Source organism: Gnatocerus cornutus, chromosome 1, assembly GCF_029298725.1.
Source record: "Gnatocerus cornutus isolate USDA-ARS CGAHR chromosome 1, icGnaCorn1.1, whole genome shotgun sequence".
Taxonomy (NCBI): domain Eukaryota; kingdom Metazoa; phylum Arthropoda; class Insecta; order Coleoptera; family Tenebrionidae; genus Gnatocerus; species Gnatocerus cornutus.
In genome coordinates this window covers 17,747,069-18,008,018 of record NC_142233.1, presented here as the reverse complement: position 1 = coordinate 18,008,018, position 260,950 = coordinate 17,747,069, and the positions used below count along the sequence as shown (strand labels likewise).

At 33.7% G+C, this 260,950-nt stretch overlaps 38 protein-coding genes and 2 long non-coding RNA genes across 57 annotated transcripts in view; 17 read left to right on the top strand and 23 right to left on the bottom strand.

The window, feature by feature from the left end:
• Positions 1-10,356: 10,356 nt before the first annotated feature.
• On the bottom strand, positions 10,357-11,693 carry LOC148180734 (uncharacterized). The gene is made up of 3 exons (XM_088044133.1): positions 11,455-11,693; positions 10,848-11,081; positions 10,357-10,727 (listed from the first exon to the last, which is right to left on the bottom strand). Exons 1-3 carry the CDS (start codon positions 11,515-11,517, stop codon positions 10,542-10,544), a joined length of 483 nt encoding a protein of 160 aa, XP_087900259.1. The 5' UTR covers positions 11,518-11,693; the 3' UTR covers positions 10,357-10,541.
• Positions 11,694-12,300: 607 nt separating this feature from the next.
• Positions 12,301-16,142, bottom strand: LOC148180733 (uncharacterized). The gene is made up of 3 exons (XM_088042530.1): positions 15,714-16,142; positions 12,886-13,104; positions 12,301-12,837 (listed from the first exon to the last, which is right to left on the bottom strand). Exons 1-3 carry the CDS (start codon positions 15,928-15,930, stop codon positions 12,410-12,412), a joined length of 864 nt encoding a protein of 287 aa, XP_087898656.1. The 5' UTR covers positions 15,931-16,142; the 3' UTR covers positions 12,301-12,409.
• Positions 16,143-38,297: 22,155 nt separating this feature from the next.
• On the bottom strand, positions 38,298-42,086 carry LOC148180732 (uncharacterized). The gene is made up of 3 exons (XM_088038337.1): positions 41,818-42,086; positions 39,992-40,179; positions 38,298-38,923 (listed from the first exon to the last, which is right to left on the bottom strand). Exons 2-3 carry the CDS (start codon positions 40,170-40,172, stop codon positions 38,505-38,507), a joined length of 600 nt encoding a protein of 199 aa, XP_087894463.1. The 5' UTR covers positions 40,173-40,179; positions 41,818-42,086; the 3' UTR covers positions 38,298-38,504.
• A 271-nt stretch (positions 42,087-42,357) lies between these two features.
• On the bottom strand, positions 42,358-50,395 carry LOC148180731 (U-scoloptoxin(01)-Er1a-like). Of its 3 annotated transcripts, none has more exons than XM_088037783.1 (6): positions 50,243-50,395; positions 49,606-50,201; positions 49,384-49,552; positions 49,269-49,308; positions 48,958-49,222; positions 42,358-42,439 (listed from the first exon to the last, which is right to left on the bottom strand). In XM_088037783.1, exons 4-6 carry the CDS (start codon positions 49,291-49,293, stop codon positions 42,373-42,375), a joined length of 357 nt encoding a protein of 118 aa, XP_087893909.1. In that variant the 5' UTR covers positions 49,294-49,308; positions 49,384-49,552; positions 49,606-50,201; positions 50,243-50,395; the 3' UTR covers positions 42,358-42,372. The 3 variants fall into 3 exon arrangements, with proteins under 3 accessions (XP_087893909.1, XP_087893917.1, XP_087893901.1); XM_088037791.1 differs by having other exon boundaries at positions 49,606-50,194; XM_088037775.1 differs by having other exon boundaries at positions 49,606-50,395.
• A 21,525-nt stretch (positions 50,396-71,920) lies between these two features.
• E(Pc) (Enhancer of Polycomb) lies at positions 71,921-100,456 on the top strand. Of its 2 annotated transcripts, none has more exons than XM_088050245.1 (7): positions 71,921-72,545; positions 72,816-72,954; positions 80,842-81,695; positions 85,188-85,711; positions 91,497-92,105; positions 92,228-92,356; positions 98,398-100,456. In XM_088050245.1, exons 1-7 carry the CDS (start codon positions 72,393-72,395, stop codon positions 98,549-98,551), a joined length of 2,562 nt encoding a protein of 853 aa, XP_087906371.1. In that variant the 5' UTR covers positions 71,921-72,392; the 3' UTR covers positions 98,552-100,456. The 2 variants fall into 2 exon arrangements, with proteins under 2 accessions (XP_087906371.1, XP_087906372.1); XM_088050246.1 differs by having other exon boundaries at positions 91,497-92,101; positions 98,398-98,488.
• trsn (translin) lies at positions 100,443-101,616 on the bottom strand. Its single transcript, XM_088050247.1, has 3 exons — positions 101,203-101,616; positions 101,061-101,154; positions 100,443-101,021 (listed from the first exon to the last, which is right to left on the bottom strand). Exons 1-3 carry the CDS (start codon positions 101,278-101,280, stop codon positions 100,504-100,506), a joined length of 690 nt encoding a protein of 229 aa, XP_087906373.1. The 5' UTR covers positions 101,281-101,616; the 3' UTR covers positions 100,443-100,503.
• Positions 101,617-104,269: 2,653 nt separating this feature from the next.
• On the top strand, positions 104,270-110,752 carry LOC148180728 (PX domain-containing protein kinase-like protein). 2 transcript variants are annotated; one of them, XM_088045270.1, is made up of 8 exons: positions 104,270-104,563; positions 104,613-104,801; positions 104,850-105,417; positions 105,463-105,702; positions 105,749-106,041; positions 106,099-106,246; positions 109,945-109,979; positions 110,095-110,161. In XM_088045270.1, the coding sequence occupies exons 1-7, from the start codon at positions 104,462-104,464 to the stop codon at positions 109,959-109,961; spliced, it is 1,557 nt and encodes a 518-aa protein (XP_087901396.1). In that variant the 5' UTR covers positions 104,270-104,461; the 3' UTR covers positions 109,962-109,979; positions 110,095-110,161. The 2 variants fall into 2 exon arrangements, with proteins under 2 accessions (XP_087901396.1, XP_087901388.1); XM_088045262.1 differs by lacking the exon at positions 109,945-109,979 and having other exon boundaries at positions 104,272-104,563; positions 110,095-110,752.
• A 432-nt stretch (positions 110,753-111,184) lies between these two features.
• On the top strand, positions 111,185-112,465 carry ReepB (Receptor expression enhancing protein B). Its single transcript, XM_088044476.1, has 4 exons — positions 111,185-111,617; positions 111,669-111,901; positions 111,954-112,089; positions 112,139-112,465. Exons 1-4 carry the CDS (start codon positions 111,488-111,490, stop codon positions 112,165-112,167), a joined length of 528 nt encoding a protein of 175 aa, XP_087900602.1. The 5' UTR covers positions 111,185-111,487; the 3' UTR covers positions 112,168-112,465.
• Positions 112,447-113,100, bottom strand: mRpS16 (mitochondrial ribosomal protein S16). The gene is made up of 3 exons (XM_088044479.1): positions 112,880-113,100; positions 112,671-112,830; positions 112,447-112,620 (listed from the first exon to the last, which is right to left on the bottom strand). The coding sequence occupies exons 1-3, from the start codon at positions 112,991-112,993 to the stop codon at positions 112,505-112,507; spliced, it is 390 nt and encodes a 129-aa protein (XP_087900605.1). The 5' UTR covers positions 112,994-113,100; the 3' UTR covers positions 112,447-112,504.
• Positions 113,101-113,982: 882 nt separating this feature from the next.
• On the top strand, positions 113,983-129,905 carry LOC148180725 (uncharacterized). The gene is made up of 7 exons (XM_088049738.1): positions 113,983-114,391; positions 114,466-114,708; positions 114,757-114,949; positions 115,049-115,247; positions 115,296-115,405; positions 119,494-120,082; positions 124,291-129,905. Exons 1-7 carry the CDS (start codon positions 114,222-114,224, stop codon positions 125,787-125,789), a joined length of 3,003 nt encoding a protein of 1,000 aa, XP_087905864.1. The 5' UTR covers positions 113,983-114,221; the 3' UTR covers positions 125,790-129,905.
• Positions 129,906-133,782: 3,877 nt separating this feature from the next.
• Positions 133,783-137,540, bottom strand: LOC148180724 (beta-mannosidase-like). 2 transcript variants are annotated; one of them, XM_088049740.1, is made up of 12 exons: positions 137,208-137,540; positions 137,019-137,159; positions 136,821-136,969; positions 136,566-136,771; positions 136,025-136,283; positions 135,831-135,975; positions 135,497-135,782; positions 135,152-135,450; positions 134,681-135,106; positions 134,413-134,627; positions 134,152-134,358; positions 133,783-134,105 (listed from the first exon to the last, which is right to left on the bottom strand). In XM_088049740.1, exons 1-12 carry the CDS (start codon positions 137,311-137,313, stop codon positions 133,863-133,865), a joined length of 2,682 nt encoding a protein of 893 aa, XP_087905866.1. In that variant the 5' UTR covers positions 137,314-137,540; the 3' UTR covers positions 133,783-133,862. The 2 variants fall into 2 exon arrangements, with proteins under 2 accessions (XP_087905866.1, XP_087905865.1); XM_088049739.1 differs by having other exon boundaries at positions 134,681-135,450.
• A 91-nt stretch (positions 137,541-137,631) lies between these two features.
• On the bottom strand, positions 137,632-141,467 carry LOC148180723 (beta-mannosidase-like). Its single transcript, XM_088049741.1, is given in 12 exon segments — positions 137,632-138,156; positions 138,218-138,424; positions 138,473-138,687; positions 139,036-139,458; positions 139,505-139,702; positions 139,705-139,790; positions 139,845-140,130; positions 140,178-140,322; positions 140,375-140,633; positions 140,685-140,890; positions 140,939-141,087; positions 141,134-141,467. Coding segments are annotated over 12 exon segments (2,712 nt in total). The 5' UTR covers positions 141,429-141,467; the 3' UTR covers positions 137,632-137,913.
• A 78-nt stretch (positions 141,468-141,545) lies between these two features.
• LOC148180719 (uncharacterized) lies at positions 141,546-157,677 on the bottom strand. Of its 3 annotated transcripts, none has more exons than XM_088042965.1 (4): positions 157,365-157,677; positions 142,377-143,435; positions 142,035-142,228; positions 141,546-141,982 (listed from the first exon to the last, which is right to left on the bottom strand). In XM_088042965.1, exons 2-4 carry the CDS (start codon positions 143,431-143,433, stop codon positions 141,794-141,796), a joined length of 1,440 nt encoding a protein of 479 aa, XP_087899091.1. In that variant the 5' UTR covers positions 143,434-143,435; positions 157,365-157,677; the 3' UTR covers positions 141,546-141,793. The 3 variants fall into 3 exon arrangements, with proteins under 3 accessions (XP_087899091.1, XP_087899083.1, XP_087899074.1); XM_088042957.1 differs by lacking the exon at positions 157,365-157,677 and adding an exon at positions 143,485-143,669; XM_088042948.1 differs by lacking the exon at positions 157,365-157,677 and adding an exon at positions 143,489-143,669.
• Positions 149,411-150,987, top strand: LOC148180722 (protein mono-ADP-ribosyltransferase PARP12-like). The gene has a single exon (XM_088042988.1). The coding sequence runs from the start codon at positions 149,414-149,416 to the stop codon at positions 150,407-150,409; it is 996 nt and encodes a 331-aa protein (XP_087899114.1). The 5' UTR covers positions 149,411-149,413; the 3' UTR covers positions 150,410-150,987.
• On the top strand, positions 152,122-153,205 carry LOC148180721 (protein mono-ADP-ribosyltransferase PARP12-like). Its single transcript, XM_088048447.1, has 2 exons — positions 152,122-152,245; positions 152,298-153,205. Exons 1-2 carry the CDS (start codon positions 152,243-152,245, stop codon positions 152,982-152,984), a joined length of 690 nt encoding a protein of 229 aa, XP_087904573.1. The 5' UTR covers positions 152,122-152,242; the 3' UTR covers positions 152,985-153,205.
• Positions 153,254-154,971, top strand: PolI (DNA polymerase iota). The gene has a single exon (XM_088048441.1). It carries the CDS (start codon positions 153,254-153,256, stop codon positions 154,868-154,870), a length of 1,617 nt encoding a protein of 538 aa, XP_087904567.1. The 3' UTR covers positions 154,871-154,971.
• Positions 157,678-157,736: 59 nt separating the features above from the next.
• Positions 157,737-159,312, bottom strand: LOC148180718 (protein mono-ADP-ribosyltransferase PARP11-like). Its single transcript, XM_088042976.1, has 3 exons — positions 159,246-159,312; positions 159,022-159,146; positions 157,737-158,971 (listed from the first exon to the last, which is right to left on the bottom strand). The coding sequence occupies exon 3, from the start codon at positions 158,959-158,961 to the stop codon at positions 157,945-157,947; it is 1,017 nt and encodes a 338-aa protein (XP_087899102.1). The 5' UTR covers positions 158,962-158,971; positions 159,022-159,146; positions 159,246-159,312; the 3' UTR covers positions 157,737-157,944.
• Positions 159,313-162,477: 3,165 nt separating this feature from the next.
• On the bottom strand, positions 162,478-166,098 carry LOC148180717 (ionotropic receptor 75a-like). Its single transcript, XM_088041891.1, is given in 13 exon segments — positions 162,478-162,658; positions 162,660-162,958; positions 163,011-163,201; positions 163,825-163,853; positions 163,899-164,114; positions 164,159-164,433; positions 164,480-164,691; positions 164,735-164,955; positions 165,009-165,179; positions 165,226-165,350; positions 165,395-165,706; positions 165,750-165,910; positions 165,957-166,098. Coding segments are annotated over 13 exon segments (2,526 nt in total). The 3' UTR covers positions 162,478-162,486.
• Positions 166,099-166,555: 457 nt separating this feature from the next.
• LOC148180716 (ionotropic receptor 84a-like) lies at positions 166,556-168,721 on the bottom strand. Its single transcript, XM_088041778.1, has 8 exons — positions 168,715-168,721; positions 168,449-168,609; positions 168,090-168,395; positions 167,920-168,044; positions 167,703-167,873; positions 167,226-167,652; positions 166,904-167,178; positions 166,556-166,859 (listed from the first exon to the last, which is right to left on the bottom strand). Exons 1-8 carry the CDS (start codon positions 168,719-168,721, stop codon positions 166,592-166,594), a joined length of 1,740 nt encoding a protein of 579 aa, XP_087897904.1. The 3' UTR covers positions 166,556-166,591.
• A 3,416-nt stretch (positions 168,722-172,137) lies between these two features.
• Positions 172,138-173,975, top strand: LOC148180715 (ionotropic receptor 84a-like). The gene is made up of 5 exons (XM_088041672.1): positions 172,138-172,734; positions 172,779-172,990; positions 173,040-173,314; positions 173,696-173,903; positions 173,970-173,975. Exons 1-5 carry the CDS (start codon positions 172,404-172,406, stop codon positions 173,973-173,975), a joined length of 1,032 nt encoding a protein of 343 aa, XP_087897798.1. The 5' UTR covers positions 172,138-172,403.
• Positions 173,976-175,630: 1,655 nt separating this feature from the next.
• Positions 175,631-180,215, top strand: LOC148180713 (uncharacterized). 5 transcript variants are annotated; one of them, XM_088049368.1, is made up of 5 exons: positions 175,631-175,837; positions 175,885-176,046; positions 179,388-179,516; positions 179,569-179,595; positions 179,692-180,215. In XM_088049368.1, exons 1-5 carry the CDS (start codon positions 175,744-175,746, stop codon positions 179,904-179,906), a joined length of 627 nt encoding a protein of 208 aa, XP_087905494.1. In that variant the 5' UTR covers positions 175,631-175,743; the 3' UTR covers positions 179,907-180,215. The 5 variants fall into 5 exon arrangements, with proteins under 5 accessions (XP_087905494.1, XP_087905507.1, XP_087905500.1 ...); XM_088049374.1 differs by lacking the exons at positions 175,631-175,837; positions 175,885-176,046 and adding exons at positions 176,128-176,314; positions 176,369-176,524; XM_088049381.1 differs by lacking the exon at positions 179,569-179,595 and having other exon boundaries at positions 175,633-175,837.
• On the bottom strand, positions 177,282-178,759 carry LOC148180714 (lanC-like protein 3 homolog). The gene is made up of 2 exons (XM_088049327.1): positions 178,122-178,759; positions 177,282-178,076 (listed from the first exon to the last, which is right to left on the bottom strand). Exons 1-2 carry the CDS (start codon positions 178,669-178,671, stop codon positions 177,340-177,342), a joined length of 1,287 nt encoding a protein of 428 aa, XP_087905453.1. The 5' UTR covers positions 178,672-178,759; the 3' UTR covers positions 177,282-177,339.
• Positions 180,216-180,512: 297 nt separating the features above from the next.
• LOC148180712 (uncharacterized) lies at positions 180,513-182,848 on the bottom strand. Its single transcript, XM_088049410.1, has 5 exons — positions 182,643-182,848; positions 181,096-181,234; positions 180,952-181,044; positions 180,799-180,897; positions 180,513-180,754 (listed from the first exon to the last, which is right to left on the bottom strand). Exons 1-5 carry the CDS (start codon positions 182,673-182,675, stop codon positions 180,630-180,632), a joined length of 489 nt encoding a protein of 162 aa, XP_087905536.1. The 5' UTR covers positions 182,676-182,848; the 3' UTR covers positions 180,513-180,629.
• A 116-nt stretch (positions 182,849-182,964) lies between these two features.
• On the bottom strand, positions 182,965-183,630 carry LOC148180711 (uncharacterized). Its single transcript, XR_015771055.1, has 3 exons — positions 183,357-183,630; positions 183,219-183,311; positions 182,965-183,170 (listed from the first exon to the last, which is right to left on the bottom strand). It is a non-coding gene; the product is annotated as an uncharacterized LOC148180711 (long non-coding RNA).
• Positions 183,631-185,233: 1,603 nt separating this feature from the next.
• On the top strand, positions 185,234-192,412 carry LOC148180710 (uncharacterized). 2 transcript variants are annotated; one of them, XM_088049425.1, is made up of 4 exons: positions 185,234-185,428; positions 186,133-186,263; positions 191,932-192,060; positions 192,107-192,412. In XM_088049425.1, exons 1-4 carry the CDS (start codon positions 185,292-185,294, stop codon positions 192,232-192,234), a joined length of 525 nt encoding a protein of 174 aa, XP_087905551.1. In that variant the 5' UTR covers positions 185,234-185,291; the 3' UTR covers positions 192,235-192,412. The 2 variants fall into 2 exon arrangements, with proteins under 2 accessions (XP_087905551.1, XP_087905548.1); XM_088049422.1 differs by lacking the exons at positions 185,234-185,428; positions 186,133-186,263 and adding exons at positions 188,127-188,226; positions 188,577-188,749.
• Positions 192,402-195,164, bottom strand: LOC148180708 (uncharacterized). Its single transcript, XR_015771056.1, has 3 exons — positions 194,968-195,164; positions 194,800-194,916; positions 192,402-192,857 (listed from the first exon to the last, which is right to left on the bottom strand). It is a non-coding gene; the product is annotated as an uncharacterized LOC148180708 (long non-coding RNA).
• Positions 193,337-194,833, top strand: LOC148180709 (uncharacterized). 2 transcript variants are annotated; one of them, XM_088049429.1, is made up of 5 exons: positions 193,337-193,662; positions 193,715-193,830; positions 193,880-193,994; positions 194,045-194,188; positions 194,241-194,833. In XM_088049429.1, exons 3-5 carry the CDS (start codon positions 193,883-193,885, stop codon positions 194,342-194,344), a joined length of 360 nt encoding a protein of 119 aa, XP_087905555.1. In that variant the 5' UTR covers positions 193,337-193,662; positions 193,715-193,830; positions 193,880-193,882; the 3' UTR covers positions 194,345-194,833. The 2 variants fall into 2 exon arrangements, with proteins under 2 accessions (XP_087905555.1, XP_087905561.1); XM_088049435.1 differs by lacking the exons at positions 193,337-193,662; positions 193,715-193,830 and having other exon boundaries at positions 193,837-193,994; positions 194,048-194,188.
• Positions 195,165-195,998: 834 nt separating the features above from the next.
• Positions 195,999-199,918, top strand: LOC148180707 (uncharacterized). Of its 3 annotated transcripts, none has more exons than XM_088049339.1 (4): positions 195,999-196,076; positions 197,437-197,611; positions 199,003-199,336; positions 199,384-199,918. In XM_088049339.1, the coding sequence occupies exons 2-4, from the start codon at positions 197,592-197,594 to the stop codon at positions 199,861-199,863; spliced, it is 834 nt and encodes a 277-aa protein (XP_087905465.1). In that variant the 5' UTR covers positions 195,999-196,076; positions 197,437-197,591; the 3' UTR covers positions 199,864-199,918. The 3 variants fall into 3 exon arrangements, with proteins under 3 accessions (XP_087905465.1, XP_087905473.1, XP_087905482.1); XM_088049347.1 differs by having other exon boundaries at positions 196,062-196,076; positions 197,408-197,611; XM_088049356.1 differs by lacking the exons at positions 195,999-196,076; positions 197,437-197,611 and adding an exon at positions 196,104-196,200.
• On the bottom strand, positions 199,843-203,637 carry LOC148180706 (integrin alpha-PS3-like). The gene is made up of 20 exons (XM_088049321.1): positions 203,448-203,637; positions 203,293-203,402; positions 203,164-203,243; positions 202,995-203,118; positions 202,859-202,944; positions 202,765-202,813; positions 202,629-202,718; positions 202,488-202,579; positions 202,243-202,437; positions 202,097-202,199; positions 201,846-202,046; positions 201,503-201,798; positions 201,293-201,456; positions 200,889-201,242; positions 200,673-200,841; positions 200,409-200,628; positions 200,292-200,361; positions 200,119-200,242; positions 200,002-200,064; positions 199,843-199,951 (listed from the first exon to the last, which is right to left on the bottom strand). Exons 1-20 carry the CDS (start codon positions 203,591-203,593, stop codon positions 199,913-199,915), a joined length of 2,775 nt encoding a protein of 924 aa, XP_087905447.1. The 5' UTR covers positions 203,594-203,637; the 3' UTR covers positions 199,843-199,912.
• Positions 203,638-203,998: 361 nt separating this feature from the next.
• Positions 203,999-204,768, bottom strand: LOC148180705 (uncharacterized). The gene is made up of 3 exons (XM_088041559.1): positions 204,669-204,768; positions 204,202-204,343; positions 203,999-204,149 (listed from the first exon to the last, which is right to left on the bottom strand). The coding sequence occupies exons 1-3, from the start codon at positions 204,766-204,768 to the stop codon at positions 203,999-204,001; spliced, it is 393 nt and encodes a 130-aa protein (XP_087897685.1).
• Positions 204,769-204,842: 74 nt separating this feature from the next.
• LOC148180704 (uncharacterized) lies at positions 204,843-206,287 on the top strand. The gene is made up of 5 exons (XM_088044481.1): positions 204,843-205,180; positions 205,614-205,751; positions 205,804-205,976; positions 206,020-206,155; positions 206,202-206,287. The coding sequence occupies exons 1-5, from the start codon at positions 205,079-205,081 to the stop codon at positions 206,238-206,240; spliced, it is 588 nt and encodes a 195-aa protein (XP_087900607.1). The 5' UTR covers positions 204,843-205,078; the 3' UTR covers positions 206,241-206,287.
• Trax (Translin associated factor X) lies at positions 206,174-207,296 on the bottom strand. The gene is made up of 4 exons (XM_088044480.1): positions 207,225-207,296; positions 206,956-207,175; positions 206,505-206,908; positions 206,174-206,458 (listed from the first exon to the last, which is right to left on the bottom strand). The coding sequence occupies exons 1-4, from the start codon at positions 207,235-207,237 to the stop codon at positions 206,271-206,273; spliced, it is 825 nt and encodes a 274-aa protein (XP_087900606.1). The 5' UTR covers positions 207,238-207,296; the 3' UTR covers positions 206,174-206,270.
• Positions 207,297-208,241, top strand: AP-2sigma (adaptor protein complex 2, sigma subunit). The gene is made up of 3 exons (XM_088044489.1): positions 207,297-207,423; positions 207,508-207,657; positions 207,707-208,241. Exons 1-3 carry the CDS (start codon positions 207,421-207,423, stop codon positions 207,980-207,982), a joined length of 429 nt encoding a protein of 142 aa, XP_087900615.1. The 5' UTR covers positions 207,297-207,420; the 3' UTR covers positions 207,983-208,241.
• Positions 208,242-217,042: 8,801 nt separating this feature from the next.
• Poxm (paired box pox-meso) lies at positions 217,043-228,760 on the bottom strand. The gene is made up of 2 exons (XM_088037705.1): positions 228,470-228,760; positions 217,043-218,144 (listed from the first exon to the last, which is right to left on the bottom strand). The coding sequence occupies exons 1-2, from the start codon at positions 228,477-228,479 to the stop codon at positions 217,399-217,401; spliced, it is 756 nt and encodes a 251-aa protein (XP_087893831.1). The 5' UTR covers positions 228,480-228,760; the 3' UTR covers positions 217,043-217,398.
• A 7,642-nt stretch (positions 228,761-236,402) lies between these two features.
• On the bottom strand, positions 236,403-237,871 carry Pnn (desmosome associated protein-like protein pinnin). Of its 2 annotated transcripts, none has more exons than XM_088045862.1 (4): positions 237,793-237,871; positions 237,246-237,736; positions 236,906-237,200; positions 236,403-236,853 (listed from the first exon to the last, which is right to left on the bottom strand). In XM_088045862.1, exons 2-4 carry the CDS (start codon positions 237,732-237,734, stop codon positions 236,492-236,494), a joined length of 1,146 nt encoding a protein of 381 aa, XP_087901988.1. In that variant the 5' UTR covers positions 237,735-237,736; positions 237,793-237,871; the 3' UTR covers positions 236,403-236,491. The 2 variants fall into 2 exon arrangements, with proteins under 2 accessions (XP_087901988.1, XP_087901979.1); XM_088045853.1 differs by having other exon boundaries at positions 237,246-237,724; positions 237,774-237,841.
• A 16-nt stretch (positions 237,872-237,887) lies between these two features.
• On the bottom strand, positions 237,888-239,055 carry LOC148180699 (optic atrophy 3 protein homolog). Its single transcript, XM_088045873.1, has 4 exons — positions 238,803-239,055; positions 238,584-238,752; positions 238,394-238,536; positions 237,888-238,342 (listed from the first exon to the last, which is right to left on the bottom strand). Exons 1-4 carry the CDS (start codon positions 238,942-238,944, stop codon positions 238,032-238,034), a joined length of 765 nt encoding a protein of 254 aa, XP_087901999.1. The 5' UTR covers positions 238,945-239,055; the 3' UTR covers positions 237,888-238,031.
• A 3,308-nt stretch (positions 239,056-242,363) lies between these two features.
• On the top strand, positions 242,364-258,980 carry LOC148180697 (follicle-stimulating hormone receptor-like). The gene is made up of 15 exons (XM_088046769.1): positions 242,364-242,454; positions 246,691-247,007; positions 249,849-249,923; positions 249,972-250,049; positions 251,719-251,793; positions 252,188-252,253; positions 252,303-252,371; positions 254,517-254,591; positions 254,764-254,881; positions 254,932-255,140; positions 255,189-255,443; positions 255,493-255,788; positions 257,959-258,187; positions 258,270-258,641; positions 258,694-258,980. The coding sequence occupies exons 2-15, from the start codon at positions 246,694-246,696 to the stop codon at positions 258,824-258,826; spliced, it is 2,364 nt and encodes a 787-aa protein (XP_087902895.1). The 5' UTR covers positions 242,364-242,454; positions 246,691-246,693; the 3' UTR covers positions 258,827-258,980.
• On the bottom strand, positions 256,767-257,255 carry LOC148180698 (uncharacterized). Its single transcript, XM_088046782.1, has 2 exons — positions 257,166-257,255; positions 256,767-257,112 (listed from the first exon to the last, which is right to left on the bottom strand). The coding sequence occupies exons 1-2, from the start codon at positions 257,179-257,181 to the stop codon at positions 256,826-256,828; spliced, it is 303 nt and encodes a 100-aa protein (XP_087902908.1). The 5' UTR covers positions 257,182-257,255; the 3' UTR covers positions 256,767-256,825.
• An 84-nt stretch (positions 258,981-259,064) lies between the features above and the next one.
• On the top strand, positions 259,065-260,491 carry LOC148180696 (microsomal glutathione S-transferase 1-like). Of its 2 annotated transcripts, none has more exons than XM_088046543.1 (3): positions 259,065-259,722; positions 259,781-259,860; positions 259,912-260,491. In XM_088046543.1, exons 1-3 carry the CDS (start codon positions 259,591-259,593, stop codon positions 260,150-260,152), a joined length of 453 nt encoding a protein of 150 aa, XP_087902669.1. In that variant the 5' UTR covers positions 259,065-259,590; the 3' UTR covers positions 260,153-260,491. The 2 variants fall into 2 exon arrangements, with proteins under 2 accessions (XP_087902669.1, XP_087902661.1); XM_088046535.1 differs by having other exon boundaries at positions 259,070-259,722; positions 259,909-260,491.
• Positions 260,492-260,580: 89 nt separating this feature from the next.
• The window catches only part of LOC148180695 (prostaglandin E synthase-like), a 789-nt gene continuing 419 nt past the window's right edge, over positions 260,581-260,950 (top strand). The window contains exon 1 of the mRNA XM_088046523.1: positions 260,581-260,866. Coding sequence (XP_087902649.1) covers positions 260,705-260,866 — 162 coding nt within the window. The 5' untranslated portion in view covers positions 260,581-260,704. The remainder of the gene's footprint in view (positions 260,867-260,950) is intronic.

The window sequence follows — 260,950 nt, the reverse complement described above, 5'->3', positions numbered from 1 at the left end:
AAAAATCTAAATTCCAATAGATAATTTTCCTAATTTTTTCTTCGGCTCTAATCGAATGAAAGGACTCTAAAACAATTAACTGAAGCTAATCTCAACTTTTTAGAGAGTCCAATCTAGAAATTATGGCACTTGAAATGTAAAGAAATGGAGAAATCGCGCCCCTCTTTAAAAAATTGTGTAATTTTTGTAAATAATTTTTCTATTTTTTTCTTTTGCTCTAATGAAATAAAAGAAATTCAAAACAAATATTTAAGGCTAATCTCAACTTTCTAGAAAGTCTAAAGTAGAAATTATAGCACTTGAAATGTAAAAGATCGAGAAAATGTGAATCTGTTTAAAAAAAAATCTAAATTCCAGTAGATAATTTTTCTAATTTTTTCTTTTGCTCTAATCGAATGAAAGGACTCTAAAACAATTAACTGAAGTTAATCTCAACTTTTTAGAGAGTCCAATATAGAAATTATGGCACTTGAAATGTAAAGAAATGAAGAAATCGCGCCCCTCTTTAAAAAATTGTGTAATTTTTGTAAATAATTTTTCTAATTTTTTCTTTTGCTTTAATGAAATAAAAGAAATCCAAAACAAATATTTAAGCCAATCTCAACTTTCTAGAAAGTCTAAAGTAGAAATTATAGCACTTGAAATGTAAAAGATCGAGAAAAGGTGAATCTGTTTAAAAAAAAATCTAAATTCCAATAGATAATTTTCCTAATTTTTTCTTCGGCTCTAATCGAATGAAAGGACTCTAAAACAATTAACTGAAGTTAATCTCAACTTTTTAGAGAGTCCAATCTAGAAATTATGGCACTTGAAATGTAAAGAAATGGAGAAATCGCGCCCCTCTTTAAAAAATTGTGTAATTTTTGTAAATAATTTTTCTAATTTTTTCTTTTGCTCTAATGAAATAAAAGAAATCCAAAACAAATATTTAAGGCCAATCTCAACTTTCTAGAAAGTCTAAAGTAGAAATTATAGCACTTGAAATGTAAAAGATCGAGAAAAGGTGAATCTGTTTAAAAAAAAATCTAAATTCCAATAGATAATTTTCCTAATTTTTTCTTCGGCTCTAATCGAATGAAAGGACTCTAAAACCATTAACTGAAGCTAATCTCAACTTTTTAGAGAGTTCAATCTAGAAATTAAAGCACTTGAAATGTAAAGAAATGGAGAAATCGCGCCCCTCTTTAAAAAATTGTGTAATTTTTGTAAATAATTTTTCTAATTTTTTCTTTTCCTCTAATGAAATAAAAGAAATCCAAAACAAATATTTAAGGCCAATCTCAACTTTCTAGAAAGTCTAAAGTAGAAATTATAGCACTTGAAATGTAAAAGATCGAGAAAATGTGAATCTGTTTAAAAAAAAATCTAAATTCCAGTAGATAATTTTTCTAATTTTGTCTTTTGCTCTAATCGAATGAAAGGGCTCTAAAACAATTAACTGAAGCTAATCTCAACTTTTTAGAGAGTTCAATATAGAAATTAAAGCACTTGAAATGTAAAAAAATGGAGAAATCGCGCCCCTCTTTAAAAAATTGTGTAATTTTTGTAAATAATTTTTCTAATTTTTTCTTTTGCTCTAATGAAATAAAAGAAATCCAAAACAAATATTTAAGGCCAATCTCAACTTTCTAGAAAGTCTAAAGTAGAAATTATAGCACTTGAAATGTAAAAGATCGAGAAAATGTGAATCTGTTTAAAAAAAAATCTAAATTCCAGTAGATAATTTTCCTAATTTTTTCTTCGGTTCTAATCGTATGAAAGGACTCTAAAACAATTAACTGAAGCTAATCTCAACATTTTAGAGAGTCCAATCTAGAAATTATGGCACTTGAAATGTAAAGAAATGGAGAAATCGCGCCCCTCTTTGAAAAATTGTGTAATTTTTGTAAATAATTTTTCTAATTTTTTCTTTTCCTCTAATGAAATAAAAGAAATCCAAAACAAATATTTAAGGCCAATCTCAACTTTCTAGAAAGTCTAAAGTAGAAATTATAGCACTTGAAATGTAAAAGATCGAGAAAATGTGAATCTGTTTAAAAAAAAATCTAAATTCCAGTAGATAATTTTTCTAATTTTGTCTTTTGCTCTAATCGAATGAAAGGGCTCTAAAACAATTAACTGAAGCTAATCTCAACTTTTTAGAGAGTTCAATATAGAAATTAAAGCACTTGAAATGTAAAGAAATGGAGAAATCGCGCCCCTCTTTAAAAAATTGTGTAATTTTTGTAAATAATTTTTCTAATTTTTTTTTGCTCTAATGAAATAAAAGAAATCCAAAACAAATATTTAAGGCCAATCTCAACTTTCTAGAAAGTCTAAAGTAGAAATTATAGCACTTGAAATGTAAAAGATCGAGAAAATGTGAATCTGTTTAAAAAAAAATCTAAATTCCAATAGATAATTTTCCTAATTTTTTCTTCGGCTCTAATCGAATGAAAAACTCTAAAACAATTAACTGAAGCTAATCTCAACTTTTTAGAGAGTTCAATATAGAAATTAAAGCACTTGAAATGTAAAAAAATGGAGAAATCGCGCCTCTCTTTAAAATATTGTGTAATTTTTGTAAATAATTTTTCTAATTTTTTCTTTTGCTCTAGTGAAATAAAAGAAATCCAAAACAAATATTTAAGGCCAATCTCAACTTTCTAGAAAGTCTAAAGTAGAAATTATAGCACTTGAAATGTAAAAGATCGAGAAAAGGTGAATCTGTTTAAAAAAAAATCTAAATTCCAATAGATAATTTTCCTAATTTTTTCTTCGGCTCTAATCGAATGAAAGGACTCTAAAACCATTAACTGAAGCTAATCTCAACTTTTTAGAGAGTTCAATCTAGAAATTAAAGCACTTGAAATGTAAAGAAATGGAGAAATCGCGCCCCTCTTTAAAAAATTGTGTAATTTTTGTAAATAATTTTTCTAATTTTTTCTTTTCCTCTAATGAAATAAAAGAAATCCAAAACAAATATTTAAGGCCAATCTCAACTTTCTAGAAAGTCTAAAGTAGAAATTATAGCACTTGAAATGTAAAAGATCGAGAAAATGTGAATCTGTTTAAAAAAAAATCTAAATTCCAGTAGATAATTTTTCTAATTTTGTCTTTTGCTCTAATCGAATGAAAGGGCTCTAAAACAATTAACTGAAGCTAATCTCAACTTTTTAGAGAGTTCAATATAGAAATTAAAGCACTTGAAATGTAAAAAAATGGAGAAATCGCGCCCCTCTTTAAAAAATTGTGTAATTTTTGTAAATAATTTTTCTAATTTTTTCTTTTGCTCTAATGAAATAAAAGAAATCCAAAACAAATATTTAAGGCCAATCTCAACTTTCTAGAAAGTCTAAAGTAGAAATTATAGCACTTGAAATGTAAAAGATCGAGAAAATGTGAATCTGTTTAAAAAAAAATCTAAATTCCAGTAGATAATTTTCCTAATTTTTTCTTCGGTTCTAATCGTATGAAAGGACTCTAAAACAATTAACTGAAGCTAATCTCAACATTTTAGAGAGTCCAATCTAGAAATTATGGCACTTGAAATGTAAAGAAATGGAGAAATCGCGCCCCTCTTTGAAAAATTGTGTAATTTTTGTAAATAATTTTTCTAATTTTTTCTTTTCCTCTAATGAAATAAAAGAAATCCAAAACAAATATTTAAGGCCAATCTCAACTTTCTAGAAAGTCTAAAGTAGAAATTATAGCACTTGAAATGTAAAAGATCGAGAAAATGTGAATCTGTTTAAAAAAAAATCTAAATTCCAGTAGATAATTTTTCTAATTTTGTCTTTTGCTCTAATCGAATGAAAGGGCTCTAAAACAATTAACTGAAGCTAATCTCAACTTTTTAGAGAGTTCAATATAGAAATTAAAGCACTTGAAATGTAAAGAAATGGAGAAATCGCGCCCCTCTTTAAAAAATTGTGTAATTTTTGTAAATAATTTTTCTAATTTTTTTTTGCTCTAATGAAATAAAAGAAATCCAAAACAAATATTTAAGGCCAATCTCAACTTTCTAGAAAGTCTAAAGTAGAAATTATAGCACTTGAAATGTAAAAGATCGAGAAAATGTGAATCTGTTTAAAAAAAAATCTAAATTCCAATAGATAATTTTCCTAATTTTTTCTTCGGCTCTAATCGAATGAAAAACTCTAAAACAATTAACTGAAGCTAATCTCAACTTTTTAGAGAGTTCAATATAGAAATTAAAGCACTTGAAATGTAAAAAAATGGAGAAATCGCGCCTCTCTTTAAAATATTGTGTAATTTTTGTAAATAATTTTTCTAATTTTTTCTTTTGCTCTAGTGAAATAAAAGAAATCCAAAACAAATATTTAAGGCCAATCTCAACTTTCTAGAAAGTCTAAAGTAGAAATTATAGCACTTGAAATGTAAAAGATCGTGAAAATGTGAATCTGTTTAAAAAAAAATCTAAATTCCAGTAGATAATTTTCCTAATTTTTTCTTCGGCTCTAATCGTATGAAAGGACTCTAAAACAATTAACTGAAGCTAATCTCAACATTTTAGAGAGTCCAATCTAGAAATTATGGCACTTGAAATGTAAAGAAATGGAGAAATCGCGCCCCTCTTTGAAAAATTGTGTAATTTTTGTAAATAATTTTTCTAATTTTTTCTTTTCCTCTAATGAAATAAAAGGAATCCATAACAAATATTTAAGGCCAATCTCAACTTTCTAGAAAGTCTAAAGTAGAAATTATAGCACTTGAAATGTAAAAGATCGAGAAAAGGTGAATCTGTTTAAAAAAAAATCTAAATTCCAGTAGATAATTTTTCTAATTTTTTCTTCGGCTCTAATCGTATGAAAGGACTCTAAAACAATTAACTGAAGCTAATCTCAACATTTTAGAGAGTCCAATCTAGAAATTATGGCACTTGAAATGTAAAGAAATGGAGAAATCGCGCCCCTCTTTGAAAAATTGTGTAATTTTTGTAAATAATTTTTCTAATTTTTTCTTTTCCTCTAATGAAATAAAAGGAATCCATAACAAATATTTAAGGCCAATCTCAACTTTCTAGAAAGTCTAAAGTAGAAATTATAGCACTTGAAATGTAAAAGATCGAGAAAAGGTGAATCTGTTTAAAAAAAAATCTAAATTCCAGTAGATAATTTTTCTAATTTTTTCTTCGGCTCTAATCGTATGAAAGGACTCTAAAACAATTAACTGAAGCTAATCTCAACATTTTAGAGAGTCCAATCTAGAAATTATGGCACTTGAAATGTAAAGAAATGGAGAAATCGCGCCCCTCTTTAAAAAATTGTGTAATTTTTGTAAATAATTTTTCTAATTTTTTCTTTAGCTTTAATGAAGTAAAAGAAATCCAAAACAAATATTTAAGGCTAATCTCAACTTTCTAGAAAGTCTAAAGTAAAAATTATAGCACTTGAAATGTAAAAGATCGAGAAAAGGTGAATCTGTTTAAAAAAAATCTAAATTCCAATAGATAATTTTCCTAATTTTTTCTTCGGCTCTAATCGAATGAAAGGACTCTAAAACAATTAACTGAAGCTAATCTCAACTTTTTAGAGAGTTCAATATAGAAATTAAAGCACTTGAAATGTAAAAAAATGGAGAAATCGCGCCTCTCTTTAAAATATTGTGTAATTTTTGTAAATAATTTTTCTAATTTTTTCTTTTGCTCTAGTGAAATAAGAGAAATCCAAAACAAATATTTAAGGCCAATCTCAACTTTCTAGAAAGTCTAAAGTAGAAATTATAGCACTTGAAATGTAAAAGATCGAGAAAATGTGAATCTGTTTAAAAAAAAAATCTAAATTCCAGTAGATAATTTTTCTAATTTTGTCTTTTGCTCTAATAAGTTAAAAGATCCTAAAACAATTGATTTAAGCCAATCTCAACTTTCTAGAAAATCCAAACTAGAAATTATGGCACTTGAAATATAAAAAAATTGAAAAAAAATCGGTAATTTTTGAAGATAATTTTTCTAATTTTTTTCTTTTGCTCTAAAAGGATACAAAAATCTTAAACAGTTATTTAAAGCCAATCTCAACTTTCTAGAAAGTCTAATGCTGAAATTATCGCACTTGAAATGTAAAAACGTCGAAAAAATGCGAATCTCTTTCAAGAAACTTAAAAGTTCATTTCAATAGCGAGCAGAGAAAATTAAAAATTTTAAAATTGCATTCATGCAAGAGTTGTTAATCGTTTTCAACTTGCACATTTGCTTTACCGGTTGTCTAAAAATAGAAAAACGATTTTCTTATTTTATTTGGCTTACGGAAGATTTATCCCACATTTATAGACTAGTTCGTTAGACGTCATTCATGGCGACATAGTTTTTTACATGTCATTTCTAAAAGAGAATTATTTTATTATCAAATTATTAATACAAAGAAATTTATTGGATCAAATCTTGGTGGTGACAAAAACTATCAAAAATACAATTTATTCCCAAACACCAAATTTCGTCAAAAAATGCTGACGCGCGTTTCGATAACAATGATTAAATTAAAATCAGAGCGATGATTAAACTCTTGAGTTGCTAAAATAGAGTCTAAAATTGTGTTTGAAATGATAAATAACCAAAGAAAACTTCCAATAAAATGTTCTAAACAAAATTATAGCTGCAGTATCAGAATTATTGGCAAAAAAAAATTAAAATTAGTTTACAAAAACGTCATCTAAGCAGTATTTTCTATTTTTTATTTTACAAAACTCAAATAAAGTCTAAGATACACGTGAATAATAGATATTTGTTATATAAGAGTGAAAAAAATCAGTTATTTTTGGAGTGAATAATTCGTCCTTACACTCGAGTGTAATGCGACATTAAGTTTAATGATATTCGAGAAAGGATAAAAAATTAACAACCAATCCCGAAAGCTTATTCTACCGAGTGATTCTAATTAATATTAATCATAGATGGCTTTGCAAATTTTGAGGTAGGGCGTACTAGTTAAACGTGTTACACATAAGCGTAGAATTGACGGGGGCTAGGGTGCATGTATTAATTAATTATTTTCCGGCAATATTGAACATTGAACTACTGCTACTTGTTATGCACCATTAATACGAAATGAAATGATGCAAATCTAGTGGAGTCAAAGCACATTTTGGACAATTAAAATAAATTTGTTTAGCCACGAAATGTTACCACATGATACGCCTTTGGGCTCCAACTTTGCTGTCACTAATCTGTCATCTGTCAAGTCAGGTGTAAAAGATTTGCGGATTGCGGTTGTTATAAAACGCATGAACACATTTTGTTAGCTTACTTCATTGTTCTGCGTGGTGTCAAATAACAAAATGACATTCACCGGTGCTAAACACGCAATTTCTTCTTATTTGAGCAAAATCGTATGGAGTAAGAACACACATGCTCGAAAAATGTCAACGCACCCTTTGAATAATATTAATAAGAATACTTTACTCGTTTAAACTGTCAAGCTGTCAAGTAAAACGTTATAGTAACTATAACATATGGAATAAAATAGAATTGTTTTTTATCATACCAGTATGGTTTGTATCTACGTTTTACTACTTTTTGTTAACATTTAGCAACGAATAATTATAGTAATTAATCTAATCACGACTAAGCTATTTTGCTAGAATGGTCTAATGTACGTATATTTAAAATTCCACTATTATACAGTTTGTTGTATTACGTGGGAATGAAATAGATGTATTTTATTTAAATATAAAATCTAATTTAACAAAAGATTTTAATTGAACTGGCGCTTGCCGCAAAATTAAACACACAAAAAGTGGACTTACTTTAACTAATTGTAAGTTTAGTTTACAAGAGAATCACCTGATGCAATGATGTAAAACTTAACATTGAAACGTTTTCTATTGTATTGATTGTTTTTCATTTTTTACGATTCAGAAAATTACAGTGACATTTTCCTAGACAAGTATAAATTTTCTTATTTTTCATTATTTATTTTGGCTGATACGCAAGGTACAGCAAAAATTGTACAAGGTGTTTATAAATGTTTCTAGCATCAAGGGTAACTATGAAATGTCAAAGAAATTTGCCGCTCATTACAAATGTGGGTTTCGATTTTTCAACTGACATTTGCAGTTAACCTCAAACATGGAGCAAAGTAATTTTTTAGCAATAAACTGTTCTAGTTGTGGTTTGAAACCTGAAAATCAAAAACTTGGACACAAAACTGTAACCTCATTGACGTAAATAATATTATAAATAATTTTCATGATAGTTAGATTCACTATGAAAACAAAGCGGCAAAATAGTGTACGACAGGAATTCCTTGATGCTAGAAACATTTATAAACACCTTGTATTATATTACAATATTACGGGAAATGCTTCATAAATATTTTATCTGTAAATCGCTTTTTAACAAATAAAACTATACAATTTAATAGAAACTACGAATTATCGATTATACGTCAAATGTATGAATTTGAAATACAGAAAATAGTGGACAAAATGATGATTAATGTAGAGATGTAGACCTATAGCCTTGAACTTAAGAACCCCTTGCTACATTTTCTGTGACGGCAGTTATTAATCATTTGTAAAAAGTTAAAAGCTCAACTAACATGACTTTATGAAATAAGAACCTAATTTTTAGTTTCGTTTGGCTATAGTATCTTTTGTTTTTTGTTTTTATTCCTACGGTACATTAAATGCAGAATTTGTAATCTTATCTATTCTCATAGTTTTAGTATGTTGATTACATTCAAAAAAAATAGTTAAAATTTGCATTCTTAGAGATAATTTTATTGTTACTATTCCTACAGTCAAATAATTAAATTTTGAATTCAATCCGAAGCTAATCTAATAAATAATTGAAAACTAAATTATTAAATTATACTAGTCAACAAATTTTGGCCCAAAGCAGTGATGCGTTTAGAAATTAAAATCACTTTAACATAATGAAAATTGATCACTAAAATGGTATTTACCTAAATTATTATCTCAATTAAGACAGTATTTCTATTTTTAAAGTCATATTAAAACATTTTTTTATACAGCGCCATCTTGTATAATTTTTGTGCACCAACTACAGAATTGACAGAATTGACAGATGACGAATTTTATAAATGTCAGATGTGACAGTTCTCATGAATTTTGAAAAACTCAATTATTACAATATGTTGGCGCGTCCAAAAGGCGAAACTTCAGTCTTTACAATGACGCATTATAATGAAAAATCTATGTAATCAATCTTGAGTTATATGCAAAATTGCATAAAAAAATCATGAATAACAAAGATTTTTCAGGACATGAAATCAGTTTTTAATAAACATCATAAGTACTTACTTTTATATGTCGTTGGAAAGCTTATTAAATTGACCTTCCAAAACACTGTTGAACAATTCTAAAACTTTAAAAGTTTTCAAGAAAAACTTAAGAAAATAAATATTTTTTCACCATTTCTGAATTCGTACTTGATAGAGTCAAACGGACTTTAGATTCAGAATCAGGACGCCATTCTACTTTAGAAATGACTTTGCATTATACATTTTTTTACAAAATTTTTGACTAGTCATATTAATGTTACTGTGAAACGAAAAAACTTTTGCAACAATAACCTAAAATTAATAAGTACACAAAATCTTAGACGTCATTTTTCTGACATCATCTGTCATTGTCATTACTGAAGTTTAAAACATCAAAGTACTTATTGACGAGTTGTCATTTTAGAATTGTCATGACTGATGTATTTAAAGCCGATTAAATTAGAATAGTCTCTTTAGTACAGTCAGGTCAAGTACCAAAAATTAAATTAAAACTGTCAAAATTGACAATGTAAAAAAGTAAGGTTACAAATTCTAAGTAGGGTTTTACACCATGTGACAATTAGATGACATTGCGTCTAAGATTTTTCGTCCCCGGCTCTATAAAGTCCAGCTCATTACTATCAGTCCACTCTCCTGTGTAAATTTTTGGGTGTAAATCAGGCTTTCAATTCCTTAGGGAGAAAATTAGGGGAAAATTGAATGTAGCGATTTTTGAGGTTAACACGTTGTCAAAGTTGAGTGTATTAATCAATAACTAATTGAAAGTTTGTTGCAAAAGAATGATTTTAATAGAAATTTAACAAGTTTTGGCAATGTGTGAAAGACGATTAGCTTCTACGCATGCCACAGTTCCGTCAAGGTCAAACGCTGTTGCTGCCAATTGTTACCGATAAAAATTACTAAGGGTTGCTGCCAACTTAACTCTTTATTGAGTGGATCGATAGTAATGAGCTCTCAGTTTACATTTTATTTAATGATGCGATAATCAATAATTTTAATTAGATAGGTAGTTAGGTAGCACAATAGTTTTTTGCCATTTATTTTACTTTTTTTGGTATGAATAAAAATCATTAATATTTCACGCTATTATTATTATTTATTTTTCAGCGAGCAAACAAAAACATACCCAATGAACATTGCCAATTTCAGGCAAGACACCCAAAAAACCCGTGAGATCAGGATGGCACCAAGAACCCTACAAAACCATCACCTTCGGATTTATGATTAGAATTTTTCATTCTAACCAAAAATCCCATTTCTGGTGCAACCCTAACACTATTAACTTCCTTATACAAAATGTTAATTTTTATGCAGAATTCTATCTGGTACTCGTCTGGTCAAAACTTGCGGTACTTCAGCTGGAACCGCCGTCGCATCTTCAATATCCCCATCTTCTTCACTACCAAAATTCGTATTCAACTCATAAAACCTCGGCGACTCGGCACAGTCAATTGCTTCATCTGACCTCGTGCAAGTGAAGATTTCCTGAAACAGCACCAAAAGTCAATACACTTGAATGAATATGGTAAATCCACGAATGTTACGGACGATTGAATCTGACCTTTAATTTATACTTTAAGTCGATGAAAGAGATGTTGCACCTACTTGGTTAAAGACTGTGTCTTCCGGGCAAATAAAACTCCATCTAAACGTTTGATTGCGACCGTCGTTGTAAGTTATAGGAAGACATACGTGGAAAAGCTGACAATCGTTTTCTACATCCGCATAATAACCATAGCTACGTCCCTCGCAACTGAATGAGTCGCTGATATCAAGTCTTATGGTTGTGGCGTTGCTGGGAAGGGTTAACAGTTGAGGTGGACTCTGACTTGGCACAATCTGGAGGAGGAGAAAAAATTAAAGACGTGGCAAATCACTGTATCGGCAATTCATATTTGTCATGCTCAGACAGTTGATGTACAAAAAGATTCTATCCAAAAAAATTGAAGATTGCATCTGTCTAGACACTAATGCTATAATAGCTTAAAAGTCTTTTTCATATTAATACCGTAATAACTTTTTATTAGACACATAATTCCCATTGTTTAAAGGATTAAGAATTTAATGTTTGTTAAATATTTACCAAAAGCAAGTTCGTTTACCGAAATCCTTCAAGTTTACGTGAAAATATCTTTCTACAAAAATATTTACTTAGTGATTATGATTGTATTTTTTTTGTTCTTGCAGTGTAAATATTGAACGTACTTCTTACCCTTAATTTAGGGGCTCCTTGCACCAGACAGAAGAGAATAGGCACTACACTAAGAATCTTCATTGTCGGACAACACTTTTCAGCAAAATCCACTCAAACTATGTGACACCACCAATGCTGAATAGTTTATATAGAAACTACGACAAAGATGGACAAATTCGTAAAGAAAGACACATCCTAGCGGAAGCCGGTGAATCTTTAACATTACCACAAATAGTCTAGCGTGCGATACAGGTGGACAAATAAGTCTTTGTAGTTTTCATTTTGGCATTCATTAAAAAAATGAGTGGACGAAGCATTAGACAGGAATGAGAAGTTTCCAACTAATTCCAACAACTAAATAATAACAGTGAATAATTGTAGAATTTTAGCAAAGCAGAGAAGAAGTGGAAGAGTTTATTGACTTTCAGTAAAGTTACAAAATCTTAGGGCATGTCTGCTGCCACCTCATTAACACTTCTTCTGTTTGTCTGGGCGGCTCTAGTCGGCGTAAAAATCAGTATTCCTCGTACGTCCACACGAACATTCATTAAAAGAATAAGGCAATAAATCAACGGCTGCAACAGTGCCGTTTTTCGTACTTCCATTGACCCAGAAACCAGCGGCAGTACCATGAGAATTTTATTCACCATTAGATGCAGATGTGGTTTATTAAACGGATCACGCACTGCTGAGATTAATGCCATGGACAGATTCTTGCACTCAACCACACGTGCCTGAACTTTTGCCACAATGTAAATCACCTAGTTACCGTTTTTAAGAATCACATCACACGAGTTATATAAAAGATTTATTGTTATTGACGCATTTACAATAAATAAATAAAATAAATTAAAATAAATTACTCCTATTCCTTCCAACCCATGACTAGTTACTCAAATCTTCGAAAATTTACAAAGTTCTCGTACAAGAGTACAATTCCTGAGAACATTCTTAAGATTACTAATGCCTCTGATTAACCAAACCAAGAAAAACCCTCATCTTTGTCGCTATTAACTAGTTTGTATGGTCTTTGTTTGGCATATGCCAAGTCTTGAGCTGTCGGTTTGTCTTCTTCGTCATAAGAACGTCCCCAATAACCACCACTTCCACCAGGACCACTGCTGCTCCAATCCTCATCACCTTCGTAATGATGTTGGTGTTGGGCATGCTCATAATAAATGACTTTCTGTGGATGATGACCTTTCTTAAGATCCAAGTAGAATCGGACGGCATTCAAGATCAACCCAGCGAGGGCCACTAGGAAAAATTTAACTTGAAGAGCCGCCGACAGAATTTTCAGCAAAAGAGTAATCTTCGCTTTTATAACAATTCCTATGACAAGTAGCTTAATTAGACCAATTAGCTTCTTGATTTTTTCTTTCTTCTTTTTGCCGCGAGCCTCTGTAATAATAAGAGTTAGACTGTGTTTACTAACGATCATTAACTAACCTCCAACGCCACTTTTTCCTTTCTCTTCTTCTTTCTTTTCGTCCTCACTTTCAGTCTCTTCTTCGCCTTCGCGGGCACTTTTGAAGAATCCAGACAAGCCATCACGGAACATTTCAGTGAATTCCGAAATGATTCTAGTGATGGCCCTGGTTAATTGACTGGGAGTTTGTTCTTCATCTGCTCGTCCTGTTGCCTTCAAAGCTTCCCGATCAGCTTGAGCTAAAAGAAAAAAGTTTCTCACGAAAAGCTTTGATTAAGATTCAGAGCCGCTTTTGTGCCACTTTGAAAATCGAATCTTTTGACCGCTAAAGTAACGGTTTTTTTCGAGCGTCGTCGGAATAATTGATATGTGTAATTCTTTGCTTTGTTCGATTTAACACCTGAGGAATTTCTGATGCACACTTTGTCGCAGGAATGCAAACAAGGCGGGCAACCAGTAATTCTCACCAGTGATTTGATCATTTCGATTTAGCAGATTGTTTATCCGGATTCCAGAGCCGGACTACAACACATGGGTAACCTCAATTGAACTCTCATGTTCCACATAAAGAAAAACGGTGTTAGCAAGAAATTGGAAATTTTATTGGTTTCGATTCCTCTTTTCACTACCGGTTCTTTTTCTATCCCTGGTTTTTTCCCATTTGAATAAGCAATAATATTTTTTGTGCGCCTTCGTCATTTTTCATTAGATTTGTGATACTCATTTGCAGCAAGAAAATCACCTTTTGAATGTCTAGGCTGGTACAGTTTATCCGGTGAGAGATTGGGATATTTCGACAGTTGACATATAGGTTGGTAGCAAATTATGCTACAAAATGCACTAAAAACACTAAATTCCTACGCGAAATGGGTTGACAGGGTTAGTAACTGGGGTTATTTTGTTATTTTAAATTTCGCGCATATTTTCGCACTTTTTATCGTTTATTTTTATTATTTAAGTTGGCATCGCTGCAAAATGTCAATTTTGTCAATTGTGTGCCGATTTGGAGGCCAATGACCTTCGAAAATAATAAAGGTAAATTAATTAAGTAGAAACCACAAAAATTTGCTGAGACACGTTTGAATTTAAATTAATCTGCAATCGTTTGATTTGAATGGGGTGTTCGTTCGTACAGGGAGAGATTGAATGACAGAAAAGTCACTAAATTTACGCGCGAAATTTGAAATAAAAAATAAGCCCACTTACTGTCAACCCAGTTCGCGTAGGAATTGAGTGTTTTTAGTGTATTTTGTAGCATAATTTGGTGCCAACCTATATGTCATCTGTCAAAATCTCTCAATCTCTCACCGGATATACTATACCAACCTATTTCCCAGCTGATAAAATTCCCCTAAATGAGAAGATGACGTTTCAAATTCAATCCAAAAGTCAAAATAAATAACTATTGTGCGCCTCCGTCATTTTTCATTAGATTTGTGAGACTCATTTGCGGCAAGAAAATCACCTTTTGAATGTCTAGGCAGTCAAACGTGACATTTTGAATAGTTGGTTTTATTTTGCACGTTGGCATCGCTGCAAAATGTCAATTTTGTCAATTGTGTGCCGATTTGGAGGCCATTGACCTTAGAAAATAATAAAGGTAAATTAATTAAGTAGAAACCACAAAAATTTGCTGAGACACGTTTGAATTTAAATTAATCAGCAATCGTTTGATTTGAATGGGGTGTTCGTTCGTACAGGGAGAGATTGAATGACAGAAAAGTCACTAAATTTACGCGCGAAATTTGAAATAAAAAATAAGCCCACTTACTGTCAACCCAGTTCGCGTAGGAATTGAGTGTTTTTAGTGTATTTTGTAGCCTAATTTGGTGCCAACCTATATGTCATCTGTCAAAATCTCTCAATCTCTCACCGGATATACTGTACCAACCCATTTCCCAGCTGATAAAATTCCCCTAAATGAGAAGATGACGTTTCAAATTCAATCCAAAAGTCAAAATGAATAACTATTGTGCGCCTCCGTCATTTTTCATTAGATTTGTGAGACTCATTTGCGGCAAGAAAATCACCTTTTGAATGTCTAGGCAGTCAAACGTGACATTTTGAATAGTTGGTTTTATTTTGCAAGTTGGCATCGCTGCAAAATGTCAATTTTGTCAATTGTGTGCCGATTTGGAGGCCAATGACCTTCGAAAATAATAAAGGTAAATTAAATTAAGTTGAAAGCACAAAAATTTGCTGAAACACGTTTGAATTAAAATTAATCTGCAATCGTTTGATTTGAATGGGGTGCTATAGTTCGTACAGGGAGAGATTGAATGACAGAAAAGTCACTAAATTTACGCGCGAAATTTGAATAAAAAATAAGCCCACTTACTGTCAACCCAGTTCGCGTAGGAATTTAGTGTTTTTAGTGTATTTTGTAGCCTAATTTGGTGCCAACCTACATGACAACTGTCAAAATCTGTCAATCTCTCACCGGATATACTATACCAACCTATTTCCCAGCTGATAAAATTCCCCTAAATGAGAAGATGACGTTTCAAATTGAAACCAAAAGTCAATAACTATTAATAATTGTCGGCGCACAAAATTTCGCGTCTGCCACGGCTAGAAAATGTTTTGGAAGTGCTCGGATTTCAATACTTTCCTTGCTTTTCCAAAAGATCATTTTCTAGCCTAGTGAAACAAATAACTATTTGTGTGCCGCCCAGCCCCAACGCAAAGATATCTCGGTCAGTTTGCTTTACAGAATTAATTAACGGTAATTTGCGTATCAAGCGGATCAAAAACGGAAAAAATTAAAACACGAAAACTATGGAATTTTTCGATACTGTCCTGAATTTCCGGGATTTTTTTTTCGATAATTCCACCACGGTCCACTTACCCAGGACATCATTCATTTGTTCCTTGACCATGACATCAGCGACGTCCAGGAAACAGGAAACATCACGTGTTAATCCGCACACCATAAAATCCCTGAAGTTTGTTCGACTTTTTCGCACTGGTGTTTCATCTTCACTGTGGTTGTTCCTTTGGATGGTAGCACACAAACCAGTAGAAAAAACCGCAATAATTAAACACAGTGTAAATAGGTAATCCATTTTGCACTGTTCACTGAAATTTTGAAAACAACCTCATGGAGAACCGATCACCTTGAACTTCAAAACAAATCTGAAGGACATGACTGTGTGAAGGCTTTATAAGAGAGATCGCTGTAGCCATGCTCATGGCTCACTTACTTAAATGTAGAACAACGTGTCTGGTAGTTACGGAAATTTATAATACCTGTTTGATTCGTGGTGATGATATGGGAAAGTGGGTAGTTGGGGATTTGGGTTAGCAATGCTGTCAGGGGGTTAGTGCCTTATTGCAACTTATTATAGTTTCTCAGAGAAGCAGCATCGTCTATTACGTGCACGACAAGCTTTAAATTGTTGTATAACATCGCTAAAAGAAGCAATAAAAATAACAATTAAGTTTGAAATCTGTATCTATTAAGAAAAAATCCAATGTTCCACTGACCCAGGACTATTTTGTTAAGAGAAAACATCTAAATTTGAACAACAAACAGAAATTGTAAATACCATGAAAAATCAAATAAAAACAAGAAGTGTTAAATTTTGAAATCTTGTGATCTGAGCGTTGGCGGTGTCACGTTAGCTTGGCTGCTGTTTAAGTTTTTGTTGGCAAAACTTCTGGTTAAGTGTGTTTGTTCCGCTAAAACCACAAATAATTACACTAGATAAAAAAATTTCTTCCTATTTGTGCGAAAGGTTACAATGTTAAATCACAAATTAAATAATTCTTAGCGTAGTCGACGAGAAAGCGGAAACTTATTAGATGAATTATTAATTAGCATCCTCTCTTCATCTCTGAACATCAGTTTTAGTTTGGTTTAAAGATAGTAAAAGCAAATTTTACTAGTTATAACATAACGGTGACACTGCTCCTTCTAGATCGATTAATATTAATGAAAACAGTGTGGCATCTTAAATAACTTAAACCGTGTCAGTTCTTCTAAATATTGGTCAACTGAAATATCCTGTTTATCATTGTCATTAGCGGCTCTGCTAAAATTTTCCAGTGTAAGTAAAGAAAATTTTATTAAAGAGTTGAGCAAACTAAAACAAATATTTAATATGTAGAGTGGAGTTAGACAAATTGATGATGCATAATGTATAATGTGTAGGTAGGTATAGCTGTTTGTTTTTTTAATTAAAAGTTTTGTAAACATATTGACGAATTAAATCAAATATTATATAGTTTATCCGGTGAGAGATTGGGATATTTCGACAGTTGACATATAGGTTGGTAGCAAATTATGCTACAAAATACACTAAAAACACTAAATTCCTACGCGAAATGGGTTGACAGGGTTGTCAGTAACTGGGGTTATTTTGTTATTTTAAATTTCGCGCGTATGGTACACTTTTTATCGCGTAGATTTAGTGACTTTTCTGTCATTCAATCTCTCACCGTACAAACTATAAAACACACAACTTTTAACTAAAATTAACATTTACAGCCCAAAAAAAGCAAAAACCTGTTTTTACTTAATTTACAATGTTCATAGTTACTTATTAAGTTATTATTCACTTATAATTATGAATTAAAAACAAAGTTTAAACTCAAACTAAACACAGCTTACATTTTCATGGTTTAAAAACATCTGGTACACTCTTAATCATGAAAAATTTTAATTTTTTGCTAGTAAAACTTTCAGTTATTTTTTTTTAGGTTGGCAGCTCAAATTATTATTTATTACTTATACGTTTAAGTAAAGTCCGTTCCTGCAATCCTTTCCTGCATTACAACCGGCAACGTTGCCTAGGGAGATTTTTGGTGAGAAAATAGTTGTCAAATTTTTGACATTTCTGAAAATTAGGCAGTGTTTCCGTTGAAAACCTTTCTTTACAGTCTGTTGGATTGCAAATCAAAGGATTTAATAGTGAAAAGACTCGGCACAGCCTGAAAGGCCGTTTTGTGTAGTCAAATTGTCAATTAGGCAGCTAACCTATTTGATTTTATCACCAAAAAGTCACCATTGACGATGTTGCCGGTTGTAAAGTGCTGGGAGAGTGCGGTGTTGGTGGACTTTATGTATACCAGAGCTCATTACTATCGCAACCCTTAGTGATTTTTATCGGCAACAATTGGCAGCAAAAGCGTTTGACCTTGACGCAACTGTCAGCTAATCCTCCTGCACAGCATTGCCAAAACTTGTTAAATCTCTATTGAAATCATTCTTTTGCAACAAATTTTAAATTAGTTATTGATTAATACAGTCGACTTTGACAACGTGTTAACCTCAAAAATCGCTACATTCAACTTTCCCCTAATTTTCTCCCTAAGAAATTGAAAGCCAGATTTACACCCAAAAAATTTCCAAAATTTACACTAGAGAGTGGACTGATAGCAATGAGGTGGACTTTAGGTGTGTTAAAAAATAGTTGAATAGTTGAATGGATTTAAAAACCAAAATTTATGACGATTTTACTTAAAATTTTAAGACCAAAATTAGACTACGTTCAGAAAAAATGCGCACATATATAGTTCGTACAGTGAGAGTTTGAATGACAGAAAAGTCGCAATAAAAAGTGTACCATACGCGCGAAATTTAAAATAACAAAATAACCCCAGTTAATGACAACCCTGTCAACCCATTTCGCGTAGGAATTTTAGTTTTTAGTGTATTTTGTAGCATAATTTGCTGCCAACCTATATGTCAACTGTCGAAATCTCCCAATCTCTCACCGGAAATACTATACTAGAGCTCATTACTATCGATCCAGTAAATTTGGCAGCAGCTCCTAGCAATTTTAATCGAAAATAGTTGGCAGAAAAATCATTTGACCTTGAAGCCATTGTGACATGCGTAGATGCTAATCGTCCTGCACAAGTTAAACAAACCTATAGTCGGAATTTTGTAACTTTGGTTTAACCCCGCCCACATAGACAAATGACGATTTGAATTTGTCGAATCAAGGAATGGCTAGCCTCCTTTACACAACATAATCAAAAATTTGACAACTCTAGTGTCACACTTGTCAAGAAGATTTGCAGTTTGCGGGAATTTAATTAATCGTGAAACCGTTTATTTTGATCTTGTTTCGTCTTCTAATGTGTAGACATTTCTACCCTGGCTTTTGGCAAACATCAACGAACTATCAAAATGTTGCAGAGTAAATCAGACTTCCAGCTAAAATTCAATTGGCCCAAAAGGTAGGCGGAGTTAAACCAAAGTTATAAAATTCTGACTATAGTTAAATTCTTATTTAATCTCTCTTTTGGAATTAACCTTTGATTAAATCTTAACTAATGTGAGACTTTGACAAGGTGTTAACCTCAAAAATCGTTATTCAATTTTTCCCTATTTTTCTCCCTAAAGAATTGAAAGCCGAATTTACACTCAAGAATTTTAGAAAATTTACACAGGAGAGTGGACTGATGTGTAAATTGTTTGTAAATTTTAAATGCATATCTATACTGATGTGATTACTCGGATTGCTTACTAATAAATGCTTTAGTGGTAATTTTTTTGATAAATGATTATTTTTTTTAATTAAAATTGAATACAAAATTATATCACGAAATAATGCGACAACGTTATCAATAGACTACTACTACGATTACGATATTTATTTATATTTTACATTAATTTAAATGACATTAAAGTATAATACCTACTGATCGTCTATCTACAAGGTGTTTATAAATGTTTCTAGCATCAAGGATGGCTATGAAATGCCAAAAAAAATTGCCGCTCATTATAAATGTGGGTTTAGAGTTTTTAACTGACATTTGTAGTTAACCTCCATCATAGAGCAAAGTAAGTTTTAAGAAGAAAACTGTTTTAGTTGTGGTTTGAAACTTTGAAAATAAAAAATTTGGACACAAAACCGTAACCAAAACGTCATTGAAATAACTAACATTATAAATAATTTTCAAAATAGTTATATTTACTATGAATACAAAGCGGCAAAATAGTGCGTAGCAGGAATTTCAGAACCACCCTTGATGCTGGAAACATTTGTTGTCTAAATTAAAAGAATGGAATTTCTGAGTAGTATAATAATTTGTTGTTTGTGTTGTATGAAAAAAAAAAACTCGTAGGTAACAAGATGTTGTACACAGTACGTATATTTTTATCTTTACTAAATTCAATAAGAATATATTTTTTTAATTTAACTGCTTTATAAAACTGCTTTAACTCAACAAAGTCATTTGTTCTTGTCTAGTTTAGTGCACCATTCTGATCTAAGTAAAAATTTTATTGTTACATATGTAAGTAGTCAGTGGTTTGACCACGATCATGGAGTGCACTTAAAGTTTCAGATATTTAAACAAGCTGTAAATTTCAAGACAACTATCAGCAGATTTCCCAAGAAAATGTTAACCATGTTTCCTATCAGGGCAAACAACATGTTAGAACTTAGAAATGTGATTCTGGATGTAATTTCGATGCACATGCATTTGCGATGCAACTAGATAAGTTAGGCTAGTCTCTATGGTCTTAACAAGTAGAAGAAATATTCCTATGACCTCATATAAAAATGACGTATTCCACATATTTAGATTTACGAAAGTAAAAGTCACTAGTGTGATATGAATATATCCGCACAGACCTGTCAAAATTGACAGTTATTTTGAAATACAAATGTAATTCTTGAATTTTTGTCTAAAATATCTAGACGATTCGCTGTATATAACATGCGTAATGGTAAAAATTAATTGGTTAGGTCGTTTCTGACAAATCAGTTTTGACAGGTCTGTGCGGATATATTCATATCACACTAGTGACTTTTACTTTCGTAAATCTAAATATGTGGAATTCGTCACTTTTATATGAGGTCGTAGAAAAATGATAAGAAATGAACTATTGTCAAGGCTTATGCTTTCTTCCTGATTATGGAAGGCCGTAGAAAAAATAGTGTACATAACTCGTCGGAAAGTGTCTTTCTTACACTCGCTCGGCTGGCGCCTCGTGCGTCTACATTTACACTCGTGCGAAATTGGTCACTTTCCGTACTTGTTATGTAAATATCTATTATCTTTATAGAATGCTCTAAAATTTTGATAATAGACTGTTGTTTCCCCAATTTACTTCTGCATCTTTTTCAACTAATTTAAGAAATAAAACATAGTTTTTAGATGAGTCATCATCAGATAACCAAAATTCTTGATCAGTTGACATCATTTCAAAACAACAAAGCAAATATTTTAACAACGAACATTGAGACGGACATCAAAAATAAAACTAAACCATCTCGTTAAACCCGTATTGGTATTGGTTTATTGGTACAGCCATAATTTTTGACAACTTTCTATTCACACCGGTGAAAGAAGTGCATCCTAAATTTAATTACAGCATCAGTAGGTAATCGGCCAACATAACAACACCTAAAAACGGAACCACCTACTTAAAAAATAGATAAACTTATTCAGTAGAAGATTGATTGATTAAGGCTGTCAAGTTAAAAATAATACAAAGTCACATTTTTACACAACGCAATTGTGTCGATGACACTGCGAAAATTGCCGTGACATCTTGAATTTTTTTTTAACACAAGAAAACTAAAGGTGTGGGAAACACAAAAATATTTGCTTATTTGAAACAATTAAACCAAACCTAGCTCAAAAATTTTTAGGCGTAAACGTAATTAAAATATAAACAATAGTGAGCGTGTTTAATGGTCAGTGCCAGCACCGAATTCTGGCGGATGAGGAATTGACCCACAACAGGTCGACTGACCCACTAACCTTAGCTCTTTGAAAGAAGACGCGCCACATGGGAATTTTGTAGGTGTTTTTACAACGGAGGAGGAAAAGTGAATCATCGTTTATAATTAATAATAATAGTAATAAATAACTTAGAAACTTCAAGCACGATCAGTTTTATTTCTATAATAATTATAAGTAACTAAAAACGAGGTTATCATTGTTTTTGTAAATTATACTTGTTAATTAATTCTGTTTTTAAATTTTTGTACGCAAGACTTAGCGGAAATGACGGCTACTCACCTTCTCGTTAGTAATTATACACATTTTGGACTTAATTTCAGTAATTTATGGCAAACTTAAATTAAGCGTCTAATAACAATTACAGTAACGTACACTGAAATGGAAATAAAGTGAAGAAAACTGTGCTAAAAACTTGGGTCGCGCAATGAATATTTTCCAGTACCACCCAGTAGTGTACTATTTTTGGCACTCGTCCTGCATAGAAGGACCTTTATTGCCATCAATTAATACTGTTAACAAAAATCGTTGTGTCAACAGGAAATGAGAAAGAAAGTACCGTGTGGGTACGTGGGCACAATGGGTTAAAATAAAAATTGTGGGTTAATGGTATTTTTCCGAACCTTTTGGTGAGATATGAAAGTGTTCTAGAAAAGATCCAACCACATTCAATGGGAGATGTTCTTTGTTGCGGCGAATTAACTCATACAGTTGAAAGATTCATTCATTATAAATATGAGAGTGTAGAGGAATTTACAGTTGCTGAAGACAATGAAGAGTCTGCTAAAGGTAATAATGTTGATGATTTTTATAGACTCGGGTTGTTACCCAAATATTCGAAGAAGTTGCACGACTAGGCTAATTTCGTTCTTGAGTTCGAATAAACTACTCTTATACAAATCTTTAAATATTACATGGAACCGAAACATTTTTTCGAATTTGCCGCTTTAATAGGTCCATTAGAGTACTCAATTTGGAGTCGTTTATAGGTAAAGTCCGTTTTTTTTTTTTTAACCACCAACACTGCAATCTTCCCCTGCATTACAACCGGCAACGTTGCCTAGGGAGATTTTTGGTGAGAAAATAACTGTCAAATTTTTGACATTTCTGAAAATTAGCCAGTGTTTCCGTTAAAAACGTTTCTTTTACAGCCCTTTTGATTGCAAATCAAAGGATTTAATAGTGAAAAGGATATTGTTTTACCTATATTTCTAAATTCGCACTTGATAGAGCGAAACGGACTTTTTTTTATACAGCGCCATCTTGTGAAATTTTTGTGCACCAACTACAGAATTGACAGATGACGAATTTTATAAATGTCAGATGTGACAGTTCTCATGAATTTTGAAAAACTCAGTTATTACAATTTGTTGGCGCGTCCAAAAGGCGAAACCTCAGTCTTTGCAATGACGCATTATAATGAAAAATCTGTGTAATCAATCTTGAGTTATATGCAAAATTGGATAAAAAAATCATGAATAACAAAGATTTTTCTTGTCCATTTTGAAATTAAAACAAAAACTGTCAAAATTGACAATGTAAAAAAGTAAGGTTACAAATTCTTAGTGGGGTTTTACACCATGTGATAATTAGATGACATTGACGTCTAAGATTTTTGTCCCCAGCCTGTATAATGTATTTGCATATAAAGTACAGCTCATTGCTATCAGTCCACTCTCTTGTGAAAATTTTCGAAAATTTTTGGGTGTAAATCAGGCGTTCAATTCCTAGAGAAAATTAGGGGAAAGTTGAATGTAGCGATTTTTGAGGTTAACACGTTGTCAAAGTTGAGTGTATTAATCAATAACTAATTTAAAATGTGTTGCAAAAGAATGATTTTAATAGAGAGTTAACAAGTTTTGGCAATGCTGTGAAAGACGATTAGCTTCTAAAGTCCGTTTTTTTTTAAACCACCGCAATCTTCCCCTGCATTACAACCGGCAACGTTGCCTAGGGAGATTTTTGGTGAGAAAATAATTGTCAAATTTTTGACATTTCTGCAAATTAGGCAGTGTTTCGGTTAAAAACGCTCCTTTTACAGCCTGTTGGATTGCAAATCAAAGGATCTAATAGTGAAAAGACTCGGCACACCCAGAAAGGCCGTTTTGTGTAATCAAATTGTCAATTTCACATTACGGATTTTACGATTTGTGTTTAATAAATTGCTGCGTGAATAAAAAATGTATCAATATAATTGAATTCTCCTTTGCGGTCAACAATATATGTACCTAAATATAATAGATGTGAATGCAGGTTGTGAGGTTAGGTTACGTTAGGTTAAAATTCAGTGACTCAATAAATGTCAAATTTTAAATTGAATTTGAAAATAAAGTGGCAAGTTGTGGTTATAAAACCATTACCAATCGTGTAACACGAAAACTCTTAGAACTCTTAAATTCAAATTTTTTATTAAAAACAGGCAAATTCGAAAAAATAGTATAAAGCACTCGTCCTATACAAAACGGCTAGTGCACTAAATTATCCATTATAAAACACGTTCTTTAATATACTATTTTGAGGTCATAATTTTTAACATTTTTAAAGTGTTAGAGATTTGAAAATTTGTGAGAGATTGAATGACAGAAAAGTCACTAAATCTACCCGCGAAATTTAAAATAACAAAATAAGCCTACTTACTGTCAATCTGTCCACCCAGTTCGCGTAGGAATTTAGTGTTTTTAGTGTATTTTGTAACAAAAGTTACTGCCAACCTATATGTCAATTGTCGAAATATCCTAATCCCTCACCGGATATACTATACATGTTTGTAAGTGAAAAGAACAGTAAGATTACTAATGAAAGTACAGAATTATAGGAAGGAAAGATAGAAAATGAGAGCTAAATAAAAAAATAAAAAAAAGAAGCTGCTAGTCTCACATTTCCTTGATGCACTGTTAGGTATGATTCTGGCGAATAATTAAGAAGAGAAATATAAAAAGAGAAGTGTAACGATTATGTTTTATAAAAAACTATGAAATAATAAACATAACGAAAGTTTGAAAATAGAACACATGTAACAGGTTTTGATGTAACAGAAAGATGAACTAAACTGAACTCAATATGAACTACTCCTACAATTTATCTTTAAATGTAGGTATTTCACGCAATTTGGTGTTTTATTTTTTTAATAAAGAACATGTTTTCAGTTAATTTAACTAATGATTTTATTGGTTTGAGGTGAAGATCTTTGAAATAATTTAATAGGCATAATAAAATTGTATTCAGGTGGAACACAGATTTTTGTAGCAAAATTAAATAGCTACTTAAATAAATAATTTTAAATACACATGTTTTAAAATTATATGTTATAAGTCGTACACGGCCAATAGAATCGAAAGATGTAAACCTTAATTCTCAGTACAATGTGTGATTTTATTTAACATGGCATCAAAACACAAAATTACCTATAAGGTCGTATGAACCTTGAAAAATAATTCAAAATGTTGCTTTCTAAGTTACTGAAAAGTCAAAGTTCATATGCAGCTATGGAGAGTAAAAGAGTAAAACTGTCACTTCAGAAATCTATCTAAATTAAAAATCAAAAATTTTTATTTTCTTATAATGTAATATACAAGGTGTTAGAGAACGTTGCGACCATAGCGAAAGAAGTAATTAACAACTACATATTCGAGGTTTTTAGAGTTTTATTGCTTTAAATACTGGCTTTTTGCAAAAAACATTGAGTCAAAGTTTTCTTAGGGGATTTTCTGGTTGACGTCATACTGACACTTATTATTTGATACCAGTAGCGTAGTTGGTTCGATTTTGTGGAAATAAACTTGTTTGCCGCACAATAAAGCAATCTTTATTACAGCGGTTTCATGTCGTTATTGATCAAAATGACGGCTCTTTTAAACATTTATTGAAAATTTGTTTTTCCTCTTTTTTTTTCAAGCAAAATTGCAGCATTGTTTCTTCCTTTTATTGAAGTCACAGTCGAAAAACCACAGATTTTTACAAAATTTAAAAGATGATTGAGTGAATTTAATTAGACAATTTTAAAGCATTATAACTTTTTAAATACACATAAAAAATGAGTTTAAAAAAATTATTGACGATTCACACCAACTTAACAGAACTTTAATTTGATAAAGCATTTATAGGACAATACGAGCAGCAGCTTGCAGCATTCTGCAATTTTTTTTAGGACTAACAGTTGCATTCACTGACTTTAAAACTTTAAAAATTACGAAAAATGAGGAAGACTGAAAATCATCTTTTCGAAACTTTGATCGGCCATAACTCAGTTATCTGTTGTCGGATCTGAATTTAAATTCCAGATTTGGAATCTGCGGAAAATTCTGCGTACACCAATGTATAATAACTTAAGTTTAATTTAAAAAATAAGCGAGAAATTGATATCAGAAGTTTGGCATAGTTTTACTCATGAATTTTTGCGAAAATTTGTTAATTTCGACTAAAGAAAAATCAAAGAACTTTTTCTTATGTAAAAAATCGCAAGAAAAACGATGGCGCAAACCGTATCTCAGTAGTTTCCGAGATATCGAGATATCAAAAATTCAAACGACCACAACTCAGATATTTGTTGACGAAAATTCAAAAAATCTCATTTTTTTGGGTTCAGCGTGACATTCTGCGTAAAATGAGCCCAAATTTGTTGAGTTTTCTTAATAAATAAACGAGGCATTGACCAAAAACTGTTTTGAAAACGTCTTTTTAGAGTAATTTTCAATCAATGTTTTCAAAATGAAAATGACGTTTAATAGCATTGAATTATACATCAGTCGAAAGAGGAGCTCAAAATCTATCTACTGGCCAAATTTGAGATCTATAGAACAAATAGTTTGCGAGTTATGGCCAAAAATTAAAAAAAATGAAAAATTTTCATCGTTTGAGTCGCAATTTTTTTTCGCGAAAAATCGACTATCGAATTTTGGACTTTTAAGCACTTTTTCTGACGTAAAATGAGCCGAAAAAAACGATGGCGCAAACCGCATCTCAATATCTCTAATAGTTTCCGAGATATTTAACTTTGAAAATTGGGAAAAATGAGAAAAAATGAAAATCAACTATCCGAAACTGTGATCGGCCATAACTCAGTTATTTGTTGTCGGATCTGAATTTAAATCCCAGATTTGGAATCTGCGTAAAATTCTGCGTTCACTGATGTATAATAACTCAAGTTTACTCTAAAAAACAAGCGAGATATCGATATGAGAAGTTTGGCCATAGTTTTAGTCATGAATTTTTGCGAAAATTTGCAAATTTCGACTTTTGGAAAATCTAAAAACGATTTCTTATGTAAAAAATCGCGAGAAAAACGATGCCGCAAACCGCATTCCAATATCTGAAATAGTTTTCGAGATATCGAGCATGAATTGTTTGGAACCTTCAAAAATTTGGCCATCTGGCGACAACCCAAAAATTCAAACGGCCATAACTCAGTTATTTGTTGTCGGATCTGAATTTAAATTCCAGATTTGGATTCAGCGTGAGATTCTGCGTAAAATGAGTCAAAATTTATTGAGTTTACCTACGAAATAAAGAAAGCATTGACCAAAAACTGTTTGGAAGTGGTCATTTTGGGGTGATTTTCAATCAATGTTTTCAAAATGAAAATGACGTTTAATAGCATTGAATTATATATCAGTCGAAAGAGGAGCTCAAAATCTATCTACTGGCCCAATTTGAGATCGATCAAACAAACGGTTTAGGAGTTATGCCCAAAAATAAAAAAAAATAAAAATTTTCATCGTTTGAGTCGCAATTTTTTTTCGCGAAAAATCGACTATCGAATTTTGGGCTTTTAAGCACTTTTTCTAACGTAAAATGAGCCGAGAAAAACGATGGCGCAAACCGCATCTCAATATCTCTAATAGTTTCCGAGATATTTAACTTTGAAAATTGGGAAAAATGAGAAAAAATGAAAATCAACTATCCGAAACTTTGATCGGCCATAACTCAGTTATTTGTTGTCGGATCTGAATTTAAATCCCAGATTTGGAATCTGCGTAAAATTCTGCGTTCACTGATGTATAATAACTCGAGTTTACTCTAAAAAATAAGCGAGATATCGATATGAGAAGTTTGGCCATAGTTTTAGTCATGAATTTTTGCGAAAATTTGCAAATTTCGACTTTTGGAAAATCTAAAAACGATTTCTTATGTAAAAAATCGCGAGAAAAACGATGCCGCAAACCGCATTCCAATATCTGAAATAGTTTTCGAGATATCGAGCATGAATTGTTTGGAACCTTCAAAAATTTGGCCATCTGGCGACAACCCAAAAATTCAAACGGCCATAACTCAGTTATTTGTTGTCGGATCTGAATTTAAATTCCAGATTTGGATTCAGCGTGAGATTCTGCGTAAAATGAGTCAAAATTTATTGAGTTTACCTACGAAATAAAGAAAGCATTGACCAAAAACTGTTTGGAAGTGGTCATTTTGGGGTGATTTTCAATCAATGTTTTCAAAATGAAAATGACGTTTAATAGCATTGAATTATATATCAGTCGAAAGAGGAGCTCAAAATCTATCCACTGGCCCAATTTGAGATCGATCAAACAAACGGTTTACGAGTTATGGTCAAAAATAAAAAAAAATAAAAATTTTCATCGTTTGAGTCGCAATTTTTTTTCGCGAAAAATCGACTATCGAATTTTGGGCTTTTAAGCACTTTTTCTAACGTAAAATGAGCCGAGAAAAACGATGGCGCAAACCGCATCTCAATATCTCTAATAGTTTCCGAGATATTTAACTTTGAAAATTGGGAAAAATGAGAAAAAATGAAAATCAACTATCCGAAACTGTGATCGGCCATAACTCAGTTATTTGTTGTCGGATCTGAATTTAAATCCCAGATTTGGAATCTGCGTAAAATTCTGCGTTCACTGATGTATAATAACTCAAGTTTACTCTAAAAAACAAGCGAGATATCGATATGAGAAGTTTGGCCATAGTTTTAGTCATGAATTTTTGCGAAAATTTGCAAATTTCGACTTTTGCAAAATCTAAAAACGATTTCTTATGTAAAAAATCGCGAGAAAAACGATGCCGCAAACCACATTCCAATATCTGAAATAGTTTCCGAGATATCGAGCGAATTGTTTCGAACCTTCAAAAATTTGGCCCTCTGGCGACAACCCAAAATTTCAAACGGCCATAACTCGGTTATTTATTGACAAATGTTAAAAATTTATCATATTTTTGGATTCAGCGTGAAATTCTGCGTAAAATGAGACCCAAGTTTGTTGAGTTTGCTTAATAAATAAATGAGGCATTGGCCAAAAACTGTTTTGAAAACATCATTTTAGGGTGATTTTCAATCAATGTTTTCAAAATGAAAATGACGTTTAATAGCATTGAATTATATATCAGTCGAAAGAGGAGCTCTAAATCTATCTAGTGGCCAAATTTGAAATCGATCGGACAAATAGTTTACAAGTTATGACCAAAAATAAAGAAAATATAAAAAGTTTTCATCGTTTGAATCGGATTTTTTTTTGCGAAGAATCGACTATCGAGTTTTGGGCTTTTGAGAACAAAAAGAATGGCGCAAACCGTACCTTAATATTGTCAAGGCCAACTGTAAAACACATGGTAAAAATCGCAGCAATCCCTAGTTTTGTTTTTTCCAAACTTACATATTGCATAATTCCTACCTTAATATTGAAATTATATCAATAATTATATTATATTGTCCTCTTAAAACAGATTGTTTGTGATTTCAAACGATAAAATCTAAATCCAAACTGTAAGTATGTATTTACGTATATTTTTAGTTTCCTTTTTCAAACATCGAAAATATCCGCGTTTGTTCAGAGTCCGATATCAGGACTATCAATCTTATTGTATCCAATTAAAACATTTGTCCCGTCTTTATTCTACATCCTACAATCCCATATTACTTATATAGGCATTTCAGACTTTCGCATTTAGGCAAGACACATGTTGTGACCCAATTTCCAAATTACCTTCCTACTGCTGCAAGAAAAAACAACAGATTGTATTCTCTTAAACGGAACTGCTGACATTATCATTAATAGCAAACTTAAACCTTAAACGTAAATTCAATAGTCAATAATTTGTAAAACTAGTTCATGATTTCAATTTTTTAGCGATTTACAGAAATATTACATCTTTGATAAGACTTCAAAACTGCCATTACATTTAAAAAATGTACAGTGAAGAGCTTGACTGAAGTCACTCTTGTAAATTTACGAGATCGTGACAAGAATTCACATGGTACTTTTGAATAAAAATTTGTTTCTGGTACAGTGTGTCGGTCTTTTCTAGTGTGACAATTCCATGCACTACACTTCATTATTAACATTTTCACTTAAAACGTTTATTTGTGAAAATTACTGTTGTATTTATCTACAGTTAGAGAGTTGGGGCATTTAAAAGTCATGTTTGTAAATTACAGAAAATTATTCAAACAATTCAAAATTAATTGCACGGAATTTTAGAACAGTACGAAAAAGTGTTTATCTTCGTTTTAATATTGTTTGACGATAGCATATGGACAAATAAGATTATAATTTAAGTGGCGACAGATGACTCGATGTCATAAGTTTGATTTATGTAGTTTCTTTACAATGTTAGCGGCAAAATTTGCAGAAATAAAATATTATTGTTTGTTAGATGCGAGTAACTTCCAGTTGGCCTAATTTAGATTATTTCAAGAAATGTTTGAATGACAAAACTGTAGAAAAAAAGTTTTGCTATAATGTTACACGCGAAGTGAGGGCATGCAAATTTTATAAAAAGATTGATTTAACTACCAACTAAAGACATTTGAACTAACTTTGGATTATAATTTCGGAACGGTTGTTTCGACTGTTTATATCTAAATATTAATTTATTTAGATTTAAAACAAATATTTATATCGTACGTGTTCAAGTTTTTTTTGTAATTTTTTTTTAGCTGCTTGAAATAAAAATTTCTACAAATTCTCCTTTTCGCTTTAATTTTTTGTAAAAATTTCTAAAAATTCGACTTTTCGATCTAAATTTTTGCAAATTAGTGAAATTACTAAAACAAACAAAGGAAACAACATGCATAAATTTCGTTCCTGTCGCACTAAAAATAACGAAATTACAGTGTTGAAAAAATTGACATTTTCACAGTTGTCCAAATAAAAATTTCTAAATATTGTTCTTTTTGGTCAAAATTTTTCTAAATCGGTACTCTTAGTAAGACAGACAAGACTTATAAAGTCCACAAATTTGGTTCTTGTGACACCAAAAATGTCAAAATTAAAGCGTCTTCAATTTTTTTTTGTAATTTTTTTTAGCTGCTTGAAATAAAAATTTCTACAAATTTTCCTTTTCGCTCTAAATTTTTGTAAATCGGCACTGCAAATAAGACAGTCAAGAGTGATAATCTCTACAAATTTCGTTAAAATCGCGTTATATATAAAGAAATTACAGGATCTTAAAAAAAATGCATTTTTTTTGGTCTTAAAAGAAAATTTCTCAAAATTCGAGTTTTTGATCTAAATTTTTGCAAATAAGTGATATTACTAAAACAAACAAAAGAAACAACAATGCAAACAATGCATAAATTTCGTTCCTGTCGCACTAAAAATAACGAAACTACAATGTTGAAAAAAATTGACATTTTCACAGTTGTCCAAATAAAAATTTCTAAATATTCTCCTTTTTGGTCTAAATTTGTCTAAATCGGTACTCTTAATAAGACAGACAAAACTTGTAAACTCCACAAATTTGGTTCTTGTGGCGCCAAAAATGTCGAAATTAAAGCGTGTTCAAGTTTTTTTGTAATTTTTTTTTAACTGCTTGAAATAAAAATTTCTACAAATTCTCCTTTTCGCTCTAAATTTTTGTAAATCGGCACTGCAAACAAGACAGTCAAGAGTGATAATCTCTACAAATTTCGTTAAAATCGCGTTATATATAAAGAAATTACAGGATCTTAAAAAAAAATGCATTTTTTTTGGTCTCAAAAAGAAAATTTCTCAAAATTCGAGTTTTTGATCTAAATTTTTGCAAATAAGTGATATTACTAAAACAAACAAAAGAAACAACAATGCAAACAATGCATAAATTTCGTTCCTGTCGCACTAAAAATAACGAAACTGCAATGTTGAAAAAAATTGACATTTTCACAGTTGTCCAAATAAAAATTTCTAAATATTCTCCTTTTTGGTCTAAATTTTTCTAAATCGGTACTCTTAGTAAGACAGACAAGACTTATAAAGTCCACAAATTTGGTTCTTGTGACACCAAAAATGTCAAAATTAAAGCGTCTTCAATTTTTTTTTGTAATTTTTTTTAGCTGCTTGAAATAAAAATTTCTACAAATTCTCCTTTTCGCTCTAAATTTTTGTAAATCGGCACTGCAAACAAGACAGTCAAGAGTGATAATCTCTACAAATTTCGTTAAAATCGCGTTATATATAAAGAAATTACAGGATCTTAAAAAAAAATGCATTTTTTTTGGTCTCAAAAAGAAAATTTCTCAAAATTCGAGTTTTTGATCTAAATTTTTGCAAATAAGTGATATTACTAAAACAAACAAAAGAAACAACAATGCAAACAATGCATAAATTTCGTTCCTGTCGCACTAAAAATAACGAAACTACAATGTTGAAAAAAATTGACATTTTCACAGTTGTCCAAATAAAAATTTCTAAATATTCTCCTTTTTGGTCTAAATTTTTCTAAATCGGTACTCTTAGTAAGACAGACAAGACTTATAAAGTCCACAAATTTGGTTCTTGTGACACCAAAAATGTCAAAATTAAAGCGTCTTCAATTTTTTTTGTAATTTTTTTTAGCTGCTTGAAATAAAAATTTCTACAAATTTTCCTTTTCGCTCTAAATTTTTGTAAATCGGCACTGCAAACAAGACAGTCAAGAGTGATGATCTCTACAAATTTCGTTAAAATCGCGTTATATATAAAGAAATTACAGGATCTTAAAAAAAAATGCATTTTTTTTGGTCTCAAAAAGAAAATTTCTCAAAATTCGAGTTTTTGATCTAAATTTTTGCAAATAAGTGATATTACTAAAACAAACAAAAGAAACAACAATGCAAACAATGCATAAATTTCGTTCCTGTCGCACTAAAAATAACGAAACTACAATGTTGAAAAAAATTGACATTTTCACAGTTGTCCAAATAAAAATTTCTAAATATTCTCCTTTTTGGTCTAAATTTTTCTAAATCGGTACTCTTAGTAAGACAGACAAGACTTATAAAGTCCACAAATTTGGTTCTTGTGACACCAAAAATGTCAAAATTAAAGCGTCTTCAATTTTTTTTTGTAATTTTTTTTAGCTGCTTGAAATAAAAATTTCTACAAATTCTCCTTTTCGCTCTAAATTTTTGTAAATCGGCACTGCAAACAAGACAGTCAAGAGTGATAATCTCTACAAATTTCGTTAAAATCGCGTTATATATAAAGAAATTACAGGATCTTAAAAAAAATGCATTTTTTTTGGTCTCAAAAAGAAAATTTCTCAAAATTCGAGTTTTTGATCTAAATTTTTGCAAATAAGTGATATTACTAAAACAAACAAAAGAAACAACAATGCAAACAATGCATAAATTTCGTTCCTGTCGCACTAAAAATAACGAAACTACAATGTTGAAAAAAATTGACATTTTCACAGTTGTCCAAATAAAAATTTCTAAATATTCTCCTTTTTGGTCTAAATTTTTCTAAATCGGTACTCTTAGTAAGACAGACAAGACTTATAAAGTCCACAAATTTGGTTCTTGTGACACCAAAAATGTCAAAATTAAAGCGTCTTCAATTTTTTTTGTAATTTTTTTTAGCTGCTTGAAATAAAAATTTCTACAAATTTTCCTTTTCGCTCTAAATTTTTGTAAATCGGCACTGCAAACAAGACAGTCAAGAGTGATGATCTCTACAAATTTCGTTAAAATCGCGTTATATATAAAGAAATTACAGGATCTTAAAAAAAAATGCATTTTTTTTGGTCTCAAAAAGAAAATTTCTCAAAATTCGAGTTTTTGATCTAAATTTTTGCAAATAAGTGATATTACTAAAACAAACAAAAGAAACAACAATGCAAACAATGCATAAATTTCGTTCCTGTCGCACTAAAAATAACGAAACTACAATGTTGAAAAAAATTGACATTTTCACAGTTGTCCAAATAAAAATTTCTAAATATTCTCCTTTTTGGTCTAAATTTTTCTAAATCGGTACTCTTAGTAAGATAGACAAGACTTATAAAGTCCACAAATTTGGTTCTTGTGACACCAAAAATGTCAAAATTAAAGCGTCTTCAATTTTTTTTGTAATTTTTTTTAGCTGCTTGAAATAAAAATTTCTACAAATTTTCCTTTTCGCTCTAAATTTTTGTAAATCGGCACTGCAAATAAGACAGTCAAGAGTGATAATCTGTACAAATTTCGTTAAAATCGCATAAAAAATAAAGAAATTACAGGATCTTAAAAAAATGGTGGCATTTTTTTGGTCTTGAAACGAAAATTTCTAAAAATTCGACTTTTCGATCTAAATTTTTGCAAATTAGTGATATTACTAAAACAAACAAAAGAAACAACATGCATAAATTTCGTTCCTGTCGCACTAAAAATAACGAAATTACAGTGTTGAAAAGAATTGACATTTTCACAGTTGTCCAAATAAAAATTTCTAAATATTCTCGTTTTTGGTCTAAATTTTTCTAAATCGGTACTCTTAATAAGACAGACAAAACTTGTAAACTCCACAAATTTGGTTCTTGTGACGCCAAAAATGTCGAAATTAAAGCGTGTTCAAGTTTTTTTGTAATTTTTTTTTAACTGCTTGAAATAAAAATTTCTACAAATTCTCCTTTTCGCTCTAAATTTTTGTAAATCGGCACTGCAAATAAGACAGTCAAGAGTGATAATCTCTACAAATTTCGTTAAAATCGCGTTATATATAAAGAAATTACAGGATCTTAAAAAAAAATGCATTTTTTTTGGTCTCAAAAAGAAAATTTCTCAAAATTCGAGTTTTTGATCTAAATTTTTGCAAATAAGTGATATTACTAAAACAAACAAAAGAAACAACAATGCAAACAATGCATAAATTTCGTTCCTGTCGCACTAAAAATAACGAAATTACAGTGTTGAAAAAAATTGACATTTTCACAGTTGTCCAAATAAAAATTTCTAAATATTCTCCTTTTTGGTCTAAATTTTTCTAAATCGGTACTCTTAATAAGACAGCCAAGACTTATAAACTCCACAAATTTGGTTATAGTGGCATTAAAAATGAAGAACCTACAGGTCGTTATTTTTTTTGGTCACATTTTTTGTTGGTCAAAAATCAAAATTTCTAAAAAATCTTTTTTTTGGTCTAAATTTTTCTAAATCGACACACTTAATAAGGCAGTCAAGAGTAATAGTCCCCACAAATGTCGTTAAAATCGCATAAAAAATAAAGAAATTACAGGATCTTGAAAAAAATTAATGGCATTTGTTGGTCTTACAACGAAAATTTTACTTGCGTTTATTATCAATTTGAGTAAATTTGGATCAGTTGAGTAACAAAATCACCTTGAACTGTAGATCTGTAAGGAGTTGGTCCTTTATGCTTCTAACATGATGTGTAGTTCCTTAGAGAAATCTAAAATCGTTTGTCTTTCATCTAATGGAGATTATTTTTCTCTGACTTAAACAAGATGTAAAGAGTAATAAAAAACATTATTTAACCCATTTTTCACAAAAATTGAAGAGATGCTTCTGAGGTACTGAAATAGAGTTATGTACAACCGTTATGGTAGATCTCATTAGTCAATAAATTTTGAACTAAATTTGTACTGTAGCAGTGAAAAGAAATTTATAAAGTAGAAGTGCCTTCTGATTCTAAATCCGCAGCTTATTTTCCTTTATCAGGTCAGAACTCAGATTTATTTGTAAAATAGTTTTTTTTGCAGTTTCTTTTTGTTTTTGTTTTTCAGTTTTAGGGGGTGATGTCAAATTTAATCAATTTTTAATGTTACCATGTCAACAAAAACGTAACTATGGTAAGACATATCGGAACCATAATTATATCGTGTGATTCATTAAATTTCCATTCTAGGTAGGCCGTGTATTTTGGACGTGCGTTGACTTCTTGTTCGATAACTAGCAAATCTCGCAAATATTAAGTCGAAACTACTGTAATGGTGTTAGTTACGACATGAATTTTTTTCTCATAGCTAACTGCGAATGAAAATTTAATGAACCACGGGCGCGTAATATGAAAATCACGTGAGAGTCAAATAATTATTACCCTTTTTAAATGTAACAAAAATGTTTTACGTTGGTAATTAAACTTGTTGACTTTTAAAATTCATTACCATCATATACTGTTATTTTAACCATAGGAATGTTAAGAACTTATTTACGAACAACAAGGATAGGCAATCATTTATACAATATATTTTAGAAATTGGTGTCTTTATAAGTCATCATCATTCAAATAATTAATTTATTACTAAATTTTTATAATTTGATTTGTTTTCAGAAAAAAGATAATAAGCTCAAAAGACATCAAAAATAAGCGTAGCTAAATTTGTACTTTTTATAGGTAAATAATACACAACATGGTCCACGAGTAATAATGAGCCTGACTAAATGCGATATGCAGCTTAAAATAGGTACATTTAGATAGCTTTCGAAGATTTTTGACAAATTCTTCTACTCAAGAAAGTTTCTAATTAATTGTATGTGAAATGGCTTATAAAGGAAACGTTAAGCATGAAAACCCAATGGTAAAACTGCGAAATCGCTAAACATTAAGGGCATAATAATGTGAGCACATTGTTCTGAGAAAATTTGATAACTTTAATGTTTAGTTCACTGTGTCTATAACCCAAAAAATAAAATACAAGTATTTATATCATGTGAGCTACAAAATTTTTGTTTAGGGTAGGCCATGAAAAAGAGAGACAAACATAGAAGTCATGTCGGAGTAAAATTTTGTTTTTGATATAACCTCAATTTTTTGATGAAAATATGTAACTTTACGAGGTGTAAATAAGAGAAATTGTATCGTGTGTCTCTGCAAAATCAATAATGTATTGAAAACTAATTGAAATTAAATCAATTGACAAATGTCAAAATACTGTCAATTTTTTTCTCGACTTACGTAAATTTTGTCAAAGCCTACCCTAATTAAAAATTTTGTGGATCACACGTTAGAAATGTATGTTGGGTTGCAGTTTCATTTTCAACAGGCTCGTTATTATCATCATATAATTAATAATTACCATAATGAAATAAATTCTTTAATTTTCCTAACTACGAGTTTATTCTTTAGCAAAAACAATTCTCATCCTGAGCATAGGTATTAAAATCTGGAATTTACGATTTTTTTCTTTCTTCACCTCTTCTAATTTGGTCCAAACATATACTTCAGGTGTTTGATTCTTTGGCGGAAGTGTGTTCTCAAAAATAAAATATGCACTCATTTACGCTGTCCCATTTGTTTTTTATGCAGACAGGAAATACAGTAACTCAAGGAAAATAACACAGACGTATAAAAATCTAGAACTAAATTACTCATCATCATATACATATCTTTGTCACCTTTCATGCAAAATAAAGGTGGGCTTAAATCTGGGACTTTTACATCGATTTTGCCAAAAAACATCGATTTTTAATATATATTTTTATTTTCGATGTGTCATTAAAAATCGATAATTGCGGTTTCGATGTTTGTATTTTATTTTACACTCTTAATTTTGGTGATATTTCGTTTGGTTGGTTGTCAACGTATGTTTTAGAATTTTGTTTATTCTTATTAATCTCAAATTTGTTATGTTTTTTATAATTTATTTACTTATTATTTTGTTTATTACGTAAGGTTTTTATTTATTTATTTTTTCCCCGTCTGTAATTAAGTCATACTAACAATGTTAAACTCAATGGCAATGTTTAAACTTTTGAAAAACTCAGTCCAAATTGACAATTTTAAAGTTTTACAATTAAACCTAATACAGTCATCAATCATCAGTCAAGAACACAACTATTATTACAATGCAAAGTTTTAAGTTTGCTCTATCTTGCAGATATGTATTAATTTCTGCGCACGGTTTTCTCATCTGTCAAAGCAGGTGCTGCAGGTGCTTCGTATGACCATAACACATTCACATATTTTAAACATAAGAACAAAAACTTCTTTCCATAACAATGTCAATTAACATAATTATATAGTTCAACATCTTTAGTTCTGGTTAACTGTTAATCAAGTGCCATTAGTCGGAGCTGTGAAAGTACAGAAACAAGTTTATTGCATAGAGCAAGTTGTTTTGTTTTTAGAAACACCTAAAGCTAAGTAAAATTCTCTCTAATCACTTGATAAGGAAAGTAAAGTTACAAAAAGTTGGTGAAACCAAGAAGCGAAACCCAGAGAAATGATGCAAAAACAAAAGCTTTCATCTATTGAACTAGATTTTAGTATGATTTAGTACGAAAATAATGTAAAACAAAAACACAAATCTATACTTCGTCTTAAAAAATCTTATGTTGCATTTGATTTTGTTTTAATTACATTTAAATTGTATCAAAATAGTCACTAAGAATAAAGATAACGAAATACAAAATTTGACATACCTAACTAAAACTATCATACAACTATGAAAAAAGTATCAGTATTATCACAATTAGTAATTGAAAGTTTTTATAGGTTTAAGAATTTTTACACCTTCTAATATCGTAATTTTTTTTATTCGTCTATCTACAAAATCTACAATAAATAAATAACACTAAAAGGTCACCAAGAATGATATAGTTCGTACAGTGAGAGTTTGAATGACAGAAAAGTCACTAAATCTACGCAATAAAAAGTGTAATATACGCGCGAAATTTAAAATAACAAAGTAACTGTAATTTAATTTAATTTGTAGCATAATTTGCTGCCAACCTATATGTCAACTGTCGAAATCTCCCAATCTCTCACCGAATGAACTATAACAAAAAAGTAACACTTGTCAATATACACTATCGATGATGCCTATAATAATTATCATAAATGTTTAACTTCTTCAATCGATCATCATCATAAATGTTCAACTTTTTCAATCTGTCGTCAAGACTTTCATACTCTTCACTAGCTTCACTTCTATCAAGCCAACCTTCTTCCGAGTGAGTAATGTAATGACCATCCTTTATCAGATCTTTTGAATGCACATGCACGTGTACATTCTGAGGTGGAGTCCAATGCTTCGCTGCATGTTTATTAGCATGTGCCCATTTAGCAGCAAACCCAGTTGAATTAAACAACACCAACAAAAACAACAGCCCCAACGTTTTAAGGGAAAATAACGTCAAGAAACCCAAAATGGTAACAATCACACCTAATTTAAATATAATCATTGGCATGGCAAACTTCAACCTGCGTGCAACTCCGAAGCATCGATCTAGAAAGAAAAACTGTTATAACAAAGGAGATATGAAGACGAAAATTAATAATTTATGATAGTCTGATCCGTTACAAAATGGTTGTATTATGTTTGTTAATTTCAATGTGCAGAAAGAAACAAAGACGAAATTATCTGTACCAGAGCTCATTACTATCAGTCCACTCATTGAAAAGTTAAGTTGGCAGCAGCCCTTAGTGATTTTTATCGGTAACAGTTGGCAGTAAAAGCGTTCGACCTTCACGCAACTGCGGCATGCGTAGAAGCTAATCGTCTTGCACAACTTTGCCAAACTATTGAAACCTTTCTTTTGCAACCAATTTTTGATTAATTTTATTGATTAATAAAGTCCACCAACACCGCAATCTTCCCCTGCTTACAACCGGCAACGTTGCCTAGGGAGATTTTTGGTGAGAAAATAGTTGTCAAATTTTTGACATTTCTGAAAATTAGGCAGTGTTTCCGTTAAAACCGTTTCTTTTACAGCCTGTTGGATTGCAAATCAAAGGATTTAATAGTGAAAAGACTCGGCACGGCCTGAAAGGCCGTTTTGTGTAATCAAATTGTCAATTAGGCAACTAACCATTTGATTTTATCACCAAAAAGTCACCATCGACGACGTTGCCGGTTGTAAAGTGGTGGAAGAGTGCGGTGTTGGTAGTAAAAAAAATGAACTTTACACTCAACATTGACAACGTGTTAACCTCAAAAATTGCCACCTTCAATTTTCCCCTAATTTTCTCTCTAAAGAATTGAAAGCCTGATTTACACTCAAGAATTTTCGAAAATTTACACAGGAGACAATGAGCAATGAGCTGGACTTTAGATAAAATATAGTTCGTGCAGTGAGTGTTTGAATGACAGAAAAGTCACTAAATCTACGCGCGAAATTTAAAATAACAAAGTAACTGGGGTTACTGTCAACTCTGTCAACCCATTTCGCGTAGAAATTTAGTGTTTTTAGTGTATTTTGTAGCATAATTTGCTGCCAACCTATACGTCAACTGTCGAAATCTCCCAATCTCTCACCGGATATACTATACCGAATTGAATTTTTTTATTCCCTACCTACAAATGTTCCTTCTGGTTTTCCACGGTTCCAAATCCAGGTCCACAGATTTCTTAACCTTCTCCCAATTAACTGCACCATTGCGGATGTCTTCCTTTTTGCTACTTCAGTATTCGAAGCGGAACACCAGTGACAAAATATTATAAGAAGTAGAGTGACCAGTATAATGTATGACTTCATTGCTTATCTAAAAAAGAAAGCTGTTTTATTTATCCGACAAGAAATCTATACAGGGTGTCGCGGTAAAACTCTTCATTCCTCATTATATCGGAATTTGAATGAACTTTGCAACTTTTCTAATTTAATGTCAGTAATAGGCTAAATAACAATTAATTTACCTATTCCAAATGATTGAAAATTTTTGATATGGGTAAATCAAATTTTTTAAATTTATTTGTTGGTATTTCTAAACATGATTTTGATAAATATTTCGAAGACTTTTGGTACAATTCTAGTGGTTAAAAATTAAACCAAGTTTAGAAAAAGCATTAGAGAATAAGTTGCGTTATCATATTGTTTTTGCGATCACTCCGTACTTCCGCGACTTCGCACACATACTGTATATTATGTTAAACAATAATAAAATAAATTAACGACACATGATAAGTAAGTAACAACTCAGGTCATTCAAAACTTTCTCCTCATTGTAGTCGTATTGTAAAAAAAAATAGAAGGAATTCTTTTGTAAGCTACACGGTCAAGGTTAAGCAAGTCCCGTTATTGTAAGTATGATAAATTAATTTATCAAGTGAGCAAAATCATTAACAGGATAGAAAAATAAAGCATAGGAAAATGGAAATTAATAGCTTGACGTAAAAAAAATCGGTAATTCCCACATTGACTTTACAACCTCTAGGATAATGTATGTCAGGTTGAACAGTACTTGCTTGTTCTTGAAACCTCTTGGTTGAACATTACTGTAACCAATCGCAATATTTGCTTTTGTCCATCAGGCCACATACCTATCTATCTGCCTCTGGCAGGGAATTACAACCTTAACATTCAAAGAAATAAATCTGCCTTACTTTCTCATTCAAGCTAAATTTGAAAAAACGCGTGAAATTATAATGATTGGCGGCACCAGAAACTTGAACTAATTTGAAGATTTTCACCAAAGGCAAACCCTGAAAATGTGACGTTTGTACCAAAAAAACTAGTAATAACCAGCAATTTAAAACACTAGACAAGATTTCAAATTAAACATGACTGTTCAAATAGACGCTAACGGTTCGTAACTAATTTTTCAGCATAAAAAAGCGTAATTTCGCAAATTAGCATTTATGATGCGTGTTTGGATGTCTGAATTACAATTATTTTTTACGCTATGATATAACGGAAGCTCTTGCCCTCTTCTATTTTACAATAATTGAACACATTAATTGAAAGACCAATTGAATAGTTAATTATAAAAATTGCAGACAAGATTTACTTGAACTTGATGGTCAGCGAATTACGAAAACTGCATGGAACTTTTTTACTTCGAATTGTAAATTTGTTTTGAAATTTCTCCACGATAAGATTAAATATTTGTCCAAAACCTAGAAACAACCCAAAGGGGACAATGCAGTTTATTGGACCGCGTCCTATTGTTAAATTATCAAAAAAAATAATAGCAATAATTTCATTAATCAGTGTAGAACAGAACGATACTGGGAGTCAAATGATTTTCCAGCAATCTACTTGTCTAATTCATCATTAAAGTCTCCGTTATTATTCACTTATAGCTTCTCGTATTAGTCACCCTTAGCCGCGCACGCAAGAATAGTTAAAGAAATATGAACAGTTACATGTAAATGAGCCGGTCAAAGTGTAATTTAATGCTTACCAAAAAATCCCTCCGTCGCCTCTTGGACACATGATTTTAACCATTTTTCTGTATTGTTTTCGCATAGCCGGCGTCCACAAAAACACACTAAATTCTTCGGCAGAAACTGTGTCAAAGCGTGCAAAATCCCAAACAGATTCAAACGGATTCTTTCATTAACTGCGACTATTGGAGAGGAGTGATGAGCGAAAGACCGAAGACCGTCGGTACTGACACATGAACCATGAACGGATAATAAAAGCGCTTCTCCTACCAGACAACTAATTGCTGTTAGGCCTTAAACAGTGGCATCTGGTAAAAGCAGGAAGAACTTGCAGCAGGACATCTGCATGTTCGGAAATTCCACCAATTAGATAAATTAATGGGTTTCGAGGTAATGCATGGGTTTGATAGGTTTTTCTGGAGCGGAATGTCTGATTAGAAAAGAATTGCTCTAGATTTTTGAAAGAGGAGGCGGAAAGAAGCGAATCTAATACAATGATTTTAACAATCATCATTTTTTAATTATAGAACTAATTACATGTTAAAATAATTTAAAATTGATCTAGTTTGTTTTTAGTCGTAGTCTTCGTAATTGTCCTTGGGAGGATCAGTGGCGTACGTGAGCTCGTTGAGGAAGTACCTGAAAAAGCGAGAACGTGTGTATTATTGGTTGCCTATAACTTAAGTCATGAAATTCATTTATTTTCAAAAAATCATAAAAAAACGAATTTATTTTATTTAAAAACAATGATTATATACATGTATTACAAATAGAGCAAAATAGTGTTTTTATACAAACCTTGATAGGTAAAACTAAGATTTTAAAAACATCATTAAGTAAGGTAAAAAAAGTACGGCTCATTGCTATCAGTCCACTCTCCTGTGTAAATTTTCAAAAATTCTTGGGTGTAAACCAGGCTTTAGGGAGAAAATTAGGGGAAAGTTGAATGTAGCGATTTTTGAGGTTAACACATTGTCAAAGTTGAGTGCATTAATCAATGTTTAATTAACAATTTGCTGCAAAAGAAAGAGATTTAACAAGTTCTGGCAATCTTGCGCAAGACGATTAGCTTCTAAAGTCCGTTTTTTTATTAAAAAAACACCAACACCGCACTCTCCCACCACTTTACAACCGGCAACGTCGTCGATGGTGACTTTTTGGTGATAAAATCAAATAGGTTAGCTGCCTAATTGACAATTCGATTACACAAAACGACCTTTCAGGCCGTGCCGAGTCTTTTCACTATTAAATCATTTGATTTGCAATCCAACAGGCTGTAAAAGAAACGTTTTTAACGGAAACACTGCCTAATTTTCAGAAATGTCAAAAATTTGACAACTATTTTCTCACCAAAAATCTCCCTAGGCAACGTTGCCGGTTGTAATGCAGGGGAAAATTGCACAGTTGGATCAAGGTCAAACGCTATTGCTGCCAACTATTATTGATAAAAATCGCTAGGGGCTGCTGCCAACTTAACTTTTTAATAAGTGGACTGATAGTAATGAGCTCTAGTGTACGTTTTGATGACATATAATGTAAAATCGAGAAAATCAAACTAGTCTTTCAAGAACCACGACAATTTAATAGAAGCAAAATACTCTACAATCTTTATGATTTACTGTGACAATAGTGCACAAGAATTTTATTTATGTTAACAATCATTTTATATTTATTCTGAATTAATTATTACTTGTTTCGTTACTAGATAGTAAAAAAACACTTTTCCTACGACCCCATATGAAAGTGACACTTTCCACACGTTTAAATGACTCCGAAAGTTGATGTTTTCGTACATCCATTTCCGAAAGTAAAAGTCACTAGTGTGATATGAATATATCCGCACAGACCTGTCAAAATTGACAGTTATTTTCAAATACAAATGTAACTCCTGAATTTTTGTCTCAAATATCTAGACGATTCACTGTAAAACAGCATGCATAATGGTAAAAATGAGTTGGTTAGGTCGTTTTTGATAAATCAGGTTTGACAGATCTGTGCGGATATATTCATATCACACTAGTGACTTTTACTTTCTTAAATTGATGTACGAAAACATCAACCATCTAACTATGTAGAATACGTCCCTTTTATATAAGGTCGTAGAAAAATGACATTTAGAATAGATAAGAAATGAACTATTGTCGAAACTTATGGTTTCTTCCTGATGATGAAAGGTCGTAGGAAAAATAGTGTACATAACTCGTCGAAAAGTGTCTTTCTTGCACTCGTGTAATATCTGCACTCGGCTGGCGCCTCCTGCATCTACTTTTACACTCGTGCGAAATTGGTCACTTTCCGTACTTGTTATGTAAATATCTATTTCATTACGATTTATATTAAACAAATCTGTTCACATTGAGTGCTATAATTCAAAAAGAATATGTAAATTAACCTAAAAGCCTGTAATTTTTGACATTTCTGAAGTTCCAGACTTGACACATGGTGGCGCCATCTATGTGTCAAGTCGAGAACTTCAAAAATGTCAAAATTGGTGGATTGTTTACCATTCAGCCGAAAACGAATAAAATTCAGATTTCTGCCTCAAAATCAGTTGTCAATTTTGACATGACAAATTTGGAAACTTATTAAGAAACTTTAGGCTTACATTAAAAGCGAGGGAAATTTAAGTTTCTGAATCATCAAACAATAACAGAGTGCAGAAAGTAATTTTATTTGCCATTCCACTGATTCATGACTTATTCTTTTTAATAAAAATGTATGTAGCTAAGACGTAACTGAGGTGATAAATCAAGTAGAGGCAACGAAAGCCATTTCCCCTTAATGATCACAAAAAAGTCATAAAATCGTACTTCTTATCTATAGAACAAAACCACACACAGTCAAATTTGTGAATCAATAAAGATGTCAAAAATGTAATAAAATCACTTCGGCAATGTTGAAAAATGTGACATGACATCTTTATTCACTAACCGCATCAATTTATCTTACGTGAGTGAGTTTAAGAACGACAGTCAATAAATTAGTTCACTTAAAAAGTTTACTTGTACCTAATTCTATTTAGTTTCCAATTTTCTAAATTTATTTTAACGACATAATTATTTATAACCAGATTTATATTTAAAATGTATTAATTAATCAATATGTATTATTGTATTACATTCGAGTGTAAAGGCAAATTATTCACTCCAAAAATCTTATTCTCTCGATCTATGACCTCGAGAATAACGATTTGTTGTCGTGAATAATTTGCTTCCTTACACTCTTATAATACATATAATAAATACCTATTATTGCAATCAAAATGTGCATTTACGTTGGACGTTTTAATATCAAAAATTTGATTAGCTTGAATCATAAATTACTTTTGCGGCGATCGTTTGTTTTTAGTTTCTATTAATGCATGATTTGTTGGCTGAAATCATGCATTAAAGTGGACTATTAATGAATGGTTCAATGTGTTTATTGTAGGCAACCAATAACACACGCAATTCAATAAATTTAATGACTCCTAGTTCGATAGACATCGTTTGGAATTACACTCAAATTTGACAATTATTAACACATCGGGCACATCTGTCATACACATAACCTCACTTTTTGTTTTTGTATATTTGGTTGCATAACCACCTTTGTACCAATTTTCTTTTTTAAGTGAATTTTTCAATATTCGATCACCGGAAAGTTTTGTAACTAACTTTATGGTTAATAAGCGATTAGTAATCTCGCTTATTAACGACACTCAATTATCAATCTCTTTCATCAACCAAAGTAGATTTTTTAATACTGAATAGGTAAATTTTCTAATGCGCTATAAACTAAAAATATTAAAATTTAAATTTTATTTCTTTCACTAGCACGTACGTATTAATAAATTACGTAATATGTATGACGTTTAGTTGAAATCAAATTGTTTCTTGCAAAAGTCATTTACCGTTAATTTATTTTTTCTTTCTTGTTAGCGTAAAAAGTGTTTCTAATACTTCTAAATCGCCAACAAATTTGTTATACAGGGTGATTTTTTTAAAACGGCAGGCGTTGTAGAATTTTTATTTATGAACCAATTTTAAAAATTTAAAGAACAAATTAAATGGTTTTTAATTTACTATAAACTGATGAGTTTAATATTTTTCTAAATGTCTTAGTATCTGTGCTTTTTTAACTAAGATAGAAGCTTTCTTTTATAAACGATTAAACTCTGTTTCTATAAACTTTTTATAACAGTTTCATTGTTAGACATCACATTTTTTACAGTTAATGATATTCTGTATTAAGAAAAGAACAAAAAGTGCTTTAAACCAAAAGAACCATTTCATGGCTTTGTAGAAATTTTTTTAATGTTGCAACATTGCAAAGTTTTTTGTATTAGTTGCTTAGTTACGCTTAGACTGCCAAATGTAAAATTTTATTAAACAGGATTGAGCAGCATTGTCAAATTTTTCCTTTGAAAAAATCTATATTGTGAAAAAGAACGGGTTTAAATTAATTTTGCTTCCTGATTTCTTTAACTGTAAAGAACATAATACAAGATGTTTATAAATGTTTCTAGCATCCAGGGTAGCTATGAAATGCCAAAGAAAATTTGCTGCTCATTGCAAATGCTTCAGATTTTGCATCTGACATTTGTAGTTAACCTCAATCATAAAGCAAAGTAAGTTTTAAAACCTGAAAATTATAAATTTCGACACAAAACCGTAACTAAAATGCCTGAATATTTTAAATAATATTTCTTAACTGACGACTTAACCTTAGAAATATAGAGACAGGAATAAATTAAATAAGTGGCAGATGTTAAGGTAGCCCTCCAAAATGCAAAAGAAACATCTGCTCCAAGAAACGATAGACATGTATTTGTACATTTACCTACTAATCTTTTATATCATTAAAAATAATAATTCAAAATTATCCCCTATTTTTAAACAAATATGTATTGAAAAAACTAAATGCAAAGTTTAAATAAAATGTAACGTCATATCCCTCTAAATGTGTCAACTTCCTATTTCTTCTTTAGCTATAAAACAGTGTACAGTATAAATATACAGTATGTTTCCGAATTGAGTTCACAAGAGGAAAAAAAACGTTATTTTTGATTTTACAAAAAAATGACAAAAAATAATAATTTTTTTTGCTTAATTTAAAATAAATAAATCTTTAATTAAACTTATTATTGATTAAATAACTTTTTAATTTTTAATTTTGCTACAAATGCCAAAGGAATGAAATTTATTTTTTAACTCAAATCAATTTCTGTTTGATTGACCCATTACCTGTTTCAGCACATAGTTTAATTTTAACTCGTAATTCTTTAAGACTATTTCGAATTTCCTCAATTATTGTTAAGGATGCAACTGCATTTCTTATGCATTATTGGGTAAATTTTCTATTAATTTTTAACGCACTCTTTGATATTGTGAATCCACAGCCTGCTATTATTACGATTACGAAATTTAACAAATAAAAATATGAAAAAATTAATTTTAAGAGTACAAACTAATAATTTTCAAATTTTAATTGCAGATTTATCCGTTTTGAAATGAGCAAAAAATGTTATTTCTTTGTCATTGTCTTTGACGTACTGTAGAGAATTAGTTCATAAAAAAACGCGTTTTGATGAGAATTTTTTTTTGTAATGCTGGGAAATTGTTTATCAAAATACGTTTTTCGAATTTGCCGCTTTAATAGGTCCATTAGAGTATAGTTCGTACAGTGAGAGTTTAAATGACAGAAAAGTCACTAAGTCTACGCGCGAAATTTAAAATAACAAAGTAACGGGGGTTACTGTCAACTCTGTCAACCCATTTCGCGTAGGAATTTAGTGTTTTTAGTGTATTTTGTAGCATAATTTGCTGCCAACCTATATGTCAACTGTCGAAATCTCCCAATCTCTCACCGGATATACTATACTCAATTTGGAGTCGTTTATCGGTAAGAGAACTCAAACTAGGAAATTTTGTTTTTAAGAAGTTGGCAGAACTAATTAGTCTAAAAAAAAAATAAATGTTTCTAGCATCAAAGGTGGCTATGAAATGTCAAAGAAATTTGCTGCTTATTACAAATGCGGGTTTAGATTTTTCAACTGACATTTGTAGTTAACCTCAATCATGCAACAAAGTAAGTTTTGAAATAAAAACTGTTCTAGTTGTGGTTTGAAAATTGAAAATAAAAAATTTTGACACAAAGCCGTAACCGAAACGTCGTTGACATAAATAACATTATAAATAATTTTCAAGATAGTTATATTCACTATGTAAACAAAGCGGCAAAGTAGAGCACGGCAGGAATTCCAGAGCCACCCTTGATGCTAGAAACACTTACAAACATCTTGTATGTACCTAAATACAGGGTGATTTTTAAAAAACGGTAGGCGTTGTAGAATTTTTATTTATGAACCAATTTTAAAAATTTAAAAAACAAATTAAATGGTTTTTAATTTACTATAAACTGATGATTTTAAAATTTTTCTAAATGTCTTAGTATCTTCTGGGCGATACTCAACTTTCTTATTTTAAATTGGCACCCATACTTATTTTTCATAATTTGGACGATATTAATGTTCTTGATTCAGAAATGAGTAATAAGTTCTACTTTTACAAAAAAATATTTTAAAAAAAATTATCAAATTTGAAAAAAAGATAAGCAATAAAAGTGAATAAAATCTAGGTGCATGGTGTCAAATAAAAGAATGCCGTTATTGCAATGTTTATTACAAATTTTTGAAATCGGTTCATAAATAAAAATTCTACAACGCCTGCCGTTTTTAAAAACCACCCTATATAATAGATGTGAATACAGGTTATATTGTGGTTAAAACTGATCTGTAATAACCAGCTTGTAATGATTAACTTAAGGAAAAGTAATTAGTGGACCTATAACACTAATATAATAAATCTAGTTCTTTATCAAAAATAGATAAATCAACGATGTTAACTAAATAACACCACAAATAAAGTGGTTAATTTTGCCACTAGAACAATTTAATGATCACAACTGATGCATGAAACATAAAAAATAACATGTGACATGAAGTAGAAAGTATTATAAACAAACAAGTGATTCGATTAAGCGGAAATTGTTCAAGTTATAGCACCTTCAACATAAAAATCTATATTTCCATAACAAGTACTCCGCAATTACCAATTAGAGATGAAGCAATAAAATATGAATGAAAAGTGTAATAACAGTAACTGAGTCACTCTTACCATTTCGGAGCCTCGGAGCAGTCAAAATTATTTTCCCAATCACAAATTCTGTACTCTTGATTAAAACTAGTGTCATTTGCACACAAATGAGGAATTCTTCGTCCTTCAGGATCACACATGTGGAATATTTGACAGTTGTAGTCTAAATCTGCGTAGAATCCAATGGCTCTGTTGGTGCAGTCAAAGGTAAAAGTGGCATTTTCGATGTCTACCCATCTTTTACGAATTTTGTGATTACTGCTCTCGTTGATTATTAAACAAAAAACTAACAAGGAATAAATATGCTGCATAAAATCACACGGTTGACTCACCTGTAATTGTTAGGATTCTTAACATTATCCTTCATCAAACCTAGAAAAATCACCATTGAAAAACACTATGATGTAGCGGAAAATCGATAATTAATAGACTTTTTTACGACCGTACCTGCATATCCTTTAGAAAGCAACAATTTATAATTCAAATCAGCAGTAATTGTAGAATTCAAGGACTGCAGTTTTCATTAGACACTGTCTTCCATCAATCTTGGAAACACACATGCGAATGCAAATTTTGTAAAAGTAACATTTTCTACAAATAAATTTCTTCTTCCATTCTACGAACACACGTTCAAAATTGTAATTTCGCGATTACCAATTCAAGACTTACCAATGTAAATGTTTGCACCATTAAGATAATACAGCACGCGTTGGTTTTTTAGGTCGCAAAGAACGCTTTCACTGAACTCGCATGATTTGGGCATCCATCTGCTCTGGGTTTATGGAAAATGGTTATATACGGACCCCCATCAATGGCCATCTTCCCTCCAAAAGATCATCCCTCCATCAGCGATTTATTTGGATTTCTTGCACTTTCACTATGATGCTTTTTGTTGGTTGGAACAAGGTTTTCTCGCAAAGCAAACATCGTAAAGTTGGATAATTTCTAATATTGTTACGACATTAATGAACAAATCAAAGGCTAATCACGACAAATCATGATGCACTTTCTGATTCATCCGTGTAACGGCAGTAAAATTAACACGTAATTTCTGGAATTAAATCCAACATTCACGTTTTCAAAAATTAGTACTTCTGGACTTGGTGGCCTCGCTTTTCCGTGGCGTTGGATTATAATTTGGGATTGCTTATTTATTAGATCCACAGAATTCCGAGGACCACGAGGACGAGTTAATAGTATTTAGTCATTCAACATTTAGAGAAGGAAGAGATAACTTCATATTTTGTGTTTTTCGATTCTTGAAACTTTGTTAATAGTTATTTACAGTCGCGTGTGGTAAACTTACCGGCTACGCCGTCGTGCTTCACACTGATTTCGCACTGGAAAATGGTTAACGCACAAGAGTTGTATTAAACTTTTTGGGCGAAAAATTTTAATGCAAATAATTGGGTTTTTCAAAATTCATGAGAACTGTCACATCTGACATTTATAAATTTCATCATCTGTCAATTCTGTCAATTTTGTAGTTGGTGCACAAAAAGTACACAAGATGGCGCTTTATAAAAAACGTTTTAATATGACTTATATAATATATAATAATATAAAAATAGAAATATTGTCTTAATTGAGAGAAGAATTTAGGTAGATTCCACTTTGGTGATCAATCTTCAATATGGTAAAGTGATTTTAATTTATAAACGCATGTGAAGAGCAGACGATTTGGGCAATTTTTACCGCACGGCGTGTGTAAACGTCAAGGGCGCTTGTAAATATAATGTTTCCGAATATGTCAATTGAATGTTAATTTGACGTTTACAATTCATGAGGCCAAAATAGTTATTTACAGTCGCGTGTGGTAACTTACATTTTCCAGCGCGAAATCAGTTTGATGCACGACGGCGTAGCCGGAGTGCTTTAATGATTTCGCGCTGTAAAATGGTTAACGCACAAGAGTTGTATTAAACTTTTTGTCCGAAAAATTTTAATTTAAATAATTGGGTTTTTCAAAATTCATGAGAACTGTCACATCTGACATTTGTAAATTTCATCATCTGTCAATTCCGTCAATTTTGTAGTTGGTGCACAAAAAGTACACAAGATGGCGCTGTATAAAAAACGTTTTAATATGACTTTAAAAATAGAAATATTGTCTTAATTGAGAGAAGAATTTAGGTAAATTCCACTTTGGTGATCAATCTTCATTATGGTAAAGTGATTTTAATTTATAAACGCATCTGAAGAGCAGACGATTTGGGCAATTTTTACCGCACGGCGTGTGTAAACGTCAAGGGCGCTTGTAAATATAATGTTTCCGAATATGTCAATTGAATGTTAATTTGACGATTACAATTCATGAGCCCAAAAAAATAATTAAATAGTAATAATGTAAATCCTGATAATTTTAAAATGAAAAATAGTAATTAAAAATTTAACAGTACCACGCAGAAAATTCATAACTGTCTGCGCCTTTCGTGGTTTCTAAGTTCATTGCAAATTCTATTACAATGAAAGAAGAAAAAATATAAGACACACGGTGTAGTCTTTCATTTGGGCATCACGTCATACCAAGAAAAAAAGATATAACAGAATCTCGCGAATTTATATAAATTGGTGAATTTCTAGGAATAATTTTGTTAATTCGCAAATAAACATTGCATTTCAATATCCTTGCTAATTAGAATTATTATACATACAGGATGTTTGGGATTTTCGCTGCCAAATTTAAAACATACATACCGAAAAATGGCCGAGTCCAAAAACTTTATAACATTTTGAGATTTGAGCAATAATTTATAAATAAGCTACAATAATTTAAATTTTGGGGCCCATTGTTAGAACGACCTCCCTTGTAAATTTATTGTTTTCTTCGAGGAGGTACGTCCAGTTAATTCGTCGTGCTAGAAGATGCACTTCACTTTCGTAGAAAGTAACGTAACGAATTAATAAACAATTTACATATTCTATGGCAAATTACTTCTTGAAGAGTTACATCTGATTCAGCGAAACATCATTAAAATCTCAAAATATGTAAAAATCGTCTATTAACATTCCACTTACTTTGTCATTATAATTTCCACGAAGGAAAGTTGGCTGGATGTCACGATCCTCCAGTCAGATAAAAACTTCATTGTTTTACATTTTTCGTCAGCGTGGTGGTGCTAAGGCTAGAGTTAGCCTCAATCAGGCTATGTCTCAGTCAAATTTACAGACAAAGCCTAGGAGAGGCTACCTCTGTGCCTTATGGAATAAAAACTAGTTCGAAACTACAAATGGCGATTATTGTAATCTAAAACATAAATCTAAAGGGTTCATGACAATATAAAGCAATAAGTTGTAGAGACAGACATCAGAATGGTACTTGAAATTGATATAATACAGGAAATGAAATGATAGTTGAAATATTTATCATCACAAAAATAGGTAAAAGCGTGAAATTAATATACATATATTAATTACATAAGGAAATTAAATGTATGTATCGCCTGTTGTTAGTACAGTTGGGAGATTAATAATAACATAATTAAAATTTTATTTACTGAAGTTTTAACATAATGCGGAATCATACTCATTCCTCAAATACAGCATGTGGTAAAATTATATAATGTCAGTTTAACAAGATTTCCTCAATCATTATTAAAAGAAGTATGTAAAGTAGTAATAAAATGAACATATTATACCAGGTGGTTCTCTAAGTACATGACTACATTTAATAGCAAAATAGTAATTATAAATTATTAGTATTTTAAGAAACAATGTTGACATGTACCAACATATTTGTAAGAAATGTTGTATTTTCTATAAAAGTACGTGCTTAATTGGGTTTTAATTAACCCTTTAATAACTGTTATAAACTTATCTATACAGTATGTCCCCGGATTGAGTTCACAAGAGGGAAAAAATTTTATTTTCCATTTTATAAAAAAATGACAAAGGAATAACATTTTTTGCTTATTTCGAAACAAATAAATCTGCAAATAAAATTTCAAAATTATTAGTTTGTACTCTTAAAATTATTTTTTTTAATTCAATTTTGTAATCGTATTTAAATAATAGCAGGCTGTGGATTCACAATATCAAATAGTGCGTTAAAGATTAAAGAAAAATTTACCCAATAATGTGTAAGTATTAAAAAATTGGAAAAAAAATGCAATTGCATCCTTAACAATAATTGAGAAAATTCGAAACAGTCTTAAAGAATTACGAGTTAGAATTGAACTATGTGCTAAAACAGGTAATGGGTCAATCAAATAGTGGAAATTGGTTTGAGTTAAGGAACAAATTTCATTCCTTTGACATTTTTTGCAAAATTAAAAATAAAAAAGTTCTTCGTTATTTTTTGTTTTTTATCGATTTTAAGAACACAGCATCATAATATTAAGTTTTAATTAAAGATTTATTTATTTTAAATTAAGCAAAAAATATTATTCTTTTGTCATTTTTTTGTAAAATGAAAAACAACGTTTTTTTTTCCTCTTGTGAACTCAATCCGGGGACATACTGTATATATAGGTTTTGACATTTTTCTTATTTACTACAAAATATTTGGATGTAAAAGACTGTTTGATTTGAATCGGGTGCTACCAACCTATTGCCCAGCTGATGAAATTCCCCTAAATGAAGAAATGACGTTTCAAATTCAAACGATTGCAGACTAATATAAATTCAAATGTGTTTCAGCAAATTTTCGTGGTATCTTTACTTAATTGATTTACCTTTATTATTTTCGAAGGTTATTGGCCTCTAAATCGGCACACAAATTGACATTTATGCAGCAAAATAAAACCAACCAACTATTCGAAATGTCACGTTTGACTGCCTAGTACATTCAAAAGGTGATTTTCTTGTCGCAAATGAGTATCACAAATCTCATAAAAAATGACGGAGGCGCACAAAAATAATTTCCGCACGTCTCTTGTATAACATTTTTTGCTCGAAGTTTTTAGCAAATTTGTTGGTATAAAAAATCAAGTCGCTAAAGTCATGAATTGTAAACGTCAAATTAACATTCAATTGACATCTTCGGAAACATTGTAAAGTCCGTTTTTTTATTAAAAAACCACCAACACCGCACTCTCCCACCATTTTACAACCGGCAACGTCGTCGATGGTGACTTTTTGGTGATAAAATCAAATAGGTTAGCTGCCTAATTGACAATTTGATTACACAAAACGGTCTTTCAGGCTGTGTCGAGTCTTTTCACTATTAAATCATTTGATTTGCAATCCAACAGGCTGTAAAAGAAACGTTTTTAACGGAAACACTGCGTAATTTTCAGAAATGTCAAAAATTTGACAGTTATTTTCTCACCAAAAATCTCCCTAGGCAACGTTGCCGGTTGTAAGCAGGGGAAGATTGCGGTGTTAGTGGACTTTATTAATCAATAATTAATCAAAAATTGGTTGCAAAAGAAAGGTTTCAATAGAGATTTAACAAGTTTTGGCAATGTTGTGCCCTAATTTTAATTTTTATTTGTTTATTTGTTATGTTTCTAATTTGAGCAAATTTTATGATGCTAGTTTTTGTATTTTGTTTGAAATAAACTATGGTCATGTAAGCATTTTTTTTTTCATTTACCGACATACTTTTGTCTTATCATTTTAAAAATTCCTTACCTATTGTACATATTAACAATATTAAAACAAACACAATCAAAATCAAGTACTTCCCTACTCAACATTACAATGCAACGTTTACCAAGTGACATACCAACATGCTTTGGTTGATTACTTCGTTTATTGAATATATCTAATTAAAAACTCTTTGTTAAGGCAACGGTAAAAGAAACACCATTTATGTTTTCTCATTAAGAAAACAATGATCCATAAAAAGTAGCATTTCTATAGGCAACACAAATGCTTTCGTCTTTTCCAAACAACTAAAATAAAACATAAAATCTCAGTTCGTCTGCCCACAAATAGTAGATTTTGTTGTAAGGCAGAAAAGTGGTACTTTTTGTCGAGCAATTAAATTGCGACAGCAAAGCCACTTTTCGGCCAAATAACAAATACTACTTTTTCTCCAAACGTTAAATTCAGTTCCACGACCGACAAGGAGTGAACGCAAATTGAACTAAAAACATGGATGGCTATGCATGTAGTTGTCATTGGTGACATTTACTGTGAAAAATGTTCGTTTCAGAGTTTTAAAGTTAAGATCGTGCAAGTGCCATATAAAATGTAAGTCTCAAAAAGTAACTGTCACAAATGGTACATGGAGATTTCGACAGTTGACATATAGGTTGGTAGCAAATTATGCTATAAAATACACTAAAAACACTAAATTCCTACGCGAAATGAGTTGACAGGGTTATTTTGTTATTTTAAATTTCGCGCGTATGGTACACTTTTTATCGCGTAGATTTAGTGACTTTTCTGTCATTCAAACATGCCACAGTTGCGTCAAGGTCAAACGGTTTCGCTGTCAACTGTTATGAACAAAAATCGCTAGGGGCTGCTGCCAACTTAACTTTTTAATGAGTGAACCGATAGTAATGAGCTCTGGTATATGTCGGATTTTTATCACACATTTTAGGCAATGAAATTTTAGCTGGAACTTTAATTTGATTAATTTTAGAGAAATTATTTCAAAATCTTTTTCGTCGCGCGACAACTGACTAATATGACAAAACCATTTTTGCTCACATTTTATGTCAAAAAAGTGGCAAAATTCGATGCCGGTCGCAACTGTGGTTAAAATCAATTTCAACATACATAGGTGTACCTAAATAATGCTCAAAAACTAGACTAAAAGCTATTGAGAATTTTTTGTGCCAAGGCGCCAGATTTAAAATGCGACTTTGTGATTGGTTGTTTTGCAGAGTGTTTAGCACAATGCTGATCTTTTAAACTCCTGAAATGTCAAACAAAAACTGTCACATTTGGCAGATTGTCACCAAATTGTAGGTGTATAAACTTTCAGTGCAGATTTGCAGGTATTGTATGATAACTTTATGTTTTTTATCATTATATTTTGCCACTGCCATTACATATTAATAAACTACACATTTAGTAGTGGAGTTATTTATTACTAACGCGGATTAAAAATTTTAAACATAAACTCAACTGACATGGTTCAAAATTGTGAATTGTCTTTAATTCTTTTTATAACCCTAACCTAGGGTAGGCTTTGACAAAATTTACGTAAGTTGAGAAAAAATTTGACAGTAGTTTGACATTTGTTATTTGATTTAATTTCAATTAGTTTTCAACACATTATTGATTCTGCAGAGACACACGATACGTTTTCTCTTATTTGCACCTCGTAATGTTACATATTTTCATCAATAAATTGAGGTTATATCAAAAACAAAATTTCACTCCGACATGACTTCTATGTTTGTCTCTCTCTTTCATGGCCTACCCTAAACAAGAATTTTGTGGCTCACATGATACAAACATCACAGCAAACGTCAGAAAAATGACAATAAAGCTTGAGTCACATCGCAATTTTTAAAATGTCATAAAAATGATGTTTAAAATTTTAATTCTCTGGTAGTAACCAAATTAATAGGTTTATTCGTGGAAAATAAATACAGTCGACTCTCGATAATTTGAAACTCAAGGAACCTGGCAAAAAGTTCAAATTATCGAGAGTTCAAAATATAGTGTGATTCAAATAATCGAGAGAAAGGCAAGAAAAAATTCAAATAAACGAGAATTTAAAGGCAAACTCTTAATTAAAAGACATAAGTGAAAAAATGTAAAATCTGATTTTAAATTTAATGATTTAATGTTGGCGTGTTCAGAAGTTTTCTGTTTTTCTTGTACGAGAGTTCGGGAGGAAAAATTCAAATTATAGAGAGTGAGAAATTAACGAGAGGGCCAAAATAATTTTTCAATTTATCGAGAGAAATCGAGAGGACTGGGAAAAAACTTGAAATTATCGAGGTTCAAATTAACGAGAGTCTACTGTATCACGAAACACGCATGAAAGAGGATAGCCGCCGCCATAGGCGTCGATAATAGGAAATTTTACCGCAGGTTAAAGTTAAGTATGATAGCATTAAAGTGATAATGATGCATTTTCAACTTTTTATTTGAGATTACCATCTTTAAAAATGAGGGAAACTGCAAATGATACTTAAAACTGGTGTTAATTCAATTTTCCCCTAATTTTCTCCCTAAAGATTTAAAAGTCTGATTCACACCCACAAATTTTCGAAAATTTTCTCTCACCGTACAAACTATACTTTATCTGCCTTGGCTGAAAAAGTGTTTCCATGTCAACGGGCGCTAAACGACTAAAAAATAGTGACTTTTTGTGACGTTTCTAGAAAAAAATAGATTTGTAATGTTAGGTTCTACAACATAAGTTTCCTAATTCATAACTGCACTGGTATACCTAAACAGCCGACACCTCTTAAGGAAAAAAAAAGAAAAGATACCAGAAATTCCTTTAGAATCAAAATTCTTTAAATTTTCCACTACACCATTCGTTGCTCGTAAATGAAGAAGTCCTTGAAACATTACTCATTATCAAACCTACATGCACAAGAATGACCAGAACATGTCCATCCGAAAAAGAACTAAATAATTTCGGTTCCACTAAAGCAGGTTGATTAATCAAACTGCAGGATCTTGTTATCGTTTTTTGTCAAATTCAGTGGAATTTCCAGAATTATCAAGGACTATCTTCATGCCCCCAAAAGTGATTCCTACACAAATATGCGCACTATGAACTAAACAAACACCTCCATTACTTATTTTCTAGATACTCGTACTTATCCTGCCAGGACGTGTATCCCGATTAGGTCGGACTTCCTGCACTGCTTCATCACCATCAACATATGTTTTAAATGTGGTACCAACATAATCACCGGTACACAAGTTCACGATCACAGTCACACCGAGGTTAAAACTGATTATAAATGAGGGAGTACTACTCTTTATTTATTAATGTTATATAGTAGTATAAGTCGTGGGGATACGGAATATTCTCTACCGGTGCTCCATTACAGTGCTACCACTGAAAGTTGGGCAGGTAACGGGCGTGCTTTTAACACTGACCTTGCCAACCCATAATTGCAGGCGTTAAAAATCTACTCATTTTTGCTTGTTTTAGTTTTACTGGAATGTGAACGGCTTTTACATTTTACTTTAATATAACTAACCTAGCTACGAATTACGTCGGTGAATCTACTTGTAAAACTTTTTAATATTTCATAACCGAGACGAAACTCTTTACATTCCACGAATTTCTGCCTAAATTTGACTTTGTTTTTAACCGCAACATGTTTACTTCCTTAAGGTCAAGTTGTAGTTTTAATCGACGCATTGTTGTATAAAATGCTCGACACATACTTGTGCTAATTTTCGATTTTAGTATGAATAATAAAGATATGGAATTGTACACAGAAATCAGAGGAAACAAATAACAATAATAATAATAATAATAGATTAATTACAGTTACAGATCGAATGACAAAATAACTTAAAATAATTAGAATAACAAAGTTTTTTGCTATTTTGACTAATTAGCATATTATTAGAACGTTATGGGCCGGTTTACACAATAATTGACATTAATTGACATTAATTTGATGATTTCTAACATTTGATTGGCGGAGAAACGATCACATGATGTTACGTATTTAATCAGAATTAAAAATTTAAGCTAGCTTCTGTAAACTGGCTCTAAAAGTGCAACATTTATAAGTTATTAATAGAAATAGATGTTTAAGGCCAATTTATATTTTTTTATGCTTAATTGTGAAAAGTTAAGTTGGCGCAGCCCTTAGTGATTTTTATCGGTAACAATTGGCAGCAAAAGCGTTTGACCTTGACGCAACTGTGGCATGCGTAAAGTCCGTTTTTTTATTAAAAAACCACCAACACCGCACTCTCCCACCACTTTACAACCGGCAACGTCGTCGATGGTGACTTTTTGGTGTTAAAATCAAATAGGTTAGCTGCCTAATTGACAATTTGATTACACAAAAGGGCCTTTCAGGCCGTGCCGAGCCTTTTCACTATTAAATCATATGATTTGCAATCCAACAGGCTGTAAAAGAAACGTTTTTAATGGAAACACTGCCTAATTTTCAGAAATGTCAAAAATTTGACAACTTTTTTCTCACCAAAAATCTCACTAGGCAACGTTGCCGGTTGTAATGCAGGGGAAGATTGTTGGTGGTTTTTAAAAAAAAAACGGACTTTAGAAGCTAATCATCTTTCACAACATTGCCAAAATTTGGTAATTTTCTATTTAAACCATTCTTTTGCAACAAATTTTGAATTAGTTCTTGATTAATACACTACATTCAATTTTCCCCCTAATTTTCTCCCTAAGGAATTGAAAGCCTGATTTACACAAAAAAAATTTCGAAAATTTACACAGGAGAGTGGAGTGATAGCAATGACCTAGACTCTATTTTGAATTAAGTAAGTAAAGTAGATAAGTAAGTTTCAATAAAACAAAGTACTTTTTTTGTGTTCATCTTCAAAATGTCAATTTTAATTGGGCCAATCTTTATTTTGATTGGTTTGGAAGGTGATTTTTTCCGATTCGCTTTGTCGATCAAACTGAAATTTTAATTCGAAACAAAAAATGAAAAAATTGCCTGAAGTAATTACGAAAAATAATCAAATACCTTCCATTGGATGATCCAACTCAGTTTTATCCATAATGAAAACACTTTTTAAAACTTTAGGTTAATCACAACACTTTTGAAGAAACCACTGACAAAGAATAAAAAAAATAATAAAAATAATCCAAATTTGAACAATTTGGCACTGTAAAACCCACATTTTTCTACCACAAATAATGTTAAACTGACTGGAACTCCGATAAAAGCATTTTTTGCCACTTGTTTATTAGCGTTTTTCTTCCCAATTTTTGCAGAAAACTTTAAACATTTTTTTTGCTCGGAAACGGTGACGTTTCGAAATGCGAAACTTGGTCATTATGTCAAACAGCGTTGTCTGATATTGGGGTTAAAAACTTTGCACTTTATTCGGGTTCACCCTGTATCTGTTTCAATTTTCTACCTAAGATCGATAAAGTTTCTTTTTAAGGTTATTTAAAATTGATGACGGATGTCAAAACTATTCAACAATTACCTGCCGTTGCACATGAATTAAATCTGGGACTTTTACATCGATTTTTTATTAATATCGATTTTGCCAAAAAACATCGATTTTTTAATACATATATTTTTATTTTCGATGTATCATTAAAAATCGATAATTGCGGTTGTGATGTATGTATTTTATTTTACACACTTGATTTTGGTGATATTTATAAAGACTGGAATTTAATTTAAGGGAGTTTAATCTAGTTTGTTATTCTTTTTATAATTCATTTACTTATTATTTCGTTTATTACTTAAGGTTTTTATGTATTTTTGTTTTTCACAATAAACTATGCAATATTGAGTTTTTCATTTATTCTTTTTCAAAATCGATGTTTTCTTCGATGTATTGGAGATCGATGTAATTATGCTCTGGTTGAAATTGAGTTCAACATCGATTTTAAAATTCGATGTTCCCAACATGAATATGGTTGCATTTAAAGATCGTCATGGCCATAAAGTTGTGAATCACACTAAATAAATGAAACAAATTTAATTAGAGCTCAATTTCCAGTTTATAGTAAATTAAAAACCATTTAATTTGTTTTTAAAAATTTTAAAATCGGTTTATAAATAAAAATTCTACAACGCCTGCCGTTTTTTAAAAATCACCCTGTATAAACATCTACTACAGTTTTAATGATACCAATTTATAATTTTCTGCCTTGAATTTAAATTACAGCATCAAGCAAACTACCTTCATATTTGGACAAACGTTTTTCTGTGAGATTGATAGTTTTCTAAGAAAATTAGTCATTATTATAAATAATTACGGACATCTAATTGTTTTAAAGATGAAGACAACTAAATCGTACAAAACCACTTTATACAATTTTACTGATTCAAGAAATGTATACCTATTGGGAGACAAAAATGCTTACAGCATCCATATTTACAAGACTCCCATAATTAGTCCTCTAAGCCATAATACATATAATAATAATAGCAAATGTGCAATAATGACGGCGATTTTTAAAAATATAAAAACTGGTTTCTTGCATCGCGAAACGAGAGGTGGATACATAATTCCACGAAGACTCGGTTTTAGATGTTTACTGCATTTCTAATTAATTACAAAATACAGGGTGTCCCAAAACAGGCGTGCCAAATTATTATTACGTTGGTGGTGAAGGCTCTAAAAACCCGAGAAAGAAATTGTGAATTAATTTCAGTTTTAAAAGATTTTTGGTCATCATTTTTCAATAGTTCTATACTTAACTTAAATATTATTTTGAGAATTCAACTCACCATAGATTCGACCAATAGGAAACATTTATTTTTTCAAATAAACCAATCACAGCAAACTTTTTTTAGAAATTTCACTAGTGAAAAGACATTCCTATAACTTCTAAACGCGACGATAGAGACTTGCGGTAAATGCCATTTGTGAAAAATGTGGGGTACTTTTGAGGTTACCAAAACCTTGTCACGCAGTGTTATTATTGTTGATAATGCAGTTCGAATTTTTTTTATTTCACTCATGTATTATACCTTGCTTCCCTTTTTAAGAATTTATCGATAACATCTACAATTAATTGTGTCTAATATTGTAGAGAAGTAACAAACTATTATTACAGACATCAGTTTTAAAAATTCAAAATTCGCGCCAAAATGTTTACTGTTCGACAGGTGTTTGTCCGATATGTGTCTACACAAAAACACTATTTTCCATCTTATCACATTGGAAGTGTTATCTAAAATCTCATTGTATTATTACCACGCTTAACAAACGTCCTTAAAGCTGTGACACTGGCACATGTCAGTGTCTTGAAGCCCGACATTCAGATTTTCAAAGCATACTACCCATCAGTCGACATTTTCGTGTTCGTCCTTGGGCCCACCACCATTTTTGTTAAAGGTCCATCTTTATAATTATGTTTAAACATACAATATTTGCCGTTTTTCTAGTGTAGTTCAAGTGTTAAAGCCGAAATTTATTTTCGCTCAAAAAACAAAATCGCCTTCAAAATTGGGGAAACACTTTTCATGAGATTTGTGATACTCATTTGCGGCAAGAAAATCACCTTTTGAATGTCTAGGCAGTCAAACGTGACATTTCGAATAGTTGGTTTTATTTTGCAAGTTGGCATCGCTGCATAAATGTCAATTGTGTCAATTTGTGTGCCGATTTGGAGACCAATGACCTTCGAAAATAATAAAGGGAAACTAATTAAGTAGAGATTCCACAAAAATTTGCTGAAACACATTTGAATTTAAATTATTCTGCAATCGTTTGATTTGAATGGGGTGTTACCAACCTATTTCCCAGCTGATGAAATTCCCCTAAATGAGGAAATGACGTTTCAAATTCAAACCAAAAGCCAAAATAAATAACTATTAATAATTATCGGCACACAAAATTTCGTGTTTGACACGGCTAGAAAATGTTTTGGAAATGCAAGGAAATTGAAATCCTCAATACTTTCCTTGCATTTCCAAAAGACCATTTTCTAGCCTAGTGAAACAAATAACTATTGTACGACTAAATGATAATAGTAAACGGTATCACTTGAACATTTGGCAATAGTACATCTCGAGTTACAGCTTAACATTGTATTCTGTCAAAAACGACAAAACTTTTTGGAATTCGAGAAATTTAAAAAAGGGGACCATTTTGTATGAGGAAAACGAAGTAATGTGTGGATTCGCTAATTTTTTTAAGGTTTAGAAATAGTAGATCTCAAGTTACAGCATAAAATTTTATTCTGTCAAAAACGACAAAACTTTTTGGAAATTAAATTTCTTTTAATATCTACAGTATGTCCCTGGATTGAGTTCACAAGAGGGAAAAAAACTTTATTTTTCATTTTACAAAAAAATGACAAAGAAATAATATTTTTTGCTTAATTTAAAATAAATAAATCTTTAATTAAAACTATAATATTATCAAGCTGTTCTTAAAATCGGAAAAAAACAAAAAATAACGAAATTTTTTTTTATTTTTAATTTTGCAAAAAATGTCAATGGAATGAAATTTGTTCCTTAACTCAAACCAATTTCCACTATTTGATTGACCCATTACCTGTTTTAGCACATAGTTCAATTCTAACTCGTAATTTTTTAAGACTGTTTCGAATTTTCTCAATTATTGTTAAGGATGCAATTGCATTTTTTATCGAATTTTTTAATGCTTACACATTATTGGGTAAATTTTTCTTTAATCTTTAACGCATTATTTGATATTGTAAATCCACAGCCTGCTATTATTTAAATACGATTACAAAATTTAATAAATAAAAATAATGAAAAAATTAATTTTAAGAGTACAAACTAATAATTTTGAAATTTTAATTGCAGATTTATCTGTTTTGAAATAAGCAAAAAATGTTATTTCTTTGTCATTTTTTTGTAAAATGGAAAATAAACTTTTTTCCCTCTTGTGAACTCAATCTGGGGACATACTGTATGTAAGACTATATAAACAGTTATTATATAGCCTTTAGAAGTGAAAAAATAGCCTTTACTCTTAGAAATTTACTCTTAGAAAACTCTGAATATGAAAATGAATTTTTTTAAATATTTTTCTCGAGCTGCTGGGACCCTTCGGCACGCCTGTTTTGGGACACCCTGTATGTACTGAACGTCGATTGAATAATATCTGATCTCTCCTATCTGTTGTAAGCACATCGTATTTCATAAACTTGTCTTCCTTTATGTAAATTTTTCACATAAAAGACTATCTAATCGTCACGGTAGATTTACGCCGTTAGCAACCGTCAAATCACCTTACAGTGATTGAACTGTATTTTGTTACAGATCAGTAGGAGTGGTATAGGTCGGGACCACGAAGAAATTTCGAATCCGGATAGTAACAAATTCTAGGAAAAATGGCCAACAGTTGTATTTTCACACTGTTTAAAAATAAATCTCTTGTAATACCCGTTGTTATTTTCAAATTAATCGCGTCATCATCGTTATTATAGAGGCATCAACATCACAAAATTCGCGTATTTCGTCATTACTGTGACAGCGCCACTATTAATAACCGGATTCCACGAACCAGGTGATTCGAAGAAGTGGAAACAATTTAGCGGAAAATAAGAACAAAAATTATGTAAAAACCGTTCAGGTTATTTTTAGAACGTGTTGCAGTGTTTTATTCAATAAAACGAATTAATTGCTCATCATAAACAAGAAAAACACACGATTATAAAAATATTCGACATCCGACAACTGTACAGGTTTTTTAGTTCTCAGGCGATTTCCAATTTGTTGATAATTGTGCTTTTTAATGATATTAAATTGTACCAACTAATCGGAAATTGCTTTGAGGTTTTTAGTTTTAGAACAGCGTATCACCTCTAATTATAATTAATTCATCTTGCAGAAACATAATTTTGCTAAAAATCGAATACATATACAGGGTGATTTAAAAAAAAACGGCATTTATGAACCGATTTCAAAAATTTAAAAAACAAATTAAATGGATTTTAATTTACTATAAGCTGATGATTTTAGAATGTTTTTAAATGTCTTAGTATATTTTAGGCGATATTCAAGAAAATTATTATCTTTCAAATTATGAAAAAAAAAAGTTGAATATTGCCAAAAATGTACTAAGACATTTGGAAAATTTTAAAATCATTAGCTTATAGTAAATTAAATGCCATTTAATTTGTTTTATAAATTTTAAAAATCGGTTTATAAATAAAAATTCTACAACGCCTTGCAGCTTTTTAAAAATCACCCTGTATAAATCTTAAATTAACCAAAACCATGAATGTTTGAAATGTTTGCTACTTGATACTTTAAATAACCACCTTTTTTCACTACTCTTTCGTTCATCTACTTTAATTAAATTTTTCAATTAACTTTTTTTTCACTCAAAATAACTTCCAAGAATTTAAAATTAGTGGACAAATTATTTACTATTTATATTTAAAACTATTTACTTATCACATCAAATTCTGTATAAAGTCCAGCTCATTGCTATCAGTAAAAATTTTCGAAAATTTGTGGGTGTAAATCAGACTTTTAAATGTTTAGGGAGAAAATTAGGGGAAAATTGAATTAACACCAGTTTTAAGTATCATTTGCAGTTTCCCTCATTTTTAAAGATGGTAATCTCAAATAAAAAGTTGAAAATGCATCATTATCACTTTAATGCTATCATACTTAACTTTAACCTGCGGTAAAATTTCCTATTATCGACGCCTATGGCGGCGGCTATCCTTTTTCATGCGTGTTTCGTGATACAGTAGACTCTCGTTAATTTGAACCTCGATAATTTAAAGTTTTTTCCCAGTCCTCTCGATTTCTCTCGATAAATTGAAAAATTATTTTGGCCCTCTCGTTAATTTCTCACTCTCTATAATTTGAATTTTTCCTCCCGAACTCTCGTACAAGAAAAACAGAAAACTTCTGAACACGCCAACATTAAATCATTAAATTAAATTTAAAATCAGATTTTACATTTTTTCACTTTATGTCTTTTAATTAAGAGTTTGCCTTTAAATTCTCGTTTATTTGAATTTTTTCTTGCCTTTCTCTCGATTATTTGAATCACACTATATTTTGAACTCTCGATAATTTGAACTTTTTGCCAGGTTCCTTGAGTTTCAAATTATCGAGAGTCGACTGTATTTATTTTCCACGAATAAACCTATTAATTTGGTTACTACCAGAGAATTAAAATTGTAAACATCACTTTTATGACATTTTAAAAATTGCGATGTGACTCAAGCTTTATTGTCATTTTTCTGACGTTTGCTGTGATGTTTGTATCATGTGAGCCACAAAATTCTTGTTTAGGGTAGGCCATGAAAGAGAGAGACAAACATAGAAGTCATGTCGGAGTGAAATTTTGTTTTTGATATAACCTCAATTTATTGATGAAAATATGTAACATTACGAGGTGCAAATAAGAGAAAACGTATCGTGTGTCTCTGCAGAATCAATAATGTGTTGAAAACTAATTGAAATTAAATCAAATGACAAATGTCAAACTACTGTCAAATTTTTTCTCGACTTACGTAAATTTTGTCAAAGCCTACCCTAGGTTAGGGTTATAAAATGGATTAAAGACAATTCACAATTTTGAACCGTGTCAGTTGAGTTTATGTTTAAAATTTTTAATCCGCGTTAGTAATAAATAACTCCACAACTAAATGTGTAGTTTATTAATATGTAATGGCAGTGGCAAAATATAATGATAAAAAACATAAAGTTATCATACAATACCTGCAAATTTGCACTGAAAGTTATAAACCTACAATTTGGTGACAATCTGCCAAATGTGACAGTTTTAGTTTGACATTTCAGGAGTTTAAAAGATCAGCATTGTGTAACTCACTCTGCTAAACAACCAATCACAAAGTCGCATTTTAAATCTGGCGCCTTGGCACAAAAAATTCTCAATAGCTTTTAGTCTAGTTTTTGAGCATTATTTAGGTGCACCCTATGTATGTTGAAATTGATTTTAACCGCAGTTTCGACCGGCATATAATTTTGCCACGTTCTTGATATATACTATATTTCAGAATTATTGACATCTCAGTAGGCCTGTCTGCGTAAAACGCTTCTAACAATGTGAACGACTTTTTGCATTTTGGTTCTAAAACTGTCAATGTAACATTTTGAGGTTATGAACTAAATTACTTTTTTAAGTAATTATTAATTACGCATATATTGGAAGATTCTGCCCACATAAATTCGAATTTCCAAGGCACACTGAGATGTCAATAATTCTGAAATATAGTATAAAATGTGAGCAAAAACGGTTTTGTCAGTTGTCGCGCGATGAAAAAGATTTTGAAATTATTTCGCTAAAATAAATCAAGTTCCAGCTAAAATTTTATTGCCTAAAATGTGTGATAAAAATCCGACAAAAAGTGATAAAAAACCACCAACACCGCAATCTTCTCCTGCATTACAACCGGCAACGTTGCCTAGGGAGATTTTTGGTGAGAAAATAGTTGTCAAATTGAATGTAGCGATTTTTGAGGTTAACACGTTGTCAAAGTTGAGTGTATTAATAACTAACTAATTAAACATTTGTTGCTACAGGAAGTTTTTCATAGAGGTTTAACAAGTTTTGACAATGTTGTGAAAGCCGATTGCGTCAAGGTCAAACGCTCTTACTGCCAATTGTTACCGATAAAAATTACTAGGGGCTGCTGCCAACTTAACTTTTTAATGAGTGGATAGTAATGAGCGTTGGTATCGATGATCCATAACACACACATGGGCATATCAACAATGACTTCACTGCATAGTGATTATTGATTAATATTTAACCTCAAACTATGAAAGTGATATTTATGAAATAACAAAGTAAACTAATTTAAAATTAATTTTAAAATTTGTAATTGCCAAATCTAACTGAGTATCCAAATGTGTTCGCAAGTAAAGTCCGTTTTTTTTTTTTAAACCACCAACACCGCAATCTTCTCCTGCATTACAACCGGCAACGTTGTCTAGGGAGATTTTTGGTGAAAAAATAGTTGTCAAATTTTTGACATTTCCGAAAATTAGGCAGTGTTTCCGTTAAAAACGTTTCTTTTACAGCCTGTTGGATTTCAAATCAAATGATTTAATAGTGAAAAGACTCGGCACAGCCTGAAAGGCCGTTTTGTGTAGTCAAATTGTCAATTAGGCAGCTAACCTATTTGATTTTATCACCAAAAAGTCACCGACGATGTTGCCGGTTGTAAAGTGGTGGGAAAGTGCGGCGTTGGTGGTTTTTTAATAAAAAAACGGACTTTACGTATAGTTCGTACAGGGAGAGATTGAATAACAGAAAAGTCACTAAATTTACGCGCAAAATTTAAAATAACAAAATAAGCCCGCTTATTGTCAACCCAGTTCGCGTGGGAATTTAGTGTTTTTAGTGTATTTTGTACATAATTTGCATTTAGCATGTTTTTGCATGTTGACAGATCTATTGTTAAGCGATATTGACATTTTAGAACTGTCAAAGCGAAGCAGATGGGACTACCGGCACACTCAGATTACAAATTCTGGCTCGATCATATGATATTTTCCCAGCGATTGCTTAAAAATGTGTATATAGTAGGTGGAATAATAGAAATCGAAGAGTGGGTTCCAGTACAAAAATATAATTTATTAATTGGTTAGAACTAGTTATTTATTACCTTTTCGTTTTCTTGACTAGTTTCACCGCTCGAACAGAATTAATCATGTAAAATTACCCTAATTCCAAATGCAACAAGACCAAAATGACCATTTTAAGCTTGAAATTTTGGTGAATTCTGATATCGAAGTCGGGCCAAACATTCCTCGTGTTGTTATCCTTACCCAGGCAACCAATCGTGGGTTTCGACCATTCTAAACCGTTAAAAGGTAACGATTAGAGGATGGACAGTTTGGCGCCAGAGCCGGATTCGATTCAGGCGTTTCTTCCGCATTGTCCAATTCATACATGTTATTTTCCCAAAAATCGGCCGCAGGACAGGACCGTATCTTCCTGTCGCCGGCGATGGCAGTAGGCGTCTCTGTTGCGCATACCTTAAATTCCTGCCAGTGCTGCGAAGGTCGTCGCTAGTCGCAAGGCCTTGTTAGGCGCCACCAAAAGCGCAGCGGCGGCGCCGCCGAATTCCTGCCCGGGGCGCCCCCACAGTGTTGTCAAATCATGAAAAATAACTCAACACTCCAGTTGTCTACGCATGTAAAAAATGTTGACGTAGAAGATTGTGAAGAAAAACTATAATTAAGATTTTTTAGTGAAGGAAATATCATTTCGATGCTTTGTGTAACGAACGTATTAAAACACTCTTGTCGTGACAGAAGAAATAGAAATCTTGCAGCGTATAAGAGATTATAAATCTGAACAATAGTGGCACTCTTAACGTGCAAACCTATTGCATATGCAGAAAAAAAACACGTGAGTCACGCTACTGAAAGTGTTCCAATTTTCGTTTCTTTTCAGCAAACGCGATTTAAAAACATTCTCTCTTTCAGCAGCTATAGCTGTTTCATGGTGTCTTCTTGACAACAAGCACCTTTCCAACGGTCGCTTTACCAAGGGTATCCGCGTTTTTAATGATGGTGTTTGCGTAATAAGTACAGTGGCGTAACAGCATGGAACTATCAATTTGTACTGTGATCAATAAGTTTTATCTACGTTTTAAATTGGATCTCAAAAACAATAGTTATAGTTATAGGTATATGTAATGATGAGTACTTTTTTTATTAAATTAATTTTACGTTTACTAAATGTTTCTAGTCTATTCAGACGACATTTTTCATACACTGTCTTTCAAAGTTTACTAAAGTTGACTTCATTAAATTTAAGACTAATCACCCAAAAATAACACTTAACTTGCCTTAAACCTACGAAAAACATAAAAATCGCCGAACTGAAAGGCACTAGATTTAAATAAGTAAATGTTTGTCTATCAAAGATGGCTTTGGAATTAATGCCATTATTTGTTTTGTTTTAGTGTTTCTTTACCTTTCACGTAAACCGCACCCCTTTGAACCTGTTGAAAATTGTGTTTAGTTTAGAAAAAAACATTTTTTAAAATTTCTTTGTTTATTAAAAATTTTTTAAAAAATGTACATTTTATAATATCAACCAGCTTCTCCCGCACCAATGATTTTGGTCAAATTCATAATTCGAAAAAGAAGCCCGAGATCTATCTACTGGCCAAATTTGAGATCGATCGGATAAATTAGGAAAAATGAGGAAAAGTGAAAATCAACTTTCCGAGACTTCGATCGGCTATAACTCAGTTATTTGTCGTCGAATCTGAATTTGAATTTCAGATTTGGAATCTGCGTAAAATTCTGCATACACTGATGTAAATAACTCAAGTTTACTCGAAAAAAATAAGCGAGATATCGATATGAGAAGTTTGGCCATCGTTTTAGTCATGAATTTTAGCAAAAATTTGCAAATTTCGACTATTGGAAAATCTAAAAACTATTTCTTATGTAAAAAATCGCGAGAAAAACGATGCCGTAAACCGCATTTCAATGTCTGAAATAGTTTCCGAGATATCGAGCACGAATTGTTTCAAAAATTTGGCCCTCTGGCGACAACCCAAAATTTCAAACGGCCATAACTCGGTTATTTGTTGACAAAAATTCAAAAATTCTTATGTTTTTGGATTCAGCGTGACATTCTGCGTTAAATGAGATCCAAATTTGTTGAGTTTGCTTAATAAATAAACGAGGCATTGGCTAAAAACGGTTTTGAAGACGTTATTTTAGGCTGATTTTCAATCAATGTTTCCAAAATGAAAACGACGTTTAATAGCTTTGAATTATACATCAGTCGAAAGAGGAGCTCGAAATCTATCTACTGGCCAAATTTGAGATCAATCGGACAAATAGTTTACGAGTTATGACCAATATTAAAAAAATTGAAAAATTTTCATCGATTGAGTCGGAATTTTTTTTCGCGAAAAATCGACTATCGAAATTTGATCTTTTCATAACATTTTCTAACGTAAAATGGGCCGAGAAAAAGAATGGCGCAAACCGCATCTCAATATCTCAAATAGTTTCCGAGTATTTAACTTTAAAAATTACGAAAAATGAGGAAAAATGAAAATCAACTTTCCGAAACTTTGATCGGCCATAACTCAGTTATTTGTTGTCAGATCTGAGTTTAAATTCCAGATTTGGAATCTGCGGAAAATTCTGCGTACACTGATGTAAACAACTTAAGTTTACTCTAAAAAATAAGCGAGATATCGATATCAGAAGTTTGGCATAGTTTTACTCATGAATTTTTGCGAAAATTTGTAAATTTCGACTAAAGAAAAATCAAAGAACTTTTTCTTATGTAAAAAATCGCGAGAAAAACAATGGCGCAAACCGCATCTCAATATCTGAAATAGTTTCCGAGATATCGCATGAATTGTTTCGAACCTTCGAAAATTTGACCCTCTAACGACAACCCAAAATTTCAAACGGCCACAACTCGGTTATTTTTTGACAAATATTAAAAAATTATCATGTTTTTGGATTCAGCGTGATATTCTGCGTAAAATGAGACCCAAATTTGTTGAGTTTGCTTAATAAATAAACCAGGTATTGGCCAAAACTGTTTTGAAAACATCATTTTAGGGTGATTTTCAATCAATGTTTTCAAAATGAAAATGACGATTAATAGCATTGAATTATACAGCAGTCGAAAGAGGAGCTCAAAATCTATCTACTGGCCAAATTTGAGATCTATTGGACAAATAGTTACGAGTCAAAAATAAAAAAATTAAAATAATAACTAATTAAATCTAAATTAATAACTTTAGTTTACTCGAAAAAATAAGCGAGGTGTCGATATCAGAAGTTTGGTATAGTTTTTGTCATGAATTTTCGCGAAAATTGCGTTTTGTATGTAGGTGACGTACCTATTTGTCGAACATTTAATAACCACGGAAACCGTTCATAAACGCAACAACACTTTGGCGAATCTCAGAGTGTTAATCACATCTCTCTGACGTCTCACTTTATGAACACACCCCTGTGCTGGTTCTCTTGAAATTAGAGTCATCGAGAGTCGACTGTATTAAACTTGATGGGAAAAATACCGTATGCGTGACGAAGTAATGCTAACCTGACGCCATCTTATCATCCGTGGTAAAATTTGAAGCATTTTTTAAACACAGTCCTATTTTGCGCCAACATCTTCTATTTTAGTTTATCTATTCATCGCTAGATGTCCAAGATACTTTTCTTCCACGTGTCTCCTAGTTACGTCATTTCCTTTTAATTGGCCCCTCCTTGTTAAGAAAGGACAGAAACACTTCGTTTTCTCCCCACTTTGCATTGTTGACTGGCAAGTCGAAGAAAAATCGCAAGAATTTTCCGGCAAAAGTACACATTGTCATGCAAAAAATTTGAATTTTTACGAAAAATCAGCAAGCGAAAAAAAGCCAGGTGCGATCATTTCGGCTTGAAAATAAAATATCCTGATAAATTTCGGATATAATGGTGTTCGGCTGTTGTCGTTGACACACCGCAGCACAGCCACCTCGGCTGCGATTTAGTCAAAGCAGCAACTTTCGTCGGTTGTTTAAATGACGTTTTTCGCGTGTTTTGCAACTGAAGGTTGTGGAATCGGTCATTTATTGTCATTTTTGAAGAATAAGACTGTGTTTAATGTAAAATTTCGAGTTGTTATGGCGATTTGCGCGTGTTAGTAGAGTTCGGCATGAATGAACCACCCTCCAGACCCGTGCGTAAATGGTTCCCGCGCACTGCATGTTGGTTGTAAATTTCTATGGTTCCATGACAGAGCCGCCATGATGGCTATCTGTAATACACGCTCAACATGGAAAGTTTCAAAGTTGTTTTACTGTATTTGTGACTGAGTGCGTGTAAACAAAAACAATGGGAACGTACTAAGGACCGCGAAGCACCGTTTAGTGTCCGTCTCGGACGGTCCGAGGCGCGGGAAGGCCGTTTTCGGGCGAATTTTATGTTGGCCCTGTCGTGTGTTTTGTGCTGTCAACAAATATGTCCAAGCTTTCGTTCAGGGCGAGGGCCCTGGACGCCAGCAAGCCCATGCCCATATACATGGCAGAGGAGCTCCCGGACCTCCCGGACTACTCGGCAATCAACCGAGCGGTCCCCCAAATGCCCTCGGGCATGGAAAAAGAGGAGGAATGTGTAAGTTCTCCCGGACAGCGAGCAGGCGCTTGTTGCCCACTGTTACGCCGCCATGTTGCCTCGCGTTTTCGCTTCCATGCGCGACCGGCAAAACACATTTTCAAAACTATTTTCACTCGAAATGACCATATTTCACTACGCCGTCTCCACAATTTCTGTTGATTTCGCGTTTTTACTCACATTGCCATGCTTAACTCGAGCTGTCATTGCCGATTTCGCAAAACCGCCATGCTTGTACCCCCATGTTAACTCCGTTTGGGGATGTTTCAGGAGCACCATCTGCAAAGGGCTATATGTGCGGGGCTCATTATTCCTACACCGGAAGTTGCGGACATGCCAGACAGGGAATTCTACGACCGAGTTTATCCCGCCAATTACAAGCAGCCCCGGCAGCTCATCCACATGCAACGTAAGGAACCCCAAAAATTCTCACTACTTTTTCTGCAGTTTGATATCGAGTCCTTTTACTTTTAACTCGTTGCCACAGCTCCTGCATGGACAATGTTGACATTACAGCAATGTTTTCAATCAAATTTTGATTTGTTGTCCTGAGAAAAAGTACAAGAAAATCATAAATATAAAGAGAAAAACAAGCAGGGGCCATTTAAACACGTTTAAATTATGGTACAAAATAAAATAGAGTCAACATAACCTCAATGTTTGATCATATTATTAGTGTAGCTTGATTACTTTCAATGATTCAGAGGGATTTATTTCATGACCATAAATAAGTTGCTTTTGTGTCACTTTTTTTTTGTATTATTCCGTTTTATCATTGTTTTAGTTATCAACAAGTTTAAAAATAGGCAATGATGTATGTTTTAAAAACGTCTAGGTAAAAAAAATGTCAACTAACGTGACTATATACTTTGGAATGCCTAAACAAAATAATTATACTTTATTTATCAGATGGTGAAATAAATCAGATCCAAGTTGTGTTAATTTAAATATTATTCATTTTCGCCAATTGTAAAATACACATTGCAAGTTTTTGTTATGAGAGACGTATTTTTGACTAGTTTATTTTTTGTTTCGAATTTTTTAAGCGCCAAAATTAAAATGCAGGTTTGAGTGGTCATTCACTTCAGAGATTTTTTGAATTTGAATCCTGCCATACGTAAACTCGGTTTTGTAATTTTCATTATCGATTGGGAGCAATACGTAACGTTTATTGTATTGTATTGTATTGTATTGTGTTGAAACTATTTTTTGTATTTTTTTTAAATTCAAAAGTTTTAGATAAAATTGTAACTAAATAAACAACAGAGCTATTAATATGTAAAATTCGCTGTCTTGTTTGTTTGCAGCTTACAGAGTTAAGACCAACAGGCCACAAATTGACAGAAAGTCCGATACCTTTTTTATTCGTCAATTTAAATGACACTACAATATAATTTATAAGAAAAATTATCTTTCTTCTTAAAATCTGCTTTTGTTTTGATTTTGTTGCATTAAAGTAGCTGTGCAACTCTGCACCACATAGCATTGCGATAAAAAAAAAAACCTTAAGGGCCCGATTTCATGTTGGCTTGCGGCATTGCAAATCAGAGTTGCGCCTTGACAACCCCATTCAAACTGATGCTACCTTAGCAACTGCGTCAACGTAATTTTGCGCCACTGACTTGAAATCAACTAAAATTTCATTGTACATATTAGTTTTTTTTTTTAGTGCGATGGTACTTTAATGGGCTCCTTAGACTCGCTTAATTTTGAAGTTTAAGAGTCAAGTTGCAAAGCCTGCGCAAATGTCTTCATCAAATTATAATTTGAGAATGATTTTAAAAAGTTTTTAAAATGACTGGTCTGTGAAGTTTTAATTTAAATACGGATAGTGAATTGACAATTTTCATTAAATTTTTGGTTTTGGTGAATGAATTCGACTTATTCAAAATGCGTACGAAAAAAGGTGCTTATGAAATTTTGTATACCTAAAGTGCAACGAAATTTAGAATATTTTCAGGTAACTTCAGAGTTATTTAATTACATTTTGATCTAAATAAAGGAGGACAAGTGGCAAAACCATATAAATTATAGATACAAAAAGGCAATTACGCCTGAACAAAATTTATGTATATTTTTAATCTCGATTTGCTAGTTTTGCACTTATTTTGGTTGAAATACTTGAACTTCAAGTTGATATTTCAATTTTTAAGACTTTGTTTAATAACTTTTGATTGAATTTTGAAAAAGTCTTTATCATGTCAGCTCTAGTTTTTTTTGATTTTCAATTGTTTTTTCAAATTTAGAAAAAGCTATTTGGCAACAAAAAAAAGAAAATCAAAAGTCAGACCGCCAATTTTATCAATTTAAGTTTATATTTACGATTTTTATCGATTTCTTTCCATATTTAGTCTTAAATTATAAAATTTTACATGTTTCTTTAGACCAATTTTTGCGTTTTCGACGATTGTCACTGCTGTCTTCTAAGCGATGTTGCTCTATCATTCTAAAGGCAACAACTTCTGGAATACAGTATTTTTTACAGCTGGTTTAGCCTGAAATTATTATTATTATTATTATAAAAGAGACATTTTGAAATTTTAATAGAAGGTTTGTGAATCCCTGGATCTGCGAATTGACCATTAATTTGTTGTTCTATAGTACATATTAATGTACCCACAAAACTTGGTTTGGAGCACATGAATGATCTCTAATTCGTTGGTCAATTTTCAACAAATTCCTGATATTTTGGCATTTTTTGCATTGATTTTTCTTTAAAATTGTGAAGGCAATGGAATGAGATTTTTCGTTTTTCCATAAAGATGAAGTTTCTTTCTGTTGAGCATTGTTTAGATCTGTCAGGCAAATAGTTTTCTTTATCAAATGAATCATTTGTTCTGTCATATTTGAAGTTTAAAAACATTATTGGTGTCAATAAGAGGAATAAAAAACAATTGAATTTTTTATAGAGAAAAGAAGAAAAAATATTTGCGATCCAATTATGGCATAAAAATTACCACCTTGACATTACAAAAAATGTTTTTTCAAATCTGACTGATTCATAATTCGGCAGTCTTTTGCTAATTGTTGAATGTTGGCTTACAAAACAAGCCTTTGAGTAAAATCTCATAAAAGCTTTTAACAATTAATTTTAGCTGTTTAATTATTTTAATTATTATCATCTCTCTTCCTGTGGCGGTCACAATTCCTGCTAAACGAATGGAAAGACAATTAGTTACATTTTTATGCAACGCTATTGGCAAACTGAGTTATACAGGGTGTCCCAGAACTCGCGCCCCAGGGAGAAAGGGCTTATGAGGGCAACAATTCTGAACCAAAATTTCAAAATTTTAAAACCATAATTTTTTAACTCAAAAAATAACCGAGATAAGACTAAAAAACTGTAGCCAATCCCGAAGCTGAACAGAATTTGAAAAATGGTAACTATGGACACATACTATCATCCATTGGTCAGTTAAACATTAGACTTTCGTTGCCTAGGAAATTGGGATGGCCATTTACTCCACTTCTCGAATAAGCTATCGGGATTGGTTGTTAACTTTTTATCAGTTCTCGAATACTATTAAACTTAGTTAATTTTTGTTTTAAAATTTACCATCTGTATTGCTGTCGGCACCCTCCCTTGCTCTCTGGGGCGCGAGTTCTGGGACATCCTGTATATAAATTGTGCAGTCCCTTAAATAGTCTGAAAAGGAAGCGGATTTTTTGCTAATTGTTGCATGTTTAGTTACAGATAAAGCCTTTGTGTAAAATATCAAAAAACTTTGACAAAAAACATAATTTTTTCTGTTTAATTATCAATTAATTAACTAATATTAAGACATAATTAGTTACAAATTTTCTAGCACCGCAATTGGCAAATTGAGTTATTAAATTTTGCAACTGTAAATTGCCTGAAAAGGACGCGAATAAATTAATTAATTCCATGTGATCGAATAAGAACCCATTTTCAGTTGGTTTCAACGCCAACCACGATGTTACATTCTTATGAAAACTCGGTTTTTCTTGAATTTTAAATTCAAAGTACAAATAATGTCACAGTTGAAAATTGAGTCTAACGCATTTGTGATTTGTAATTTTTATCACAATTTGCTGTTTGTGACTTCCAAAACCGCAAGATCTTTAAATGAGGATAAGAACCGCAAGATCTGTAATAGATATTTACATAACAAGTACGGAAAGTGACCAATTTCGCACGAGTGTGAATGTAGATGCACGAGGCGCCAGATATTACACGAGTTCAAGAAAGACACTTTACGACGAGTTATTTAACACTATTTTTCCTACGACCTTCCATTATCAGAAAGAAACCATAAGTATCGACAATAGTTCATTTCTTATCTTTCTAAATGTCATTTTTCTATTACTTCATATAAAAGTGACGTATTCTACATAGTTAGATGGTTGATGTTTTCGTACATCCATTTAAGAAAGTAAAAGTCACTAGTGTGATATGAATATATCCGCACAGACCTGTCAAAATTGACAGTTGTTTTCAAATACAAATGTAATTCTTGAATTTTTGTCTTAAATATCTAGACGATTCACTGTAAATAACATGCGTAATGGTAAAAATTAATTGGTTAGGTCGTTTCTGACAGGTCTGTGCGGATATATTCATATCACACTAGTGACTTTTACTTTCGTAAATCAAAATATGTGGAAACGTCACTTTTATATGAGGCCGTAGAAAAATGATATTTAGAATAGATAAGAAATGAACTATTGTCAAGACTTATGGTTTCTTCCTGATGATGGAAGGTTGTAGGAAAAATAGTGTACATAACTCGTAGGAAAGTGTCTTTCTTACACTGCTTACACGGCTGGAGGCCTCGTGCATCTACATTTACACTCGTGCGAAATTGGTCACTTTCCGTACTTGTTATGTAAATATCTATTTCGAAGCCAATCACCCCACTACCATAAAATCGGAATATATTTAGTTTTTCTACAAACAAACAGCAGACAAAAAGTACTGTGATCACAAATTATGTTCCTCTGTAATTCTGTAATAGTAATTGCAGGAATATTTAACCGTGAATAGTACGCTTATTTACGCTATCTGTAATTATCATAAATAATGACATTATTATTTTTAAACCGACGATTTTGAAACTAGCTCATGCAAATATTTAATCGCTTAAAATACGCTTCATATTTAGTTTGAGATACTGTAGACTCTCGATTATCCGAGCTCTTGCTCAGATAATGCGAAGACTGTTTGAAATAAAAAATTGTTTTTATCTGTTGCTCAATTGCTAAAATTTTTAAAACGATTTTATTGTCTTTGTTAACTGGGCTACCAGTTACATCGCAGTTATATTAGATTTGCATACATACACAGAACTACAATTCCAAGAACAATCAAGACGCCAGACCAAATACGGCGCTAATTTGTGTAAATTTTCATTTTCTGGAAAAACTCGGATAAAATTTCGGATTACATCGGATAACGCGGAGGAATTCAAAGCCACAGGTTGCTCGGATAACCGAGAGTCTACTGTAATAACAATTCTGTTGCAGAAGTTGCAAACCAAATATTTGCTCCTGCTACATCGAACTTTTTTTAATTTAATTCTAAGATTTTTATCTATGAAAACTTAGTAACGTAATTACGAAAGTCTTGATTGAATGACCACAATTTGCATTCAAAAGAACCGTATTTACATATTTTCAGGAAACATTCGCGTAGGCGTATTAACGATATACGGGGTCTATTAAAAATTACCCGCTAATAATAATTGCTTCTCAAAGCTATTTATATTGGATACTCAGATACCCGTGTTCGATTTAAACATTCATAACTTTTGTCGGAAAAACTGATGGTGAAATTAACCAGAAAAATTGATAACATAATAACCCTCTGTTAAGTAAAGGAATTTGCCTTCAAATGAAAAAAATAATTAGAAAAATACCATGTGGAAGAAGAATCAGCATTTGAACTGCATTATTACTATTGGTAATAATTAAATTGTCGCTATAAATATGAAGTTTGTATATCACGAATTCGGTACCTCAGAAGCATAAGGGTTTATCTCAATAAATTATAGTTTCGAGAAAATTAACAAAACAGATATTCAAAAAAATCGCGGTGGTGCTATTAATCTCTTTTAAAATATGCAATTTAAGAGCAAAATGCGAGTTATTGATGACTATTTATTTCAAACCGTGCGTGCGTAATAGTCGTAACCTTTGATCCAAAAATAATTTTTTAGGCATATTTTTAAACTTGGTTTCTTATGCTTCTAAGAAAAATTTTATCTGGACTTAAGTCCCACTTAGTAATAGAAACTTTCAAAAAAATTAACAATGTTTTTACAAAAAAAAAAGGTAAAACGTTATTAGAAATAATTGCTAACAAAGATATATTAAAATTAATCCAAATTCAGCAACTTCTATAGACTATTTAACCTTAAAAAACTCCCACAAATTTCGTTCTTGTGACACCAAAAATGTCGAAATTAAAGCGTGTTCAAGTTTTTTGTATTTATTTTTAGCTGCTGGAAATAAAAATGTCTACAAATTCGCCTTTTCGCTCTAAATTTTTGTAAATCGGCACTGTAAATAAGACAGTCAAGAGTGATAATTTCTTACAGAATCTTAAAAAAAAATTGGTGGCATTTTTTTGGTCGTAAAACGAAAATTTCTAAAAATTCCACTTTTTGATCTAAATTTTTGCAAATTAGTAATATTACTAAAACAAACAAAAGAAACAACATGGATAAATTTCGTTCCTGTCGCACTAAAAATAACGAAATTACAGTGTTGAAAAAAATTGACATTTTCACAGTTGTCCAAATAAAAATTTCTAAATATTCTCCTTTTTGGTCTAAATTTTTCTAAATCGGTACTCTTAATAAGACTGGCAAGGCTTATAAACTTCACAAATTTGGTTATAGTGGCATTAAAAATGAAGAACTTACAGGTCGTTAAAAATTTTTGGCCAAAAAACAAAAATTTTTCTTTGGTTCTCGAAATCAAAATTTCTAAAAATTCTCTTTTTTGGTCTAAATTTTTCTAAATCTGTACTCTTAATTAGAGAGTCAAGACTTATAAACTCCACAAATCTGGTTATAGTAGCATTAATAATGAAAAATTTAGAGGTCGTTAAAAAATTTTGGTCATAAAACAAAAATTTTTCTTTGGTCCTCGAAATCAAAATTTCTAAAAATTCTCTTTTTTGGTCTAAATTTTTCTAAATTGGTACTCTTAATAAGACAGTCAAGACTTATAAACTCCAGAAATTTGGTTATAGTGGCATTAAAAATGAAGAACTTACAGGTCGTTAAAAATTTTTGGTCAAAAACAAAAATTTTTCTTTGGTTCTTGAAATCAAAATTTCTAAAAATTCTCTTTTTTGATCTAAATTTTTCTAAATCGGTACTCTTAATAAGAGAGTCAAGACTTATAAACTCCACAAATCTGGTTATAGTGGCATTAAAAATGAAGAACTTACAGGTCGTTAAAAATTTTTGGTCAAAAACAAAAATTTTTCTTTGGTTCTTGAAATCAAAATTTCTAAAAATTCTCTTTTGATCTAAATTTTTCTAAATCGGTACTCTTAATAAGAGAGTCAAGACTTATAAACTCCACAAATCTGGTTATAGTGGCATTAAAAATGAAGAACTTACAGGTCGTTAAATATTTTTGGTCAAAAACAAAAATTTTTCTTTGGTCCTCGAAATCAAAATTTCTAAAAATTCTCTTTTTTGGTCTAAATTTTTCTAAATCGGTACTTTTAATAAGAGAGTCAAAACTTATAAACTCCACAAATCTGGTTATAGTAGCATTAAAAATAAAGAATTTAGAGGTCGTTAAAAATTTTTGGTCAAAAAACAAAAATTTTTCTTTGGTTCTCGAAATCAAAATTTCTAAAAATTCTTTTTTTTGGTCTAAAGTTTTCTAAATCGACACTCTTAATAAGGCAGTCAAGAGTGATAAATCTCCACAAATGTGGTTAAAATCGCATAAAAAATAAAGAGAAATTACAGGATCTTAAAAATTGGTGGCATTTTTTTGGTCTCCTAACACAAAATTTTATTCTAATACACGGATTTTTTTTCTTTAGTTCCTTAGAGAAACCTAAAATCGTTTTCATCTGGGGGATCATTTTTCTATGTCTTAAAGAAGATGTAAAGAGTAATAAAAAGCATTATTTACCTCATTTTTCACAAAAATACTTCTGAGGTACCGAACTAATGTTTAAGTTTTTACAACTTGTGCTTAAGCAAAAGTGAAAAGAACGAGGGAGTCTATTGTTTATTAACAGAAACTTAGATGAAAATGCATGTCTTGTTTCATAAGCTCGAGTTACATTTTACTGTTCCATTTATAGCTTTCACGATGGAACAAGACATCCCAGATTACGACATGGACTCCGAAGACGAACGTTGGTTGCAGTCACAGACGCAGAGGTTGGATTTAAGTCCTCTAAAATTCGAAGAGATGATGGACCGTTTAGAAAAGAGCAGCGGCCAAACCGTGGTCAATCTGAATGAGGCGAAAGCCCTTCTGAAGGAGGATGACGATCTCATAATTGCAGTATTTGATTATTGGCTAAATAAACGACTAAAAACCCAACATCCTCTTATTCTGACCGTGAAAACGGAACAGAGAGCCGGCGCCGCCCCTAACAACCCATATCTAGCGTTTAGGCGGCGCACTGAAAAGATGCAAACTCGAAAAAATAGAAAGAACGACGAAACGTCTTATGAGAAAATGCTAAAACTAAGAAGGGATCTGCATAGAGCTGTCACGTTACTCGAACTAGTGAAGAAAAGGGAGAAGATGAAGAGGGAAATGGTTCACTTAACGGTTGAGGTCTTTGAAAAACGGTACCATGCAAAAGACTTCAGTGGAACCATTTATGCGGAAGCGGCTGCCACTAAGACTACCAGGCCGGCGTTCACTCCAATCTTTCATAACCATTATCCCAATCAGAGCTGGTCGAATAAGGCAATTCTCAAAGATGAAGTTATACCACGGAAAGAGAAAAGACAGTACAAAAAGAGGAAACACAAATCGTTGGGGCACACTCGGAGTGGCGGAATTGGGGCGAGTGGTTTGGATGGTTTGGGGACTTTGTCATCGGATGAAGAACCTATGCCACAGCTTTCACCAGAACCTGAAGAAGTCGAAGACGAAGGACAGTTCGCCTTCCGTCGTAACAAACTGTGTTCTTATCACATGGTGAGTCAAGCAAAGCGATATTTTTATCATGTTTTACTCGTGTTGGTCTTTCATTAAATCTAGATTTACATGTATGTAATTAGTAATTTGATTATAAATGTAATTTAAAAAGGGACGTTTGAGTGTATCAGTTTCAAAAAAACGACAGCTTTTCTTAAATGTCAGACCAGTGTTAGTTGAAGTCGTGGAACTAATCTTTAATTAATCTTTTTATTACCTTTAAAATGTTTGGAGGTTGTCAAAACAGAAGAAATGAACATGTTTTTATACAAGTGAACGTAGTTTTCATCTGATAAAAAAACACCCACTAATTACGTATTTTGAGTTTTATTTCGAGGCTCTATTAAAAAAAAATTAAAACGTTGATTGGTGAGCTTGGTAAAAACGCTTGCTACTTTTTTCACAGCTGTAAAGAGGTCTGATGAAAAACTGCTATTTTTAGCAAGAATTTACATGTCGAGCTTTTATTTTCAGAATGTAATTTCTTGCTGAACTCTTAAAATAGCGACTTTAAAGGATCGTCTATTGGAAAAGTACTTGTGTATAGCTCTGCAGAATGATTTTTCAAAAAAGATAAATACTGTGCTTACTTCTGTCACATTTTTTCTTGAGCGTTACTTCATACTCAAAATTATGTAGATTTTGGTACTGCTTGACTCACATGGGACCTACACTTTTCAGGAAGGTAAAATTCAATGAACTTTCTGAAAATCGTATTCCAATTTTTTTCCGTTTGAATCTTCACAGAAATACAGGGTGTCCCAGAACTCGTGACCCAGAGAAAAAAGGCAACAATTTTGTACCTTAAAAAATAATCGAGTTAAGACAAAAAAACGAAGCTGAACAGAATTTGAAAATCGGTAACTATGGACACATACTATCGTCCATTGGTCAGGTGAACATTACACTCTCGTTGCCTAGGAAATTTTACTCCATCTCTAGAATAAGCTTCAGGGATTGGTTGTTAATTTTTAACTGTTATAAACGTATACAGGGTGTCCGGAAAGTCGCGCACCACCGTGAAACTGTATCATCGGACAATGTCATAGACCACCGGAAAAATGTTAAAAAAAAATCCATGTCTTCAATTTTTCGAGATATGATGGATTGAAGAGGCAAAGTTTGATGCAAAAATTATCGATTTCTGTGCAATAATTTTACGTTCAAATGAATTTGTTACCTAAAGGACATTTTGCACAAAGGCATGGTGCCTAGAATATCGGAAAAATCTTGTAAAAAATGCCCGAAAGCTGTTATCAAGATTTTTGAATCAACAATCTCATCGTTCACGTGAAACCGTAGTTACATTACTCGTTAATGAACCGTCCTGACTAACGGCAACAATACAACAGCAACGTTACTATGGCTTTGAATACTGGAAATTTAATTTATGAGGGGTACAGTTGTGCAATGTTGCCATTTTCCTAATTTTCTCTTGGTCCTCCTGCGAAAACAGAGCGTCTGGAATTTTTTTTAACATTCTTTTGGTACTCTGGGGGGCCACCCAATTACTGCCTTTCAAGGTGGTGCGCCACTTTCCGAACAGCCTGTATGTACGTTTCGACACTTTTCTCATAGACTACAAAAGATGATAATTTGAAATTTTCTGAACAAAAATAAGCGAGTAAGACAAATCGAATGACAAGATTTAAGTATTCGTGACACTTCCGGTTATGCCGGAAGTAGTAGTCAACTGGGTTATTTAAAATGGAACACTTCATATATTATTGCATTTTCGGATTCTACATCCAAATTGAGGATGACTTTATGTATAATGTGCTTAAATTAAACCATTTCAGAGATATCTTGATTTTTGGAAAAAAAATTGCACACCAGAAATGAATTTTTTTCCGAAATAAGTAGCCTGTAATCTATTTCAAAATCGCCACGTTAATTGGAAAATAAGCAGAATACAAACGTGTAATAAAATTAATGTATTGGACACATATTTTCTACTGTAAATACGGAAAAAAGAAGTGTTTTTACTCTTTTGTTTCCAATTTTTTTTAACAAGCTTTGGAACGGTGACAATTCAATTTAATGTGGATCTTTTATTTCCGAAGAAAAATTTTCGAAGATGTTTGTGGAAATATTTTTTTTGTAATGCAAATTTATTTATTTATTTTTCGAAAAATCGAGATATATCAGAAATGATACAATTTAGGTTATCGCACGGTATATAGAAAGTGATCTTAAATTTGCATATAGAATTCAAAAATGCAATAAAATATGGGGTGTTTTATTTAAAATAAGCAAGTTGACTGCCAAGTGTCACGTAAATGTCCGCTTACTTTTGTCCCCAAAATTTTAAATCCTTATCATTTGCATTTTCTGAGAAAAATAGCAAAACGTACTTATACGTTTACAACAGTTAAAGGGTTAAACTTAAGCAGTTTTTGTTTTAAAATTTACCATGTGTATTGCTTCTTTGCTCTCTGGGTCATGAGTTCTGGGACACCCTGTATGTGTGCTTTGGAAACTGCATCATTTTCGTGCAATTAGCAATGCAACAAATAGTAGTTTTTAGTGTTTAATGTTTAATAATGGTACCAGAATGAGTAAGTATGTGTACAAGTACAAGGTGTTTATAAATGTTTCTAGCATCAAGGATGGCTCTGGAATTCTTGTCGTGCACTACTTTGCCGCTTTGTTTTCACAGCGAATATAACTATCTTGAAAATTATTTATAACGTTACTTACGTCAACGACGTTTCGATTACGGTTTTGTGTCAACATTTTTGATTTTCAGGTTTCAAACCACAACTAGAACAGTTTTCTTCTCAAAACTTGCTTTGCTCTATGATTGAGGTTAACTACAAATGTCAGTTGAAAAATCTAAACCCTCATTTATAATGAGCGGCAAATTTCTTTGACATTTCATAGCCACCCTTGATGCTAGAAACATTTGTAAACACCTTGTAGTACAAGGACAGTTTTATATGAAATAAATTTCACTTGACGATCGGAAATTTCTTGCACGTCTGTTTATGCCTACTAAAATTACTCACCAAATACATAATGTTAAAGGTCTCGAATAGGGCGTTTAAAATAGTATAACTAAGATTTAAACTACATTAAATTGAGAGCTTTTTCATCCAATAATGTTGGTTTTCAGAGATTCAGAGTCTTACAAGAAGTCGCCAATTTTTAAACGTTTTTTTACATATCCCAACAATAAACATTTGGAAAGACTAGTTTAATGCTTTGTTATCCTAAGAATTATATGAAGATGCGCGAGAATGTTTACCTCGAACCAAACAATAGCTTTGATTTATTGGTCCACCACACCGTATGAAATATTAAAAAGTGAAATTTTGTAATTGTATCCTCAGGAAATTGTCTTTTCTCAGAAGATAACTTTTTTACTTTGTTTTTCATTCCCAACCGTTTGATTGGCAGACGACTTGGTTTTAAAAATATTCATTACGCCTAATTATGTATATCGTGTTACTTTTTTGGTCCACTTCTAATAATTTTTTTGTACTTTCGCAGCCTTTGTCGAATGTGGGCAACTGGCCGTGGTGTTCGAAAGAAGAAAACGGTTTGGCGGACAAGCGCTTCCGTTTCACTTTGACGTCCCTCTCGAACCCTAGACGTTGCATAGGCTTCGCTCGAAGACGAATGGGCCGAGGTGGAAGAGTTATTTTGGACCGTATCAGCACCAATAATGACGATTTCTGGCGAACGTTGGATTTCACAATCCTCGAACCGAACAGTAAACCAAACGATACGAATTTGGTGGCGGACGGTCTAGTTAAAATGGACACTAGTTTTGTTAATAACACGAACGTAAACAATAATTTACGAACTGATATTAAAAGTGAGTTTAGTTACGTCAGTAACAGTGCTTCACGGACAAATGCGAATGAAGTTGGTGGTGAGAGTGAAAGTGGGACTCATCGAGTCGAGATCAAAGAAGAGGAAGTGGAGAGTGGAGTTCAATCGGAAACTTTAGTTCATAGTAAAAGTGATGAGGACGAAATGGTTGAAATTTTAAGGTCTATTCGAAGGGATTGGTAAGTCTAATTAAGATGTGAACTATTGTTTCGTCGCGAAATCTTTTATATTGATTTTCAATTTTTTTTTCTCATAAAATCCAACGCATCACACTTCAACACTGTGATTGGGAACGAACCTATAAACATGGGTGCTCACACTATAAATTCACGATAAAAATAAAGTTTCGATCATGTTTTATTAATCATTTTCATGTCGATAAAAAAATTTAAATTAACCAAAGGATCGCTGACCAGCAAACTCGTTTTAATTATTTACATACCTAAAAATGTTCAGCTCAAACGTCTAGAAGCTATCATTGAAGTTTTAATGCACGTATTTCGTGTTTTCGTTGATATTTTTTAGTTAACGATTTTATGATTAATCACTTCATGATTTAAGTTTGTAACGCGATAAGCAAAGAATGGAAAAATATAAAATCGATATTGATTCTTTGACAAATTGACGACGCGCCATCGTGAATAATACTGAATTTATAATAAGATTTCGCTGCGTTCTTCCAAGAATGGAAATGACGCAGAAAGTCAGTGTAGTTCGGTGTTTGTGTTTGATTATCTGAAAAAATGCATGAGGCAAGATAAATTTAGGCTAGAATTAATGATAACAATGATCAAAAATAAGCAAGCCGGTTTAAATTGTTGGCAAATAAATGACAAATCATTGGGTTTTTTGAAAATGTTGGTAAATATTTGTTTTTATAGTAGAATTTTGTAAACCTTGAGTTCATTATAAGGAAAGATTTGTGCCATAATTAGCGCCCCTTTAAGTGGCTGTAGATTTCCAACGAAGCACTCAATAATTGAAAAAGCTTAATTTAGCTACTAGTTATTACCCGAAGATTCACGTAGTGAATAGTTGATCCGCCATTTTTTGAACACCCTGTATGTATTAAAAATCGATGTAAAAGTCCCAGATTTAAGCCATACTACTATAACTTCAAAGCGTGGATAAGTTAATGCAGTGACGCTTGAATGAATGAATCACAAGTTCATTAATCATGTAATCACCAATAATGTTACTAATAATAATAATAATGACTTTTACTTTCTAGTTAAATAAGAAATTACGTTATTACGTGCCTTTTTTTCACCAAACGATTTATTGAAAATTAAGCATTTTATTGACGTGCGATTGGTAAAATTGATACGAACGGGTACTGTCATAGTTGACAACCTAACTCAACATTTTATTTCATAAGTTTCATTACCTTGACGATAAATAAAGACAGAAATAAATTAATTTGAAGTGTTGATGTGAAGATGTTCAAGGAATCACTGAAAAATTCTAAAATTTCTGTGTGCAAACTTGGGGGCACTGAATTTCTTGTTTTGAATTTAGTCTGTATGAATCTGAAGTAGACATAAAGTCCGTTTTTTTTTAAAAAAAAAAACACCAACACCGCGATCTTCCCTTGCATTACAACCGGCAACGTTGCCTAGGGAGATTTTTGGTGAGAAAATAATTGTCAAATTTTTGACATTTCCGAAAATGACGCACTGTTTCCGTTAAAAACGTTTCTTTTACACCCTGTTGGATTGCAAATCTAAGGATTAAATAGTGATAAGACTCGGCACAGCTTGAAAGGCTGTTTTGTGTAATCAAATTGTCAATTAGGCAACTAACCTATTTGATTTTATCACCAAAAGTCACCATCGACGACGTTGCCGGTTGTACAGTGGTGGGGGAATGCGGTGTTGTTTTTTTTTTTAATTTTAGGTACTTTCTTTTTTTTTTTGTTTACTGTGCTTAGACGCGCGAAGTAGCGTCAACCCAGTTGTCCGAGTATCAATTTGGTTGAATTTAAAAATTATCAAATTAATTAAATTAAAATAAGAAAGGTGCCTGCATCACAAGCTACATTTTTCAATTTTTTCTTGCGAAAACGTGCACCACTTTAGACTGCAGGACCGTTTTAGGTATTTCCGTAAATTGCGCTACGCTTCTCGTGCACGTTTATTACACCTTCGTTGTCTCCATTACACATTATTGCCACAGCATTAGTCGGAAGATTTTCCATCGTTACCACGATGCTAACTTGTTCTAATTTACGTTGAACACTTATTATATGGAATCCAAGCAAAATTACAGGAGTGTGTTTAAGCGTTGCCGAATTAAATACCATTAAATATGAAGAAAAAGTCCTATTTCAGTTCCAGTCGACACATTATTTCTATTTTAGTTTTTGCTTTGTAGTTGTGTTTGATTGATGTCAGATTAGAAAAAAAGTTTTTAAACCCGATATATCACTTTTTAAGGCGAGTGCCAAGACTCGTCGCTGGTCAGAATTCGAGCTGAGCTGTCACATCGGGAAGGTTGTCAAGCGGTACCTCTGTTTACAACACTCCTTACTGTGCTATCGTAAAGTGATTGTAAAATAATAAATGCTTATTTTGCCTCTGTCTGGTAGAAATACTTTTTCATGGGTAAAATAATATGAATAAAAAACTTTTATTTTAAAATTGTAAGTACATTAGTACGTTGTTCAAAAAATAATTTGTCAAATAATAAATAAATTAAAGTATTATTTAATATTAGAATGATAACCAGAAATTTTCTAAAAAAACTAAACTTATCTGTTTTATGTTTAATTTTATTTGTTTCCAAATAGATACGTATTTGGTATGAAGGTATACTCAAAAGATACAAAATACATAGTATAATAATGTGTATAATATGTACATGTTAGTAAGTATTTATAAGAATAGTGGTATTTACATAATAGGTACTTATTTACAATATTGACAATTAACTAATACATAGGTAATACAAACACAATGACGGCGGATCGGAATAGACAATCTTTGTTTCCTAGAGTCAATTAATTCCAGCAACATGTGATCAAAATAAAACTTAATCAATTTTGTTCCATTTTTTTTCCAAAAAGTTGTGTCTTCATAAATATATTCATATTTCATATCACTTTCTTGTCCAAACCAAACACCCAGAATACACATTTTTTTTCGTGTTATTCTTAACTGCCCTTGGATTTGGTAATACCAATTATGACTTGAATTTACAATGTATGTTCCATTTTTTTCTAGTTACCAGAAGTCAACCTTTTTATTCTCCCAAAAAAAAATTATATTGTTCTCAAAGGAACAAGATTTAGTGGGTTTTTCAGTAAAAGTTGAACCGGCCGGCGGCAAAATGAAAGAAATTGTCATCACCTAGTAAAACTCCGGTCAGTTTCTTAGATAAACTCTAATCCAATATTGCAAACATCAGGTAAATTGCATCCGGTCAGGTTGCTCCATAGAGTCATACCATTCAAAACAATTTTGTTTCATTCAACATTTTTTATTCATTGATGAACTTTTAAATTCTTGTGAAATAAGAAAAAAATAAACATAAATAATAAAATATGTAATAAGAGAAATAATAATAAATTACTATTTTATTAAATTTCATTTTCTAAATTTTACGTCCAACACCGTGAAGTAGTCGAGAAATTAATTCGTGTGTCATTGAAAGACTTTAGTTAAAAACATGACTATAAATTAAATGAATTTTCATACTACATAGTTGTTTCTATAATTTCATACATCAAGCATTATGAAACTTCGATGTGCTTGTACTTATTAGCACTTTTAATAACGCTCTTCTAATTGTAATCATTTTATTATCCTCTGTGCGAAACAAGCAGGTAAAAATTTTAGAAGAAATCCCTTGATTTACAACTTCCAAAGCTGGTCAAGAAACCGCAAATGAGGGTACGCTTATAAATCAGCCTAGTCGTAAATTATCTGCAATGTTCAGAGCTTCGATTGAAAAATTTTTAGTTTATCTCACTCATAACTAGACCAATTTTAATGATATCGATTTAAATTTAGCGGGAAAGTGATTTTGAAAGTATTCTTTACTAATTCTAAGTTTAAAAATTCACAAAAATCGGACATAAACTTCTATTCGTAAAACTACCCCTAAATTATCGAATTTTCAAGTCCTTTAACTTTTAAATTAAATGTTTTTTCCAATGTTTGATTCTTAGTTTTAGAAGAAAATATGAATACAAGCAGTTGAGAATAAGAACGAAACTGATACATTAAAAAATAAGCGAAATATTTAGACGATACTTTACATGGGATTCTCCATAAGAAAAATGTCTTGGCACTCGCCTTAAGCTTGATTAACAGATCACAATTCGCTTCTTTTTATGCCAACATCAAAGCTGTGATTATTTTTTTATCTTCGAATAAGCTTTAAAAAATACACAAATGCGCTTATTGGTGCTAAAATCTTCGATAAAGTTTTATATTATGTTTCGCTATCTAATGATCTAAAAAAGAGTAGCGTGCCGAAAATCGTTACTCTATTTTAGTGAAGTGCGAACAGTTTTGAGGTTTTCCAACATAACTGGTCTATAAAAAGCACACGATGGATTGTGAGATGGAAGAAGTAAATGTTACGCAATTTTATAATATAACCTTGATTAAAAATTTATGGGAATTCAGAAGTGGGGTTGAGAAGGTTGTTTATTGAATTAAGAATGAATATTAGAATGCTTTTTTAACTAAGTAGTTAAAGTGGAAAAGTAAATTGATTAGGAAACGTTTACTTAGTTCGTTCGATTGAAGTGGAAAAACGAAGTCATGAAAATAAACTTTTTTAATGGCGTGACCGGTTTCGACTTCCTAAGTTATTATGCCACCATCTTCCAGCAATTGCTTAATTATAGTAATAAATAATTTTAATAAATGTCGTCTGAAAGATTTAGGTATTAATAATTCAAACTACTTTCATGGTAGATCGATAAATTCCATGTTCGTTCCGATTCTGGTGTTTATGAATGCTCTCAGTTGATCTAAAAACAAATAAATATTCGTATTAATATTGAATCGGTGTCCCAGAACTCGTGACCCAGAGAAAAAAGGCTTATGAAAGCAACAATTCTGAAACAAAAATTTTCTAGCTCAAAAAATAATCGAGTTAAGACAAAAGAAACGGTAGCCAATCCGGAAGCTGAACAGAATTTGAAAATCGGTAACCATGGACACATACTATCGTCCATTGGTCAGGTGAACATTACACTGTCGTTGCCTAGGAAATTTTACTCCACCTCTAGAATAAGCTTCCGGGATTGGTTAAATTTTTTTTTCGAATTTGCCGCTTTAATAGTAGGTACATTAGAGTACTTTATAGGTATCTATAAAAGAACTCAAAGTAGGAAATTTTGTTTTTTAAGAATTGGCAGAACTAATTAGTCTGGCTGTCACCCGTTTCCTGTCAAGTTCTTGGTCAATTTGGGTTTTACGATTTGTGTTTAAAATAAATTGCTGCTTGAATAAAAATGTATGAATATAATTGAACTGTCCTTTGCGGCCAACAATAATTGTACCTAAATATAATAGATATGAATACTGGCTGTGAGGTTAGGTTACGTTATGTCAAAATTCAGTGACAGTGAAACTCAATAAATGTCAAATTTTAAATTAAATTTGAAAATCAAGTGGTAAGTCGTGGTTACAAAACCATTAATAATCGTGTAACACGAAAACTCTTAGAATTGGAAAATTTAATTTTTTTATTAAAAAAGGGGTGCAAATTCGAAAAAATAGTATAAAGGACTTGTTTTATAATGGCATTGGTGCACGAGGTCCCGGTGTACAAAACGAGCCGTAGGCAAAATTGGCCAATATACTATTATCCTTTCTCGAACACTATTAAACTTAGTCAATTTTTGTTTTGAAATGTACCATCTGTATTGCTGTCGGCACCCTCGGGTCATGAGTTCTGTATAAAATATTAACATTGTTAATTTTGATGAATTTTTACTTGTTTTTGCAGGCTACACTTCCGGCCGAAGACGCCACCCCCAGACCACGAACCGCCATGTGGCCTCCTGCCAGCCAGCGAGAGCTATTTCGTCCCCGGTGCCAACACGCCATTCTCTATCGAGGTCCAGTCTATGGAAACGCCAAGCACACTCCTGGACACTTCCGCTTTCTTAACCGATCCATTCACGTTTGACAATTTGGACAGTATAGAAGACGTACCAGTAACCGATACACGGCAATCCAGTGATAAAATCGTGCAAACGGGCATTAACTTGAACGTTAATGTCGGTCTCAATACGCTTACTCCTAGTGTTAACGATAATAGTAGTAGTGTTTTTTCAAATAGTAACGCCCTCACTGATAGCATCAAGCTTGAGGAGTCGACGTCGTCGTCTTCTGATGAGAACGATGAAAGGACTATCGGATGTTCGAGGTTTTGCATCTCGGATTTGGGCGCGAGCAAGAGTGCAGTGCCCAAAACGAAGGCAATTTGGAATACCTTCAGTAGTTCTAAATTTAATAGTGTCAATACCGTGTCTGACGGAAGAACAAGGAACGCTTCGGAAGGGAATTTGGGAAATACTAACGGATTGCTGTCGCAATTCGGGCTCGATGGTAGGTTCCTTCTAAAAATAACGGAAAACCATAAATAGCTTCATTTTTAGCATTTCAAAACTCTTGTCTTCATGTTTGCGATTTTAAATTGTCATGGTGTTTTTCAATTATCCTTTTTGCAGGTAGAACAAAAAACAATAAGATATCGTACGCTTACTCTGGCGGAGTTTACCAACCTGTACCACCCATCAATGCTTCCTCAGGCACGTTGAGTCTTCTCACTTCTGCGCACACTCTTACGCTTAATAGTCATAGGTAAGTGTGAATGTCTAATTAAGGTTGCATGCTACGTTTACATGGCAATTTATCAAAAATGTTAAAAATAACCAAAAATCTCTCTTTCCGTAAACAATTAAAAAAAGTGCTTAGTTACGCGAAACACAAGTTTGGGATACGACCAATTCGTGCCCGACAGTTTGCTCCCGCCAATTCGTCTCCAGTTTATTTGCCCCCAGCTTAATTCGTCGCGGTGTGATCTTTGATGATACGAGTAATTGAATATTGTGATTTATATAATTTTACTTAAAATTGATATCTGCAACACAAGCTAGCTAAAATATACTAAGAAAATTCGTTTTATTTATAATAAAAACATTTGTAGAGAAGACATACAAAAAATTAGCAGGCGATAAAGACGCATTACAAATTAATAAGAGTTTTTTAATTGTTTTTGAAATAAATTCTAAAGCATTTTCAATCATCAAACAAAAATGTCATTTTAGGAACAAAAATCTGCAAATGAATTTTGAACTTTTAAGTCTGTCCGTGTCCGCCAAAGCAAAAAATTACATAAAAGTACTAAATCCGTAATATGTTAAGAAGATTTTAATCATTAGATACAGAGAACGTCTAAAAAATAACTTTATGAGCGCATTAGTTTCCTGCAATATTAATAAAATAATTACTGGTTGTTTCAACTCTCACGATGACAAAATAGTAGATTTTGTTATACGGCAGAAAAGTGGTACTTTTTGTCGAGCAATTAAATTGCAGTAGCGAGGCGAAGCGTAACTTTTCGGCCAAATAACAAATACTACTTTTTCTCCAAACGTTAATCAGTGAACCCAAATTGAACTAAAAACATGGATGGCTATGCATGTAGTTGTTACTGATGACATTTACTGTGAAAAATATCGGTTTCAAAGAGTTTCAAAGTTAAGATCGTGCAAGTGCCATACAAAATGTAAGTCTCAAATAGTAGCCGTCACAAAAAGGACTTTTTCTGCCTAGGCAGCAAAAGTGTTTCCATGTCAACGAGCGCTTTTCATTACTTATAACAAAATTGCTTACTTTACTGTCTAAAAACGACAAAAAAATAGTGAGTTTTTGTGACGTTTGGAGAAAAAAATAAATTATCACATTAGTTTAAAAATTTATTTTTTTTTTTTATATCCCGAGATTAAATTATAATTTTCTGGGGCGGGGGTCCACTGTCATCACAAAAATCCATTGAGCATAATTTTATCACGTCTTTTCACAGGATTTTTTTTGTTTAGAAGCATTCATTTGTGGGTAAAATGATTCGCAAGATGCAAAATTTGAATTTTTGGCTAAAATCTGTAAAAACTTCAAATTTGATTATAGGTAACTTTTCTTAATAACTTTATTCCATGTCTCTGACGCGAAGCAAAATATTGAAAAATCCCTCTATTCAAAAAATCGCAGTAGGCTGAGTTTGCAACTTACAGTAAGCGCAGTGGTCTTAAAAGATGCACCATATGGCCTTCTATGATTGTGCCAAAATTCAAAATTTTTCTCCAAAAATAAACGGAGATATGAGCTTGTAGTCAATTAAGAGAGACGTCCTGTATAAGTAAAAAGGTGAGAGGTGATAATTTTTTGTTTTCAGTATTGAATTCTCCTTAAAAAACTCTTCTAGATTCAACCGTTTAAACCTTGGAAATTAACGACAATTTTAGGAGTGGCTGCAATTGTTGCCAGACTCTGCAGATAATAAATTATGAAAAACGGATTAAATTTTTTTATTGTATGTGACCGCAAATACGTGCAGTTGATGCTCTTGTTATCATTCTTACAGCGCATGTAAACAAAGCTTTCAGGGACAAATTTGCAGGAGACGAATTGACCGGGGGCAAACGGTCGGGGACGAACTGTCCACAGTTTATCCATATTCGAAAGAAAAAATTATTGTTTAATACATTTAATTCAAGATCATTGTTATAGTGAACATTTTTAATATTACACGTTAACATAAAAAGAATAAGAATACAATGGTTACGATAACAAAACCAATTTAAATGTTTATTGCTAATCAGGTGGTTGTGCAATTTAACGACAAACTCGACGTAACATTTGCCCTGGCTTAGAAATTCCATAAAAACAGTTGCCAATAGTAGCAGTATAAATCAAAACCACATTAAGACCACCTGTTGATTTAAATTGACGATATGACGTTATCTACGCGGTTATTTTCAAACGAGGTAGTAACAGATTGATTGTTTTTTGTTAACGGAATCTGATTTAAAAAGGAGTGTATTATTTTCATAAAAAAATCAATCACACCCTCGCAGATATTGTGCAGCTTAATAAAAAGTGTATTTATGTGAATCCTATTATTATTATCAAATATGATTCATGTAAGTTGAGTATAAAATGAATGAGACCGCCTTCACTGGTGGATGAAACAAGTGCCTATGAGAAGAGCTTCTTTGTTGTGTAAACTATGTCTGGACCTAAATTATCGTAATTTAGGAACAACGGGCTTTCGTTGTTGGGTTACAATGAGCAATTATGAAATTTCAAAAGTTGACAGAATTTGCTGGTTACATAAATTTTGTTTGAATTTAATATTTTTTCTAATTATTTGTTGCCATTCTTCTTAGAGTAATAAAAAAAATCACATTGCCTAAGAATGTATCTTCAGCTGTAAACCCTGATTCCCCTTGATTCGGTCGGTTTGCTTTGCACACCACTTCAAAAGGGTATAGTATATTATTATATAAACAATAATGACCATAATTGCGAATATAATACTATACTTTTTCTACGACCAAGTAGTGAAATTAAATTTTTATAAATGAACATTTTAACTTTAATCCATTTTAATTTTAACCCTGTTTATTTCTGGATATTTATTGTAAAATTCGAACAGTTTGCAATACTTAGAGATGGTGTGGTGATGTCCACCGTTAAATTTTCCTTTGATGTCTTGATAATGGAGGTATTTTGTATCGACTGAACATTTTTTTCTGCCGTATCCAATTTGTTTTGCATTGAGTCATCGACTTACTGGACCTCCACCCTCCGTGTCTCTTCAAGGCCGTGATGTCACCACAAGTAAAGTTGCTGAAGATCTCCTAAATGAATGTCCAGTATACAATTCAGGGTTAGGAAGATCCAAAAATGTGGCAATTTGTCTCCCCATCGAAGCGAACTTGTTAATTCCAATTCTTTGACTTGTGCAACGACCATTTTGATAATTGAGAAAAAAGGAACGGCTTGCAACATCAGGAGGGCGTAGAGCAATGCGTTTCTTGATTATTTCATAAAAATCACCTGTGATTGTATATTTTGCGAACTATCTTGTTTTTTGTGTTCGGTAGGGTCACTAACGTTGCAGACCTTAAATTCTGAATATCCTGAATATTCATTTCTTTCATCTCATTGACACCCATAATTAATGCCACCTAAATAAAAAAAAACATTAGTAAGATTTTTAGTCACGCAGGTTTTACAAACTGTACCTGCATTCTTGATGAAATTGTGTATCGCTTTTGAAGTGAATGTTTTAGCTTTTTTTGGTTTGTATCCGTCCGATTTGCGTTTGAGAAATGCTCTTACTTTTCCGTAATTTTCCAATTTTACACTATGATGAATTTCAAGAGTGCTTCTTAACATGGAATATTGAGTCCAAAGTGTTGAAGATTTATACTTATCAGCCAATTCTCCAAAATAAGCCAACACTTGTCCTTACGCCAGTCCATGAAAGATTTGTATGCAGTCTCATAAAGTTTCACCGATTTAGGTGGCAATAAAGCGGCCGTTGTTGCTTTTGCTGCTTTAGTTATCTCGGGAGGAGCAGAATTTTCCAAATCACTATCTTCACTATCCATTTTTTAATATAAAACCCTCTGTAGTTCACTGCAATTATTAGATTTAGAACGTGAAATTGTAAACTGCATCAGATCACGAGAATCAACAACTGTCACCATGGTAACGCTGCTTCTTTTCTGTGATAGGTTAGCATAAGCGCGGACGATTTGAAATAATGCAAATTGTCATAGCAACCACTCAAGGGTTTTTTATTGGTTCAGTGCATTAGTGAATTATAAAAATCCCCACCTATGATTGGCTGAAGGCCGTGAACTATGAATTCATTATTCACATGCTTGAAAATATAGGTAACATTATTAATCGAAAAAGTTGAAATAATGGAAATATGTATTATTAAACGGTCTTGGAAAAATTTATTTCTAAGGCGGCTGGACATGCTGTATGTATTGAAGATGAAAAAACTGTCAATTAGTGAAACAAGATTGAAATTAACTTTTTTTATTTAATGTGATGTTTATATGATTTTGTCTGAATCTAATTCAAAATGTTCTTGCATATTTCCTATCATATTTGAACAATAATCACAGGTTAGTTTGAGGTAGTGTGTAGTACATATGCTCGAATAGCCCAATTTGATCTAATTTTTTGTCCACTTTCGGGCATGTGGTCCTCGTTAGTTCTATAATGAAATATAACTCGTGCTAAAAGATTTATTAAGTTTTCATTTGATGCAACGTTCCAAGGTTTTAAACCCAAGGATTAGATAAATTGTACCATGGTCAAAAGAATCCATCACTTTTGTTTTCAAGTGATAATTATGATATAATATACAAACAACTTAAAAGGAGCAAAATTTGTTGCCGGAATGATTGCACAACTTCAAGGCTTGCATATCCTATGAACTTGAAATTGCCTCACAATTTATTACCCTGAAACCAGCTAATTTCCATGTATAAATCTGAAGCAAACTGGCGCCCTAGACATGTTTTTAACACCCAGTTTTATGTTAGCAACTTATGGTAGATAAAAGAAGTCATTTACAACTCGTGCAAGTTGAAATTAAGATTTTCGTACGACGTTCCATAAAGTTGCAAACCTCCAAGATTAAATTTTGTTGGAAGTCGTTGCGGTAGTTTAATAGTTCTGTTTACAAAGTTGCAAAGGTTTAAGTACAGCAATATCAGTAGCATTATTCTGACAGGACAGTAAACTCTACTAAAATTTAAATTATAGTGCACTTTTCCGTTGCAACGTTGGTAGAGAGAAGTGTTACGAAGTGGCTCGGGAGCAGAGAGTTGAGACTAATATTACTAATATTATTATATTAATTAATTTTTTTTTTTTCAATATAATTGTGTTAAAAATATCTCAGTTGCCATTTTAGATTCAATGCAAATTGTCTTCAAAATTTGGGAAAAAAATGCGGTTTTATCAAGTTAGTTTCCAATTTCGTTACGTCAAAATTGGGAACTACGTTTACACCCATCTGTCAACATCTATCCTTTGGCTCGCTTTAGATTGTAACAAAAGTCTTAATTGGTGAAATTGTCGCTTTGTCGACGTTAATTAACGATTTCTGGTGTCCACAAAGTGCAACATGCCTGTATTAATCAAAATTAATCTTTATAAGAGTGAATGAAGTGACTTGTGAAATTTTGGTGTAAACGTAGTTTGCCGCTGCGCTGTCAGAATGTTGAAAACTAACTTGATAAAACGCAATTTTTTCGCAAATTTTAAACACAATTTGCATTAGATTTAAAATAAAAACTCAGATATTTGCACCAGTTATGTTGAAAAAAATTGAATTCGCGAATATTTCCGCAAAAACTCAAAAATCGCTAGAAATTTTCAAAATTGTAACTTTAAAATTAAAGACGATTTTGGGGTGGACATAAGTGTTGTATAACAAGTTGATATTATTTGAAAAAAAGTGGCAAAAAAGCGAAAAAAAGGATTTTTGTCACCACTTTAACGTAAATTGAAATTACAAAATTAGAATGCGCTGCCTACATCTACATCGTGCAATCAGTCGTTAAGTGATCATGGAAATTGAATTTCAACATCCATTGTTGTAGTAACCAGAAACAATCCAAGAGATTAACTAAATCTTAAAACGCGGAAGAGTGTTTTGTGGACATGTTACACTCGAAAAGACAATATTTGTTGCATAGATTTTTGTTTACTGCAATCTACTTGGGTCAGTTGGCCTTCAAGTCTGCAATGATTAATCGTTTTCAATAAGTTCTTGCATGGACATACGAAAATAATGGCTTTCTTTTCAGTGCCAACATTTTAGAAATACCGATAACGGACGACGCCGAACCCGTCTCGAACAAGTTAGTGAATTCTCAGTGTACAGAAGCAGGCACGACAGCAACCAACAATAAAACGAAAACAATCGTCCGGAAGAATAATCTGGTAATGGAAGTGACATGATGGTCATCTTCAGGCCTGCGTGGTCGAGCGCAGGATGGCTTTTTACTATCAACAAGGTGTTTCATTTTCTGCTGGTTATACGTTTACAAGATTTGAAATGCCTGTCAGAATTTTACGTTTACATCGTTCACTGATTGTAATAAGTATTAAGAAGAAAACAAAAAAAAAAGTCGCAAGAGTTACACTGCATGGGAAATTGAAAGCAAGTTCTTGATGAGTAAATTGTCTATTTCTTTTATAAAGGAAGATACGAGAACTCGCTGTTATGGGATATAATGGTGTTATTATTTATATTTTCTTTAGTGGATTTTATTCAGTCATTTATTATAGTTGACTTTTAATAGCTGTTTCAGAGTTTTAGATGTGCATAAAGAGAACGTTCCTTTAAACCGTAGACAGTCGTAACATCGTTATATTTCATAATCTTTCCAATATTCGTCTGACGTGCCCTTTGTATACATTTCATCTGAATGTATTCATTTTACCACATCTCCAGAACTGCTGCATAATCTTTTTAATTTTTTAAGACAAACTATTCTAACTTACATAGTATTATTGTGTTCATTAAGTGATCATGAATTACTCAGTTTTAGTTAAATAAACTTGTAGAAAAAGCAGGCATTTTCGCAAAATCTTACCAATAAACTAGACTTCTATTTTAAGGAGTTGTTAATTTATTTTCTATTGTAATTATAACCCTAGTGTTAATAATTCATGAGGCTGTTGAACTATTATTAGTAACTTATTACATTTTGTAAATGAAATTTTGTGAAATGTACTTACATCATTAGACCTTTGTATTTTAATTCAATTAAATTTATTTTTTTAAGCTGTAATTTGGACTTTTATGTTGGTGGTTTGTGCAACTGAAGGTTAAAACAAATGTAAGAAGTTAGCCAGAGTCTCGTGAAACTTCTCTGTATAAAATGTTGGCACGTTATAAGTTATAATAGTTAACAATTTGTCAAAAGTGGTGTTACGTCTTTCAATATAAGCTTCTCTGTGTCTATTTAACTATTACCATCCTACATTGGCAGATCGTTAACGGCATAAAACGTTTCCAAATTTTTTTCAAAAAAAAATTGTTCATTTCACTGTATGTTTTATAAACAAAACTAACAAAAAAAAGGCTGTTAGAAAAAAATGGTATGAATACGCTCTCTTAATTTCGTATAAGTAAACAACATAAATTTTTACTGTTTTGAATAACACTTTTGCTCATTTAATACAAAACTTGTAAATATCGCTATTTGTTTGTATATAATTATATCAAGACTAGCAGTATTTTTTGTACAAAAAGTTTGTCAATTATGTTTTAGATGTTAAGTATCCATAATTTAGGGCAAAGGTATTATTTAAAACTAGTTAAAATTTAATTAGAATCAATGGTGCAAGCTATTAGATAATAAGTCACATTCCTACTTCTGTATGTCATTGTTTGAATTAACGGTTTAAATGCATCTTGTGATTGTCGATTTTTATTATATTAAAATTTAGTAATTTTGATATTTAGACTGTTAATTCACGAAATTATTATAAACGAGAAAAATATACAACAAGACATTTAACAACTTCTATGTTGTTCTATGTTAAAAAAAATCCAAAAAAATATAAATGCTTCAACATTGATTGTGGCACTTATTGCAGCTAAAATTTTAGCATTCACAGTAAGTTTCTTTTTGTATTGTGAATGTTTGAATTTTTAGTTTGGATAAGCTGTAGAATGTGGTATTTAATTTATATATAAAAAGAAAAATTAATAACGCGATTACTATATACGGGTCTATTAATGAACGTTCTGGGTTTTTTGATTAGGTCCTCTGAATGTGAATATTTGTAAATATGTGATTAGTTTATGTGTATGAATGATCAATAAAATCTGTCATGCAGGTTTTAGATTCTAAACTATTCGTTTATTTTTAGTAAATTGTACATTGAACAATTTTCTGCCATTATTCCGCTGGTTCTCCTCCACTGTTAGGCACAAGCCCTCGCAGAGTCAGATCATAAACAACTTCCTCAATTTTTTTAACATCGTATTTCAACGCATCAAACCTTTTCCTCAAAGAGTCATTCTTAAGATTCAACAGACGGAAACCCGCGTTTAACTCCGCCACAAACTTGGAAATTTGCAGAGGTCTGTTGAAGTCACCATAAGTGACAGAGTTTACAGCAAAACGCGACAGTTCTGTGGCTAAATTTAACAGTCCCATCAAATAATCTTCCAGGTCTAACTGAAGGTGAGACGTCTCTTCCAATCCAAGAATTTGCGCTGTGGTCACCTTATCAATAAGAAATCCTTTTTCAAGAAACACAACTAAAGCTGCTAAGAAGCACAGACGCTGAGTGGCGTACCGCCAGTGGTCATTATACCGATAATACTGCCCTTCTGGTACGACGGTGTCGAGTTTTTTGTAGCCTGCTCGTACGTCTTCAAATATTCTTCGCGCAGTCATACATGCGGAAGAAACTTCAAGAAATTAAGATAACCTCAAACGTAACAACTTACTTTCTTCTCCGTTCAACGTCCTGTGTATGATTTGTAAGGTCGTAACGATTTCTCGGAGGGACTTTTCTATGTCTTTCATGATCGTTCGAATTTGCTGCAACTATTTACTTAATAACGCCAGGAAAGCCAGGTGAATACAAACCTCTCTGACGTCTTGTTCAGAGTTGATACTCTCTTGAAACGGTGTGAAAATATTATCGATTATGTCGTCTGAACTCATTTTAACGAATAATCGCCGGTTTATTTTGACTTGTTATTTTAAAAAACGGGAAAACGTGGATGACGCTTCGATTGCCAAATTGACATTTGACAGTGACATATAAACAACAGTGCTGACACGCTGACAGGAGAAAATGCAAATGACCCTTGTCGCCTGTGGTTTTATAACTTCCATAAGAAAGCATTAGACGGCTTTGAGTACCAGATTCTGACCAATAGCGTTAGTGAGGCGGGCTAGTCCTTGACAAACGCTTGGAACTCTTGGCACAATCTAGTGGAAAAGTTAGTGATATTTGTCGCGATGACCGAGCTAAGCTGTCAATACAAAATTTCTAAACATTTGGAGGTTATATTGTGGTATAGTTCGTACAATGGGAGTTTGAATGACAGAAAAGTCACTAAATCTACGCAATAAAAAGTGTACCATACGCGCGAAATTTAAAATGACAAAATAACCACAGGGCTGCGTTCATAAAAATCACTCTGTGTAAAATGTGACACAAAAGCGTTCATAAAATGTACATTTTATAATATCAACCAGCTTCTCCCGCACCAATGATTTTGGTCAAATTTCAAAATCGGAAAAGAAGAATTAGGAAAAATGAGGAAAAATGAAAATAAACTTTTTGAGATTTTGATCGGCCATAACTCAGTTATTTGTTGTCGAATCTGAATTTAAATCCCAGATTTGGAATCTACGGAAAATTCTGCATACACTGGTGTATAATAACTCAAGTTTACTCGAAAAATAAGCGAGATGTCGATATCAGAAGTTTGGCATAGTTTTAGTCATAAATTTTTGCAAAAATTTGCAAATTTCGAATTTTGAAAAATCTATGAACTATTTCTTATGTAAAAACTCGCGAGAAAAACGATGCCGCAAACCGCATCTTAATATCTGTAATAGTTTCTGAGATACTGAGCACGAATTGTTTTGAACCTTCAAAAATTTGGCTCTCTGGCGACAACCCAAAATTTCAAACGGCCATAACTCAGTTATTTGTTGACGAAAATTAAAAAATTCTTATGTTTTTGGATTCAGCGTGACATTCTGCGTAAAATGAGACCCACATTTGTTGAGTTTGCTTAATAAATAAACGAAGCATTGGCTAAAAACTGTTTTGAAAACGTCATTTTGGGGCGATTTTCAATCAATGTTTTCAAAATGAAAACGACGTTTAATAGCTTTGAATTATACATCAGTCGAAAGAGGAGCACGAAATCTATCTACTGGCCAAATTTGAGATCTATCGAACAAATAGTTTACGAATTATGGCCAAAAATAAAAAAATAAAAAAATTTCATCGTTTACGTCGGAATTTTTTTTTCCCGAAAAATCGACTATCGGCTTTTGATAACGTTTTCTAACGTAAAATGAGCCGAGAAAAAGAATGGCGCAAACCGCATCTCAATATCTCAAATAGTTTCCGAGATATTTAACTTTAAAAATTACGAAAAATGAGGAAAAATGAAAATCAACTTTCCGAAACTTTGATCGGCCGTAACTCAGTTATCTGTTGTCGGATTTGAATTTAAATCCCAGATTTGGAATCTGCGATAAATTCTGCGTACAATGATGTATAATAACTTAAGTTTACTCTTAAAAATTAGCGAGATATCGAAATCGGAAATTTGGCATAGTTTTAGTCATGAATTTTCGCGAAAATTGCGTTTTGTATGTAGGTGATGTACCTATTTGTCGAACATTTAAATAACCACGGAAACCGTTTATAAACGCAACAACACTCTGGCGAATCTCAGTGATAATCACATCACTCTGACGTCACACGCTCCAACAGACGTCTCACTTTATGAACACACCTCAGTTACTGACAACCTTGTCAACCCATTTCGCGTAGGAATTTAGTGTTTTTAGTGTATTTTGCAGCATAATTTGCTACCAACCTATATGTCAACTGTAGAAATCTCCCAATCTCTCACCGGATCGGAAACGGTGTTCGCGCTAATCAGCTGTCAATTCAAAATTTAAAAGTTTTAAAAAAGTAAAGAAGTTTGTTAAGTTATGTACAGCAGTGTTTACAGGAAGGCTTTTTATTCATAAAGGAACTTTTATAAATTGATTATAAAGTGAAAATATTTGCAGATGAACTTGAATTTCATAAATTTAAAGTAGGATTGTTTCAATTAAATCAATAATAACTTACAGGCAATTGGAGTATAGGGAGTATGTAATATAATAACACACAAGTGTACTTCTGATAATAATAAGGAAACTGCAAAATATACATTCACAGAACATAAAAGTTACTATGGTTGGCGATAAAAATAACCATAAACGGAACAGTTGGTGAAATTGGTAACCAAATGGACATTTGACAATTATAATACCAAAATTTCAAAATTAGATCTTTAATTTCGACTCACTGTGCAAGAAAGCGTAAGAAATATAGTGTATCTGGTGAGAGATTGGGATATTTTGACAGTTGACATATAAGTTGGCAGCAAATTATTCTACAAAATACACTAAAAACACTAAATTCCTACGCGAACTGGGTTGACAAAGTTGACAGTAAGTGGGCTAATTTTGTTATTTTAAATTTCGCGCGTATGCTACACTTTTTATCGCGTAGATTTAGTGACTTTTCTGTCATTCAATCTCTCACCGTACAAACTATAGATAATTTCTGCATAGGGCAGTTTCAACAAGACTGAACTGACAGTGACAACAAACTTCAAAGTGGACTGTATGAAATCAAAGGTAACTTGACTTTAATGTTTTGTGAATGGATATTATCTAATTCAAAATTAAAAAAAATGTTGTCGCAGGCCATTTTAAACTGCGCGCCACACAAGCGCGGAGATAAAACCGTTGAGGCGGGCTCTGAGTGGTTCTCGCGCATAAGAACTGGTATCGCAAATTATGGGCCCATGACATTACTGGTTATATTGTGGTTTTCTTGATAAAACCAGATCAAATTCCTATAGTATTGCTTTACAGTTGCTTGGTTATCTCATCAAAACAACTTGGAATTTTTGATAAAAAATGTTTTTTTCTGATATTGGTAGTATGGAGTTTAGTGACATTACGCCATTACGCCAAGGTCGTTTTCTGACAACTTGTCAACTCTGGACATGTTTGACATTTAAAGAGGTGTAATCGGCTGAAAATCCAGATATCTAATGGATTTGAAACGAGAAAGTGAGCAAATGTACCCATATCAATGGCTATATTTGAGCGCCGGTCCGTCAAGAAGGTTGTATTAGATGATACAGAATCTCTTAGCTGCGTCATTGAAAATTGGAGGAACGTCAATGGACACACGGTAATAAAACGAGACAACAGGAAATTCGAGTTTATCAAGTGTGTTTCAGGAGTTTATCATAAAAGTACAGAGAGGACCATTTCCAGATAAGACGTGGCGTGTTTATAAACGATACAATGACTTCTACAAGTTGCACAGTTACCTGCAGACGTCAGGAATTGCTCTTCAGTTGCCTCCAAAGAAACTCATTGGAAACATGGACCCCGAATTTATCACCGAGAGACAACAAGGGCTGCAGGTTTACTTTGTGGCTTTTATAACAGTCAAAACTAAGAAATCGTTGTAGAAATATTTAGACAGCGTCCTGATGAATCCAATTTTGGTCTCTTCGCTTCCTGCACGATCTTTCGTAGATCCGGCAAATTATTGCCAACCATTTGGCGAATTGGCTTTACAGCATGTTTCACTAGCTTTACGTGGAGAAGTGGGTTGGGAAGTAGTGGGGCCCCTAGAGGAAATGGGGTGGAGACTCAGAAAACACTACTATCAAATACGCTCTAAATCCGCTCCCAAAGATGAGCTTTTAGGAGGTTGGACCGACTATGGTCCTGATAAGTATTTAGATGATAAAGACATGCATGCTTTGTTTAAAAGCTTGAATCAGATACAGCACCCATTTGTACATTCCATTGAACTGTGCCTATGTACTGATATTGGAGGCCTTGTAGTGAGAAATAACCATAAGAATGGGTCTCTAAGGGATATCATTTGTGGGGCTAAACCCAGGCAGTCATTTTTGAAAAAATATGGGAATCCTAAAGGGCACAAACCACTAGAAGTGAGCCAAGTGGCCCTCTATGGCAGACAAATATTAGAGGCCTTGAAATTTTTAATGGACAAGGGACTACCTTATGGTACTAAACAACTCTTTATCGTCCAAACATAATTGTAATTTTTAGGACATCTTCACACTGGAAACGTGATCATTGAAAATGACAGAGTCAAACTGTTGGACATAGAAAACGGCGTTCTAGGAGTCCCTTCCTTTTATCGTCCATATTTTATGCAGCATCGCAAAATCAATAATGTACAAGCTGTTGATGTGTACTGTTTTGGCCACACTTTGTACGAAATGACTTTTGGTTCTCCACTCCATGAAAGTGTGGCAGACAATATCCCCAATTGTTCCCCCCAACTAAGTAATTTTTAACACACATTTGTCATAATTTAACGTATTCCTTGTAGAATCTGTGCTTGAATCGATACTATCATCAGAAGCATGCAAGTCTGGGCCACCGACCATAGAATCTCTTTTGTCTCATCCTTTTTTCGCGTCGGTTGTGTTAACGCTACTTCCTGACGATAAAGCGCACTTGAAAATTCCAAATTCGACAAAAGAGCGCCTCAAACATGCAGTAGTTCAAATTGAAGAACGACTAAAAGAAGAACAAAAAATGGTCAGAAGTCAAAAGCGGTTAGTTAAAGTACAAGAAATGATGAGTTCGGAGGAAGAAAAGAAGAAACAGAGACATAAAATGGTGAGGAAATAAACGGCCGTGCAACTGAAGTACAACCTAGTTGTTTTTTTTTGGTAGAAACAAGAACAGCGCCACCTGGCGAGGGAACAACTCCGACAGAAAAGTAAATCAGAAAAAGATGAGAAAATCAATGGAGATCGACCTGACAGTGTAAATAGTAGTGCGGCTACATCTGTGGGCACAGCAACACCACCGTCTATTTCAGGTAAATTGATAGAAATTTCAGTTGTCCTAAGGTCATTTGTCAATTGAGGCACCGAGGAAATGTTTCAATGGATATCAGACAGTACATTTGCAGTTATAAGAGTACATATTTAAAAATAGGTAATACGTTAAAAATTCCATGATTTGTTTAAAATGAGATGGTAAAAGTTTCAAATTCTTTGAAACAAACTGTAAATGGAATTTTAAGGCCTCAAAAGCGGTCTTTTCTGGCCGCAAACATTTTTGCCCGATCTATGGTGGCGCCATCTATCCATATTTTTGCATATTACATCAAGATACCGACATTACCCCCAATTTTATAATTATTTGGGTAAAATCAAATCGACAAACTGCTGTAAAGTGCAACAAAGACGTTAAATTATTGAAAATGAAGATGTCTAGCAGTGCTGCTGCAACATCAAAAAGCCTAATTCATACAAATTTTGAAGCTACACATGCCGAAACGGCAAATGTAAATAAAGAAAGTATGAACTTTTCTGAAGGATTCATAAATATTTACAATTATTCAGTTGTTATAAATGATTAAATCAATACATTATAAATAAAAATTAATTGACTTGTAAATTTAATGATGTCGGCCAAAAAGTGCCATTTTGCCCTCGGCTGTCGCCTCGGCCATTAAAAACAGGCTCGGCCAAAAAAGAAACACTTTTTGGCCTTGATACACAAATAACTATTCTAATGTATAATTTCTTCCTGATTCTGAATTCAAGATTTATAAATTAATGTTATTTTTTCTATTTCGCGTTCATAATGAAGATATTTCGATACGCGTTTGAGCGTATTTCGGTATCGTAATGGACCAATCCCGTGCCAATATTTCCAGGAACTTATATTTTTCTTAGGTTTGCAGCAGACAAACCGTCAACCTGCCGTCGACGTTGACAATTTAGATTTTGGTTTTGATAAACCATGACAAATCGATCAATACACTATTATTTCTTGTTGTACTTGGCTTAATAATTCATCGGAGAAAAACTCTTTGGATGCAAGAGAACCATCATGATCATGATCAACATCTTCGCTCTCTTGGCTCCCTGGCGCTCCGGTAACCTCAAAACGTCACACCTGTCAAACTGACTGAAATTGGATTTGGCTACTTCGATTTTTTTTTCCGAACATTTTGCAAATGCCAACCACCCTAAAATTCCCTAGATTTCGAAATCAAGTTTTTTCGTTTAAAATAAGGCGAAATAGAAAAAATAGCGTATAATACTGGTTCATAATGCATTTTGCCGCACTTACTACTTTATGACACTCCTCGCTGCGCTCGTCGTGCCCTAAAAACGTGCGTGCGGCAAAATGTTCATTATGAAACGCGTTTCATAATATACTATTTTTCGACGCGGTGTTAATAACAGTATTATTATTTTTAGAAAAGAAAAAAAACTTTTGAATGCCCACAAAATTGAGTTTTTGATAAATCTTTTTAATAATTTCACTGGTCAGAATTGAACAACTAAAAAGTTGTTGGTCGAGCTTTTTATAATTAAATAAATTTGAAGACCAGAAATAGCTATTTAACAGACAAGTTGGTTAATGAAAGCGATTAATAATTGAGTGATTTTAGCCGGCACGAACGTAGTGATTAATTTTTCGCAATAGCCACCTTTGAAAATGATGTTTTTAAAACCAGTAATTAAGTGAAAGTTAAACAAGTATGATAAGAAGCGAGCGTAAACGTTTTTTGTTCAAAGGGTTTTTATAGTTTTTGGGGGAACAGTTGTTGAATTCAGTGCCATAAGCGTCGAGTAACGGGTAATCCAAGGGGGTTTTGCCCCATTCGAATTTCGATTTTTTTTTTGCAGAATTATAATCTACAGGGGGGTCTGATATTGGGGTTAAAATCTTTGCACTTTATTTGGGTACACCCTGTATAGTCTTATTACATCAGAAGGCGTAACAATCGAAAATCTATACGGAATATAAAATTAATAAAAATCATGTCAAATTGGTTTCGACTGATTTAAAAAATGGCTTTAAAAAAATTATTGACGATTCACACCAACTTAACAGGACTTTAATTTGATGGAGCATTTATAGGACAATTGAAAAATGTAAATTAAATTTGCAGCAGCATTCTGCAATTCTTTCAGACCAGTTTTTTTAACTGATTTAACATAAACGTGGCAAAAATTGCTTTATCTTTATATTTTATTTATACTTTATCAACGCCAACTGTAAACTCGTGGTAAAAATGACAGCAATTCCCACTTTTTGTTAATTTTGATTTTTAATTGTAAAAATTGCTTTAATAAGTATGTATTAGGGACCAATTTTTTAAAAAGAATGTTAAATTTTCAAATTTTGCGTTAATTTTGCGATGCTGTGTATTGTAATTCCTGATTAATAAATATTCGAGATAATGCAGAAATAGATATTTACATAACAAGTACGGAAAGTGACCAATTTCGCACGAGTGTGAAAGTAGATGCACGAGGCGCCAGCCGAGTGCAGATATTACACGAGTGCAAGAAAGACACTTTCCGACGAGTTATGTACACTATTTTTCCTACGACCTTTCACCATCAGGAAGAAACCACAAGTTTCGTCAATAGTTCATATCTTATCTATTCTAAATGTCATTTTTCTACAACCTCATTAAAAAGTGACGTATTCCACATAGTTAGATGTTTTCGTACATCCATTTCGAAAGTAAAAGTCACTAGTGAGATATGAATATATCCGCACAGACCTGTCAAAATTGTCTTGTCAGAAACGACCTAACCAATTATGCATGTTTTTTTACAGTAAATCGTGTAAAGTTCAAGAGTTACATTTGTATTTCAAAATAACTGTCAATTTTGACAGGTCTGTGCTGATATATTCATACAGGGTGATTTTTAAAAACGGCAGGCGTTGTAGAATTATTTTTATTTATGAACCGATTGAACGGCATTCTTTTATTTGACACCATGCACCTAGATTTTATTAACTTTTATTGCTTATTTTTTTTTCAATTTTGCTAATTTTTTTAAAAATATTTTTTGTAAAAGTAGAACATATTACACATTTCTGAATCAAGAAAATTAATATCTTCCAAATTCTAAAAAAAAAAAATGGGTTCCAATTCAAAATAAGAAAGTTGAGTATCGCCCAAAAGATACTAAGACAATTAGAAAAATTTTAAAATCATCAGTTTCTGGGAAATTAAAAACCATTTAATTTGTTTTTAAAATTTTTGAAATCGGTTCATAAATAGAAGTTTTACAACGCCTGCCGTTTTTAAAAAATCACCCTGTCACACTAGTGACTTTTACTTTTGGAAATTGATGTACGAAAACATCACCTTTCGGAGTCATTTAACCGTGTGGAAAACGCCACTTTTATGAGGTTGTAGAAAAATAACATTTAGACTAAATGAGAAAAGACTTATGGTTTCTTCCTGATGATGGAAGGTCGTAGGAAAAATTGTGTACAGAACTCGTCGGAAAGTGTCTTTCTTGCACTCGGCTTGCGCCTCGTGCATCTACATTCACACTCGTGCGGAATTGTTCACTTTCCGTACTTGTAACGTAAATATCTATTTTGGTACTCTGGAGGACCACCCAATTACCTCCTTTCAAGGTGGTGCGCCACTTTCCGGACAGCCTGTATCTCTTAAAACTGCAAAATATAATTATTCCTAACCAGTGTGTCTTATTTCTCCACAAAAATGATTTCATTGCTTTTTCCTAGGCCTGAGAAGCTTTTAAGGGATCATATATTCATGGGTACTTTCATCTGCTTTTTCAATGTAGCATGATTGTTGTTATATTGCGCACTTTAAGCACATTTAATTTAAGATTAGTTTTGCGTGCCAATGTTGGTTCATAAATATAATTTCAGGTTCTGCTGTTCCTTCGCCGCCGCCACCACCACCACCACCTCCTCCAGTTGCACCACCTATGAAACAAAGTGGTGATCCACCCCTTCCAGATGCCGACAAAGATCGTTCAGCACTGTTGGGAGCAATTTGTAATTTTAACAAAACGTCATTGCGCAAGACCAAAGTTAACTAAAAAAATAATTTACTGATTTCCAATTATTTGATGTTTCATATGTGATACCTTCACTACATACTGCATAGTGTTGTCGTAACATAATGGAGTTTGATGTAGTTTATGCCAAACTAATCTAGAAAATTATGTAGATTTTATGATTTTGTAATAATTGTGTAATTCAACTAATGCACCAAAATATTCAGTTAGGAATATGAAAAGGGGTCCACACACTTTGTATGAAACAGTAGATAGCTTGCTTTTTGTTTAATGTCATGTATTTGTGCCTTCCCTGAATTGTTGTTTAGAATTTGAAAAGTAACACTTTGAATGTGCCAATCGTATCTACTTTTGTGTAAAATATCGGATTTCATTGTAGCATTTAATTATCCAAATGATATTTAATTGTTAACTAGTCAGCTGTCCTCCATACATTCATTGTGTGTGTACAGTTAAGACTTTTGTGTCTTTGTATTATACTGAGTGTTAATAAATAAGGACAAATCCTTACGGGTTTTACTTTAAATCAACTACACTTTCATCAATTTATTAACAAACATAAATTACAGAACTATAATGAATGACTAAAGGAAAATTTTATTTAATGGGCTTTGTAGTTCTTGATGTTGGCAAGGACCCATCCAGGTACCAACAACATAGTTCCTGCAATTGCTAGTCCGTGGGCGGCTTTTTCTGCAAAGCTCATGCGGACTTTTGGGGGCCCCGAAATCACATTCGACAGTTGTCTTGTGGCTAACCTCACTTGAGGAACAGTCTTGGTCAAAACACTGCCAGACAGCATATCTACAAATAAAAATAAGAAAAAACTTGGTTTCAATCGAACATAAAGTTGAAAAAATTCTTACCGTAAAATTTTATTTGACAGGATTAGGTAACAAATGCAAGATGTCGACTTGTCCGTTTTTTTATCGATCTAGGGTGATCTAGGGACTTTTGATGTTACTAAATTTGAACGAGATTGTAAAATTCGTTTTTAACTTTCCTTATCGCGCGGTTTTAGGCTTTTTTTGCATGTTTACTGATAAGCGCGTGACTCATATACCCTAGTTGACCTACAAGTTGATTCCGTGCATTTGAAACGATCACATTTCGTCTGTTGATTTCGTTAGTTGGCGGCCTGCGTTGATAACCTCAATCAGCCTCTAAAATTAATATTGGCCTTGAAGTACCGCAACGGCCTTTGTTTTTGTGTTGTCACCAGTCACCAAAATTTAACAGAAATGGCAGGAAGAATCGCGGAAATTAAAGAAGAACTTAATAAATCTTTGCACGATAAATCAAAACCATGGGCTGCACTTTTTGATGCCGTGGAAGCAAAAACCGGCGTCAACAGATTATACATTTTCATAGGTAAGAGGTTAAGGTCCAATCTTGAATGAATATGTAATTTTTTCAACTTAGGATCGATCGCGATTGTTGGATTATGGCTCGTTTTTGGTTATGCCGCCCAGTTAGTTTGCAATATTGTTGGATTTGTTTACCCTGCTTATGTTTCAATTCATGCCATTGAGACCAAGCAGAAAGATGATGACACCAAGTGGCTCACTTATTGGGTGGTTTTTGCCATATTTTCAGTTATTGAGTTTTTTTCTGATTTTATTGTGGGATGGTTTCCTCTATACTGGCTTATCAAGGTATTGACTGTTTCAAAAATAACTGACTTTTGTAAAAATAATCGATTTTTAGTGTGTTTTCTTAATTTGGTTGATGATTCCGACTGAACTCAATGGTTCTTTGATTTTGTACAGAAAACTGATTCGCCCATATTTCTTGAAACATTACAAGGATGTTGACTCTGTGCTAGCCAAAGCAAAGGAAACAGGTAACAGTTTTATAATATTCAAACAAAATAATTAACTTTATCATTTCAGCAAACAAAGTTTTGGATAAAAATGAATAATCTGGTGGCGACGAAAATTCTCTCCCATTAAAAGCTTGTTTGAAAATATTTTACTCATTATGTTCAGGAGTGTTTTGAATCCTTTTGAGGTTTTACTTTAATTTTTTTTATTAGTATTATTTAGTGTCATTTGGAATGGTTTTTCACTAGCAAATTTTCGTAAATGTTCCACAATATTTTTATATCACATATCCAAGATCTCTTGTCTTGTCATACACTGGTTTGTCATATAGTTCAAATGTGCTGTGCTTTAAATATTGTATGTTAATAAAACATAAATTCAACAGTTTAAACTAAATCATTACATTTATTTTAAAGCTAACTCAACAATTATTTATTAATTTTTAGTATTTTCTGTTGTTTCTTTTTGTTCAGCTGCAAGTTGTGCAGCACTTCTGTTTCTCCAAGCTGCTTGGTAACTTGAAGGATGAATTGGTAAAAACCCTGCTAAACCTACAAAAATACTCTAAAAATAACGTAAAACCGACGCTTTTATAATTAACCTAATAATTGTTCAACGGGGGTTGAACAACGTGCTCCATTTCCTATCCAATATGCAATTCGTTCTAAATTCAGAGAAACTAGCTTTTCATTTCTTTCATTTGGCATCGGATCATAGGACCCAACTTGTTCTATAACTGGCTCAAACTGTTCCTTACGTGTCTAAAAATAGGGTATTTTAATAGAATTCTAACAATAATTCGAGATACACCTCAGCCACCACAATGTGAAAAAAAGGACGATTTGTACAGCCGTGTCTTACAAAACGTATTACTTTTGCGGAAATTGCCGAGAACTGACCGGTGCCACTTGAAGGGACCAACATTGTTCTTTCCTTCCGTTTTAATTAGTTCAAATTTAACTTTTACAAAAACGCTGAAATGTGAGGTTAGAAAAGTTTACTTCAAGTTCGTTTTCCACTAGACTTGTTAAGAAGCATCAATATCTCTACTCCTATTGGCTGTTATTTACGGCACGAAATTTAAATTATTACCTATTTTACGAGTGCATCTAATTAGGTGATTTTTACAAAAAAATTACATTTGTCGTGATTTAAACATGAAAAATAAACAGCCAGAAGAATTTTTTCAAGTATAATTTGTTGTTTGTTTGATAAATAGCCATTTACACCACAATTGATTTAATTCTTCCGTTACTCGATACGTTTTCTCAAATTACATTTTAAAGACATTCAAATAAAATCTGTTTTTCACACGAGCAACTGTTTATTCTAATTATTAAAAAAAAAAACTTTAATTTTGGACCAATAATAACTCGTTTGCCGACGCGACGGCCAAAGTACCTACCTGGTAATGAAATCCAAAATTATGTTTGACAATGTAACAAAATTAATTAATAATATTCAGCGTTATGTGATTTTATCACGTGCAAATGTATTTTTTGTCCACATTTTTTACGCCGATGAAATATGAATTTTGACATGCGCAAGGTCCTTGACATTGAGCTCGCCGGCCATTTTCTTAATTTTATTATTTGAGGAATTGTGTAATGGATGTTATTTAAATTTTCTAAATTTACAAAACATCAGCCACATGCATATTGATTTTATTATTTTTGTTACTGAAATATGTAAATATTAGGTCCGTGACTGTAGGTTTAAAATTTCAATATGAGTAGATCTGGTGTTCATGTTCCAGAGCTGCCAACCCAAAGATGTCGAACGAGCCGTAACTTTCAACGAAAATAAAAAAGTAACGCGTCTTTTATGTTAGACATAAATTTGATGAGTTTGTTGTGGTTGCATAGGATTGTATTGTTGCAACTGACACCGTATTTTGATCGATTTATTCACGTTTTAATTTTTATTGTGTTGGCGGCGATCCACAATCCACATATGTGCAGTCTTACGTCACAGCAGCAGCCAATGGATAAAAAACGTTTAGAAGGAAAGGATTGTCGTCCATTGGAGACCAGCTGATTTAAGTTGACAATAAAATGTTCCGGTCTTGTCAGCCCATATTGGCTGGGAAAGTGTCGAAAAATTGTGCGGTTCACACGGAAACCAACTGAAATATCTCGAAAAATCGCTGGCGATGATGGAAAACCAACAATGGCCCGCAAAATACCAACAATCTGGGGCCGGGATCGACACCACACAAGATAGTTTAAACAATGGAGAGAGCGAAGATGCCGCAAAGGACCAGAGCACTGAAGGGGCGCACGACAACGACAAACGTGATGAAAACGACAGTCCCAATATCAGGTTGGTGTATGAATTTTCGGTTTTTCTTACATCGCTAATTTTTCGGAAATTACATTTTTGGATGTTTGTTCCAGCGAAAAAGCCAAGAAATTAATCGCGCTAATCTTAGAACAGATGAAAGAATTATCCAACGCCGAAAAATATCTCCTGTATTTGAAGCTTTTTCAAATTAGTAATGTAGTGGACCCTTTGCGACAACCATTAAACCCTTTGGGCAGTCGTTCCGAAATTAATAGGACCATATCATGGATCAAGACTCATCTAGAGGAGGATGCTGAGACTTCACTTCCTAAACAAGAGGTTTACGAAGAATACACGTAAGTTTCAGAGCGTTTCTTTCATTTGGAAGCATCCTGTTGTTATAGGTTATATTGTTCACAAAACCAAATCAAATCACTTTCCCAAGCTGATTTTGGTAAAGTGATGAAACAGGTGTATCCAAAAGTGAGAGCTAGGCGTTTGGGTACTCGTGGCAATTCTAGGTATTGCTACTCAGGTTTACGAAGATGTATCAAGCTAAAACCTCCAAAGTTGCCTGATCTAGGTGATAAACCTTTGGTAAGAACTCTCCTAATCAGATAACACACGTTATCTAGTACTTCAACCATTATTTGTAAATTTTCTCAGTTTGTTTACATTTTTTTTTTTAATTTTAAGAGTACTGAAGCTCCCTGTACTCAATCAACTTTAACAGCGGCGGCTTGGCTCATCGTGAAAGAATGGACTGAATTTCATTTCAAAGTTCAATTTCCATCATTGCAAGCCCTAGCTCGGTTTCTTGTGATTTCCCATTCGGTTGGTGTAGGGACTGATGCTGCCAACCAATTGACTTCAGCCACAGAATCACAACTAAAAGGTAAACGTTCATTTCCGCTATTCCAAATTTTTAACAATCAATGTTTAGGTGAGCTGTGTGGTGGAAAAAGCGGAACAAAACATAGGGAAATGCAAATTCAGCTACAGAAAAAACTTAAACAAAATCATGAAGTTAAAGAGAGAAAAAGAAAAATGCAGGTAGGTGTTTGGTTTTTAATTCATTCAACCTTGAACTTTACAATGGAACCATCATTTTGTACTAGTAAAAGCTATAATTATTTACCATATATATACAGGTTTGTGCACATAGCTGCATTGTAATGAGCTTCATAAGTCTAAAACTATAATTAAGAAAACACATTTTTATTATTAGTTATAGCCAGTTATTTGTTGTTATCACTTCTGATATCTGATAGGTGACGATTTTGTAAATATTTAGATGACCTTTACAAAGCATGTGAGATCAATTATTTTCCACTAATAAAATTTTAATGATTGTTACAACCATACAGGGTCTGGCAACACTTGTGTCCACCTCCAAAATCGTCTATAATTTTAAAGATAAAATTTTGAAAATTTGCATAAGCTCACAGTTGACAAAGCTCTAGAAGCTGACGCAAAAATTCGTTTTTTATCACGGTTTGGTTGGCCTCGCGACGTCTAAGAAGTATAATTTTTAGCGATTTTTGAGTTTTTGCGGAAATATTCGCCAATTCAATTTTTTTTCAACAAACTGTGGTAATATCTGAATTTTTATTTTAAATTTAATGTAAATTGTGTTTAAAATTTGCGAAAAAAACGCTGTTTTATCAAGTTAGTTTTCAAAATTCTGACAGCGCAGCGGCAAACTACGTTTACACCAAAATTTCACAAGTCGCTTTATTCACTCTTATAAAGGTTAATTTTGATTAACACGGGCGTGTTGCACTTTATGGACACCAAAAATAGTGAATTAACATCGACAAAGCGACAATTTCACCAAGTAAGACTTTTGTTACAATCTAAAGCGAGCCAAAGGAGGATAGATGTCATTTGTGACACAAGACGTTGACAGATGGGTGTAAACGTAGTTCTCAATTTTGACGTAATGAAATTGGAAACTAACTTGATAAAACAGCATTTTTTTCTCAAATTTTGAAGACAATTTGCATTGAATCTAAAATAACAACTGAGATATTTTTAACACATTTATATTGAAAAAAAATTAAATTAGAGGTTAATATCACAAACCCTCACAATTACCTAAAAATTAGATTTTTAAGGCGTCGCGACGCCAAAAGTATCAGTAATAAAAAACAAATTTTTGCGTCAGCTTCTAGAGCTTTGTCAACTGTCAAATTTTCAAAATTTTATCTTTAAAATGAAAGACGATTTTGAGGGTGGACACAAGTGTTGCCGGACCCTGCACATACAGGGTGGACCATCTAAGACTTTCGGGCTTAATATCTTTGTTATTTATGAACGGATTTTTCTAAAATTTAAAACATAATTTCTTGAATAGGTAAGGATTGAAGTGACATTACCAACGCCATCCTTGCTTTAAAAATGTTAATTTTACTTGTCTTATTTTAAATTTTAATTGGTTAAGATTTATGTCGTTTAAAACATGACCCTCAACATTTCCAAAAGATACAAAATCATAGTCGGCAATGAAAAAAATAATTTCTCACGCCCAATTTTGGACATCCCTGGGTTCGGTCTGTCAATAATCGCTGACGTCAGTGACGTTCATGACATTTGTAATCTTTCTCATTTGTGGTTATGTTTACTTTTGAACATGATGATGAATATCATTGATTTAAACTTGCGCGAACGATTTATCTCGATCTTTTGAAATTGGAAACTAATCACAATGCATCAGACAGCGTTTTGATGCACAAATTTTGTAGGCGCAAGGAAATGTGAGTGAACAACTTGTTGAAAGTTGTGATTAGTTTTCAATTTAAAAAGATTGAGATAAATCGTTCTGCGCAAGTTTAAACAATGATATTCATCATCATGCTTAAAAGCAAACATAACCTCAAATGAGAAATATCACAAATGTCGAGAAACGATGCACGGTCCAATGCATTGTGATTAGTGATTAGTAAGTTTAAATCAATCGTATTCATCATAATGGAGTGCGGGCACTACCGCCTGTAAAGTATGCAACCTCCCACTCTGGAGGATCAACAAACCGTGTCGGTCCATTTAAATACCATTGAAAGCGTTGTTTGGATGCAGTATTTAATTATTTTTGACTGTGTTTTTACTATGGTTGGGTTGAAATCTTTTAATATGTATTATCTATACTGCCATTGAGTAGTAATTATTTTAGGACACTTTTGGCGTAATTGTAGTCCAAAAACGTCAACGAATGACGACTTTTCAAATTTGATATGTTAAAAATCGCAAAAAAAAGTTACGGTTTGCCGCTTTACGATAAAAGTTAAAATAAAATTAAAATATCTGCAGATTAGACGAAAAAATAATACAGTGCTTTGTACTTTAAATGAATAAGCTTTTATCTTCTTTAATTTTAGAAGAAAGAATTTGATAATGAAAGGTTGTCCACGAGTTTTTGAATAAAGTGAATTTTTCCTTAGTGTTGGACGTTTTCGATTTTTAAGAAAAGTTACTTAGAATACATTCCTTACAAAATTTCAACTTAAAATTCTTAATTCGATTTTTTTAAATATTAAAATCTTTAAATTCGATCGTTAATTATTGAAATTGAAATATTATTATTTTGTTCATTTCTGCTAAATAAATGGTTTTGTTATTTTTTAGTTCGCATAAAATTATATTTAATGGGAACTAAAAATTTAAAGTTAAAAGTGGTTCAAAATTGTGTAAGAGAGAATTGACAACATTGTATGTAATAAAGAATTCATGGCTCATTGTGGTTGGCAAATTCTTATAATACAATGTATTACTGGGCTTAAAAGAACTTATGTATGTGATTAAATAAAAATTGGAAATTTTTCGTTTAAAAACTCCTCATTTGGTATAAATGAATTTAAAATTCGATTCTAAGCAACTTCTCTTAGAATAATACCTAACTTTTATAGAAATTCCTGACGCGAAGTAAATTACAAAAAAATAGTTTTATTCAAAAAATTCTAATAGATTGAATTTGCCATATCTGCTGTATTTAGTATCGTCATGGATTATGCAAAGTTGCAAGTTGCATATAAATATCCCTAAAAAAGAAATTTACGATTTTATCAAAATTTAACAAAATATGCCAAAAATTAATAGAGATAGCAGCTTGTGTTCTGGTTGAAATTAAACATTTATTATTCACTATCAAAATTATTATTAAGGCAATACATTTTAAGTCATTGCAACCCAACTGCAATACAAAAAATAATTAAATACTGCATCTAAACAACTCTTTCAATGGTATTTAAATGGACCGGCAGGGTTTGTTGATCCTGCAGAGTGGGAGGTTGCATACTTAACAGGCGGTAGTGCCCGCACTCCAGACTCAAAAATAAACATAACCTCAAATGAATGTCACAAATGTCAAGAACGTCACGGATTGATCAACAAGTCAGGGATGTCCAAAATCTAAACTCGCTGTAGAAGTCGATTGTTTCATAGCCGACTATCAGTTTGTATCTTTTGGAAATGTTGAGGTTCTTTTTTTCTCGGCAACTTGACTTGCTAGACGGTTGATTTTTGGCACACGCGTATAATTATTGATGTTTTATAAAATGACATAAATCTTAACTAATTAAAATTTAAAATAAGACAAGTAAAATTAACATTTTTAAGACAAGGAGGGCGTTAATAATGTCACATCAATCCTTACCTATTCAAGAAATTATATTTTAAATTTTAGAAAAATCCGTTCATAAATAACAAAGATATTAAGCCCAAAAGTCTTAGATGGGCCACCCTGTAGAAATGTTACAGTGATCATCAAATTTATTAAGTGGAGATAAATTAGATTAGAAAAGGTGTTTAAGTGGACTTTGGTATTTGAAATTAGTTTGATAGACTTTCAGTATATTCTTTAATTTTTTTTGTTTATTTCAACATATCGTATTTGCAATTTTAATAGTCTGTAAAAAATAAACAAAGTTCTTTGCTACAGGTGGAACTTTACTTTATATGCAAAGTTCTCATTGTTAACATATTTCTCACACACTCGATAGATAACCGCTATCAACATGTAAAGATACAAAGTGTGCATGACAAGTTTTTTAAGTAAACTAATTTTTTCTAAATGGCTATGAGAATCCTATGATGTCATTTAGTAACAGAACTTTCTTGCCATTAATTTTTTTGTGTGTTAACAGTCTCCCAAATGCGAACCCAAGCCGAGCGGCAAGAAATCAAAGTCAGTATCGGCGCCAGCACGACTCGACGAAACATCTCCCACGTTGACATGTGCAGGTGGTGAAAGCAGTACCAGCACAAGCACCGGTAGCACCAGCACGAGTCCCACTCAGGGCAAACCTATCTGTGATAAATCGTTAGATTTCACTCAATTACCATCGTTACCTGACTTCAAAAGTTTTCAAAAGCCCGTCTGTGAACAGCAACTGCAGCAAAACGGTGTCGGGACCGCTGCTAAAGTAGCGATACCCCGTCTTGCCTCGTCCGGATTGAAAGCTCAACAGCAACGATCGCCTCAGTCGTCCCCTAAGAAGCAAGTCAAGAATGCAAAGTACAAAGCCATCCAACCCAAACCGCAACCATGTGATAATGCATCGTACAACCCGCAGGTCTCTGCGGATATCAGATCTCAAGGTGTACTACACAACGTAGATAGGTTTAAGGAAAGAAAATGCAATGATGATCCGGATGCTCCGGTTTTTCCTTTTTCTAGGGAGAGATTGGAGAGCATTAGCAATGTTGACAAGGACGCTATGGACGAATATTTAGGTGAGCACAGAAATAAGTTTCAACTTGCTACCTAATTTGCTTTTTTATAAAAATTTAATTTTTGGTTTTCATAAATATGTATTCTATTTACAGGGTGTGTCGTAAGTCGCGGATAAACTTGACGAATTCATAAAGGCCGGCCTTAAAAAAGCATAAAAACGTGGTTTCTGTTCATATACAAGGTGTTTATAAATGTTTCTAGCATCAAGGGTGGCTATGAAATGTCAAAGAAATTTGCCTCTCATTACAAATGTGGGTTTCGATTTTTCAACTGACATTTGAAGTTAACCTCAAACATAGAGCAAAGTAAATTTTGAGAAATAAACTGTTCTAGTTGTGGTTTAAAACCTGAAAGTCAAAAACTTGGACACAACACTGTAACTAAAACGTCATAGACGTAAGTAACATTATAAAAAAATTTCAAGATAGTTATATTCGCTATAAAAACAAAGCGGCAAAATAGTGCATCTCAGGAATTCCAGAGCCACCCTTGATGCTAGAACCATTTATAAACACCTTATATCAGTTTTACTTCTTAAGATAGAAGCAGTTGTAACAAGCAGATAAATACCTTTATCGTTGACCTCTTATTAATGTCGATATTAATGAATCAGTTTGTCTGAAAAAGGATGCGTTAATGGGTGTCATTAACGCTCTCTTTTTCATTATGCAGCTCTTTTTGTAATTTTGACATTTTGACATATGCAACCAGAAATACACACAGAAATAAAACAAAAACCACGGCATTATCTTCAACTATGTTTCTATTTCTGAATATTTACTTTTACTCTAATAAACTTGAACATGCATCGTTTGCGCTTTGGACCACTGCAGCCGGTAGGGTATTATCACAATTTTCCAGGTCCATAATTACGGCTTCAGCAACAACTTTTTCAAAATGGTGACACTTGTTGATAAAATTCGCATGTCATTTTTTTCAATGGTAACTATGTTTTTTTATCATAATGATTTTTCCGTGAAACTCTTGCCCATTTTGTCACCCAAATAAAGGTATTGTGTGGTCAACGATAAAACGTTGTAATAAACTCGTTTGTTAATGGGCGATGAAAGCCAGATTTACACCCAAAAATTTTCGAAAATTTACACTAGAAAGTGAACTGATCGCAATGAGCTGGACTTTATTAGGAAATTCAGTAAACTTTAAAGAAAGCTGTAACCATGATAATGAAGTTTTAAAGCATTTGCAACTAATTTTAATAATTAAAACGTCATTACTATTGGGTATTGAAAGTGTTAAATTTGAAAAAAAGGTTGTGTGCACAAGATGGCAACACCGTATAATCACATCTTTGTTAAAAACATATAAAACTACGAAAACTGCAAAATTTGATTTGAATGAAATTAATGGTAGAATTTTCTGCAAACGAGTCTTGAGCAATGTACCTAGGGGCTTGGGAAGTGCAATGGAAATCATGAATCATTTATTCATTCGAAATTCAAAAATGCAAGTTACTAAGTAACAAGATTCAGTAAAATCAACCTTTATAGGTACATAGGCAGTAACAGTGTTGCCAAATTAGCTCACTAATACTACTCAATATCTCAAGAAATATGCTATTTACAAAAATAATTTTTTCAACAATACTTTATATTTAACTTTCCAAACATGGTGGTGGAGAGTTTATCCGCGACTTACGACACACTCTGTATAATTTGTAATACGGAGAGAAATATGTCTTCATACGTGAAGCACATCGAGAAATCTTAAATTATTTTGTTTATGAACAAATTTAAAAATGATACATGACTCCGAACTCAATGGTTTTGGTAAATGAAGACTTAACTTACTCAAAAAAAAAGAATAAAGAAAAAATGTTACAGCTTCTTTATCCATTAAGCGTTTCAAGTTTTTTCAGTTTAGTCTGCTTGATCACAAGATTAGATAAATATGGTGATTTGATTACACTAGTTTACAGCAGTTTTGTGCGGAAGGAGATGAGTGGCGTTTTTGTTGATTTCAAATCTCCATTCAGTTGTTTCTAACACACCAAAAGTTTGAGATAGTCGAAAAGAAACGTTAAAAAAATATTAAAAAACTAGAAAACTCGCCAAACAACAATTCTTTAGAACGATTTTGATTCAACATCAGCGTTTTACATGTTTAAAGTGGCTTAAGAGCTAAAGAACGATGGGTCAAACTGTTGGACCGAAGAACGAAGCCTTCCGTAATTGTTGATCGATCGGCTGTGAAGGAATGAACCAAATCAAAATAAAATATCAATTATTGTAATTTCTGAAAGAATTATTTATTCATATTAATGAGTTTGATTTAAGAAATTGTAATATTATACATATAACAAATTTTTCAGTGTTCGAAGAAAAGAAACTAGAGGCAGAAGAAATTCATCTTATCATTAGAAATACGTAATGAGTCGAAGGCGAGATGAAACAACATTTCGTATGACAAAACACTTTTGCTTCGTGTTTCATACAAGATTTTTCTTCATTTAGCTATAAAACACATGAAAATAAAAAAAATACATTCTCATCTTGATAAATCATCATAAATAAAGCAGCATATTTAAATGATAAGTTGTTTTTAACGGTGGTCACTAAACTTTTGTTTCTGGAGGAATTTGATTTTCTGGAGTTCATAATATTTTGCTATTTTTGACAATGTCAAACTCGTTTTAATTAAATTTTTATTTTCTTTCTTTTTCTAAATATTATCTCTTACTTTTTGTTATATTATTGGAAATGTACTCTCTGACTTTTATTGTTTATACAATTTATTTCAGTTAATATAATTCTTATTTATTATTTTTGCGTTATAATATTTTGGTGACCTTTTAGGCATTTTTTTTGGCATTATCTACAACTTTGTAGATTTATTCTTTTGTTTCATTTTGATTTACTTCTAGCTTCTTCTAATTTTCTACATTAAAACTATTGCAGATATCCGGCAACACTTGTGTCCACCCCTAAAATCGTCTTTAATTCTAAAAATTAAATTTTGAAAATTTGCATACGCTCATAGTTGACAAAGCTCTAGAAGCTGACGCAAAAATTTGTTTTTTTATCACGGTTTGGTTGGCGTCACGACGCCTAAGAAGTATAATTTTTAACGATTTTTGAGTTTTTGCGGAAATATTGGCGAAATAAATTTTTTTTCAACATAAAACTGATACAAATATCTGAGTTTTTATTTTAAATCTAATGCAAATTGTGTTTAAAATTTGCGAAAAAAACGCTGTTTCATCAAGTTAGTTTTCAAAATTATGAGAGCGCAGCGGCAAACTACGTTTACACCAGACAATTTGTATTGAATCTAAAATAACAACTGAGATATTTTTAACACATTTATATTGAAAAAAATAAATTATTAAAATTATTAAATTATTATTATTTTCAAAAAAATTATCAAAAATGGAAAAATTTAGGCAATAAAAGTTAATAAAACCTAGCTACGTAGTGTCAAATAACACAATATCGTTATTGTAATGTCTAAAAGCAGCAAATAACAGAAAGAACAAGTTTTCTTTCAACAAGATGGGGCTACACCTCACAATGCACGGATTAAGACGCAATATCTCGAACAAAGGTTCGGAAAATGATAGTTTGGAACCCATGGTCCCATTCGGAACCAGATTTAACACCAGTAGATTTTTTCCTCTGGAGATCTTGCCTATATGACTCATCCAAAAACAATAGAAGTTTTAAGAGAAAAAAATTGTAACCTCTTGTAGAGAAATTTCTACGCTTCGTAATGCAAATTTCTCGTAGGTGTCAATTGTGCAATGAAAAAAACGGCATTCTCTTATTTGACACCACGCACCTAGATTTTGTTAACTTTTATTGCCTATTTTTTTCAATTTTGATAATTTTTTTAAAAATATTTTTTGTAAAAGTAGAACAATTACACATTTCTGAATCAAGAAAATTAATATCTTCCAAATTATGAAAAAAAATATGGCTCCCAATTTAAAATAAGAAAGTTGAGTATCGAACAAAAGATACTAAGACATTTAGAAACATTCTAAAATCATCAGCTTCTAGTAAATTAAAAGCCATTTAAATCAATTTTTAAATTTTTGAAATCGGTTCATAAATAAAAATTTTACCTGCCGTTTTTTTAAAAATCACCCTGTATATATACATTTTATCATATACATTCTTACATGACATGTATTGTGTAGACTTTTTATAGTTTGTATTGTTTATTTATTGGAGCAACTTTTATCTTGTAGGTACAAACAACAGCCAACATGAAGAGGAATTGTCGAAATACTTCAGCAACAACATCGAGCCCACCGACCACGAAAACACAACAAAAATCTCCCAACTCCGCCAACTCCTAGAGCAAAACGGCATTTCTGATAACAAGAATTTCATGATAGATCACAGTCCAACCGTAGCTGTGACAAACTCATTAATCGATCCTTTGGCTGTACAAAACGTTGGGATCTATCCGACTCCTGCACCAACTAATCATGCTGTGTTAACAAATCCTAGTAATGCGAGACGTCGTGTCAGCTTCGAGACTCCTTTCCACGAAGATGTAGTCCCTCCAAGTCCCAATACTCGTCGCAAAAACTTCAGTTTTACTCCAATTTCTCCGGGTCCGCAGTCGCCCAACGGAAGACAATCCAAATGTTCAAGTACCAACGTGAGCCCTTTTGTGAGTCCGCGAAACACGCCAGTGCCACGAAGCAAGAATAGTACGCATCAAAATGCCGGAATTGGAGTTCGAAAGAAAATTAAACGAGAACCAGATTTATGTGTCGATATTTCTGAGACTAAGAATTACATGTCAGCCCCGGCAAGTCCGATGTACACCACTACGACCAAGTCGGTCTTGGAAAAACTGTTACATTCGCACAGTAAAGTTACGTACACTCCAGATTATGTTACTATAAAACCTGACATCTCCAACGAAGTTGATTTACTGGAGAACGAAAATGTGGATAATTTCACGGATTTCACGTGCAGATCGCAATCGGTTCCTATAAATCAGATGATCAAGTCAAATTTCAACGAGGAACCGCAGCTATTGCCGACTCTGCCCAATCAGAACGCCGATTTTAACGATTTTGATACAATATCAGAGTCTGTCGCTGTTACTCGTATTATAGACGCTCTAGATGAACAACAGTGTGAAAATACCAACAATATCGACATGTACAACGTAGATATAACTCAAAACAATCAATGTATTCCCGGTTTTAATCTCATCGTTGATCACAGCCTCGAAATTCAGAACACTTTTGGGGACAACATGGCATACACTCCTAACTCGCGACCTCTTGCCCGTTCGCAAAGCATAGACGTCAACACTTGCTATGACATCAAAGCCAGCAATCCTTCCAGATCTGTCCCTAATACACCACTTTCGTTCAATAAACCACAACCTGTCAAGAACTTCAACAACCAAAGTTCGCGCTCTTATCCTTCGACACCTCTTTTGATGGCTGATTCGGCGTTCAATTACACTGTCAACGGTGATTGTTTGCTTAACGGACAACCGATAAGAAGCAACGGAACAGCGCGGGAGCAGACGGACAATTTGACTTATTTCATGATGAACGAAGCCAACGAGGACAATAATATCGACAGACACTTGGCGGCCGAAGAAGATTTTAGCATAGGTAGAGATTTACAAGGTAATGAATTCGGTATTGTCGAAAACGATAACGCTTTAATGGACGAGAACGGTGTTCTAATCGGAGAACAGAGTTATAATAACTGAGGTGCAGGAATCCGTACCAAATGCCATTTCTACGGCCGATGAGGTAGGTTACATTTTTATCTTACGGTTGGTCTCAAGAACGAACCCCAAATTTCTTGGTGCTAAAGAAAATCAGTTGAGCAGATCTTACGTGTTGAGTCTAAATTCGTTGTTTTTACGGCGAGCGAATTATGTGTAAATGCAGTTACACAAAGGTACTTGATTGAACTTACCAATTTCTTAATCTTTCGAAATTAAATATGGATTTAAGATGTACTTACATGGATGAACTTGTTCAAACAGCACGGTATAAAGTCCGTTTTTTTATTAAAAACCCACCAACACCGCACTCTCCCACCACTTTACAACCGGCAACGTCGTCGATGGTGACTTTTTGGTGATAAAATCAAATAGGTTAGCTGCCTAATTGACAATTTGATTACACAAAACGGCCTTTCAGGCTGTGCCGAGTCTTTTCACTATTAAATCCTTTGATTTGCAATCCAACAGACTGTAAAAGAAATGTTTTTAACGGAAACACTGCCCAATTTTCAGAAATGTCAAAAATTTGACAACTATTTTCTCACCAAAAATCTCCCTAGGCAACGTTGCCGGTTGTAACGTTGCAGGGGAAGATTGCGGTGTTGGTGGTTTTTTTATAACAATTTTTTTAATTTATATTGTCAATCTCATAATACACGGATAATTGGGGCATGGTTCATTAAACGACCAGTCACGGACAATTGAGGTTCTATAGTACTACAGCTCATTACTATCGGTTCACTTATTAAAAAGTAAAGTTGGCAGCAGCCCCAGCAATTTTGATCGGCAACAGTTGGCAGAAAAAGCGCTTGACCTTGAAGCAATTGTGACAAGCGTAAAAGTTAATCGCCCAGCGCAAGTTTGCCAAAACTTGTTAAATTCTTATTTAAATCTCTCTTTTGAAACTAACCTTTAATTAATTCTTAACTATAGTCGGAATTTTATAACTTTGGTTTAACCCCGCCCACATGAACAATTGACGATTTGAATTTGTCGAATCAAAAAATGGCCAGCCTCCTTTACTCAACATAATCAAAAATTTGACGGCTCAAGTGTCACACATGTCAAGAAGATTTGCGGTTTTGGGAGAATTAATCGTGAAAGTTTCGTCGATTTTGATGGTGTTTCATTTTCTAATGTGTGGACATTTCTACCCCGACTTTTAGAAAATATCGACGAACTATCAAAATTTTGCAGAGTGAATCAGACTTCCAGCTAAAATTCAATTGGCCCAAAAGGTAGGCGAAGTTAAACCAAAGTTACAAAATTGTGACTATAATGTGAGATGTTCAGACACCAAACTTTGACAACGTGTTAACCTCAAAAATCGTTATTCAATTTTCCCCTAATTTTCTTCCTAAAGAATTGAAAGTCGGATTTACATCCAAGAATTTTAGAAAATTTACACAGGTGAGTGGACTGATGGTATTTTAATCGACAATATTTAAATATTAATCAAACATGATGTTCATATATTCAAGTTCAATTATTAGAAGAAAATTATCCCAACAATAACTTGGGAATTATTGGGTTCTACAATAAATTATTGCCATCAATAAAGTTGATCAAATTACTATCGCGGAATCAAAATTTCGAACATCACTTTTTGACATGACAATGTGAAGCAAGCTTTATTGTCATTGCGACTGACATACAAAGTAAATTTCTGACACTTGATGTGTCATTTATGAATTTTAAGGTTATAAAAACAAAGGACAGTTTACAATTTTTAAACATTTGATCATCAATTTGATTTGACATAATGACATCTAGCGACCTAGGCTTCGACTTAATCATGGAAATTTATCAAACGCGTTAGTTAATATGCCCTTATTGTCCTCGTTACATAATAAATATACCATAATTCAAGCTACTTTAAAATAGTATATATTAAAAAAACTAGTTTCATAAAATTAGTATTAAAACACGAGTTCATGTTTTCAGCACAAGTGCTGAATTTGCATATTAAATAGATTTTTTTCTACATCCGCTACATAATTTGACATTTAAATTTCGGAATGACACGTTTTTATATACAAGTGCGTAAAAGTATAAATTGTGGCTTTATGCACAAAATTTATTTATTGCGATTGTAGAAAAAATCTTGTTTACTACACGTGCGATATAGCTCTTACGCACGCGACGTTTTGCCCAAACTTCACGTCTAGTGCATAGAACGTTAACATTTCGCAACTTGTTACAAAAATAGCGATTTTCTAATTTTCTGTTGTAACAAAACTATCTGTTTTGAATGCGTTAATACCTTGGTTACCATGACAACTTGGGAAGATTTTCTACAAACATCGTATTTAATATAATTTAGGATAAATAGCATAAAAAATCGTTTTACAAAATTTAAAAACATTTGTGCTAAAAATCAGGACACGTGTTTTAATACGGGCTTTTTAATATTATACTATACCAGAGACAATTACTATCGGTCCACTCAATAAAAAGTTAAGTTGGCAACAGCCTTTAGTAATTTTTATCGGTAACAATTGGCAGCAAAAGCGTTTGACCTTGAGGGAACTGTGACATGCGTAGAAGCTAATCGTCTTTCACAACATTGCCAAAACTTATTAAATTTCTATTAAAATCATTCTTTTGCAACAAATTTTGGATTAGATATTGATTAATACACTCAACTTTGACAACGTGTTAACCTCAAAAATCGCTACATTCAATTTTCCCTAAGGAATTGAAAGCCTGATTTACACCCAAAAATTTTCGAAAATTTACACAGGAGAGCTGTACTTTATTTTTTACAAAGTTGTCTAAAGTTGCTACGGTAACGGACCGCATCTTTCACGTTTATTAATGCATTCCTTCATGCAGTAATTGTATCTGACAGGTGCAAAATGCCAACATGGACACTTACTATAAAAACAACGAAAAACAGTGAGAACAGATGAAAACTAACAAAATTCAAAGTTATTTAAACGATTTGATCAAAATCTTTGTTTAGAATTGTACAATTGGGGTAAATTAAAATATTGCCCATTTAAAAATGTCGTCTTAAATCATTCAAACCACAATACATAACTGCATATTCCATTGAATCTTGGTGCTTAAATTGAAAAAAAAATTATGAACGTACTTTTTCATAATTTTTAATTTTTGTAAATATTAATAATATAGTTTTTATTTTTACTGCAATTTAATGAAATGGCCGTGAAGTCATTTCGTAGTGGACTAAATTTACACATATTTTGGATCGCCATATTGTACATATTTTAAGAAATATATATTTGCTGTTTTGATGTGTCAATTTAAAGTATGTAAAAATTCGGATACGTAACTTACAAATGTGCAATATATGTTGACATATTTGATTTGGCTTTAAATGTTTCGGGCCTGTGGAACTGGTGTGTTGGTGTCGGTTTCGATTCGAGAGACGGTGTAGTTCCAAACTACTGAAATATACTTTTTTAGGCTTTTTAATTCGTTTAGTTTTCGATTGTTTTAAACAATAGCTAGGTTTTAATAAATTGTGGACAAGAGAAATTTATACAAGATTATCTGTGATAAATTTATATTCTTTTTGGAATATTAGTGGCGCTAATTCATTGTTTTAATGATTTTTCGAAATCATGTGATGATTTCTTTTTTGTTTTTTGTTTTCTTTATCCCAAATCGGAAGAAAAGTAAATTTGATGTTATGTTGTGAGTGTAATTAATGTGAGGGTAGTCCAAAAATAATTATTCGAAAATGCAAAAACCCTGTGCGAGTCTTGGAGTGATTACGAAATGTTATATTTTTTTATAAGTTGTACAATGATGTGGATGATGTGAGTTAGGAATGATACAATTAGCCGTGGGTTTTAATTATTTGTGGACTATTATTTAGATACCATTCTTTCATCATCACAGTCCGAATTATGAATTGTATGTATTTTTATACCTACGCTTGAGAACCAGCTAATTGTTTTTTCGATTCACACCGGTGATCGTGCATTTTGGAGGTACAGTTCAATGCACTGATAGTACGAGGTGGTTATTTACCCCCAGCCTATTACCTGTGCCTAGCTTTTTACACCATGATAGCTTGTAGTTTTTTAAAGGAACAATCTGAAAAATATAACTGTTTTACACTGATATTTCTAGTTTTTTTTTTTGTTTTTGCTTATTTATGCTAATCAAATTTCTGTCTCATTTGATAGTGCAGCTTCCAGAATCGTGGTTTGGATAACAAACGTAAAAGTAAGCGCTTGTCTTATCAAGCATCACGAGATCTAGTTTTTACGTTCACTTTATATTATTTACGTTGATCTCTTTCTTTTGTTTTGCTTAAAAAAGTCCGAGCTTTTTTTAATGCAACTTTCAGTGAAATTATTTTTAAGATTTTAGTTTTATGGCAATGAATTTTAATTAAGGTTAGATACAACAAATGAACGACTAATGTATATACATATTTACAAATTAACTGACTAAAAGTCTGAATATTGGTAAGCTCATTTTGTAAAGTGAATAAAGTTTGGGATATTCTTGCAAATTATTTTTGCAAGTTATTGTTAAATCCTTGTAAGAGCTGTTATTTTATCAAGTACAAATTTATTTAATGGTAATTTGAACAGTTAGATTAGTTTGGATGTTTTGGTGTATACTATTTGTATCAATATAAAAATAAATATATTCGTATCTCTTGTTTAATATCCTATTTTATTCAACTTCAAATATTGAAATCTACGATTAATATGGAGTTATGTTTTTGGCAGTGCTATTTATTGGTAAACTAACGTTCAACAGTTTTGCACCTCTCTATAAAACTAGAATAGTTATTTATTTTACAAGCGTCTAAAATGAATGTTTAACAAGCAAGCAGTCACTTTAAAATGCGTTTTAGGCGCGCGTGTAATACAAATTTTTATTCAATTTTGACCACCCAAAGCCCCCAAAATAGTGATTCAAAGTTCACATTCGAGAAACGTCAGAACTGACAGCTGCCAAATAAAAATTTTGAGCGGAAAAATTCGTCTACAATATCAGGTGTGCGTGCAGTGACTCTGGCGACGGTGTTTGTTTGTTTCAAACAAGCTAAAAATTGTCAAAAATTCTTCCAAAAATTTAAAAATCATGCCAGATTTCGAAGAAATAATGGAAAACTTGCTTCCATTAAAGAGTCGAGATGCTTATAAAAAAGGCGTTATCATAACCATGGTTTCAAAACAGCAAAATACGATTTTTATTCAGCTTGTGGATTAAAATTTTTATACCGCTAGCGGATAAACCAGAGCTTTAGTGGCCTACTAACAGCAAAATAAACATCTGTTTAAATTAGAGAAATCGCTTATTTCGATGCAAAACGACGATTTCTCGCTGATCTTCTTCGCTTTCTGGCTTGAATTCGCAAAGAAGAGCTCGAAATCCACAAAACCACCAATTTTTATCAAGATTCTACGGCTGAATTGCAAGAAAACAGCAGAAATCTGCACGAAATCATCAAATTTTTTAGAGAAATCCGCTTTTTTCGATGCAAAACGACGATTTCTCGCCGATTTTCGCCGTTTTCTGGCTTGAATTCGCAAAGAAGAGCTCGAAATCTACAAAACCACCAATTTTTCTCAAGATTCTACGGCTGAATTGCAAGAAAACAGCAGAAATCTGCACGAAATCATCAAATTTTTTAGAGAAATCCGCTTTTTTCGATGCAAAACGACGATTTCTCGCTGATTTTCGCCGTTTTCTGGCTTGAATTCGCCAAAGAGGAGCTCGAAATCCACAAAACGACCAATTTTTATCAAGATTCAACGGCTGAATTGCAAGAAAACAGCAGAAATCTGCACGAAATCATCAAATTCCTTAGAGAAATCCGCTTATTTCGATGCAAAACGACGATTTCTCGCTGATTTTCGCCGCTTTCTGGCTTGAATTCGCAAAGAAGAGCTCGAAATATACAAAACCACCAATTTTTATCAAGATTCAACGGCTGAATTGCAAGAAAACAGCAGAAATCTGCACGAAATCATCAAATTCCTTAGAGAAATCCGCTTATTTCGATGCAAAACGACGATTTCTCGCTGATTTTCGCCGTTTTCTGGCTTGAATTCGCAAAGAAGAGCTCGAAATCTACAAAACCACCAATTTTTCTCAAGATTCTACGGCTGAATTGCAAGAAAACAGCAGAAATCTGCACGAAATCATCAAGTTCCTTAGAAAAATCCGCTTATTTCGATGCAAAACGACGATTTCTCGCTGATTTTCAAAATTTCAAAATTGAATAAAAAATATTAAAATTTGAACTTCTTTCTTTATTCTTTATATTCTTCCATTTACCAATAAAAAAAAATTCACCAGAAGACAATTTTTCGCAATTATGGTCATTATTGACTAGATTATTGATTAGTAAGGTCTACTACAAGGTGTTTATAAATGTTTCTAGCATCAAGCGTGGCTTTGGAATTCCTGTAGTACACTATTTTGCCGCTTTGTGTTCATATTGAATATGACTATCAGGAAAATTATTTATAATGTTACTTACTTCAATGACGTTTTAGTTACGGTTTTGGGTCCAAGTTTTTGATTTTCAGGTTTTAAACCACAACAGGAACAGTTTATTTCTCAAAACTTACTTTGCTTCATGTTTGAGGTTAACTGCAAATGTCAGTTGACAAATCGAAACCCACATTTGTAATGAGCGGCACATTTCTTTGACGTTTCATAGCCACCCTTGATGCTAGAAACATTTATAAACACGTTGTATAATTGCTCATATAATAATATACTATTATTTTACAAGCTACAATTATACTGCCGTACTAAGCAAAAATGACCTATCTATATTTTTTTGGAAAATGGAGTTTTTGATAAATACAAACTGTTAAACCCAAGTATTATTATTCCAATAAACAAAAAATTACGAATGTAAATCACTATGTAATGAAAAAACTGTTATGAATTATACCTTATCTGCAGTTTTTATAAGTTTGCTAAGCAATTAAGACCTATCTGCATTTTCACTAAGTTCATTGTGCAACAAAAACTTATCTGGTAGAATTCAATTTTATATTTGTCATTTTTATTTGGTTGGACAACGCTGTAATTACTTGTGTACGGATTTGTTGTTTGTTTATTTATTAAGTTAAGCAGAGTTGTTTCAAGGTAAATTAAAATTACTTCAAAAAATGCCATTTCCATTATATAGGTTCGCAGATGCATTTTATGTATGTGAGCGACAATGAGAGCACGGATTGTGGTATTCAGGAAAATGTCAAAGACGCATGTAAATGTAAGAAAAACTGCAGAAATAGTGTAGGGAAAGACAGACAATGTGAAATAAATGAAGAGTTTTGGATGTTAAATTATGATAATAGTAATAATAAGAATTGGGCTCTATTTTCCTTCTTTTTTTACTTAGTTAATTGCCAGAAAGTGCAACTTGCAGTAGTACAAATTAAATCAACAGGATTCAACAAATGCGATAAGAATAAATCTTCTAAAACGTCAGTGATTGACATGCAAATGAATACTTTTTTACATAAACGAATGTTATCAGTTTATTTAAAGTAAATAAGCTAAATCCTCGTTCAATATTTACATAAGTTTGTAACGGTGAAATTCCAAAGAGAGACAAAACACTTAAATACAAAAAAGATTTTAAACAGGCTTAATTTGTCTACAACAACGGTCGATTCAAATTTAGATAATTTAATTTTTTGTTCATAACTTGTTAAAAAAATTATTTCATTTGTTTATATACAATTGTTAAATTATCTTTAATGACATAATGACAATAAAGTTAAACGATGGAGAACAATATTAATAATTATTTGATTTGCAGATAAGGTATTTGTGCTTAGTAAATGTGGAATATTTTGTTCAAAGAAACGCTTGAAGTGCAAAATTAACTAATCCGAAAGAAATAATTGAATGACAAGTTTAGGGTTATATTTTAAAGCGCTTTTAAAAAATATACTAGGACTTTGAAGTACAAGATCATAAGGAAAATAGTGGAACCAAACATAAACGCAAATAGTTCGATATCTCAGTTAGGACTTTTATGTAGATAAGTCATTTTTGCTTAATGCGGCAGTATAATGCAACAACGAAATTATTTCACAAATAAGCTGGATCTCTCAAATGAGTGACAGTCAAAACGTTTTCCAAATGTTTAGCGCTAGTGGGCTTATCAGCAACGAAATGCACAGTTTTCGTGGGCAGCACATGCAAGAATCCATTATCGGAAAATATTCCAGTCGTGTCATGAGAATCTAGCCAAACGAACAATGCTACCGCGTCTGTGCTCACAACAATATCAAATTCCTTGCCGTATTCATCGGTTGCAGCAATTGAATCAATCTAAAAAAAAATTGGAATCATAAATATTGATAATTTCACTACAAACCTGAACATTGGCATCGGCAAGGTTGCAATTCTTTAGTTTTTCTGGAAAAACGTAGTTAAAGGGAGATATAAAATTGTTGTTTGAGTCCATTAAATGTAAGTGGAAGAAACAATTCTGCCTGGCTTCCACATAAGTCTCTCCGCAACCGGCAGTCTTCAAAGCGTCTTTTGCATCAATTGAGGTAACAAGTACTGCCAGTTCTGTGTCCTGTAAGAGTATGATAACACAACATTACATGATATTTTAATTGAATTGTTTTACTAGAGTCACTGGAAACTCAACGGCAACAAGAGGATCAGTTGAGTCCCACTGGTAAATGTGCACCAATGCATGAACTTTGTCGTCTGGCACTTCGAGATCATCGAGGATTGCATAAATTTCCAAAACCCCAAGAGGTGTCAAGCGACCGGTCACTATCAAAGGTGTGAAAAAGTCCCGTGCAAAATAGTGGAGCATTTTCCATTTTTTGGTGAAATCTGTGGATTGGATGTTTCTATTCAAGTTTCTTAATGAAGTGAGGACAACGAACCAATTCCAGACCAGGTTGGAGCTACCCAAACATCGTTCAACTGCCAATATAAAGCCCCCATTGTATATCCCTCTCCTTGATCGTTAAGACGTCCTTTGAAACTTCGATAGTGTTCACTCTCAACTTTGAGAGATTGCGCTTGAAAGACCTGAGAGAAATAAATTAACGCCTCGACATATTTTTTGCTAGAAAGATCAGGCAGTTTAAGCTGTATGTCTATCAATCCGAGATTTTGATCCGTGCCGTTAGGATGGTGTTGTCTAGATTCTAGAAACGGAGCGCCTGGTTTCAAGTCGTCCAAACTCTCTGTGGCTGTTAGCCAAGATTCGATACTCGGCATTGATTGGTAACCGAACTCTGAGGCGAAACGTGGAATTGGGAAAGCCAAAGTATCCCAGCCGTTTGAATAGTAATCATAAAAATGAACTACAAAAGAGAAAATAGTAAAGAGTTTGAAAATCGTGCAGTTACTATCTCCGTATAGTCTGTCACCGGGGGAATCCGCAATGTAACCTTCTTCTTCGGTTTCCAGACCATTTGTCGGACTTGACAACACGAAATCGATGTGTGGGACGATTCGTGCAACTTCTTCTCCAATTACGTTTACATATAATTTGATGTAATCTTCCTTAAACTGCTCGAAATTGTCTTTTGTTCCATACCAATTGTCTCTAAGAGCTCCCTCGTTTTCGTTGTTACCAGAAAGTAAAGCAACACTTGCATGACTACCGAGGCGTTTGACCTGATGCCGGACTTCAGCGCGGACATTTCTTTAACAATTCGGTATAACGTGAGTTAGGTACCATCCAAACTTACTCCAAATAAGCGTCATCTGTCGGATACATCGCGCAGGCAAACATAAAATCTTGCCAAATAAGAAGTCCATATTCATCAGCAAGATCATAAAAGTAATCCGATTCGTATACACCGCCTCCCCAAACTCTTAGCATGTTCATGTGTACATCTCTGGCACTCTCCAGAATAAACTTGATGGTGTCTTGATCTTGTCCTTTTTCAGGAAGGACATTGATTGGAATTTCGTTGGCTCCTTTCGCAAAAATGGCTCGATCGTTAATTTTAACAAAGAAAGTTAAACCATTGTCTAAAAATTTAACTTTACTGCAACTGTAAAATTGTACTAAACGACTACCTAGTTTATTTTGTACCAATTCGATGGTTCTAAAGCCTACTCTGACTGTTTTTGTCGCTTCTTCATTCTTACCAGTGAATGTTACTACTAAATTGTACAAATCTTGAGAACCAAAGCCGTTGGGCCACCAAACATTGATGCGATCCTGAAATTGTAAAGTATAAGAGCAGAGTTCTTACTTCTAATATTCTTACGCTTGAAACTTCCAATGACGTTGTAACTAGAACTTCAGAGTATTCGTTCAAAGTTGGTGTGACTTCTACGCTTGTAGATTCTTGTGAATTTTTGGTACTTAATGTCAGATTGAGTGTTCCTGAAATTGTATCCAAACCACCAGTGTCCAAGTAAGTAGTGACGCTAAGAGTCCAGACGTCCTTATCGCGATTTTTTACTGGATTGACCACAACGTAGTCGATGACGGCGTCATCGTGCGCTTGCAAGTAGACGTCTTTCCTGTAAGCGATTTATTTTTAGATATATTTAAAGTCTTATTCGATATAAGTAAATTTTTAGATTGCACAACACGATTATCTGTTATTTGAAAAAAAAAAGGATTATTCCTACACTGAAACAATCGAAAGCTCCCAAGGAGTATGAAAGGAACGAAAATAAGGAGTGATATTTTCGTAAATTTTGTTCTTATACTCGGCTTTTAATTACATAACAATAACACAATTCCTATTTATTATCCGAAATAGTTCCTCAGCAACTAAAAAACCCTTTTCTAACACTTACCATATTCCAACGGAGGCGAAAGCTGGCCCCCAATCCCACGAAAACGAAGCCTGCATTTTCCTAACACGATTAGCATGACATATTCCATGGTATTCATCTGCTGGACATTCTGGAGGAACAACATATTTGTTACTGGGATCATCAGCTAAGAGTGCAGCTTCAGTAACAGCTGAAGTGAACGCAACTGTGATTTCGTTGGAACCCACCTGTTGGAAAAATAAAATACAAACAAATGTTTGGTTGAATTATTATTACTTTGAGTTGATCTTTAACGTCGAAAACGTAACGAACAAACATGTTCTGCGTCGTTCCAGCTTCTTTGTTGTTAACCCAAATTGTCGCAAACGTGTCTACTCCTTCAAACACCAAAGAAACGACGCGATAAGCTAGCAGTTCTTCGTCAACTGAAATCAGGTGTTAAATCTGCAGAAATTGGTTAATTTTAAAGAGAACTTGTGACTGTAGTGGTGTAGGTCCAATCACGTTCTCCAATCCAGCTGTAATTGGAATCTCCATAACCGTAGAAGATGTCGTCGATAACGTCAGCGTTCATCAAGTCGGAAAAAACTCCTCCCGGAACTTTGGCGTTGCCTTCTGTTAATAACGGTTAAGTCTAGTTGTCTTCCTTAAATAAGCACTTACCTGTGTCAACATCACTGAACGTCCAATGTCCATTTAAACTTTTTACCACTGAAGCTTGACAAAATCCGGCGCTTACCAGAAAAAAAACAAGTTGCTTAAACACCATGATGTGATTAAACTGGCTTACTTTAGTTTGTGTTTTTCTTATATTGTGTAGGTTTTATCTTTGTGGTAATTGACGTTCCATCAGATTGGAGCTTCAAAATATGATATCTTGTTGAAATCCAGTACTTGAATATTTTTATTTTACCAACTTGGCCGCATGTTGTTGCTAAGTGGCTCAAGAAATGGGTCATCAAAAATAAAATATACAAGTGGAGAATTAAAATGATAAGACCAAAATACCGGAAAATGTTGTGGTTGATAATAATAAATTTCATCCAGGTGGAAAATACGCAATCAAAGGTGAGTTAAACAAAGGGAAAACTGTTTTTGCTTTATTTATCTTCTTATTTTAAAATGTCAAAAAAAATAAGATTAAGCTGTTATATTGATAAAAAACCTGCGACTTTATCGGTACTTAACGTCTATTATGGTAGAAATGAGATCTACTTGAGCAAAATCATGACAAATTGGAGATGTTGTTTTTTACTTATTTAAATTACAATTCTACAATTTTTGGCCCAATTATTTGCTATTAAGGAAAGGCTAGAGCTTGTTTATTGAATTATGCTTATCTAAAGATAGGTATGATCAAGTACTCAAGTTACAAATAAGCTGGGTCTCTCAAATGTGTGACAGTCAAAACGCTCTCTAAATCGCCAGCACTGACGGCTTCATCAGCAATAAAGTGCACGGTTTTCTTAGGCTCTACTTGTAAAAATCCGTTTTCTGAAAATCGTCCCATAATTGCATGGGCATCCAACCATACAAACAAGGCTACGACATCGGTTGTGATCAAAATGTCATATTCAAGACCTTCTTCATCAGTTGCAGTTATTGAGTTAATCTACAAAACGTAGTTGTAACATTGAATTGTATTATAATAGAACTACCAATTTTGTACAAACCTGAACCTTTGCATTAGCAATAGAAGCATTCTTCAGTTTTGTAGGAAAAACATAGTTAAATGGCGCTATTACATTATTCTCGGAGTCTAGTAAGCGAAGGTGAAAGAAGCAATTCTTGACGGCTTCTGCGTAATCATTACCGCAACCAGCAGTAGTTAAAGCCGCTTCTACATCAACTGAAGTAAATCGAACCGCTGTTTTAACATCCTATAAAAACAGAGTTACTTTTGTTTTTTAATTAAGCACAATACTTACTAAACTATCCGGATATTCTATAGAAACCAGAGCGTCAAGAGAACTCCACTGATAGATATTTAGCGACAACTTTGCGTCATAGTCAGGGGCCTCGAGAGCATCTAGAATGACGTACACCTCCAGAGTATTATCAGATCCTAGCCGACCAGTCACTATCAAAGGACTGAAAAAGTCTTTTGCGAAGTAATGCAACATCTTCCATCTTCGAGTGAAGTCTATAAAGTCAGATTTGAATGTGTTATCTGCTAAAGAAAACTCGTGACCGAGTGAAAAAAGGCTAAGGCAACAATTCTGAACCAAAAATTTTCTAGCTCAAAAAATAATCGAGTAAGACAAAAAAAAACGGTAGCCAATCCGGAAGCTGAACAGAATTTGAAAATCGGTAACTATGGACACATGCTATCGTCCATTGGTCAGGTGAACATTACACTCTCGTTGCCTAGGAAACTTTACTCTATCTCTAGAATAAGCTTCCGGGATTGGTTGTTAATTTTTTATTCTTTCCCGAATACTATTAAACTTAATCAATTTTTGTTTTCTGTATAACACCCTGTATAACGAACCTATTCCGGACCACGTTGGTGCCACCCAGACGTCGTTCAATTGCCAATATAGAGCGCCCATCGTATATCCCTGACCGTCGACAATACGTGCTTTGAAGCTGCGATAATGCTCAGTTTGTAGTTTAATAGACTGAGCTTGTAAGATCTGTGAGAAGTAAATAAATGCTTGTGTGTAATTTGCGCTGGAAGTGTCAGGTAATTGTAGTTGTAAATTAATTAGTGCTAAATTTTCAGAAGTGCCGTTGGCGTGGTGTTGTCTGTTTGCAAGAAAATCACTATCAGGTCTAACATCGTCTAAAGTTTCAGTTGCTGTGTTCCATGATTCAACACTGGGCATGGATTGGTAGCCATACTCTGAAGCGAAACGAGGAATAGGGAAAGTCTTTAGATCCCAACTGTCCGACTCATAGTTATAAAAGTGAACTGCAAAACATTCAATAAAAGAGATTTTTCAGCTTAGAAAACCTACCATCCCCATAAGTAAAATCTAGTGGATTTTGCGCGATATAGTTTTCTTCGATTGTCTCTAAACCATTAGAAGGACTTGATGTAACGTAAGGAGTGTTTGGTAAGAAAAGTGACATTTGATCGCCAGTCAGATTCACGTATAACTCAACGTAATCTCTTGCATACGTGTCAAAATTATCTTCTGTGCCAAACCAATTCCCTCATTTTCATTATTCCCAGAAAATAGAACAACACTAGGATGACCACCCAATCGTTTGGCCTGATGAATAATTTCGGCGCGGACATTTCTTTTTAGAATTTTTGCACCGTTACAAATGATGGATGTTGCGTCTCAAACTTACTTTAAAAACGCCTCATCAGTAGGATACATCGCACAGGCAAACATAAAATCTTGCCAAATAAGAATTCCATACTCATCTGCAAGATCGTAGAAGTAATCCGATTCGTAGACTCCTCCACCCCACACACGTAACATGTTCATGTGGACATCTCTAGCACTTTGCAATAAAAATTTGATGGTTTCCGGGTCTTGTCCCAATTCTGGAAGAGTATTAAAAGGAATCTGGTTGGCTCCTTTGGCAAAAATGGGTTGTCCGTTGATTTTTAAATAAAAGGATAAACCGGTATCTAAAAGCGGAAACTTAATACGAAAGGAAACTACAGAAGATGACTACCTAATTCGTCTTGGACTAACTCAACAGTTCTGAAACCAACTCTCACTGTTTTTTCAGAGGTCTCAGTCTCGCCTATAAAAGCCACTGTCATATTTTACAACACTTGATTTCCATAGCCATTCGGCCACCAAAGACTAATGTCATCCTGAAATTTTAATACAACTGAAACATAGTTTTCTTACGACGTATATACGTACATCAGACACTGCAATCGAAGTATGGTATACAATTTCATACTTTCCGACCATCCTTGGCGGTAAATCGTGTGTGGTAATCTTGAAAGAATCATTAAGCTGCAACGACAAACTGAAACTTCCAGCAATTGGTCCTATTATTCCCCCATTTAAATATGCATCAACTGTTAGATTCCAAGTATCGTTGTCTGGATCTTTTGAAGGAGTAGCCACAACATACTCCACTACGGCATTCTCATAAGCTTGCAAATAAACATCTTTCCTGTGAAAACATACACAGAAAGGGTAATATAAGTTACTTCTTTTTATTTACCATATGCCTTGGGAAGCAAAAGCTGGACCCCAATCCCAAGAAAACGAAGACTGCATTTTTCTAATACGATTCACGTGACAAATTCCATTTTGTGCAGATGTTGGGCATTCCGGAGGAACAACATATTCGTTCCTTGGATCCTCTGCTAAATCTGCAGCTGTAGTTACAGCTGAAGTAAAAGCAACAGTGATGTTGTTGGAACCCACCTATAGTAAAATTAGATAACACCAACTTTTAATAAGGTAGAAACTTACTTGAAGTTGATCTTTGATGTAGAAAATGTAACGAACAAACATATTTTGTGTAGTTCCCACTTCTTCGCCGTTGATAGAAATAGTAGCAAAAGTGTCTACACCTTCAAACACCAAAGACACAACACGATGACCAAGAAGTTCTTCGTCAACTGAAATCATTCATTAATACATTAACGGGCAATATTTGAAGAAAACCTGTGAAAGTTGTCGTGTAGGTCCAGTCAGTTTTCCCAACCCAACTGTAATTAGAATCGCCATAATTGGAAAATATATTGTTGATTACACCATAGTCCATCAGATCAGAAAAAACGCCACCAGGGATATTAACATCGCCGCGTATTTCTGTGAAAAAAATTACTCGACGTTTTTGATTTAAACACCTACCTGGCTCATTTCCACTCAGTGTCCATTTTCCATTCAGACTCTGTGTCTTTAAACCCAAGCAGAAAGTAGCGCTGAGAAGAAAGAAGACGACCTGCTTATACGCCATATCGCATCCGTTCTAATTTTGTTGATTTATCTCGACATCTTCACTCCAGTTTTTTTGTAATATTCTTGTTCATCTTCGCGTATCAACGATTATCAAAGTACAAAAATAACAAAACACTTAGAAAAACGGTTTATTACACAACGAGATAAAAACAAATTCATCTTGAAATTTTGTACAAAAATATTTCCAACCCCTATCATTAAACAATTTTGCAAGGATTTAAATAACAATAACGAGTGTCCTATCACGGCTATGATACATGCATCACCGAAGGAACTTATATTTAATAATACCTATTTGCAATGACTTTCAAAAATTGTTTGTCACAATAAAATTAAGTATCGATCATTATCACAACTTTGTGTTCAAAGATTAGTAACAGCTTCCGCTACACATCGTTGAACATGTTCGCGATATTCTGAGGGCTTAAAATTTTTGTTACATAGTTCACATTTTATTGGTTTAGTATTTACACTTTTGCTGATTTCAGCCGTTGGTGTAAGTAGATCTTCTTTATCTACCTCTTCTTCAATTCCGCATTCTGAGGCGTGATCCTTTGTGACAATTGTAAGGATAAGAGTTCGGATATTCTTATTGTTTACTTACCATAATTTCAGAGTTGGAAAATTCTTTATTGCATATAGGGCATGAAATTTTTTGACCACTCGATGTCGACGCTTCTGGTCCTTTTGACTTCTGGAGTCCTAGTTTTGGTTTCGATTTATTTTCTCTGGGTTTGTTTAGATTAGCCTGACGCTTTATCACTGGACTTCCTGGAGGAGATTCCTTTATTTCTTTATCTAAATGAAATAAAAAAGTTTGAATAATACAGGAAAACTTGAACAAATTTATAAAATACTTCTTTTATCATACAGAGTTATGCAATTAATTGGTTTTTAATGTGATTTAGTAGTGTCTTTCTTTCTTTACTTTAAATAATTGACTCACCGTCTTGTTTTGTCACTCTTTTTGCTCTACCAATCACCCTTTTAGGTGGTACAATTCGTCTTCTAACAAAATTTTCATCACTATGATCTTCATTCTTTTTAACAGGGCTACTTTCTATAATGTTTTCCTCATCAGACAGAGGAGGTAGAGATTTTTTAAAATTGTCCATTTCTTCCTCCTGTCTCTTTCTTTTATCCTCAGATTGAACCAATGTATCAAATAATTCTTCAGCTCTATTTACAGGTTTCCTTGCACTGAGAGTCAGTGGTTTCTGAACCATCTTTTTTGCCTTTGTAATTGGAGTGGAATTTTTCTCTTCTGGAATGTACTGATTATCCAGAGTAATTTTCAAATCTAAATTGTCCGGTAAATCTGTTTTATTTTTCTTAGTCGGATAAGCAACATCTGGATCACTATCTGCTTCTACTTCTTCTGTATAAATCTTTCTTTTAATGTGGCGACCAGCACGACTAACATACAGTGGTGGTTCATCTGGGGAAAAATCAAAGTTACCATTATTGTCTTCATCACTTTTAAAAATGCTTTTGTTTGAAGGTAAAATGGGCTTTGGATACGGGGCCATGTACACTGATCTTCTTGCAATTTTTGCCTTTAATTTATCAACTTTGGTGTAATAGTTGTATAATAATTTTGCTCTTGTTTGCACATTAAATTTTTGATAAAGATGATTTCTGGTTACTGGTAAATTAAACGTAGGAGTATGATAAACAACATCAAGTGGTTCACTTGAGGCCTCTAGAAAATCTTGGTATGTAATTTTACAGTCCTTATGCAAAGACTCTTTATCGCAAACATGTGGAGATTTTCCTTGTTTGCCCCATTGCTTGGGGGTAATTGACTTTTCCTTTGTAGACTTTTCACAGGGACCTGGACTGTTTATTGTAGTTTTATAAAATCTTTTTTGTACTTCAGCTGTTTGATGATCCATCTGTCTTTGAGTTTCTTCAAGACCGGCAGAGACATTTGAGTTATCAATAGCTTCTTGTAGCTCTTTCATTTCCTTTTCCGTCATATTTTCATTGTCGGTTTGATGCATTTCTTGCAAATAAAAAAAATGTATTATTTTTCAAAAAGCGTGACTACATACTAACTGTCCAAGTATTGTTCATAGTTACTTTGATAAGCCATTACAAAGGAGGAACAACGACACACAACGAATTCATGGACTTTAAGATATTTTCAATACAAACACATTAGTAATAAAAAACATTTATGTTTGCAGGTTAACACACGAGTGAATTTTGACAATTGACATTTATTGGCGGGACTCATTCTCCTAATTTTTTATTAAATCTTCTAAACATTTAATACAGTTAAAAGTTTTAAAACTCACATTTACCTTATTATGTTCTAAATATTTTTGTGTTAAATATTAACTGAATATTGTTTAAACAACCTATAATTTAATGACAAGTGCCGGCACGGTTTTCAAACGCCGCGCCAATTTTACGTCAAATGTCATTTGTAAAATTTCTTCTGCGCATAACCTGCAAATGTGAGCTTTGCGATGAATCCCGTCTCCAGTTTGAAAATACCAACATCCAGCCAACAGGTGAATTCTTCTTTCGCAGTAAGTTTACAATTTTTTTTCATTGCTAATTTAAAAAAAACGGTGATGATCTTCACAGCTAAAGCTTTGCTTTTGTTCTAAACTAACCGATAAACGGCAATTTGGTATATTCATCTTTAGATATTGTTGTATTTAATATGAAATTTCTTGTTGCTTGTTGATAAAGACAGTTTCGTTGAACTTTTTGGAGATGGCAGAAACGACTTAATTCGCAGAATTATCTTCCTATAATAAAACTCCATAAAAGCAGTAAATGGTTTTTTCTAAATATGTACTTGTTCATTTGCTGAGCTAGAATAAGTACTGAAAAGTTATCCTCCGAGTAGGGAAACTTGAAACCCCTAAATTTTTCATAATAAATAATATAATAAATTTTACGTGAAGTTTTGCCTTCATCACCTGATGATTGTAATTACCTGTTGTTCTTAATGTTTTTTAATAAATGAATAATAAAATCTAAATTCCAAATTTTCAAACAATAATCAGTTTGTATTTGAATAAAAAATAGACAAAATCATAATGTCGGTCTGTTGGTATAGTTTTGAGTTTCAAGAAATGATAAACATGAACAATAAACATGTTTATTAAATTCTCAACAAAAGAAAAGTTTTTCTAGAAAATGATATTATTAACTTCTGATTGACGATGTAACCATCATATTTTAGGACAGATTTGAAATACACATATTTTATTTTCAAAGAAGTGGATTAAATCTCTTGTGGGCATCTAATCCAATAATTAGCCCTCAAAACAGCAATAAATAACACCCAATTTTGTCAACATCTGCTGGTGTGAAGTGGTCAACAGCGGCACGTATTCAACACGTGGTCGAGTTCTTTTTTACAATCGCCCTTTCGGTTCCTTTGACGTTATTTAGCCATAAACATAGAGCCATTTCAATGGAAAATATTCGACATAATTATGACCCTCTCGTTTTAAATCACCAGTATTGTATTTCTTAAAACTTCCGCGTTACGTTTAAAACGAAAGAACTGATAAATTACATAATAACCGAATGCCCAGAATTAAAAAAATCTCTGACCATGATAAGTATGTTCAAAATCGTCTTTGATTTCATAGCTTTGTTTTTTTAAATCCAACATCAGATTATTATTTGTTGGCTTCTCCACACACTTTATTTAGAAAAAAAAAAATTCCAGCCAATAATTTGAAGCTTTAAAATTTTTCATGTTCAAGACGTTCGGCTATAAATTTGGCTTGCGATTGTAAAAGTAGACCTGATACTTCTACATTAGTTTACTTCTTTGTTTTCGGTAACCCCAATTTTCCGTAACTATTTTTCGGTAAACCCGTTTTTATTTTTTAACAGATGATAAACTTGCGCTTTTACATATTTAAATTGAGTTATTAATTGTTTAATACTTAAATTATCACATTCTTGAACTCGGTTTAACTCTTTTTATTCTTATAAAATCAACGTGATTTGCCTCCATCTGTTCATTGTCCTTGAATTGTCGATATCAAAATTTTTATTCAGAAGCCAAATTCTTGGTAGCCATAATAAAAAATTTATAATAGTATCTAAACTATTGGGTGAAATATAATACGAGGCAAACAAAATAAACAGGACAGTCGGCGCGTGATTGTTTTCTGACGAATTCCTAATTGTCTCTAAGAAAATTTGAAGCAGTAAACAAAAAATTTCTTTTTTACCTTCGTAGTTATTGGTAATCCACATCACTCATTAATTAAAATTGAATTTATTAATTATTTAATTCATTGTATTTGTGAATATTTGGCAACGGATGCCTACCTTCGATTTAAACAGAAAATTCCATAATGATATTATCAGTGGAATCGTTTAATTTCTTGTTCTAAACAAAATAAATTGATAATTAAAAAAAGGGACATTAAATAACGCGTAATTAACTGAAGATCACTCTTTTCTTCTATGAGCAATAGGTGGAAAATATGTAGTTACAATTGATTATTTATTTTCCACATGTAGTACCTAATAATGTAATTCTGCCGCTGCAAGTTTACATTTAGAACCAGCAGTGCATAGAAATATCTCCTTGATTACAAAACTACAAATGCTATAAATGGAATGAAAATTCAAAGTATTGCAGTCTAAACCCCAGAAAAAAGTCCATACTTTTTAAAAATGTCAATTATATTATTACATATTAATCATTTTACCGAATGTGCAAATTTTCCCCAATACGTCTCGCCGCGCCGTAAGTGATCATCCAAGTCTTGAGAAAATCACGTACGTCTGATAAACAAATCTCATTATGTATGATAAAAACAACAAAAAAGTGTAATACTGAATCAACGAAGATGGTAGTCAAAACAAAACATATAACTTTGGAAATCATTTATAAGTAGATAAACAGATATTTAATATTGATTATTTATTTTGATTTTCGAAAATTTTGATCCAGTCATGCTAATCGGTTTCTCAACAGAAATATCCAGGCATTTTTAACAAAAGCTAAAGACAATCAAGAGGGAATCTAAAATGAAATTTTAAATTTGCAGATGCAGAACGGGGAGAACATTTTATATTAATTTTAAAACCACATTAAATGCAATTTTGGGACAGCCAAAACTCGTATTTTTTGTAATGTATAATTTCCCAATTCTTCTCCTTACTTTAGAACTAACCAGAAAATCAAAAGAGCACATAATTTGAAAAAAGCGGCTCAAATTTGCACAAGATGATCGCCAAATTATAAGATATAAAATTATAAGACCAGTTGGCCGATTCCAACATTTTTCACTGAAAAGTACATAGCGGAATTCACATTTGCACTAAATCTGGGAAAATCGAGTAAAAAAAAAATCGATGTTGAACTCAATTTCAACAAGAACACAATTACATGGGAGAAAACATCGATTTTAAAAATAGTAAATAAAAAACTCAATATAGCATAGTTTTTTGTGAAAAACAAAAATTAATAAAATTCTTAATAAAGCAACAAAATAATAAACAAAATTGAATAAAAACTTAGTAATAAACAAAATAATAAGTAAATAAATTATAAAAAAAAAATATCAAATTCAAGATTAATAAGAATAAACAAAATTCTAAAATATAACTCAAATCAATTAAATTCCAGTCTTCTTTATTTAGACAGCAGCTTGCCTTGCTTTGGTTCTATACGTTGACAACCAACCAAACGAAATATCACCAAAATCAAGAGTGTAAAATAAAATACATACGTCGAAACCGCAATCATCGATTTTTTCGATGCGAAGCGAAATTTTCTATGATTGTCAAATATGACACAATATGTATAAAGTGGTTTTCTGAGAATCTATTTAAGGGTGGACGGGTCTGGAATTTTATTCAAACTTTTTGTTTTGATTAAGGAATTATAAAATTCGTAAAAATTGATGAAAATTTGTGTTTAAAACGCGGTTTTCTGGGATAAATTGTTTGGAAGCTGATACCACAAAGTTACCTTCAGTTATGTAATTAGCTAATAATACAATGTGTTCCAAAATTGCCGCAAAATAAACATAGAACAAGAACAAGATAATAAGTTATTAATAGGGGCTATTCTGTATCGGGTCTATTAAATTTCCTGCTTTTAGTTTTTTTTTTTGACAGTTTGTTTTGTGGTTATTTAATTAATAATATGAATTTTGTTGAATTCTTAAAATGGCATTTGATGATTTCATTCATTTCATAAATTTTTGATTACATGTACGAGGTAAAATTTAAATTTACTTTAGTTACTGTTACTATTAAATGCATTTTTAAGTTCGTATAAAACATGAAATTTAATTTGATTGAACAATTCAAACGAACCATTTTCTTCACCAAATAAATAATAATTTATCATTGTTCCGATTGTTGAAATAAAGCATTTTAATTCTAATAACAATTTAAAATAATAGGAGTAATATGTAATTAGTGCAATACGCATTTTCACATTTAAGTTTTATTTAACAGCTGTATGCATATTTTGCAAATGGATATGGTTTTATTAAAACCAGCACTTGTATGTGCATAATAGATATTTACATAACAAGTGCGGAAAGTGAGCAATTTCGCACGAGTGTGAATATAGATGCACGAGACGCCAGCCGAGTGCAGATATTACACAAGTGCAAGAAAGACATTTTCCGACGAGTTATTATGTACACTATTTTTTCCACGACCTTTCTTCATCAGGAAGAAACCATAAGTCTCGGCAATAGTTCATTTCTTATCAATTCTAATGGTTGATGTTTTCGAACATCCATTTACGAAAGTAAAAGTCACTAATGTAACAAACCTGTCAAAATTGTTTTGTCACACGACCTAACCAATTCATGTTTACCCTTATGCATGTTGTTTTACAGTGAATCGTCTATACAGGGTGTTGGGTAAGTAAAGCACCTCTTTTTACCTGGAGAAGCAGATAGCTTACAAGAGATCTGAGTGAAAATTTTCTCATTCTAGCATTTTTTGTAAGTTATAAGGCTGTACAGTTAACCAATCAGGACTCGAAAAATAAAGATTTGACTGAAAACATAGTAGTTTGGTTTTGACAAAAACGAGAGTACCAAACAATTGTCACATTTGACATTTGTATGCAAAATTGCATTTTTTTTTCTTTGAAATTAAAGACGATTTTGTTATTATTCTCTATACTTTGAAATAAAATTTGACTAATGAAGATGAACTTGATACAAGATATCCACAAAGTAGTTTTCCTGCTTGTAATAAATTAAAATAACTTGGCAAACTGCACGTTTTGATAATAAATATTTTGCATTTTATTATCTTTGACCCAAACTTATTCAATGTTGATGCCAGATGTTGGAACAAAATGACCAAAAAGCGTTTACATTTTCAAACTTTCATACATACTTTTGTGACATACAGTGGAACCTCGATTAACCGTGTTCGCTATGTCTTAACTAAATGAAATAAACAAAAACGGATTACTTCGTACTTTAGCTCCTAAAAACTTAGTGACATGAAAAAAGTTAAATTTTGTTTTCTTTCAAAAATTGTAGCGCTTTAAATTGGAAACATACCTGATTCAATCTGGTGATAACGTTTACAAGTTAAAATATCTGCATTTATTTTGAATGCACTGTATATTATTTAAATTAAATGAAATTTTATTGATTATACAGGGCGATTTTTTTAAATTTTAAAGTAAAGGTACAAATTCTAAAATCCCAACCTTACTCGGCGCCACTGATATGCACAAAATAATCTTCAACTGAGATCATTTTGTTCGTTAATAATGTACCCATGCATAGTAACCTTAGCAACTTTAGTAATCATTGGCGTGGCATGAAAATTGGAATAATTTTTTTTTACTTTTTTCTTAAAACTGATATAGCAATTTAAAAAACGAAACCTGTCAACTTCCTTCTTTTACAATAAGCTGTAATGGATTTTTTTTCGCCTTTGTTTCAAAATCACCCTGTATTGCGGTGTAGCATTATAATATACGTGATAAGATTAGCGTTTTATTTTATGTTTTTTTTTTTCAGATACAGCATGGGAAAACGCAAACGTGAAGACGATGATGACTATGTCGATTTCTGCAGTGGTTTGCAACAAAACAGCAGAAACGGACTTGGTGACAGATCGTATATCTACTCAGAAAGTAGGCGCTTCAAAAGACCTAAAATAAACCCTAATTTTTACAAACCCGCTCAAGTACATTATCGATCGGTATATCCTGAAGAAAAAGTCTATAAGAAAATCGTCGGAAAGATTACAAACCGGGCCATAGTTGTGGATGAACTAATCGAAGTTAAAAATTCGACTCTTGAAGACGCATACAATATCAAACTGAATCAAAAATCGAAAGAATATGGGAAAAAAGTGCAAGAAGAGTTGTTGTTTCATGGAACCAAAAAGAAAAACCTGGCTAGTATTTGTACCTTCAACTTTGATTGGAGATTAAACGGATCCAATAAAGGGCATAAGTACGGAAAAGGAGTGTGTTTTTCTAAAAATGCCAAATACGCAAGCAATTACTCAGATCGCCACAGCTACAACAAGGTCATGATTGTTGCTAAAGTTTTAATTGGTGAAGTTTGTCAAGGACACCATGATATGTCTATACCGCCTCAAGGATATGACACTAGTCAGAAGGGACGTGACGGCGTGGTTATGGTAAAATACGAAGATAACGAGTTTTTCCCTGCTTATATCATGTATTATCATTTTCGTAAAAGGTATGAAAATAGTGGTTATTGTTTTGATAATTACAAAACATATTATGATCCATACAGTTACAACAACTATTACAATGACTGTTATTATAACAATAATAACAACAACAATAACGCACAGGACGTCTTCTATTTTGGTAGAAAAAATAACAATAATCGCCATTATAAGAATTATTACAACAATAATAATAATTACCGTTATAATGACTATTTCTATAACAGTCAAAATTGTAGTGAAGACTTTACTGACGACAGCTACGATCAAACCAATTATTATAGCTTCAACTGAATTGATTTGTCAAAAAAATCAGTTCCTGATAGTTTAGTTCCTAGTGTTGGCATACCTTAATGTTTGTTTCTATTCCAAAGATATTTTAGTTTGACTTAGTTTTAAGTTTAATAAGTTAACTATATTTTCATGTTCTAAGTGTTATTTTTTTGTATCAAAATAATGATTTTATTAATAAGTATTAGGTACCTCTAATGCAAGTAAGATTCAAGTACCTCCCTACTATTACTTATAAGAAATCATTTTTTGTTCTTGTTATTGAAACATATTCTATGTAATTGTTTATTTTAGTGTTTTTGTTCCTTGTATTTAAGCAGTGTTAAATAAAGTTTTTGTACGTTTGCATAATACCTTTGTCTTTAATAATAAATTAATCCTTATTTTGGATTATTTGACATACAATTAATACACGACGCAAAATTTGAAAATTATTTTTTTTAAATAAATGAACTTTTCCTTCTAACGTCACAAAAAGTTACTATTTTTTAGACAGTAAAGTAATTTTGTTATAAGTAATGAAAAGCGCTCGTTGACATGGAAACACTTTTGCTGCCTAGGCAGAAAAAGTACTTTGTGCGCCTCCGTCACTTTTCATGAGATTTGTGATACTCATTTGCGGCAAGAAAATTACCTTTTCCTACAACCCCATATGAAAGTGACATTTTTCCACACGGTTAAATGATTTCTTGCATCCATTTTCGAAAGTAAAAGTCACTAGTGTGATATGAATATATCCGCACAGACCTGTCAAAATTGACAGTTATTTTCAAATACAAATGTATTTTAACTCCTGAATTTTTGTCTCAAATATCTAGACGATTCACTCTAAAACAACATGCCTAATGGTAAAAATGAGTTGTTAGGTCGTTTTTGACAAATCAGTTTCGACAGGTCTGTCATCTAAATATGTGGAATACATCACTTTTTTATGAGGTTGTAGAAAAATGACATTTAGAATAGATAAGAAATGAACTATTGTCGAAACTTATGGTTTCTTCCTGATGATGAAAGGTTGTAGGAAAAATAGTGTACATAACTCGTCGGAAAGTGTCTTTCTTGCACTCGTGTAATATCTGCACTCGGCTGGCGCCTCGTGCATCTACATTTACACTCGTGCGAAATTGGTCACTTTCCGTACTTGTTATGTAAATATCTATTTGAATGTCTAGGCAGTGAAACGTGACATTTCGAATAGTTGCTTTTATTTTGCAAGTTGGCATCGCTGCATAAATGTAAATTGTGTCAATTTGTGTGCCGATTTGGAGACCAATGACCTTCGAAAATAATTAAGGTAAATTAATTAAGCAAAAATACCACAAAAATTTGCTGAAACACATTTGAATTTAAATTAATCTGCAATCGTTTGATTTTAATGGGGTGCTACCAACCTATTTCCCACCTGATGAAATTCCCCTAAATGAGGGAATGACGTTTTAAATTCAAACTAAAAGTCAAAATAAATAACTATTAATAATAGAAAATGTTTTGGAAATGCTCGGATTTCGATAAATTGGGGCAGTGTGACCAACAAACAGCCAATTATTATTCTTTCAGTAGATCGTAAGCAGACTCAAATTAAATGGTATAATTTGAAGAGTTTTTTACTAAACAACTTCATTGAATATAATTTTAAGTTCACGACAATTTAATAAAAATAAATAAATAATAAAATAATTGGCATCATTGTTTTAAGATTATTATTTGCAAGTTGGCGATTCTTTGGTGTTCACGTGATACATAGCGTGATCACACAACTGTTGCTGGTGTCTTTAGTATCAGAGATAACTTAAGTTATCTCTGGTAGTGTTGACGTGAGCGCTGTTCTCCAACAAAATGGTAACTCTTTTTAAATGTGAAATATTGAAAAATAATGTAAAACTTGATTTAGATGAATCCTCATATCGAACTAGCTAAGCGTCTTCAGATGCTTCCAGAGCCTTCAGTGTTCAATCCCCATATTTTCATGATGAAACATGGCAGCTCCAAAGCGGTAACATACCGAAATGTGCACCCTTCAGAAGACGCTTACGTTGAGATCCTTGACATGATTACAGATGAAGACATGGTCATTGAAAACATTGTCGAAATAAACAATGAATTTCTGGAGAAAGCGTATTTACTGAAAAGAGCTCAAAAACGACTGTTGTATGGAAATGAAATTGAAGAAAAGTTTCTATTTCATGGAACCAAGAAAGAAAACCTTGACAGTATCTGTGCTTTTAATTTTAATTGGAGATTGTATGGCACAAATTCGGGAAATAAGTACGGTAAAGGCGTAAGTTTTTCTAATAACGCCACATATGCGAGTTATTACTCAGATCCTGAGAGTTTTCATAAAGTTATGCTTGCGGCCAAAGTGCTGATAGGGAAAACTTGCTTAGGTAATAACAAAATGATACTGCCACCACCTTATTGTGATACCAGTCGGAAACAAGATGGGGCTGTCTTTGTCAAGTATGAAGACCACGAGTTCTTGCCGAAGTACAAAATTTATTACCACTTTGAGGATGAGGATGAGGACGACGATGAAGAGTATTATGATGAATATGACTTTAGTTATTACAATAGTTACTAAATTCTAAGATGATATTCAATTTAAGTTACTTTGTTTATCTAAATAATTTCCTACTTATTTAAGTGCTACGAGTTAGGAGTCACCAGTCACTCACAAACTTATTTCAAATCACCCGCTTTCTAAACTGATTTGTGATTGGTCCCCGCTCTTCAATTTAACTACTCTTGAAGCCCGTTGTGTGGCGCTGTAACCACTAATCAAAATATAACCTCCAAGTTTTACACGTAATTTTCTCCGACGTATGAAGAAGATTAAATTAATAAACTACAATGTCGTCACTTGAAACCGATGACCATTTTCGTACAATTATCCATGTGGACATCGACTGTTTTTACGCCCAAGTGGAAATGAACAAGAATCCTAACCTCCGTTGTGTCCCTTTGGGGATCCAACAAAAGAACATTGTCGTTACCAGTAATTATAAAGCTCGAGAATTTAAGATTCAAAAGTGCATGTTAGTGACAGAAGCCAAGAAATTGTGTCCTAGTTTAGTATTAGTGAATGGAGAAGACTTGCATGACTATCGACAAATCTCCTACAAAATCACCAGTTTGTTACAAAGGTTTACGCCGCTGGTTGAACGACTGGGGTTAGACGAAAATTTCATGGATGTCACCGCGTTAGTTAAAGAAAAACTGAAGGAATCAAGAAATTTGGACGTTGTAGGCAACATCTTTGGAAATTCTAGTCAGAAATGTGATTGTGGCTGCACAAGACGGTTAATTATGGGTACCATTATAGCTGAAGAGGTCAGACAAGCGATCAAGTCGGAACTCAACCTCACGACTTGCGCGGGAGTCGCTCATAACAAACTACTTGCCAAAATTGGGGGGTCACGTTTTAAACCAGACCAACAAACAGTGATTTTCCCCAATAGTACTCTTGAACTAATGTTGAGTCTGAAATCTATTACAGACATTCCAGGCATTGGAAGGATAATGTTTGCACATTTAGAAGCTGATGGAATCACTACAATTGAAGAGTTACAAAATGTGGAGTTGAAGAAACTTGAGTCAATCTTAGGGACTGAAAAAGCACAAACTGTTTTTAATTTAAGCTTTGGCATTGATAGAACTCCAGTGAAACCCTCAGGAAAACCACAAAGTATTGGTTTAGAAGACAGTTGCCGATCAATTTCAGTTGAAAAGGAAGTGCGACAAAAACTAGAGCAGCTGTTAAATCGCTTGTTGTTACTAGTTGCAGAAGATGGACGAGTACCTAAAACTATTAAATTGACAGTAAGAAAACTGGACAAAAACAGCAAGATGAGTCACAGAGAAACGAAGCAGTGCAACATTAGCCCCTCTTTGTTTTCCCCTAACCAACTGAACAAAGAAACAAAAATAATGACCATTGTCATGCATTTGTTTAGCCGAATAATTGACGTGAAGAAATCGTATCATATAACATTGCTTGGTCTTTCTTTTACCAAATTTCAGGATCCGCCAAGTACGCGCAATTCCATAGCTTCATTTATGCGCAAGGATCTTGAAGTTCAATCAGTTATTAGTATAGAGATCGCGCACGATATTGAAGATAATCCGAAGCCCTCCACTTCTTGGAGTCAGAGTATAGTCGAAGGAGAGTCTCCAACACCGTCTCCCAAAAAGTTGAAGATATCAAATTTGGTTACAAAGAAACGTTGTTTTCAAAACTATGACGACTGTGAAAGTCCTTCTAAGTTGAAAGTGGCTGAATTGTGTTTGGATTCAGTGCCTTGTCCTCCTGATGCTGATAAAGACGTTTTCAAGGAGCTACCCTGGGACATGCAGAAGGAGCTATGGGAGGATTACAAGAGAAAGAGGTCTAGTGACATAAACTGTAGCAGTCAGGTGAAGAAACCAAAACCCAACACTTTGCTTAATTATTTTATAAGAAATAACTAAATGATGTGAATTTTTTTTATATTTTTAAGTACATTAAATATGAGAAATGAATGTTTTTTTAAGCTGTTATGATACTTTTGACATTAAAGTTTTTATGCATTTTTCTTTAATGCTCTTTACCTGTTGTCACATCTTAATTCTAAACTCAACAATCTTGAACGCAAATGTTTACATTTTAGACTAACATCTAATTAATTAATTTTGATTGATTGATAAAATTATCATTTTGGCAGATTTATTTATACATATTACATAAAATAAAATATCTGGCGTCTAGTGGAAACCAATTTTCACATTTTTATATGCATAATAAAATCACACTTGAGATCGAGGAAAATTATTTAAAAAATTTAAAATAATTGAAAACTCACTTTAGGCGGTTCAGCCCAGAGGACTCCAAAATCTTATAAAATATAAAAATCATTCTTTATAAAGTTATTCTCAATGCAAAATTTGCTGACAACGTACTTTGCTATTATAACACAGGTAAGTGTTGTTCATTGGTCTATTTGGTAAATTTTTAATAATCAAAAGAGAAACGCCCTTATATGTAGTCGAATAGTCTAAAAAAAGAAAATAATATTCTACAGATTCATTCTACCTTAGATCCGTTCTGCCTCGTCATGAGCTTTGGTAATTTTTTTTTGATATGATAATTTATAAATACAACAGCAAAATGTCGGAAAAATAACCCTTCCTACTACATACTGGTTCAGAATAATTACATTCCGTGGTTTTTGAGTACAAAATTATTCAGCACTCGTTGTGCAAACTTTCCACTCGTGCATAATGTGATTTTAAATTCAGAATATACTGTTTTCTACGTTTAATAATATTTCCATTATTTCAACTTTTTCGATTAATAATGTTACCTATATTTCAAGCATGTGAATAATGAATTCATAGTTCACGGCCTTCAGCCAATCATAGGTGGGGATTTTTATAATTCACTGGTGCACTGAACCAACAAAAAACCCTTGGGTGGTTGCTATGACAATTTGCATTATTTCAAATCGTCCGCGCTTATGCTAACCTATCACAGAAAAGAAGCAGCGTTACCATGGTGACAGTTGTTGATTCTCGTGATCTGATGCTGTTTATAATTTCACGTTCTAAATCTAATAATTGCAGTGAACTACAGAGGGTTTTATATTAAAAAATGGATAGTGATGATAGTGATTTGGAAAATTGTACTCTCCCGAGATAACTAAAGCAGCAAAAGCAACAACGCCCGCTTTACTGCCACCTAAATCGGTGAAACTTTATGAGACTACATACAAATCTTTCATGGACTGGCGTAAGGACAAAAAAGCAAATTCGTTCTCGGAGTCTGTAGTTTTGGCTTATTTTAGAGAATTGGCTGATAAGTATAAATCTTCAACACTTTGAACTCAATATTCCATGTTAAGAAGCACTCTTGAAATTCATCATAATATAAAATTGGAAAATTACGGAAAAGTAAGAGCATTTCTCAAACGCAAATCGGACGGATACAAACCAAACAAAGCTAAAACATTCACGTCAAAAGCGATACACAATTTCATCAAGAATGCAAATGACAAAATGTATTTGACAACCAAGGTACAGTAAAACCTGCGTGACTAAAAATGTTATTCAATGTTTTTTAGGAGACATTAATTATGGTGTCATGGGTGCCTGCCGGTGCAATGAGATGAAAAAAATGAATATTCAGGATATTCAGGATTTAACGTCTGCAATGTTAGTGACCTACCGAACACAAAAAACAAGATAGTTCGCAAATTTATAATAACAGGTGATTTTTATGAAATAATCAAGAAATACATTGCTCTACGCCCTCCTGATGTTGCATGCCGTTCTTTTTTTCTCAATTATCAAAATGGTCGTTGCACAAGTCAAAGAATTGGAATTAACAAGTTTGCTTCGATGGGGAGACAAATTGCGACATTTTTGGATCTTCCTAACCCTGAATTGTATACTGGACATTCATTTAGGAGATCTTCAGCAACTTTACTTGTGGACGCAAGTGGCGACATCACGGCCTTGAAGAGACAGTGAGGGTGGAGGTGCAGTACAGTCGCTGAAGGCTATATCGATGACTCAATGCAAAACAAATTGGACATGGCAGAAAAAAATTGTTTCATTATCAAGACATTAAAGGAGAATTCAACGTTGGACATCACCACACCATCTCTAAGTATGGCAAACTGTTCGAATTTTACAATAAATATCCAGAAATAAACAGGGTTAAAATTAAAATGGAATCAAGTTAAAATGTTCATTTGTAAAAATTTAATTTCAGTACTTGGTCGTAGAAAAAGTATAGTATTATATTCGCAATTATGGTCATTATTCACTCGGATGATTTGCTTTACTCGCCTACCACTCATCCTCACAGAATAATGACTACTATAATTGCTCATGTAATAATATACTATTGTTTTAATAAAAAGAATCCTCATTTTTTTAATGTGTGTAATTCAAACGATGTTATCAAAATTACTAGTTGACTCACCATATTATCGGTATCCTGTTTATATCTTATCACTTATCACTTAATCACACTACTTTTACAACAAATAACATCCTCCCAAAAGCACATAAATAGTTCGTGTTGGATCGGACACCATCATAGCCGCACCCTTTGTAGAAATCAACTACCCCTACATGTTGGAAAGGTTTTGGGTTGTTGCTTGACGCAAGGGTGTTAGTCTGGGAAATGTCCAAGCAGGAAAGCATCCAAGAAAAATGTACAGTAAGAAACTACAATGGCTAGGGCACTTAGAACGAAGTTATAGAATACCGAAGGGCAAGAGAAAGAGGTAGAGGCCAAGAAGAAAAAATAGAATATCAATCAAATGTAGTGAATTGGGCAACATACAATATGTATGTTTGTAAATAAATTTATTGACAAATAAATTGTAGGTATTTTTCTATACAGTTCAATAGATAAATAATAATATGAAGATACCCACATAAAATATGCATATAAGATATTGTATAAGAAATAAATGAATAGAAAATGTATCTTTATACCATAATAAAAATAACAATAGAAAACATTTTTTAAAAATCACTTGCTAAGCATGTCAATCTTAGTCATAATAATCACGATTAAAAACATAATCAGAATTAAGCGCTCCCGCCAAAATCTTATCAAAATCAAAGTCTGAGTAAGAGTTTGGAAACCGATTATTATTATTATTACCACCTCTCTTTTTATATCCAGGCCGTTTTCCAACGCTTTCATCCATAACGTGGTAATTTATCTTGTAAACTGGATAAAATTCATGATCTTCATACTTCACAATAACAATACCATCACGTCCTTTCTGGGAGGTATCAAAACCGCTGGGAGGCAAAATCATACCGGCATTACCAATACAACTTTGTCCAATCATCACTTTTACCACAAGCATAACTTTATTGTGCACATTTTCGTCAGAATAGACAGAAGCATAAGTGGAGTTTGGAGAAAAACTAATTCCTTTTCCGTACTTGTGAGTCTGACAAAGTCTCCAGTTGAAATTCTTCTCACAAATTGCTGTAACGTGAGTTCTTTTGGTACCATGAAATAATAGTCGTTCTTCTATAGTTGCAAACTCTTTTTCCTTTTGTACTTTCTTAAGTTCGTATGCTTTCTCTAAAAATGGATTTTTAATCTTCTCGATGCTATCAACTTTGAAGTTTTTTTTGTTGGTGATCATCTTCATAATGGTTAAATATTCAAACTCGTAAGATTCCAAGGGAATGAAGGTAACAATGTTCGGCGAATAACCAACAAAATCAATTAAATTCAAGAGGTGGATATTTCTTGCTGACCTTTGGGGTTCTTGAATTTGTCGAACGGACTGTCCGCTTCCTATACGAAGATGGCCCAAACTTCCAAGTACTTCGTCAACATAATAATTATCAGAAACGTTAGTTGATTTTGTAACACGCTGTGTATTATTTGCAAACTTTGGTATTGGCTGCGTTGAATAACTAGCTCTACTTGAAGTCGTTCTCTGATACGGATAATAAGAGTCATCGCTAGCAACAAATGTTGATGGTCGGTACGACGGAGTTCGTGTAGGTTGCTTGGGTTCATTTGAAGAAAGCCAACCTCCCATGGTTATTGTTCTAAAAATACGTCTCATGAATTATTTTGATGTGCTATAATACCAACTTACCTTTTATCGACGTATCAACTAAATTTCAGAGCACAATTGTTTTGTCATCAGATGAGTTGGGGGAAGTCCGCGGTTTCCTCAATAAGCATTCGTGTTCATCGAATGTTTATTCGGTAAGACTTTATCTACACAATGAACAATGAAACGTTTATAAATCCATGATTTTTATTTATGTGGTTTAGAAATGGAAAACATTATTGATTGGGTAAATAACGATTACTTACTTGATAACTGCAGGTTTGTCTGCATTTCATTACCGTTTATTAATAGATCCAAACTTGGCGCACATTGACTCGCGCAAATAAGATATTTTTATTGCCAGCGCAGCGTGTCGTGAAAATTATTGGTTGCATGTTTTACCTGTTATGTATGTACGAGCACAGTTTTTTAGATTGACATTAAATTGATAATAAAAATGAATGAATAAATCGAATCTCTTTAGATTCTGTAAATAGCTACTCTGCAAATTGTTCAAATTTTCTTTAAGATGTTTCTGTTTTTTTTTAATTTGAATTTTTTAGATTCTCAATTGACGAATCCAGATTCTGTTTAGATTTGTTTTAAATTTTTTCTATTTCTATTATTTTTACATATTTAGACTACCTTTGTATTCTCCTGTTTTTTTACTTTACGGTATTTTTATTTTTTTTTAACTTGAATGTCTTAATATTTTTTTGTACAGGGTCCGCCAACACTAGTGTCCTTGCTCAAAATCGCTATTAATTATGAAGCTAAAGTCTAGCTCATTATTATCAGTCCACTGTCCTGTGTAAATTTTCAAAAATTCTTAGGTGTAAATCAGGCTTTCAATTCTTTAGGGAGAAAATTAGGGGAAAATTAAATGTAACGATTTTTGAGGTTAACATGTTGTCAAAGTTGAGTGTATATTAATCAGTAATTAATCAAAAATTTATTGCAACAGAAAGATTTCAATAGAGATTTAACAAGTTTTGGCAATCTTGCGTAAGACGTCAAGGTCAAACGCTTTCGCTGTCAACTGTTATGGATAAAAATCGCTAGGGGCTGCTGCCAACTTAACTTTTTAATGGGTGGACCAGTGACATGTTATAATGTTATTTAGTTATAGCATATCCGGTGAGAGATTGGGATATTTAGACAGTTGACATATAGGTTGGCAGCAAATTATGCTACAAAATACACTAAAAACACTAAATTCCTACGCGAAATGGGTTGACAGGGTTGTCAGTAACTGGGGTTACGTTGTTATTTTAAATTTCGCGCGTATGGATCACTTTTTATTGCGTAGATTTAGTGACTTTTCTGTCATTCAAACTCTCGCTGTACGAACTATAAAGCAGAGAGTTGAGACTAATATTACTAGAGGATGAAAAGGTGGTGGTGGGGATGTTTTAACAAGGGCGCCATGTTGGAAATAGTCTTTCTTGAAATGTATGCAACCAAATTTGATTCAATGTACTGATTAAACAATTTATTTCCATGTTTTTAAAGATTCGGCTCAACCGCATCAATAGACAGTTTCATTTTAAATTGTCTGGGGAAAGTTTTAGACAAAAATTAACCAAAATTGATTTATTTAAACACCAGTAATAATAAATTCAATTAATTTGATATCACTTTTATTCTTTCTATTGAAAGCGGTTCAAATTTTATTCAAAGTTTTGGTCTACAGCACGTACAAATTAAACAATAAACAAATTTAAGAAGTCCTGTGTATCATCATAATTGTTGCGATTCATTTGTTTTGCTACCAATTTTTAAATCAAGTAGCTTATGACTTTGTAAGTATTAAACTTTGTTGTTTTCAAAACGAAATACTTTACACTGCTTAAATCCAATTAACTCAAAACTAATGTAAAAAGAACGAATTTTTGTGAGCGCAAAAGTTTGCATCAAAGTTGGCGGTCAGTAAATTTATGATTTATGATCTGCATAATAATTTCTTTTATTTAATTGTTTTAAAATTTTTGTTTTTCTTGATATAGTTTAAATATTTATTACAATAAATTTAATACGTTAATATCATAAAAAAACCTGCAAAAACTTCTATATTTTTTAACTACTTTTCTAATTGACATATTATGGTTGTACGTGATACGAAGGTAAAAGGTAAAAAAATTGTTTTGTACTTTGCTTAGATCACAAAACATCAACTTTCAAAAAGGGCAGATAAAATTAGTTTGAATTTATCGGGCGGTGTCATAATTAGTATAATATTTTTTTAAGTTTATTTAAGTTAAACAAAATATTGAACTGTTTATTAATTGTTGATAAAAAATAATAATGAATTTATTATTTATAGACATGTTTCTTTTCATAAAACAACAGTTTTATTTACTTATCTTGCATGCACCCTCTTAGTAGTAGGCAACCCCCATTTACACTATGCCCAAAACACAGCATTTGGCTATTTCCAATATGGCGCCCTTCCATAAACAGTTTTGGTTACCCCCTCTACCATCTTTTCATCCTCTAGTAATATTAGTTTCAACTCTCTGAGTTAAAGTCAATGGTTGTCAGTAACTGGGGTTATTTTGTTATTTTAAATTTCGCACGTATGGCACACTTTATTGCGTAGATTTAGTGACTTTTCTGTCATTCAAACTCTCACTGTACAAACTATAAGTTGTGTTACAAAAACAAATTATACTTTTACAAATTACAAATATACAATTAGATATGCAAACTAAAAATTTAAAAGTATTGTTAATAATGTGGGTCGGCCATTCATAATAAACTCACACTAGAGTTTAATAAAAAATAAAAATAATTTTTTTTCATGAAGACAACTAGGTAGCAATAATGACATACCGTTAGATACTACAATAAGAATAACAATTTCTATATTAAAAAAAATGTTTTTTTTTTAACCGAGTAAGTCGATGTGTCAGCGTATTTTTGAAAGATGTTTATAGACCATAACATCGCTCGACCATGAGTTACCAGTTTTTACCCAAAGTAAAAGAAAACAAGCAAATAATATAAGTAAAATCCGTTTTTTTTTAAAAAACCACTAACACCGCAATTTTCCCCTGCCGTACAACCGGCAACGTTGCCTAGGGAGATTTTTGGTGAGAAAATAGTTGTCAAAATTTTGACATTTCTGAAAATTAGGCAGTGTTTCCGTTAAAAACGTTTCTTTTACAGCCTGTTGGATTGCAAATCAAAGGATTTAATAGTGAAAAGACTCGGCACAGCCTGAAAGGTCGTTTTGTGTAATCAAATTGTCAATTAGGCAGCTAACCTATTTGATTTTATCACCAAAAAGTCACCATGGACGACGTTGCCGGTTGTAAAGTGGTGGGAGAGTGCGGTGTTGGTTTTTTAATAAAAAAAACGGACTTTAGTCTACAATTATAAGCATACACCACTGTCTTTTTTTTTATTAATGCCAATGTTAAGCCTACAATAACTATCACTATGCCTACTTTAAAAGCCTGCTTTACACAGCTCAATTTTTGAAAAAAATGCGCTCCAACTCCTTATTTAATCAACATACGGTCTAACCACGTTCCTTTCCAAAGAGCAGAACCTTCTGGAAACCACCAACTCCACCAAAAGCATCAGGAAAGACACGCAAAGTCCGTAGAATAAAACGATCAACCCGGAAGAAAACTCTTTGATTCCGACATGAACAGATACTTTTTTTACATTGGTGTGGTTCTTTTACTGTATTTCCCTACCAATAATTCATCATTTCTCTAAACGGAGAGTTCTTCTGGAGATTCGTTTGCATTGGTTGCGTGCTGTACATTTGTACCTCCTCCAGCTCGCATATCTCCTGATTGGTAAAAGTCTCTTCTATTCTAGGATACGCAGTGCTGGTTTCAACGTGGAAGGCGAATCCTCCGGTCTTTACCAGTTTTAGTCCATCGGCTGGTTCGTAGAAGTCTGAATTATTCGTGTTCGTTTTAATTTTTTTATCGAATAATTGGATTGCGACCGGATCTGTCGTTTGCTTGATGGAATAAGTTAATAAGTGAAGAGTATTGGCGGAACGTTTAGCTCACCACAAAATAGTTCCTGTCAATCAAAATGTCTTCAATTCCGGGCCTCAAATCACTGTTGGCGAGGTCCTTTAAATTATTAATTTTCCGAGTGGGGTCCATCAATAAGTAAGAGATAATTTTAGCGAAGTAGAATTGGTACACTAGGATACAAAACCGAAAAACGAAAATTGAGAGGGTTTGGTTTTGTACACCTAATTAAATTCAAGTTTTGGGGCACATTTTTTCAAAAATTGAGATGTGTAAAACAGGTTTTAAAAGTAGGCATAATGATGATACCCCTTGTAGGTCCATCTTCACCTCAATAAAAATTCAAATAGCAACCCTTGTGGTTGCTATGACGTTTTTCAAACAATTCAAATGTTTTGTGAAAAATAAACTGTTCGCGAGAAGTTTCATCAATGGAAGAAATTAATCAAAAATCTGCAGAAGCAGAGCTGATTTTAGTTCCTAGAAACTGAAGAACTGAAACCAAAGAATTTGAAAAATCCTCCACTTGGTTGAAACCGGAAAATGTGAAAACTGTGGCAGAACAGTTCTACTTTTCGGACTAAGTATTACAAGAGTAAGTAGTTGGCTACCCTGATATTAACTTTGTTCTTTTAGTCGAAGATATTGGTTGGAAAAGTGGTGTTATTGCGGAGGAATATGTGGCAGATTTCATATAAAATAATAAGAAAATTCCCCATTTGAATCGTCACCTGGAACTAAGTAAGTACTTGTATTTCTTCCACAAGTGAATCTGCCATATAAACTACTTCCGGACTCACCGGAATTCCAAATTGTACATTTTATATTAATACATCAATAATTTTGCCCATTTTGCTCTTGTAGTTTGAACAACACCTTGAATCTCATTCAACAAAAGGAAAAACGGGTTTCTTTTTCCACACCGGTCCCTCCTTCACCACCCTAATCTGCTTCTCAAGAAACAAAACCACCAAACTGCTGCAAACTCCCGCGACTAGAATGACCAGCGCCGGATACATTTCGTCCAAACCCACATTGAAACTCATCGATTTAGAAGACTGAATACATTCCGGTTTTCGTGGATGCCAGTGCTTCCGCTCCCTGAACAAAAGTCCGTGTTCTGCCAACCTCTGGTAACTAAAAAATTGTTAGATTATGTTAAATTACAGTTACGACCTCACCAAGTATCAAACATCTCTCTGAATGGAGACCGTTTCTGATAGTTTGCATGCATGGGCTGGGTGCTAAACAGCGATATTTCTCGAAGCTCGCAGATCGGTTTCTCAGTGAAAGTTGCTTCGATTATGGGATAAGCGGTTGCTGTTTCGACGTGGAAAGCAAATCCTCCTTGTTCCACCAGTTTTAAGCCACTTTCCGGGGAAAAGAAGTTTGAATTGTTTTTTGTTCCCAAAATCTTCTTCTTGTAGAGGTCGAGAGCTACTTGATCAGTGGTGCGCTACAATTGATAGTTTTATTAGTAGCAATTCTTTCAAAGAAACAACCTTGAAGTAGTCCTTATCGTAGAGGATGTCTTCACAGCCCGCTTTTAAGGACGACTCTAAAAGATCTTTGAGACTTTTAATGTTGGTGAGCGGCTTCATCAAGAGATGCGACACTAAACTAGCCGAGTAGAACTGATAAATGAGAATAGACAACAAGAAGATGGAAATGGTGGTGATTCTCCCACAGGACATTTTCGGGGTTGACGGGGCTCCTGTAAAATCCTCAAAACTCATTAAACTTCCACACAATCATACCTTGTTGGCAGAAAGCTCCAATTGTTTGGATAACCGAAATCCCCCAAGACGTCTCAATATTGTAGTGGTGCTTCTTCCTCTCAAAAGTCGTCACCACCTTCAAGATAACAATAGAAATGAGGCCTAAGACTGCGGTGATGCTCCACGCCGACATTGGAAGAGGGTGTAGAAAAATTTCAATAGAAGTGTGGCTCTTGGGGTTTCTGAACAAAAACGCCGCCCTGAAAAAACAGTTGTACTGAACCACCAGCGAGTGTTAAACTGTTAAACACACCTTAGAATCCAAGTATTTCTGCCGTAGTCAATCACTCTCGCTCGATCTTCCCGGAAAAACAGCGGCGAACTACCAAAGTCGATGGTTTTTCGTTCCAAGCCGCCAACCATGCCATCGAAAGTGCCATCAAGGGTGGTGTAACCCCAAGATTTCGCCACTTTGATGTCCGCACTGAAAAAACGGGCTCTACTTATTCCAACACGGGAAACTTAATTACGTGTAGTTGTAGTAGTCTCTGCAGAAACTGGTGACTCTGCTGTGGAACCGATTGAAAGTGTTAACTTCTCTGTTTTCGTCGCTTTTAAGGTAGTCTTCTAATGTCCCCTTGAAAGGATCCGGCAACTGGAAAGAAAACCGTAATGAAGAAACTACAGAGTTATACGTACCACAACCAACGATTTGAAGGTAACTCCAGTCGCGTTTTTCCTCACCCAATACTTTGCTTCTTCGCGCTGGAATTTGTACCCAATTTCTTCGTCGTAAAACCCGATTTTAGCGAATTTTAAAGCCCCTCCATGACTCGAAGCAGGATTATAGAGGTCGTAAATGGTCCAGGTTTGCGAATTGAGGTCTTGAATACCCACATGGATGTCCGCATTAATGTTCAAAGTAACGTTTGCGAAAATCTCCGTGATGTTAATGTGAGAAGTTAGCACCAGCCAGTGGTGTTTCTCGTCGAAGAATTTGAGACGACCACACTGAAAATTTACTGAAATTGTGCAAATTCGCAAAGTTACTTACTGTGGTTAGAAGTTCTTTGATTTGGGGGCAGTCGCCATCAACAATTACGCCAATGTGGTGGTATTTGGTGGACAATTTCTTCTTGATATTGTCCTCCTTTATGGTGTGAAGAGACATCGATTGTTTGTTGGTCAAGAGGAGTTTTGCCAGTGCTGTCTTCTCTAAAAATCAGTTGATATTATTACGAAAGTGTTCTATTTAACGAACCATTTTTATTGAAGCAACCGAAAATGGTGGAGCTGCCGAGACACTTTTCCTGCAAAAAATGCCGAATTATGGTGACGTCGTGTACAAATTTCGTTCGAATCAAGCCGATGCTGAAGAACAGTAGAAACAAGTGAAAGTTCATGGTCCTGCTTAAGAAGTGTACTGAAATAACGTTTCAAGGCGCCTCGTCTTCGAAATTACCAAAAATTGTGTAAATTGGCATCAATCATGGTAATACACACAGAATGTGTAATTGGATTATGTTTGATTCAGTGGCACTGAAGTCGAAGTAGATTCTTGGGCTTGGGGGAGAATACTGGCGAAGTTTTAATTATTAAGACATAAAAAAGTCGATGCAAATATCAACTTGACATGTGCACTGAATTCTGCAATTTCAGTTCAGTCGTTTAAATCACAGAACGGGGTCTTGTAAAAATGGTGGATGCGCCAAATTTTATGAAGAATTTTCCCAATAGACACAGATTTGAACAAAATACAAAGTTGCTACAAGAAGAAAATACAAATAACTCTCCAGATTAGCAAGTATTTTATTATAACTTTTGCGGTTATTAATTATGACATTTAGTTGTGGTGCCATCTATTAATTAAAATTGACATGTATTCATTACAGGTGTCTAACTTATCCCTTTCAAATCCTGCTGACGTTGAAAATTACCGCCTTTCTTTTTTTTCTCTTGCCCCGGATGAAAACACATCTCCAAAACGAAAATACCCAAACTCAAACCAGCCCCGGCCAAAAATACCAACAGAGCGGGATAAAAATCCTCCAACCCCACGTGAAAAGTCGACGACGACTGAGCCGTCTGTATACACTCAGGTTTCCGAGGCTGCCAATTCTTGACTTCTTTGGACATAATTCCATGCTCATCCAACTTCTGGATACTAAAATTCCTCAATTACCATATTTTTTACTATTATGACATTACCAAGTCTCCAGCATGTTGTAAAAAGGCGACTCCTTCTGATACGTGGTGTACAAATCGGTGAATTTCAACATTTTAACTTCGCGAAGATCACAAATCGCTTGGTGCGAAAACGTTTTTTCAATGATTGGATACGCTCTTTCGGCTTCGACATGGAAAGCGTAGCCCCCGTTTTTTACAAGCTCCAAACCGCGGCGAGGAGTGAAATAATGAGTGGTGTTGTCTTTCCCGTAGATTTTCTTGTAGTATAAATCTCTGATGACTTTGTCGGGCGGGTGCTAAAAACTCAAATAATAAAAGAGTTGAATTGAAATTGAAAACAAACCGCGAAGAGGTCTCTAGAGTAGACTATATCTTCACACCCAACTTTGAGCGACGACTCCAGCAGATCCTTAAGACTTTTAATGCGATTTCTCGGCCTCATCAGCAAATTCGAGACGATACTAGCCGAGTAAAATTGGTACAACAAAACAGACAGAAGAAACACGGAGAGGGTGGTCACGCGTCCGCAGACCATTTTCGGGACACACGAAGAGCCTTGTTGACAGACAGCCCCCAGGATGAACATCACCGACCAACTCCAAGACGCTTCGCTTCGCCGCCCCTTTCCCTCGAAAGTTGTCACGATTTTCAAGATCACCACGGAGGAGGCAATCAAGAGGGCGCTAATCACCCAGGTGGAAGTTGACAGGGGTTTCAAGAAAGTGTCGAGGGAGCCGCGGGATTTCGGGATGCGGAACATAAATCCGGCTCTGGAAAAGTTCAATTTTGAGAGAATAACAGTGGTGGTGGTTTATTTTACTTCCATTTCCAGGTTCCGCGGCCGTAGGTGACCGCGTTTAAACGGTCTCGCCGGAGGAAAATGGGGGAGCTGCCGAAGTGGATCTGTTTTCTTTCCATTGCGCCCACCATGCCGTCGAAGGATCCATTGGGGAGGAGGTAACCGAAGGCGTGGGATAGCTCAGTTGTCAAACTACAAAGAAACGTGTGGAATTGTTGATTAAATTCGAATTCCATACGTGTAGTTGTAGAAGCCTGCGCAAAGAAGAAGAAGAGAGTGTTGGTATCTGATGGACCTGTTGGTTGTCCTGTTGGTGTCGCTTTTCAAGTACTTTTCCAAAGGTTCCGTGTGGGGCTCTATCAACTAAAATTAAAGTTAAAGCAAATCGCGCTAATTTGAAGAGTTCACCGTTATCACTGTCTTAAAAGTGACCCCAGTTAGGTTCCTTCGCCCCCAAAACTTCGGTTCTTGACTCCTCATTCTGTAGCCACGGGTGGAGTCATAAAATCCCATTTCCACGGACTTTAAAACACCACCGAGTCCAAACGCTGGGTTGAACACATCTAGAATAACCCAGCCGGTGGAGTTCTTGACGGCGACGTGAATATCCGCGTCCATATTCAACGAAACTGCTTGAAATTTTCCGATAATGGCATGAGAAGACGACTGGATTAACCAGTGGTGTTTAACGCCAAAAAGTCGCGAGTGCCCACACTGAAAAAACTGAGAATTGAAAACAGTTTGATTGGACTCCCAGAGCGAGATACTTTGATCAAAAAGTCTTGACTCTTATCGCAGTCGGCATCCAGAACGACTCCAATTTGTCCATGAGGGGTCTTAATCCCATCTTCAACTCTTTGTTGTTGGATGTTTAAGACACTGATGGCGCGATTATGAGTTGCCAACTTCTTGGTCAACTCAACTCGTTCTAAAAATCATTTTTTAGGTCTCAAAAGCGACTTAACAGTAAGTTTTTTTGGCCGATCTATGGTGGCGCCATCTATCCATAGTTTTGCATATTATATCAAGATACCGGACATGTCCCCCAATTTTATATTTATTTGGGTAAAATCAAATCGACAAACTGCTGTAAAGTGCAACAAAGACTGAATTATTGCTGAATTATTGAAAATGAACTTGTCTAGCAGTGCTGCTGCAACAACATCAAACCTAATTCGTACAAATTGTGAAGCTACACATGCCGAAACGGCAAATATAAATAGAGAAAATATGAACTTTTCTGAAGGATTCATAAATATTTTCAATTATTCAGTAGTTATAAATGTTTAGATCAATAAATCATAAATAAAAATTAATTAACTTGTAAATTTAATGATGTCGCCTATAAAACCTTGTGCGTATCACGGCCAAAAAGTGCCATTTTGCACTCGCCTTCGTTCTGGCCTTGGCCATTAAAAAAAGGCTCGGCCAAAAAAGAAACACTTTTTGGCCTTGGTACACAAATAACTATTAGAGTCACTTTTTGGGGGTAAAATACCTTTTTTGTTCAAACAACCAAATATTGTCGCGGACTGAACAGATTTCACTTCGAAATAACTCTGAATTAAGTCGGAATCAATGAGGCAAAGCACCGAAAAAAGACATTTTTGTGTCAGGAAAAGGAGGAACGTTCGACGCATCTTCGACTCGATTTACGAAACATTTAATGATGAAAAGGTGGTAAAAAATGTTGATAAAACTTGCATGGATACGTGCATCGACTATTTTTAGTTTTATTTGCTGGTTTCATCATGCGATGGAGTAAAAACTCATTCAGTTCTAAAGACTGTTTTTCCTGACGCCAAACTGAAAATGCGGCTCTGCAGGAAAAATGACGTATAGTTTGTTTTTTTTTTCATAATTTTCAAGAAATGAAAGCCTGATTTACACCACTTTATCTTGATCATATTATTGAGTTCTATTGAACATGCACAATAAAAATCGATTACACAGGTCAACAAAAATATTTTTTTCTGGGTTTCCGTTCTAATGCGCAGATTCTTATGCTAGACATCGAAAAACACTCAAATATCCAATCTTAGCTTCTAAAGTTAGCTTTTGTGTGTTTTACATCGATAAATAAAAATTTTCATTGATTTTACGAGCAGAAAGTGGTGTAGTACATTGATCAAAAAGGTAGCAAATTGCATATTACAGAGTAGTGAGTGTTTACTTGTCTATCATTGTTGTAAAAACCGTTTTTGGCTACAACTGAATTAGAAAATGGCGTCAAGATAGTGTAAATAAGATATTGATACATTCTGTTTTATTTGCGATGAATTTATTAAAGTATAAAGCAAAACAATTTCTTTGGCAACAAATTTAAAGCATTGTGAAGCTTATGAAGCCTAATTTAACTTCCTAATCCGGAATCAATATAAACATTGGGTACCTCATTTTGCCCGTGTTTTTGTAACTTGAATATTCAATAACTGTTATTATTATACGGAAAAATTATCAAAATAAATCCCAATTCATCTTAATTCCCATACAAGCAAAAGAAAATTACTAAATATTAATTTTTGGACTTTTATTATTTTAAATTTGTATGTTATTATTCTTGAATTAAAAAGACTCCGATGTTCAGCAAAAAAATCTGATTGTACACTGGATTGCAATAAATTTGCGTATACTTAAAATATCAAGTAGCAAGATTTTAATGATTTTTTGGCAATGTGGCTGTGGGTTTTCTTAGATTAGGTTATATCAAACTGACAAATGCTGTCACAATCATTCTTGGCCTTTTGATTAATTTTTGAATCTATCAGTGTCAAAATGAAGGCAAACTCAATCTAGCAAAAAATGGGTGTAGGCAAATTTATTGAAATCCAGTGTACTTTATAAAGTCCAACTCATTGCTATTAGTCCACTTTTCTGTGTAAATTTTCTAAAATTCTTGGGTGTAAATCCGGCTTTCAATTTTTTAGGGAGAAAATTAGGGGAAAATTAAATAACGATTTTTGAGGTTAACACATTTTCAAAGTTAGTTAAGAATTAATCAAAGGTTAGTTCCAAAGGAGAGATTTAATTAAGAATTGAACAAGTTTTGGCAAACTTGCGCAGGTTGATTAGCATCTACGCATGTCACAATTGTACAACTGCGCTGTAAAATGGTTAACGCACAAGAGTTGTATTGAACTTTTTGGCCGAAAAACTTTTAATTGAAATAATTGGGTTTTTCAAATGAGAACTGTCACATCTGACATTTATAAATTTCATCATCTGTCAATTCAGTCAATTTTGTAGTTAGTGCACAAAAAGTACACAAGATGGCGCTGTATAAAAAAATGTTTTAATATGACTTTAAAAATAGAAATATGGTTTTAATTGAGATAATAATTTAGGTAGATACCACTTTAGTGATCAATCTTCATTATGGTAAAGTGATTTTAATTTATCAACGCATCTGAGGAGCAGGCGATTTGGGCAATTTTTACCGCACGGCGTGTATAAACGTCCAGGTAAATAAAATGTTTCCGAATGTCATTTGACTGTTAATTTAATTTGACGTCTACAATTCATGAGACCAAAAAAATTTTTTTCCCTTTGTTGGTGACGTAGAAGAAACCAAAATTTGACATTCAGAAGCCAGACTAAAAAATCATGTCGACCGGTGTTATTAATAAATCATAATTGACGTTTTTGAACCCTCCTCACTTACTCATCCATTTCAAACAAAACATTAAATATTCAGAAATCTACTTGTCACATCAATACCTTCGTTTTAATTCCGTTTGTAATAAAAAAATGAAAAGGCGCTTCTCCATTCTTATTTCTTCATACTCGCGTGAGCGTCATGTCGGTCCTTTTACTACTAATTTGCATTCTTAAATGGAGCTGCTGCTCTTCTCTCCTCGACACCAACTTAATTAAAGCCTATTTAAACGAAAACGCAATTAAATCAGCGACCATCTTCGGTAGTTTCACCCGCCAAGGTTCGTACATTTCAAATTTTCAAAATTGCGAATCTCCTTATTCCAGAACGAATAACCATCTTAAAAGACTTGTCGCAAACTCGCCCCCTTTCAATTTTCAATATAAACGAACGACCTGAAGAAACTCTAAGAACTCAACACACCCAAATCGGTGTGATTTTAGACGGCGACTGTGCCCTCGCCGAAGAATTTCTAACTTCAGTACGACACTAAACTCACTTGTTAGATTCACAGTCCTTTTGTTTCAGTGCGGCGATTTTCAACTGTTTGGTGTTCAACACCACTGGCTGGTTTTATCCGAGTCGTTTTCCATTGTGCACAAATTCAGAAATGTTAAGTTGAACATCGACGCTGATGTCCAAATAGCTGTCAAGAACTACAACTGGTCGATATTTGATGTTTATAATCCTGCTTTTGAGATGGGGGGGTACTTGTCTTATGAGCTTCTCGGGTTTTACAATGAGGTCCAAGGCTACAATGCCCGAAGCAAGGAGGCTAAATATTGGAGGCGACGGAACATGACTGGGGTTACTTTCAACACAATTATTGTCTTGTTACAATCGTTTGAAGGCACACTTGAGCATTACTTGTTGCGCGACGATAATAAAACCGTTGATACGTTTTGCAGATTCCAGCACAAGCTGCTCCAGTTGTGTCGAACTTATTATAATTTCACGTAATATTTCGGGGTTCTATTAATATTTTCTTAAGGAGAGACGTTGACAGGTTGACCACGCAACTGGAGAAATCATGGGGGTACCCGCTCCCCAACGGCTCCTTCGATGGAATGGTCGGAGCCCTAGAACGCCAAGTCATACACTTCGGAAGCTGTCCAGTTTTCGTCCGCCAAGACCGCATGAAAGTCATCAACTACGGCCGCAACACTTGGGGTTGGAAAGCGGGATTTCTGTTTCAAATCCCGAAGAGTCGCACCTCCATCGAGATTTTCCTCAAGCCTCTTTCTACTTCGATTTGGTTGATTACAGCGCTCTTGGCCGGAATTTCTATAGTTATTTTGAAGGCAGTGGCCACTTTTGAGAGGAGGAAGCACCACACTAGTGTAGAGACCTCTTGGAGTCTCTCGGTCATTTTTATCCTGGGGGCGTTCTGCCAGCAAGGTGAGGTAAAAAGGAGAAAGTCACCACTTAAGATGTGGATTTAGGGTCTCCTTCAGTCCCTACAATGGCGTGTGGGAGAATCACCGTCCTCTCGGTTCTTCTTCTTTCACTGTTAATCTACCAGTTTTACTCCGCGAGCATCGTTTCAAACCTCTTGATGAAACCAACGAATAAAATCAACAATCTTAAGGACCTCCTGGAGTCGTCGCTCAAACTAGGATGTGAAGACACAATGTACACTCGAGACTTATTCGCGGTTTGACCACACCTCTTTGTCAACATTCTTCTCAATTCGTTGTTTCCAGCACACCACCGATCGAGTCATCAGAGACTTGTACAACACGAAGATGCGTGGTAAAGACAACACGTCTCACTATTTCACCACTGACCAAGGACTCCAGTTGGTAAACCAAGGAGGCTACGCTTTCCACGTCGAAGTAGCGCGCGCTTATCCTGTGATCGAAACGACGTTCTCTGATCAAGCGATTTGTGATCTTCGAGAAGTCAAACTTTTCAAAAACACGGATTTGTATTCCACGTACGAGAAAAAGTCGCCTTTCTACAACATGTTGGAGACTTGGTAAAGTCCGTTTTTTTATTAAAAAACCACCAACACCGCACTCACCACTTTACAACCGGCAACGTCGTCGATGGTGACTTTTTGGTGATAAAATCAAATAGGTTAGCTGCCTAAAAATTGACAATTTGATTACACAAAACGGCCTTTCAGGCTGTGCCGAGTCTTTTCACTATTAAATCATTTGATTTGCCATCCAACAGGCTGTAAAAGAAACGTTTTTAACGGAAACAATGCCTAATTTTCAGAAATGTCAAATATTTGACAGTTATTTTTTCACCAAAAATCTCCCTAGGCAACGTTGCCGGTTGTAAGGCAGGGGAACATTGGGTGTTCGTGGTTTTAAAAAAAAAATGAAGAAGTAAACTGACTGTAAAGATTCAGTTTTCAGAAACTGGCGGAAAATGGGATTCTGTTCAAAGAACTGAAACATTGGCACCCTCGTAAGCCGGAGTGCATTCGGACCTCGCAGTCTTTAGCTAGTTTTCACGTCGGATTGGATGAGTTTTATCCGGCTTTGTTGATACTTTTGATTGGGGTTGTTGTGAGTTTGACTGTGTTGGCTGTGGAGAAACATGTGGAATTGGTCAAGGTAAGAACTACCGGAAGGGAGAGGAACAGATTTTTTCCCTTTGTTAACTAAATAAGGGTTTAACAGTTCTGAAAATCTTAAGTTTAATTACAATAAAGTCGTGCAGAAATAACGGAAATTTATTGTTATCCCGGCGCATCCACCATTTCGCACGACCGCCAAAATGAGATTTTTTTCTTTAACCGATGATCCATAATCTTAATGAAATCGCTTAGATTGTTGGTGCTCATTCTATGCAGAATTTCGCGCAGAATCCAAAATTAAAAAAAAACTTGTTGCCGAATTTCCACTGGTCGACAAACCTTGGACGAAGCTTCAGGTCAGGACTCGGAGGTATTTAATAAATATGTACTTTTTTTTTAAATGTTAGATTTTTGACTCGTCTCAAAAAGAAAAATTTCTTTGTATTTTTTGGTCTATAATTTAGTAATTTTGCGAAGCTTAAAAGTAGTTAAAAAATAACACCCTCTGCAAATTTCATTGCGTTTGGACAAAAATTGACAGAATTAGATTTTTTTTTAAATGTTGGAGATGTTTGGATCTTCTCTAAAAGAAAAATTTCTAAAATTTGTGTCTTTAGCTTTATAATTTTGAAATTTTGTACAGCTAATAAATAGTTCAAAAATAGTGATCTTCACAAATTTCATTGCTCTAGAGAAAAAAATGACAAAATGGAGAATTTTTTTGAAAAATGTTGGAGTTATTTGGGTTCTCTTAAAAGCAAAAATTTCTAAAATTTGAGTCTTTTGTTCAATAATTTGGCAAATTAGTACAGTTAATAAATTAGTTCCAAAGTAAAACCCTCCGCAAATTTTTGGATTTTTGGCTTTTAGAAAATTGGCAGAATTAGATTTTTTTTTAAATGTTGGAGATTTCTGGCTCTTTCAAAACTATGCGTTCGTTTTACAAATAAAAAATTTTAAAATTTTAAATTCTTGTTCTAAAATTCTCTAATTTAGTATCCTCAGAAAATGCTTCTAAAGCAAGAAGTCCACAAAATTTCACTGCTTTAGAGTTAAAATTGTCGGATCTAAAGAATTTATTAAAAAAAAATTAGCTTTTGAGTTCTACCTACATTTGACAACATCTAAAATTCTTAATTCTAGATCTAGAAATGTGTAATTTGGAATTCTTATTAAACGCATCTAAAGAAACAAGTTCACCAAATTTTGTTACTGTACTGTTAATACTATCGACTTTATAGTGATTTAGTAACATTTCAATTTTTAGTTTTTAGTTCGTTCTATAAATGAAACGTTCTAAAATGTTTGCGTTTTATTCTAAAATTCTGTAATTTGGTATATTTAATAAACTTTTTTAAAGTAACATTTCCATCAAAATCAATAACTTTAGCGTCAAAATTGTCAAATTTTCAAGGATTTTTGAAATTTTGTACACTTCATAAACATTTTTTAAATAACAAGTCCACCAAACTTTCCAGCATTAGCGTAATTGTTAAATTTACAGAATCTTTTAAAAAATTTGAATTTTTAGTTTTTCCTAGTCAAAAAATTCGTGATCTAAAATTCTAAAGTTTAATCTCTTAAGTAACAAGATTACCAAATTTGACAATAGTAGGCTAAAAATGGTTGAATATACAGAATTAAAAAAAATTGAACCGAGTTAAAAGCGATTTAATTTTCGATTTTTCCCACCATTGGAGTTACAAAAGAGACAAAAATATCTGCGTGGTTTGCGCGAGCAGTCTAGCCATGCAGACGGAAGAATGAATGTGGCGCCGATGATGCAACCGGCCTTGATAAGTCCAGTTTGGAACACAAACTGTACCTAACCAACAATAGCATTTTAAGTTCTAATTTAGTTTTTTTTTTATGACAAAATGCCCCAATTTTCGGACTACATCCCCTTCACCATTATAATAATAATTTGTTTTCTCATACTTTTAAGTTTTTCAATTCACAAGTGCTGTTTTGGTATGTTGCCATCGAGCTTAATTGTACATTAATACGTTTCTTTGAAGAGAGGTCAACGTTTAAAGTTACGAGATCGGGCAGAAGACGAAGGGAGAGTCCTTATTCGAGTTACCAGAATATTCCGCCAACCCGTGCAGCAGCCCCACCTCGAGCGACCGCTGAAGAGTCTTCCTTGGAGGATGATTTTGTTACCGTTCCTGATAACAAAGGTCTGTTTAAAATTCAAGCGGCAAGTTCGAACGTTGCGTTCTCCCCATGTTCGCTATTATTAAATTCGTTACGTCATTACCCACACTTAGTAACACTCGCGGAGCCGAACGCAGAAGTCATAAATCGCAACACAACCACAACTTTAAAGTTTGAAGTTATTTTTTCGCCACAAAATGTCCCATTTCCACTTCCAGGACAACCCTTTCACCTTCATCCTCGTTATAATTTTTATTTTGTTTATAATTTTTGTCATCAAGTGCTGTCTTGGTATGTCAACACCACGTTCAACAGTTTCGTGTTTTCTAACTAGTTTCTTTGAAGATAGTAGATCAACTGTTAAAGTTACGAGGGGACGAAGTCGTTATTCTAGCTATCAGAATCTTCCTCAGAGTGTGCCCACCTCTGCAACAGCCCCACGTCCAGGGTCTTTTGAAGAATATTCTTTGCAGGATATCGTTGCTCCTGATGTCAACACAGGTCGGTTTAAAATTCTTCTTCCGGTGTGGTTAACACTTTTGAATGTTGATAAGAGTCCGAGGTTATCGGTACGAAATGGTTGCAACTTAGTACATAGCGCCCCCTCAGGAAGTAGTAAATGGATGTCCATTTGTGTATAAATAAAAAACCATCCGCCGTGTTTCCGCCGGCTATAAAAGGAGAGGAAGGGAAACAAGTCCAATCTTTTTGGCGAGAAATGATCAAAACGCAGCAGTTCCGAACGGCCTGTGAACGTGGTGATTTAATTTTCCTCATGTTATATTTTTGGCTCAGCGAGCGTCACTTTCTATTGCGCATTACAAGTTACTGCAGCAACTTCTCTTGATTTCCGAACGATTCATGTGACTCTTTTACCCCCATTGTCTTCCAATTCCATCAATAATCCGCAGCATCGCGACGCCAATTAGTAAACTCTCGCGTCTATGCGGGCGTCGGATTAAAATAACTCCGCTTGACTGTTGGTGCTGCTAGAGAAAATGGATGATTACCTGTTGCCAGCCATCGGACCCTTTCTAGTAGTTTTGGTTATTGTCATTTTCATATGCATTTTGAAGTTCTGTCTCGGTATGTTATTACAATTATTACTAATGCACTTCTCACGAAACGAATTCAAGATAATCAACGGACAACCAAAACCACGAGACACCGACATTCGGAGAATTGCTATCAGGATGTTTACCATAATATGGGACACTCGCCCTCGGCTCCACTGACTGAAATAACAGCATGCGACACCTTGGGAACCGATGGGTTTATTGTACCATCAGATGAACGTACGTTACAATTTATAACTCTCAAAACACGTCAGAAAATGGGAAAACTGCCGCCTGGGGGCACAACAAATCCCCCAGAAAACACGCCGTTCCGGCAACCCCCTCGTACAAGCTAAACGGGTAGTCTGGAGTCCGCGCGCTTTTCAAAAACTCTTCAGATTGCATGAATTTCGCAAAATGCGTAGCTCTGTGGAGATACTTGGGCTGCTGCGTCACTCTGTACAACAGTAAGAAAGCGTAGCCGTTTCCGGCGACTCCGTGACAAATTCCGGGTCCTTTTTTCAACAGACCTCTCGCCCAGATTAAGTCGCCCATTTTTTCGCACGATTTCAAGTATTTCTCTTCGTTCCACACCAAGTATGCTTTGGTCATGAGGTAGATCATCCCTCCAGCCCCATGGCACCAATGGACTAATTCGTTTGGTTCCCCTAGTTCGTCGGTGGCGCAGGGAAAGTTACCTTCGTTGTCTTGCAGAGACAATAAATAGTCCACTGAGGTTTTCACATCAGTGGCGTGAGTGGGGTTGGTCTCGAGATAACCATTGACGCTTAGTAAGGCTTGGAGGATTGTACACAGGCCGTGCGCAGCCCCTAAATATTCAACTTGATAGTAAGAGTACATGAGGGGGCAAGGGCTGCGGTGGCGTTGCGCGTATTTTCGCCCAGATTCCACCATAACGTTGCACAAAGTGTAAAGGTCACTCAAAGGTGGTTGGGTGTTTGTTTCCTTACATAACCACAGTGCCCCCAGAATGTAACCTACAACACCAAAATAGAGTCAAAACAAACAGTTTGTTTAAATACCAGTTCTGCCAACAAACAACTCGTCAGAACCACAAGACAAAAAGTTCATATCCTTGCAGATATTCCCAGCTTCCAGAAAAGTCTTCTTAAACTTCTCGCTCTGCTCAGTGTCACCCATAGCTTTATAAACCGCTGAGGCAACAGCAAAAACGCCGGAGCTCCCCAAAACAAACGACGGGATGTCTTTAGGGGCAGAGCTACGAACCGCGTTAAACGCAGGACTTAGATACTCCACGGCTTTCGTTAAAAATCTCTCCCTCTGCTCACTCAAACTCGCTATTTTACTCAGATGGTAGTACATGTAGGAAATTCCAGCTGTGCCCAAGTAGAGACCATCGCGGCCGTTTCGATCTGTCGGTTGTACGGCTTTTTCAATGTCCTTGACGATATTTTCGATGAATTTCGTGAGAAAGTCGTGCGGGATTTGCGTAGCGAGGTCTTCGCCCCCATGATCGGGCATGGTGTTGGGGAAATACCTTCTCGGGGCCATTTTTCTCTTCAAAGTAACGTCGGAAAATGCACGGGACAATCGTCGGAAAATTCTTGACATTAATTTTCTCCAGGAAAAACTACATTGTTGTTATTTTTCAAAACAAGTGACAGCTGTCACTAAGCAGCGCTGCCAATGCAACGGCGCCCAAGTCACTAGAGTTTTCAAATTTTTATTGCGATTTCAAGGAGAATTGGGCGTAATCGATGCGTATTTTCTCCTGATTATCGATTGTTGGTGTTTTGGTAATAATTAGAGACAGTCAAGTCAGTTTTTAGCGTGTTTTTTGAGTTGAAATTTCTAAACTTTTGTTTCCTTGAGGTTGGTAGTGTTCGAACTTGACAGATCTCATTATGATTGTCAACTACTATAACTAGCACTAAAATAGTTATTTAACAATTAACTAGTGTGGATGTAAATTGTGATTCCCGACCAGTGTAGTGTAGTAGTTAGACGTAGAGTCCACTTTGGTTAGAAATGCTCTAACTTGCTCAAATCGCGAAGTGTTACGTTGGAATGATTCACGTTTTTTCGTGTTGTAATTCAACGTAATAATAGTCATAGTGTTAGAAAACTATGGATGTATTCATTCCTATCGTTATTTTCGTGTTAGTCTTTATATTATTTTCAATTTGCGGTTTTTGTTGTAAAAGAAAACGCGAGGGCACAGTTTACGGACGTAAGTGGCCAAATTAGTCCATGAGACGTTTAATTTAATTACCAATTAATTACAGTAGCTACTGGGAATGTCACTGTATCAGGTCAACCTATTTCAGCTTCACCAGTTGTGGTGCCCCCTTACCCAGTGGAGGCGCGCCATCCCACACCTCAAGCAGTACCCCTAGGCCCTGGGTTTGCAACACATAATCCCCCATACCCCACACACACACCTCATCCAGTACCTGGTTAGTATAATTAGCGTTTTCATTTCGTGTCATAACTGACTGTTTTTCATAGCTCCATTCTTCTATCCTCCACCAGTTGGTATGTGCATTATTGCATTTGTTTTTTTGTTTGATTAGCGTGTTGTTTTTTTTGGTGTTGTTGTAGGAGTAGTTGGTGACTGTTTTGTTGTTTCAGGTGCTGCTCCGTACCCCCCTGTCATAGGTCATACACCTTATCCTCCAGCTTCTGGCGCCGCGCCTTATCCCCCAACAGGTCCCCCTGGGGCTCCATACCCGGATTACTCAGCTCAACCCCCGTCTTACTCGGAGGCTGTTTCTCAACCCCCTGTACAACCACTACCTCCCAAAGAAGGCTACTCCAAACAGGCTCCATATAATCCCAATTATTAGAAGTGTGGGGATTTCAGTTCTTTATTGTAATGTAATTTGTCAATGTCTGACGTTTCCACACTTCAGGTTTTTTTTTTTTTATGAGATCTGAACAGCACTCAGTGTGTCAACCTTCTGTCCAAGAGCTCCTGAGGCTCTAAGATTGTTTGTCATTTTAAATGTGATAACAAGTGCTTATTTAACTATATTAAGTTCTTTTTTATTTTTATGGAAAATATATTTTTTGTGTAAAAAGGATTTTATTTAAAATCCTCAATGAGTGTACAGAAGTGATCACAGTTTGTTAATAAATATATTTTAATTAATTTGGGAAGGCAACGAATTAAATACCTTTTCGTATTTACTTTTCAAACGTAGTAAATTTGGATTTATGCATATTTAACAATGTCGCAGTTAACTTGATAAGCTTTTTTTTGTAAGTGCCAACTCATGTTTTATCGGCTTAAACTACAATTCTGTTTAAAACAAACTCAAAGATCCGAGAGAGCGGAAAAATACTTCAACACCATTGATTACTCGATTATATTTTAACTAAGTAAAGTAGGTCATATTAGGCAAGTGCATTAGTTTTTTACCTTTTATATCGATACATGACTTTGCAATTAATTTAATCGAGTACTTTAATTTTTATTTATTAAATTGTTGTGTTAAAATCGTAATAATAAAGTTAACAACTATCATAAACTCATAAGAAAGGAGAAGAAGGCTCGTATTAAAAAAGCCCTAAGTATAATTGGGGTTGTACGGCGACTGTTTCTGATATTCGTCATTTGTGGGTATTTGAATGAGTTTCAGATCCTTTACAACAACATGATCACCTTTGAATTCGACCCCTGGAGTAGTATAATCTAAAAAACGATGTAAAATACTTTAATTACCCCAATTTTCTTACCGAAATTAGGTGGCAAAAGCTCCAAAGGAACAACAAACCGATCGCCGATGCTAGAAATCCTCCGATGCCCAAATTGCGCGTTATTCGAAGCTGGTGGCACTACGAAAAAAAATTACTCCTTCGTCCTGTTGTTACTTTACCATTTACCATTACCAGAGTATGTCGGCGCGGCGTTCACAGCGTTGTAGTTCGACGGCACCGTATAAATGGTCGAAGAAGCCGGTAAACTACCAGGATGATGCCTCCCTTCAAATTTGTTATTAAATTTATCAGCGATGTTCAGAAGTACTTACTTACGTCTTCCACATCTAAGGCAAGATAACAAGCACATCGTTACAAGCACGATTATTGCAGATATCAAGGCCCACAGTAAGATTGTATCTAAATCCATTAGTTTGGATGTTGATGATTCATCTTCATTTTGAATATCTCCCACCTAAAACGTGTTATCACTAAACCGAAACAATGAAATCTTATCTACTAATCTTTTGAACAAGTGCGTAGCATGAAATGTTGGAGTTACGTCTCGGCGTATCGATATCTCTTTAGCTACTGATAGGAAGGAACAAAATTCCGTTTGTTTGTGTTGTTATCACTATCGGAGTGACACAATTGTGAAATAAACATTGATTCAATTTTTTACATGGAATGCAGCAGGTTATGCATCCGTTTTTTCTCTCGCAGAAGTAATTAGGTACAACTGCTGGAACTTATCTCAGACTAAATTTCCTGTTTATTCTGATAAAATAAAAAAATATTACGAAATATGTTACGATTTTTATATCTGATAACAGTTGTAGTGACCTTGCGACATTTCGCAACGTTGTGGTAGGTACATCTAATCAATTAAAGTCTTTGAGCACATTTTTTCAAAAAAATTGAGATGTGTGAAACGGGCTTTCAAAGTAGGCATAATTACAATACTTCTTGTAGGTCCATCTTCACCTCAATAAAAACTCAAATAGCAACCCATGGTGGTTGCCATGACGTTTTTCAAACAATTCAATTGTTTCGTGAAAAGTGAATTGTTCGCGTGAAGCGTCATCAATGGGTGAAATTAATCAAAAAACTGCAGAAGCGGGGCGGATTTTAGTTCTTAGAAAATTCGAAATAGAAAAGTGATTATATGAAGTGAAGATTGTAGCAGAAAATTCAAGGAAAATTGGCCGAACATTTGGATCATCGCTTGTCTGAACTGGAAGTGGAGCTGGAACTTAGGTAGGTACTTGCATTTCTTCCACAAGTGAATCTCTCAATTTACCGGAAATTCAAATTCTTCAATTTACATTAATAAATTAATAATTTTACCTAAGGCAACTATTTTGCTGCCATGACAACGTGTCATAATGTGGCGGATTATGCACAAATTTGAATGCGTCAAACGGCAATTATCAGTCTACTCGATTACAAAAATATTTATACATACCTACATAATAAAATATGTGTCATTAATAAGTACAAATTAATTCTACAATTGTATTAAGTTTTGGACAGTTTGTTTAACCGCAATTTATAGAATTGTTGTGGGCAGTTGTAGCTTGTGGGCAAAAATATACGTTAAATGAATGTTTTATTTACAAAGCTGGCTAATTTGTAAATGTAATTAAGCAGTAATTAGTACTTACTTATTAGTATTACAAAACAAGTTATAATTACTTTTCATTTGCATGAAATTATTAAAACGAATTAAAAAAAAATCATGAAAGACTGATAAAACAATTGCTTTTTGATCAGTTTATCAAGACGTGCTTCGGGTACTATAAATCTTGAACTATTAGATAAATCAACCACTCCAATTTAGAGATAAACTATACAATAATTCTGCATTCACCATAGTTACATACCTCGTAAAAGTCTTGTAATCCATCAGGCCACATCACAAAAGAACATGTCGAGTACAAAGACCGTAGAAATGACTAAAATTCAATTCACAAAGCAAAAAACATTAATTTTAAATCAAACTTTCCTACGCAAACTTCACACTTGACTGCGCAAGCCGCAGGTGAATTTTGTGGTCACGTGTCACAGGTTAAACACAGACCTCAAGGTTATTATTCAACACCTCAGAGGGGGTTATTGCCTAAGAAACATTTCGTATCTAATTGACTTACCTTGTTAATCTTGTCCGCTTTTAAAATTACATTTCGAACGGTCTTTTATGCAATGAATATTACAAACTGTCTTTATTACAAACAGAGATCTGATTACAATAAAACTGTAATCTTCCTGGTTACTTATGTTAGTTACAATCACATATGATTGAGGATGTTAACGAGATTCGCTGGGGTATCCTGGGGGAGGATCGTATGGCGGAGGCGCCTCGTAAAGCTCAGAGTACGCCGGAGGCGGAGGTCTACTGCTTAATGAGTTATCTACAATGAATGTAATGAGAGCGCTGGAATGAGTACGAAGAGACGTACCTATTATAATGAAGTCTTCTTCTATTATATAGATGTTGGAGGAGGCATTCGCCAGGTTACCATCTTGAGACTCTTCTCCCATCTTCCGCCCAACTGTTAAAAAAAATTAGGCGTGTGTTAAACTCGAGGACTACTCACCATGTCGACAAAACTGCGTCAGTTTGACTATTAAAAAAATCACCCCAATCAGCACCAAAGGAAATCCCCAGTACTCCATTGTTGTCGCTATAAGATCATCTTCAAACTCTGTTGTGTTATTGTTGAGTTTTTCATTATTATATTGATTCAGGATCGCAATCTTTAATTGCACACTTGATTGGATTTAGATAATCTTTCCGATTACAACTCTTCAAATTTTTTCGTTTTGTTCGTCTTTTTTAGTTTTACTGCCATGATGGATTAGCCTCACGACAATAAATCCGATCTGTTGTCACAAGCCGCTAAAAATATTTCGTAAACGTCACTTGGTAAACATCTCCGGAGAGATCTTAAGCGCTTTATTCGCCATTTATTAAAAAAGGACGCAATTAGTAGTAAAAAAACGAGTTCGTAATTACAACACGTTTATTAAGTGTTAACAACTTCGAGTAACAACACATAAAAAGTCGCAGTGAGAGCACAATGTTATTTGAACTTGTGTTTTTCGGTTTGTGCATTGTGTTATTTTTTATCCATCTGTTGTGTTCTTGTAAATATTATTATGACCGGAATGGACACAAAGATGGTGAGGATTTTGGAATTTTGAATTGACTTTGGTGTTTAGGTGCATTGTTGACTCTATTCTTCTTACGTCAGGGAAGATAAGATAAAAATCGCATTGTTTGAACAATAAACAGATTGTTTGAACGATAATGTCGAGAAGATATAGAAATAATTGTAATAAAAAATAGTAGTGTGTTTGATGTACGAAAAAACGCCGAAAACGTCTTAAATCCTTCAAAAATAACTAATTTGTATTATTGTAAATTACATAAAAACTCCAAAAAAAACGTAAAAAAAATCCTTGTTGTTCAGCATTCGAAAATACCATTTTTTTCGTACATCTTAAATCGTTAAACAAACACTAAAAATATTATTAAAATTTGACATGAGATAAAAAAACATTTGAATTCAGGATGTAGTCACAGCTATCTAAATAAATACCACAATAAATCCAGGCGGTCTGGCGCTCCCACCTCAAAATCTATTTAGTTATCATCTTTTTTTATTGTTTTGTGGCAAATCAGTTTTGTTCAATTTGACGTTTTATGTGCAAAGATTTAAGTGCATCAGTAAATTTTCATTGTGTCGACGTAATCTCTTCTAATTTGTGTACAAAACCCTCAAGATTAGTGGAATCTTATAATCTAAACAAATAAAACGGTATTTAACATTCATAAAAACACCAAAAGGTGAATGAATGAAATCTTCTCTGAAATAAAATCAGAAAACAGTTGGTTTAGATTACAAATGTCCTCTCAATGTCACACATTTTAAAATTTTTATCGTGTAATTCGTTCCTGATGCAAAAGGTGCAATGGTGGTGTTATGTGATTTAGGTTTTGGGGTACAAAAGACGATCATGTAGATACCAACCCCAAATAAAAAAATACTGTCAAAGTAGACACTTGCAACTTCTTGGAAAACTAAGTTAGTTGACTTTTTTTTTTATACCTGTTTGTATTGTGTGTTGTATAACCGATTCGCACTGAATTTTTCGCAGGTAAAGTCAAAAATTTTCCAGTTTTGACATTGTTAACTAAATTTTATGAACCAAATTTGTACTAGAATTGAATGACGTCACCTAATTACTGTGTACCCATCTAATTACTGCTTTTAAACACAAACAATGCAACAAAATTAGATCGTTTTTTATTGTTTCTTCTAGTTAAAACAGGCATTAAGATCTTAAAACGCGTTGAAAGTGTTTTTTCAGTCAACAAAAGCACGAATTAAACACCGTCTTTAAGTATTGTTAAATGTTATCTTATCAGTCTCCTGAATAAATATACTTTTATTAAGAATCTAGCTGCTTACTTGCAAAACTTTAGTGTGTACGTAAAGTTGAGATGATTTTCATCTTATTGAAAAAAAATGGTAGACCACGAAGATCAAATTGGTTTTCTTATTGTGATTGTGGTTCTGGTGGGCCTAATCCTTGGAATCAGGAAATATTTGCAATATAAAAAGAAGTTGTTTAAGATGACGGTTCATGAGAGACACACAGGCAAGTATTGAATTTTTTTTGCGGCAATCAAATGATGATTGTTTTTAGTACATATTAATTATTTGGATTTTTTTTTAATAATTATTATTTAGTTTATTTATTACCAAATTTAGTGACAAAATTTATATACATTTTTTTTTATAAATGATCGTTAAATTGGAGTAGATTATAATGATAATGTGTAGACGCTAATGTAAAGTAGGTCAAAAGATATAAAGTGTGACATCACGTAATATGAGAACATTTTCGGAGGTTAAATTTTTTTTTTTAATTAATTAACTATATTATTTAGTTATACAATTAAACAAATTAGATCAGATAGCGCAGTTATATGCACCATTATCTTATCTAAATTTATCTTTACCTTTTCCTTATGCAGTCCCAACTAACTGCTTCTTAGCGTAACACCAACTTGACACCATCGAACTAATCAATCTATTCCCCTCGTGTATGTAAACATAAATAATCCGATAATGATTTATGAATGGAACTGTTCTTTTGAACAGTCGCACCTCCAACCTTAAAAGTGGTCATAAATTCTTCATAATCTTTATACGTATGTTTTATCTTATCGCTAATCCAACAATTTATAAGCTCGTTCGTCATAATTCCCGCGAATCCCTCCATTAGTTCAAACGGTTTTGCCATCAACTACGTGAAAGAAATGTACGGTGAATCGGTCGTCGTTGCTATCATTGCAGTTCTTAGTGTTGTGGTGGTTCTTGTCGGTTTAGGAGTGCTTATTGTGACTTGTTTCCGTAATAAGAAAGGAGAAGGTGATGGGACACAACCACAAAGAAGCAGGAGATATATAAACAGAGCTGGACAAATTGTCTTGAGTGAGTTCTGGGTCCAACGGAGCGTCAGAGATAAAATGTGACGCGTTTTGCAAAAGCCGTATTAAGAGGGTTTACTGGGGATTATTTTATTTTTTAAAAGATTCGAGGAGAGTGAAAAGGTTGAACGGAAATTTTTTGTTTTTTTTTTGTTTTGTACCACTTTCAGAGAGCGAATCTTGAAAAAAAAAATGAATGACGCACAAAGTGAAAGAAATAATTTTATTTAATTTCAAGAATTCGATGTGATCCTATAAATATCCTGATAAAAAAATTAAAGTTATCATCTTTCAATAAGCAGAACTAAACGATTTCTTGGATATTTTTCTAGGAACATTAAAAATTAAAAATAAATTCGTTATTACCAATAAAATAAGTAACTAAGCCTGTATTACAATATAGTAGTCCTGTTATCTAACATGTTAAATGCAGTGCCAAAGCAGGAAAACATTATTATATATTATACTTATTATTTCCTGTTCATAAATATATCTTATCGATTGTGCAAATATAAATAAGAAAAATTATTTTTTATAGTTAAAAAATAATGTGCGGCTTTTAAAGGATTATCATTATTCTTATCGTAAAATAGATTAAAGAAAATAATTAAAAATCAAAAATCAAATAGTTTTAGAACCGTGGCAAAATAAGAAACAAATTTTCCTGTATTCTTAGGTCGACTCAACGTTCTAATTTAGAAATTATCTAGTTGCCACAAATAGTACCTACTCACGTATTAAAATTTTGAATTTTTTATTTCATGAATTAATAAGGCTCCTTATTGAACACTGGAAAAGATAAATAGCCCTAGATAGACACTATTAAAAAAGAAATCCACCTCCGACATTTTAATGCCTTGATAAGAAGAAAATTTTAAGTATAGATAAGAACAATTCCTTCCATTAATTTCAGTTCTATCTGCCAATAAACTGCGTTAATCACAATGTCACAGCCGGAAATAATAATTATTGCATCAATAGTCGCATTTTCTTTGATATTTTTCTGCGTATGTTGTCGGAAAAGTCCTCGAAATCGCATGAGACGTCACCGCGGAAGACGAAGAGTTAGACGAGTGCGAAATTTACCACGTAAGTGCTATTTTATTGACTAAAGTTATTCCAGTTATGATTGATTATTCTGCATAATTTGATTTAAGTTTAGACTCTTTTGTTTGAATAGTTTGACCAGAGATCTCAACAATAAAACGGATTATCTTAATACCAACATATAAACGTAATCAGGCGTCAAAACTTATCAATACAACTTGCGGTCGTTGAAAAGCGGTGCGAAAAAAGTACTCGAAATTTGACCAGATTAGACGTCGTGTTAAGTCTTCAAGTTTATCGTCATTTCCTTTTATTATAGAACTTGAAAACAAAAATGATTGGTGCTGGGTGGATTGCCTTAATCGCAAGTGCTGGTGGATGTATTGGTTGGCTATGTTGTTTTTGTGGAATTCTGAGAATTAGAAACTGTCTTTGTGGGTCTCGTATGAGAGGAAACAGTAAGTAAAAACGAGTGTGAAAATCTCTTATCAGAGCGAATGACAATTCAGTTTTTTTGTTTGATAACGGAGGATTGTATGAATGTCAATCGATCTTCGTCGTGTCTTATATCAAGTAGTCCACGAAATTTTCATTTAGGGTAGGCCATGAAGAGAGAGACAAACATAGATGTCATGTGGAGTGACATAAAGTGTTTTTTTTTTCTCAAAGCCTACCCTAAATAAAAAATGCTTTGTTATTATTAAAATCGCACTGGGGCTTCATGACTTTATATTTTTTAAACAAGTCAATAACTCAGCGTCATCTGTCTACAATTGATTAAGAGATTAAATGGGATCTGTCACCTATCATATCTAAAAGCCACGCACACGTTAATCAGTTTGATTTTGTTGATGGCTCAGTTTCCTGTTCGTGAGTTTTTAGTGAGTTTATATTGATCGGACGACACATGTTGAGCGAAGGTGAAAATTTTTCCATATGCAGTTGTAGATCATCCATTATTAGACGTTTAGACTTATCAGTAAATGACAACTTTATGGTACTCTAGGCTCTTGTTTTCTGCCAACAGTTATCTCGAACTTGCGTCAGTTTATTGTTAAATGACGGTTTATTTTTAGTAGTTTTGAATAAATATGTATGCACGTGTAGTCTAACATTTCTATTGTTAATAATTGTTAGGCCAATTTTGGCAAGCGTTTGTCATTTACTTTGATTGATTTTAATAATGGGGATCTCCGACTCAATTTCCTAGTATTTTGATATTGAGAAGATATGTGTTAGATAAAACTGATGCTTATCTATTACATTTCAGGTTTGTCTTTTCATTTTAACGTTAGTAAACCATGGGAGACACTGAAATAGTTATTCTCTTAATAATTGCATTTGCTATATCGTTTTTGGCGTTGTGTTGTAAAGTAATGGCACGAATCAGTACTGATCGGTCTACTAGAAGTCATCGTACAAGAAGAGTGGAAGGCTTACAAAGTAAGTTTTTTCTTTTCATCGTACTCACTAAATTGTATCGGATCAGTTGCGATCTGTCACGGAATAGCAGAATTTCTTATCTAATCTAATTCTTAAGCAAACAGTCATAGCGATCGAGCATGAGTTTAAATCCGGATTTTATATTTCATGTTATTGAAGAAACTTTTTTCGGTGTTTTAACACGAAGAAGAGTTTTCCCAATAAAGCAGGTTTTTTAGTCTTGAAATAATGTTCAGAATTATAAAAAATGTGAAGATATAAAAATGTGAGTGAAGTATTTATTGTGTTCTAAGCTTATCACACAAATTATTTTATTATACTATACCAATTGTCTTTCATTTCATTGAAATTGTAGACAATAAAAAATGACACACCGATTCTAACATTTGACAATCTAATTCGGTCGATATTTTGCTTATTTACGTCTTAAAATTTCACGTAAAATTCAAAAAGGCAAGATTTGTTAAGATCGGTACAGAAATAACTGAGTTATGAGCGATCAAAGTTTCGGATATTGGATTTTGATTTGGAAAATTTTCAAAGCTCGATATCTCAGAAGCAAAAAAAGATTTTGAGAAACGGTTTGCGCCATCGTTTTTCTCAGCTCATTCTACTTTAGAATAAACTCTCAAACGTCGAAAATTCGATGGTCAATTTTTTGGGCAAAAAAAATTTGCGACTCAATAGATGAAAAATTTTCAATTTTTCAGTTTTTTGATCGCCCCTCGTAAACTATTTGCCCGATTGATCTGAGATTTGATCAGTGGATAGATCGCAAGCTGTTCTTTCGATCGATATACAGGGTGATTTTTTAAAAACGGCAGGCGTTGTAGAATTTTTATTTATGAACTGATTTCAAAAATTTTAAAAACAAATTGAATGGTTTTTAATTTACTATAAACTGATGATTTTAAATTTTTTCTAAATGTCTTAGTATTTTTTGGGCGATACTCAACTTTCTTATTTTAAATTGGAACTCTTTTTTTTTTCATAATTTGGAAGATATTAATTTTCTTGATTCAGAAATGTGTAATATGCTCAACTTTTACAAAAAATATTTAAAAAAAAATTATCAAAATTGAAAAAAATAAGCAATAAAAGTTAATAAAATCTAGGTGCATGGTGTAAAATAAAAGAATGCCGTTATTGTAATGTCAAAAAGCAGCAAAGCAGCAAAAAGGTGCAAATTTGAGCTGGATGAGTTCATTTAAAGCAAAATTTTGCGCTGAATCCAAAAATATTATTATTCTCGTACGTCAACAAATAACTGAATTAAAGGCTAAAATTTGCGGGCTGTCGCCAGAGGGCCAAAATTCTGGAGGTTCAAAAACGATTTTCTTCGATATCGCTGGAATTATGGCAAATATAAAAAAAATCTTTTCGGAATCGCATTTCTCGCAATTTTTTACCTTAGAAATCGATTTTAGATAAATCGAATTCAAAATTTTCATTTTTTTAATGTGCCCTTTCAGTCTCTAATTCAGACTTGGTCGATAACTCGCTTATTTACAAAGCAATCTTAAACTATTGGCGCTCAATTGACGCAGAAGTTTACAAATAACTGAGTTAGAAGCTTTTTTGGTGACTTTTAGTTCCTTTAAACATAAACCTGGATAACTTTCAAACTAAAACACATAGAAAGATGCGGTTTTCACCATCGTTTTTCTCGCACTGGTTTAACAGGAATAACTGTTGCTACGTTTAAAATCTGAAGTACAAATGGCGCAACCCCCTTTCAGCCTTTTGATAAGATACGTTTATTTTTAGATCATAGCGATAAGAAACTAGCCTCATTTCCGTTTAAATGATCAGTTTAATTCATTTTTCCAAAATGGCAGACGAGCAAATAGCGCTTGTAGTAATTGTGCTATTAATTATGCTCAGTTTTATTCTATTTTGTCGAAAATGGTGCCAAAGTCGAATGCCAAAACCCAGGATTAGAAGAGTGGGATGTGAGTATCAATAAAATTGTTAATTGTGACTTTTGAGGTAAAATTTATTTTACAAGTTTTTTTTTTAAATAACCTTCATAACTATATGAAAAAAATAACTTTATCTAGCCTTGTTCGTTTCATAAACGCAATCGACTTTTTATTTATTATTATTAGATACAAATCTTTATGAAAGTTGACATATTCTATGAAGGAATTAGAAACGAAACACATATCGTTGGTTCTTCAAAACTAAAAATAATTCGCATCGTTGGACTCTGGTCCTTCGAAGATTCCATTTCTCCAATAATTGTTCTATTTATAGAGAAAAACACAGATAAATTAAAAAATAGAAACTCAAAGTGTCTCGATAAGATTATTGTTCCAATCTTAATCAATCGGAAGAATGTCTTCCATAGAGGAAGCTGTTTATGCTTTTGTGGTAGTTTTCATCTGCGTGGCGTGTTTTTTATTTGTGAGACTCTGCTCTAAGTCTTTTGCGAAAAAAGTTCGGACCGAAAGGTTGAGGAACCGAGTAAGGAATATGGTTTTTAGTAAGTATCCGAGGCAAATTATCCATCAGAGGGGGTATTGGTTTATAATTCCATAAAATATATTATGCAGAATAAAAGAATCTACATATTATAGTATAATACATAAAAAATAATGTTTTTTAAGTCGAAATTTTACAATCACGCGTCGTTATCTGTCCTTAGGAGTCGCGACATTATCTTAACAGTGATTTTTCGTTAACAGATAATAGATCGAATATCAAACTGTACAAGTTATTCACATTATAAAAATGACGCCAGTAACTCTCATTGCTGTCATTATCAGTGGTGTGACTTGCGTTGTCTGTTTTATTTGGGCCGCTTGTCTAAAGTACTGGGAGCGAAGTAGTACTGGTAAGAGTGATCTAATCGTTTTTTAAATATTCATGGAGAGCGGTGGCCTTGCCAAGATAAACCGGACAATTTAGCCAAATAATTATACGTCCTCGGCAAATGTTTACTTATCTCAGTTAAAAACAAATAGTAGAACTTTACTTCAGAATGTCGTAAACAACACACCACACAAATGGTGCATGTTTCGCTCCCGACACTCCTTTTCCTCCTTTTCGTCGTCTTATTGTTTATCCTGTACGTTGTGTTGCAATGGAAGATCGGCCAAAACCGAAAATCTTACCAGTTGGTGTGTTAGTGCTATGCTTGGACTGCCGTGTTCTTCGACTGACCTTTAACTTTGTTACAGCGAATCAACAAGAGGACATTTTCAACATCAGCAGTCGAGTGCAAGGACAAGGACAGTGGCCGACTCACGACACCCATGTTTCGATAGACCACTTCTCCATTGCCAACGAAATCAACAAATACAATGATGGTTTGTGATTGGTTTTTATTTACAATCTTCTAACTTATGGTTGCAGATCCTCCGACGTACGAAGAAGCTATGACTATTGCAGCTTCGAACAACAACACTGTTGTACCTGCAGTTGTACCAAAGACAACGACGCCTAGTGCTCCAGCCACAACACCCGCTAGTGCTAGCACCTAAAGTATTAATACTTTTGACTCATGTGTAAATACTGTACTATAATTCAATCGAAAACTTGTGATAAGTTGAATAAGTTGTGAGAATGAATCTAGTGACTCGTGGATGTTGTATGGTTGAGTTAATTTAAGTTATAATTAAATCTCAAAAAGATTTTTTTAATATAGGGACGTAAAGAAGATTTATAGTTTTATTTATGAATCTATGAAGGATACAATAAAGTGTGCTCTTGGTTTGAAGGTTGAAGCGACGCGGAAAGAGAATTGTGTAGCTCCAAATTACCACATTTCACGAAATAATGCGACACGGTGAAAAACTTATCTCGTTTTTTCGAGTCAGAACCACTTCAAATTGGTTTAAACAGGTGGATCTTCAAAATTAGTTGTTGATCTTTACATTTTGACCTTTTAAACTCTCCTAAGTGTGCTGTGAAACCATTTTTGTGCGTCATTTCCTACATATTCAATTGTCCATATTCCAACTTTTTGTCCCTTTGAAAAAAAACTCGTCGTCAGTGGGCTTCGAAATTTTAAGTAATGTCTTTGATTGTTTCTGTCAAATAATTTGACATTTCAAAACAGATGAAGTCCTTACTCTTGACTTGTCAACTTCTTCTTTAGTTGTACCTGAAAACGACAGATCTTGAGTTCTTTAGTGGAATCAACAGGAAGCAGACAATTCAAAAAATATTTTTAAACTACTTATTGGACACTTAAACATTTTGTTTATTTTTATAGATCAATTGACATGTGTCAGCTCATGATTTATCTGTAAAATTTCAACAATAAGTACGTAGTACACAACTGTGCACGTCAGTGTGCAATATCTACGCATACTAGATAGAAAACATGACAACTCTAAAATTGACAAATTAGAAGTAAAAATTTGGTTTTGGCGCAGCATTTCAGTGAACGAAATCATTTGAAAAACGCTCTAAATCGACTAATTTTGATATATCTGAAGCAACGATACAACTTACAAGTCAAGAACTCTCAAACCTATCTAAAACAAAAGATTTCGCAATTCAGTTTCTGCTGACGTAGGTGCGATGATAGCCACCTTGTTATTGTACTTAAAATTTGATATGAAATCTCGAGGAACTCAAACATAAAATGTTCAAACTTTAGCTCACATTGAACGAATAGCCCAGTCAAAAATCAAAGTGTCATGACTTAGCCGAATTTTGCGACCTTCCCGAGAAAGATTATATTAAAATCCTGTACAAACGAATCCGAATCGAATAAAGTAAAATTATTATCATTGAACAAACAAATTTAAAAAATAACAATGGCGCCTTATCCAAATAATTTACGAGCAAACTTCTCTGATTGTCGTTTTACCTACACCTGGGGTTAGTGCGGTAAAAAATGGGCTAAGAACTTCAGTTTTCCCAAGGCGTTTAACTTGGCTGTTAAAAATGTAAACTTCCAGGTAAGTTCTCAAATTCAATTTCATTACGCCCATCACTTTTGCTTTATTTCAGATTGTTTTTCACAGTTATTGTGACACTATAAATGTACGAAGACTTGCATCTGGATCCCAATCGTTTGTTATCTAATCTCCCAATTAGCCAATCGATAATTTCAAATCTTTAATGGGGTTTGTACCTCGCACCTGATATTCCGACGAATTACAATGTTCTTTGTAGAGAATGGACATTGAAATCATTCTCTTAGTCTCTCTGATCATCGTATTCATCGTTTCGTTTTGTGGATTAATACAGAAAATACGAAAATCGTACGAACGGGACAGAGAATACACAGGTGAGTTGATCCCTGATAACTCAAACAAAGGAAATTCGATCGTTTTCTAGCAGAACGAATAACGAATGCCTCGTCACCGCCGTTGTCTCTCAGCGAGATCTACATAAATCCATCGTTTACCACTGAAGCTATTTCTCCGGGAAACCAGTCGGAAAATGTGGCGGTTTTTCCAGGGGCGCCACCACCTTACATAGGTAATTTACATAGGCAATTCGGAAAATTGGTGTCTTGAAATGTTTGTTGTAGATGCTTACTATGAACCTCCACCAAAATACGAAGATATCATTAAAATTGAGAATGGAGAGGCTTCTTGCTCGGGTGTGGAGACGAGGGCGGTCGAGCCAGGATAGTATGGAAACTTAGCCACTGTAATAACTAAGCAATTTTTTACTCCTGAAAATATTATTGCGAATCGTTAGCTGGATAAAATAACGTAATTTTTAATATCAGTCAAAATGTATCGATTTGTTCCTCACAAGCTTGAGAATCTCTGCATTGTTGTTTTTTTTTTCAAAATAATGTGATGTTTTCGTACTGATATTACTTGTCAGGAGTCTCGTTTCCTGTAAACATGATAGATTTTGTATATTTACACGTGGCCTATTATTAGGCTAAAACTTTCCAGCTTTGTTTACTTAAAAATAGCTTCAATTTTTTAATGCTGTAATATTACTAACAATAAGTATAACATTACGATTAAACAAATTGTTGTGATCCTGATGGAAACCTTCAAGTTATAAAAAGATCATCGGGATAATAATAACACATCATTAATGATATAAGAGTTTAAAAAACGTTTAATTACCTAATTTAATAAAATCAGTTTTTCCGACACTTGACCTGACCTTGTGAAATTAACAACGCTTCCTTTGCCTTCCAAATTCTACTTCTGCCGTGACCAACAGCCCAGAATTAGCAGATGCTGAAGACGCCGAGGATGGGAAACGCACGTGAATGATCAATTCTTACTCACCATTAGTAGATGCAGAAGACCCGGAAGGCCCGGAATTTTGTCCGGCAGTAAAGATAAGCACGCAACATCACCACTGTTTCAACACTTGCATAATTTACATTTGTGTTTACTTTGTTTGGAAAAAAACAATGTCCTATCAACCGTTGCCATGGCAACAAGTCACAGATAACTTGTTACATGACGAACTCAAAATAATTTTGACGTATGTCAGAAATTTTCCAAAAGAAATGTGTTTTGCAACGTAAAGGCCCTTTGGCCCTTGTTGAAGGTAAGTGTGCCCTACGTCCTTTGTAGCTTAAATAACTGTTCATTTGCGCATCAGTTTTGTGGGATAACTAAAGCTTCACGAATTTCCAGTGTTTTGTAATAAAATTACGAAAAAAAAAGAGTGCAGTTACATAAGCACACTTTGTTTCAATCTCTGGCCAATTCCCACTGACTTTGTTAATTTAATTACTATTTTATCGCTAATTAAAATCCTCGTGTATCAAAATAATGTTGACGAATTAATTAACATCTAAATCGTATATTTGGTAGTTATAAAAACAAATATTTGCCAGAAAAACAACAATAAACGGCCAAACAAATTTTCCTTCATATGGCCATTTCCAGATTTAATGATTCACCAAAACTTTTCCTTTTAAGTTGTGAGCCTATAATTTGTCTCTTGGGACAAAAACTTTTAACTACACCTTTGCGTGATCTCTCTTCACCTGCCGCACGTCACATGGTCATGGGAAATACCATCAATTCCAAAATCTAAAAACTAACGTTGTTTATCCTGTTAGTGCGGATAATTCGATCAAATCCCCAATTGTTTGGTAAACAACTCAATTAATCGTCTTTTGGTGTCCGGAAGCCACCAATTTTCGAAATTTCATGCATCGCGGAGGTGAATAACACAGTTTGTAGTGAAACCACAATAAGACAAGGCAAACTTCAAGCAGTGAAAGGAATAAGTTCAATGTCAGAATTATAGGAACATTGCAATTAAGTCGGAGCATGAGTTATAGGAGTCGAATCAGTTTGCGTTCAACACTGGCGCGATTCGTTTGCTGTTGAAAATGAGTTAACAGTTTCGAGGTTGTGCGAGTTTCGTGGATTTAAAGGTTTAGTTGTGCTCAATTATGGAATTATCGATTTTTTAGAAATCTATTGGTGGTGCGCACACATTCAATTGAATTGTATAGAAAGTAAAAACGTGTATAATCGTTGGTTTTCATTGATGAAAATGTAGGTTAATCGCTGGAAAAAGGTTATTGTTGTAGTACACCCACACCTTATTTAAAATTCGTGTTCCTTTATGGTGATTTTAAATGTAATTTTTTAAACTAAAAATCTCCAAATTAGTTTGTTAATAAGTAGAAAATTGTATCAGAAACGTGTCTATCTTTATACAGGGTAATAAAGATTAATAAGCACTTAAGATAAATATAGTTTGGATTAAACAATGTGAAAACTATTTTTAATGTGGGAATTAATAGAATAAACAGCACTTATGACCAAAAATAATTGCAGAAATAATATTTGTCGCTACAGAAACATTTTATGTTATATTTTGATTGACATTATGCAAACATATTTGTACACGCAAAATTGTCAATTGTATCCACTTTCTCTGACCCAAAAATGTTGTGATTATACAGGGTGAGTCTTTAATATTAATTAAGCAAAGGCGGCGTTGAAATTTTCGTGTTATTTCTTATCCCAGACGTTTTTGCACAAAATGACAGTTACCGTGGAGGCATTGGAGTGTCATGTAGAGACATTTCGCCATTAAGCAAATTCGTTTTCATTGTGAAAAAGTGGCTTCAATTTATGTTGCTCGCTTGTTTTGAGCCACCTTTGATTAATATTAAAAAGAATCACTCTGTATTTCCGTTAATAAGTACAAAAAGTTGTTTATCGAGTTTATTCGATAAAGGCTTGATTTTACCGCCACAAAAAGGACATGATGTCATTTCTACCAAACTAATAACCATAACGTATTGCTCAGCATTCTAAGAATTCCACAATTTCAAACACTCTCAGTACCAAGCACTGTATTTTTCACAGATAAATCACGTATTTATTGGAATTTAATTTTAGAACCTCTGAAACATTTACAACTTTAATCAGATTACAATTAATATAAGCATCGAAAAACTCCAGAACAACAGCCACATAAAATTTCGTGAATTAGTTTTATTCGTTACACATTAACTGTTTTATTAATAGATATAAATCAGTTGCAATGCCACAAGATCTTTAGTATAAATTCGGTCTTGCAACTTTTTTTGTTATCTTCTCAGGATGTAATTTAAAGACCCTAAAAGATAAGTTAACTCACTTAAGACATGCGACAATAATTTACTTGAAATTTACAACAGGTGACATGTGTGCATAACTGCCAATAGCAAAAGTCCGATAAAGCCATAATTAAAAATGCCATATATTCAAGGTGACAGTGTAATACAAAGTCATTTTTAGGAAATGTGTTCAGACGTGTTTTACGATGGGATCTATTGTAAAATGGATTAGAACTTTATCGTATCTGTTAATCACCTATTATTTCGAGTGTTAGTGTATTGAAACAAATTATGGTGTTACTATAGTGACTTGAGGTGATATTTTTGTGGGACAGAATGTGCAAATGTTTTCAGTAGTAAGTTGTTTTTAATAAAAAGACACGTGCTAACTAGTGTAACTTTATTCAATTTAGTGCCACAGGTACATAGATAAGCTGTGAGCACTCGTTAAATATTTTTATAAATATATCAAACATGACAATGACACAGAACCAAGTATTTGATCTTTTCACTGTGTGTTTGTTTCTTTATGCACTCTGGTGCTTGATGGTGTTAATTTTAATTCAGTTTGCACACTTTGGGCTATTACGAAGTTTATTTTTATTGTTAGAACTCGACTCTGAGATCCATGGCTTTAATTATTGAAGGTTTGGCCAGGAAATTCCACCAGTCTATGATAAACAATTTATCTCCAAACCGTTTAATAAAAAAGATAAATTTTTATTCACGTGATTCGAGATTTTATTTCTGATTTTCAGATAATCTATTGCCCTACTTATTTGTTTATTGTTATTTTCGGTGCAAATTAGTAGATATTCCATTATAACTTTATAATTTTCATCATTAAATTTTAATAAACTTGACGTTTGGTTGTGGCGCCATCTAATAATCAAAATTGACATGTATCCACTACAGGTATCTAATTTATCCCTTTCAAATTCTGCCCGAAAATTGCTCCTTTGTAAATTGACAATTAGAGATTGGAAATATGAGCGAAGGTAAAAACGCGAAGCTCATCAACATATCAAATTCCACATCCTTAATTGAGATTTAATGATATCTGCACACACCTTGAGACATTTGAAAGGTCACATCTAACTACCGAAAGAATTCTAAAAATTCAGTTCCAGCAGTTGGCGTAACTGAGTAAATTTAGACATGTTATATTTGCCCAGTTCTTTGTTCCGATTCATTATTTAATTGCATGTAATTTGTTCCGCTGAGTAGATCATAATATCAACATGAAATTCCCCACAACTTGCCAAGGATAATAAATCTCCGCATTTGTGATTATTATTTTTACACATCAATGACAAGAGGCTACTTCGACGCCTCTACAATGTGCGATTACAATTTCTTCGCTCAGCTTCAATGAGTTGAAAAATAATTACACGATCGTACTTACACGTGGAACCTTGGAAAACTTCATCATTACTTCCTCTCCGTTGTGTCTCCAAAAACGAAACAATAGAAATGACTTGTGCTTGTTCCTAATTATAAAACTCTTGATGACGAGTAATTACTGTGTTATTTTCTCATTACGATTTTACGAACGACGTCAGTGAAATTGGTTCTGTAGTCGGCCAGTGTTGAAATTTCTGCATACTGATGTTATCACCTGTTTTTCCCAACGAGATTTGTTTGCTCCACATTATTAAGGTGTAGCTTGAGGTCATCATTTATGCTTTTACCTTGCGTTTATGAGGTTGTTCCATGCGGGTCAAGTGAAACAAATTTTTCTTTGCAGTTGCCTGGAATCATGCTACTGGCATCTCATAGAAAAGCGCTTTTGCTACGACGAAAGCATAGCGCTGTACGAAGACCCAGGAAAAGAAGAAAAAAACAACAACTTTTTCGACAACTTGGCGTTTTATGATAGCGTTTCTGTGATAGCTGGACGAGCGATTGTGACCATTGATCCTTTACCTGAGGAAAAACCGATAATTCAACCGGCGCCGATCGTGCAACAACCGACGAGGAGGCTCCGCTGGCAGGTCGAGGACTTTGACGACAAACCTGAAGAAAACGTTCCAAGAATAGTCGAAACTGATGGTGAAGTGAAACAAACTGAAGAAATTAAGGTGAGAGCTGGAAATAAATTCATTTTTTACAATTTTATTATTCTCAGGAAAAACCCCAAGAACAAAAAGTGGAAAAGCCCAAATTTCAAACACTGAAACCTGAGAATCTCGAACCAGAGGTGGAAATTCGGAAAAAGAGTTTGAAAGAGCGCCGAATGTCCAAAAGTCTTTATTTGAAAATTCTGGACCAACCGAAGGAAATCCCAATCATCCGACAACAGTCCATGCCGAAATTTTATCTGGATACTCCTGATGACCAAGCACAGACTTCCATGTTTAGGGCTCCTAGTGTAGCTCTGACGAGTCCGGTGCCCAAATCTTCGGCTTTCGTTTACGATCTTTATTCAGTGGTGCAGATGGAGAGAGAGCGTGTCCACAGTAGTACCAACCAAACACCGATACTCAGAAAGGAATCGGATCGGTCCAACAGACTTTTACAGATTAGAGATAAAATTAAACTGAGGAGAGTTAAGAGTAGTTTGGGGACGACAGTAACTAATCTTCCGCACAGCCATCAACATATTTAATGTGTTAGAGTAGTGTGATGACTGATGACAATAAATGAAGTAATGCGATTCATAAGTCTTCGTCTTGAATAATTCTTTCGCACTGTTCCTAAAAATATTAAAAATGTATTAAATTCGATTTTTGTCGTCACAAATTACCGCATTTTCATCCTGTTGTTGATTTTCCAACAGCTCTCTGTACGTTCGCTTGAAAAAGTTGCACTACAAATCATTCAAAATCAATATTAAACATGTGTTTGCTAAAACTATACTCACTTTGTACAATGTTAAAATCAATACCATTAGTAATATTAACCCAGCAATCACCGCAACTAGATAAATCCACAATGGTATGGGAGAAGACACAGAAACAATTAACGTAGAAGCTGAAGCACTAAACCTGAAAGAAGTGCATTTTTAAAAACTTATGTTAATTACTTCAAGTTTACTCTTTGGTGCCATTGTGGTAATAAGCTGTTGATACAAGAAGTAGCTTGCTTGAACCCTGAAGTAAGTTTACTGGAAATCAAACATACAAATCTATGTCAACATAAACTTTTTCTTACCTGCTTCATCAACACGCACAATCATTTTCAAAGTAAAAATCGCATATTGGTTAGACTTAGGTAGGAATCCTCTTGAGCACCGAATAACACTGCAAGTTTCCAAAGAGTTTCCACAACTGACTAGCTTCGTGTCATTTTCTGCTCGAACGTGGTGTAAATTTGCAACGAGAGACGTTGTCTTCTCGAACTTACAATTACTTGTAACACCATTGAGAGTCCCCTGAATTTATTGAAAATTAAAAGCACAAATACCACAGGACTTACTTCCATGCTCTCTATTTTCAAGAGACTACGTCGATTGATTTCCGTTTTGGGAATGAAAATCCTCAGTCTGAGATCCAGCGGACTCGGACCGTCATTACTGACCAAAAACGAATGAGAGATTTTCAAGTCTTCGGACTTGTTGAGGATGAAATTTTCCGGTTGTGATCGACTGCAACAAAGCGATGCATTTTCTAATGTCGTTAAAGCAACAATTACCTGTCTATGTGCGAATTACTTTGCAAAACAACAGGAATATTCACCGATAACTGATTATCAGAAGCGTCAACATCCTTCCCGATGCTTTCGACTTTAAAACGAATCGCAAAAACTGTTTTGTCCGGCTTGAGATTTGCGACATCGAAAAGAAAACTCTTTTCGATTTTCCCGGTTAATACTGGTGAAACCAAACAGATATAACTTCCGTTTTGCAAATCACATTCTCTCAGATTAATCAGGCTTACTTCCGGCGGAACCATCAAATGGAGTTTGGTCTGATAGGCTGATTCACCGACATTGCTTATGCCGATGTTGACTTTGACTTGATTGTGGACACCAAAAACTATTTCTTGTCTAAAATCAGAAGTTAGAGCGCTGGTTGTACGTAAAAGAAGTGTACAAACGGCTCTATTTTCGTTGTTTTTACCACTAAATTAGTTTCGCAAATGTTATCTTCCCCGCATTGGAATGAAACTGGAAGAAGACGGGAACTTTCAGTGAAGTTGTACGCGCGATTAGTCCTATACCCGTAAGTAATGACGATGGGCTCGATATTTAGATGATCTTCCTGAAAACAAAGTTAGAAAGTTTTTTTGACACGATTTTCAACTCACTTTTAATAGAATTGTTTCAGAGCGACACGTGGCGACATTCGGTTGTAGTGTCATCTTTGATATTGCGTTCACTCTGTTCAAAATCCGATCATTAGTTAGAGTTAACTTAGTTTCAACAATTAGATTCTTATTTTCTTTGTTCCGATAGCTAAATGCGATGCAAAGAGTGACCGAGAAGTTCTTCGTGGAAGTGTACAAAATCGTTTTATCTGCTGTCGCGTTTACCTCAATGTCAAACAATTGTTTTGTTCTAAAATAAAAAATTTGGTTCGTCTGATAAGCCCCGATTACCACATCTAAAAGAACTTGGCTAAAAACGGTTATTTAGTGCCATTGATTTTACCATTGTGCCCATTGTTGTCTACGTCATTTCCGTTAGATAATCCCAAACCAAAACCTTTGATTAGAGTACGAGGAAAATTTAAAGAAAAACTTGAAGGACTAATCCGATAAAATCTGTCATCGGAAAACCCATCTCGCGTCCCTAAAAAGATATAAACCGCTCCAACTCCGTCGTTTTCGTAAGGTGCAGCAATCGCACAATCTAAAACGATGTCAGTCTAAGTGACTCTCCGTAGTGAAAATGTAATTTACCGGCAAATGTATCCAAGTCAATGTCTCCAATTGAGGACATCACAGTGCCAAATCTTGAAGCAACTTTTTTGTTTGATAATTTAACCGGACGGTCTACAATGCCCTAGAAAAAACGTTCAATCCGTTGAGGAGAGTACACCACTTACGTTGTTTTTGTTTCGGTAGTAATAAACACATCCTTCGTCGTAAGATCGTCCTGAGTACATTGGCGCTCCGACTAGAATATCGTCACCTCCGCCTGTTTTATGGATGACTAACAAAGAGGCGCCGAAATAGGAACCAAGTTCTTCGCCTGATAATCTCTCATCGCGGGCGCTTCCGTCTTGGTTGTAAAAAACTACCTGGAAGGGAATTTCGTGTTTCTTTTTGTTTGTTTAATGGGTTTAGTTACGTTTCCTTTAAGTTGGTTTGCTCGAGGACCCCCAGAAACGGCCCATTTTGTGTCAGAACCCTTGATGAAATTACCCCATGCAACGGCATATCCTTAAAACAACCGTTTCCTACTTGGGAATTCTGACCATTTTTAAATTACCGTGATAGTAGTCTTGACCCGAAAAGTGATAATATGGGGGGCTAATGATCCTAATTGTGAACTTGAGTGTGTTTGTGGAGACGATAGCACCTAAAAGTAAATGTTAAAGATATAAACGGGAATATACAACAAGTACCTGTCGATAACGCTTTTCCTGGAGCTCCCAAAAGCAAGGCGTTGTTTTCCTAAAATTGCTAATTTTACTCTAGTTCGATTTTCTGGTAACATACTTTTATGTAGCTCATATCAAAACCAGCTTCGCCAAAAGCTGCATTGTAGTAAGGCAAGTGTATCACTCTGTCCCAAGAAGTTTGCTCTAACAAACAATCAACTTAACTCAGATCACAGATTTCGGTTTTATATTACCCTGAGATATTAACGGTTCAAAGACTCGCCGGTTTTTGGTATTAAGGGAATTCGCAAAATAATAACATTGTCCATTCAGATAGTAATTGTTATTCACTTCAAGAATGTGTCTCGGAGCACAACTCTACAACAAATCATTAATAGAAACAAACCTTGGCAGACAACTCACATAAAATTTTCCTGCTGTGTTTGGCTCCCCGACTAGATTGGAACCCAAAAAATCGCCATTTCTGTTAAAAGGACGACGGACTAAAAATACAGACATTATTTATTATCAAAGCTTCTTTAGCTACGTCACCATTTGAGAATGTGTTAAACTCTTCACATTGCGCGGAATTCAAGTTACACTGAAATACACCTCCTGTTGTGTGATTAAAATGTTTTTGTCGTGGCGCTCCAACAATGGCTCTAGAAATATTATCTCAGAAAATATTAAGGATGTTCGCAACTTACATTGGGGGCTCTCCTTTTTGCAGAAGGATTGAGTAACCAAAGTAGGAAGACGTGTCGCTAATTGTTATCATTTTCGTTAAGGGAAAATCAATTAGAAAAGAACGCGAGAGACTAGTGCTCAGGATCAGCAACAACAATTTTATCATTCTGAAAGTTTAAATGGAAGTGATACATTGAAATGATAGATGATGTGTTCATGTCTTTTTATAAGGATAGTCATACAGGAAATAGATAAGACAGTGGGAGAGTCGTTTTTATATTTATTATAAGCTAGGAGAGTGTGGTAATAAATCTGAAAATATTTTTCAATTTCGGTTGCAATTAATTCATAAATCCTGATTTTGTATAATTTCCTGGAATTGAGCGTACAATTTCTAACACCTCTTTGTGATGGAATAGTCTGATTGTCTTATGACGCACTCAAATTTGTGCATAATCCGTCAAATTATGGCACGATTTCTTAGTCGTCATGGCAACAAAATACAATACAAAACGTACAATTTCGATTTCCGGTAATTGCAAGGCCGGAAGTTGTAGTTTTGATAGTAGATTCAAAAGTACCTAGCTAGTTTCAGCTGTGATTCAAATTTTCGGGCAATTTCAACCAATGAACCAAAAATTCGGGCAATTTTCTTATTATTTTTTATGGAACTCGGCACGTATCTTCCACAACAGCACCACTTTTCCCTTTTATATCTTCGACTAAGAAAACAAAGTCAATATCAAGGTAGTTAACTACTTACTCTTTTAAAACCTGGTCCAAAACGCACGGAAGTAGAACCTGTTCTCACAGTTTTCACATTTTCCTGTTGCAAACCAAGCGGCCAAATTTTCAAATTCTTCTGTGTATACAGTTTCTGATTTTCCAGGAACTAAAATCAGCTCCACTTCTGCAGCTTTGTGTTAATTTCATCCATTGATGATGATGCTTCACGAGAACAGTTCATTTTTCAGGAAACAATTGAATTGTTTGAAAAACGTCATAGCAACCACCATGGATTGCTATTTGTATTGAGGTGAAGATGAAAATAAAATTTAGAAATTAGGACTAATGTTCTGTTTTCTCTTCTTTGACCACAAAATAGCGTGATATTCGCTTATAATAATCCGGAATTATAGAACTCGTGAAATTATCGCATTCCCCGGCGCTCATCAATGTCATTTTTTTCTTTTGTTTTATCAATGTCATTGTAAGCCTACAATAATTATCATTGTGCCTACTCTGAAAGCCTGTTTTACACGGCTTAATTTTTGAAAAAATGCGCTCCAAGACTAATAATAACAGTTCAAACTCGCAGTCACCGTAAAAACACTTTCCCATTGTAAGTATTGATGACACCCAAAAACCAATTTATTTATGAATAGCTACAACTCGTTTACAGTTCCATTTGAAAGTCAAGAAGTAAAAATGAGTAATTTCACTGAGAAAACGTGTCAGGTAATGTTTATCTAAATGAACCGTGTATAGCTATCGGCTAATTAGGTAGATACCCGAATTGTATAAGCAATAAATCCAAGGATTTTATATAATTAATTAGATAGAAATTTCTGCGGTTGATTTATAAACAATAAAATCCATAGTTCCCATTTCATTAAAGTGGGACACATACGACCAACATTATGCATGTACCATGAAACGCAATCTTCATTTGATTTTGGATGCGGAAACGATGGGTCCGGTGGTAGTGCTCGTTTTTTCTGTGAGTTTGCTGAAATTGGGTGCAAGTTTAGATGTAAGTACAATTTTTATTTTATACTACTATTTATTTTCCCTTTCTAAATAATTTTATTTTACCCGGTAATTTGCAAATTTGTAATTTCTTTATTTGACGCAATAAATTAAAAGCAAAGAACTTTTGGTGTACCACTGGTAAAAAAATATTAACAGGAACACTATTAACGAATGTAATACAACGTTTTCTCCACACTCACGACCCAGAGACCAAAATACAACAAAATTTTAAAATTTGATGAAGTTTTTGAGGTTTTCGTAATACATACTAGTGTGTCATGGATTGTTGCCATGGTGCGTTGTTTGTTAGTTTTCACCATTGTTTATCAAAAACGTTAAAAAAAAACAGAAATACAAAAAGAAGATAAATACAGATAAATACAAAGTTTACAGGTAAAGTCTAAATAATTTATATTTCCTTCTTCAATTTACAGGTGGCTGATTCTTGCGGCAACTGCTCGAAAGAAATGGTCTTAATAAAGCCCCACACCGACGTCAAATACTTTGCTCTTCCGACGTCCGACGATCCTGTCGTGACATGGATGGACATACAAAAAGGAATTTACCCCAACGTAAGTTTTTGCATCTTAGTAAATACAGTTAACCTTTCCAGACCACGCATAGACTTCCATAATTGCCTCAAAACTAGAGGTTGGAGAGCCCATTACGCTCTTCATTTACATGAAAGACGGCAGCAACTTATTCGATATCACGGTGACGGACTGTTGGGCGTCCGACCACGAAGACTTTCGAAAATCAAAATACATGTTGCATCTAAGTGAAGAGCATCTGAAGAGGTAACAAAGAGGTGATCAAACAACAATACAAGAATGTTTCTAGGAAGCACAAACTCATTGATAAGTGGTACAAGGTTGAAAATCCCAAAGGTAGCAGCTTGAAGAGTTTCATGTACGCAGACCTGAGTTCTTTCAAGTTTCCTGACAAGGATCAAGTGTATTTAAAGTGTGACATTCAGGTAACGTTAAAGTGAAAGTAAGATTTTTTTTAATTTTAATTTTCAGTTGTGTTTCAAGAGCTGCGACAAACACAAAAGAACTTAGTAGTTCTCAATACTGATTTTATAAAATGTCTTAGTGGTAGTATCCCTCATCATCTTCAGTGTTGACATCAGAGGACTCTATAACATTAATAAGCATGTGTTTTGGGACTTCTGAGCCTCTAATTTGAATGTTGTAACAAACGAGTTCCATTTTATTCAGACTTTGTTTCAGGACGTAAGTTTTACGCCCAAACTCCTTATTACTCGCGTTAAGTATTCCTGAAAGAAATAAGTTTATTGTTGTTTTTGTTGGAAATAAAAATACCTAGGAAGCCAGTGTATATATTTTTCACCATGTTGCAGGTCTTGAAACAGTCGCTTATGTTCCCAACCCCTAAATCGTTAATACAACGTCTCATTAACTCCCCAGTGAAGTCAGCAATTCCTAAAATATAATCCATTTGTGGAAACAACAAATTTAATTGATTCTCTTCGTCTTCATACTGGAATGATTGATTAATGACATCCCATCTTTCAATGGTACCAGTTGATAGAAACTGATAAAACACCAAAGCCTCTATAAACTCTTGTAAGCCACTTGTGTAAGCTTTCTGGTACTGGTAAGGATCAAAACCTCTCAACAACAGAGCGACTGCTTTGAAATTCTTCTCAAAAATCTGTCTCAATCTTGTGTTGGCTTCATCAAACACCACCTGTTTCTTACTTTCGCTAAAAACACAAAATTAAGGTAAAATTATTGTTGTAGCGACACCTACACGTCCGTGTTTGTCGAGTGTAGCAAAAAAATTATCCTTTTGTTTTCTATGGTGATGTCCCTGCTAATCTTTACTATTTTTTCATAGCGGTCGTGTTTATCGTCCAGTTCTTTTCTAAACTCCAGAAACATTTTGATAACTCTGTTGTTTTCATCGATGTTTTCCACTATCTGGCGCCCTTTGTCACCCACCGCCGGTTTGGACCTGCTCGGTTTAGACCCTGAAACCCCAGTATTGGTAAAAAAATTCGATTCTTAGCTTAATCTTACCTCTTCGCGACATTCTTTCAAATAATTTCGACTGATGTTTACTAAAAATCTCGTCTGTCAAATAGACGCATGTCTGACAGCTGACAGCTAAAGTCCCTAGAAATTTGACGTTGTCAAGCGGTGGGTCAATTGAGGAGGAGGAGGTTTTGTTGTATTAAATAACGAAACCGAGTGTTGGATACTTTATTAAACGAAAATGGTAAATTTCACGCTTGCGATCGCTCCTGCCTCGTTTGAATGCGATCCTGATTGATGTGTTTCCGTTCTAACCTATATTTTCCAGATTCGGTTTATATTAATCCAAAACCGAGCTGGCAAAACTCGTTTAGCTAAATGGTACATGAATTTCGACGACGACGAAAAGCAGAAACTCATTGAAGAAGTCCACGCGGTGGTGACAGTTCGCGATGCTAAACATACAAACTTTGTAGAGGTGGGTTTTGGGGGGACACTTTTAGGGTGTTATAAGTCTTGTTTTGCAGTTCCGCAACTTCAAGATTGTTTATCGCCGCTACGCTGGGCTCTACTTCTGCATATGTGTCGATGTGAATGACAATAATTTATGTTATTTGGAGGCTATTCATAATTTCGTTGAGGTCCTTAATGAATATTTTCACAACGTTTGTGAGTTAGATCTTGTTTTTAATTTTTATAAAGTTTATACTGTTGTCGATGAAATGTTCTTGGCGGGAGAAATCAGGGAAACGTCTCAAACGAAAGTACTCAAGCAGTTGTTAATGTTGAATTCACTGGAATAAGTTTTATTGTAAGAAAGATATTCATTTATGTACTAGTAGAAGGTTTTTTTATTTCCATGCCAAATGTGTATTTTATATGTATATGTTTGACAATACTGAATGTGGGAGGATTATGTTATTAAGCAGTGTACTGCGACGGCGATAGGAATAAATTGGAGCCACCATGAACAAATAAAACACATTCCTGAATATTATTAATGTATAGAAGTGTATAAATATTCTAGTGTTCAAACTTATTAATAAATTTGCGTCAAGTTTTTCATTGATTTTAACCACCTAAGAGTCTAATTCCCCCGACCATCGATAGATGGATGCACGTGCGTCATTTCGTCCATTATTATTCTCATAAAAGCAATCCAAACGAACGAAATGGAGAATAGATTTCACGCGTTATTAAAGAAACATGAACCTATCATATATTTGTGCCTTTGAGTAATGATGTTATTGGAATTTGTTTTATAAATTGTTAAACTGAAACCCTCCATGTTGACTTGTGCACATTTGTCTTCATATACAATTGCACACATAATAATTGTATTCGTAAATCAAACGTGGGCGACAACGTCTCTTGCAGGAACTAAATCTAGAGGAGATGGTGAAAATGGGGGATTCCCAGGAATGTTTTCTTCACATTAAACTAGCTGCCTACCTGCATACAGTTGGGGACACCGAATCCTGGGCACAATTTCACTTTCTTTCACCACAAAAAACTTTGAAACACACACTTTTTGGCACAGTAGCACAATCGACCTGTTCACATGACGGCTGAACTTCTAATGACTGCAGGTAGTTTTTTCGTATAATCCCTAAAAACATCTTATAACTGCTCATTAGTGACTCTTGCGTAATGCAATAACAAGAAACCAATAACGTTTGTTATTGTAGAATGATTACAGTACCGAGCAAAAAAGTAGGTAGACGTCATTAATTTGTATTTTAGTGAAATTGGAAATCACGGCCAAAATTTAAACAAAATTTTAACAATTGATGTTTATTAACAAAATGTTGACATTAACCATAGTTACGCGGCGAAAAACTTGAAGTTTTTACAGTGAAAATTTTAAGTAAAGTAAGAGACCCCATTTTTTAAAATTTGGGTAAAGGCAATTTTTGTGAGCGCCAAATTTAAAATGCGGCTCTGTGATTGGTCGTTCAGCAGAGCGGGTTTTACAATGCTATAAATAATAAAAAAAACGAGTTTATCACTGATGCTGTGACAATTTGACAAATGTGACAGTTCTATTTGACATTTCGCTGGAGTTTCAAACAATCAGCATTGTGTACCTCGCTCTTGACGACCAATGACAGAGCCGGATTTTAAATTTGACGCCTTGAAAAATTAAATTCCCTGCGGGAAAAATTAAATTTGTTTTTTTTTCCTCATGTTTTGCACCACCACATTCCGGCGGCTTCATTAAACGGCAGCTTTTCAGAAACATTTCGCTGCTTCCTGACATATTAGCTTCTACAGATCACGTTAAATTTCCTTGATGTACAAGTGGGCGTATCTTAGTCATATGTCATTTGTTTGATGCACAGCCTGTTAAGTGTCCAATGACAAAATTAAAAATGTTTGCGGCTTCTTTGACTCGTATCTATAGAAGAGATGAATGCCTTTTAATAAGCACGTGATAATAAATTAATATATTCATTTCTGCAGTGTGTCTCGTTACAAGATGATGTGGTATTTTCAGAATTTGAAATGTTAATTAACCTGTTATTTGTTCTTTTGTTTGTCGCCTTTACGTCGCTTTTATGGCTATGTTACAATATTAGAAGGTCTTCTATAAGTTCGGTTTACCAAAGAGAAGCCGACAAAATAATTAACTCGCATGTGAAACTGATACTTTTAAATGAGACGGCCACAGTTTGTTCTTTTTACCACTCCATTGGTTTTAATTGGCTACCTTACACGACGCGTGAAAATTACCGAAATATTATTGCCCTATATTTACTCTTCGTTCCATGGGATTACCTCCATAAGTGCGGAACATTTCAAAAAAAATTACATCGTGTTTGACAGTTTTGTGTCTCCAGAAATTAATTAATCTAAAGACCTGCTCTGTGACACGAAGGATAATATAAAGATCCGCACATGTCGGAAGTTGATAAATGGTGACTGCGGCGCCCCTTGAAGTTCACTTTGACGGAAATTTAGTCGGAGAAGGAGGAGCGACTTATTTAAATTCCCGTTAATAAGATACATTTTCCTTGTGTTGTTCGGTGGACTACTTGCCAGATGTTTAGAAATGTAATGATAAATAATGAAATTAATCTGTTGAAATGTGGTTTCATCCACTAGATATATTTTCATTTCGTAAACTTCAACAGTTACCTAGTTTAATTAATCATTCGAGATTCAACGGAGATTTTTTCGTACAAGGCGAATCTCATAAATTTGTTCAAAAAAGAGTAGAAGTACAAATCGGCGCAAAAATATCGAAAATTCGTGCAGCTATCAGCGACGGGAACACTTCTGGAAACCAAAAAAATCGTCGTTCCAAAGATTGGCAATTTTTTTGTAGTCGATCAAGCTCGAATCTGATGCAAAAAATTATTTTTATCGCCGTTAGTTTGGCGTTGCGACGCCTAAGAAATGTAACGTTTTTGTGGAGACACTCGCTAATTTGAATTTTTTAACATAACTGCAATAAAATATCTCACTTTTTACTTTACTGCAAATTGTGCTTAAAATTTGAAAAAAAAAATAAACGAGTAAAATTTACAGGTTTTACTACTTTAAACTTGTTTATTAATTGGGCAAAATTTCAAAATCTTAGAGCAAAAAAGACAGTTTTTAGAAAATTGCACTTTGAAACGAAGCAAAATTTTACACAAATTTCTATAAACTTCTGTAATTTTGACAGTTTTTATTGTAAACGAGTGAAATTTACAAGTTTTACTACTTTAGGCTTGTTCATTAATTGAGCAAAGTTTCAAAATTTTAGAGCAAAAAACGCAGTTTTTAGAAATTTTCACTTTAAAACGAAGCAAAATTTTGCACAAATTTCTAAACATTTTTGTAATTTTGACAGTTTTCATTGTAAAACAGTAAAATTTACAGATTTTACTACTTAAGGCTTGTTTATTAATTGGGCAAAATTTTAAAATTTTAGAGCAAAAAACAGTTTTTAGAAATTTGCACTTTGAAACGAAGGAAAATTTTACACAAATTTCTATAAATTTCTGTCATTTTGACAGTTTTTATTGTAAACGAGTGAAATTTACAGGTTTTACTACTTTGAACTTTTTTATTAATTGGGCAAAGTTTTAAAATTGTAGAGCAAAAAACAGTTTTTAGAAATTTGCACTTTGAAACGAAGGAAAATTTTACACAAATTTCTATAAATTTCTGTCATTTTGACAGTTTTTATTGTAAACGAGTGAAATTTACAAGTTTTACTACTTTAGGCTTGTTTATTAATTGAACAGAGTTTCAAAATTTTAGAGCAAAAAACACAGTTTTTAGAATTTTTCACTTTGAAACAAAGCAAAATTTTGCATAAATTTCTAGAAATTTCTGTAATTTTGACAGTTTTTATTTTAAACGATTGAAATTTACAGGTTTTTCTACTTTGAAATTGTTTATTAATTGGGCAAAGTTCCAAAATTTTAGAGCAAAAAACACAGTTTTTAGAAATTTTCACTTTGAAACGAAGCAAAATTTTACACAAATTTCTATAAATTTCTGTAATTTTGACAGTTTTTATTGTAATACAGTAAAATTTACAGATTTTACTACTTAAGGCTTGATTATTATTTAAGCAAAGTTTCAAAATTTTAGAGCAAAAACACAGTTTTTAGAAATTTTCATTTTGAAGCGAAGCAGAATTTTGCACAAATTTCTGTAATTTTGACAGTTTTTATTGTAAACGATTGAAATTTACAGGTTTTTCTACTTTGAACTTGTTTATTAATTGGACAAAGTTTCAAAATTTTTGAGCAAAAAGACAGTTTTTAGAAATTTTCACTTTAAAACAAAGCAAAATTTTGCACAAATTTCTATAAATTTCTGTAATTTTGACAGTTTTTATTGTAATACAGTAAAATTTACAGATTTTACTACTTAAGGCTTGATTATTATTTAAGCAAAGTTTCAAAATTTTAGAGCAAAAACACAGTTTTTAGAAATTTTCATTTTGAAGCGAAGCAGAATTTTGCACAAATTTCTGTAATTTTGACAGTTTTTATTGTAAACGATTGAAATTTACAGGTTTTTCTACTTTGAACTTGTTTATTAATTGGACAAAGTTTCAAAATTTTTGAGCAAAAAGACAGTTTTTAGAAATTTTCACTTTAAAACAAAGCAAAATTTTGCACAAATTTCTAAATTTTTTTGTAATTTTGAGTTTTTTTTTTGTAAAACAGTAAAAATTACAGATTTCACTACTTAAGCTTTAAAAATTTTAGAGCAAAAAAGACAGTTTTAAGAAATTTTCCCTTTGAAACATTGCAAAATTTTGAACAAATTTCGCTATTTTATCAAGTTAATTGTGAAAATTTTGACGGGCAGTTGCAAACTACGTTTACACCAATTTTTCACAAGTAACTTTATTCATTCGTATGAAAGCTAATTTTGATTAACACGGGCGTATTTCACTTTTTGGACACTAGAAATTGATAATTAACACCAAAAAAGCGACGAATTTCACTAACTAGAGGATAAATGACAGATGTTGACAGTTTGGTGTAAACGTAGTTCTAATTTTGAAGTTTTGATATTGAAAACTATATTTTAACACATTTATATTGCAAAAAAAAATCAGCAATGAGTTCCACAAACCCTCACAAGTTGCTAAAAACTACATTTTTAAGGCGTCGCTATGTTAAAACTGTCGGTGATAAAAAAAACTCTTACGTCAGATACAGAGGCAAATTTTCGAAATTTTATCTTCAAAATTAAAGACGATTTTTAGGCTGACTACAACTGTCGACATTCCGAAACTAAATTTTGACTTATACCTGCCGATAAGTACTAATTTTTAACTTATTACCTGAATTTGATTATTCCGCGAATTAAATGAAAATTTTACGCTTCAACTCGAAATTCAGTTTATTTGCAAACGAGACGTGAACGAACCTACTTCTAATTAACATTTAAATGGAAATGTATAGATCTCAACAACAACTTTATTAAAGTACCGGGTGTTCCGCGGATTGCTCAATTTGAATTTGATTTTTTTCCTGCTCTCCCGAACCTCCAAATTAAATTTAGAGTTATCTTTAGAATTCGATGTTATTACCGCATTACAGCGTCTACTATGACAGTTATTTTTTTATTTAAGGTTGGAATTTTGATGAATTTACTTTGGAAATTTTAGGAACCCAAATTTGGTATCATTGTCCCCCAGAATTTGACATTTGTTAATTTTGTCATAATGCCAACCTTGTCATCTTGAAATTTCCAAAACTAATTCAAGATTCCAACTTTAAATAAAAAAAATAACTGTCAAAGTGGACATTTGCAACCTAAACCTACCGTATTCTTTCCCGATCGTCTTTTGTGCCCCAAAAACCAATTCACATAACACCGCCATTGCAACAAGAACGAATTACACGATAAAAATTTTAAAATTTGCAACCTAAGGTAACTTTGATTTTTGGATATTTAGAAGCAAAAAACAATGGAGACATTCTAATTACGACTTCGATAATTGTAAATTACGTTTTTTTTTAATATCAAAGAAAAAATGAATAAAATAATAGAATAATAACTCATTCTGTTTTCCCCATGTGACCTCTTTTGTGACGTATAATTATGTTCCATGTAACTTCGGAATAATAGAAAACCAAAAACGGCATATTAGGTTTTACCTACATATTTAAAAAGCAGATGGTTTACGAGCTCGTTAATTGTAAGCAATTAGATTTGTGTCCATAAGGTCGCATCAGTATGACAAGTATTATTTTATTTCTTCGGATTGTATGCAAATGCTAGAATAGGTCCCTTGATTGATTATAAAATGCGGTACAAATTTACGACATGTTTTTCCGATCGAGCGCTTTCTTGATGTTCATTTCATTTGAACAATACTAATCGCAAAACTTCAACTAACTATTTATTATCTTAGCAATATAAGATTACAAGTCACGTATGGTCAACTTGACGTTATTATACTCCCAGTGTTCGTTATGTTGCATTCATATACTTGAGAATTTATTTTTATTCACATAAAATCAATCGGAACATAATTGAATAAAATGAAAACACAACCGACTACCGGTTTCCTTCGAAATAAACGAAGACAATCTAATATTACACACCGTAATTACCTGACGAACATTTACGGCGGTAACATTTCATTCCAGCAATTTCTCATCAATAGTTTATGTTGTTGTGATATAAATGTCGTCAATAATTGAGATAACAAAGAACAAAGAACAGGAAATAGTCCGATGGTGAAATTAAGTTAATTAATTTTTGATTTACAGCTTAATCAGAACGGAAGTTTTGTCTCGGACAATTTCGAGACCTTTAACTTTAACTTTTCAAAATCTTTTCATCCTTTCTCATTACTTTTGCCAAGTGTGGGGGCTTCTTCTCGAGACTCATGTGTCAATCTTCAATCTTGTTAGTCTATTTTGTAAGTCGGTCAGAGAGTGTGACCGACGGTGGTGACAGAAGTGTTTGAAGTCGTGTATACGAGCCTGGCACGTGCATGCATCCAGCCGATAAGTCCCAGCGAAGCATACAAACGTCTTGGACGCCTAATCTGATCATCAAGGAGGAGACGTCTCCAAAGCCCAATTAATACGCGGAATTTGTTCTAATAAGGGTAGAGTTTGGCCATTTGGGCTTCTCAATCCTTCTTCGTTGTTTATTAATGTTGGGGAAAAAAGTGTTGGGCATTAATAAGTAAGGAACACGTGACGGACGAACGGAAATGGGCGTAGCGTACACAACCGAGACATGGCTGGTTGGGGTCCCTAGCATCCGTGTAACAGCGATCATCAGGACACTATTTCATTTCCCACTGGTCATTTACTACTGTCACCAACACCCACATGGTTTAAACAGTTCATGCAATTTCTGTTTAAAACGACAAATATAAACGCGTTTATGTACGTTTAACACATTTAACTTTTTTTCGCCAATTTTATAGTTTTGTTAGAAATAACACGCCAGTGTTGAATTACTGTATTACGTAGTGTGTAGGGTAAGAAGAATATTTGACGCATTTCTCTTACCTGGCATCGAATTGTCCACCTCCATCAACCAACTTTGTCGCCTAGGAACGCCTGCTCTAGATGTTCCAAATTGAAAAATTTAGCAATAATTTTCGGTTGCTCATCTAACTTGTTAATCCCACCACTTGACGAGTGCACTTTCCATTCTGATAGTTAAAAAAATACTGAGAACTGTCGGAATTTACGGGTAGGAGGCTCATATTCCTCTTACAAATATCATAGAAATGTTCAACAATAAAAGATCTTTGCCTTTTATTTTTACTGTCAGGGATTTTGATGTAAAGTTCGTTTCACATGATGTACTTGCACGTCTTTAAATTCCTTTTGGTGACATGCACCGGAAACGGCAAAAATCAGTGCTACCTACAAATAGATAACGAAAATAGAATGTCGCGTTTATATGGATGAATTACCTTTGAGAACAAATACTTTTCGTCTGGAGCTTCCTCAATAAAACGTTTAATTTGTTCAGAAGTAAACTTTGCTTTATATCCATGTCAGGTTCGTTTCAGAATTGCACGTAATTTCAAATATTTGGCAATGTCAACATTTTCCTTGATACTGAGCTTGATACTCAACATAGAATATGTCGCCCATAATGACGAAGGTTTCAATGTTTTACTCAAAGTTACCTAAACAGCAAAAATAACGTTTTCCGATAATGAGGTTATGTTTTTCTTTCTTGTCCAATTCATGAATTTTCTGCAATTATATTCATACGTTTGCTTTGACTTTTGACGGGAGAAAATTGATAATTACCATATTAGGGCTTCGTTCGTGATATCAGGAGATTTAGCCGTAAATTCTTCGGCGTCTAAAATTGTATTAAACTGCGCCACAAACCGCGCAACACGAGCAACCGTTGACATAATTGTCACTAGATCTAATGCCAACCCACAAACTTAACACAAACAAAGCCACTAAAAATTGAATTTTTAAATCGTTAATGGATCGAATTTAAATTGATTTTTCTTTTAAATATCTTTTTTGAACGCTTTAATGAACTAGCCAAGTTGAATTACCACCTAAAATTTTGAATACAAATTTATACAAAATTTTTGGTTTTCTTTCGATTGCTAATAAATTAGAATCCATTTGTACAGTTGGTTTAGGTTGTAAATCTCCACTTTTACAAATTATTTCTTTATTTAGAGTTTAAATCGTGATGATTTAACTTTGGAAATTGTAGGATGACAAGGTTGGCAACATTTTCCCAGAATTTGACATTTGTGAATTTTGACATAAAGATTGGTGCGTAATTAATTAGTGCAAGTGAAGTGAAATTCATCCCATCAGATGCAACTGTCGTTTAAAATAGGTAATAAACAAATATAATTCCGACATTGATAGAACTTAAACGATCGTCTTTTGTACCATGAAACCAAATTCACATCACACCAACATTGCGACCTTGGGAGATCATGCAACAGTTTTTTTTCTTATTTCTTTCTATTCTGAATTCTGAACATTGCTTGACAGTTTTTAGCTTAGGAATGGTTTTGCACTTTCTTTCCCTAAAATTTACATAAACTATTCACTCTCCTTGAAAATAAAATCTTGTATTCATCCCACTATCCCCGCACAAAAAACTCATCAAGTTATAAAATCTAAATCAGTTTGCGTTTATCAGTAACATACTAAAACTCAACACATTGATAATAAATGATCAAATTGTAATTCGCTATTGTTTAAAAATCATAGTTGGCAAATCTGCTGCAACGATTTTATTGTTTAGCAAATGTTGAGTTTTTGGGACATTTAATAATGAAATGCGACGTAAACCCGACAAAAAACGGTCCATTTCCTGTCTACCTACCTATATGAAGCACCTGCAGTGTTGCGCCTGAAAATGTGTGAAAAAAAAAGCAGAAATGAAAGAAATAATATATTTCAAAGCAATTATTGTACACTTTTCATAAAACATGAAAATTGAATGCGAACCCATCAGTGTCAATGCATTTGTATATCTGCTTTGTGACTTTTCGAGAGAAATCAAGCAAATTTGGAAAGGATAATAATTTTTTATATCTTAAAGTAATTTACAGTTGATAATAAATACTTGTACTACTCATACAAAATGTCGTTCAATAAATATTCGTGTCTAAACTAGTCGCAATAAGGCACAGAAATTTATAAGCAACTAATATTATGTACAATTTCTTAAAATTAAATTTTAAAGCTTTTGAAGCATACAAAACAAGCTAAGTCTACACTTCACAGTTCCTTCTTTAGAGATGCGTTCCTGGCGTCGTCAACGGGTGAGTATTAATTCCCGGGTTAACCATATGCATCGCGGTATTCCCACTTTGAAGATACATGTAATAATTGTAGTTCTGTGCACTGTCCGTCGTGGACGTGGGTCCTGGAACTCCCGCGGGACCCCCATGAGGCGTCCTGAAAGCCGCCGCGTGCACTCCCGCTAAAATATCCGACACCGAGTGCGAACTGGGCCAACACGGGGCGCTAGCATGTCGCTGTGGAGGCGGCGTCTGCAGCTTTTGCTGCGGGTAAGGATAACTCGGATAAATGGCGTTGTAAAGTGAGTGGGAATGGGGCGCGGGGTGCACCAACGACCCGATTTTGTTCCTCAGGATCCGGCTGATGGAGCTCACTGAGGGAAGAGTGTACTTGTCGCAGATGCCGTCCGAGAGGAGTCGGTCGCGGATCTCCCACGCGAAGATCCCCGGGTCCTTCTGCTTGAGGTCTTTGATGTAGGCGACGACTTTCGGGGTGGTGACGCGCGGCTTGGAGCCGCCGATGGCGCCGGGGAGGATGGAGCCGGTTTCGTGGTAGCGGGCGAGGATTTTCGAGACACAGCCGTGGGAGACGCGGAGTTGGCGAGAGATGTCGCAGGGACGGATGCCCACTTGGGAGAGCTCGACGATGCGGAGGCGGACGGAGTTGGGGAGTGGACGGCCGTTGACGAAGACGCCGCCGAGTTGGTTCACTTCGCCGTATTGCTGGACTTGTCCCTCTGAAACAACAACGCTCTTCAGAAGATGCACATCATTAAATCGTTGCTCATTTCCACAACGAATCAACGGAATTGCACGTGGCACTAATTAGATGGAGGAAAGCGAGAACATGAAGCCATTTGTTGGAATGAGAGCCCCGAAAAAATACGACAGTAAAATTAGAGTCGTCGATTTCAAAGAAACGTGCAGCGGTTCCGACGGGTTCTGCGGAGGTCTGAGTTTCGGGTTTCAGCCACTTTTTTAATTACCGGGATGTTCGTCTGCTCTTGGACGGATTCAAAGGAGATTTTGTCCTTCCACTTCTGGAATGATGAGAATGTTATCTCCACCAATTTGCCCCGACCCCCAGAATGTCTCAGCAACACCTTTGGCATTTACCAGAATAGATCAATGCTGGAACAACCCCACGTTAACATTCCCAAGCATCACAATAATTGACATTGTGACCCTCTAACATCTAGGATTTCACTCATGTGTTGGACTTTGTGGAAGTGTGGGCGTTTCCGGAACCCCCATAAACCGCTCGCATTGTTTCAGACCGAATTTTTGTAGTCATTTCGGCACCTTATAACCACGTTACATGTTTCTCATTAGCTGCGCAGTATTTTTTAACCGTCTGGATCATTTTATGCGAGTCCAATAAAAACGCGCGTGTGATATTGGCGTTGGTGATATTCGATCATCGCACTTTTTCCACATCTATGTCCATCTGGTAAATTAAAAAGCAACGTAAACTGAGAGTTGAGAATCATAAATCATACTTGTCAAGTTCAAAGGGGATTTTCTGAGCCGCAAAGCCTGAAATTGTAGACGCTAAATTAGCCATGGTTCCTGAGTCCGAACAAACCAAATAGTTATTTGCAATGTTTGTGAGTAACCGTGAATTTAATTAACTTGTCAGTGGCTCCAGCAACTCTTAATTGAAAGCTTTTTCAAACGAGACTTTAAAGAAAACCAATTAACCTGTCAAAACAAAGCGTGGATTAAGTTTACCTGGACACATTCTGGAGCACTCTCATCTGTTTATGAGGGTCGTGCTAAAGTAATTTTTAAGTTGAATTGCCTCCTGATTCTGAATCCGAAGCCCGTTTTGCGCTCCATCAGGACAGGACTAAGAAATATTTTTGTTTTTAGAAAAGCCAGCATGTTTTTTGGTCTTAAACTTTACAAAAAAATCTAGTCATTAACTAATAAAAACAGAAATATAAGCGATTATAATCCTATACACCAAAAACCACATTTTTTCAACTTTTTTTGTTATTAAAATTCATGTTATGTCAATGAAATATGGGGAGTTTACTACTTCCAAAGTGTTCATTAATTGTGTCAAAGTGCAAAAATTTTAGAGCCAAAAATTAAGATTTTAGAAAATTTAACTTTAGGACGGACCCAATATTTTCAACTTTTTGTTATTAAAATTCGTATTTTTGTTAGTTTTTTAGTTATGTCAATGAAATTTGGAGAGGTTACTTCTTCTAAAGTGTTCATTAACGGTGCCAAAGTGCAAAATTTTAGAAGTAAAAATAGAGATTTTAAAAAGTTTTTTTAGAACCAACCAAATATTCTCAACTTAGTTATCACAATAAAATTTGAAACGCTTACTACTTCTAAAGTGTTTATTAACTGGGTTGAAGCGCAGAATTTTAGATTAAGAAATAGAGATTTAAAAAAAATTAATTTTAGAGCGGACCAAATAATTTCAATTTTTTTTTATTAAAATTCGTATTGTTGTTAGTTTTTTAGTTATATCAATGTCATTTGGGGATGTTACTACTTCTAATGTATTTATTAACTGCGCCAAAGTGCCAAATTTTAGAACCAAAAATACAGATTTTAGAAAATTGAATTTTAGAACGGACTAATTGTTTTCAACTTTTTCTTATTAAAATTCATATTTTTGTTAGTTTTTAGTTTTTGACATGACAAAAAATATGGAGCGATTTTTCTGTTTTGTTATCTTTTAAATATTTAGTAAAAATTGTGTTATTCCGCTCTGACGTTAGCATTAAAGTCATTTTAAAACTCAATATGTCGCGACGTGAGAATTATAAGGTTCTAAAGTGATTTTTTGTGAAAATTTAAATTGTCTGTTTTGCGATTTTTTTAAACAATTCTTATCATGTATAAAAAAGAAGTGAGTTAATATTTTAACAAGCTAAAATAATTTTAATAGATCTTGCCATTTTTTTAAATAAATGCTTAATAAATTAAAGAGATATCACTGATAACGTGAACACTGAACAATTTAATGCAAATGTTAGTTAGAACCTTATAGTTCTCAGGTCGCGATGTGTCTATAAATTAAGATTTCTTAGGCAATGGCATTGATTTTTTACGAAATCGCCAAAAAATAAAAAAGGTTTTAATTTTTTCAAAAACTTCTCGATGTTTTTTGTCTTGTAACTTCTAAACGATAAGAGATAGCAAGCGTTTGTCAGCGCATCTAAAAGGCAAGATCTCAATCTTTTCAATGGTGCATTCCAATAAAAACTCGATGTAATAATTCTAAAGTTATATGCAATTACCTATAAAAATTACTAAAAACTGCTTTTTTGAGACATGAGATCAGGTTTTTAAAAATATCTCAGAAAGTACTTAATGTAGCGTTGAGTTTTATACGTCGTTTGAAAGCTCTTTAAATTAGCTTTCCAAAACACTGTCAAGCAATCCCGTAACTTTGCAAGTTTTCAAGGAAAAGTGAAGAAAATTTACTACAGAAGAACCCAAAAAAATAATTGTTTAGTGTGATTTCCACTTTGAATCATAGGCGTGCTTCTACTTGTCATTTGTGACAATTAACGACAGTAGCTGTTTAAAAATGCCCATCAAGAGCCATTGCAAAATTAGAACAAAACCGGTCGCTGAGAGCAGTGCTGCCGATTGGCAAAACTTGTATAGCCAAGATAAAATGTTTGGAGAAAAATGAAAAAGAACGCCCCTGCCCAAAGCCAGATTTACACTATGGAAATGACTAGAAAAACGACCACATAATCTCGAGCGCTCAATCTCGTTGGTCAAACTCGCCAAAAAGACGAAATTGCCGTAAATAAAGACATAAATACCCCCCCAAAATAAACCATACGATTTTAATACGTGCAAACAGCCCGAATGCACAGCTGAAATGAAATAATCACTTTCACCATTTACTGTACCGTGACGAAGCGGCAGACCGTCTCGCCCATTATAAAAGCCTCCGAAACCGAGCTGTACGTATATTCGAGTTCCCTTGCTTAACAAATTGCCGAAAAAACGAAACCAACCACTCTAACAAATTCGTTTTAATGAGGAAACCTATTATTAGAGCTCAACTTTTCAGCTTTTCGATGGTTATTATGCGGGCTGCGGAAAAGAACGGAGATGGCGTCCGATTCGCCATCTTAAAGTCCTTTGAATGGAATACCTGGCAGGTAATGTGGCGGGCCAAGGCGTGGATAGGTCGACCAGGTGCTTCGATTATTTTGGAGATGAGCTATGGCTGGAGTAATAAAATTTTTCTTGACACTGCTTATTTACAGTTTGGCTGAGCAAGAGGAAAAAATTGATAGAATGTTTGATTAATGTTGGTAATGTATAGCCGGAATCCTTGCCAGATTGTCAACTTTGCTTAATCACCTACAAATGTGTTTAACATCTACATGTCTATTAAATTAAGCCGGTATAGTCAAACCAAATTAGTGCAGCAATCTATTTAAGTACGCGCTCGTACTTCATTTACCTGTGTCGTCGGGAGTTTTTTTGTTTGCCGCAGGGGTGCCAACACTTTCCGAATTCCAAAGCCGTCGGTTCCATAAAATAACATGTCATGTTGCCCCATTCACGCAATAGCCATGTTTAATTAGTCGTGTTATCGCTCTGGAGTCAATCGTCGAACTCTGATAATAAAACAGTTCAGGTTATGGTACGTTTTAAGTTAATAAATTTCTGCCTCGGACTGTACAGTTTTACAGGCAGTCTGGAACCGTAGAGGCAAATGCGCCAACATAAATTACTTTCGCCAGATCAAAGCAGGCCAAGTCTGTCGTTGTGTTTTTGTTTTCGAAACTGTGTTGTGTGTCGGTATTAGCGACTCCGACAATGTCAACACATGTTAGATCATGCATCACAGCTAGGGAGTCGTTCTTTGAGCCAACTTTATTAGCTGGATAGATTTGTTTGCTTCAGAAAATTTATGGTCCAGTTAAATTTATTTAATAATTTTCTCCGCTTGTCTAATGAGTTTTCATCGTTTGGCAAGTCAGATGAAATTTAATTTGTCGTTAAACATTAGTCGACGGAAAAAATTAAATCAGTGGAAAAATTATCTCGGAGTTAAAGGTTATCAACAGTATGGTCGAGATAACGATTTGGCTTTCACTTAAACATCTTTAAGGCTCACTTGTTCTCAATAGTCTATGCACTAGCACATTTTATTATCATTAATAATAACAAAATTAACAAGCATTTATTATACGCTCAGTTTTCCGGATGTTTTGCGGACAACTTTTCATTTCATGATTGAGGGAATCACATGAAAACTTCAATTTTATTTTTTTCCCGCTCTCCTAAATCTTCAAATCAGATTTGGTTAATGGCAGATTGTGCTCGTGACTATTCTTATTCTGAGAGCAATTTTTAGAATTCGATGTTATTACGGTATTAGTAAAAAAATTGAATTAAAAATGTAAAATTTCAAACTTCCCGCCCGAAATTTCGAAGGCCGCAAAATGAAGATCTGTCACTGTGTGCCTGAACAAACCTTTTCCTGCAAATATGCCATTCCAGAGCACTTTTATGGTCCGTGTTTGCCATTGGTACAGTCGGTTTAGGTTGCTATTGTCATTTTAACAGTTATTTCTTTATTTAAAGTTGGAATCTTGACTAAGATGAAAAGGTTGGTACGATTTTTCCCTAGAATTTGACATTTGACAATTTTGACATAAAAATTGTTGTGCATCAAAGTAGGTAACGAAATTTTTAGTGCGAGCCTTAAAACCTGTTCTAAGTGAAGTGAAATTCCCCTTAGATGCGATTGCTGTTTAAAAACGGTAAGAAACAAATTAAATTCCGCCACATTACATTGGCAGAACTTACGCGATCGTCTTTTGTACCCTAAAACCCAATTCACGCAACACTTGCAACCAACTGCACAAGTAAATTTAAAAAGTAAGGTTAAAGTCCGTTTTTTTATTAAAGAACCGCACTCTCCCACCACTTTACAACCGGCAACGTCGTCGATGGTGACTTTTTGGGGATAAAATCAAACAGGTTAGCTGCCTAATTGACAATTTGATTACACAAAACGGCCTTTCAGGCTGTGCCGTGTCTTTTCACTATTAAATCATTTGATTTGTAATCCAACAGGCTGTAAAAGAAACGTTTTTAACGGAAACACTGCCTAATTTTCAGAAATGTCAAAAATTTGACAACTATTTTCTCATCAAAAATCTCCCTAGACAACGTTGCCGGTTTTAATGCAGGGGAAAATTGCGATTTGGTGGTTTTTAAAAAAAAAACGGACTTTAGACAGTGAGCACCAATTTTCAGTAGCACAAACTTTTCAATTTCGAGCGGGAAATTTGAAATTTATCGTTTTTAATTCGTTTTTTTGAATAATGCCGCAATAACATTGGATTCTGAAAATGTCTATCGAATTAAGAACTTCTGAAAGCACAATCCACCATTATTCCAATTTAATTTGGAGTTTCGGGAGAGCAGGAAAAAAATAAAATTCAAATTCTCACCTTAGAGAATTAAATTTTTCTTACTTTACATCTAAAACAATGAAATTTGGTGGCTTTATTGCTTACGAGTCGTTCACTAAAATTAAACTAAATTAGAAAATTTTATAACAAGAAGTAAAAATTTTGCATTTTCCAATTAGAAGACGAACTCAAAATTCAAGCAATGAAATCTGGTGAACTTTTTGCCTGCGAGTCGTCCACTGAGTGTGCTTAATTACAGAATTTTAGAACAAAAAGTAAAAACTGTAGAATTTTTTTGAGAACGAACTCAAAATTTTCAATTAAATTCTGTAGGTCCCAGAACTGCATACAAAAACCAAGGAGGCCGTGATTTTCAGTGGGGTTGTATTAACACTGAATGTCAATAATCGTAATAAAATGGTCGAAAAAAATGAAACGTGACGGTTCCAAAATTGAATTTTCATCTGGGGTTCGAAATTTCTGCGCTGTGGGGCGTTAGTAGCGACACCACGTGATACAGAAGAGTGACAGTTCTTCCAAAACAAGATTTTTTTTTTAAATCTGTTTCTAAACAGATTCGGATTTTGAGAGCTATCTTTACGATTCTTTATCTCACTGATAACACCCCATTAGCGCTCATTAAAAATACTAATCTCCACCAGAAAATAATAGAAGTTCTCGTGTCGATAAAAGCCGAGCCGTAAAGTGTCAATAATTGTAAAAGACGACATTGTATACATTAGAATTTAAATCATACGAGGTGACCTTCATATAACCCATGACATAATAAATTTAAACTTATCGTGTTTATTTTTATTTTCTTCCATGCTAAAGACAGCAGAGTGCAATCTCTAAACTTTGGTAAAATAACAACATCGCGTCGCCGTACCGATTTGTGATACTGTTTTGAAAATTTTTCCAAGATGTGATTAAATCTATCAACCTTGAAATTGCTTGTTGGTGAATGACAACAGATTTGTATTCTTGGAGCAATGATTTACTGGAGTCTGCAGGTCATTGTTGTTCAACTTGTTATAGGAGAAAATTAAAGTCGTGCATTAAGTCCGAGGAAGTGGTCGTGTATGCCGAATCTGTCGATTACATAAAAAATTGTGTTCAGATTGTTAACTTCCTGTCAGTCAGAGCGATTAAGACCGCAATCTCACCTGAACCTCCACTTTTCTAAAGACAAAGTAACGCGAATATTGAGTGGCATACTTGAGTAAGAAATAACGATCAAGCCAGAGTTATATTCTATTGTTGCTGGTCGCACAATAAAGAGAATTCTCAAACACGCATATTTAAAACGTGGTAAGTTGGCAGTAAACAATATTGAACGCGTGACAGAAAGTGAATTTAACAATTTTTCTCCTTTCGTTGTTGCGTTAAACGACCACCGGTGGCAAAACGGCAATTGCTGCTTCACTTTTGTTTACTCAACATGAAGAGATTTAAAAATGTGTCCCTCTAAACCAATAATCTGTTCGGTGAAAAAGAACAGTGTTTGCTTCAAGTCAATTTGTTCAGTAAATGGATTTGGACGCCGGAGGTGTTCGATGTTCTGTTCCTGTCTCGAGTGGCGAAAATACAAATATTTCGTATTAGTCCTATAATATAATTACAAATAGCTTTCAACAGAGACGAGAGACGTTGGGTTGAAGTGAAGAGTTTACGTAATAAAATCACCAGTAGACTCGTTTTCCATCACTTTCAGTTACGGATTTGTTCTTAGATTTTTCGGAAGTCAAATTTGATATCTTCGAAAAAAAATCTTGATTAAAATTATGTCAAACTTCTGTGGTCGATTTCTCGCTTATTTTTGTTAAACTTTTGTGGTATTAGGGCTCATTTTACGCAGAATTTCACGCAGATTCCAAATCTGGGATTTAAATTCAGATCCGACAACAAATAACTGAGTTATGGCCGATCAAAATTTCGGATAGTTGATTTTCATTTTTCCTAATTTTTAAAGTTAAATATCTCGGAAACTATTAGATATATTGAGATGCGGTTTGCGCCATCGTTTTCCTCGGTTCATTTTACGTTAGAAAAACTGCTCAAAAGCCCAAAATTCGATAGTCGATTTTTCGCGAAAAAAAAATCCAACTCAAACGATGAAAATTTTTCATTTTTTTAATTTTTGGCCATACCTCATAAACTATTTGTCCGATAGATCTCAAATTTGGCCAGTAGATAGATTTCGAGCTCCTCTTTCGATTTATGTCTAACACAAAGGTATTAAACGTCGTTTTCACCTTGAAAGCAGTGATTGAAAATCACCCCAAAACGACCTCTTCAAAACAGTTTTTAGCCAATGCCTCGTTTATTTATTAAGAAAACGCAACAAATTTGGTCTCATTTTACGCAAAATGTCACGCTGAATCCAAAGCTGCAAGAATTTTTAATTTTCCTCAACGAAAAACTGAGTTATGGCCGTTTGAATTTTTGGGTTGTGGCCAGAGGGAGAAATTTTTGAAGGTTCGAAACAATTCGTGCTCAATATCTCGGAAACTATTGCAGATATTAAGATGCGGTTTCCGCCATCGTTTTTCTCGCGATTTTTTACATAAGAAATAGTTCTTATATTTTTTAAAAAGTCGAAAGTTGCAGTTTTTCGCGAAAATTCATGACTAAAACTATGCCAAATTTCTGATTTCGATATCTCGCTTATTTTTTGGAGTAAAGTTGTGTTATTATATACCAGTGTAACGCAGAATTTTCCGCAGATTCCAAATCTGGGATTTAAATTTAGATCCGACAACAAATGACTGAATTATGGCGGATCAAAGTTTCGGATAGTTGATTTTAATTTTTCCTAATTTTTCCTAATTTTTAAAGTTAAATATTTCGGAAACCATTTGAGATATTGAGATGCGGTTTGCGCCATTGTTTTTCTCAGCTCATTTTACGTTAGAAAAAGTTCTCAAAAGCCCAAAATTCTATAGTCAATTTTTCGCGAAAAAAAAATACGATTCAAACGATGAAAATTTTTAATTTTTTTAATTTTTCGCCAAAACTCGTAAACTATTTGTCCGATAGATCTCATATTTGGTCAGTAGATAGATTTCGAGCTCCTCTTTCGACTGATGTGTAATTCAATGCTATTAAACGTCGTTTTCATTTTGAAAACATTGATTGAAAATCACCCTAAAATGATGTTTCCAAAACAGTTTTTTACCGCTACCTCGTTTATTTATTAAGAAAACTCAACAAAATTGGACTCATTTTACGCAGAATGTCACGCTGAATCCAAAGCCGCAAGAATATTTAATTTTCGTCAACAAATAACTGCGTTATGGCCATTTAAATTTTTGGGTTGTCGCTAGATGGCGAAATTTTTGAATGTTCGAAGGAATTTTTTTTCAAAATCTCGAAAACTACGACAGATCGAAAGAAACGGTTTTTGCCATCGTGTTTTTCGCGATTTTTAGCTAAAAATTCGTTCTTAGATTTTTCGAAAGTAAAAAATTTCTAATTTTTATAATTTACTTTAAATCTATTTTATGGTTAAGAAAACGGATTTAAAATTTTAAAACAAGAGTCAAATTCTACATTAAAAATGACTTTTCACTCTTCCAGTACAATTTTTTTAATTTATTGACTATTTATTCTTGGATTTCTTTTCAATAGCATCATTCTTCATTATTTTACAGTGGTTTACTACAATTTTATTATTTGCTATCTACCTAAGATATGTAAATATGTAAAATAATAAATCGAACCTAAATACCTACTTTTAACCACTTACCTACTGAAAAAGAATTTTCAATTTCAATAAACACGTCTAAAAGAATATTAAAATTGTACCAAAACACGTCTATTTTAATTGATTTGAGCCCAACAATTTATATTTTTTTCAATTAAAGAATCAAACTATTATTAAAATACCTAACCATTAATCAAGCAGTCGAACAAAACACACAATTTTTCAAAACAGCTGAAGAACAAATCAGTTCCACTCATCTCACACAAAAGTTGTGTTTACACTGAGATTTGGGTTATGTTTGCTTTAGCAGTTCAGTGCTTATATTTCATTAAGCCCAGTAGCCTCTCCAAACAATGTCAACATAAGCATAATTGACTATTAAAGAATACTAAGACAGAGGATTTTTAAAAGGATGCATTTTCTTGCTCTTTGTTCCTCGCATTCGTTTTCAATCCGACCGACGCTAGAGGAATGCGACGGACGGAGAAAAGCGGGAATTTTTAATTTAATAAATTATAAAACGAAGAAACGATAATTAATCAGAGGAGGCAATTTGGAAATGGTGAGAAAAAACAGAAGCTCCAGAATGTTTAAGTAAGAATTAGGTAATTTCATGAAGAGAGTAAATAAATACTTTGGTGTAGTCGCCAAGAGACGTCACGAATTGTTGGAAGATTAGTCCATTAATAAAGGAATAATTATGATTTAAAATTAATTATTAATTGACTTAATTAATTAGGTGGATGCCGGTTAAGAAAGAAATGCGAGTACACTTGCTGTGCTGCAAACTGCATGGAACGACTGAAGTTATTAAATAATTAATTATGCCATAGTAGCTACTGCCCCTACTAATTAGGAGTACTTTTGAATTATTTTAATTAATTAAGAGTGCATCAATTTTCGTCAATTCCTGGAAGCAACTTGATCACCAACTCACCAGTATCCATATTAAAAAAATCCAGTCTTCTGTGTCCACAAGTCACAATAAACACCACAAAACCCACCAAAAGTAGCGTCACTGCACCTTTTGACTAAAAACTCCACATTACCAACCTCGTCGTATTAATATCCCCATGAAAATAACTTAAACCCGATTAGTCGACTAAGTATGAAAGTAGACAAATATAATCAAACACGTAACAGCTGCTCTTTTGAATCTCGGAGACCATTTGAGTGGAAACTTCATGGTGTTAAGATTATATTGATGCTTGTACGACTGCTATTTACAAGCTCCACCTTTGGACGCCTTTATGTTATAAAATGGCCGATTTACACTGTCGGCCAATCGAGTTCGTTATGGTTGGGGGATTCGAGCGATTTTATTGGTTGACTCCACGAGCATGACTGTTTTAGAATCTCTGTACTAATTTGGTGTGCCGGAGTTGATAGTTCTTGCTCTTTTGTTCAGTCACGGTGGATTTTCACACGTTTTAAAATGGTGTCGGAGGGTCAGAAAAAAAAGGAAATTTGCAGGGGCCGGGTTGGCAACACTTTTTTTTCACCTACAAAATAATTTTTAGTTTGAAAGAAAGAAATCTGGAAAGTTATCGCCGTTAGTTGGGCGTCGCGACGCTTGAAAATTTTTATTTTTCAACCAGTTTTGAGATTTTGCGGAAACTATCGTTAATTTAGGGTTTTTTCACGTTTCTCCATGTTTTTATTTTAAATTTTATGCAAATCCGATACATTTAAGATATGATTGAAAAGTAAAAATATAATGGCAAACTTACCCATTTGCGACATTAAAAAAAGTGGTGCAAAAAAAATCGAGAAAATCTGGAATTGTAAACAAATTGCCCAGACGTTCCGGTCACCCGTATGTGCGAAATATACAAAATATGCGAAATATGCAGACTTTAAAATCGTCCAATTAGATTCATTTAATCCGATTTTGAATTTTGCGAAAATCCATGTAGTCTCTGGACCAAATGAATAATTTGACAGTGAAATCAGTGGCGCCGATAAGAGTAAGAAAAAATTGCAATTTTATTTGAGAAACGAAGAGAAAACTAATTTTTAATAAATGTTCAGAAGGACCATAATTTTGAATAATACAAACATGTAACGGCCGTAATAACGATAGTCTTATTGTGCGGCAAATAATTTTATTTTTATAATTACGAACCAACTACGCCACTGGTATAAAATAACAGCTGTCAGTTGTTATCCTCTTCAAGGATAACTTTGATTCAAAATACAGTGCAAATAAACAAATAAAGCCTTCCAGCTCTTTAAACTGTTAAAGTCCAAAAAAACTTCGAAAATAGTTATTTGTGTACCAAGGCCAAAAAGTGTTTCATTTTAGGCTAAGACCAGAAAGAGGGCGAGAGCAAAATGGCACTTTTTGGCCGTGATACACATAAAATTTTTTAGGCGACTTCATTAAATTTAAGTTTATTAATTTTTAATTAAGAATTATTGATCTACTCATTTATAGGAACCGAATAATTGTAAATATTTATGGATACTTTAGAAAAGCTCATATTTTCTTTATTTTACATTAGCAATTTCGGCAGTTTGTTAATTTAATTTTACCCAAATTATTGTAAAATTCGGGGTAATGTCGGTATCATGATGTAAGATAAAAAAAACATCGATAGATAACGCCACCCTAGTACGAACGAAAATGAAAGCGGTCATTTTTCGTCCGCTTTTAAAAACCAAAAATTAAATTTTTTGTTAAGGTCGCCTAAATTATTTTTCACGGCTGCCTTAATCACCCTTTTTGCCATGGTCGTAATTTTACCCAACACCCTGTATTCAGGGTGGCCCACCTAAGACTTTCGAGCCCAATATCTTTGTTATTTGTAAACGGATTTTAGTGAAATTTAAAACCAAGATAAATGAAGAAATAAAGTTTGATTTGGCATTGCAGACGCCACTCTGTTCTCAACAACGTTAATTTTATTCGTTCAAATTTAAATTTAAATCATATAAAATTACGTTTTATAAAACGGCAATAATAACAGGCGCTCGCTGAAAATGAACGGTCTAGCAGGCCCAGTTTTCAAGAAAAACAGTAAAAACGGAGCCAACATTTCCAAACGCTGCAAAATCATCTTCTGCTATGAAATCAAGGGCAATTTTGGACATCCCTGACATTTGTTTCAATCTGTCATTTTTGCCACTTCTCATTTGAGGTTATTGTCTGATTATGATCAATTTCGACCTACAGAAGCTTATTTCGGCTCTCTTATCGTTTGTTATTTTGGTCTTTTGGGAATTTTTGCAATGCATTGACAGAGAAACCGTTAGAATGTGTAGAAATTCAAACTTGTCATACAGCAAGGTCAGTAGGGGTGCACAAAATAACGCCTTCATTTGTTATTTCAAAGATATCATTACTAAATCGTTTCAAGAAAATTACTATTTTTAACGGCAAAATCGACTCAATTTCTTAAACGGACAGAGGAATCCCACCAATTTTTGGTAAATAAATTTAATTTTTCATAGTTAACGTGATAGTAAACATTTGAAATAAATTTACTCGTTGAAAAGGTGACTCAAATTTTGTTTTTAACGTTGAAATAGTTTAATTAACGTCGAATTCAGCTTCACCTATTCAATGATCTTAGTTTTAAATTTTATTAAAATCCGTTCACAAATAAGACAGATGTGGGGCCTGAAATTCTTAGATGAGCCATCCTGTATATGTGCCTATAGGTATTTACGAAAAAAATAAATTAAACAATTTTAGTATTGAAAGTTAACTTCGAGGATATGATCGGTTTAATAAATTTATACAGAGTGACCCAGAGAAAAAAGGCTTATGGAGGCAACAATTCTAAACCAAAAAAATAATCGAGTTAAGACGAAAAAATGGTAGCCAATCCCGAAGCAAAACAGTAATTTGAAAATCGGTAACTATGGACACAAACTACCATTCATTGGTCAGATGAACATTACACTCCCGTTGCCTAGGATATTTTACTCTATCTCTACAATAAGCTTTCGGGATTGGTTGTTAATTTTTCATCCTTTCTCGAATACTATTAAACTTGGTCAATTTTAGTTTTGAAATTTACCATCTGTATTGCTGTCGGCACTATGGGTCATGAGTTCTGGGACACTCTGTATAAAAATTCGCAGAAGAATCTAAGGCTGGGTGAGCGCATTTTTGACAATTGCGTTCGCAGACGAATAAATCCGATTGATCGAACGTTTTGTTTATATTCCTTTGACGTTAATAACGTGTGATATTTGTATAAAATGGTAAATTTGAGAATTTAAGCAACTAAAACCGACATGCTATGGTGTAAAACACGTGATATTTTACAAGAAACCAGGCAAGGCAGAACTAGTGATAGGATTTCGTGCACGGAGACCGTCTTGAGCCGTATCTAACGATGTTCGTATTGGCTTCATTTACATTCTGATGAAACGTGTGCTGGCTTTTCAAAAAAAGTTATTTTTATTTTCGGGTTCTACAAACTCGAGATTTTATCTTACCTAAACGGTTTTGAGAGCGGTGCTAAAGTTTCAATGGGAATATTCATTCTAATTAAACAGGTGTTGGGGGAGAGTTAATTAAAAAAATATGTGTGCTAATTTGCCCGATAGTTTCCTTTGACTATTGTACATCGACTAGAAATAAAACGAGAATGTTCTTCCAGTAGTACAGTTTTCATTGTTAATCTCATGGCTTGTTTATATACATAATGAATTCTTGTTCATACAGTGCAAGTTGGACTCGTATAAAAATCGCATTATGATTATAATTGTAAGAGTAAAGAACTATTTCGCTTGTAAAAATAACGTGGAATCGATTCCTTTGTTGACAAAAGACCAAAACGTTTCAAGTGTTAAATGAGTCCCAGGTCTTTCAATTCAAAATCGCGCTCGAAGAAAAAGAAAGTTCTGTTTGCAATGGCGAGACGAGACGTGCAGTCTACATCATTAGCGAATGAAATGGGGCGTCACAAATACTGAAGGATATCTCTGAGACGCCGCCGTCGGTTTCTGACAACGTGCGCCTGACCCTCCAGTGACTGATGAGGGGGTTACACAGGCTCGTAACGTTGCCACACTAAACAAATTAGCCGCAGATGATTATTATTTCTACTTCCACCAAAAGGAGCAGAAAATTGATGGGGAAAAGTTAGAACGCGCTTAAACTACTCAATTAAACAACAAACGGACCGGTGGAATAATCGAACAATCGCTTATGTATAAATTCATCGCTTTAATAGGTATGCAATGTTTCCACTCGTACACTTAAATTGAGGGAATTGAACAATTTTATGCTAGTGGACTGCTTTTGTGTGATACAAATAGAAATTACTCGGGTTAATTACAATTTACGTGCTTTGCTAATTTCGGTTTACGAAATTCAAACCATTTTTATTTTTTTTTATTTGTAATTCGACAGTGTTTTTAGTTTCACGTTTGCTTGAATATTTGACAGCCAAATATGACATCTAATAATTGTCACATGGCGTAGAATTTCTAACCTTAGTCTCAGTTTCGACAGTTTCCATTTTTTAATTTCAAAAAAAAGATAGAATTTTCGGTATTTCCAATATTGCAAGGATCTGACTGTAGATCATATCGATTTGATCGGCCTTAAAAATTTCAGTCATGATAATTCATAATTGCCAACTTGAAAATATTTTGACGTTTTAAACGTCAGTAGGTAATGACAATGACAATAATGCACAGACTACTCACATTTTTGAAACGTCAGAAAATTTTGTGTTCCCGACTGACACCTCAAAGTCATAATTCGTCAAAATTTTGACACTTTAAGACAAATTTGACACTATTTACGCATCGGATTGTGCTTAGAGGCTATTTTAACACACAAGAATCTGTTTGTAGTACAATTTAACACAAAAATTTTTCGTAAAGTTCCAAAATTTTGATGAAAAATGACCATCAAGTGAGCGGTTTAAACTAAATTTTCTATTTAAATAAATTTTGATTTAAAGTTTATTTTGTTAAGTAGAACTATTCGCATTTTACCCGGTTAGAAGAGACAAAATGTAGTAGGGAGACGTAGAAAAAGTATAGTACGCAACACAAAAGTAAGATTAATTGCGTAATTCACAAATATCCATTTTAAAACATAAACATCAAATTATCTTTTATTTTTGATGATGAGAGTGTACTTGGCGATCTACATAAATCAAATTCTTTTAGGGACTGTACTTTGAAATTTGTTGCTAATGTCAAATCTATTTACTTTATTTTAGGTTACCGAATGTAGAAATTATCAATTTCGTTCTTTTTTCTTGCACACAGTGAAATTCTAGTCGAATTTGAAACTTTGAAATTGAACTTTTGACATTAGAAACGTCAATTTGCCCATTTCGTTACCACTTTCGCCAACTGTCACGTTTAGGATGTTTTGTTTTCGTCAACCTTAGTAACTTTTATGTTATTTCTTTATTTAAAGTTGGAATCTTGATAAACTAACTTAGGGGGAAATTTCAAGCTAACAAGGTTGGCAACAATTTCTCCCAGAATTTAACTTTTGTCAACTTTGACATAAAAATTTCAAATTCTAAATTACACAATGAATTAAAATATGAGTTCCAAGTGAAATGAAATTGCTCTTTAAAACCAGTGTCAAACAAATTTAATTCCGACAGATTTACATTAACAGAATGATCATAGTTTGTACCTAATTCACACATAAAAACATCGTTATTGCAACATTTGCAGGAGGAATGCATGAATTGTGACCTTGGGTGGAAATTTGCAACCAAAACGAACTGTATGTCGTCTTTCTATTAGTTAATTACTACGAAGGTACAGTCGGCTTAGGTTGCAAGTGTCTACTTTGACAGTAATTTTTGATTTAAGGTTGAAATCTTGATGAATCAACTTTGGAAATTTTAAGATAACAAAGTTGGCAACATTTCCCCCTAGAATTTGACATTTGTCAATTTTGACATGAAAATTTAAGTAAGTTAGAAACAAATTTAACTCCGACACATTACGTTGGCAGAACTTATGTACTCCGAACGCAATTCACACATAAAAACATCGCCATGGCAACATTTGCAACCGGAACGAATTAGGTACACGATGAAAATTTTACAATTTGTGACCTTGCGACATAAACCAACTGTATTTATTTGCCCATTATGCTTATAAATTACGATATAACAAGGTTTTTACCAATTTTATCGGTTAATGCGACTTAAGTCAATTTTGCGAGGTAATGTAGTATTTAATTAATCACTACTAAAACAAATGAAAAATGGGTGGTCAAGACTATAAAAAACTGCCCTCACTTATTCGTAACTGTCCTGCTGGTGCGGTTGAGTGTTTTCATCACTTCTTCTTTCCACTAATTGGGTACTGATAAAATGGCAAAAAGAAATGAGAAAAAGGATCATAAAGCGTTTGCGTTATCCCCGACAATTTTAATTTCAAGCAAGAAATCAATTAGAAACGGAATCGAGAAAATACCCACGCAGAAAAGCATTGTCTTTTAGAGCAGCTGCGGTTAGATAATATTTATAATTTGAAGAAAATGAGAATATACCTACTCGCAGCAATCACCATTTTACCGTAACAACTGTTGAAACATGCTTCGTTAAACCATTGAAAGAAATATTAAACAAAGTACAAATATCAACAATTAATCAAGATCAAGATTAATTAAGTGGGTTTGAGTTATTGAGAAATTGATTGTGTAAAATCTCGGGTTAATTATATGATACGATTTTAAGTACAGTCGTTGGTGTAAATAGTTTATATTACTTACTGCTTTTTTTTAATTAGGTTGGTACCTAAATTATGATGAATTGCCGAGTTTTACGCTTTCAACGTGTCAAGATATTGTTTATTATCTATTTTAAGCATCATCAACTTTTAATAATAATAATATCGCGGCGATTTAAATTATTTCTGAAATAGGGCTCAAACTTTGTATCTCTCGAAAAGTCGTCTAAAAGTAAATTTTTCCCGCTGCGCAAGTTTTATTTCGTGTCTTCGACTAATTTAAATTTCCGCTTAATTTAATGTGGAATTTAGATGGTTCTGATACTATATATAAATTCGTTCCAAGGAACAAAGCCATTAACTTAATGTGTCACACTATTTTTAAATTCGCCTAACATTAACACTAAAATCCTATTGTGCTTTCAATAATTAACAATAGGCGTGTTTATTTAGAAATTGAATTTTAAATAAGGTGTAGGTACATAAAACCCACGTCGCGAGATTTCTCAAAGGATTGTACTTGTAGTGACTAACGTCCATCAATCATTCGAAAAGCGAAATAGTGACGCGGAAGCCGACTTTTAAAATCCAATTTCGAGATTCGCATGATTTCCGATGAGAAAAAAAACAACTGTCTTGAATACATCATCGCGCTTTTACGACTTTGAGCGTAATTCGTCAAGAGATACAATGTAGATGGTGGGAGTATTAACAATCAAGAACCTCCTTTTGTTTACATTAATCGATTTCTTGTTGACAAGCGTGTCGCGAGCGATTTATTGTTATCTTTGAACGGATTCGACTCCACCGATCGAGAATAAAGGTGTCTGCTGTTCTTTTTCGCTTGCAAATTGCTATTGCATATGTGCTTTGAAACGGGAGCGGTTCACTAATCTCGATGAACGCTCGGCTATAATATGCATTCCGTGTCGGGCGTTTTATGACTGGATTTGGTTATAAAACAAAACCGGCTTCTTTGAAGAAATCTGAGATCGTGTAATTATTTTTGTGGCATATAACAGAGACGGATCGTTCTATATCCGTCACGGATTTGCATACACAGACGTAAAATTGAAATTGCATTCTGTATTAAGGGTAAACTTATCCGCAAGGTTAAAGTTTAATATAAAGTTATCCTTATGTTGAGTTCTGTCGTCACGTACATAAATTACAAACTGAGCGCTTCAACGGATGTGGAGTCAAATTGGACACTTTTTTTTATTTCCGACCGCTCATAACAAAGTTACACGTATTTTACATTATACAAACTTATAAATAAAATTTACAATCAAAGACATTCACTATCTACTTCCATTTTTGAGTCATTAATAACCGTTTCGGGGAGCGACGCCGACGCGTCCTTATCTTTCTCAGGAACAGTTTCCCCGTCCCAATTCTCCTCACTAACTGGAACCTGCTCAGTCCCGTTGGTCTTTTCCTGAGACGCAGGAAGAGTCTCTTCATCCACATTCTCATTATCTTCAGGTTTCTCTTCATTTAACGTTTCCTCATCACCATTTTCCTCGGTTTTCTCGGAGTCTTCGCGCTCTTTGGAATCCTTTGATTTTCTCAACTCAAAGTTTTTCTTTGTCCTCTCTTCAATGTGTTGGAGCTCGTCAAACACTTCCTGTCTTTTCTTATCGATCATTTCTACAAAAAAAGTATGAAAATTTCATGATGACAAACGTGGAGTTGTCGTTACTTTCAATATCCGCCTTACAAGCCTCCAGAAGACTCTTACTGGCGTCGTTCATCTTCCTTGGTATGTAATGAATGTGGGGCTTTGCTTTGGTTTGTATGAAATTCATCCTCGGTTTCTGGCGCTCTTCCCATGCCGCGTACTCCTTCATTCTCATCATTTTCAGCTCAATCATTTTAATCTCCGCCTGTTTCTTCTTTCTGTTGAAAAACAGCTCCTGTCGCTCCTTCTTTATTTCCTCCTTTTCTTTGATTTCATGTTCTTCAATCTTCTTCTCTAATTGCGCTCTTTTCTCCTCCTGCAAACACACAATCAGATTGTGAAAATCACAGTAAAACCTCACCTTTTGCTTTAGTTTGGTCTCCTCCTGTTGGAACTTTTGCAGCGTCCCCAACAAGGCCCCAAACATCCGCCTGTTCCTAGCTTTTGATTTTTCATCCTTGCTTTGTGCAGCTAGCGCTTCCTGCCGACTGGGCAGCTCTTTGGGCGTCACAATCACCTTACTAATCATCTGTTTTTGCGGTTGTTGGTGCAACTCCTCCTCGTAATGATTGGGTCGCTCGGACAAACGTTTAAACACTGAAACACCGCTAGTCCTTCGCTTGTTTGGGGGCTCGTCGTTTTCATGGTTAAAATTCCGGTTGCGTCCAATTCTTGGCCGATTTCTGTCGTCGTTTTGGACGCCTCTTTTCAGGTTGGCTCGTGGTGGCAGATCGGACGGATCTCTGCCAATTAACCTTTTTATGTTTTCGTCCACACCTTTTAAACTGGTTTTGGCCTGTTCCAACTCAGATTGGAGAGTTCCGAAGGATTTTAAAATTTCTGTGCCCATTACTATTAAATAAATCGATTTCAAGTTACAAACACTAACCTGTCATATTTTTGCTTACATCAAATGTCAGTTGTCGGATGTCAATTGTCAATAAGGTGAGAAGTTGGCTGCAGTGATAACGCGGGTAATTTAAAATTTTTAACAGACAATTAGTCGGTTTTACCATTTATTGATCCTTAAACCTGCCTCAAATTAACAACAAACAAAACACATTAAATAATAAACCTAAGTTCGGTCTCGCCCAGAAACTTAACACTTTTTACATCTTAGCCAAGCAAATACTATCATTTTACTGATCTAGAACGTCACATGACTCCTGTACACATCGTGATACAATTGGTTTAGGGCTACTGTTATCACGCCAGGCTCCCTTCGTTTGTGTGGATCCACAAACGTTTCTTCTACTTCACGCAAAGCCCTAAATATTACGCCCTTTAAAGGTCTGTCTTTGTGGGCTTCTAATAAATCAGCTTTGTTTTTTTTGTCCTCTTTTCTGTTGAAAGAACTGCTTGAGAGAGGTCCGTCAACACTTGCAGGTCCTTTAGGAGGAGGATCATTCTTTGGTGGCCGCTCCTGAAGTGGCTTCAAATCCCTAACTGCTCTATTATCTAAACAGCACAAATGAGTGAAATTTTCGTATTGTTATTAGTAATAATTACCCATTGTGGCGATTTGCCTCGTTAATTCTCTAATATACGCTCCTTGCTGCTCAGTTTGCATAAATAAATCATTTAAGGCGTCTCTAAGTTCTTGCAATTCCAGCAAGCGTGCTTCTTCTTTGGCAGCCTCTTTTTTTGAACTCCTACAATCAGATTTGCAATCATCTCAACCAGTTGATTAGACACAAACCTATTATATTCAAAAAGTAAAATCCCTGCGGCTATGGTAAATATAACCGATTCTCCTAATAAATTAGCACCTAGTTCAATAGAGGCAGCCTCATTTAAAACACTAATGTTTACAGGTTGTCCTAAATGAAGGAGCCACATTTTTACTTTTACCTCACACCAGTTGTAAACTAAAACGACAAGTTTAATGATTGGTTAACGAGTAGATGAAGGAACTTACAATTTGCAGGGGGTAAGCACACATATCTCCGAAAAACTGGCGAACTTTTCGCCCCTTGTTTGACCGCATTTGCTATCGGTTTACTAATTTGTTTTACTAAGAGAGCCCCAAGCTTTGCCACTGGGAACGCATGAATTACCATTTTACCCCAATTTTAAATGGTTAAAACTATCATACACAAAGCCATTTAAATGTCAATGTTCACTGTCAAATTGTGACAGATGATGTAACATGACAGATGACGGAATGGTAGGCAACACAAAATACGCGCGAGTTTTGGGTGAGGCAAACTTACCGCTTCAAATTTCCTAAAATAAGGCTAAACAGATAACTGATAACATGTTGCCGATAGTTCTAATTTGGGCAGTGTTTAAATAACATTGATGGTCGTAAAAGTCGTCACAAAAAAGTCACATATTTTTAACTAACATTGCACGTTCCATCTTATAAAAAAACGCAATAAAAACCACCCGTAACATTTGAGATGTGGGCAATCAATAACGATAACAAGAGAATTTGAAAAACAGCAGCGCAGTTTTTCTCGGGAATTTTAGTTAAGTTAACCGAATTATGGCCGTTTAAACCTTCGGATATTTGATTTTTATTTCTCAAATGTTTAAACATAAAAATTTGGTTTTAACTCAAATCGTCGTTTGGAGAAAAGGGGCGTGTTCTGGTAAGAAGGGGGAGTTTTTTTTGGAAACGTGGGGGTGTAGTGGTTTGAAGAGGAGAGAAGGAGGCGTTGTTTGAAGAGGAGGAGGCGTGGTTCAGAAAGGAGGAGGCGAGGTTTGAAGAGGGGGGCGTGGTTTAGATGGGATAGGCGTAGTTTTAAAAAAATGGAGGGGCGTGGTTTAGAAAGGAGGAGGCGTGGTTTAAAAAGGAGGAGGCGTGGTTTAGATAGGATAGGCGTAGTTTAAAAAAAAAGAAGAGAGCTGTAGTTTTAAAAGGAGGAGGCGTTGTTTGAAGAGGAGGAGGCGTTATTTAGAGAAGAGGAGGTGTGGTTTGAGGAGGAGGAGGCGTGGTTTTGAAAGGAGGGGGCGTGGTTTAGATAGAAGGAGGCGTTGTTTGAAAAGGAGGAGGCGTGGTTTAGGAAGGAGAAGGTGCGGTTTAAAGAGAAGAAGGCGTAGTTTTAAGAGAAAGGGGCGTGGTTTGAAGAGGAGGAGGCGTTAATTAGAGAAGAGAAGGCATGGTTTTGAAAGGAGGGGCGTGATTTAGAGAAGAGGAGACGTGGTTTTAAGAGGAGGAGGCGTAGTTTTAAGAGGAGGGGGCGTGGTTTGAAAAGGAGGAGGCGTGGTTTGAAAAGAAGGGGGCGTTATTTAAAGAAGAGGAGGCGTGGTTTTGATAGGAGGGGCGTGGTTTTGGAAGTAGGGGGCGTGGTTTAAATAGGAAGAGGCGTGGTTTGAAGAAGAAGAGGCGTGGTTTGGATAGGAGGAGGCGTGGTTTAGATAGGAGAAGGCGTGGTTTAGATAGGAGGAGGCGTGGTTTAGATAGGAGGAGGCGTGGTTTAGATAGGAGAAGGCGTGGTTTAGATAGGAGGAGGCGTGGTTTTGATAGGAGGGGCGTGGTTTTGGAAGTAGGGGGCGTGGTTTGAAGAGAAGAGGGCGGGGTTTAGAGAAGAAAAGGGTGGTTTAAAAGGAGGAGGCGTGGTTTGAAGAGGAAGAGGCGTGGTTTGGATAGGAGGAGGCGTGGTTTAGATAGGAGAAGGCGTGGTTTAGATAGGAGAAGGCGTGGTTTTGGAAGTAGGGGGCGTGGTAAATAGGAAGAGGCGTGGTTTGAAGAGAAGAGGCGTTATTTAGAGAAGAGGAAGCGTGGTTTTGATTGATAGTTTGAAGAGGAAGAGGCGTGGTTTTGGAAGTAGGGGGCGTGGTTTAAATAGGAAGAGGCGTGGTTTGGATAGGAGGAGGCGTGGTTTAGATAGGAGAAGGGTGGTTTGAAGAGGAAGAGGCGTGGTTTGGATAGGAGGAGGCGTGGTTTAGATAGGAGGAGGCGTGGTTTGAAGAGGAAGAGGCGTGGTTTGGATAGGAGGAGGCGTGGTTTAGATAGGAGGAGGCGTGGTTTAGATAGGAGGAGGCGTGGTTTAGATAGGAGGAGGCGTGGTTTAGATAGGAGGAGGCGTGGTTTAGATAGGAAAAGGCGGGGTTTAGATAGGAGAAGGCGTGGTTTAGATAGGAGGAGGCGTGGTTTAGATAGGAGGAGGCGTGGTTTAGATAGGAGAAGGCGTGGTTTAGATAGGAAAAGGCGGGGTTTAGATAGGAGAAGGCGGGGTTTTGGAAGTAGGGGGCGTGGTTTAAATAGGAGGAGGCGTGGTTTAGATAGGAGGGCGTGGTTTTGGAAGTAGGGGGCGTGGTTTAAATAGGAAGAGGCGTGGTTTGAAGCAAAAGAGGGCGTGGTTTGGATAGGAGGAGGCGTGGTTTAGATAGGAGAAGGCGTGGTTTTGGAAGTAGGGGTGTGTGGTTTGGAGAGGATGGGGCGTGGTTTAGATAGGATGAGGCGTGGTTTGAAGAGGATGGGGGCGTGGTTTAGATAGGAAGGGCGTGGTTTGAAGAGGATGGGGGCGTGGTTTAAAAAGGAGGAGGCGTGGTTTACAGAAGGGGAGGCGTGGTTTAGAGAGGAGGAGGCGGAGGAGGTGTGGTTTGGAGGATTGGGGCGTGGTTTGGAATGGAGAGGGCGTGTTCTGGAAAGGAAATTTCATTTTCCAAATTGTTTGAGTAGAGAACAACAAAGCTTTATGGGGGTGTCATAAAGAAATTTTCTTGCCAATTTCCATTATGAACAGTAAAACTATTGTAAAAAGTAAGTAAAAATAAAGGGTTCAGTTTGAATCTGTTCTCTGCAACATCACAAGCGGGAAAAACTGTTTTTTTTTTCCCACATTTTAACTGAGATTTCGATATTGTAAGACAAGTGACACATCAGTATTTTTGAATTAAAAAGAATGAGGTTTTTCGGTCAGGGTATTAAACCCAGCACAAACTAGATACAGGTCAACTGCATAAATGTGTATAAAAATAGGCGTAAATGCAATTTTAAAACCGCATGTTGTGTTGGTTTCTTCTGACTTCTTTTCGCTCTCGTACTAGTATAGTACATAACAGTCTGTGAATTACAACTTCGCAAATACCATACAAACAGACTTTTTAACATCAAATTATTATTCTCATAAATGAACAGATAAAGAATATGTCGTGACATGTGCAAATTTACTTAAATTTGATTGGTAAACACAAAAGATACCACTCCTACAAACATACAAATTCAAAACTTGCATGTGTAGTGTTTCCTGCGACACAAAGAGAAAAACTCACATCCCGTTTTGGTGATTACGTTTTACAACAAAGTTTTATAAAACAATAAGTTTGAAAATGAAGTAGAGAGTGTCACATAAATTTTATTTATTTTTCGCAACCTGGAATATTTCGTAACAGGTAGTTTTTAATTTACCCACTAGTAATTTATTGCTACGAGAATCAAAATTTATAAGTGGGCAAACGCCAGGCGCACAATTCTTTTCATAAAAGCACAAAACCATCGCATGGAAGCTCAGTTAACGCGTGAAGCGCATCCTCTAAACGTTCAAATTACACCTACACACCAGTGGTAATAACTACAATTGTAAGAAAAAAAACACTCTTAGTTTAAATCAGCCGTTCAGGTGAGTACCTGGAAAAATTGCCCGACAATTTCCTTAATAATGTGAATAAATTCCTCCTCTCCACGTGCCGAATATTTTATTAATCGTGTAAACAAAAAACAACAAACACTTGGAGCTGCGAAAGAACCTTCTTTTAGCAATGTTATATAAATTTAGCTTTGGTTTCAATTGAAACATTCCTTGAATAATGAAGCGTTTAAATATTTACGAACCAACGTTTAGAACGTTATTATTAGTATTGACGGAATATTCTTACCAAAGAGTGTATAAATGCTTAACCAGATAATTGCTTCAATTAGCTGAGAGATACTAACTAGCCCAACATAACAAGGCGAACAAATTAAGGTTTTATTCCAGAATAAAATTTTATTGAACTTTAAGTTTCCGTTTTGAGGAAATTGGCGTTGGTTTAATTAAACTGAGATGATAAAATAAATAAGAGAAAAATCCCAGCACAATTGAAATTCGACATTCTTTAAGTCAACTCTACTCTTCCTGTATCTCATACAAATGATCTTGATAAAACTACATCACAGTTAAACGCTTTGATGAAATAAAATTTACATACACTCATGATAAGCAATAAAGTTATCTAAATGTAAACAAAAATAACGAGAGTATTTCTGACGCGTGTTAATTGCAGTATTTTTTATTGTTTTTATTATAAGTAGTAATCTTCTTAAAGACTTCAAATTTGGAGTGCTACAAGTCGAAGTAATATTTTGCAGCCATAATTATCAAGTAATTACTAGATTTCATGAAAAATAGCTATTTTTGGTTGCTGCTAGACCGATTTCAACGAGAAGCGCTCATGACTGAATACCTAAGCCAATTCATTGTGAAATTAAAATGACTGCCTATTTATAGATGAAGAGTTAGAAATAATCGAACCGTGTTAATGCAGAGGAGTGTCTCATTGTTCCATTAACTTAATCAGTTTGAAGCGGCTCGGAAAGGAACACCACAAATCCGTCGTGGCCGCCAAGTTTCACTTGATTATCTTCTCGTGATAAATCAAACATTGCCAGGTAATTCCGGACGTGTTTGATATCAATATTTGTTAGATAGTTGAATGAAACAGTTCGGCTATTTTTATTCACTCAATCATCAGATTTCTGACATTTTCGAGTAGAGATGACATCGTGGAAATTTTTATTCAACTCTTTTGACCACCTGCAATTTAATGTGCGTTTGTTGACATATTTTGGGCTTGATAACATCTTATCAATGCCTCTGTTGCAAGAACCGGTTAGGATTTTGATAAAACATTACGAAACGCGATTTTTCCAATGAGTATAGAAACAGACTTGGCACGTTTTGGGTCAATATTTGTCTGGTTTACACAAATATTGTACTAGTGGTGTTGATGCGTTGTATTTGAAGAAATAATTGTACTAATTTGTTGTGGGTAAGACAGTAGCTAAAATACGAATTTGCCAATATTTGTTTAGCCGATATATAAATCAGGTACAATTGCGCGCTATTATTTGTTTGCTTCTCGCTCTCTTATCACCCCAGATACATAAATACTACATTCTTCGGAAATGTTCCGTTTCCACAACGCCAATTATATTCGCCAATTTCTCTTTCTGCTTTAATTTGGAAATGTTTTCAACATAACAATAACGTGGATTTATTGATGTTACATTAGCTCGCCACATTAAACAGACAAAAAGTAAAAACCCTGGTACTGCTTTTCAAGTGTTTATTTATAATTTTTATCACTACAGCGAAAATTGGTTGTAACAATCGCTGCTTCTAAATGCTGGTAGTTATGACCTTCTATACTTTTTACCTAATTTTCTGTCCATTTCTCTCACATAATCAAAAATTTTACTTCAATACTTAAATCCCTGGGAACGAAAATATTAATTTACATATTCATGGAAGGAAACTTGGGCTCAGTGTGATCATAATAATTCTGTTTAGAAATTCTCCCAAGAAATGATAAAGGAGAAAAGTTCGATGAATATTTTCATAAACTGTGTAGTTCAAAGGAAAAGCTAATTGTTTTATTTTGCATCCTGGATTAATTTTGTAGTGTTGAAATGTGCGACTCGCGTTTAAAATTTACGTGTAATTATACATAAAATGATAATTCAATTAACTAAAAAATTAATATCGCTTTCATCGCGAAATTAAATGGAAACAATATTTGCTACGACGAAAGGATAATTGCTTGTGATTGTGGGAACCAATCTTGGCATTCAATCAAATTGTTACATTTTATGTGATTCCAAGAACGAAAGGTTCTCTTGTGTTAAATTGTCTAACATTGTGTGTGAATGGGAATTAAATAAACTTTCCAATAATCTGTTGAGCTAGTAGGTGCTCGAGTCAATTGTGAAAAAATTATAATATTGGTAATTTTAATGCTATTTTAATGAAATTTGGGGAGTTTGCAATTTCTAGCTTGTCTATTAACTGGGCCAAATTTCAAAATTTTCCCGTGGAAAACACAAATTTTAGAAGTTTTCTCTGCTCGGAGTAATTTTTTTTTACCAAAATTCGTAATTTTGGTATTTTCAATGCTATTACAATGAAATTTGGGGAGTTTTTAGTTATTAGCTTGCCTATTAACTGTGCCAAATTTCAAAATTTTTCCGCAGAAAACACAAATTTTAGAAATTTTCTCTACTCGCAGCAACCAAAAATGTTCAACATTTTTTTACTAAAATTCTTAATTTTGGTATTTCACTGCTAAAGCAATGAAATTTGGGGAGTTTTTAGTTATTAGCTTGCCTATTAACTGGGCCAAATTTCAAAATTTTTCCGCAGAAAACACAAATTTTAGAAATTTTCTCTACTCGCAGCAACCAAAAATGTTCAACATTTTTTACTAAAATTCTTAATTTTGGTATTTCACTGCTAAAGCAATGAAATTTGGGGAGTTTTTAGTTATTAGCTTGCCTATTAACTGGGCTAAATTTCAAAATTGTTCCGAGGAAAACACAAATTTTAGAAATTTTCTCTGTTCGAAACAACCAAAAATGTTCATTATTTTATACCAAAATTCATAATTTAAGCTTGCTCACATTGACTGGACCAAGTTTAAAAATTTTCCCGTGAAAAACACAAATTTTAGAAATTTTCTTTACGCTCAACAACCAAAAATGTTCAACATTTTTTACTAAAATTCTTAATTTTGGTATTTCACTGCTAAAGCAATGAAATTTGGGAAATTTTTAGTTATTAGCTTGCTTATTAACTGGGCTAAATTTGAAAATTTTCCCATTGAAAACACAAATTTTTGAAATTTTTTCTTGTACAATAGTCAGAAATTTTCAACATTTTGTTCTAAAATTCGTAATTTTGGTATTTTTAATGCTATTGCGGTGAAATTTGAGGAGTTTACAGTTTTTAGATTGCCTATCAACTGTGCTAAATCTCAAAATTGTTCCGAGGAAAGCACAAATTTTAGAAATTTTCTCTGTTCGAAACAACCAAAAATTTTCATCATTTTATACCAAAATTCATAATTTTGGTAATTTTAACACTATTGCGATGAATTTTGGGGAGCTTAGAATTTTAAGCTTGCTTATTGACTGAACCAAGTTTCAAAATTTTCTCGTGAAAAACACAAATTTTAGAAATTTTCTCTACTCGCAGCAACCAAAAATTTTCAACATTTTTTTCTAAAATTCGTAATTTTGGTATTTTTAACAATATTGCAATAAAATTTGGGGAGTTTTAGGGAGCCTATTAGCTGAGCAAAGATTCAAAATTGTCCCGTGAAAAACACAAATTATAGAAATTTTCTCGACCAGGGGCAACAAAAAAAAAATTCTAATTGCCCGACTACCTAATTTTAAAGCTGCTGGAACCATCATGTGGAAAATTGGAAAATTTCTCCAAATAAACCTTAATGAAACATCTCACTGCAGAATTTCCTCGTAATTTTTTATTACACAAAGTAATAAAGTTTTAGTACCCAAGGTATTTATTTATAATCTACATAAAACGAATTTCAGCGTAAGAAACATATTGAATTTCAAGAGCTTCAGCTTCAACAAATGATACGAAATTCTTGAATGTGTCTTCACTCTTCAAATTGCGTTTAAACCCCCGCTCCGTTTAGATTTTATTAACTTTTTATTATACTAATATCACGTCGGTTATAAAAATCGCAAATTTCGCATAAAATACGCTCAACCATATTTCCAGTTTTGCTTTACATTCATAAATCGATAAGAATTTAAACGAACCAAACGCACTGTAATGAATGATTTGTTTCAGATCATGAGCTTGTATGTCATCCTTCTATTGCTTGTAAGTGTAGTAGAAACTGTAGATATTATGCAATCAAGACTCCCCCAAGAAACAGCTTTTGTATCAAAAGTGGAACCTCTCCATGAAATTGCTCCATGTCTTTGTGAATGGTACAATACAACAGAATGCGAATTTGATATTGAATGCAAATGTTCCGGAAAGAATATAACGCATATTCCCAGTTATCTCAATAAAACCTTAACGAAGCTCATCGTCACTGATTCAGATATAAGGTTTATTACGAAAGAAGAATTTCATCCGTACAGGAGAAACTTGACAGATGTGTAAGTAATCAGGTAATCACTCAATGTCGTCTTTTGGTTTTACTACTTAAATGTTTGGTGATGGTGATGGGTTTTAACGGCGTCAATCATGCAAGCGCCACTCTAACTTTATCGCCTTTGTGTTAAAAATGAGGCATAAAATCGACAAAAAATCTGACGCGTACTGAGGAAAAGAAATGTTGCTTGCTAATAGTCCAGGCAAAATAAACATGAACTCGGAATAATTTGCATAAGGCTGATTTTTTGTGTGGACTTTCATTTTATTGTTCTAAACAAATTGTCAAAAGTCCCCATCGATAAGTGTGCTGCTAAAAAAGTTACGCGGTGGTAAATGTCAATGAAATAAAATATTTGCAAAAATAGAGTAATTTGAGCGCTTTTTTTATAACAGATTACATCGAAAAAATCTTCGATGACATCTCACACTTAACTTATTAACTCTGCCAAATTGCAACATTGTAGATCAAAGGATACAAGTTTTAGTAATTTTTTTATTAACTCTGCCAAATTGCAACATTGCAGATCAAAGGATACAAATTTTAGTAATTTTTATTTACAAGGCGAAGCCGAAGTATGAAAAATTCTCACTAAAATTCGTGACTTTGATAAATTTAGTTCTGCAACTTTGAAATTTGGGGAAAATACTAGTTTTTGATCGTTTATTCTCTGTGCGAAATTGCAACACTGTAGATCAAAAGACACACATTTTAGAAATTTTTAATTACAAGGCGAAGCCGAAATATGAAAAATCCTCCCTTAAAATTCGTAATTTTGGTAATTTTAGTGCTACAATTTTCAAGTTTGGGGAAATTACTAGTTTTTGATCGTTTATTAACTCTGCCAAATTGCAACACTGTACATTGAAAGATACAAATTTTAGAAATTTTTTATTACAAGGCGAAGCCGAAATATGAAAAATCTTCCCTTAAAATTTGTAATTTTGGTAATTTTAGTGCTACAGGTATGAAATTTGGGGGAATTACTAGTTTTCAATTGTTTATTAACTCTCTCAAATTGCAACACTGTAGATCGAAAAAAACAAATTTTAAAAATTTTTATTTCCAAGGCGAAGCCGAAATATGAGAAATCCTCGCCTAAAATTCGTAATTTTGGTAATTTTAGTTCTACAACTTTGAAATTTGGAGAAATTACTAGTTTTTGATCGTTTATTCACTCTGTCAAATTGCAACACTGTAGATCGAAAGACACAAATTTTTAGAAATTTTTGTTTTTAAGGCGAGGCAAAAATATATGAGAATTCCTTCCTTAAAATTCGTAACTTTGGTAATTTTTGTGCTACAATTTTGAAATTTGGGGAAATTTCTAGTTTTTGATCGTTTATTCACTCTGTCAAATTGCAACACTGTAGATCGAAAGACACAAATTTTTAGAAATTTTTGTTTTTAAGGCGAGGCAAAAATATATGAGAATTCCTTCCTTAAAATTCGTAACTTTGGTAATTTTTGTGCTACAATTTTGAAATTTGGGGAAATTACTAGTTTTTTATCGTTTATTACCTCTGCCAAATTGCAACATTGTACATCGAAAGACACAAATTTTAGAAATCTTTATTTCCAAGGCGAAGCCGAAATATGAGAAATCCTCGCCTAAAATTAGTAATTTTGGTAATTTTAGTTCTACAATTTTGAAATTTTAGGAAATTACTAGTTTTCAATTGTTTATTAACTCTGTCAAATTGCAACACTGTAGATCGAAAAAAACAAATTTTAGGAAACAAAAAATCAACCTTATGGGAATTATTAAGAGCTTTAGAAATTTTTGTGTCTATTTTGCCTGGACTCTAATCTTATTGGGTGAAAAGGCAGCGGGCAGCGGAAAATTAAAAGTAAATATTTAAGGGACAACGAATGTTAAAAAACGGCGAAGTCCATTGCACACGTTTTATTCCCGTTTTTTCCGAATAAATTTAATTACACCGTCTGACTGTCAATTAAATAATAAATCTGTCTGAGACAACAAGCAGAGTGGAAATGTTTGTTTTGTCTTGTGTGTTTCAGGTATTTATCGCCGACTGATTTTAACACTTGAGAAAAAATCCTCCATCACTGCTATTAAGTCATTCGTGTCTCAGTATGTTGTCATGACGATCGTTTAATCAATGCAATCTAATTAAATCTGCTCAAGAAGATCCGTCTTGGCGATAATTCACATCCCAATAAAAATTAAAGTTGTCAGTGAAGCGTTCTTGTCTATTTATTATTAAGTTAGTCTATGTCTTTGCATTTATAATCCGAAGAGTGGCAAGTTTTAAGTCGCCACAACCTCAGATTTCTTGTTCGTGCTAAGCAGCTTGTGCTTAATTGTAATTTTCGAGATTTTCACGCGTAATTCCAGCCACTGAACATATTTACTTATTTCGCCCCCTTTATCAGTTCGTCTAAAGTTACAGACTCGTGTATTGACAAAAGAAAGCAGGCACAAGGGAAAGGTCAATGGATCCAATATTCGTAGTAACTTGCAGTCTCAAGTGGCTAAATAAATCTGACTAGAGGTAGCCGAATTGTATTTATCCCCAGCCACCGGAGAAATTTATTAGCGGCGGAAATAATTTCTTCACGACTCTCTTAAAACTTTCGTTTGTCGCGTTAGCTATTAATTGTGGTAGATTTGGAGTAAAAATGCTAATATATAAGAATTTAAACTTGGTAATGAGATTAGAATCTTGGGAGCTTTACTTCTACTCGAACAGCATCCTAATCAAGCAAGTTCGACGTTCACACGTGGTTCTTCATTAAGAAAGTAATTTTGTTAAACATCCTGTTTTTATTGAAGAAACTAAAGAACTTCACTTGCTGCATATTGAATTGATAACGTTTTCAGGGTCTTAGCTAACCTGCTGTACCTCCGGGTGATTGAAGATGGGACATTCGCTGATGTTCCAAATTTGCGAACTTTGTAAGTTTGTAAAAATAAAAAAAAGAAATTTCTAAGAATGAGTTTTAGGTACATTTCGAACGCCCCACAACTTAAGTTCCTGCATGGCTTATTGATGGGTGTCACCTCGAAGAAGTTCTATTCCTTGTAAGTACTCGTAAGTTTGAAATTAATGGTGAATGCGCCGGGTTTGATAACCGAATAGCATGACTATGAAATCTGCCGGTTTATGGAGTTTCAAACGTGCGCCACAAAGTAAACTGAGTTGGAAAGACAACGAACTGAATTCACTTCTGATGGAGACTTTCTGTTAATTTTTACTAAATATTTTAGCGCAGTAATTATGAAAATGAGAATTTAAAAGTAGCAACGATTCGCATCCGCATGTGCAGCTGGTGACGGGCATATTAAATTCAATTTAAATTGAATTAAATTAATTTCGTTCGAAATGACAACTGCAGGGAATTAATTTCGTGGCTTTTTTACACGTGCAAGGTATTCCGCGGGAATAATATGGGAATTTGAATTTTATTTTTTTCCTTCTCTCCGAACCTTCAAATTCAATGCCAAAGTGCTGAGGTCGATATCTCGTTTATTTTTTGAGTAAAATTGAGTTAGTATAGCTCATTCTACGCAGAATTTTATGCAGATTCCAAATCTGGGATTTAAATTCACATTCGATAACAAATAATTGAGGAGTGGCCGATCAAAGTTTCGGAAAGTTGATTTTCATTTTTTTCTCATTTTTCGTAATTTTTAAAGTTAATTATCTCGGAAACTATTTGAGATATTGAGATGCGGTTTGCGCCATTCTTTTTCTCGGCTCAGTTTACGTTAGAAAATGTTCTCAAAAGCCCAAAATTCGATAGTCGATTTTTCGCGAAAAAAAATTACGACTCAAACGATGAAAATTTTTCATTTTTTTTAATTTTTGGTCATAGCTTGTAAACTATTTGTCCTACAGATCTCAAATTTGGCCAGTAGATAGATTTCGAGCTCCTCTTTCGACCGATGTATAATTCAAAGCTATTAAACGTCATTTTCATTTTGAAAACATTGATTGAAAATCACCCTAAAATGATGTTTTCAAAACAGTTTTTGGTCAATACCTCGTTTATTTATTAAGCAAACTCAACAAATTTGGGTCTCATTTTACGCAGAAGTTCACGCTGAATCCAAAAACATAATAATTTTTTAATATTTGTCAACAAATAACCGTTATGGCCGTTATGGCCGTTTGAAATTTTGGGTTGTCGCCAGAGGGCCAAATTTTTGACGGTTCAAAACAATTTTGCGCCATCGTTTTTCTCGCAATTTTTTACATAAGAAACAGTTCTTTGATGTTTCTACAGTCGAAATTTGCAAATTTTCGCAAAAATTGTAAAATTTATGTTGAATTTCGACGAAAACACAATTTTTCTAAAAGTAAATAAACCATAAAAACCAACGCAATGATTAGTTTTTTTCACAGCCAATAACCTTGATCTTAATGGCAGTTTCATTCGTTTAATTAGTGTTCTTTTTATGTGCAATTAAACCTGTGCTCCCTGTGAATGGGCTCTAATTTTATTGAGCAGCCTGAAATGGTTCGTAACTCCAATTTCCAATAAAAACAAATCGGTATCACCGGAAGGCAGTAGCATCCACGTATTTAATGGAAAAGCCATCGAACATACATTTTATTTCACTTATGACGCACGTGTTCTCACAAACAAATATTTACATCGTGTTTACGAGAATTTTTCCCAATATTTAGTTTACGCTACTACACAGTTCAACGCTTTTATTTACACCACTGAATTTCCCCTTTTTGCAGAAGGATCGTGCAAACTGGCCTGTATGAAGTGCCCGACTTCTCACATCTCCCTGCTGAAAACGTAATAAAGTTGCTGTAAGTATTTCTAAGGCATGAAAACCAACAGAGCGATCATCAATAATCCCAGTTGTGTTTACATTTTTTTATATTGTTGTACTCTGCCTGGGAATGGATAAACAAAGAATTTTGATTAAACCACAAATCAAACAATGTTCGCTTAAATCGAATTTGATTTCTTGATCTATCGAGACCGACTGGCATTTACTTTACGTTTATTTAAAAATTTTCCATTAGAAGATTATTTTTGCTTTTTTTGCTACCACAAAAGGTGCTCGAGCTTTTGTTACTCTCTTTATTCATTCTTTATCACCTGTCGTCGCGCCTTGGTGCGATTTTAGACTAAAAGAACCCCAAATGATCATTTCTTTGTCATCACAATGTTTGTAATATTAAATTTGCTTATTTTCAGCGATTTTGACTCGAACAAAATTGCAAGATTAGCCCGAAATTCCGTCAAAATCATAGCCGAACAAGTGTGAGTCTCGTAAATCTGAAATTCTCTTCGTTTCAACGTTTCATTACAGAACTTTGAATTTCAACGACATCGCGGTGGTGGAAGACCTGGCGTTCAACGGGTCGCAAATTGGAAAACTGTGAGTACACTTATTAAATTGCGTCACTTGTAATGCAATCTCTCGACTCTTTAGTATGTAAATTGCAACTATCATCGTTTGATATGGAATACTACCAAATATTGATTTTCACAATGAGCCATGATTAATCACATGTTTAGTGAGCTCAACTATTAAATTGATTTGTATTATTGCGATTATTTACTCTTCGCAGTTTGGATTGTGACGTCTGAAATCTCTTATATTACGGAAATAACCGTCACATTCATTTTGCTAAAAAGACTGGAAATATGAAATGGTCGGATAAAGCATTATATGGCACTCTTGGATTATTATTGTGGTAGTAATCGGGTCAAGTTACCAATTTGAAAATAATCCACCACTCTAATAAGTAATTGATATTACTTGTAAATAAAAACAACTTGGAAATTTAGTACAAACCACAAGATTTTACTAAAATGATTGTAAATGGATATTTGTACTTGGTAATACTTAGTACGCTACATGTGACTATTTACGACAGATATGTAGAAACATATAGACACAAGTAATTAGAAAATTATTCTCTCCATATTATCGTGATTTAGTGTAAATTTCCAGTGGTTGGTTCATAAACAAAACATTTGCAACATTTGGTGGAATTAAATTTACCCACTTTAGAAAATATTGCAAATTTTCATCGTGTAATTCGTTCTTGTTGCAAATTTCACTTCGCGTGGAACACCTTTAAGGGCTCACCCTAATTAATTACGTAATCTTGATACACACCAAATTTCATGTCAAAGTTGACAAATGTCAAATTCTGGGAGGCAATGATGCCAACTCTGTTATCTTAAAATTTCCAAAGTTAGTTCATCAAGATGCCAAATTTAAGTAATGAAATAACTGTCAAAGTGGAATTTTTTTTTATTCTAAACCAAGAATACAGTAGGTTTAGATTATTTTTCCTGCAGGAAATTTACCGATTTACAAAGGAGCAAATTTAGACAGCGGCGGTATTTGAAAGGATAAGTTAGATATCTGTAATGGATACTTACCAACTTTGGTTAATAGATGACGCCACGTTCACAGTGTCAAGTTTATTAATTATCGCAAAATGCAGTGATGAAAACTATAAAGTTATAATAAAATACCTGCAAATCTGAACTGAAAATAATAAAACATTTGGAGTCTACAAAAAATTTGACAAGATGACAAGGTTGGCATTATTTTCCCCCAGAATTTGACATTTGACAGACTTCACACGAAAATTGTTGTGCATCAATTTCACGTAATTATTACTGAGTGTAAGCTCTTAAACAAGCTCCAGGTGAAGTAAAATTTCCCTCAGATGCAACTGCTCTTTAAAACGGTAAGAAATAAATTTAATTTGACACATTACATTGACAGAACTTGGAGGATCGTTTTTATACCTTGAAACCCAATCACATAACACCGCAATTGCAACATTTGCAACAGGGACGAATTACACGATGAAAATTTTAGAATTTGTGACCTTGAATGCACATTTGCAACCTAAACCAACTGTAATCATTTCCACAACGACGTCATAATATTTTATCACTCTGCATTTGTTGCAATTCTTTGTATCATTTCTGCTCCTTCTCGGTTCATTTGATGTTTTCTTGAACGATCGAGACAGAGCGCTCGAACAGACTGTTAAACTAAAATTATATCGATGTACCACTTTCGTTGTAATGAAAAACAGATGCTAATGATGAGGTCATAGAACTGCATAGTAATAAGATCTTCCACTAGTTTGCGTTTATAAGGGGCGTCGAGACGCATAGTTCACTCTTTGATCTACCTGTGTACTATACATTACACTTATTATTATGGAGGCGCGTTAGATTGGGGAACAAACATAACAACCAAGCCACGGTAAAGAGAGCTTCTGTAGTAAAAATTATGTCTTTTGACAAGCGATATTGTTATTTGGAATGCAAATTGCAACAAAATCGCAGTTTCAAACTACAGCGCAGAAATTTGATTACCCGGCGCATCCACCATTTTACCATTTTAAAATGCAAACAAAGGTAATGGGCTATATTATGTTACGTGCTGGAGAGATTTATGTCTAGAATCGACCTCTAACTAATCATTCCCTGATTTAATTTTCTGTCAAACAAATTACCAACAGAATCTATAAATTGCTTTCTTCCGCAGAAACCTGAGAGGCAATAAAAGACTGACAAAAATAGAACCCAATGGTTTTAAAGGACTACAAAGTTTGAGAGAATTGTAAGTAAACTTTGTTATTTCTGAAGTGTTTGGGAACTTTCTCTAAAAAACACATAATATTGACGGAATTTTATCATACAAAACAACACCAATTTAGACAGAGGGTTCTCAAATCCGTCACTCTACCACAAACACTTATCATTTTTAAACCGCAGCAGTTTGTTGGTTGCAGAGACTTATCGGGCACTTCTTTAGAAAATCTTCCGATAGTAGGATTGGGAGAGTTGGAAGTTCTTCGCATCGAAGACACTCCGAATATGAAAGTGATTCCCAGCATCTACGATCTTGGGGTAAGAAGTTGGCGCGCGAAATCTTCATTGCTCCTTTCTGTTTTATCTAGCATCTGAAAGTCGCGACTCTAACACATCCTTTCCACTGCTGCGCCTTCAAATATCCGCAGCAACATGATCCACAGAGACACGCCCAATATCAGGAAAAGATTAAGCAAGCTTGTCAAGAGAAGACATTTGCTGTTGACACGGGACAGCTCACGGAGCACAAGAGGCGGAAACGGTGGTTTCAGTTCAATGAAGACGACAGCTCGGAATCGTGGGTTTAAACCAACTGTCTAGTCGTAACATTGTGAGATTTTTATAGGGACAGTTTGGGATACGAGAGTATAGAGTCTCTCCCGTCACCCCCTCAGGACTGGACGCCACTCCTTGAACACTTCAAAGGTCATCCCAACAGAACTGACCACTCTCACTTGAGTCCTTTGAGAGGACGAACCATTCAGCGCGAAAAAGGCAGACCTCTGGAAATTCCAGAAGATTTTGGGTTTTTTCACGAGAAATCCACCGAAATAACGGAAGAACATAACGTTATTGCAGTTTGTGGCAACTTGGTGATAAGGTCGTGTTTTCCGTCATGTGGTAGAAGAGATTTGATTGTTTTATTTCAGAAAGCCCTCGGTCAAGTGTCTTCCAGAAGCAAACGCTCTCAACCCCTGTGAAGACATAATGGGCTTTTCTTGGTTGAGAATTTCAGTGTGGTTCGTTGTAGTGTTGGCGGTTGTGGGAAATCTAGCAGTGATGGTGGTGGTGTTGTTCAGTGGGGGCGAACTGACGGTTAGTCGGTTTCTAATGTGCAATCTCGCGTTCGCGGACTTTTGCATGGGGTTGTATCTGCTGCTTATTGCAAGTATGGATCTGCATTCGGTCGGGAGCTACTTCAATTTTGCTTTCGATTGGCAATATGGTAGGTGAATTGTGAATTTTCCCTGACCCAACTTCCGTGGTGAAACACATCTTTTTAAATAAATTTCAAAGGCATTTCATAAAAACAAATCTTTTGCTACTATTTTCAGAGTAATGGAGGTAGTAAAAAGAACACCCGGGCATGAACAATGCCATAAATTTGATAAATTGTTGCGCCAAAACAGCAAACAAGTCTTTCTTTACAGAAAGGGAAATGACGCGGCAATTGAATCGTATTTTAGAGGGTAAATATTAAATTAACGTGGCGTTGTTTAATTTAATTAATCTTAGAATAAACACATTGAACAATTTACAGCTCATATCTTTATAAAAAACGTGTAGAGTTAATTTTAAATCAGCTCTATTTATATCTTGATCGTTACCACTTAAATATGTAACTTTAATGAAGCTGGAAAAGTACAAAAGCCCGCAACATTACGGCTTTTCGCTAGAGATTAGAGCTGAAAATGTGAGATAAATTTCATATGAGGTGTGCAGAACATGCACTTTATTTTTAACGAGGATTTGTGAGAAAGTGTCGGCGCTGATGACATTTTTGTAGTAAGAAGTGTGAGAATCGATACAAGAAAACTACGATGCTGAGGGCTTTTAAGAGAAACTTTGATATATTTTTTAAATGCTGAAAATGTGTACAAATTTACTGATTTTTACGTAAATAAGGAAAACTGTAGTATTCAAAAAATGGCGCCCCAACTAATCAAAAATAATCGAGTTTTCCATGGAAATTTGTTACGGTTTCCAAGTGTGCTGTTTTTATTGTCATGGTTACAAACTTTGTTTACATTTGAAGTGCAAGTGAAAAAATCCTAAATCGTGCATCATAAATCAAACACTTTAGATGAGTAAGTACGGTGTAGTAGGCGGAATGAAAACACTAGCGCCAAAGTGTTTGTGGGGAGAATTAAAATTGAATTACGATTAGTATTACTATTATTTTTATTGTAGTTTCACTTAAGATCAAATAACCCAAAAATCGCTGTTGTAATTTTTATTTCTTAGTAGTACGTACACTGCACTTTAACTGATGTTCTTGAATAGTTTTATGTATGTTGGGAACAGCCAATCTTGCAAACGATTAGTTTTCCCACGGTGTGATCCATTCACTGATAACATTTTCCAGTTTCTTCCTGTTGATTGATTATCGGTTTCGTTATTCATTCTTCTTGGCGATTTTTCGCTAGAACTCTGGTCTATCCATCTATGTATAAGTCCACATCTCAAAACTTTACATTGTCCTTTATTTTGAGCGTTCATCCTTCCATTTTGTGTCTGTTCATCTGGACAAGAGAATCTCTTGTTTATTCCTAGATAATTGAATGTGTTAACTCGGTTTAGGGAATCATTATTTTTAGTATACCTTTCTTTCCTGGCATATTATCTTCGATATTTTGTTAATAGAGAACTTGTTCATTCCCGATGAAAACAGTTCAGTTTGTTTATTCTTTATAGCTGATGATGGTACCTGGACCTGATGTACGTAATGTAGAAAATTGATGTCCTCTGGCTTCAATTAGTGTTAAATCAATTCTTGGGCTCGGATTTACAACTGATTTGAACGTTTTGGAGAATGATAATGTGACAACACCACACATTTGTCTGCGCAGTTTGTAAGTTTGTAACAACCATAACGACTCAATGCTCCTAGCAACCAGTTCGGCCAATCAGAATCATTAGAATCATTCACGTGGCATTTGCAGCGACCGCAGCGGTATCTCACAATTGTGGGGGAAAGTTTTAGCAAAGTTTCAAACCTTCCAAATTTAATCCCGGCTCTCTTAGGGGAACTTTCTCATCTAAAGTGTTTGATTAATGATCGTGCATAAAATGGAAAAATTGCCTGGAATAGCGTCGAAAGCTAAGAAATCTCTTCTTCCTACCGAATCGAGAAGGGCGAATGAAGAAATTTTCAACACATACAACAGGTTAAATTGTATTTTGACATTAATTTAGTTATAATTATTTGACGTTGACAAGCGGCCGTTTTACCAGTTTATGGACGCTAAAGGATATCGTAAAACAAAGATTATTACACAGTTGGACATAAAAAACATAAAATAGTCCATCATATTATTCGAACATTCTTTATGTATGTATGAGAAGAAATTTATCCAACACTGGAGTAAAAGATGCGATTTTTTAACGTGTTTCAGGTTTCGGCTGCAAATTAGCCGGCTTCCTAACAGTCTTTGCCAGCCACCTATCGATCTACACCCTCACGATAATAACCCTTGAACGATGGTTCGCTATAACATACGCCATCCACTTAACTCGCCGGATTCGCCTCGGCTCCGCCACCAAAGCCATGATTTTCGGTTGGTTCTATTCCATCGCCGTTGCAGCTCTACCTCTAGTTGGTGTCAGTAATTACAGCAGCACCAGGTAAAAAAATCGTATTTACTCCTTTGTCACCCAACGCCTCGCTTTAATTGTATTCACATCCAACTAATCAGTGAAATTTCAGCATTTGTTTACCAATGGAAGTGAACAGAGTCGCCGACCGAGCTTACCTCTTCTCCATTATCATAGTAAATGGATTAGCTTTCGCCTTAATAGTATTTTGCTACGCCCAGATTTACTTGAGTTTAGGCCAGCAAACACGGCACGAAATGACTGTCGCGAAGAAGTTTGGCTTGTTGGTGTTTACGGATTTCGCGACATGGGCGCCGATCTCGTTTTTCAGTATTACGGCTCTGGCTGGGTATCCGTTGATTGGGGTCACCAAATCGAAGATTCTTTTGGTGTTCTTTTATCCCATCAATTCGTGTGCTAATCCGTATTTGTACGCCATCATGACGGCTCAGTACAGGAAGGATTTTTTTATTTTGCTGTCGAGGTGAGTAGAAAAAGTGGGATTTAAATAAGTATCTATACTTTCATTGTCATAGATGTGGTTTATGCAAGAAGAGGGCACAACGATACAGCGTTTCTTATAACTCGCGTCCAGTTCCTCTGCTCGCGAGAGCCAATGGGCAGTGTCAAATAATAAAAGCAAACCACACCGATGATACTTTAATCTAAAAAGTTCCAGTGACTTAAGACATAATTCTGTGATGCGGTAGAATATTATTTGTATATAGGAACATATCTTTATATGACATTTTCTACAATGTTCAGAATTACTTGTAATCTCTCCTGCATTCCTGTAACATCAGCTCAAGTGATAGTTTTTGTAGCCGTTAATTTACTAGTAATTTTTATATTTGTTTTGTAAATAAATTATTTTACTTTTAATTCAAAATGTATTTTGTGTTGCCTATACTACTGCTTTTGCTGACGTGTATTTTTTGAATATTTAAAGAAAATTGTCGCATTTGGGAAATCGAGCATTTTTTACACATTTCAAATATTTCTAAATACACAGACCAAGTATTGAGGAAAAATGTATTTATAATTGCAGCATTTTCTTTTGGACTACATTTTCTGGTAGATCGTGAATTCGCCTTAAGTGTAATAAAAGTGTTCATCGCAGCAAAAAACAGTGAAATCCACCTCTGAACATGAAGAAACCTCAATAATTTGACGAAGTGAAGTAAAGAACCTCCCATTCTGATTCCCCAGAAAATGGGTCACAAGAGATTTGAAATGTTGAACTTCGCATTTCCTCAGCAAGGTCAGTCGTTGAGGTTCCTTGAACGCGTCGAACCGCTCCGGTCTTCGGTCTGCTAACCGGACTTCTTTACGTCAGATTTCCGTTATTCCATCCAATTAATAACAACGCACTTGGTGAACATTGTGTTTATTTTGTCAGTTCAAACACGTTCCTGCAGAACCAAAGACTCAAGATGGAGGTGCAACTAAAGAATCTACTTTACGAGAATCCAGTGTTTCGAAGCTATTTGTTTTATACCTCCATTCTAGGATTAAAAATGATGTTTATGTCTCTTTTAACAATTCGGCAAAGAGTGATGAACAACGTAAGTAGGTATTCAAAGCAAGCTTAATTGGAAATAAACTAAATATGTGGGATTTTAGTCGTTTGTTAGCGAAGAAGATGCAATGTATCTGAAAGGAATGGTCTCGAGGACAAACGAGCACGTCGAAAGGGTCAGAAGGTTAGTAGTTACGCTTTTATTCACTGGAAAATTAACGATGTTTTTCAGAAGTCATCGAAATGACATGGAGAATATTTACCTGTTTTTTGTCATTGCGTTCGCCTACATATTCACGGATCCGAGCCCGATTCTGGCAAATCTACTATTTTTTACTTTTACAGTGGCCAGAATAGTGCACACTTGTGTTTACACTGTTGTTGTAATGCCCCAACCGATCAGGGGACGTGCCTGGCTAGTGGGCTTTTTCGTCACCGGATACATGGCTGTTAGGACTTTACTTCATTTTTGTTAAATAGTCTGAAAATTGGTGGTGAAACGTCAGGCCCGCAAAAACATCACGAGATCTCCTTTTTTGTAAAAAATGTCTGTTTTAGCTGTAATGATTACGTAATTTTTATCTAACTAGTCGGCTTGACATTTTCACCTATCGAATGCTTTTATATAAACATCTATACCCACCTCTAGCAGGCACTTTCTAATTTGTTATAACATGGTCTGCTAATTTACTTAAATCAGAGTTTCGATTTGAGTGTATTGAACTTGGTTGATGTAGGATAAGCCCGAAAAACTTCACTTTGAATTTGTTGACTATGTTGTTGGAATAAAAATATTTTGTAAGTTAATGGTCTAATTTCGCAGTTTTCATAACTTTAATTTCGTGTTCCTCTTCAAATGATCTTTGCGCTTTTTTAAATACACAAACTCGAGGTCGTCAACAAAGTTAAGGACATCAACAAAACGGGCCAGAAATATCCGATGTGGCGCAACTTGCATTCTTCGTGTACCAGTTGCAATATAGCTACCTCTAACGCAAAGAAGTCCGAAAGTGAAAGTTCAGTTAAACATGGTGAAAAACATGAATATAAGTTCGGTGAAGACGGATAATTTATTGGTACTCACGCTGGACAATCCTGCATTCTCTGTTTATTTATTATGCGGTTGTTTACTGGTTTTAAAAATGATGGGAGTGACTCTGTTGACTATTTACAACAGATTTAAGCACAAGGTAAAAACTAAAATTTGTTTTACCAGAAAAACCTTTCAAATTCGACGAGTATTTTTTGTCGAAATAAACGATCTAATTATGAAA

Bases quoted from the DNA above. Each gene is read 5' to 3' on its own strand.
- LOC148180734 (XM_088044133.1), bottom strand. From the start codon at position 11,517: ATGAAGATTCTTAGTGTAGTGCCTATTCTCTTCTGTCTGGTGCAAGGA. The intron at 11,082-11,454 runs GTAAGAAGTACG...CTCCTCCTCCAG, and splicing joins AAGGAGCCCCTAAATTAAGG to ATTGTGCCAAGTCAGAGTCC. The intron at 10,728-10,847 runs GTAGGTGCAACA...GTGCTGTTTCAG, and splicing joins AAGACACAGTCTTTAACCAA to GAAATCTTCACTTGCACGAG.
- LOC148180733 (XM_088042530.1), bottom strand. From the start codon at position 15,930: ATGGATTACCTATTTACACTGTGTTTAATTATTGCGGTTTTTTCTACT. The intron at 13,105-15,713 runs GTAAGTGGACCG...TTTTTCTTTTAG, and splicing joins ACAAATGAATGATGTCCTGG to CTCAAGCTGATCGGGAAGCT. The intron at 12,838-12,885 runs GTTAGTTAATGA...TTATTATTACAG, and splicing joins AGGAAAAAGTGGCGTTGGAG to AGGCTCGCGGCAAAAAGAAG.
- LOC148180732 (XM_088038337.1), bottom strand. From the start codon at position 40,172: ATGAAGTCATACATTATACTGGTCACTCTACTTCTTATAATATTTTGT. The intron at 38,924-39,991 runs GTAGGGAATAAA...TTTTCTTTCTAG, and splicing joins ACCAGAAGGAACATTTGTAG to ATCGATGCTTCGGAGTTGCA.
- LOC148180731 (XM_088037775.1), bottom strand. From the start codon at position 49,293: ATGTTAAGAATCCTAACAATTACAG. The intron at 49,223-49,268 runs GTGAGTCAACCG...ATTCCTTGTTAG, and splicing joins AAGAATCCTAACAATTACAG to TTTTTTGTTTAATAATCAAC. The intron at 42,440-48,957 runs GTAAGAGTGACT...TCGCTTTTTCAG, and splicing joins TGCTCCGAGGCTCCGAAATG to GTACTTCCTCAACGAGCTCA.
- trsn (XM_088050247.1), bottom strand. From the start codon at position 101,280: ATGAGTTCAGACGACATAATCGATAATATTTTCACACCGTTTCAAGAG. The intron at 101,155-101,202 runs GTTTGTATTCAC...AAATAGTTGCAG, and splicing joins CTGAACAAGACGTCAGAGAG to CAAATTCGAACGATCATGAA. The intron at 101,022-101,060 runs GTAAGTTGTTAC...AATTTCTTGAAG, and splicing joins GACGTTGAACGGAGAAGAAA to TTTCTTCCGCATGTATGACT.
- LOC148180728 (XM_088045262.1), top strand. From the start codon at position 104,462: ATGGCTATATTTGAGCGCCGGTCCGTCAAGAAGGTTGTATTAGATGAT. The intron at 104,564-104,612 runs GTAATAAAACGA...AGTGTGTTTCAG, and splicing joins GGAACGTCAATGGACACACG to GAGTTTATCATAAAAGTACA. The intron at 106,247-110,094 runs GTAAATTGATAG...ATATAATTTCAG, and splicing joins AACACCACCGTCTATTTCAG to GTTCTGCTGTTCCTTCGCCG.
- ReepB (XM_088044476.1), top strand. From the start codon at position 111,488: ATGGCAGGAAGAATCGCGGAAATTAAAGAAGAACTTAATAAATCTTTG. The intron at 111,618-111,668 runs GTAAGAGGTTAA...TTTTCAACTTAG, and splicing joins CAGATTATACATTTTCATAG to GATCGATCGCGATTGTTGGA. The intron at 112,090-112,138 runs GTAACAGTTTTA...TTATCATTTCAG, and splicing joins AGCCAAAGCAAAGGAAACAG to CAAACAAAGTTTTGGATAAA.
- mRpS16 (XM_088044479.1), bottom strand. From the start codon at position 112,993: ATGTTGGTCCCTTCAAGTGGCACCGGTCAGTTCTCGGCAATTTCCGCA. The intron at 112,831-112,879 runs GTGTATCTCGAA...CCCTATTTTTAG, and splicing joins TTCACATTGTGGTGGCTGAG to ACACGTAAGGAACAGTTTGA. The intron at 112,621-112,670 runs GTTAATTATAAA...GTATTTTTGTAG, and splicing joins CCCCGTTGAACAATTATTAG to GTTTAGCAGGGTTTTTACCA.
- LOC148180725 (XM_088049738.1), top strand. From the start codon at position 114,222: ATGATGGAAAACCAACAATGGCCCGCAAAATACCAACAATCTGGGGCC. The intron at 114,709-114,756 runs GTAAGTTTCAGA...CTGTTGTTATAG, and splicing joins GAGGTTTACGAAGAATACAC to GTTATATTGTTCACAAAACC. The intron at 115,248-115,295 runs GTAAACGTTCAT...ATCAATGTTTAG, and splicing joins CACAGAATCACAACTAAAAG to GTGAGCTGTGTGGTGGAAAA.
- LOC148180724 (XM_088049739.1), bottom strand. From the start codon at position 137,313: ATGGTGTTTAAGCAACTTGTTTTTTTTCTGGTAAGCGCCGGATTTTGT. The intron at 136,772-136,820 runs GTAATAATAATT...TTTTTCCAACAG, and splicing joins ACGTTAAAGATCAACTCAAA to GTGGGTTCCAACGAAATCAC. The intron at 135,976-136,024 runs GTAAGAATATTA...TTACAATTTCAG, and splicing joins CGTCATTGGAAGTTTCAAGC to GATCGCATCAATGTTTGGTG.
- LOC148180719 (XM_088042948.1), bottom strand. From the start codon at position 143,525: ATGGCTTATCAAAGTAACTATGAACAATACTTGGACA. The intron at 143,436-143,488 runs GTTAGTATGTAG...TTTATTTGCAAG, and splicing joins CTATGAACAATACTTGGACA to AAATGCATCAAACCGACAAT. The intron at 141,983-142,034 runs GTAAGTAAACAA...ATTGTCACAAAG, and splicing joins TTTCCAACTCTGAAATTATG to GATCACGCCTCAGAATGCGG.
- LOC148180722 (XM_088042988.1), top strand. From the start codon at position 149,414: ATGTTTTTTTTTTTCAGATACAGCATGGGAAAACGCAAACGTGAAGAC.
- PolI (XM_088048441.1), top strand. From the start codon at position 153,254: ATGTCGTCACTTGAAACCGATGACCATTTTCGTACAATTATCCATGTG.
- LOC148180718 (XM_088042976.1), bottom strand. From the start codon at position 158,961: ATGGGAGGTTGGCTTTCTTCAAATGAACCCAAGCAACCTACACGAACT.
- LOC148180716 (XM_088041778.1), bottom strand. The intron at 167,653-167,702 runs GTAAAATAAACC...GAACTTTTCCAG, and splicing joins CGCGGAACCTGGAAATGGAA to AGCCGGATTTATGTTCCGCA. The intron at 167,179-167,225 runs GTTTGTTTTCAA...TTGAGTTTTTAG, and splicing joins ACTCTAGAGACCTCTTCGCG to CACCCGCCCGACAAAGTCAT.
- LOC148180715 (XM_088041672.1), top strand. From the start codon at position 172,404: ATGGTCGGAGCCCTAGAACGCCAAGTCATACACTTCGGAAGCTGTCCA. The intron at 172,991-173,039 runs GTTTGACCACAC...CGTTGTTTCCAG, and splicing joins ACACTCGAGACTTATTCGCG to CACACCACCGATCGAGTCAT. The intron at 173,315-173,695 runs GTAAAGTCCGTT...GTAAAGATTCAG, and splicing joins TACAACATGTTGGAGACTTG to TTTTCAGAAACTGGCGGAAA.
- LOC148180713 (XM_088049368.1), top strand. From the start codon at position 175,744: ATGCCCCAATTTTCGGACTACATCCCCTTCACCATTATAATAATAATT. The intron at 175,838-175,884 runs GTATGTTGCCAT...GTTTCTTTGAAG, and splicing joins AATTCACAAGTGCTGTTTTG to AGAGGTCAACGTTTAAAGTT. The intron at 179,517-179,568 runs GTTAGTATAATT...TGTTTTTCATAG, and splicing joins CACACCTCATCCAGTACCTG to CTCCATTCTTCTATCCTCCA.
- LOC148180714 (XM_088049327.1), bottom strand. From the start codon at position 178,671: ATGTCAAGAATTTTCCGACGATTGTCCCGTGCATTTTCCGACGTTACT. The intron at 178,077-178,121 runs GTATTTAAACAA...TTGGTGTTGTAG, and splicing joins GTTGTTTGTTGGCAGAACTG to GTTACATTCTGGGGGCACTG.
- LOC148180712 (XM_088049410.1), bottom strand. From the start codon at position 182,675: ATGTGGCCTGATGGATTACAAGACTTTTACGAG. The intron at 181,045-181,095 runs GTAAGTAAGTAC...ACAAATTTGAAG, and splicing joins TTGCCTTAGATGTGGAAGAC to GGAGGCATCATCCTGGTAGT. The intron at 180,755-180,798 runs GTAAGAAAATTG...ATCGTTTTTTAG, and splicing joins GCTTTTGCCACCTAATTTCG to ATTATACTACTCCAGGGGTC.
- LOC148180710 (XM_088049425.1), top strand. From the start codon at position 185,292: ATGGTAGACCACGAAGATCAAATTGGTTTTCTTATTGTGATTGTGGTT. The intron at 185,429-186,132 runs GTATTGAATTTT...TGCAGTTCTTAG, and splicing joins CATGAGAGACACACAGGCAA to TGTTGTGGTGGTTCTTGTCG. The intron at 192,061-192,106 runs GTTTGTGATTGG...TTATGGTTGCAG, and splicing joins AATCAACAAATACAATGATG to ATCCTCCGACGTACGAAGAA.
- LOC148180709 (XM_088049429.1), top strand. From the start codon at position 193,883: ATGGACATTGAAATCATTCTCTTAGTCTCTCTGATCATCGTATTCATC. The intron at 193,995-194,044 runs GTGAGTTGATCC...ATCGTTTTCTAG, and splicing joins ACGGGACAGAGAATACACAG to CAGAACGAATAACGAATGCC. The intron at 194,189-194,240 runs GTAATTTACATA...TGTTTGTTGTAG, and splicing joins GGCGCCACCACCTTACATAG to ATGCTTACTATGAACCTCCA.
- LOC148180707 (XM_088049339.1), top strand. From the start codon at position 197,592: ATGTGCAAATGTTTTCAGTA. The intron at 197,612-199,002 runs GTAAGTTGTTTT...TTTTCTTTGCAG, and splicing joins ATGTGCAAATGTTTTCAGTA to TTGCCTGGAATCATGCTACT. The intron at 199,337-199,383 runs GTGAGAGCTGGA...TATTATTCTCAG, and splicing joins AACAAACTGAAGAAATTAAG to GAAAAACCCCAAGAACAAAA.
- LOC148180706 (XM_088049321.1), bottom strand. From the start codon at position 203,593: ATGATAAAATTGTTGTTGCTGATCCTGAGCACTAGTCTCTCGCGTTCT. The intron at 202,200-202,242 runs GTAAGTGGTGTA...CGTTTTTTCTAG, and splicing joins ACTACCGAAACAAAAACAAC to GGCATTGTAGACCGTCCGGT. The intron at 199,952-200,001 runs GTAATTTGTGAC...TAATATTTTTAG, and splicing joins AACAACAGGATGAAAATGCG to GAACAGTGCGAAAGAATTAT.
- LOC148180705 (XM_088041559.1), bottom strand. From the start codon at position 204,768: ATGGGAAAGTGTTTTTACGGTGACTGCGAGTTTGAACTGTTATTATTA. The intron at 204,344-204,668 runs GTAGGCACAATG...ATTAACACAAAG, and splicing joins GTGTAAAACAGGCTTTCAGA to CTGCAGAAGTGGAGCTGATT. The intron at 204,150-204,201 runs GTTTTAAAAGAG...TTGTTTTCTTAG, and splicing joins TTCCGTGCGTTTTGGACCAG to TCGAAGATATAAAAGGGAAA.
- LOC148180704 (XM_088044481.1), top strand. From the start codon at position 205,079: ATGAAACGCAATCTTCATTTGATTTTGGATGCGGAAACGATGGGTCCG. The intron at 205,181-205,613 runs GTAAGTACAATT...TTCAATTTACAG, and splicing joins AATTGGGTGCAAGTTTAGAT to GTGGCTGATTCTTGCGGCAA. The intron at 206,156-206,201 runs GTAACGTTAAAG...TTTAATTTTCAG, and splicing joins ATTTAAAGTGTGACATTCAG to TTGTGTTTCAAGAGCTGCGA.
- Trax (XM_088044480.1), bottom strand. The intron at 206,909-206,955 runs GTAGGTGTCGCT...TTGTGTTTTTAG, and splicing joins CACTCGACAAACACGGACGT to CGAAAGTAAGAAACAGGTGG. The intron at 206,459-206,504 runs GTATTTTTATTT...TATTTCTTTCAG, and splicing joins TATATACACTGGCTTCCTAG to GAATACTTAACGCGAGTAAT.
- AP-2sigma (XM_088044489.1), top strand. The intron at 207,658-207,706 runs GTGGGTTTTGGG...CTTGTTTTGCAG, and splicing joins AACATACAAACTTTGTAGAG to TTCCGCAACTTCAAGATTGT.
- Pnn (XM_088045862.1), bottom strand. From the start codon at position 237,734: ATGGGCACAGAAATTTTAAAATCCTTCGGAACTCTCCAATCTGAGTTG. The intron at 237,201-237,245 runs GTGAGGTTTTAC...GTGTGTTTGCAG, and splicing joins AGACCAAACTAAAGCAAAAG to GAGGAGAAAAGAGCGCAATT. The intron at 236,854-236,905 runs GTAACGACAACT...CTTTTTTTGTAG, and splicing joins TTGTAAGGCGGATATTGAAA to AAATGATCGATAAGAAAAGA.
- LOC148180699 (XM_088045873.1), bottom strand. From the start codon at position 238,944: ATGGTAATTCATGCGTTCCCAGTGGCAAAGCTTGGGGCTCTCTTAGTA. The intron at 238,753-238,802 runs GTAAGTTCCTTC...TTGTCGTTTTAG, and splicing joins GTGCTTACCCCCTGCAAATT to TTTACAACTGGTGTGAGGTA. The intron at 238,343-238,393 runs GTAATTATTACT...TGTGCTGTTTAG, and splicing joins GAGGCAAATCGCCACAATGG to ATAATAGAGCAGTTAGGGAT.
- LOC148180697 (XM_088046769.1), top strand. From the start codon at position 246,694: ATGAGCTTGTATGTCATCCTTCTATTGCTTGTAAGTGTAGTAGAAACT. The intron at 249,924-249,971 runs GTAAGTTTGTAA...AATGAGTTTTAG, and splicing joins GTTCCAAATTTGCGAACTTT to GTACATTTCGAACGCCCCAC. The intron at 254,882-254,931 runs GTAAGAAGTTGG...TGTTTTATCTAG, and splicing joins CCAGCATCTACGATCTTGGG to CATCTGAAAGTCGCGACTCT.
- LOC148180696 (XM_088046535.1), top strand. From the start codon at position 259,591: ATGGAGGTGCAACTAAAGAATCTACTTTACGAGAATCCAGTGTTTCGA. The intron at 259,723-259,780 runs GTAAGTAGGTAT...GTGGGATTTTAG, and splicing joins GGCAAAGAGTGATGAACAAC to TCGTTTGTTAGCGAAGAAGA. The intron at 259,861-259,908 runs GTTAGTAGTTAC...GATGTTTTTCAG, and splicing joins CACGTCGAAAGGGTCAGAAG to AAGTCATCGAAATGACATGG.